The sequence below is a fragment of the Pan troglodytes genome, chromosome 18, assembly GCF_028858775.2.
Source record: "Pan troglodytes isolate AG18354 chromosome 18, NHGRI_mPanTro3-v2.0_pri, whole genome shotgun sequence".
Taxonomy (NCBI): domain Eukaryota; kingdom Metazoa; phylum Chordata; class Mammalia; order Primates; family Hominidae; genus Pan; species Pan troglodytes.
In genome coordinates this window covers 26,808,412-27,096,769 of record NC_072416.2, presented here as the reverse complement: position 1 = coordinate 27,096,769, position 288,358 = coordinate 26,808,412, and the positions used below count along the sequence as shown (strand labels likewise).

The window sequence follows — 288,358 nt, the reverse complement described above, 5'->3', positions numbered from 1 at the left end:
ATGTTGGCCAGGCTGGTGCTGAACTCCTGATCTCAAGTGATCCGCCACCCTTGGCCTTCCAAAGTGCTGGGATTACAGGCATGAGCCATTATGCCTGGCCTGCATATTTTTGAACTTGTAGTATTTGTCTTTGAAATAGCAGTGAGCTTTTTGATTCCAAAGTTTTTGATATAAGTGCATGTGTGTGTGTGTCTGTGGGTGAAAGAGAGAGAGAGAGATTGGGAGAGAGAGAGAGAGAGATTGGGAGAGAGAGAGAGAGATTGGGAGAGAAAGAGAGAGAGAGAGAGGAAGGACAAGGGTCAGGTAAGTGTGTCCTGTCTCCCTCCCTCTGGATCAAAACTCCTGCTGGGTGGGGTGAGAATGTGTAGTAGCAAAAACTGGAGGCATATGGGGGAATCTTCAAGCAGTGGGGTATGGGCCCCAGTCCCCATTTGAGACTCTGGGATGCAAATGAGTCAACGGAAGCCCTGCACCAGCGCAGAGTGGCTGCATTAGAGGAACACTGGTGGCGTCGTGTGTTTATGTAGAGAGGGCTTCCACTGGTGCCTTGGGTCTCTGTCAATTCCTGAGTGCCTGGGAATACCTCCAGCACTCCCCTCCACCATTACCAAGAGAGACAAAGAAAGTAATTGAATGTACTAGCTGTCTTTTTATTTTTTATTTTTATTTTTTTAGAGACAGGATCTTGCTCTGTCACCCAGGCTGAAGTACCGTGGTGTGATAACAGCTCACTGCAGCCTCGACCTTCAGAGCTTAGGTGATCCTCCTGCCACAGCCTCCTGAGTAGCTGGGACTACAGGCATGTGCCACTGTGCTCAGCTAGTTTAAAAAATATTTTTTGTGGCCAGATGTGGTGGCTCATGCCTATAATCCCAGCACTTTGGGAGGCCGAGACGGGCGGATCACCTGAGTTCGGGAGTTAGAGACCAGCCTGACCAACATGGAGAAACCCCGTCTCTACTAAAAACACAAAATTAGCCAAGCGTGGTGGTGCATGCCTGTAATCCCAGCTACTCGGGAAGCTGAGGCAGAGAACCGTTTGAACCCGGGAGGCGGAGGTTGCAGTGAGCCGAGATTGCACCATTGCACTCCAGCCTGGGTAACAAGAGCGAAACTCTGTCTCTCTCTCTCTATATATATTTTTTGTAGAGACAAGGACTTACTATGTTGCCCAGGCTGTTCTCGAATGCCTGGCTTCAAGCACTCCTCCCACCTTGGCATCCCAACGTGTTGGGATTACAGGTGTGAGCCACTGCACCCAACCTGTCTTTTTATTATAGGGTCAACATAGGACTGTGTAGCCAAGAGCTACAGGATGGATTGCTGAGGCCAGGGAGATTGAAGGGAAGTCACAGCCCAATCTCAGAGGGATCCACGGAGCCAGTGAAAGCTAAGGCGGGACTTACCCAACAGAGGGTCCTGGCCCAGTCACCCAGTGGCACAACCCAACTGGGAGATCTGAGCATCTACCAACTGTGGCCACCAGTGAGATGGTGTCATTGTCTGGGGTAAATACCGGGGGTTTGTTGTCTCATGCCAGGGAAATCGAGTTTGCGGACACAAGAATTGGGTTTAGGAGCAGAGGTTTAATAGGCAAAAGAAAGAGAAAGGGTAACAGTAGGAGAGAGAGGAGTGCACCAGTGGGACTTCTGACCCACGATGGAGTGCATTGGATTTTATAGACAGGCTTGAGGAGGCAGTGTCTGATTGACACAGGGCCCACAGATTGGTTGGACCAGGTGTGAGTTTTACATAGCGTGTGGGGAAGCTGGCCATGCCACCCTAATCTTATTATGCAAATAGGCTTTCCACTTGGCCGGCACCATGTTGTCTGCTGCCTAATGCACATGTGGTTGGAAAGGGAAAGGGAAGATGCAGCTGCCATTTTGAACATGCCTAGTCCTAGGTAGCCTTTTCCTATTGACACAGCTGCCGCATTCACCCGTGCAAGCTTCTGTGTCTGCAGCTCAATTTTACAGGCTGCTGTTTGTTAGAAAAGAAATGATTCAGGGGCTGCTTTTCATTAAAAGGAAACCTTACTGAGGACTTCCTTACCCTCACTGTCTGCCTAAATAATTTCTTCTTTACTCCTATATCACCAGCATCAGAGGCCAGCAGAAGTCTCAGTGATCGGGCAGGACAAAGGACATTTCTGCAGAGAATACTGAAGGTCCAGGAGACAGCACAGTGGGACATATGTGGGCCCCTGCCCCATCATTAGGAGGAAGTGTAGGCTTTTCTGAGGACCTGGATGCCATACCATCTTGAGACAGAGAATGAGGAACCAACCCTTGACAAGAGAGAGATGGCCCTGGTAGAGAATTTGAACCTTGAGTTGGATTGAATATTTATCCAAAAGAAATTGAACCAGCACTAGAGAGACTGTTTTGAACTAGAAGTAACCAAGTTACCTTAACTGGAAGTTAGGATTTTTCCACCCCTGACATCAGTGGGACAAGGGCACATGAGCAAGATATTTACAGACAAAGAAGAACGTTCATGTTTTGTACACCTGCTTTGTAGTATGTTGCAGATACTGTTGGTTCCCCTGATTTCAGGTGTTCTCGTTCTTTCTGTACAGTCACTTGCTCAGGGCAAATGGTCCTCTCCTGCATGACTCAGAAGCACATACTGATTATTCTAAACTGGTCTTCATGCCCCGTTCCCTTGTCAGTGATGTAGTTAGGCAAAGGATTATGTAACAATTCTGGCTATGAGACATTGGAACTTCTACTGTGGGGCATCTGGGAAGATTTTTCTCATTGAAAAGAAGAGACGCAGGGTGTGGAGACTCATGCCTGTAATCCGAGCCCTTGGGAGGCCCAGGAGGGAGGGTCACCTGAGTCCAAGAGCTCAAGGCCAGTTTGAGCAACATACCAAGGCTGCAATAAACAAACAAACAAACAAACATTAGCTGGGCACGGTAGTGCACACCTGTAGTCCCAGCTACTCAGGAGGCTGAAATGGGAGGATTGCTTGAGCCCAGGAGTTTGAGGCTGCAGTGAGCTATGATTGCACCACTGCACTTCAGCCTGGGCAACAGAGCGAGATCCTGTCTCTATAAAAAAATTTTAAAAAAAGGAAGAAAAGAAAAGAAGAGACACACGTGGAAGAAACAGTCTCTATTCTGATGCAAGTAATGACTGGAACTGTGGCAGACAGCTTGGAACCATGAGAGGAGTTAACTGAGGGCTATCAGGGAAACTAGAAGAAACCTGGGTCCTTGAGGAGGCAGACTACTAAATGGACCATCGTCCCTTCACCCTTTTTGTTATGTGAGATAATAAACTCTCTAATTTAAATCTACTTGAGATGAATATCTGATACTTGTAGCCAAAATCATCCTTAATGGAACAGAGTGTGGGTAAATTATCAACCTTGCTAGCCTTGCCTCATAATTTTTGAATTTATTTTTATCTTTTAATTTTGTTTATTTTTTATTTTTAAAGTAGAGACAGGATCTCGTTATGTTGCTCAGGCTGGTCTCGAATCCCTGGCCTCAAGGGATCCTCCTGCCTCAGCTTCCTAAAGTGCTGAGATAACAGGTATGAGCCACTATGCCAGGCCATTGCTTTACCATTGTATCCATGTGATTGCAAAAAAGAAAATCATGCTAATAGTCATTAACTTTGAAAGACACTTGGAATTTCTTCCTTCAAGCGAGCTTTATTCCCAAACTGTTGAACCCTCTGGGTTTGACAGCAGGATCTACTTCACATGGTAGCATCTCCTTCTATTTGCCTTCAAGACATTTCCTAAGGGAAGAGATGAAGACACACTTGTAACGTGAGCAAAAGAATCCTTTTTCCTTTTAAAAATGTATGATTAAAATGTAAAATATATATATATGTATCTTCTAGAGTTGCCTGGAAAGTGAGCTGAGAGCAGTTAAACATCAAACCCACTGCTGCTTTCCAGCTTTAACCAGAATCACCATTGTCTTTCCCTATGAAAGAAAGGAAATCTTAGAACTTAAAAGGATTTCAAGAAGAACTGAATTTTAACCACTGAGATGACCAGAGATGTAAGGCTCACACTGACTGAAGCAGTATAATTTGGCTGTCTTTTCAACATTCAGAATTCTCTCTGACTCTCCAAAATTGCATCTACTTTGATGAGCTTATTTTTTTCCTCAACCAAATTACATTTCTTGGAGTTCACCTGATACATCATGCCTACTTACTTTTTTTTTAGATGGAGTCTTGCTCTGTCACCCAGGCTGGAGTGCAGTGGTGCAATCTCGGCTCGTTGCAACCTCTGCCTCCCAGGTTCAAGTGATTCTTCTGCCTCAGCCCCCCAAGTAGCTGGGATTACAGGTGTGTGCCACCACGCCCAGCTAATTTTTGTATTTTTAGTAGAGACGGGGTTTCGCCATGTTGGTCAGGCTGGTCTCGAACTCCTGACCTCAAGTGACCCACCCGCCTTGGCCTCCCAAAGCGCTGGGATTACAGGGGTAAGCCACCATGTCCAGCCCTGCGTACTTAATTTGAACAAATTATTTCAGGCTAATTTACTAGCTGGAGAGAAAGAGGGAGGGAAGCAGGGAGGAAGCAAAGATAGGGGGAGAGAAAGAGAGGGAGAGAGAGAGGAAGAGGGAGAGGAGAGAGAGAGAAAGAATGAATTGTGTTCTCCCAAAATTAGTATGTTGAAGTCTTAATATCCCAGTACCTCAGACTATGACTGTATCTGTAGATAGGGCTTTTGTAAAGGTGATTATGTTTAAATGAGGCCATTGGGGTGGGCCCTAATCCAATCCAACTGTTGTCATTGTAAGAAGAAGAGATTAGGACACAGAGATACCAGGCATGTGCGTGCCCAGACAGACAACTATGTGAAGAGACAACAATAGGTCAGCCATCTGCAAGCTGAGGAGAGAGGCCTCAGAGGAAACCAACCCTGCCGGCACCTTGATCTTGGAGTTCCAGCCTCCAGAACTGTGAGAAAATGTATTCCTGTTATTGAAGCCATTTCTGTTGTTCTGTGGCATTTTGTTATGGCAGCCCTAGCAAACTACTATGATAATTAACTCTTCCAAGTGCTGTTTCCATTACAAAGTATCCCAGAATTTTATATTGGTGAATCTGTGTTCCTCAGGCCATGTCTTCCCTGTTGGAAATGCTGTTATTATGTCCCAAGGTGACTTCAAGGAGTGGGTTAGAGGCTGAGACAGAGGGTGTGAGATCGTCACTAATATAACCTTGCTTCGTTCAGTATGAACATGCTGAGATATTCTCTGTTTTGTATTGGGAGATCGGGAAAGGATTTATTGAAAAAATGTTTCCATTAGCAAATGAAGTTTGAAGGCAACTACCGTCTACAAGAGCAAACAAATGCATAAAATTCAAATATTATTTTGTCCCAACCTCAGTGTCATGAGGGTCTCTTATACAGAATAGTAGATGAGAATAAAATTTGAATTAATAATACTGGAATAGAGTAGTCATTATGCAATGTAACAAACCTCAAATATTCAGTGGTTTAACACTATAGATGTTTATTTATCACTCATTCAATGTATGTGTTCCTTGTTAGCAGTAGTTTTCCTTGTAGTCATTCAGGAATCCAGGCATATTAGTTATCTATTTCCTTGTACCCCATAAAAACCATTTATTATTGCACACTTTCAGAGGGTCAGTAATTTGGGAGTGGCTTAGCTGGGGTGTTCTGGCCAGAGTCTCTCTTGAGGTTGTAGTCAAGATGTTGGCTAGGGTTGCCATCATCTGAAAGCTTGACTGGGACTGTATCCACTTTCAAGATGGCACACTTACTTGGCTGTTGGCAGGAAGCCTCAATAACTTATCCTGTGGTCTTCTCCACAGTGCTGCTTGAGCATCCACGCAACATGGCACTAGCTTCCCCCAGAGTGAGTAATCCAGAATGAAGAAGACAGAAACCACAATATCCTTTATGAACTGGCCTTATAAGTAATATTTTGTCATTTCCATAAAGTCCTATTGGTTACACAAGACTGTCCTATTCAATATAAGAGTGACAACACATGGGGATAAATACTTGGAGGTGTAAATCATTGGGAACCATCCTGGAAGTTGCCTACAATACTAGGATCTATGGCTACAATTCCCTGGGTCTTGGCTTCAAGACAGAGAAAAGGGAAAGAACATGAAACAGCCCCATGTGGTTTATTTTTTTTAATGGACAAGAGTAAGAAATGGTGAACATTTCTTCTACTCATATTCTACAGTTAGAATTTGGTCACATAATGTATCTAACTATGAAGGTAGCTAGGTAATATCATCTCTTGTTGGGAGGGTAGCTGGGAATACCTCTATACAATGGAAGGAAGAGCATGAACTTTTGGTGGAGAGATAATGCTCTCTGCTATGATAAAATGAAAAAAATAACATATGCAGAATGGTCAACATAACCGCATGAAGCAAATACACGATGAATGATAATCATAATATAGTGCTCTTTTGATAATCTAGTGCATACCCAGAACCTGGGAGGTATTTGGTTTTAATACATGTTTGTTGTATGAATACGTGAGTTAAGGTAATGGATGCAAAAATGGTATAAATAGGAGGAATTATAATTGATATTTCTTGAGTTAGCATGTTTCATTGGCTATCTTTATGGAGGTCCAGACCCTCCTCCTAAGGTGGATATTACTGTTCCGATTTCAGTTGGTCAAATAGAGACCAAGAGACTTTAGGCAACTTGTTTTAAATTTGGCACTGAATGGCGGGAAAGTGCAGATTTTCTGAGTACTATGTCTGGGCTCTTTGCTATAGGCACTATTGATTTGAATGGATAAGAACAGAAAAGTCCTTTGCTCAGAGGAGAATCAGGACCACTGTATCAGTCAGGGTCCAATCAAGAGGCAGAAACTATACCAGTTATTTCATTTCATTTATTTATTAATTATTATTTTTTAGAGATGTGGTCTTGCTATGTTGCTCAGGCTGTTCTCAAACTCCTGGGCTCAAGCAATCCACCTGCCTCGACCTCCCAAACTGCTGGGATTACAGGTGTGAGCCACTGTGCCTGGCCCCGTACCAGTTATTTTAACAGAGAGAATTTAGTATGGCCCAGGCGCAGTGGTTCATGCCTGTAATCCCAGCATTTTGTGAGGCTGAGCGGGGAGGATCACTTGGACCCAGGAGTTTGAGACGCGCCTGGGCAACATATTGAAACTCCACTTAAGAAAAAGAATTTAATATGAAGAATTTTTTTCTTTTCTTTTTTTTTTTTTGAGATGGAATCTCACTCTGTTGCCCAGGCTGGAGTGCAGTGGCGTGATCCCAGCTCACCGCAACATCCGCCTCCTGGAATCAAGCACCTCTCCCGCCTCAGCCTCCCGAGCAGCTGGGATTACAGGCACTCGCTAACACGCCTGGCTAATTTTTGTATTTTAGTAGAGGCAGGGTTTCACCATGTTGACCAGGCTGGTCTCAAACTGCTGACCTCAAGTGATCCCCTGTCCTCAGGCTCCCAAAGTGCTGGGATTACAGGCATGACCCACCACGCCTGGCCGAGAATTGTTAACTAGGAATCAAGTTGATAACCAGGCAACTAAAAAGGAAAAACAAAACAAAACAAAACCAACCCAACAACAATATTAATGTATCACAGAAGAAGCAACTGAAGGAAACAGCTATACTCAGAGGTCTGGGGGAACAATGAGAAAAGGTTGGCATTAACACTTAGAATCAGCCAGGTGCAGTGGCTCATACCTGTAATCCCAGAGACTCAGGAGACCAAGGTGGGAGGATTGCTTGAAGCCACGAGTTTGAGACTAGACTGGGCAACATAGTGAGACCCTGTCTCTACAAAACATAATAAAATTGGCCAGGCGGAGTGGCATTCACCTGTGGTCCCGGCTACTTGGGAGGTTGAGGTAGGAGGATCACTAGAGCCCAGTTACAGTGAGTATGACTGCGCCACTACACTCCAGCCTGGGAGACAGAGTGAGACCCTGTCTCAAACAAACCAACCAACCAACCAAAAAATCACTAGAATAATAGGAGAAAAGTGCCCTGCAAACTGAAACTCAGATCTCTAAGGAGGGACGGGGGTTGGAGTCTTTGAGGGGTGCAATTAGACTGGTTCTGCCAGTGTTAGGAAAACTGCAAACTGGATTGAGATGCTGCTATGGGAAGGAACTGCCATTGCAGGAGAAAGGAAGCCTTGCTAGGAGAGTGTTCACAGGAACAGAAAGAGCAAGTTCCTTCTTCCTCCAGCCTTGCAGTTCCCCTCTAACACCCCCGTGGGTAGAACCTCACAGGAAGCAGCTGGAACAACAGAAATATGCTTTTCCCAATTTCAACTCTTGTATCACAAAGCAGAATACAGAAGGTTGGGTTTGGAGTTGAGAGATAACAACTAAATAATAGCTGGCACAAGGCCCACCTGATCAGAAATTAATCTCACCTCCTTGGGGATAAGGGCTTTGGGTGGGAGGAAAGGAGGCTCTTGAACTCATGGGCATTGGGCACGTGACTAGTTGTCTTAGAGAAAATGTGCCACCCTGCAGGGCCGCCTGAAAGCTTGTACAAGTGCCTGAGGAAAGCCGGATTTGGCAGGCTGCAACCACGGTGGATGACAGCTGAAGGAGAATTACAGCAGCAGCAGTTAAGTAGAAGATGTTCACACTTCCTCGCTCTGCATCTTTCTTCCTGGAGCCCAACACCTCGGAGGAGAATGGGAAACCCAGAAGAGGGAGTGGGAAGTAGGGTTGCCACATAAAATATAGGACTCTCAGTTACATTTGAATTTCAGATAAGCAGCAGATTATTTCTTAGTATAAGTATGTGCCAGTATGTGTGTGTATGTGCACACGTATGTGCACATGTATGCATGCATCAGCTAGATTCTGCAACCATCAAAGAAATAGACAAAGGTCCTTTTGACCAGTGGTCAAACTGAGCTATGAGGAGAAGATCTTGAAATTGCATGTGATATAGAAACTTTAAACTTACTGGGTTGCTTGTATTAGGCTTTTAAATACCCTAAGGGGACTAAAAACTATGTTTCTAAGAGAGAGGAATATTTGGGAGTACAGTTGACCCTTGAACAATGCCAGGCTTAGAGGCATTGTCGAAAATCCACATGTAACTTTTGACTCCACAAACATTTAACTATTTTTCTTTTCTTTTCTTTCTTTTTTTTTTTTTTTGAGATGGAGTCTCACTCTGTCGCTGAGGCTGGAGTGCAGCGGGGTGATCTCAGCTCACTGCAAGCTTCACTTCCCAGGTTCAAGCAATTCTCAAGCCTCAGCCTCCTGAGTAGCTGGGATTACAGGTGTGCACCAAGATGCCTGGCTAATTTTTGTATTTTTAGTAGAGATGGGGTTTCACCATGCTGGCCAGGCTGGTCTTGGACTCCTGACCTCACGTGATCTTCCCACCTTGGCCTCCCAAAGTCCTGGGATTACAGGCATGAGCCACGGCATCTGCCCAAAAACTGAACTATTAGTAGCCTACTGTTGACTGGAAGTCTTACTGATAACATAGTCAATTAACACATGTTTTGTGTTATATGTATTATATACTATATTCTTACAATAAAGCAAGCTAGAGAAAATAGAATATTAAGAAAATCATAAGGAAAATATATTTAGGATTCTTTTTTTTTTTTTTTGAGATGGAGTCTTGCTGTGTCACCCAGGCTGGAATGCAGTGGTCAGCCTTCCAACGTGCTGAGATTACAGGCGTGAGCCACTATACCCGGCCATATTTACTATTCATTAAGTGGAAGTGGATCATCATAGATGACTTCATCCTCATCCTCTTCACACTGAATAGGGTGAAGAGGAGGAGGAAGAGGAGGGGTTGGTCTCACTGTCTCAAGGGTGGCAGAGGCAGAAGAAAATCCATGTAGAAGTGGACCCAAGCAGTTCAAATCCATGCTGTTCAGGGGTCAACTGGGTCAACTGTGTAGTTAAAGGTAGTGAGTAGTTGGAGAAAAATGAAACTGCTTTCGTGTTTGTACCTTCACTGAGTTCAGACCTCGTAATAAACTGGGTATCTGTATGTGTGACAAACAAGAGAGGAGATGTGTGTGCAGGGTGTTCAAGGGGCTTTTGCTTCTTTGCTTGTGATCACAAATAGGGCTTTAATTCTTGGACTTGAAGAGCTGCAGGAGCCATTGAAAGGATACATGGAGCTAGTTGAATACCACTTTATCATTTAGCAAGTGATATTTAGCTCTATTCCTGTGGATGAACCCTGATTAGGATCTTAAGTCTGTATGTTGTTGGAGATTATTCTTGTTTGTCTTGGAAATGAACATTCATTCATTCATTCTGGTGCCTAGCATAGACAATAAATCACAATTCAAATAATGAAAAATTATATATTTATTTATTAAGCATCTACTGCATGTAGGTTCTGTGTTAGATGCACAAAAATGAATACTATAAAATCCTTTACTAAAACGCCATTCCTGTCTTTGAATGGAAAATGTAGCAGCTACGGGAATTAAGTTATAAGGAAGCATGTGTTGTTACCTACTTGACGGAGACAGAATCCACATTATCAGGTGTGGTCAGATGAGGGATTCTCTGCCTGGAGAAGTTGTCATGGACAAGGTAGGATTTAATTTAGGTTGTAAAAGAATACCAGGATTTAGGGACTCCTAAAGACAGAGACTGTATATCCCTCATCAGATCAGCCATTCTTTTCTTTTTTTTTTTTTTTGAGACAGTTTCGCTCTTGTTGCCCAGGCTTGAGTGCAATGGTGCGATCTCGGCTCACTGCAACCTCCACCTCCTGGGTTCAAGCGATTCTCCTGCTTCAGCCTCCCGAGTAACTGGACTACAGGCGCCTGCTACCACACCCAGCTAATTTTTTGTATGTTTAGTAGAGGTGGGGTTTCACTATGTTGGCCAGGCTGGTCTCGAACTCCTGACCTCAGACAATCCCCCCGCCTTGGCCTCCCAAAGTGCTGGGATTACAGGCGTGAGCCACCGTGCCCAGCCAACCAGATCAGCCATTCTAAGGCCAAGAGTTGCATTACTCTTTTCTCTGTTTCTTGGAAACATGACTGGAGGACTTGCTGTAAAAAATATTAAGACTTATTATGATAAAGCTATGGTAATAACAAGGTGTAGTGTTAGAATGAGCCTGGGCAACATGGCAAAATCTTGTCTGTGAAAAATATCAAAAATTAGGTCAGGTGCGGTGGCTCATGCCTGTAATCCCAGCACTTTGGGAGTCCGAGGCAGGCAGATCACCTGAGGTCAGGAGTTCTAGACCAGCCTGGCCAACATGGTGAAATCCTGTCTCTACTAAAAATAAAAAAAAAATTAGCCAGGCGTGGTGTCGCGTTTCTGTGGTCCCAGATATTTGGGAGGCTGAGGCAGGAGAATCACTTGAACCTGGGAAGTGGAGGTTGCAGTAAGCCGAGATCGTGCCATTGTGCTCCAGCCTGGGTGACAGAGAGAGACTTAATCACACACACACACACAAAAAAATTGGTTGATAAGCCTGGCCAACATGGTAAAACTCTGTGTCACTACTAAAAATACAACAATCAGCTGGGCGTGATGGCATGCGTCTGTAATCCCAGGTAACTGGGAGACTGAGGTGGGAGGATTGCTTGAGTCCAGGAGTTCGAGGCTGCAGTGAGCCGTGCACTCCAGTATGGGTGACAGAGGGAGACCCTGTCCCAAAATAAAAAAATAAATAAATAAAAAGGCCCAGAAAAACAAAGACAAATAGAGCAATATAGCAGAAAAGGAAGCCCATAAACAGACTCAATATATGGACAGTTGATTTATCACAGGAGGGACTCAGCAGAACTTTAAGAAAGGACAGTCTTTTTTGTAAATGGTATAGAGAAAATTGGATATCAATATGGAGAAGAAATAAAATTGGACACCTATATCATACTTACACAAAAATCTATTCCAGGAAGATAATAGACCTATTTTTTGGAAGGCAAAATAATAAAGTGTTTAGATGACAATATGAGAAAATGTCTTCCTGACCTCAAGATACAGAAAGATTTCTTAAAGAATATACAAATCACCAATTATAAATGAAGAGGTCAATAAATTTGGCTATGGTCAAGTTAAGAACTTCTGCTTATTAAAAGAAATGATTGAGGGCCAGGTGTGGTGGCTCACACCTGTAATCCCAGCATTTTGGGAGGTCGAGGCAGGCAGATCACCTGAGGTTAGGAGTTCCAGACCAGCCTGGCCAACATGGTGAAACCCCGTCTCTACTAAAAATACAAACTTAGCTGGGTGTAGTGATGCATGCCTGTAATCCCAGCTACTCGGGAGGCTGAGGCAGAAGAATTGCTTGAACCCGGGAGGCGGAGGTTGCAGTGAGCTGAGATCATGCCATGGCACTCCAGCCTGGGTGACAAGAGTGAAACTCCATCTCAAAGAAAAAAATAATAATAATATATAAAAAAATACATGATTAAGAAAGTGAAATGGTCCCAGCACTTTGGGAAGCCAAGGCAGGAGGATCGCTTGAGGCCAGGAGTTCAAGACCAGCCCGGGCAACATAGTGAGACACTAATTAAAAAAAAAAAAAAGTGAAAAGGTAAGCCACATGGTGGAAAATGTTTGTAAAACACATGAACAATGGCTTTATATGCAGAATATAAAAAGTACTACCTAGGCTGGGCATGGTGCTATGTGCTTGTGGTCCCAGCTAATCAGGAGAGTGAGGCAGGAGGATCATTTGAGCCCAGGAGTTTGAACTGTAGTGCACCATGATCACACCTGTGATTAGCCACTGTACTTCAGCTTGAGCTTGGGCAATATAGCAGAACTTCATCTCTAGAAAAAAAAAGTATTCTTACAGGACAGGAGTGGTGGCTCATGCCTGTAATCCCAGCACTTTGGGAGGCCGAGGCAGGAGGATCACTTGAATCCAGGAGTTCAAGACCAGCCTAGGCAACATAGGAAGACCCCATCTCTACAAAAAATAAAACATTAGCCAGGAATGGTGCCTGCCTGTGGTCTCAGCTCCTTGGGAGGCTGAGGCAGGAGAAATGCTTGAGTGGAAGGTGGAGGCTGCAGTGAGCCATGATTGTGCCACTGCACTCCAGCCTGGGTGACAGAGCAAGGCCGGAGGCTGTAGTGAGCCATGATTGTGCCACTGCACTCCAGCCTGGGTGACAGAGCAAGGCTCTGTTTCAAAAAAAAACCAAAAACAAAAGAAAAAAAAACAAACAAAACAAAAACCCCAAATACTCAAGCACTCATACAGCTCCACAGAAAAAATGACCAAAATACTTACAAAAGAAGAAATTCTGATGGCCAACACAAATGAAAAGGTGCTCCACATATTAGTAATCAGCGAAAAGCAAACGAACACCACAATGAATGTGCTAGCCAGACTTCAGGATGGCTCCCAGTGATCCCTGCCACCTGGTGTTCACACCCTCCCATATTGCACTACAGTTGGTTTGTGTGATCAACAGAATATGGCAGATGTGGTATGTCACTCCTGAGTTGAGGTCATAAAAGAAACCACCTTGACTTCTCATTCTCTCTTTCTCTCTCTCACAGATCAGTTGCTCTGGGGGAAGCCAGCTGTCATGTGACAAACAGCTCTCCACAGAGGATTATGGGGCATGCAACTGAGGCCTCCAGTCAGCGGCCACATCAGTGAGTTTGGACATAGGTCCTCTAGCCCAGTTGAGCCTTCAGAAGACGACATGAGGATTTGCTGCAGTTCTGCCCAACATCTTGATTTCAAGCTCATGAGACAGCCTGAGCCCAAACCACCCAGCTAAGCCATTCCTAGATTCCTGACCCAAAGAAACTATGTGAGATTATGTGTCTGGTATTTTAAGCACTAAGTTCTGGGATAATTTGTCTTGAAGCAATAGTTAAGAAATACAATGAGATAACACTAAATGCAATGAGAGAGCACTAAACACTATACTTGGTGTAGATAAGGTCATGGAGCCACAGGAATGCTCATTTTGTGCTAGTGGAAAAGGAAATTGGAAAAACCATTTTGCAATGTATAACCAAGTGGCAATATCTACAGTTTTAAAGCTATGCCTCTTATATGATCTCACAGTTCCACTTCTAGGTATATAGTGCATGATCCTGTGCACAGGAGACATGTACATGAATATTCATAGCAGGAATGTTTGTAGTAGCCTCAAATTGGAAACCATCCACATATCCATTAGTAATGGAATGGATAAATAAGTTTTGGTAGCAGTTGAGCCTTGAACAACACGAGTTTAAACTATGTGGGTCCACTTAATATGCACATTTTCTGGGTCCACTTACATGCAAATTTTCTTCTACCTCTGCTACCCCTGAGATGGTAAGACCATCTTCCTTGATCCACTTTCACAGTAAATATATTTTCTCTTTCTTATGATTTTCTTAATATCATTTTCTTTTCCCTAAGCTTACTTGATTGTAAGTGTACAGTATGTAATAAAGATAACATGCAAAATATGTGTTAATCAACTGTTTAGTGATCAGTTAATACTTCTGGTGAACAGTAGGCTGTAAGTAGTTAAGTTTTGGGGAAGTCAAAAGCATATGCAGATATTTGACTGTGTGGGGTGTTGGTATCCCTAACCTTGTGCATTGTTCAAGGGTCAATTGTATTTGTACAATAAAATGTTATACAGCAAGGGTTGGAAGACTTGTTCTGTTAAGGGCCAGAGAGTCAATATTTTAGGCTTTAAGGGCTGTACAGTCTCTGTCATAACTAGTCAGCTCTGCTGTTGTAGTATGTAAGCAGCCACAGACAATAGGGAAATGAATAAGCATGGCTATATTTCAATTATACTTTATTTACAAAACAGATGGGGGTCTCGATTTGGCCCAGGGGCCACAGTTTTCTGACCATTACTCTATAATATTGAGAGTAAAAGGGGCCAGGTGCAGTGGCTCACATCTGTGATCCCAGCACTTTGGGAGGCTGAGGCAGGAGGATTGCTTGAGGCCAGTAGATCAAGACCAGTCTGGACAACATGGTGAGACCCCATGATATGGTTTGGATGTGTGTCCCTCCTCAAATCTCATGTCAAATTGTAATTCCCTGTGTTGGAGGAGAGGCCTGGTGGGAGGTGATTGGATCATGGGGACAGGCTTTCCCCTTGCTGTTCTTGTGATAGTGAGTTCTCATGAGATCTGGTTGTTTAAAAGTGTGTGGCACCTCCCCCTTCTCTCTCTTCTTCCTGCTCTGGCCACATAAGACAAGCCTACTTCCACTTCACCTTCTGCCATGATTGTAAGTTTCCTGAGGCTTCCCCCACCATGCTTCCTGTAGAGCCTACAGAGCCATGAGCCAATAAACCTCTTTTCTTTATAAATTACCCAGTCTCAGGTATTTCTTCATAGCAGTGTGAGAATGGACTAATATACCCCATCTCTACAAAAAAATTTAAAAAATTAGCCAGGTGTGGTGGTGTGTGCTTGTGGTCCTAGCTACTTGGGAGGCTGAGATGGGAGGATCTTTTTAGCCCAGGATGTGGAGGCTGCAGTGAGCCATGCTCAGTATTTTAGTCTGTTCTCATGCTGCTAATAAAGACATACCTGAGACTGGGTAATTTATAAAGGAAAGAGGTTTGATGGACTCACAGTTCCACGTGGCTGAGGAGGCCTCACAATTATGGTAGAAGGCGAAGGAGGAGCAAAATCATGTCTTACAGGGTGGCAGGCAAGAGAGCGTGTGCCAGGAAACCCCCCTTTATAAAACCATCAGATCTCATGAGACTTATGCAGTATCATGAGAACAGCACGAGAAAGATCTGCCTCCATGATTCAATTACCTCCCACAGGGTCCCTCCCACAACACACGGGAATTATGAGAGTTACAATTCAAGATGAGATTTGGGTGGGGACACAGCCAAACCATATCACTCAGGTTGGGTGACAGAGCAAGGCCCTGTCTCAAAAAAAAAATAAGTAAAATAATAAAAAAAGAGAACGAAAGAGCCCAGGTACAAACAAGAACATAGATAAGTCTTTGAAAAGTATTGAATGAAAGAAATCGGACATAAAATATGTACTCCTATTTATAAAAAGTTCAAAAGCATGAAAAATGAGACGATATTGTTGAGGGAGCATCTTGAGGAGGTGAAACTAGAAGGCAAAACAAGGAATTGAGTCTTTAAAATGCCAGGATTGTTGTTACTTTGGAGGGTAGGTAGGGGTGTGTAATTGAGAAGGGGTACCTAAGGGACTCATGGGGTGCTGGCAATAATCTTATTTATTAATCTGTTGGGGGTTTCACAGGTGTTTATACAATCTGGTAAGTTGTATATTTGTGTTTTGTGTTCTTTTCTGTATTTGCATTCTATTTCTCAATAAATTGTAGAAGAAAAATGAATATTAAGAACCACGTACCATGCTATTTTGTTCCATTAACTAACTGAGAAACATTTTTCTTTGGTTGACAAATATGAGTCTTTCTGCATCATTCTAATAAGCCAACTCATTGGGATTCATTCCTCGCTGTGCATCAGAATCTCCAGTGGAGTGTTTCTCCCTGCACAACACAGATGCCTGAGTCCATCCCCCTTCTAAGATTGTGATGCAGCAGGTCCAGCGTGGAGCCCAGACCTTGGCAATTTGCAGACATTCCCCAAGCAACGGTGATCTGCAGCCTCAGGCTTAAACCAGAGACCCTCCGGTTTAAACTATGCTCTTCTGTTGCAATTTCTGCGTAGTGTATTTCCCTTAGTCATCCACTTCATTCCAACATTCACCCAAACTGACAACCTAAGCATTTTATTTTTAATTGCATTTGCCTCGAAGTTAGTTGTTCTTTGAGTAGAAGAGTCAGTTCTATTCAAGGTATTATCTCATCTGGCATTTATTCCAGCCTCCCATTCACTCGCTCCTAAACTGCAACACCTTGAAACTGCCTTGTAAATGCACTCATTGCCTTAAATGAAAGCAAGTGCACATTCTCAGCTTATAGCCCATCCCATCTCCCCTCCTTTCTCCCCAGTGTTGTGGCAGGCTTGCCACCCACCCTAGCGTAGATAAGTGCTTGTTTGTCCCTTGCCTTTGTTTCCAGGCTCTAAGTCACTTTCCTATCACGAGGAAACATTCCTTCCATCCTCTGGTGACTCATCTTTATCAGCCTTTCCTGGAGAACCTTATCAATAGCCTTTTGAACAACTACAGAAATTAAATCTATCCCTCTTATCCTCCCTCCTTGTTTACTGCTTCTGAACATCTCTAGCAATTGCAACATATTGCTGATTAACTTCCTCCTAGAGTAAGCACTGCATTTCCTCCCAATAGATATTTTAAAATGCTTAATAATTTGTTCATTTGAAGTTAATCTCTACTTCTTTCACTGGCAACGTAACCATAAGTCTCTATTTGCTTTAAACAGTCCTGCTCTGGCCCCAGGAATCATTAACGGCACCTCCTTTTTCCTTATTACAAGAAGTCACATTTGGAATGATGAATTTTTTTCTTTTTTTCTTTTTTTTTTTTTTGAGATGAAGTCTTGTTCTGTCACTAGGCTGGAGTGCAACGGCACTATCTTGGCTCACTGCAACCTCTGCCTCCTCAGTTCAAGTGATTCTCTTGCCTCAGCATCCCAGGTAGCTGAGATTACAGGCGCTCCCCACCATGCCGGCTAATTTTTTGTATTTTTACTAGAGATGGGGTTTCACCATGTTGGCCAGGCTGGTCTTGAACTCCTGACCTCAGGTGATCCATCTGCATCAGCCTCCCAAAGTGCTGGGATTACAGGCGTGAGCCACCACACCCAGCAGGGATGATGAATTTTATCGTTACCTTCTTAAGGTCGATGTGGGATAGATGAACAATAACTAGATTACCTGGAGGCTTGGATTCTAATCCCTGCCAGGATGTAAATGGGCTCTGTGGGTTTGATAATGGCAAACTCTCACTCTCAAAGTGTGGTCCCCAGACCAGCAGGTCAACTTCACCAGGGAGCTTGTTCAAAATGAAGATTCTCAGGCCTCACTTCTGCTCTGTGGTGCCAGAATCTGCATTTTAACAAGACTCCCAGGTGATTTACCTGTGTGTTATAGTTTGCAAACTCTTGTCTTTTTTAAAAAAATTCTCTGTTGTTATTGTTTCTTGGTAGTCAGGGTCTCACTATGTTGTCCAGGCTGGTCTCCAAACTCCTGAGCTCAAGTGATCCTTCCACCTCGGCTTCCCAAAGTGCTGGGATTACAGGTGGGAGCCACTGCACCTGGACTCAAACTACTACCTTAAACCTCACGGGGGCCGGGCACAGTGGCACAAACCTGTAATCTCAATACTTTGGGAGGCCAAGTTGAGGGATTTCTTGAGGGCAGGAGTTTAAGACCAGCCTGGCCAACATGGTGCAACCGTGTCTCTACTAAAAATACAAAAATTAGTTGGATGTGGTGGTGCATGCCTGTAATCTCAGCTACTCGAGAGGCTGAGGCTCAAGAATCCCTTGAAGCTGAGAGGCGGAGGTTGCAGTGAGTCGATATCACGCCACTGCACTCCAGCCTGGGTGACAGAGCGAGACTCAGTCTCAAAACCAAAAAACAAAAACAAATCCCAAAAAACCTCATAGGGCTTCAGTTAATTAGTAAAATAAAAATGTCCAGCCCCTTAGTAGCATTAAAAATAAGTAGTTCAGTGCATTTTAATAATAAATCCCCAGGAACAACAGGGAAGTTCATTAAAATACATGTACTTACATGTAGGATAACTTGCTTTAAAAAAAAAAAAAAAAGTGGGCGGGATGCAGTATCTCATGCCTGTAATCCCAGCACTTTTGGAGGCCCAGGTGGGCTGATCTTTTGAGGTCAGGAGTTCAAGACCAGCCTGGCCAACATGGTGAACCCCATCTCTACTAAAAATACAAAAATTAGCCGGGCCTGGTGGCACACATCTGTAATCCCAGCTACTCAGGAGGTTGAGGCAGGATAATTGCTTGAAGCTAGGAGGTGGATGCTGCTATGAGGTGAGATCATGACACTGCACTCCAGCCCAGGCAAGAGCTGATTCCATCTCAAAAAAAAAAAGGGGGGAATTAATGGATTCTACTATACATTTAACATGCTCTAAACATCATTTAGTTGTCACTGATTTAAAAAAGTTACCTGTTTAAAAAAAATCCAAATGCTGGCATGGTCTAGAAAATACTTAACTGGTCTATTTGTGATTATTGTAAAATTGTTCAGTAAACGTTTTGACTTGCACAAATACTTTATGTCCCTGTTTTGCATGAAAAATCCCCACACAAATGAAAATGGAAAGAAAAAATAATTTGTCAATATCTATTTATGTCTTCTATTTTTCCATGCCCTGTCATTATACTAAGATTGCTTTTACCCTCTTGGAAAAAAAATAGTATTAAGTTCAGATTTCTGATAATAGCAAAGGGAGAAAAAGGTATTTTTATTGGCTTGGCAAGGAAATGTTTCTTATTGTACTGGAACTTAAGAATGGTGTCCAGTATGTAGCAGGCTGTCTGGTTGTTTTGGGGCATGGTAGTTACTCGTTTGACATGGGTGGTACCAGGATGGAATCTTCAAACAAGAAGACTGGTAGGCCTCACTTGCCTCCCCCAAAGCATCAATGTCATCTTCCCAGAAGCCCAAATCTGGTGTGATGCCCAGGGCCACTGTTTGCACCAGACCCAGGAAAGTATGTTCATGGGTTCCATGGATCTTTGATAACATCTGATTTCATGGAATGCCATTGTATCAGGCTTGTAGCAAGGCAGTTTCATTGCCCTGTTAAACCAAGGTGTGGTCTTGCGAGCCATGTCTGTAAGGAGTTATTGCGTGGGGTTTTTTTCCACTTGTTGATTGGCAGGCAACTTCTTTCTTATCACACAAGGTGGAGGGAAAGTCTTGTGATCTTATTGTCCAGCTCTTATGCCTACAACTGGGTTGTGATAGTTAATATTGAGGGTCAACTTGATTGGATTGACGGATGCAAAGTATTGTTCCTGGGTGTGTCTGTGAGGGTGTTCCCAAAGGGAATTCGCATTTGAGTCAGTGGACTGGGAAAGGCAGACCCACCTTCAAGCTGGGTGGGTGCCATCTAATCAGCTGCCAGCTTGGCCATAATAAAAACAGGCAGAAGAACGTGAAAAGACTAGACTGGTTAACCTCTCAGCCTACATCTTTCTCCCATGCTGGAACATCAAGTTCACCAGGTTCTTCAGCTCTGGGACTCGGACTGGCTTCCTGGCTCCTCAGCTTGTAGACGGCCCATTGTGGGACTTCACATTGTGATCATGTGAGTCAATACTCCTTAAAAGACTCCCCTTCATATGTACATCTATCCTATTAGTTCTATCCCTCTAGAGAACACTGACTAATACCTGGGTGAATACAGGGTGGCCTGGCTTTAGAAAGAGGTGATGGTGGTGGCTGAATCCAATTTATAGATCCCCATAGGATGTTGCCATCACAGAGATAAAATGCAGATATGTAGTTATAATTTTGTGGCCCTGATGCTGGTCAAGGTACCTGCTCTATTGAACCTAGAAAGTTCCACTGTTTCACTCTCTGTGTCCCATCTCCCATGTACAGACAAATGACATTTCATATGGGATTGCCACAGGCTACACAGGCTGTAGGACTTTTGTATATACTCTACAAACACTTATTATGTACCGTGTTTGGGGGATGTTCATAAGGTCAAGTGGGGGAAACAGACAAACCTGAAGATTAAAAGACAGTTTAATAAGAGAGGAAAAAACAGAGGGTTGCACCCACTTTTGTGGGATGTGATACAGCTTGCTCACCTGGGAAGGTCAGGGAACAATTTCAGGCAGAGGGAAGGCTTGACCTGAGTCTCAGAGAATTAAGTAGGAGTGATGCAGGCAGCTGAGATCCTTGCGGATGGAGTGGAGGGTTTGTCACTGTGTGATGATGATTCTCAGTGGGGGGTTGACCCCTCCCTCCTCTTCCCTTCCCTTCCCCTCCTCTACAGGCAGTAGGTAATGTTTGGAGATATTTTTGGTTGTTACAACTTGGGGTGGGTGTGCTGCTGGAATCTAGTGAGTAGAGTCCAGGGGTACTGCTCATCATCCTACAGTGCGCACGACAGCTCCCCACAACTATCTGGGCCAATATGTCCATAGTACCAAGGTTGAGAAACTTTGCACTAGGAGAAAGAAAATGGACCTTTAAAAAAATTGAAGTATCAAGGAGCATCATGTCCCTATACGTCTGTTCCAGCAATAGTTCCGACAACTGATGCAGAAGTGCCTTGTAGTGCAGCTAAAGAAGAAAGAAGACAAATTTAAGAAGGGATTTGTAAGCTGGGAGCAGTGGCACACACTTGTAATCCCAGCTACTTGGGAGGCTGAGATAGGAGGATTCCTTCAGGCCAGAAGTTCAAGACTAGCCTGGGCAATGTAGTGAGGACTCATCTCAAAAAAAAAAAAAAAAAAAAAAAGGAGAAGGCTTTTGTATAGTGTACCAAGATAAGAATGCCTGAAGGAATTAGGGAGCCCCAGAAGGTTTACCGTATTAAAAAAAATCATTAAAGTGATATGTGCTCTGGCCAGGTGCAGTGGCTCATGCCTATAATCCCAGCACTGTAGGAGGCTGAGGCATGAGGATTGCTTGAGGCCAGGAGTTTGAGACCAGCTTGGGCAACATAGTGAGACCCTGTCTCTACAAAAAAATTTAAAACAAAATAGCAGGCCATGGTGGCATGCACCTGTAGTCCTAGGTGGGAGAATAATTTGAGCCCAGGAGTTTGAGGCTGCAGTGAGCTATGATTATGTCACTGCATTCTAGTAGCCTGGGCAACAGAGTGAGACTTTGAGTCTAAAAAAAAAAAAAAAATCTCATTATTGAGATTTTACATGCCATTTCTTTTCTTTTTTATTTACTAAAATTTCCCTAAATATCATTTAATGTATATGTTTTTGTCACAAATGCTATTTTTATAATAAAATGTTATAAATTTTAATTTATCCAAGAAAAGCTAATCATAAAAAATGAAAACATGAAAGAGATGTGAGAAAATGTGTGTAGTGATTATTTTATCAGATCTTGGGGAGGATGAGAGCCTTTTTCAACATAACTGGAAAAAAAAAAAACTCCATGAAGGAGAATACCCTTGGGTTTTACTCCATAAAATTCAAAACAGTGTTTAGTAAAATTGTAAGGGAACAAGGAGAACCCTGTTAAACATAAAATAATAGAAGAAATTTTAGAGGAAATGATTGATTTTGCTACATTATTCTTTAAGTGTCTGTGAATCAAATGTGTTAAGCAAAATGAAAATACAAAAAGCACTGTGAAAAAAAGCCTTTAAGGCCATGTGTGGTGGCTCACGCCTGTAATCCCAGCACTTTGGGAAGCTGAAGTGGGAGGATAGCTTTAGCCCACAAGATCAGCTTGGGCAACAAAGTGAGACCCCACCTCTACAAAAAATAAAAAAATTTGCTGGGTGTGATGGTGCATGTCTGTGATGCCAGCTACACGGGAGGCTGAGGTGGGAGAACTGCTTGAGCCTAGGAGGTAGAGGTTTCCGTGGGCTGTGTTTGCATTACTGCACTCCAGCCTGGGTGACAGAGTGACGTCCTGTCTCAAAAAACAAACAAACAAAATCTTTAATATCAAAAGTAATCTGGCAATTCAATAAGAAAATCTCCAGAAATATCTAAATATGAAAAATTAGTAAAGACATAAATTCTTGGTGTGCTCACTAATAGATAGTAATTATAATAAAATTGTTTAATCTTGCTCGTATTGAAATAAACACATATTCAAATAACAAGAAACATTTTATTCCTATTGAATAGGCAAAGATTAAAGAAAAATGAATCAAAAGAAAAGAATAAAGGAAAACTAATCACGTAGTACTCAGTTTTGAAGAAGTTGAAGTAAGATCCACCCTTTCCTGATTGGAGGTGTAAACTTGGAAAACCTTCTGGAAAGCAATTTGGCAATATATACCAAGAGTCTCGAAAAAGCCTATACCCTTTGGTCCAGCAATTCCACCTCTAGGAATTTATCCTGAGGAAACAAACAAGGACATAATAAGAGATTATATATAACTGTTCATCAGTCATGCTGTCATAAGAGCAAGGAATAAGAAATATTCCCAATAAGAAGTAAAAAAAAAAAAAAAAAAAAAAGGCCAGGCATGGTGCCTCACACCTGTAATCCCAGCATTTTGGGAGGCTGAAGCAGGAGTGGATTGCTTGACCTCAGGAGGCCAAGGCTGCAGCAGTAAGCTGTGATAACACCACTTTACTCCAGCCTGGGTAAGAGAGTAAGACCATGTCTTAAAAAAAAAAAAAAAAAGAAGTGAAAAAAATACATTATGGTACACCTATCCAATGTAATAAAATGAATTTTTGAATAAATGTTTAATAACAAGGGAGAAATAAGTGTTTAATAACAAATCATAGCTTTTTTTTTTTTTTTGAGACAGAATCTTGCTCTGTCACCCAGGCTGGAGTGCAGTGGCATGATCTTGGTTCACTGCAACCTCTGCCTCCCAGGTTCAAGCGATTATCGTGTCTCAGCCTCCTGAGTAGCTGGAACTACAGGCAAGCACCACCACACTCAGCTGATTTTTGTATTTTTAGTAGACATAGGGTTTTGCCATGTTGCCTAGGCTGGTCTGAACTCCTGGCCTCAAGTGATCCACCTGCCTCGGCCTCCCAAAGTGCTGGAATTACAGGTGTGAGCCACTGCGCCCAGCCCCAACAAATCATAGCATATTATTAAGAAAATAAGACACAAAACGATTTGTATTTTCGTTCAGTCCCAAATATCATGTAAAGAGTGGTGTGTGTGTGTGTTTGAGTGTGTGTGTGTGTGTGTCTATGTGTATGTAACAGGGCATCTTCACTAGCACTCAAATATTCTGTTCTGTGCAGTTAGATACTATTATCTTGGAGGTCTTTCTATAAGTGTTGGGAAATAGAGCTGCCCTAACTGTATATAATGCTTGTGGACACCCGATTCATTCCTTCGACCTCATCTGTTTGGGTCCCAGAAGGCAAGGTCAATTTGCAATTTGGGTTTAACACATATTCAGACTTGTCTAATGAACTTGGGATGGCCCTGATGGAAACTTGCCTATAGGAAGATGTATTGGTCCATTTTCACACTGCTATAAAGGTACTGTCTGAGCCTGGGTAATTTATAAAGAAAAGAGGTGTAATTGATTAACAGTTCCACATAACTGGGGCGGCCTCAGGAAACTTACAATCATAGGGGAAAATAAAGGGGAAGCAAGGCATGTCTTACATGGCAGCAGGAGAGAGAGAGCACGGGGGGAAACTGTCACTTTTAAGCCATCAGATCTCATGAGAACTCACTCACTATCATGAGAACATCATGGGGGAAACCACCTACAATCCAATCACCTCCTACGAGGTCCCTCCGCCAATACATGGGGATTACAATTTGAGATGAGATTTGAGTGGGGACACAGAGCCAAACCATATCAGGAGGGACTACAGAAACCCTCCAGACAACCATCACCCTATTCCAGGGGGAACAGGCTGGTACTGGGGTCTGGGCTCCGTGCAAGGTTCAGAGTTTGAGAAGGAGGAGATTCTGGGTCTAGGCAGGTTAGAGTGCTTGTGCTTCCTGGGAAGGAAGAGGCTGAGTGGTGACATTAGAGGAACTGTGTCAGCCTCTACATTGAGGAACCTCCCAGATGAGTCAAGTGGTAAAATAAAATAACTATGCCAATGTGAAATAAAAATAAAATCCTAAGCCCCCATCTGACTGAATGAACCCCACTTGGCCAAAGAAACCCCCCCAAAAACATTAAAAACTAATTTTCCCAGCTATGATAACAGGAAGTTGGTCTACTCTCTTCTTTACTAGCTGATACCAGATGGTTTTTCCTAAGAATTAAACAAAAACCAGCCCTGCAAAAAAAGAAAAAAAAAAAAAAAGGAAGATTTCTCCATTGACTCCAACTTTCAACTTCAACAAGCTGCCTGGCACCATGGCCAGAGTCCCCTCCCTTTTCCCTCCCTTTTTGTGTTTTTGACATGGCAACTGACCAGATTCATAAAGCATTCCTTCCTGATAAATGACCACCGACCACGGACTGGTTCTGGCCATTTTATGGAGGCTGCACACAAAATGACTTTGTGTCCTGTGTTTTACCTTTTGATGTATAAAGCCAAATTTTACTGCATTTTAATGTTAACTCTCTACCCCAGAGTGAACATGGGATGCATGTAACATGTATGTTTGCTTAGCATGCGTGCCTACAACCCCTTTCATGAATATGCATAGCTCCCCCATAATCTCTTAAATATGTATGTTCAGCCAACCCATTTAGCATAAAACTCCTGTCCCACCCTTCCTCTATTAAAGTGCCTGCTTTTGGTCTCCACTGGACGCTCTGCTTCTCAACCTGCAGGTTGCAATCCTTCTCAAGAAATGAAGTCCTCATTAAAAAATTGATAGGTCTCTTGACTTTAAGCCAATACCATTAAGGGCTTGAACCACTTTTTTTTTTTCTTTTTTAACAGATGGGGCCTCATTATGTTGCCCAGGCTGGTCTTGAACTCTTGGGCTCAAGCAATCCTCCCACCTCAGCCTCCCAAAGTGTTGGCAATATGGGCATGAGCCACTGCACCTGACCCTGAACCTCTGAGTGAAGGCAATCCATCTTGTAAAAGTCTGGATGGTAAGAGGCAGGCATTTGCCTACCAGCCAGTGAGAGACACAGAGGCAAGCCGAAGTGTCAAGTTGCTTATACAGTCAGCAGCAACAAAGCCAGAGTGAAGAGAGGCATTGGTGGTGAAGGGTGGAGGGGCCTCTGGAGGGGTGGCTGAGCTGTCTATCAACAGGACGATGCACTGGGGCTGGCAGTGGCCAATCTGTAGCAGCAAAGGGGACAGGGAATGGTGAGGACCAGGGTTGGTACAGTGACTCCCAGGCTGCATGTGGAAGTCCATCTTACATGTGAGACAACCATCTCATGTTGAGAATTCCTAGGGACACACAAGTGGGAAGTGCCTTGCCATTTGATAGATGGGGCTAGTCGTCCACTGGACAAAGAATAAACCATGAAGGTGAATCAATTATATGAAGGCTGGCTAATTATATTTTAGAGACTTCACCATGTGTTATTTGAATTATAATGCAACAACTAACCATTACCCCTAGAATACAGCCTAGATTTCCATCCTCATTATGGTTGGTAAATCACTAGCTGGATGGTTCAATGGCCTTGACTGGCTTTTGGGATACACCAAAGAAAGAGAATATATTTGAAACTCCAGGGATTTTATCTTCACTCTTCTCCAAGTTAAGGCAATGGTTGTGGGGAGAATGCACTCTCTGAGGCAGGCAAGTTAAGCCTGGAAACATTTGCAGGAAGAGGTGGGGAGCATGGGTGTATTTATATTTACATTTTTAATTTATATTTTTTCCATTGCAACAGACAGAAAAACAAGCAAACTGGCTTAAAAATGAAATATTGGCTCACGTAATGGACCATTTCAGGGGTAACTGGCTCAGGCGACTCAGATAGGACATCAATAGTTTTCAAGCCCACACTTTCCACCTCTTGGCTCCCCTTTCTTGCTTGTTAATTCCATTATCAGCTTTTAAAACTAGGTATTAGAGGATTTTAAGCAGCCTTGGGTTGGGGTAGGGGTGGGAGTGGCAGTCCCTAATTACCTAATGGCTATTTGGTCAATTTTTAGTATTCTATATCATTTTAATTCATTTTACAAAAAGGTGATTCTTTTACATTGCCCTTCTAATCTTTCAGTTTATGTCTTTAAATAAGGAAACATGAATGACAGCAAAATGAAAGGGGAAGATACATGAATCTTTCTTTCTTTTCTTTTCTTTCTTTTTTTTTTTTTTGAGATGGAGTTTCACTCCTGTTGCCTAGGCTGGAGTACAATGGTGCGATCTCAGCTCACTGCAACCTCCACCTCCTGGGTTCAAGCGATTCTCCTGCCTCAGCCTCCCAAGTAGCTGGGATTACAGGCACCTGCCACCACATCCAGCTAATTTTTGTATTTTTAGTAGAGATGAGTTTTAGCCATGTGGGCCAGACTGGTCTCGAATTCCTGATCCACCTGCCGTGGTCTCTCAAAGTGCTGGGATTACAGGCATAAGCCACCAGGCCCAGCCAAATCTTTCTTTCATTTAATGCTACAGAAGTCCACTTGAGTGGAAGCTGAACTTCTATTCCAATTTCAGGGAACTCAACTGATCCTAAAGATTGTTCTTTGGGGCAGGTATCAGCCCGTCTCTGGAAATCTCTGCTCCTCAACAACTTTGAAGACATGCAACCAAAAATGTCCCTTGAAGAAAACGAACAAACAAAAAATGTAATCCCCAAACCAAGACTAGCATAAAGGAACATGCCTTGGAGAGAGAGGATATTGAGTTAAATGTATTTGCTGTGTGATGGACAAATCTTCAAACCTCATTCTATTCCTTTGCAAAAGGAGACGAGTGTTCTCATCTGAAGGTTTTCCAATTCTCCTTATGGGTATTTGGTCTCCCTAACAGTTCTGTGAGGTGGGTTCTTACTTCCTCCACTTGACAAAAGAGGAAATGGAGGTTTAGAGAAGTAACCTGGAATTTCAACGCAGTTCTGCTTTGCTCCGGGGAGGGTGGAGGTACATTCCTTCTGCAAGCTAAGATTCCAGAAACTTCTACAAAGCTGATTCTGTTGCAAGGGACAGAATTGCATCTCTCTGGTTCAGGACCCCTGAGGTCAATTGTGCTTAGCCAAGGTGACTGTGTTTTGTTTTTTCTTTTTAGAGACAGTCTTGCTGTGTCACCCAGGCTGGAGCAATGGTGCAATCATGGCTCACTGCAACCTTGACCTCCCGAGCTCCAACCTCAGCTTCCCAAGTAGCTGAGACTACAGGTGCAGGCTACCATGCCAGGCTAATTGTTACATTTTGTTGTTCTTTTGGTAGAGATGGGGTCTTGCTATGTTGCCCAGGCTGATCTCAAACACCTGGACTCAAGCAATCCTCCCACCAAGGCCTCCCAGAGTTCTGGGATTACAGGTGTGAGTCACTGTGCCCGGCCTGAGTGTGTTTTTGTGGCTGTAAGGAGCTGCACCCTGTGCTCACAAGTGGATGCCCCCAAAAGTCAGCTAGAGGTGGAAGTTGGAGCCACGGGGGCTATGAGCGAAGGTAGAGAGGCTGATGGTGCTTTGGGGACAAAAAAAAGTAATTCTGACAGAGGAGACTTTTTACTAGGGAAGCCAGACAAAAATCGTGTTAACAAAGCTTCAGTCTTAGCTGCTTCTAATGAATGGCTTCCCTGGCTTTCTTTATGTCTCCAAACCGTGGTCTTTGTTTTCATATTTTCTCTAACACCTTTTTTGTTTAATGTACCTTATACTGCCTTTCTCATTGTTACATCTTTGACATTTCATCTCAGCGTGCTTTTTAATTTTTAACTTTGAATGGATAATTGTTATAACTTCTCATTTTCATTATTTTCTTTCAAACTGCGTCTGTTTTTGTCTTTTTATCACAGCCTTGTTTTATTGGAATTTTAACAAAATAAATGTTTATCTTAAGTATCTAGTCTTTTAATTATCTCTCCTCATGATGTTTTAACATTTTATTATTCACATTAAATGTTTCACAGATTTATTTAAATGTAGATGTGTATAAAATAAAAAGTTCAAATGCTCTCTCCCTAATTTTATTCTCTAGATGAAACTACTGTGAAAAAGCTGTGTGCCCATTCAGTTTTTTTTTTCCTATAAACTGATAAAGTATCTAAACATATTTGTTTTCATAGTGAAACACTGTCTCTACAAAAAGTTAAAAAATTAGCTGGGTGTGGTTGTGTGGTGCACACCTGGAGTCTCAGAGACTTGGGAGGCTGAGGTGGGAGGATCATTTGAGCCCAGGAGGTTGGAGCTGCAGTGAACTATGATCGGGCCTCTTCACTCCAGCATGGGTGACAGAGTGAGACCCTGTCTGAAAAAAAAAAAGAGAGAGAGAGATCACACTCTCCTCACTGCTCTGCAGTTTTCTTTTTCTTACGTATTATGATTGTTCACATTTTAAACCTCGTTTCCTTTTCTCCTCTGTAACTTAGAGGAAATAAAAATTATCATTCATTATTTACTCAATGTATTATACTTTGATCATTCCTATGGAGGGGTAATACGCTGCTATGCAAGTCATGTGAATTTTTTGTTTTCTCTTGTAGTTTCTACTTTTTTCTTCCCATACCCAATGACCCTCTTCCATTTGGGCTGTCGGAAATGAGGCATCTGTTGCCTTGAGGGAGAGTGGCACAGCAGAAGGGATTTTGAGTTTCTGAAGCTAAGGCTATTTGCTTAGCTGAGATTTCCTGCTGTAGAGGAGATAAAAACTCCCTGAGCATGAGCAGAGGTGATGAGTAGAAGCAAGAGCGTGAGAATGAGATGGGGGTGTGGGTATTTGATATGGGGAAGGGAAATTAGTAGGACTGTGTTATGGACTTAATGTTTGTGTCTTCACCCTCTTCCAGCCCCACAAATTCATAGCTGAAGTGCTAACCTCTAGTGTAGCTGTTTTTGGAGAGCAGAAGTGATGAAGTTGAATTGAGGTCATAAGTGCAGGACAGTTCTCCCGGTGGCCTTGGATCAGCCCAGTACCTCCCAGGAACACCTCCCACTCCGCTTTGTCACCTGTACTTCTAAAGAATAACTGTATGCTGGGCACAGTGGCTCACGCCTGTAATCCCGACACTTTGGGAGGCCGATACGGGAGGATCAATTGAGGTCAGGAGTTCCAGACCAGCCTGGCCAACATGGCGAAATCCCATCTCTACTAAAAAAAAATACAAAAATTAGCAGGATGCCGTGGTGCATGCCTGTAATCCCAGTTACCTGGGAGGTTGAGGCAGGAGAATCCCTTGAACTCAGGAGGTGGAGGTTGCAATGAGCTGAGATCATGCCACTGCACTCCAGCCTGGGTGACAGAGCTAGACTTCGTCTCAAATAATAATAATAGTAATAATAATAATAACTGTAATGTAGAATGTGCTGGGAATGCAGCATCCTGGCAAGAATAGTCTGGGCTCTGTTTCAAAGCTCCTGGAAACAGGAGGATATCCTTCAATGCTTTAGCCTAGTGATCACATGCCCTTGGGGTATAAAACCCAGGATGGGTTGCTTTTCAGAGTCCCTTAGCTGTGGTGCACTTGGGTCATGCACAGACAAGACTCCATCTCCCCTAGGCAGCTTCCCTGAGCCTTGGGGGACTGGCTTGGCCCAAATCCTAGCTTCTATTGTCCCTTTCTGTCTACCTGTGAGTAATAGAGTTGCTTTGCTCAACTTGTGTGAGTGTTCTGTCTCACCAGACTTGTACAAGTGATAGAAATTGCAGCCCAAGATGCAGTGGGCTGAAGTGGTAACCAATGAACAGTGAAACTGCTTTGCGATAAGGGTAGGAACCCAATCTGATAGGATTAGCATCCTTATAAGAAGCATAGCAGAGAAAATTATGACCATCTGATATGGTTTGGTTGTGTCCCCACCTAAATCTCATCTTGAATTATAGTTCCCATAATCCCCACATGTCATGGGAGGGACCTGGTGGGAGGTAATTGAATCATGGGAAAGTTACCTCCATTGTGTTCTCGTGATAGTGAGTGAGTTCTCATGAGATCTGATGGTTTTATAAGGGGCTTTCCCTGCCTTTACCTGGCACTTCTCCTTGCTGCCACCATGTGAAGAAGAACGTGTTTTCTTCTTCTTCCACCATGATTGTAAGTTTCCTGAGGCCTCCCCAGCCATGCTGAACTGTGAGTCAATTAAACCTCTTTCCTTTATAAATTACCCAGTCTCAGGTATGTCTTTATTAGCAGCATGAGAATGGACTAATTCACCATCTTACAGACTTCTTATTTTTAGGCATTGAATATTATTTTCCTCAGATACAATTGTCTGAATTTATTTTAATCTTTCCTTTAATAACGACTCTTGAATGATATGAATGTAATATTTATATTGATTTTGTCCTCTTAGTCTAGCCTAAATGAATCTAATAAAACAAATAAAAGTTATTTAAAATAAAAAAAAAAGGCTGGGCATGGTGGCTCAAGCCTGTAATCTCAGCACTTTGGGACCCTGAGGCAGGCGGGTCACTTGAGGTTAGGAGTTCGAGACCAGCCTGTCCTACTTGGTGAAACCTTGTCTCTACTAAAAACACACACACAGACACACACACACACACACACAAAGCCAAGTGTGGTACGCACCTGTAGTCCCAGCTACTTGGGAAGCTGAGACAGGAGAATCGCTTGAACCTGGGAGGCAGAGGTTGCAGTGAGCCGAGATTGTGCCACCACACTCCTGCCTGGACGACAGAGTGAGAGTCCAACTCAAAAAATAATAATAATAAAAATTAAAATTAAAAAAATAAAAAATAATAGAAAAAGAAGAGACACCAGACACCTCACTCTCTCTCCAAATGCACTTGCTGAGGAAAGACCCTGTGAGGACACAGTGAGAGGCAGTCATCTGTAAGGCAGGAACTTTTTTTCTGTAAGGAAACCCATCCCTGCCAGGCCTTGATCTTGGACTTTCCCACCTCCAGAACTGTGAGAAAAGAAGTTTCTGTTGTTTAAACTGTGCAGTCTGTGGTATTTTGTTATGGCAGCCTGAGCAAATTAATATACACTCCAGGACATGTGTGGGCATTTCTCTGTTTCTCTAGGGGCCCTCAGGAAAAAGGCAGGCCTCACTTGTTCATTCAACAAATACTTTTTTTTTTGAGACAGAGTTTTGCTCTGTCGCCAAGGCTAGGGTGCAGTGGTGCGATCTTGGCTCACTACAACCTCCACCTCCCGGGTTCAAGCAATTCTCCTGCCTCAGCCTCCTGAGTAGCTCGGATCACACACATGTGCCACCACACCCAGCTAATTTTTGTAGTTTTAGTAGAGACGGGGTTTCACCATGTTGGCCAGGCTGGTCTCGAACTCCTGACCTCAAATGATCCACCCTCCTTGGCCTCTCAAAGTGCTAGGATTATAGGCGTGTGCCACAGCGCCCAGGGCATTCAACAAATGCTTAATGAAGACCATGCATATGCCAGGCACTGGATATAGCCATGAACCAACAGATGCAGTTCTTGGTCTGGTGCTGTGGCTCATGCCTGTCATCCCAGCACTTTAGGAGGCTGGGGCAAAAGGATTGCTTGAACCCAGGAGTTCAAGATCGGCTTAATGAGACCCCCTCTCTACAATAAAACTTTAAAGACTGGGTGCGGTGGCTCACGCCTGTAATCCCAGCACTTTGGGAGGCTGGGGTGAGTGGATCACCTGAGGTTGGGAGTTTGAGATCAAGCTGACCAACATGGATAAACCCTGTCTCTACTAAAAATACAAAAATTAGCCGGATGTGGTTGCGCATGCTTGTAATCCCAGCTACTCGGGAGGCTGAGGCAGGAGAATTGCTTGAACCTGGGAGGCGGAGGTTGTGGTGAGCCAAAATTGCGCCATTGCACTCCAGCCTGGGCAACAAGAGCAAAATTCCGTCTCAAAAACAAACAAACACACAAATAAGCAAACGAAGAAAAAACAAACAAAAACAAAAAAACTTAAAAAAAAGTTGCTGAACGTGGTGGTGTGTGCCTGTAGTCTCAGCTATTCAGGATGCTGAGGCAGGAAGATTGCTCAAGCCCAGGAGTTTGAGGCTGCAGTAAGCCAGGATCATGCCACTGCACTACAGCCTGGGTGACAGAATGAGACCCTGCCTTTATTAAAACAAAAAACCCAGACACAGTTTTTGCTTGCATTCTCAAGTCTATTGTGGCTTAGTTGTGGCCATGCAGAGAGGGCATAAAACTCTCTTTACATTTCCTGCTGCCCAAGAGTGGCATGAGAGAGCCTCTGAGATGAAAGTAGGAGGTCAGCCAGGAGTGGTGGCTCACGCCTGTAATCCCAGCACTGAGGTGGGAGGATCACTTGAGACCAGGAGTTCGAGACTAGCCTGGGCAACATAGTGAGATCCTATCTCTATTTTTAAAAATTAAGTAAAAAAAAAGGCCAGCAGTGGCTCACACCTGCAATCCCAGCACTTTGGGAGGCTGAGGCGAGTGAATCACTTGAGTCAAGAGTTCCAGACCAGCCTGGCCAACATGGTGAAACTCTGTCTAAAACTACAAAAAATCAGCCAGGCTTGGTGGCACCTGCCCGTAGTCCCAGCTACTCAGGAGGCTGAGGCAGAAGAATCGCTTGAACTTGGGAGGCAAAGGTTGCAGTGAGCTGAGATCATGCCACTGCACTCCAGCCTGGGAGACAGAGCAAGATCCTGTCTCAAAAAAAAAAAAAAAAAAAGAAAGAAAGAAAAAGAAAAAGAAAACGAGAGGCAATTGTGAGTGAAAATGAAAGAGAAAAGAAAGAGGAAAAAAGAATGGTTGTCAGTGCTGGATCAGCCCTTGTCTGATTTTTCTGATTTCCTTTTTTACACAATAATTAATAGACTCAGATACTCAGGGACCAGCTAATCCGGTGCTTCTCAAACTTCAGCGTGCATGGAAATCTCCTCGAGGGTTTGTTAAAGCATAAAATTACTGGGCTTCTTCCCAAGAAAGTCTTGGCGGGAGGCCCAAGGGGGACAAATTTTCCCAGACCAGATACAAAGGGTCTGGGGGTGCCGAAGAATTTGTATCTCTTTTTTTTTTTCAGAAGGAGTCTCGCTCTGTTGCCCAGGCTGGAGTACAATGGCGCGATCTCCGCTCACTGCAACTTCCGCCTCCCGAGTTCAAGCAATTCTCCTGCCTCAGCCTCCCAGGTAGCTGGGATTACAGGCACGTGCCACCACACCCAGCAAATTTTTGTAGTTTTAGTAGAGACAGGGTTTCACCATGTTAGCCAGGCTGGTCTCCAACTCCTGACCTCAGGTGATCCACCCACCTTGGCCTCTCAAAATGCTGGGATTACAGGTGTGAGCCACCACGCTGGATCAATAATTTGTATCTCTATTAAACACCAGGTGATGTTGATGCTGCCTTAGTCCACAGTGGATGTAGCACTGACCCAGTGCCACATTCCTAAAATAGACACCCACAGAGGTAAATGACTCACCCAAGGTCATCCTGCAAGCCAGTGAAGGAGAGGGCCTCAAGGATTTGTTTTGGCTTCTATATGACCACACACCCATCCCTGGACAAATCCCGCTAATCCTTCTGGATTTGGAAGAATACAAGGCTCTGATTGGCTAGGCCTGAGTCAAGGGCCACCTCTGTAGATGAGGGTAGAGTCAACCCCACCAGAACCACATTTTTTTGTTTGTTTGTTTGGTTTTTTGTTTATTTTTGTTTTTTGTTTTTTGTTTTTTTGAGACAGATCTTGCTCTGTTGCCCAGGCTGGAGTGCAGTGGCAAAATCTCGGCTCACTGCAACCTCTGCCTCCCGGGTTCAAGCGATTCTCCTGTCCCAGCCTCCTGAGTAGCTGGGACTACAGGCACATGCCACCATGCCTGGCTAATTTTTGTATTTTTAGCAGAGACAGGGTTTCACCACGTTGGCCAGGCTGGTCTTGAACTCTTGACCTCAGGTGATCTGCCAGCCTCGGCCTCCCAAAGTGCTGGGATTGCAGGCGTGAGCCACTGCACTTGGCCAGAATCACATATTGTTAATGGAAGAGAAGTTTGTTCCTACTACTAACCCACAAAACTCTTCTGACACCAGATGTCTGGGGGCTTTTTCTCCTGTCAACCAATTCTCTTACACCCGCTGGGTGTCCTACAATGTAATTCAATTCTGACACTATGTACCAGGAGTTAACCTCTGTTAATAAAAAAATAAAATTTTGTAAAATATCTTAAAGAGGTTTATTCTGAGCCAATATGAGTGGCTCAGAGAAAACCCAATCCCAAGAAGCCTGGAGTAAGGGATCCTGAGGTGGTCAAATTACAGTTTGGCTTTATAATTGTAAGGAGGCAAGAGTTACAGGCAAAGACATAAATCAATACACAGAGGTTTTACATAGGTTCGGCGTAAAAAACTGGTACATCTTAATGCAAGGGCTTACATCTTACAGGCAGATGCAGAGATTCTTTAATTTGCAATTGGTTAAAGACGTAAGGCTCTGGCAAAAACTTGGAGTCAGCAGAAACAAGGGTTTTCAGTGAAGGATGCGATGTAGCAAGATTGATGGTCTGCGGGCATGATTAAACCGTTGCCCTGCGCGGCTTTTGGTCCTGATTATACTTTGGTATCTTATTGCCACAAAGAGTCTGTTCCATCAGTCTTAATGGTCTGTAGTTTAACATTAATGCTTGTCAGGTATTGTATCTAAACCCTGAAAGGGAGCGTGCATAACGAGGTGTTTCCAACCCTTTCGCATCATGGCCAGAACTGACTTTGTTTGTTTGTTTGTTTTTTGAGACACAGTTTCACAATTGTTGCCCAGGCTGGTGTGCAGTGGCACAATCTCAGCTCACTGCAACCTCTGCCTTCCGGGTTCAAGCAATTCTCCTGCCTCAGCCTCCTGAGTAGCTGGGATTATAGGCGTCCGCAGCCAACCCCGACTAATTTTTTTTTTTTTTTTTTTTTTGGTATTTTTAGTAGCGACAGGGTTTCACCATGTTGGCCAGTCTGGTCTCCAACTCCTGACCTCAGGTGATCCATCCACCTTGGCCTCCCAAAGTGCTGTGATTACAGGCGTGAGCCACTGCGCCCAGCCAGAAACTGAGGTTTTTTTTTTTTTTTGAGATGGAGTCTTGCTCTGTCGCCCAGGCTGGAATGCAGTGGCTCGATCTCGGCTCAGTGCAAACTCTGCCTCCCGGGTTCACGCCATTCTCCTGCCTCAGCCTCCCAAGTAGCTGGGACTACAGGTGCCCACCACCACGCCTGGCTAATTTTTTGTATTTTTTAGTAGAGACGGGGTTTCACCATGTTAGCCAGGATGGTCTTGATCTCCTGACCTCGTGATCCGCCCACCTTGGCCTCCCAAAGTGCTGGGATTACAGGTGTGAGCCATCACGCCCAGCCAGAAACTGAGTTTTTAAGGTTTCTTTGGGGTCCTTTTGGCCAAGAGGAGGTCTGTTCAATCAGTGGGAGACTTAGGATTTTATTTTAGTTTAAGCATCAGACCCCACAGGTTAACAGCTCAGTCGCACAAGACCGCCCTCACTTCAGATGCCAATCCTGGAGCTCCAGTACTTTTTTTTTTTGAGACAGGATCTCACTCTGTTGCCCAGGCTGGAGTGCAGTGGTATGCTCATGGCTCACTGCAGCCTTGAACTCCCAGGCTCAAGCAATCCTTCCCCCCCAGCCTCCCGAGTATCTGGGACCACAGATGCGTACTACCATACTTGGCTAACTTTTAAATTTTTTATAGAGATGGTGTCTTTTTATGTTGCCCAGGCTGGTCTTGAACTCCTGGCCTCAAGTGATCTTTCCATCTGGGCCTCTCAAAGTGCTTGGATTATAGGCATGAGCCACTGCACCTGGCTGCTCAGTACTTCTAACCAACCAGCTCTAAGGTTCCCAGGATCTACTCCTTGGGTTCAATAATTTGCTAGAATGGCTCACAGAAATCAGGAAAACAGTGTGCTTACTAGATTACCAATTTATTATTTTAAAAAAACCCTCAGGAACAGCCAGATGGAAGAGGTCCACAGAGCAAGGCCTAGGAGAGGGGTGTGGAGCTTCCATGCCCTCTCCGGGCACATCACCCTCCCAGCATGTCTGTGTCTTCACCAACCTGGGAGCTCTACAGACCCCACTGTTTAGGGGTGTTTTGCGTGGAGGCTTAATCCTGCAGGCATAATTGATTAAATCACTGGCCATTGGTGACTGTCTTCCTTTCCAGCCTCTCTTTCCTCCCTGAAGGTTGTGGGAGTGGGGCTGAAAGTTCCAAACTTTTTTTTTTTTTTTTTTTTTTTGAGACGGAGTTTCGCTCTCGTTGCCTGGGCTGGAGTGCGATGTCACGGTCTTGGCTCACTGCAACCTCCGCCTCCCGGGTTTAAGCAATTGTCCTGCCTCAGTCTCCTGAATAGCTGGGATTACAGGCGCCCACCATCATGCCCTGCTAATTTTTGTATTTTTAGTAGAGACGGGGTTTCCACCATGTAGGCCAGGCTGATCCCGAATGCCTGACCTCAGGATATCCGCCTGACCTCAGGATATCCACCTGCCTCAGCCTCCCAAAGTGCTGGGATTACAGACATGAGCCACCGCGCCTGGCCTGAAAGTTCCAAACTTCTAATCACATGGATGTGATTCCTCTGGCAACCAGCCCCAAGCCTGAAGCTATCTAGGGGACCCCCCCTTGAGTCATTTGCATATACCATTAGCATATACTCAGGTGTGGTTGAAAGGACCTTACTATGAATAACAACAGATGCCCCTAACATTCTGTCACTCAGGAAATTACACGAAGCTCTTGTACCAGGAACTGGGGAGAAAGACCAAGTATGTATTTCTTATTACATCACTATATTACGGTTTCCCAAATGAAAACGAGCAAAAGTGAGGTTAATTGTTGAGGTAGGGCTGGAAACAACAAATTCTATAGACCAGGGGTCCCCAACCCCTGGGGTCACAGACCATGGCCTGTTAGGAACCGGGCTGCATGGCAGGGAGTGAGCTCGGCGAACCAGCATTACTGTCTAAACTCCATCTCCTGTCAGATCAGCAGAGGCATCAGATTCTCATAGGCGTGAAAACCTTATTGTGAACTGCGCATGTGAGGGGTCTAGGTGGTGTGCTCCTTATGAGAATCTAATGCCTGATGATCTGTCACTGTCTCTCACCACCCCTGAATGGGACCATCCAGTTGCAGGAAAACAAGCTCAGGGCTTCCACTGATTCTACATTACGGTGAGTTGTATAATTATTTTATTATATATTACAATGTGATAATAATAGAAATAAAATGCACATTCAATGTAATGTGCTTGAATTATCCCCAAACCATCCATCTCCCTCCCTGCTGTCCACGGAAAAATTGTCTTCCACGAAACTGGTCCTGGTTGCCAGAGAGGTTGGGGATGGCTTCTATAGACTGTAAACTATAGGGGAAAACCTATAGGGAGGCTCAGATAAATCTGCTTCATAGGTAAGAGCAGAGGCTCAGAGGGAATTTGTCCACCTTCAAAATGCCCCTTGTTATGTGACCCTGGGAAGGTCATATAAAGAAAGTTACAAAAAGAGGAGAGGCTGGGCATGGTGGCTCACCCCTGTAATCCCAGCACTTTGGGAGGCTGAAGCGGGTGGATCACTTGAGGCCAGGAGTCGGAGACCAGACCGTGCGACATGGTGAAATCCCTCCTCTACTAAAAATACTAAAAAGTAGCCAGACATGGTGGTATGCACCTGTAATCCCAGCTACTCCAGAGGCTGAGGCACAAGAATCTCCTGAACCCGGGAGGTGGAGGTTGTAGTGAGCCAAGATCGCACTACTGCACTCCAGCCCAGGTGACAGACTGGGACTCTGTCTCCAAAAAAAAAAAAAAAAAAAAAAAAAAATCAGCAACTGCTTCATAGGGCCGTTGTGAGGACTGAACGAAATGATACACATAAAGCATTTAGCAGGGTGCCTGGTTCATTGCAAGTATTGACAAAACATGCCCTCCACATCCAGGGGGTGTGGGGAGAGACAGTCTAGTCCCTGACCCCAGCCCTGACCAGCTTAATACCTACCCTAGAGCCCACCCTTCGGAATGGAGTGTAAACTTCATGTTTAAAGCCTTCTGGCACTGAATAGAAAAGATGTAGCTCGGAAAACTCTTTTCGTTAGGCTCATGGCTCTAGGGCTCAGTCGGAGATTATTTGTGTTTTCTTTTTTTCAGTGCTGCCAATGCTGGGGATGAGAGTTGGCAGAAAGAGGATTTTTAGAGGATGGACTTTTTTTATTCCCATGAGATACACGTAACTGTCAGCTGCGCCTCCCCCTGTGAAGGTGTTATTGAGCAAATGGGCTTGCAGCCTGATGTGCATGGAAGCCAATAACTGTGGCACCAGAATTTGAGAAAAGAAAGGCTTTACTGTGAAACTGGCCAGCAAGGAGACAGGAGTCAGGCTCAAATCTGTCCCCCCTAGGGCTAGGCGCAGTGGCTCACGTCTATAATTCCAGAACTTTGAGAGGCTGAGATGGGAGGATCTCTTGAGGCTAGAAGTTCGAGACCAGCCGGGACAACATAGTGAAACCCTGTCTCTGTAAAAAATGAAAAATAGCAGGGCGTGGTGTTGTGCACCTATAGTCCCAGTTACTTGGGAGGCTGAGGAGGGAGGATCGCCTGAGCCTGGGAGGTCGAGGCTGCAGTGAGCCATGATTATGTCACTGCACTCCAGCCTGGGTGATACAGCAGTATCCTGTCTCAAAAAAAAAAAAAAATCTGTCTCCCTGATTTGGGCTCTGGGACAAGTTTTAAAGAATCAGAGGACAAGGGAAAAGATTTAGGAATGTTAGCTTGGCAGGGTTTGATTGGAGGGCTTCAAATTTGACCATTTATAGTAAGATATGTTGAGGTTGGGCTGGGCATGGTGGCTCACGCCTAGAATCCCAGCACTTTGGGAGGCTGAGGTGGGTGGATCACCTGAGGTCAGGAATTCGAGACCAGCCCAACCAACATGGTGAAACCCTGTCTCTACTAAAAAAACATAAATTAGCTGGGCATGGTGGCACACACCTGTAATTCCAGCTACTCAGGAGTCTGAGACCGGAGAATTGCTTGAACCCAGGAGGCCGAGGCTGCAGTGAGCCGAGATCGTGCCATTGCAGTCCAGCCTGGGTGACAGAGCAAGACTCTGCCTCAAAAAAAAAAAAAAAAGATATGTTGAGGCTGATTTTGGCCCAGATCTTTCCAGCCAGTGAAACCCTTGCTTTCGAAGAGTTCTGGTGTTCAGGTTTCGGCCATGTCCCGGTCTTCTTGGTTCCAAAGGGGAGGAATTGTTGGTTCTTGGTCGGGTCAAAGCTTTTTCTATTGCATATGCCCAGGCTGCCTGACTTGCAGCTTTTGGCTCTGTTACGTCTAAAAGACAAGCCCACATTTGCTTATAAACAGAGTAGGCCCAGTTTGGGCTGGTCCCATGGTTACAAAGGGAAGTGACTCAATCACCGAAATCAGGAAGCATAGATTAGCCTATTGGGACCAGGACTTTGGTGCCCATCTGACAAGGAAAGAGATGGGTCCCAGGCAGCAACCACCTGCCCCCTCTTGCTACTGCATTTCATGGCTGCCACCATAGCATGCATGACTACGGTTTCTGAGCAGCAAAGGCTGGGGTGGGGCCCAGGAAGTTACAAGAACCTTCTCTAGGGATGTTCCCATTTGGGTCGGAAGGGTGGATGAGACTAAAAATACCACCTACATGACATATTTACTCTGCTCTTGTTAATACCCTAGAGAGATTGCCAAGAGTCACTACCACCAAGCCTGTGATTAAGCCGTAATAACCACTTTTGTGTTTATAAATTTTGTCCTTGATATCAGAGAGGAGTATTTTTAGGCTAGAACTTGGAGCTAACAAATCCCATTGCAGGAGTGCGGATTTAGGCAAGCATCTCTCAAGGAGAACTTCCCAGGGCACAGCAACTAGGCCAGGAGAGATCTGTCCATAGGAATAAATTGGGAGGCTCCAGGCACCAGGTCTCCATCTTGTGGAAAGCTTTGTAGGGAAAACTCTCCCCAAACTGCACTTTTCCTCTACTCTCACGCTACAACAATCATCAACACAGAAGAAGACTTCTGTGACCAAATGTGTGGGTTTTTTTCCCCACACACCAAGCAGTGGACCCCAGCTGGGTGTCCTCTAATTCAGTTCCTTCACTATCTACTTGGAGATAGTGTCAGATCCCAGGCTCAGTCCCCAGTACTGTCCCCCTACCACACTAGTTGCAAGTCTGGCCTCTGGAACTTCAAGTTGGGGTTCCCATGATTCACTGAACTCAGGGAAACACTTACTTACATTTGCCATTTGTGATAAAGGATATTTCAAAGGATACAGATGAAGAGATACATAGGGCGAGCTATGGGGGAAGGGGCGTGAAGCTTCCATGCCCTCCCTGAGTGCAGCATCCTCCAGGAACCTCCACGTGGTCAGCTATCTAGAAGCTTTCTGAACCCAGTCCTCTTGCTTTTTTATGGAAGCTTCATGACATCAGCATTCCTTCCCCCAGAGTATAGGGTGGAACCCTCCAATGGGAGGGTCTTAAGACCCACAATCAGAAAGGCGGGTAACATTAGAGTCCTGCCTTGGAGCAGGTGAAAGGAGGGTAGGGAGAAAGCCAAAGGCCTGTCGCTGAGGCCTAACACACCCAACAGGACCACAAATCACTGTAGCAAAGGCTGTGGGAGTTAGGAACCAGGAACCATGGATGAAAACCAATACGTATCATAACACTACAGAAGCTAATCACACCAGGGCGCACATCCCTTTAACTCAGGGCACCTTGGCAAATGTGGAAGCTTTGTGGATATCTGTGCCTTTTTATTTTTTATTTTTCATTTGAGACAGGGTCTCACTCTGTCACTCAGGCTGGAGTGCAGTGGCATGATCACAGCTTACTGCACCCTCAACCTCCCAGGCTCAAGTGATCCTCCCACCTCAACCTTCCAAGTAGCTGGGACTACAGGCACTCGCCACCATGCCCAGCTAATTTTAAAATTTTTAGTAGAGACAGTGTCTCACCATGTTGCCCAGGCTGGTCTTGAATTCCTGGGCTCAAGTGATCCTCTGGCCTCAGTTCCCCAAAGTGCTGGGATCACAGGTATAAGCCACCACACCCAGCCATATCTCTGCTTTTCTATCCTCCCACCCTCATAGCACTACTTATTCATCCATCCATCCATCCATCCATCCATCCATCCATCCATCCATCTGTCTATCCGTCCATCCATCCGTCCATCCATCTATCTGTTCATTAATGAATTCATTCAACATATATTTATTCAGACAGGTCCCTGCTTTCATGGAGTTTACATTCTTGTGGTGGTGGTTGCCAACTGGAGGACCAGACAATAAACAAATTAAAAACACAGTGCCATTTTGGATTGAGTACTCTGATGGAAATAAACAGGAATAAACGCTGTATAGGACCTGGGCAGACAGGGCTGAGGTAAGATCAAGGAGGTAACAAGCCACTGGGAAGGAGCCAGCCATCTGAAGAGCCAACTCTCTCGTCTGCTTTGCTGACCCAAACTCCCCACTTTCCCCTCCCTCTTAAGTCTTCTCTCTGTGCTCATTTCCAAGGTAAGCATCTACAACTACTCCATGAGTCTGTCTTAAGGGAAACTTGACTCTCCTTGAAAATATTGCTTCCCCTTGCAGCTCTTGCAAATCTGGGTTGTTCATTCCCTGCATCCCACCTTATTCCCAGCCAGAAGAGGGGGTGTTGGAGCCCCAATTCCTGGTGCTCTTTCCACAGGCACATAAACGTCCCCATTCCTTTACTATATGGATGTATGTATAGAAGAAAAACATGATATAGACAGAGTTCAGTACTATTTGCAATTTCAGGCATCTGCAGGGGTCCTGGAACATGTATCCTGCTGATAACAGGAGACTGCTGTACACCACACAATATACAGGAAGACTTCCTAAACATCTGTCTTAATCCGTTTGTGTTGCTATAAAGGAATATTCGAGGTTGGATGATTTACAAAGAAAAGAGGTTTATTTGGCTCATGTTTCTGCAGACTGTATAAGAAGCATGATGCCAGCATTAGCTTCTGGTGAGAGATTCAGGCTACTTCCACTCATGGTGGAAGGGGAAGAGGAATGGTGCTTGCAGATGTTACACGACAAGAGAGAAAGCAATAGAGAAAGAGAGTGAGGAGAGGTCCCAGGATTTTTTTTTTCCTTTTTCTTTTCTCCCTCTTACCACATCCCAACCAGGCTCTTTTAAACAATCAGCTTTCCCAGGAACTAATAGAACTAGAACTCACTCATTACCAATAGAATGGCACCAAGCCTTTTATGAGGGATCTGCCTACTGTGATCCAACAGCTCCCAATGGGCTCCACTTCCAACACTGAGGGTCAAATTTCAACATGAAATTTGGAGGAGACAACATTCAAATCATAGCAATGACCTTTTCTCCTCTCTCTTCCCAAGATTCTGCACCTTATGGAAGTTCCTTATCTCTTTTCCTCTACCCCACTCAAAACTTCTGGTCCACTTAATTCTCTTGTCTCACTCATCCTTCCCATCCATTGCTTCCTCTTCCCACTTCTTTTTCTTCTCTCTCTCAAGTAGGATCTATGTTTTTATTTTATTTTATTTTATTTTTTGAGACTGAGTCTCACTCTGTCACCCAGGCCAGAGTGCAGTGGCTCCACCTCAGCTCACTGCAAACTCAACCTCCTGAGTTCAAGTGATTCTCTTGCCTCAGCCTCCCAAGTAGCTGGGATTACAGGTGCATGCCACCACACCTGGCAAATTTTTGTATTTTTAGTAGAGATGGGGTTTCTTCATGTTGGCCAGGCTGGTCTCGAACTCCTGACTTCAAGTGGTCCACCTGCCTCGGCCTCTCAAAGTGCTGGGATTGCAGGTGTGAGCCACCATGCCCAGCTCTGGGCTCAAGTGATCCTCCAACCTCAGCCTCCCAAGCAGTGAGACAGGATTGTTCCCTTGATCCCCTTTGTAGGTGGGAACTGCAGTGGCTTGTTTCACTCAGCCTGCAGTCTGTGGATGGCTAAGTGTTAATAGTCCATTAAGGGTCAGGGTGACAGCCTTCTGCACCTGCCCTTTTTGACACCTGAGTTCTTGTTTGGTGTCCAGGAAGAATCAGGTCACTCGGACTGATTGAACGATAGTATATGCAGAGGATTTTATTGGGCAATGAATGTGGCTCTCAGCAGAATGGGGAGTTGGAAAGGAGATGGTGTGGGAAGAAGGTGATCAGGTGATCTTTGCCTGAAGCTGCACCCTCTGAAGTTAGCTGCGTCTATCTGTAGTCTCTGGTGCTCAGCTGCTTGTATCCCCGATGCTCAGCCTTGCATCCACGAATGCTTGCGTTAGCTGTTTGTGTTGCTCTGCCAGCTGGTCTTTTTATGGACACAGGATAGGGTCATGGCAGGCCAAAAAGGCAACCTTTAGGCAGTAAAAACAGGGTCAGCTGTTTCACTTAGGGGCATGGTTCCAGGCTTAAGGGTGGGGTTTAGCCAGGAGCCCAGTTTTTCTGTATCAGTAGCTGGGACTACAGGTGCATGTTACCACACCTGGCTAATTTTTGTAGAGACGGGGTTTCACCATGTTGCCCAGGCTGGTCTTAAACTCCTGGGTTCCAGTGATCCTCCTTCCTTGGCCTCTTAAAGTGCTGGGATTACAGGTGTGAGTCATTTGCCCAGCCCCATGTCAGATTTCTCTGTGCCATAATTTTTTTTTTTTTTTTTTTTTTTGAGACAGAGTCTCACTGCGTCACCCAGCCTGGAGTGCAGTGGTGTGATCTCGGCTTGCTACAACCTCTGCCCCCTGGGTTCAAGCAATTCTTGTGCCTCAGGCTCCTGAGTAGCTGAGACCACAGGCATGAGCACCACGCCTGGCTAATTTTCGTATTTTTAGTGGAGACGAGGTTTTACTATGTTGGCCGGGCTGGTCTTGAACTCCTGACCTCAAATGATCCACCTGCCTTGGCCTCCCAAAATGCTGAGATTACAGGTGTGAGCCACCGCACCCAGCCATCACTGTCATAAATTTTGTAAAAGTGGTTTCATCCCCTTCTCAACTTAGGCCCATCTTGGGGGAGGTCATCTGAATGGTCATTTCTCTTATATTTCTTGACTTCTAGGTTTTTTTTTTTAACCATATGTGTCAAGCTAAACTCAATTCAAATTCCTCAATCAGCCATTTCTGCATCTATACCTGAAGAAAACTGCACAACTTGAAAAGTGGTGCATTGCAAATCCATGGCAACGAATCCTGGGCCCAGAGGGCTGCTTGTTAATCCTTTTACTTGTCCATGACGGGTTCCTTCTCCTGCCCCCTCAACCTGGACCCAGTATGCCTGAAGCCAAATCATACTTGGACTTTGCAGCTACAAGAACAAATAATTCCTCTCCTGCCTTTTCTGTTTGTTTATTTAGTTTGAATTGTGCTTCTTCCACTTGAAATCAAAAGACTCTTGACAAATAAAATTAATGACCCCAAGCTTAGAGAAGGTGCTAGGGAAGAAGGGAAAAAGCCTCTTCTGAATGAATAATAATTTGGGAGTAGTTGTTGATTCAATTTGACATCCAGTTTCTGCAAATTCTTTTCTTTTTCTTTCTGTTTTTAAGACAGAGTCTCATTCTGTTGCCCAAGCTGGAGTACAGCAACATGATCATAGCTCACTGTAGCCTCTAACTCCTGGGCACTAGGGATCCTCCCACCTCAGCCTTCCAATAGCTTGGAATACAGGGTCATGCCACCCTGCCTTGCTGAATTTTTAAATTATTTTTGCAGAGATGGGGTCTTGCTCTGTTGCCCAGGCTGGTCTCAAACTCCTGGGCTCAAATGATCCTCCCACTTCGGCTTCCCAAAGTGCTGGGATTACAGGCATTAGCCACCACACCTGGTCTCTGCAAATTCTGAGGACAAGCATGGTGGTCTGTGTAGGCGTGAAGGGAAAACTTCCCTGTTGTCCTTGGAAGATTCATTGACAAAAATCAGATTAATAAGGGAAAAGCCATACAAATTTATTATGCGTGGGGTAAAAATTACGGAGTGATTACCCAATATCTCAGTGAGGCCCAGATACCTACCATAGCCTGTTTCAGAGGGGAGAGGAGAGATGGGGAACATAGGTAATTCTGTTGATGGGCAATAAATGATTACTAGGAGGGATGAATGGAACAAAGATTAATTTGTGAATAGTTCTCTTTGGCAATTGAATGAGCCTGAGAGGCAGACAGACATTATCCTGTGAAAGCGTCTGTTTAGGTGTGGTTACATTCTTGGTCTTCTTTTGTGCAATAGAGAATAAGATAGGGAAGCAAAGGAAGAAAAATTGTTCTTCCTGCAGGGTCTGTCTAGTCCTTTTTTTTTTTTTTTTTTTGAGGCAGAGTCTCACTCTGTAGCCCAAGCTGGAGTGCAGTGTCGTGATCTTGGCTCACTGCAACCTCCACCTCCCAGATTCAAGTGATTCTCCTGCCTCAGCCTCCTGAGTAGCTGGGACTACAGGCGCGTGACACCATGCCCAGCTAATTTTTTGTATTTTAGCAGAGACAGGGTTTCACCATGTTGCCCAGGGTGGTCTTGAACTCCTGAGCTCAGGTAATCCGCCCTCCTCGGCCTCCCAAAGTGCTGTGATTACAGGCATGAGCCACCACACCTGGCCAAGGTCTGTCTAGTTTTTATGTAGCTAAGGGAAAAGTCTCTAACCGTGTCTTTTGATGTCTAAGGGTCTTTAATTCAAAATATGTATTATAACAAGGAGCTACCTTTTGGGATGAAGTTTCTGGCTCTCCTTCATCTGGAAGCACAGGCAAATCTCACAGAGAATATTCTGGAAGGCAATTGATGAGAGAGAGTAGCTCTGTCCTCTTCCTCTCTTTGCTCCAAATCTTCCTTAGAAATGCAGAACTCCCTGCAGAATGAAATGGACAATCAGACACTGCTAACAGCTGCATCCCAAGAACTTCGGTTCTTGGTAAAAGGATCCTGACACAAAAGTATTTCTTGTGGAAAATTATGCATTCATTGGGCTCATTTGAAACAAAATATGATTTGCATCTTAACTTCCTGTAACGAGCTCCACTTCTTTTGTGGATTTCATAATGTCTGATTTTGTTGAACCAGATTGGTGGGGCACATGCTTTTACCAAACAGTTTAAATTCAAGCCCAGGTTTTTCTTATTTTAAATAGCGACAGCTGCTAAGCACACTAATTATTGTATTTCATCAAAATAAACTCACCAACTTGCTTCTGAATGTTCCTTGGAGCTGCTCTCCTGGGGGCTGGGGTCCTCAGGGCTGTCAAAGAAGGTGCAAAGTTTGGATTTGGAAAATGTAGGAGAGGAGGCTGCAAGTCCTAGGAGGGGATGGGTGAGCAATTCCAGAAACAGAGAAAGGGAAAAAGTCACTAGCTGGAGACAGAAGCAGTGGGATACTCACTTCTCAATATCTGGTTGGGCTTTCTCTTTGCAATGTTCAGCAATTTCATATTTCTGAGGGTCGTCAGGAAGTGGGGAGAGAAGGAAGAAAACATTGGAGATTGTGTGAGAACATCTTGTACCTATGTGGCAGCCAGAGTGATTTCTTTCTTTCTCTCCCTCTCTCTCTTTTTTTTTTTTTTTGTAGGGACGGGGTCTTGCTGTGTTGCCCAGGGTGGTCTCAAACTCCTGGCCTCAACTGATCCTCTTGCCTCAGCCTCCCAAAGTGCTGGGATTACAGGCATGAGCCACCATATCTGTCCACAGAGATCTCTCTTAAAGAGAATTCAGATCATGTCACTTTCCTGTTCCCCACTTTTCTCTCGTGGCTTCTCAACTTTGGCTGCCCATTGGAATCATGGGAGAGCTTTAAAATACCCCCAAATGCCCAGGCTGCCCCCGAGACCAACTATATCAGAATCGGTGAGGCTGCAGCATAGACATCAGTATTTGTCAGTTTCCTGAATGATTCCCAGTGCAGTCAATGTGAAGAACTACTGCATTACAGGCCGGGAGTTTGAGGCTGCAGTGAGCTAGGATCACTTTACTGCACTCCAACCTAGGGCAGAGAGACAGAGACCCCACCTCTTAAAAAAAAAAAAAAAAGAAGAAGAAGAAGAAGAAGAAACTCTCCACTGCATTACATTCTGAATTAAATCAAAAAGTCTGACCATAGCCAGGGATTCCCTGTCTGATTTGGCCCCTGCCTTTCTCTCAGATCTCATCTCTGAACATTTATCCTCTTTTTTTTTTTTTTTTTAATTGAGATGGAGTCTTGCTCTGTCACTTAGGCTGGAGTACAGTGGCACAACCTTGGCTCACTGTAACCTCCACCACCTGGGTTCAAGCGATTCTCTTGCCTCAGGCTCCTGAGTAGCTGGGACTACAGGCGTGCCCCACCACATCCGGCTAATTTTTTTGTATTTTTATTAGAAATGGGGTTTCATCATGTTGGCCAGGCTGGTCTTGAACTCCTGACCTCAGGTGACCCGCCTGCCTCGGCCTCCCAAAGTGCTGGGACTACAGGCGTGAGCCACTGTGCCCGGCTGTATCCTTTGTCTTCACTGAGGTTAAGTATCTGATATTTTAGTTATTTGCTCTGTGTTGAGTACTTTTCATGTCTTCTGAGACCTCTGACCCAGGGAGATACATAGCTCTGGTGTTCTGGTCTCTACCACATCTCCAGTCTAACCCTGATCTCCTCACCCTCTCCCCGACTGCCCTTCTTTCTGCTCTCTTAAATACATCTCTCCTTCTAGAATCTACTCACCGGTCATTCCCTTTGCCTTCTGGCAACATGTTCTTTCCTGTCTTCCCAGGGCCAGTTTAACATTCAGGTGTCTGAGAAGCCTTCCACAAGCACGCAACCTCTAATGTACTCTCTTACTACTTTCTATCCCATTATTGTGTCTTGTTTCAGGTATAGCTTATCATTGTCTGATGTTATCTGGTTTATCTATCTACTTGTTCTTTGTGTTCCACCTAGAAGGAAAACTCTAAGAGCTGAGACCCTCTAGATAGGATTCACTGCTGCATCCTCAAGGGGGTGCGGCATATAGCAGATGCTCAGTAAATATTTGTTAAATGAAAAAAAGAATGAGTGGCATAGGATTTATTGGCTGAATACATGAATGAATGATCCTATTAAAAAAGTTGCTGTCGTCTTTGTTTTCTATTTTGTAATTTCAACTTTTATTTTAGATTCAGGGGGTACATGCGCAGGTTTGTTAAATGGGTATATTGCGTGGTGCTGAGGTTTGGAGTACAACCTGTCACCCAGGAAGTGAGCATAGTACCCTGAATGATCTCATTTGATCTTTCAAACAGTGGGCGTTGTTAGCACCATTTTAAAGATAATTCATCAGGGTCAGAGGTTAAATAGCTCTTCAAGGTTACAAATAATGGCAGAGGTTTGTAAGCTATCTGCCATTGAAGGACAGTGGTTTGTTAGGGGAGAGCAGACATCCTTTTTTCAGATTATGGATTTTTGGGGACTCTGCCATCACTAGAGAGGGCAACTCCTTCCCTAATTGGCAAGAATATGTAATTAGGTTTTAATTGTGGGCTTCTGAAGGGACTATTTTAAAACCACATCTGTGGTTGTCTTTGATGGAATCTGACCTTCTGACCTTCAGGAGGGTGATGGGAGGGCAATTCTGATGATTTGGAAACCAAGGGAGAACTGTGTTATTTTGGGGTGACATGGTCTTGGCACACCCAGAGGAGCTGGGGGCTGGGGAATGGAACAGGTCATAGAATTGCAGGGACTTCCCTGCTGTTGACTCATAGCAATTGTCAGATGGTCTCTACCAAGCTCTGCATCCTATACTGAATCCATAAAAGGGATGAGTCATTCTGCAATGGTCTCTGTAGCGAGCCAGCCAATGTGCAGGACTGGAAAGGAGTGTGGATTTTGGCTTCCTCTGCACGATAGGTCTGAGAACCTTCAGTAGTACAGAAAACGAAGAGCACCTTGGTTTTCAGCTTTGCGTCTGGATTTAAAAATAATAACAATAAGTGACATATTAGTTCACTGGGGCTGCCATATCAAAATACTACAGACTGGGTGCTTTAAACAACAGCCATTTACTTTCTCGCAGTTCTGGAGTCTGGAAGTTCAAGATCAAGGTGTCAGGAGGGTTGATTTCTTCTGAGGCCTCTCTCTTTGGCTTGCAAACAGCTGTCTTCCTGCTGTGTCTTCTTGTGGTCTTTCCTCTGTGCATGGGTATCCCTGGTGTCTCTCTTACTCTCTCTCTCTCTTTTAAGATAGAGTGTCTGTCACCCAGGCTGGAGTGCGGTGGCATGATCTCGGCTCACTGCAACCTCTGCCTTCCAGGTTCAAGTGATTCTCCTGCCTTAGCCTCCCAAGTTGCTGGGGGGACTATAGGCGCCTGCCACCATGCCCGGCTAATTATTTATATTTTAGTAGAGGCAGGGTTTCACCATGTTGGCCAGGCTGGTCTTGAACTCCTGACCTCAGGTGATCCACCCACCTTGGCTTCCCAAAGTGCTGGGATTACAGGTGTGAGCCACCGTGCCTGGACTCCTGGTATCTCTTTGTGTGTCCAAACCTTCTCTTCTTAAAAAACCTCCAGTCAGATTGAATTATGACTCATTCTATTGGCCTCATTTGAACTTAATTACCTCTTTGAAGGTCCTGTCTTCAAATACAGTCACATTCTGAGGGACTGGGTGTTAGGGCTTCAAAAAAGGAATTTTGAGGGGACACAATTCATCCCATACCAGGTGTCATTTATTGTTTATTATGTGTTAGCCTCATGCAAATATTTTACAAACATCACCTCACATAATTTCCCAAGTATCCTAAGAGATCAATACAATTATTATAACCCCTTTCATAAAACTAAGAAACTGAAGTAGAGAGTAAGAAGTTGCCTAAGTTTCCACAGTTAAAAGTGCCAGAGGGGCTGGGTGCGGTGGCTCATGCCTGTAATCCCAGCACTTTGGGAGGCCGAGGCAGGTGGATCACCTGAGGTCGGGAGTTCAAGACCAGCTTGACCAAGATGGAGAAACCCCATCTCTACTAAAAATACAAAATTAGCCAGGTGTGGTGGTGCACGCCTGTAATCCCAGCTACTTGGGAGGCTGAGGCAGGAGAATCGCTTGAACCCAGGAGGCGGAGGTTGCAATGAGCCGAGATCATGCCATTGTTCTCCAGCCTGGGCAGCAAGAGCGAAACTCCATCTCAAAAAAAGAAAAAAAAAAAAATACCAGAGCTCAGATTCAAGCACAAGCATCTCTGATTTTGAAGTCTTTTTTTTTTTTTTCATGAAATCTATGCTAAATTGCTGAATATTGTACTTTGGCCTTTCTGTTCTCTCTTTCTGAAGTGGCCAAATACACATATATTTTTGGATGTCACATATCTATTTTTCATGTTTTATCTTTTTTCTAATAATTTTTATCTCTTTATTGTAAAAACATAAAGAGATTCCAGGAGATTTTTTTGAGCTTGTTTTTTTGAGTCACTTATTTCTTTTTCTTTTTTTTATTTTTATTTTTTTATTTTTTTTTTTTGAGACACAGTCTGGCTCTGTCACCCAGGCTGGAGTGCAGTGGCACTATCTTGGCTCACTGTAACCTCTGCCTCCTGTCCTCAAGCCATCCTCCTCCTACCTCAGCCTCCCGAGTAGCTGGGACAACAGGCATGTGCCACCATGCTTGGCTAATTTTTTTAATTTTTATTTTTGGTAAAGGTGACATTTCACTATGTTGCCCAGGCTGGTCTTGAACTACTGAGCTCCAGCAATTGACCTGCCTTGGCCTCCCAATGTGCTGGGTGGGATTGCTGGCATGAGCCACCACACCTGACCTGCTCATCAATTTTTCTATGATAACCAATCTGCTTTTTCCTGATTCTACTTGCATTAAAAATTTTGAATAAGGTCTTCTCTCTTTAAGGTCATTTTCCTGTTCATGGAGTTCCTTCTCTATGGCTGCACCCTTTTGCTTTAGCAATGCCTTGAGCAATAAGGAAGTGAGCCTCAGCTGAGTACCATATGAAATAAACAAAGATTGTGCTGGCATAGTGGTTCACGCCTGTAATCCCAGAGCTTTGTGAGGCCAAGGCAGTAGGATCACTTGAGGCCAGGAGTTTAAGATCAACCTCGATGACATAGGGAGACTTGCCATACCCATCTTCACAATAAAAATAAAATAAAATAAAATACAAAAAGATTGTGTAGCCATGCCTTCTGAGAGGAGAGAAATCATCTTGTATACAAAAACAAACAAAAATAAACTAGCTACCTGCACGCCCAAAGGAAACCCTACCCAATATTCAGGACAAGGAAATGTTGACTGATGTCATTTTTACTTCACTGTTTTCTGTACTATTCACTGGCCCTCTTACTTTTTCCAGTCCTTGATTTTCAGTCTTCTTGTCTAAGATCAGAACACTACCCCACCCCTGCCCAAAGTGTGAATTTCCTCTAATCTATGGAAAACCTGCCATCCCTGAAGGGCAGGGGTTAGGAACACTAGTAAGAATCAAAAGGGTTTGAATTCTGGTTATATACTCATGAGAACTGGAATTGAAAGCAGGGTCTTAAGGAGGTATTTGTACACTCATGTTCATAGCAGCATTATTTGCAATAGCTAAAACATGGAAGCAACCCAAGTGTCCTTTGATGAATGAATGGATAAGCAAACTGTGTTATAGCCTACAACAGAATATTACTTAGCCTTAAAAAGGAAGAAAATTCTGCAATATGCCACAACGTTGATGGACCTTGAGGACATTTTGCTAAGTGAAATAAGCCAGTCACAAAAAGATAAATACTATATGAATCTACTTTTTGAGGTACTTAGAGTAGTCAAAATCATAGAGACAGAAGGTAGAATGACATAATAAAAGTCATATATGGCAGACCCACAGCTAGTATCATACTGAATGGAGGAAAACTGAAAGCATTTCTTCTAAGACCTAGAACATGACAAGGATGCCCACTTTCAGTACTGTTATTCAACATAGTATAGAAGTCCTGATTAGGGCAATCAGAAAAGAGGAAGAAATAAACGGTATCCAAATTGGAAAGGAAGAAGTCAAATTATCCTTGTTTGCAGATGATTTAATATTATATTTGGAAAAACCTAAAGACTCCACCAAAAAAACTATTAGAACCAACAACAAAAATCAGTAGCATTTTATATGCCAACAGTGAACAATCTGAGAAAGAAATTTGTAAAGTAATACCAATACCATTTACAATAGCCACAAAAAATAATTATCTAGGAATTAACCAAAGAAGTGAAAAATCTCTATCATGGAAACTAAAAAACATTGATGAAAGAAATTGAAGAGGACACCAAAAATGGAAAGATATTCCATGTTCATGGATTGAAAGAATCAATATTGTATAAATGTCCATACTACCCAAAGCAATCTACAGATTCAATGTTCAATGTAATCCCTATCAAAATACCAATGTCATTCTTTACAAAAATAGAAAAAACAATCCTAAAACTTATATAGAACCACAGAAGATGCAGAATAGCCAAAGCTATCCTAAGCAAAAAGAATAAAACTGAATGAATCATATTACCGGACTTCAAATTGTACTACAGAGCAATAGTAACAAAAACAGCACTGGTCTAAAACCAGACCAGGTACTGGTCTAAAAACAGACACATAGTCCAGTGGAACAGAATAGAGAATCCAGAAACAAATCCACACACCTACAGTGAACTCATTTTCAACAAGGGTACAAAGAAGATACAATGGGGAAAATATAGTCTTTTTAATAAATGGTGCTGGGAAAACTGGATATTCGTATGCAAAAGAGTGAAACTAGAACCCTATCTCTCACCATATACAAAAATCAAATCAAAATAGATTAAAGACTTAAATGTAAGACCTCACACTATGACACTACTACAAGGAAACATTGGAGGAACTCTCCAGGAAACTGGTCTGGGCAAAAAATTCCTGAGTAATACTCCACAAGCACAGGCAACCAGAGCAAAAATGGACAAATGGGATCATCAAGTTAGAAAGCCTCTGCGCAGCAAAGGATGCAATCAAAGTGAAGAGACAACCCATGGAATGGGAGGAAATGTTTACAAACTACCCATCTGACAAGGGATTAATAACCAGAATATATAAAGAGCACAAACAATCTATATGAAAAAATCTAAGTATCCAATTAAAAAATGGGAAAAGATTAAAATAGACATTTCTCAAAAGAAGACATACAAATAACAAACAGGCATATGAAAAGATGCTCAACACCATTGGTCATCAAATAAATGCAAATCAAAACTACAACAAGATATCATCTCACCCCAGTTAAAATGGCTTATATCCAAAAGACAGGAGGTTGTGGAGAAAAGGAAATCCTTGTACACTGTTGATGGAAATGTTAAATAATACAACCGCTATGAAGAACAGTTTGGAGGTTCCTCAAAAATCTAAAAATAGAGCTACCATATGATCCAGTAATCCCACTGCTGGGTATATAACCAAAAGAAAGGAAATCGCTGTGTGAAAGAGATATCTGCAGTCCCATGTTTTTTTGCAGCACTGTTCACTATAGCTAAGATTTGGAAGCAACCTAAGTGTCCATCAACAGATGAATGGATAAAGAAAATGTACGCAATGGAGTACGATTCAGCTGCAAAAAAGAATGAGATCCTGTCACTTACAACAACATGGATAGAACTGGAGGTCCTTACGCTAAGTGAAATAAGCCAGCACAGAAAGACAAACATTGCATGTTCCCACTTACTTGTGGTATCCAAAAATCAAAACAATTGAACTCATGGAGATAGAGAGTAGAAGTATGGTTACCAGAGGCTGGGAAAGGTAGTGAGGGGTGGGGGTAGTTAATGGGCAAAAAAAGTATACTTACAAAGAATAAATAAGGCCTAGTATTTCATAGCACAACTGGGTGACTATAGTCAATAATAATTTAATTGTACATTTAAAAATAATTAAAAGAATATAATTGGATTGTTTGTAATGCAAAGGATAAATGCTTGAAGGGTGGATACACCATTTTCCATGATGAGATTATTATGCATTGCATGCCTGTACCAAACATCTCACATACCCCATAAATATATACACCTACTATGTAGCCACAAAAATTAAAAATTTAAAAAATTTAAAAAAGTAGAATGGTGGTTGCCAGGGACTGGGGCGGGGGTTGGGGCATGGCAGAAATAGGAGTTATTGTTTAATGGGTATAGAGTTTCAGTTTTGCAAGATGAAAAGAGTTACGGGATGGATGGTGGTGATGGTTGCACTTAAAAACTTATAGGATGGTAAGTTTTATGTTATGTATATTTTACTACAATAAAATAATTGAAAAGAAGAGGCAAGGTGTGGTGGCTCAAGCCTATAATTCCAGCACTTTCAGAGGCCGAGGCAGGCACCTGAGTTTGGGAGTTGGAGACCAGCCTGGCCAACATGGCGAAACTTCGTCTCTACTAAAATACAAAAATGAGCTGAGCATGTTGGTGGGCGCCTATAATCCCAGCTACTCAGGAGGCTGAGGCAGGAGAATCGCTTGAACCCATGAGGTGGAGTTTGCGGTGAACCAAGATCATGCCACTGCACTCCAGCCTGGGCGACAGAGCAAGACTGTCTCAAAAAGAAAGAAAGAAAAAAAAATTGAATCAAGAGTCAGTAGGGTTTGGCAGCGGGGGGAGAAGAAAAGTTGAGCATTACTCTAAGATTTAAGACTCAGGGTTGAGAATTTAAGACTCTGAATCACCTTGAACTTGAAGCACCGTATAATATCAAGAACAAGTATAGTTTCTCTTCTAAATGATCTCTTGTCCTATCTGGTTTACTCCTTGCAGGAGGAGAGGGCTGCAGGTTCTCCCAGTTGAATTATGTTGTCCCATGTGGAGCCTTATTTGGATCTTCTGTGGGGTCCCAGACAGAAGAAAGGGAGGTTTTGCTTAATTGTCTCCTGGAGAAGCAGGCAGGAGGTTCAGTAAAGGACTTTGAGCTAAGTCCTCTGACTGTCACCAGCGTCCCTCTCCTCCCCGATCCAGATATCTTTTCCGTCAACCAAAATCCCCTGAGAGCCATTGCCATTGCCTCTGACTCCCCTCGCCTTCCTGTGTGTTTGTTTAGATTCTAAAAAGGGATTTACTTTAGTAGCCTCCGGGCATGCATTCAAAAACACCCAAACCCCAAGGAGAAATTGTCCAAACTCACATTGCACCCGGCTTTATTGGGGGGCACTTTTCACAGCAGCTGAAGATTAATGCAGTTGTTCTTTGCCAACTATGAGCTGCTTAGGCCTCAAATCACTTTCTGAATATTCAGTGAGATGGGCTCAGAAAAACATATGCGTAATGATTATACCAGGATGACTCCAGAAGAGCAGCTTCATCAACTCAGGGAAGTTAACCCACACTTCAACACTCTTCTGTGTTGCTCATGCTGGACCTTTGGTTTTCCCTTCAGTCCCCTTCTCTGCCTGCCAAAATTTGACAACTGTTTCTCAGTCTAAATTTTAGAAATCACCTATTTTCGTAAAGCTTTTCCCTGTTTTCAGAATTCCTTCTCATCTGCATCTCAGTTAGCATCATGTACACATCTTTTATTCTTATTCAATAAATATGTATTCTTCAGTTACCGTGTGCTGGTCTTTTGTCAGGCGATGGAGATACAGTGGTGAGACTATACGTAAGGCTTTGTCAAAGAACAGAATCATGAATTGGGCAGCGTCCCATCAATGAAATAGAAAGATGCTTTGCCAGGCATGACAGGGCGGTTGGCTTTTGTAAAGTAGCTTGAGCAGGAACAGGAAATCAGTATAGTGCAAAAAGTGGATTGGTTAACATCAGGTTACTTGAAGTTACTTCCCTTGTAGGGTTAAAGCAGTGGGGACTTCCTTAGAATGTAGGCTTAGGTTTACCGGGCCCCTTTGGATTGGTTGCAGTGAACGTCCTGTTTTCGCAGAAGACTGGCCCCTTTGTAAGTTCATCTTGATTATGTGGCGCCTAGCATGACTGACTCCATTCTGGTTTGGTCTGGTCTGTTGGAACTCAGTCCAAAACAATGGCCTGCCGTGAATTTTATTTAACAGCTTTAACTTTCATAGGGCTTATTTTTTGTTTTGTAGCACAGACAAAAAGAACTCAGATGGAGTTACTCTAACTGAGATCAATACTCATCACAGTATTTATCTCCATCAAGTAGTCTCCCTTATCTGAGATTTCATTTCTGTGATCTCAGTTACCTATGGTCAGTCAACTGTGGTCTGAAAATATTAAATGGAAAATTCTAGAAGGAAACAATTTATAAGTTTAAAATTGCATGCTGTTCTAGGTAGCTTGATGAAATCTCTTGTTGTCCTATTCCATCTTACTTGGAACATGAGTCATCCCTTTGTCCAGCGTATCCACACTCTGTATGCTATCCAACCACTAGTCATCGACATGGTCTGCTCCAGACACTCAACCATAGACGTCATCATGGCTCAATGATTCAGGATCTCCTGAAGCAGATGACCCTCCTTCTGACATATCTCCAGAAAGCCAATAGAAGCTAAAGCTACTTCACAATACTTAACGTCATTCACATCACTTCATCTCATCAAGTAGGCATTGTATTTATCTCATATTATTACAAGAAGGGTAAGTACAGTACAATAAGTTATTTTGAGGCTGGGAATGGTGGTTTATGCCTGTAATCCCAGCACTTGGGAGGCTGAGGTGGGAGGATCACTTGAGCTCAGGAGTTCGAAACCAGCCTGGGCAACATGGTGACCTTGTCTCTGCTAAGAATAGTAAAACAATTTAGCTAGGCATAGTGACACGTGCCTGTAGTCTCAGCTACTTGAGAGGCTGAGGTGGGAGGATCTCTTAAGCCAGGGAGTTCAAAGCTACAGTGAGCTATGGCTATGATTGATTGAATCACTGCGCTCCAGCCTGGGCAACAGAGCAAGATCCTGTCTCAAAATATAAACAAACAAACAAAAAGATATTTAGAGAGAGAGAGATGACGTATTTACATAACTTTTATTATAATATATTGTTATAATTGTTCTCTTGTATTATTATCATTAATACAAGATTAATATTATCTCGTATTAATATCTTGTAATATTATCTCTGTCACCCAGGCTGGAGTACAGTGGCACTATCTCAGTTCACCACAACCTCCACCTCCTGGGTTCAAGAGATTCTCCTGCCTCAGCCTCCCAGGTAGCTGAGATTATAGGCGCCCACCACCATGCCTGGCTAATTTTTGTGTTTCACCATGCTGGCCAAGCTGGTCTCCAACTCCCGACCTCAGGTGCTCCACCCGCCTCAGCCTCCCAAAGTGCTGGGATTACAGGCGTGAGCCACTGTGCCCGGCCCATGTTTATTTTAAAGAATTAAAAAAGTGATTTAAAAAGAACGGAAAGGTAATAATTCCTGTCTTCTCCTATCCTGGAGGTAACCAGAGCTAGTAATGAGGAGTAACACCTTTCTTTTATGCAGGGTTGATTGGTTTTCTTATTTGATCTGGCGTGGATTACAAAAATGGCATTATATACTTATTACTCTGCAACTTGCCCTTTTCCCTCTAAATGAATTAGATTAACTCTTTTGTTTATTCAACCATTCTCTCATTGGTGGACTTAAGATTGCTTTTTGTTTTTGACAATAATACAATTACTATAGTAAGGCTCCTTGAGAATATTCCTGGGTATATCGAGACTTTCACTAAAACAGATTTAGAAAGGTAGAAACTCTGGGTCAATGGATGTTTGCAGTTCTAGTTTTAATAGGTGTTTTTCAGATCACGTTTCTAACAGATTGTAGCAATTCCTATTTCTCAACACTGTCAGCCAGAGCTGGACATTATTGATCTTTTGTTTGTAAAATTTGGCAAATATAATGGGTGAAAAAAAGACTGATTTAATTTACCTTTCCTTGACTACTACCTATGTTGAGTATCTTATTCTGTCTAGTGACAATTTGCAGATACCCTTATGTGAATTGCCTGCTATTCAGTTGTCTTTTTCTTTTCAACTGGTAAAAGCTCTTTGAATATTAGTAATTGTTAATATTTATGCATACATTTTGCAGAAGTTCTCTCTTCTCACCAGATTATCATGTCTTTTATAAAACCCTTTTTATTTAGAAATAATTAGAGGTTAATAGAATAGGAAGTTGTGAAACTGGTACAGAGAGACCCAGGTGCCCTTAACCCAGCTTCCCTCAAGGGTAATGTATTAGTATGTTCTTGCTTTGCTGTAAAGAAATACCTGAGCCTGGGTAATTTATAAAGAAAAGAGGGCCAGTTGTGGTGCTTCACGCCTGTAATCCCAGCACTTTGGGAGGCCGACGTGGGCAGATCATGAGGTCAGGAGTTCGAGACAAGCCTGACCAGCATGGTGAAACCCCATCTCTACTAAAAATACAAAAATTAGCCGGGCGTGCTGGTGTGTGCCTGTAATCCCAGCTACTCAGGAGGCTGAGGCAGGAGAATCACTTGAACCCGGGAGGCGGAGGTTGCAGTGAGCCGAGATTGTACCACTGTACTCCAGCCTAGGTGACAGATTGAGGCTCTGTCTCAAAAAAAAAAAAAAAGAAAAAAAGAAAAGAGGTTTAATTAGCTCATGGCTCTGCAGTCTATACAGGAAGCATGGTGCTGGCATTTACTCAGCTTCTGAGGCGGCCTCAGGAAACTTACAATCATGGTGAAATGCAAAGGGGACACAGGCACATCACATGGCCAGGGCAGAAGCAAGAGAGCGAGGCAGGAGTTGCCACACACTTTTAAATGACCAGTCTCATGAGTACTCACTCACTATCACAAGGACAGAACCAAGGCAGATGGTGTTAAACCATTCATGAGACACCTGCACCATGAGGCAGTCACCTCCCCAGGCCCCACCTCCAACACTGGGGATTACATTTCAATATGAGATTTGGGTGAGGACACATATCCAAACTATACCAGGTAACATCTTACATAGCTCTAGATCAGTATCAGAACGTTGTTTGTCTTTTTATTTTTATTTCTTTTTTGAGACAGAGCCTTGCTATGTTCTTCAGGATGGAGAGCAGTGGCGATTCACAGGTGCAATCATTGTGCACTACAGCCACAAACTTTTGAACTCCTGGGTTCAAGCAGATTTTCCTGCTTCAGCCTCCCATGTAGCTGGGACTATAGGCATGTACCACTGCACTTCACATTCATTTGTCTTTTGATGTAGTTTATGGTATTGTTTTGATTATAATATGTTATTGCAAATTTTTTTTTTTTTTGAGATGGAGTCTCCCTCTGTCACCCAGGCTGGAGTGCAGTGGCGCAATCTCGGCTCACTACAACCTCTGTCTCTTGGGCTAAAGTGATTCTCCTGCCTCAGCCTCCCAAGTAGCTGGGATTACAAGTGTGCACCACCCTGTTTGTCTAATTTTTGTATTTTCAGTAGAGACGGGATTTCACCATGTTGGCCAGGCTGATCTTGAACTCCTGACCTAAAGTGATCCACCCATCTCGGCCTCCCAAAATGCTGGGATTACAGGTGTGAGCCACCTTGCCCAGCCTGTTATTGTAAATTTTAATATCTGGTAAGGCAAGTCTCACCACTCCATACTTTTTCTTTTTTTTGTTTTTCTTTTCTTTTCCTTTTTTCTTTTTCTTTTTCTTTCTTTCTTTTTTTTTTTTTTTTTTGAGACAGAGCCTTGCTCTGTCATCCAGGCTGGAGTGCAGTCTCATGATCATGGCTCATGGCAGCCTTGACTCCCATGATTCCAGTGATCCTCCCACCTCAGCTTCCCGAGTAGCTGGGACCACCACACCCAGCTAATTTTTGTATACCTTATTTTCTTGACTGTTTTCAGCTACTTACTTTTGTTTTCACTTGAAATTTAAAAGCCATGGACATGTCAACCTGAGCAGAGTGAGAGAAAATTCACCCTTCTTCTGCCTTTTTGTTCTATCTGGGCCTTCAACAGATTGGATGATGCCCATCCACATGGAATAGGGTGGATCTTTTTTAGTCTACTGATTCAAATGTTAATTTCTTCCGGAAATACCCTCAGAGACACACCCAGAGGGGATTACACAAGGCTGTAAATACCAGAAAACAGGAAGCAGGACTCATCTTAGAGGGTGCCTGTCACACCAGAGAATACTATGTAGCAGCCCAAATTAGGTGGTTCTCTATATACTGACACGGAATATCTTCAAGACGTATTGTAGAGAAAAAAAAGAGACAAAATCATTTATGGGACCATTTATGTTAAAAAAAATTCACCCAAAAACAATTTCTGTATAGATATGCATAGAAAATATCTGGAACACTTCCAGCTGATTACCATGGTTAACTCTTGAATTTTCGATTATCTATATTGTTTGAATGTTTAAAAAATGATAATATATTCATATTTCTGCAATTAAAAATAATTTTCAAAGAATAAATAAAACAGACTATTGTGACTGCTTAAGAGAGATGATGGTAGCCATAAATAAGGTGTCAGCAAAGGAGACGCAGGAAAATGAGATAGAAGGGCAAGGTATTTAGGAGATAAAAACCAAGAGATTTTCAAGTATCTGATAGACGGGGAGGAGTCTAAGAGGACTTTAGGGCTTTGAGCTTAGGTGATTGGGTGGAGTTCTCATTCCATTAGTGTTGGGGCCAAGAGAAAGCTTCCCTCTTATTAGAGCAGCAAGTCTGGGTGGGGTCCATGGTCCTCGGTTCTTGTCTTCTTGGAGGAAAGAATTTGCCAAGAGACAGAAAAAAATTTAAGATAGAAATGAGAGATTATTGAAGCAAAGAAAAGTACACTTGGAAGGGAGCAAGTGGGCAACTTGAAAGACTGAGTGCCCCACCTGATCTTTGGTTTAGGGCTTTTATAGACTTACTATTTCCTGTTTTTAGTTTGTTTGTTTGTTTTTTCCAGTAGCTTCCCCTTGAGCAGGCTGTTGGCTAATCACTGCATGCACAGTGTCTTGTCAGTATCTAGGAGGAATGCATATGCCATTTGGTGGTTGAAGTTATGTGCATGCTCTCTTAGGGCAATTCTCCCTTACCAGTCTAGCACTCCCAGAGGAAGGTCAGATACTGGTCAAACTCCACCGTTTTGTTCTGTGCTGTGCATACCTGGATGTGTCTGCTCATTTCCTAAAATCCTACTGGGAAGTTGTTACCTACAAGCTCAAGATGTTTCCTGTTTGTTAGGAAATTTTCCCCTCCCTGGTGCCTCCTGAAGAGGTACACGACAGTCACCTGACTTCACCTGACATTCCTTGGGGGCTCTATCCTGCCTTGCTCATGTCTGTCTACCAACTCTAACACTTTCACACTCTGAAGTTTCACTGAAAAACCAACTCACAAAAGGCAGATAAATTGGAGAAAAGACATATAAAATGTATTAACGTGTACACTGGGGAGAGCCACAGGTGATTACCTATCCCCAAAGGAGTTCAGAATCTTCAATTCCATCTTAAGGTTACAGAAAGAGTGGGGCTTGGATCCTGGAAAATCAGGTTATGAGAGAAAGAAGAGGAATTCTGTTGGGGAGCAATAAAGGATTACTAGGGAGAATGAATGGATCCAGGAACAGAGATTAACTTGTAAATAGTTCTCTTGGACAGACATTATTTTGTGAAAGGTCTGTTCTGGTATGCTTACGTTTTTGATCTTACAGGGAGGGGAAGAAAAAAATAATTATTCTCCTCGGTAAACCCAGATTTTAGGTAGATAAGGGAATTTCAACTTCCTCCTGTGTTTTGGAAGAGACGATGGGGTTGGGGGTCAGGGAAGGTCAGAAAAACCTTGAGACTTATTCAGTTCAACATGTCAAAGTGCTGTGTTTTGGGGTATTGGTTTCTGGACCCCAACATTAGAGAACACAGAAGGGAAAACAAATTTTGGGGGAGCTAAGAGGGAGAAGGGTAAATGTCCAAACTCTTAGCTCTTGTTTTTTTTTGGGGGGTGGGGGGACGGAGTTTCACTCTGTCCCAGGCTGGAGGGCAGTGGCATGATCTTGGTTCACTGCAATGTCCACCCTGTGGGTTCAAGTGATTCTCCTGCCTCAGCCTCCTGAGTAGCTGGGATTATAGGCACCTGCCCCCACGACCGGCTAATTTTTGTATTTTTAGTGGAGATGGGGTTTCACCATGTTGGCCAGGGTGGTCTCGAACTCCTGACTTGAGGTGATCCACCTGCCTCAGCCTCCCAAAGTGCAGGGATTACAGGCATGAGCCACTACGCACGGCCCAAACTCTTAGCTCTTAACAACTCCGTCTGTTACTGAGTAATGGGCTTGCTGCCGGATGCACATAAAAGCCAATAAGATGGCACTGACTTTTGAGAAAAGTCAGGAAGGAGGCAGGAGGTGTGACTCAAATCTGTCTCTCCAGTTTGGAGTCTGGGCAAGTTTTAAAGGGGTGGGAGAGCAAGGGAAAGGATTGTAACTGAACTTAGTTTTGCGCCACTCCCTGCTTGAAAGCTAAAATTCAAGAGACAAGCTTTTGGTGAGAAAGAAAATTAGCTTTATCTGAGAAGCCAGCAATGAGGTTGAGGTTGGGGGGAGGCTAATGAGCTCATGTTCAAAGACCACCTCTCCCTAAGTTGTGTCTCTGGATCAGGGATTTTTTTAATTAGATAGAGTCTCACTGTGTCACCCAGGCTGGAGTCCAGTGGTGCCATCTCAGCTCACTGCAACCTCCGCCTCCTGGGTTCAAGTGATTCTCCTGCCTCAGCCTCCCAAGTAGCTGGGATTACAGGCACCCATCACCACGCCCAGCTAATTTTTGTATTTTTGGAATAGATGGGATTTCGCCATGTTGGCCAGGCTGGTCTTAAACTCCTGACCTCAAGTCATCCGCCTGCCTCGTCCTCCCAAATTGCTGGGATTACAGGTGTGAGCCACCAGGCCTGTCCTGGATCAGGGGTTTTTAAGGGAAATTAGGAGAGTGCAAATGGTAATTAAAACATTCTTGTGAAATGTGTACAGTCTCAGGTGTGCAGCTGATCACTGCTTTCTTGGTCAATGTCTTGTGGCCTTCTGCTGGTGTCCTCAAGCTGTTCTTATCAGGCCGATCAGCCAGTTCCCAGAGTTGTTGGTCAGCATATTATCTTTTATCTCTGTTTCTTTTTTATCTCAGATCCTGTTTTCCTGAGGCTGTTTTTAATGAACGATCTACAAACTCAGGCAAAATAATAATTATATTCACTTAAACAAGCTTTGCTTTAACATGGAGTCAGTACTGTTATAGTGTCGGGAATGTTGGCTTGGCAGAGTCTGATTGGACGTCTTCAAATTTGACCATTTACAGTAAGGTATGTTCAAGCAAATTTCAGCACTGGATTTTCCTGGCCAACAGACCCCTTCTGAGAAGGGCTCAGAGGAACCTTTTCTTCTGAAAGGGTTCCAGCATTCAGGTTCTTCTCCTGGGCTCTGGACATGTCTGTCTTCTTGGTTCTGCAGGGAGGAAACATTGGTTTTGGGTATTGTTAGAGGTCAATACATTTTCTATTGCATGCCTGGGCTACATGACTTGAATTTTGGTTCTGTTAGACATAAAAGGTAACCTGACAGTGAATGTTCTGTTATCAACAGAGTAGGGCCAGTTTAGGATGCTTCTGTGGTTATATCTCCATGCTAAAGGCATATAAGGCCACTGATACCTGTTGAGATGAAGCAGGGGTCCCTCTTGGATGCCTGCTGACACACTCACCCTGCTCCCTGCCAAGCATGGAAATAAAGGAAAATCTTGAGTTCCATCAGCGGAAATTCTAAGAGCCCAGCTTGCCCTGAGAACGAAATAAACAACTTGATAGGCCAGGTGCGGTGGCTCATGCCTGTAATCCTAGCACTTTGGGAGGCTGAGGTGGGCAGATCACCTGAGGTTGGGAGTTCAAGACCAGCCTGACCAACATGGAGAAACCCCCTCCCTACTAAAAATACAAATTAGCAGGGTGTGGTGGCGCATGCCTGTAATCCCAGCTACTTGGGAGGCTGAGGCAGGAGAATCGCTTGAACCCAGGAGGCAGAGATTGTGGTGAGCTGAGATCACGCCATTGCACTCCAGCCTGGGCAACAAGAGCAAAACTCTGTCTCAAAACAAAAGCAAAAACAAAAAAAAGCAACCAACTTGAGAAGCAAGAAGGTAATAGTGAAGCCGCTTTTGCCAACATTATAACAGTGAGAAAATTATGACAGTGAAAGAGATATGACCTATTAATTCTATCTTGCCTTTCACCTCCAAACTGCCCTTGATCATTCCTGGGCATGGGTTAAGTTAACTTTGGAGGAAATTTAGTTTATAGTTTAACCTTCAAGCAAGGATGGTAATGGCCCTTCCCCAAACTAAACCACCAAACTAATGAAAGCCCACAAGGTTAGGATTATGAGAGCGGCCTAAATTCTGCTAAGATGTAGGCATAGTTAAATAGTAACCAGCCATTCTGGAGGTCACAAGATTTGTAACTTCCCAGTTACTCTTGTAAATGACATTACTATTGTATTAGGTTGGTGCAAAAGTAATTGCAGTTTTTTGCCATGACTTTTAGTGAACCTTAGAACCTAAGATTGGCCTTTTGAGACATCTTTTCAGAGTTTTGCATTTCTGACTACTGGCTGACTCCATCCAGACCCGCTATTCATGATTCAACCGGTCCTGTGGCCCCAGCCCAGAAGCAGACTCTGCATAAGAGAACTGTTTTCCACAGGCGTATGATTGCATCCCCAACCAATCAGTAGCACCCATTCCCTAGCCCCCACCTGCCAAACTATCTTTAAAAAACCCTAGCCTCTGAATTTTTGGTGAGACTGGTTTGAGTGATAACTCCAGCTCTCCTGTGTGGGCCAGCTGTGTGTCAATTAAACTCCTTTTTTATTTTTTATTTTTATTTTTTTCTGTAATGTCATGGTCTCAGTGAATTGGTTTTGTCTGTGCAGCAGGCAGGAAGAACTCATCAGGCAATTGCAATAGTAGCTTAAAACAATAGCCAAGGAATTTAGAATCACAGGATGTTTGGTTTCACTAAATATAACATCAAGTCCTGAATTCCTGGATTGTTTTTCAAAAACCCAGACCCCCACTGAATGGATCTGCTGGCACATAGACCTCAGAGAAGGGAGAAGCAAGGACTGAACTCTGATCATCATTCTTTATTCCAAAGTTCTTCCTGAGGGGCCCGGAGGAGGTCATGCCTATGAGCCAGAGCCAACATTCTCTTTCGCTGACTTCAAAATTTAAACCAAGCCTCTCTTCCTTAACCAATTACTAATCAGAAAATCTTTGAATCTGTCTATGACCCTTTTAGGCCAAACCTATGCATAACCTTCATATGTTAATTTATGATTTGCCTACAATTTCTGCTTTCCTGAAATGTACCCCTGCCTTTAAAAACCCTTACTTGGCTGGGCACAGTGGCTCATGCCTATAATCCCAGCACTTTGGGAGGCCAAGGCGGGTGGATCACCTAAGGTCAGGAGTTCAAGATCAGCCTGGCCAACATGGTGAAACTTCATCTCTACTAAAAATACAAAAATTAGCCAGGTATGGTGGTGCACACCTGTAATCCCAGCTACTCAGGGGGCTGAGGCAGGGGAATCACTCGAACCCAGGAGGCAGAGGTTGCAGTGAGCCGAGGGCACGCCACTGCACTCTAACCTGGGTGACAGAGCAGGACTCTGTCTCAAAAACAAAAACAAAAACGAAACCCTTACTTGCAAGCCAGTAGGGAGGTCAGGACTTTGACAGCTGCTTGATTCTTCTTGCTTGGGGCCCTGCAAATAAACATCCTCCTTTCTCCTGCTGCAAACCTGGGTGTGGATGTGACTGCACCAGGCAAGCGGACCCCAGTTCAATTCCATAACTCTGTTGGTATTATATATAGGGAAGAGATTAAGAAAAAGCTGAGCAATGAACCTCCACCTAAATTCTTGAATATCCTGCTTGATTAGCCTCACTCAGTCCCTCTAGGTTCAGAGGAAAATGAAAATGCCAGAGGAATTCTTTTTTTTTTTTTCAGACAGAGTCTTCCTCTGTCGCCCAGGCTGAAGTGCAGTGGCACAGTCTCAGCTGACTGCAACCTCTTCCTCCCGGGTTCAAGCGATTCTCCTGCCTTAGCCTCTTGAGTAGCTGGGATTACGGGTGCATGCCCAGCAAATTATTTTGTATTTTTAGTAGAGATGGGGTTTCACCATGTTGCCCAGGCTGGTCTCAAACTCCTGAGCTCAGATGATCCGCCTGCCTCGGCCTCCCGAAGTGTTGGGATCACAGGAGTGAGCCACTGCACCCGGCCACCAGGGGAATTCTTTATTGCTGACGGCAGACTCCAATGTCACCCCCTTGTTGAGTTAGCTGATGTTCGTGTGAATGCAGAGCATGTCACTTGCCTCAAGTTGGTAAAACCTACATAACCCACCTCAGGCCTCCTTCTTGTATATCTTACTCTGGATCCCCCTTGGTCCTCTACTTAGGAGAAGGCTTGGACCCGTTCCTACCCTGCCAGTGGTTTGGGATCAGAGAACTAAACCAAGATTGGGCTCCATAAATAAGAATCCTAAGAGAAAAGACAAATACCAAGAGAATGCTGCTGGAACTTCTTGCCTTTTTCTTCTTCGTGCAAAAACACCACCCCACAACACCCAAGAGCTGTACTACCCTGATGCACCTTGTGTACTACCTTGGTGCACAAAACTGTTCCTGTTAGGCTGTGTGTGTCTGTGTGCATGTGTGTGTCTGTGCCCTGGAGATGGGACTGGGTGAGGGTGCTGGTTGGTGGCACTTACAATACAAGCATCCCCTCCATAGTTTGTTCTCCTTTAAACTGAATTTGGTTTCACAAATGTGAAATGTGGCCAACTAATGACAGTGATGTTGTAGTCACCATCAGGAAAGAAAATCCTGCCTGTAGCTTTAGTCATTACAGTTTAGTCCCACTATTTTCATTGTCTGTGGACAATGAAAAGTGATCACTGGTTTTAATGTGGAGCCTTTGATTTTCATTTTCTAAATTACAATATATTTTTTGATTCAGCTGATGAACTGTGACACACTCCTTAGCAGATTTCTACTTCTATGGCCATGGCCATCATCCTCAACATGGAGGCTTTAAAAATGTCTTGGCTGGATGCGGTGGCTCACGCCTATAATCCCAGCACTTTGGGAGGCCATGGTTGGAGGACTGCTTGAGCCTAGGAGTTCAAGATCAACCTGGGCAACATGGTGAGATCCCAGCTCTACAAAAAATTTAAAAATTAGCTGGGCATGATCGCAAGCGCCTGTGGTTCCAGCTACTGGGGAGGCTGAGGTGGAAGGATCACTGGAACCAAGGAGTTCAAGGCTGCAGTGAGCTATGATTGTACCACTGCACTCCAGCCTGGGTGACACAGCAAGACTCTGTCTTTTTTTTTTTTTTTTTTTTTGAGACAGAGTTTCCCTCTTGTTGCCCAGGCTGGAGTGCAATGGTGCCATCTCAGCTCACCACAACATCTGCCTCCTGGGTTCAAGCGATTCTCCTGCCTCAGCCTCCCGAGTAGCTAGGATTATAGGCATGCACCACCATGCCTGGCTAATTTTGTATTTTCAGTAGAGATGGGGTTTCTCCATGTTGGTCAGGCTGGTCTCAAACTCTTGACCTCAGGTGACCCACCTGCCTCGGCCTCCCAAAGTGCTGGGATTACAGGCATGAGCCATGGAGCCCGGGCCGAGACTCTGTCTTTAAAAAGAAAAAAAGAATGTTTCCTTGACACTAGCCCCAAAAGCTGCTGAAAAAGTCAAAAGGATGTGTATAAATTAACTCCAAGGCCACAGTCTTCCTGGACCCAGGATCCTCCCTGAATTCATAACCATCTCAATGGCGCTCAGTTACAGTGTCCACTTAGGCCTTACAGAGAGGGTTTAATATAATAACAGAGGTTCAAACCACACAACACTTGTGACATAAAATTCCCTAGACATGGCACTACTCACTTTTACACTATGAATTTCTTTTATCAGTTTAATCCTTTGTTCCTCCAGAGCAATTAAAGCTCTCTTTTTACTTTTGTATTTTAAATACAATGGGAGGTGGGGGTGAGGTGGGACAACCCTCCAGGTGTATTCACTGGCTGGAACTTGGGTTCTTTCTTCCATCCTCAGAGCAGAGATTCTCAGCCCAGACTGCACATTAAAACCACCTAGAAGGCTGGGCGCCGTGGCTCCCGCCTGTAATCCCAGCTCTTTGGGAGGCCGAGGAGGGTGATCACCTAAGCTTGGGAGTTTGAGACCAACCTGACCAACATGGAGAAGCCCCATCTCTACTAAAAACACAAAATTAGCTGGGCGTGGTGGTGCATGCCTGTAATCTCAGCTACTCGGGAGGCTGAGGCAGGAGAATTACTTGAACCCGGGAGGCAGAGGTTGCGGTAAGCCGAGATCGCACCATTGCACTCCAGCCTGGGCAACAAGAGCGAAACTCCATCTCAAAAAACAAACAAACAAAAACAAACAAACAAACAAAAAAACCAAAAAAGCCACCTGGGGGCTTGGAAAAAAAAAATCACCAGGCTCTATCCCTAAAGATTCAGGTTTCATTGGCCTGGGGTCTCTTGGGTATGGAATAATTTTAGTGAGTGTTCCTTCCACGTCACCTGGAGATTTTACTCTATATCGCTTGTAAAGTAAAATCCCCCTCCTTTGCCTGTTTATTGATGTTAAACACACTCTTGGGGTCCCTAACTTCATGGCCATCACCTAGGCTTTAGAAACATCCCAATCTGGGTGAGAAGTGGCATGTAAGGAGGAGCATGGGTATTGAAGACTAATACCATTTGCCCACCCCCAGACCCGCACCCTGGCTCCTCACCTGCTTCGGGGTGAGCCTGCCTCAGTCCTACATTTAAGTGAAACTTGAAGCCTCCCAGTGTGTGACTGAGTTCCTTCCCAGTGCTGGGATCTGTCCAGTGGTGTGCCGGGGCTGGCTTATAGAGATGATTGTTAAATTTCCAGGGTTTTTGAAAGCTGGCTATTAAACACAGCCATTATTAAAAATCAAATTATATAAACTTATAATTAACTAAATTATATTTTGAAAGGTAATAAATAATTGAATTGCTTCCTAATAATTTTGTTTTACTATTATCTATACTTTTTTTTTTTTTAGAGATGGAGTTTTGTTCCTGTTGCCCAGACTGGAGTGCAGTGGCACTATCTCAGCTCACCTCAACCTCTGCCTCCCGGGTTCAAGCGATTCTCTTGCCTCAGCCTCCTGAGTAGCTGGGATTACAGGCATGCGCCATCACTCCCGGCTAACTTTGTGTTTTTAGTAGAGACAGGGTTTCTCCATGTTGGTCAGGCTGGTCTTGAACTCTCAACCTCAGGTGATCCACCTGCTCAGCCTCCCAAAATGCTGGGATTACAGGTGTAAGCCACCACACCCAGCCTATTAACTCTACTCTTGAAGTCCATAAATACATACATATAAAGATGTCTATGTATCTCTCTCTATAACATATATGATATATTTAGTATATATCTACGTAAATTTTGTGGCAATACTATATAATGGGGTGCTACTGAGCATCTGTTCCCAACTTGCAAGTCACCGTTCAGTGACAACATATTGGTGTAGCTTAAAATCAGCCACAGTTGAATATTTACACCATGGTAATCAGATAACACTTTGAGTCTCAATCGAAGCAAGAACTGATTGACCATTTCTCTCTTTTTTTATTAGATGTCTAGACTTTAGAAAGTGATAGAGAAAACTTTAATAATGAAGAAGAAATGTCAATGTGTGTTTTGTCTGTAGTGGTTATGTTGTGAATGGCAGAAAGCATTGTCAAATCATGACTGAACTGTAATCATATTAACTACGTATACAAGAGTTCAGCAAAATTCAACAAAAGCATTCTGTAAGAATTCAGCGGCTATGCGTAATTTAAGATGAAGAGGATTTTTATGCTTTATAGTTATTTTTAAAGTGTGTGATACACATTCTTTTCTTTTCTTTTTTTTTTTTTTTGAGACAGGGTCTTGCTCTGTTGCCCAGGCTGGCATGCGGTGGCACCATCACGGCTCACTGAAGACTCCAACCCCTGGCTCAAGGGATCCTCCCACCTCAGCCTCCCAAGTAGCTGGGAGTACAGGCATGCATCATGACACTTGGCCAATTTTTAAATTTTTGGTGGGGGTGGGTTCTCCCTATGTTGCCCAGGCTTGTCTTAAACTCCTGGCCTCAAGTAATCTTCCTGCTTCAGCCTCCCAAAGTTCTGTGATTACAGGCATGAGCCACTGTGCCTGCCTTGCTACACATTCTTGATATCAATACAGTTCGTAATAAACATACATATGTAACTGCATGCGTGCTTTTTTTCCCCCTCAGAGACACTTGTTAAACATTTTCTAGCACCACTGACTCTGGCTGCCCAAGCAGGCTTTGGCCAAAAGGAGTGCTGCGCAGTAATGCCACCTCAACTTCCTGTCAAGCTGAGATTCCCACTTTGCGAAGGTCCTCTCCTATGGCAGGAACTGTGCTTCTTCCACCTGGGACTTTGCCCCAAAGTGCAGTTATTAATAGTTTGTTATAGAGAGACATCCTCCCAGGAGCTGGCCACCCACAATTCCTGCCTCCTGTGCACACTCATTTCTCTGTGCCAAATCACCCAATGTGAGATGCATCTTGGTGCAGGAAAGAAACCGGTAATGATGACTGGCATCCTGCGCCCCTGAGTCCTCAGCCTCCTGCTCTCTGCTGGATGTCAAGAGAATTGCATTAGAGGGATGTTCACTCCAAGCAAAGCATTCTCTAAGAAATGTTTCATTACGTCGGGCCTCCAACGAACTCCTTTAGAACCACCCAGGCAACATGTACATTACTGGACTTTACCCAGGGAGAGTCTGCAATTTTAACTGCCCCATTCATTCACTTATTGAGTGCCTGCTGTTTGTCAGGCACTGTTCTAGGCTCTAGGCTCTGGATGTGCCAGGGAACAAAACAGACAATGATCCCTGATATGGTTTGGATCTGTGTCCCTGCCCAAATCTCATGTCAAATTGTAATCCCCAATGTTGGAAGTGGGGCCTGGTGGAAAGTGATGGATCATCGTTGCCACCCTGCTTTGGCATTGTTGTGGCAAATAGTGAGTGATTAAGTTATCATGAGATCTGGTTGTTTAAAAGTGTGTAGCACCTCCCTCCTGTCTCCTCTTTCTCCTGCTCCAGTCATATGAGACATGCCTGCTTCCCCTTTGCCTTCTGCCATGATTGAAAGTTTCCTGCCAGGCGCGGTGGCTCATGCCTGTAATCCCAGCACTTTGGGAGGCCAAGGCGGGCGGATCACGAGGTCAGGAGATTGAGACCATCCTGGCTAACACGGTGAAACCCCATCTCTACTAAAAATACAAAAAATTAGCCAGGTGTGCTCGTGGGCGCCTGTAGTCCCAGCTACTTGGGAGGCTGAGGCAGAAGAATGGCGTGAACTCAGGAGGCAGGGCTTGCAGTGAGCCGAGATTGTGCCACTGCACTCCATTCTGGGCGACAGAGCGAGACTCTGTCTCAAAAAAAAAAAAAAAAAAAAAAAAAAGGAAAGTTTCCTGAGGCCTCCCCAGAAGCCGCTATGCTTCCTGTACAGCCTGCAGAACTGTGAGCCACTGAAATCTCTTTCCTTTTTAAGTTACCCACTCTCAGGTAGTTCTTCATAGCAGTGCGAGAATGGTCTAATACAATCTCTGTTTGCACGGAGATTATAGTTAATGATGGCCAGGCGCGGTGGCTCATGCCTGTAATCCCAGCACTTTGGGAGGCCGAGGTGGGTAGATCATCTGAGGTCAGGAGTTTGAGACCAGCCTGGGCAACATGGTGAAACTCTGTCTCTGCTAAAAATAGCCATGCCTAGGCCAGGCGCGGTGGTTTACGCCTGTAATCCCAGCAATTTGGGAGGCCAAAGCCGGCGGATCATGAGGTCAGGAGATTGAGACCATTCTGGCTAACATGGTGAAACCCTGTCTCTACTAAAAAAAAAAAAAAAAAAAAAAATTAGCCAGGCTTGGTGGTGGGCACCTGTAGTCCCAGCTACTTGGGAGGCTGAGGCAGGAGAATGGCGTGAACCTGCGAGGTGGAGCTTGCAGTGAGCCAAGATTGCGCCACTGCACTCCAGCCTGGGTGACACAGCGAGACTCTGTCTCAAAAAAAAAAAAAAAAAAAGAAAAAGAAAAAAATAGCCATGCCTGCTGGCATGCAGCTGTAATCCTAGCTACTCAGGAGACTGAGGCACAAGAATCTCTTAAACTTGGGCGGCTGAGGTTGCAGGAAGCCAAGATTATAGCCAGTGAGGAAACCCCTAATAGGCAAAATATTTAAGTAAAAATATATAGTATATTAGCTAGTAATAAGCACTAGGCAGAAAAATAAAGCCAAAAATAGGGGAAAGAGGTATGAAGATGACATTTGAGCATATATGTAAAGACCTGAAGGAAGTCTTTAGAGTGAGGTGACTTAGAGTCAGCCTTGCTGAATATTGTGGGGAAAAGTGCTCCTGGCAGATGGAACAGCAAATACAGCAGCCCTGACCTGGGAAGAGAAGGAAGCCAGTATGGCTGAAGAATCCTCAGAAGATTCTTTTGCACACAAAAATCGAGAACCCAGGCCAGGCACAGTGGCTTACGCCTGTAATCCCAGCAGTTTGGGAGGCCAAGGTGGGCGGATCATGAGGTCAGGAGTTCGAGACCAGCCTGGCCAAGAGACCAACCTGGCCAATATGGTGAAATCCTGTCTCTACTAAAAATACAAAAATTAGCTGGGTATGGTGGTGGGCACCTGTAATCCCAGCTACTCAGGAGGAGGAGGCGGGAGAATTGCTTGAACCTGGGAGGCGGAGGTTGCAGTGAGCTGAAGATTGCACCACTGCACTCCAGCCTGGGCCACAGAGCGAGGTTCTGACTCAAAAAAAAAAAAAATTGAGACCTCCAGGTGAGCAAATGCCACTAACTTTTTCATGTAGTCTATTATCCTCTGCACACTGATGCTTCCAGGCCCTTCTGGATCCTGGAACCAGGCTCATCCATGTCTTTCAGTAAGTGTATTGAGCTCTTATGAAGCATCTGTGATACTGAGATGGGATTGTTCCCTTGACCTTGACCCCCTTGTGGGCAGGAACTGGAGGGGCTTGTTTCACTCAGCCTGCAGTCCATGGATGGCTAAGTGTTAACAGCTCAGTGAAGGGTCAGGGTGACAGCCTCCTGCACCTGCTCTTCTTGGCACCCAAGTTGTTCAGTGTCCAGGAAGAATCAGGTCACATGATCTGTTTGAAGGGTAGTGTATGCAGAGGATTTTATTGGGCAATTAAAATGGCTCTCAGTAGGACGGGGAATTAGAGAGGGGATGGTATGGGAAGAAAATCTTTCCCTGGAACTGCACTGGCTGAAGTTAGCTGAGTCTATCTGTAGCCGCCGACACTCAGCAGCATGTATCCCTGACATTCAGTGGCTTGCATCCCTGACCACTTGCATTGGTTGCTTCTGTTGCTTTGCCAACTGAAGCCTTTTTATGGGCACAGGATAGGGGCATGGCAGGCCAAAAAGGCAATCATTTGAGCAAAAAAATGGAGTGGGCTGTTTTCACTTAGGGCCAAGTTTCCAGGCTCGAGGGTGGGGTTTAGCCAAGAGCCATTCTGTGTCAATGTGATGAGGCTGAAAATTTTTGACTTGAGACCATGTTCCTGCCTCTTTGCCTGTCAGCCCAAGATCCTCTGACTCCTACTGGGTTTCATTCTTTGGTTCTTTGAATCTTGAGTTATGAGTCCACCACCACCTCCAAAACTTACTTTAGCTATCCCTTGTTCTTTGGTTATGGCCACAGGACAGCTTTATGTTTCACCGTGAGTAGGTCTGTACAAACCTAACCATAAAAGCTGAGGAAGCTGAAAAGCCAAAGAAAGAGGATGACAAATCTAGTTTTTGAGAAATAAACATTTAATAGGGACTTTTAATAAACAGGAGCCATGTCTTGGATGGCTGTGAGATGAGTTGGTGGATCCCGTACCATTACACTCAGACCCAGAGCTTATATACCACAGGAAATTTGCCAAAAGGCAGGACTTATGGCAAGCATATGTTTATCATAACATTAAGGTTGTTTTGACCTAAGGGCAGGGTTTACTGTAAGTACATGCTAACAGTAGATAAAGTAGAGATCTTAGGGGCTGATATGGTTTGGATATGTGTCCCCTCCAAATCTCATGTTGAAATGTGACCTCCAGTGTTGGAGATGGTCCTGGTGGGAGGTGTTTAGGTTATGGAGGTGGATTCCTCATAAATGATTTGGTGCTGGCCTTGGTAATGAGTGAGTTTTTGCTCTATTAGTTCATGTAAGAGCTGTTTGTTTAAAGAAGGCTCTTTAAGAAGGCTCTCCTCTCTCTCTTAATTCCTCTCTCACCACGTTACAAGCCTGCTTCCCCTTTACCTTCCGCCATAATTGTAAGCTTCCTGAGACCCTCGCCAGAAGCAGATGCTAATACCAAGCTTCCTATACAGCCTGCAGAAATGTGAGCCAAAATAAATCTCTTTTCTTTATAAGTTACCCAGTCTCAAGTATTCCTTTATAGCAATGCAAAGCAGACTAATACAGAGGCATTCCCAGAAGTGGGGCTAATCACAAGTCAACCTGGCAGATTAGCATCCAAGATGGAGTTGCTTTAGACTGCATACTTTAGTTTCAAAACAGGGGTCCAGCTCCTGGAACCTCTGTCCCAGTGGGAGGCCCAAATCCCTCCTTGGCCTGCCAGGGCCTTACGGAGATTGAGTTTAACCTTAGATATATTGAGTTTGAGACCTCTTGGGGGGTCTCCTAACACATAGAAGGATGTGTACAGCAGGTCATTAAGTTGATAGGTCTGTGACTCAGAAGGGAGAGCGGGGATGGAAAGACTGATTGAAATCACCACTAGCATTTGTTGAAATTCTTTCTGTCGGCTAGGCTGGTGATTGTCAACCCTGGCTGCATATTAATACTGCCTAGAGAGCTTTCAAAAATATCAATTTAAGGGCCCCACTGCAGACCAATTGATGCAAATCTCCAGGGGTGAGGCCCAGGCATTAGTATGTTTTAAAATCTCCCCACGATTCTAATAAGCAGGTAAGGTGGAGAACCACTGTGATCAGCAATGGTTTATATTGGTGATTCTCAACCTTGGCTGCAACTTTGGGTTGCCAACTGGGTTTCCAATCCTGTTGGAATCACCTAGGGAACTTTAAGAAGTATTGCCACCTAGTTCCCATCCACAGAGATTTGGACATATTTGTTCTGGGTGGAGCTGGGTCAGGGGATGTAACCAAGGTGGAGAACCTCCAAGCTAGGTGCTGAACACCTAGGAGAAGATTACAAAGCTGTACTAGAAATCATCCTCCCCACTCAAGGATCTCACTACATCATGGAAGGCACCATTAAAAATGTTAGCTATGGCCATCTTCTCTCTTGTGCCTTGTCCTAGCTCTGAAAGCTCAAACTCTAATGGCCTATTTTGATGACATCCTCTGTCCTGCTGACTCTTCTACCAAACTCATCCCAATAGTGCTGTTTGACTTTCCTGTCCATCAGTCCTTCCCAAGTGACTTCCTTCCTAACTGGATTCCACAGCCTATCCCTCCCATGACACCCTCACTAGTCCCCCAAATCTTTTGTCTCCTTGGCTTTCTGTCCCTCTAGCCCACACTCCCCTTATTATCCTTATTCAGTTACCAAATCCTATGGATCCCCCCCACTTCTAAATGTTGCTTGGATGAGTCCATTTCTCTCCATTCCTACAGCCACTTTTCTATTTCAGTACACCACCATGAACTTAGATGCCTACTACAATCTCCCAAATGGCTTCTCTCAGTCTGGCCATGACCCTCTCTAGTCTGTTTGCTGCAACTAGAGTGACCCGTTCAATATGCAATTATTAAAATTTCACTTTTTGAAAATGACATGCAACAGGCTGGGCGCGGTGGCTCATGCCTGTAATCCTAGCACTTTGGGAGGCTGAGGCGGGTGGATCACAAGGTCAGGAGATCGAGACCATCCTGGCTAACACGATGAAACCCCATCTCCACTAAAAATATAAAAAATCAGCCAGGCGTGGTGGCGGGTGCCTGTGGTCCCAGCTACTCGGGAGGCTGAGGCAGGAGAATGGCGTGAACCCGGGAGGTGGAGCTTGCAGTGAGCCGAGATCACACCACTGCACTGCAGCCTGGGCGACAGAGCGAGACTCCGTCTCAAAAACAAAAAAGAAAAAGGAAAATGACATGCAACAATATTTACTCTTCTGGTTGTACAGGTTTATGAATTTTGACAAATGCATCTAGTCATGAAACCATGACCGAAATCAGGATACAGAGCCATTCATCACCCCCTCACCCCAACCAAATTCAATCATGCCATCAGGTTTTCATCAACTTCTATTCCCACTCATAATTCCTGGCAACCACTGATGTATTTTCTGTCCCTATTGGTTTGCCTTTTCCAGATTGTCCTATAAATGGAATCATATACAGTATGTAGACTCTCTGGCTTCTTGCACTTAGCATATTGCATTTGGTATTCATTCAAGTTATTTTGTGTATCAGTCATTTGGTCCTTCTTGCTGCTGATTAGTATTCCATTGTGTGGATAATCCACAGCTCATTTAGCCATTTTTGCCAGTTGAAGGACATTTGGGTCATTTCTAGTTTTTGGTTATTATAAACAGATCTACTACAAATATTTGTGTACAGGTTTTTGTGTGAACACACATTTTCATTCCCTTTGGTAAATATATAGCAGTGGGATTGCTGGGTCATGTGATAAGTGTATGTTTAACTTTGTAAAGAACTGCCAAATTGTTTTGCAAAATGGCGCTGCTATTTTGCATCTCTACCAGCAGCGTATGAGAGTTCCAGTTGCTCCACATCCTTGCCAAAACTCACTATCGTCTGTGTTTATAATTCTAGGTATTCCAATGGGTGTACAGTAGTATGCCATTTGCATAAATTGCACATTTGGTCACGCTCCTTCCCTGCATACAACTGTCTGCAACTCCCTGTTGCTTTTAGGGTTGAGCCCTAATTGTTTAGCATGACTTGAAAGAGCCACTTGCTGGGTGAATTACCACTTGTCTCCCAAGCCCAGGTGTTGCCATCCTGCGCCCCTTTTGCATTCCATGCAATGGCCACATTAAAGTACTTTTAGCTCCTGAGTCCCCTCTGCTTCCCTCAATTTTACATTTCTCTGTATGCTGTTACCTCTGCCTAGGACATTCTCCTCTCTTCTTTCATCTGGTCAATTCCTATTCGTTCTCCCATGCACCTTAGAAGTCAGTTACTCCAGATCTCCCTGGTCACCTCTTCCCACTCCCAGTCTCAGCCCTAACTCTCATGGAATACTCTTCTTTGCCCTCCTACGCAGTTTGTCCACCAATAACCTGATGCACACCCTTCTGGCTGTTTCTGACTATGGTAGATTTCAAAATCAGCCATGATACTTTGCAGCTCTTTCTATCAAGAGATGGAGGTTTTTCTCTACTCCCTTGAATGATTATGCCCCTTTTATAGACAAAGAAACTGAGCCCAAGATCACGTTGCTTGCTGATATAGATGTGCCCAAACCTGGGAGTTCTGGGTCCAGATCCTAAGCTTTTCCCACCAGGCTGCAGAAATTTGGCTCCCATGGATATGACCATCTGCACCCTTGCTTGCCCTGGCCTCCCTTCTGACTGGAAACATCAACTCCCTTCATTAGGGGCACTCCTGCTCCCATTCCAATAATATTATTTTAATGGGGATTGCCAACCACAACATGCCCTGTTTCTTTGGCTACAGGGCATATGACCTGAGCTAAGAAAATCAGAGCTTTCCTGGGAACTTTCTGGATTAGAACTATGGGAGGAGATGTGAGCTTGGCCACCATTTGTTGCCATGCTTGCAGCTTCATGGAGAAAACAGGTCTGAGAAAAAGAAAAGTATCACCCAACAGGGAGTGGCATGTGTTGAGGAGAAGGGGGAGGGATGGAGGTGTCTTTTACTAAGCAAGAGCACCTTGGTTCCTCGTTTTATTGTCCCTAAAAGCAGCTGCATCCTAGGCTTCCCAAAGTTTAGTTACCTTGGTCAATAAATTCCCCACTTTGCCTCTGTTAGTTGAAACTAGGCCACCTGCAACACTTGAAGGAACTTTCATAATACACAAGACTTGGGGGAATTAATCGAGGGGTAATGATGAAAGCATTAGGTAAAGCTAGCCCCTTTGAACAGCTCAGGGGTTGAGCTGGAGAATGGGTCTGTCGATGACTCAGGTGAAGGTGTGGCCTGGGACCCTGGCTCTACTTATAAAGTGAAGGCTGTCAGCCAAAAATTCAACTTCGATTGCAAAGGCATTTAGGACTTAGGGGAGAAATGAGAATGCATGCTTCTGTAGCAGAGGGAAAAAAAGTGTCTAACAGGTTGTGAATAATTCAGATTTAATTACTAGGAAAAATGCCTTCCTTTTCTTTTTTCTTTTTATTCTTTCCCCTGCCTGACGCTTAGGCAGCAGGTTTAGTAGATATTTTTGTTCCAGAAATTCTACTTGAGAAATAGTGAGCCAAGTCTTCAGTTTTCTTCTGGTTGGGCGTGAAGACCAGGGTGTTTTGGATGTGGGCAGGAAGGAGAAGCAGGTATTCCTCAGCTCTTTCTGTTAAAGACTGCCAGGTATGGTACCCATCATGGGGGGGTCCTTCTCTAATGCCTGGAACCTCTGAGCTTGTGACCTATAAACTGGAAGGCACAGGTGTGAAATGCTCCCAACCATGCAGATGGGTGCCATTATAATTTTGTGGTACTATATCTCAGACAGGGACTCATCACCACTTAGCAATCCTATTACACACCCACTGCCATCGATTTTAAACCTCATTACTCATTTCAAGCCCTTTAGTACTTAGTTTAGTACCCCACTCTCTCTCCTTTCCAGGAGATGAATTTTTTAAAATAACAGCTTTATTGAGATATAATTCATATACCATAAACCTACCCCCTTTAAAGTGTACCATTAAATGATTAAGTGATTTTTACTATATAGGCAAAGCTGTACAACCAACACCATGATCTAATTTTAGAACATTTTTATCACTCCCCAAAGAAGCTCCATACTCGTTAGCAATTACTGCTCATTTCCTCCTCTCCACATCTCCTGGCAACCACAAATCTACTTTTTCAACTTACTGTCTCAAAATGGGATTTGCCTATCCTGGACTTTTCCTATAAATAGAATCATACAACCTGTGGTCTTTGGGTGTGGCTTCCCTCACTTAGAATGGTATTTTCAAGGTTCATTCGTGTTGTAGCAGATACCAGTACTTTATTTCTTTTTATGGCAGAATAATATTCCATTGTATGGATATGTCTTTGATTTTTCCATTCATCAGCTGATGGACAATTGGGTTGTTTTCAATTCTGGGCTATTATGAATAATGGTGCTATGCACATTTTGTACAAGTTTGGGTGTGGACATACTTTCCAATCCTGTTGGGTATATCTGTAAGAGTGCAACTGCTAGGTCATGTGGTAACTCAAAATGATAACTGAGTTACCATTAAATTGCTAGGTCATATGGTAACTTTGGAGAAACACCATTTTACGCTCCTCCTGGCAATGTATAGGGGTTCCAATTTCTTCACATTTTTGCTAATACTTGTAATTATCTGTCTTTCATATTTTTGTCATTCTCGTGAGTGTGAAGTGGTATCTCATTGTGGTTTTGATTTGCATTTCCCTAATGACTAATGGTGTTGAATATCTTTTCATATGCTTATAAGCCATTTATATGTCTTTGGAGAAATTCTTTTCAAATCTCTTGCTCATTTTTAAATTAGGTTGTCATTTTATTACTGAGTTGCATTAGTGTTACAGCTCTTTTAGAATTTATCTAGCAGGTTTTCTGATTTTTACCCGGAACCCCTCCCCAGCCAAAAGTAAAAGAAAAAAAAAGCTGCAATAGTTCTTTATATAGTTTAGATACAAGGCCCTTATCAGATATTTGATTTTCAAATATTGTCTCCCATTCTGTGAGTTGTTTTTTCACTCTCTTGATGGTGTCATATGAAGCACAAATTTTTTTTTTATTTTGATAATGTCCCAATTATCTATGTATTTTTTCTTTTCATTTGTGCTTTTGGTGTCGTACCTAAGAAACTGCTGCTTAACTCAAGGTCATAAAGATTTACTCCTGAATTTCCTTCTAGCTGTTTTATAGTTTTAACTCTTACATTTAGATATGATTCATTTTGAGGTTATTTTTGTTTATGATGTGAGGTAGGGATCTGACTTTATTCTTTTACATAGGGATATCCAGTTGTCCCAGCACCATTTGTTGAAAGACTATTTTTTCCTAATTGAATTGTCTTGGCATTCTTGTTGAAAATCAGTTCACTATAAATATCTGACCTCTCAATACTATTCCATTGATCTATGTGTTTATCCTTATGCCAGTACCACACTATCTTCATACTGTTACTCTGTGTTTGAAACTCTAGGTTAGAAATGGGGAATGGTGAACTCTAGGTTAGAAATGAGGAATTATTCAGCTCTGTTCTTTTTCAGTATTATTTTGGCTGTTCTGGATTTCTTGGATTTCTGTATGAATTTCAGAGCCAGTTTATCAATTTCTGCAAAAAATGCTGTGGGGATTTTGATAGGGATTGTGCTGAATCTATAGACCAGTTTAAGGAATACTGCCATCTTAACAATATGAAGCTTTCTGATCTATGAATACAGGATGCCTTTCCATTTATTTAAGTCTTAAGTCTTTCAATATTTTGCAGTAGTCAGTGAACAAGTCTTGCACTTCTCTTATTGATTTTATTCCTAAATACTTGATTATTTTTTATCTTATTGTAAGTGTAATTGTTTTCTTAATTTCATTTTTGGATTGGTCATTGCTACTGTATAAAATATTTTTATATATTGCTCTTATATTTTGCAAGCTTGGTGAATTTGTTTATTAGGTCTACTAGTTTTTTTTTGTGTGTGTATTCCTTAGAATTTTCTATATACCACTGGGCATGGTGGCTCACACCTGTAATCCCAGCACTTTGGGAGGCTGAGGTGGGTGGACTATTTGAGGTCAGGAATTTGAGACCAGCCTGACCAACATGGTGAAATCTTGCCTCTACTAATTACAATAAAAATTAGCCAGGTGTGGTGGTGCATCCCTGTAATCCCAGCTACTTGGGAGGCTGAGGCAAGAGAATCACTTGAACCCGAGAGACAGCGGTTGCAGTGAGCTGAGATTGCACCACGGCACTCCAGCCTGGGCGACTGAGCAAAACTCCGTCTCAAAAAAAACAACAAAGAAAAGAAAAAAAAAAAGAAAAAAAAGAATTTTCTATAAATGAGATTATGTCATCTGCAAATAGAGATGTTTTACTTCTTCCTTTCCAATCTGAATGCCGTTTTTTTTTCTTGCCTAATTTTCCTAGCAGAGGAACTTTTGAATGTTTTAATATAGTGGTCATAAGATATAGCATGGGCTTTGGAATCAGTCAAAGCTGGTCATAAATTCTGGCTCCACCACTTCACTCACTTTGAACTTTGATATTCACCTGTAAAAATGAAAAACACAACTTGCAGAATTTTTAAAAACATTTAAAAAAATCAATGTATAATTTACATGGAATAAAATGTACAGACCTTAAATGTTCAGTTCGATGAGTTTTGACTATTGTACACATCTGTGTAATAACCATTCTAAAGTAAGATATGAAGCATCTCCATCATCCCATGCCCCTTTCTGTTCAATCTAATTCTTCTATCGCCATAGATTCAATTAGCCTAGGCTAAGCCTAGACTGTATAAGTGCCGTCATACAGTATGTTCCCTTTTGTGACCAACTTCTTTTGTCAAACATAATGTTTTGGAGGTTCATTCATCCTGTTGTAGGTGTCAGTGGTTTATTACTTTGTATTGTTGAGTAGAACAGGTTGAGCATCTCTAATCCAAATATCCAAAATCTGAAATACTCTAAGATACAAAACTGTTTGAGTGCCGACATGATAATCAAAGGAATTACTCATTGAAACATTTTGGATTGGGGGTTTTTGAATTAGGAATGCTGAGCCAGTAAGTATAATGTGAGTCTGAAAAAATCCAAAATCCAAAACGCTTCTGGCCTGAAGCATTTTGGATAAGGAATATTGAACTTGTATGGACATACTACAATTTGTTTATCCATCTTCCTCTTGATGGACATTTGGATTATTTCCAGTTTGGGACTATTGTGAATAAGGTTGCTATGAACATTTGTGCACAGGTCTTTTTGCAGATGTATATTTTCATTTGATGTAGATAAAATACCTAGGCATGAAATTGCTGAGCCATATAGGAGATATGCACCTGGTGCATATATCAGTGCCCTGGCTTGAATATTTGTTCCACCAAAGCTCATGTTGACATTTGATCCTCAGTGTGGCAGCATTGGGATGTAGGGGGTCCAGTGGGAGGTGTTTGGATCATGAAGGCAGATTCTTCATGAAGAGATTAATGCCCTCCCTTGGGAGCGAGTGAGTTCTCACTCTGTTAGCTCCTGTGAGAGCTTGCTTTGTTTTTGTTTCTGTTTTTGTTTAGTTTTGTTTTGTTTTAGACAAGTTCTGGCTCTGTTGCCCAGGCTGGAGTGCAGTGGCACAATCTTGGCTCACTGCAGCCTCGGTCTCGTGGCCTCAGATGATTGTCCCACCTCAGCCTCCCAAGTAGCTGGGACTGAAGGTGAGAGCACCACCATGACAGGCTAATTTTGTTTATTTTTTTTATAGAGGTAAGAGTATCACTAAGTTGCCCAAAAAGGTCTCAAACTCCTGGGCTCAAGCGATCCTGCCATCTTGGCCTCCCAAAGTGCTGAGATTACAAGCCCTGCACCTGGCCAAGCGCAGTTGTTAAAAATAGCCTGGCACCTCCCCTCTCTCTCTTGCTTCCTCTCTCACCATGTGATCGGCATACACCAGCTCCCTTTCACCTTCCACTAGGAGTAGAAACAGCCTGAAGACCTCATCAGATGCAGATGCCCAATCATGAACTTTTTCCAGACATCAGAATTGTGTGCCAACTAGACCTTTAAAAAAAAAATAAATTACCCAGCCTCAAGTATTCCCATCTAGCAGCACAAAATGAACTAACACAATCAGTAAGGATTAAATTTGTTTTAAATTACAACAAACTATTTCAGATCCAAAACCATTTTCGAGGCATGTGATCTATGTGGCTTGCACTCTTCCCAGCTGTCCTCCCTCCCCCAGAATCTGTTTCCTCATTCACCTGCACCTTCCTACACTTTGCACTCCCACCAGCACCCCTTCAGCTTCTCTGTTCAAGTCTCTGCCTCCCAAGCAACCCAGCAACTTGCCACACAGTCTTCCCTTTAATGGGCCTTAATAAAAACCCTTAACCAAGCCTGTCATCTCTGTCAGTAGGAGGTGAGTAAGCAATTAGCATTCCTTACTTAATGGACCAGTATTTCTCTTGGGACGTCAGTACCAATTAAGAGATGGAAATAAAATTTTAATCTTGTTTCCTCCCGAACATAGTACATGTGTGGTTGAACGCTCTCTTTCCAGGGCACCACACGGGTGAATTTGAAAACACCTTAATCTAGAGGGGCACTGCACAGTGACATAGAGGCAATCCTAAGTCAGGCTTTAGAAATTAAAAAAAAAAAAAAAAAAAAAAAGGCCGGGTGCGGTGGCTCATGCCTGTAATCCCAGCACTTTGGGAGGCCAAAACGGGTGGATCACTTGAGGCCAGGAGTTAGAGACCAGCCTGGCCAACATGGTAAAACCCATCTCTATCAAAAATATAAAAATTAGCCAGGTGAGGTGGCATATGCCTATAATTGCAGCTACTTGAGAGGCTGAGGCAGGAGAATCACTTGAATCTGGGAGGTGGAGGTTGCAGTCAGCCAAGATCATGCCACTGCACTCCATCCTGGGTGACAGAGTGAGATCCTGTCTCAAAGAAAAAAAAAATAGAGAGACAGAGTCTCACTATTTTGCCTGGGCTGGTCTTGAACTCCTGGCCTCAAGCAACTCTCCTGCCTTGGCCCCCCAGAGCATTGGGATTACAGGCATGAGCTAGTGGCCCTGGCCAGGCTTTAGAAATGTAAATGCATCTTGTGCTCTAAGAAGGGACAAATTGACCTATCTAGCCTACGAAGTTGTGGAGTATGTTCCTATAGAAAGTGTTTGATAAAAAGAAATATAGAGGATGCATTTATGGCAATTGAGAAAGCATCATGTATGAAGAGATGCCCAGAAATGGAGACAATGTATTTCTGTTTGGATAACAGAATGCTCTTATTTATTTGGCAGATATGTATTGAGCACCTACTATGTGTTGGTCACTCTTCTATGTGCCAGGTTTACAGCAGGAAATAAAACAGACCTCAGTGTCTTCTCTCATGGAGCTTACATTCTGGATTAAGGGTAGGTGGGGACCAAGAAGCCAAATGAATTTGGTTGATAGTTGAAGAAGTTTGGAGATGAGCAATGAAAATGATTAGAATTCTTCAAAGTAGAATTACAGGAACAGATGATGGACCTTGGATCTCAGATCTCATCCGGGAAAGGGAGTGAAGAAATGCCTTCACCTCATTCTCATAGAGCTTGGTTGGAGGGGCTGAGAGGCTCTCCCCAGCAGGAGCTGGGGAAGGATGAGGATGGGCAAAGGAGTCATTAGCTGGTTTGTTGACTGGAAGCAGGTTCTTGAGGGAGGAATGCTGAAGGGTTGGTATGAGGGAGTGGGGTAAGCTTGCAAGCTCACTTTTCGGGGTGCTGGTGGCTAGACAGATCCAGGGCTCTGGAGCTGAGGATGACACAGAATAACAGAATGGTTCCAGGCATGTGCTTTGAAATCAAACAGATCTGGGTTTGAGTTGGGGTGTGCCACCTGCTGTGTGTGTGACCTTGAGAAAGTCTTCAACTTTCTCTGCAAATGAAGACTTTTGTTTCTTCTTCTTTAAAATGGGAACAATGCTATGGCTTGTTGTATGGATTTAACATGTTAATATAATTATTACATATCTGAGATTATTGTTTGCAAAATGTCTTCCTCCTATGTTGCTTCTCCATGGGTGGATTCACAGTCATGTCTGGAAAATGGCTGGGAGGAAACTCACTTCTTCCTCCTGAGACTGTCATGGCCACTGTCCCAGGGGTGCGCCGCCCAGATGTCTAGGGTTGCTAAGGGTCCATTGCAGCTGGGCAGGGGCTCCTGGCTGTCTCTCCATGTCCTTGCACTCAGAGGCCTCTTTTCACTTTGTTTTTTAAATATTTCCCGAAGCTCTAATTGCTACACTTCCTCCAATGTTTTTAATACAGGCAATCAGTGACTACTGCAATTAGGAGGGCCTAATTACCATCGGCATTCTTTCTCTTCTCCCAGAAACCACCATCGGAACAGTCACAAATAAACCTTAATGAAGACCAAAGATCTTTCTCCAGTCTAAAGCCGTTTGTAATCATGATCGCTTATTGTCGAAGACAGCAGGCAGAGGAGTCCTTTGAAGGACTGCTGCATATTCAGCAGCAGCAGGGAAAGATGCTCTGCGGCCAGGAGTCTGTGGTCCAGGCGAGCAACAAACGGGGCTTGCATTCAACCTATTGTTGTTGTTATACTTTAATGTATTTGTCTGATAAAGTCTCTTGAGCTATTCTATTAAAAAAGTTATCGGCTGGGTGCGGTGGCTCACGCCTGTAATCACAGCACTTTGGGAGGCCGAGGTGGGTGGATCATGAGGTCAGGAGTTCGAGACCACCCTGGCCAACATGGCAAAACCCTGTCTTTACTAAAGATACAAAAATTAGCCAGGCGTGGTGGCGGGCATCTGTAATCCCAGCTACTCAGGCGGCTGAGGCAGGAGAATCCCTTGAACCTGGAGGCAGAGGTTGCAGTGAGCCAAGATCGTGCCATTGCACTCCAGCCTGGGCGACAAGAGCAAGATTCCGTCTCAAAAAAAAAAGTTATCGGAAATGTAGCACATGAATGGTAAAGTGCACTAATCTCAAGTGTAAAATGTGATGAATTTTTAAATATGTACAGACCTCATGTAACCATTAGAGAGATGAAGATGTAGAACAATTCCAGCATTCTGGAAGGCTCCCATTCCCTTCTATGGTGTATCCGTCAAGGTCGAATCAGAAAGCAGAACGACAGTGAGTGTTAGGGAATCAGGGATAAGAATTTGACCTTACACAACTGTGGGAGGAACTGTGGAAATATAAGTCCAAAGAAAGGGAGTAAGGGGATCCAAGAAAAGGAGCTTGCCAGCTGTCCTGCAACACTGATATGCAGATGAATGAGTCAGAGTTTGCAGGGCAGCCCAGAAACTGGTCACATTCAGTGGCAGATGTGAGACCCCAAAGGGGCTGGGGGAGAAGCCCATGGAAGGCTCTTGGGTCTTCATAGCTGCTGCCTCTGTGAAGCCACATTAAGACGGAGCAGGGACCCCTCTTAAGGGACTTCCAGGAAAATTCCAGGCACCTAGCTAGCCTTATAAAAAGTAAATGAGCATGATGGTGCAGCAAAACAGCACAGCACATGTTTACCTATGTAATGAACCTGCACATGTATCCTGGAACCTAAAATAAAGTAAAATTAAATAAAAAAACAGTAAATGAGGCCGGGCACAGTGGCTCACCCCTGGAATCCCAGCACTTTGGGAGGTCAAGGCGGGTGGATCACCTGAGGTCAGGAGTTCGAGGCCAGCCTGGCCAACATGGTGAAACCCCATCTCTACTAAAAATATAAAAATTAGCCCGGCGTAGTGACATGCACCTGTAGTCCCAGCTACTCAGGAGGCTGAGGCAGGAGAATCACTTGAACCTGGGAGGCGGAAGTTGCAGTGAGCCAAGAACACGCCGCTGCACTCCAGCCTGAGCGAACAAGAGAGACACTGTCTCAAAAAAAAAAAAAAAAAAAAGAAAGAAAGAAAGAACGAGAAAAAAAGTAAATGAGCAGCCTGATACACAAGGAGATAGTAACAAAGTAGTCTCCCAAGCAAGCCGGAGTCACAGGTGTTTTGGTTCTCTATAGAACCTAAAAGATAACATTTTTTTTTTTCTTGTGATGGAGTCTCACTCTGTCGCCCAAGCTGGAGTACAGTGGCAGGATCTCAGCTCACTGCAACCTCTGCCTTCCGGGTTCAAGCAGTTCTCCTGCCTCAGCCTCCCGAGAAGCTGGGATTATAGGCACCTACCACCATGCCCGGCTAATTTTTGTATTTTTAGTAGAGACAGGGTTTCACCATGTTGGCCAGGGTGGTCTCGAAATCCTGACCTCGTGATCCACCCACCTCGGCCTTCCAAAGTGCTGGGATTACAAGTGTGAGCCACTGCGCCCGGCAAAAATAGCATCTTAACACAAGTTCTTGAGTTGCTTTTCAGAAACCCCCACCAGTTAGAAAATGCTACCACCATCACATAGACATCAGGTGGGGGAAACTGAGGACTGAACTCTGACAGCCATTCTTTGTTCTAAAATTTCCTGGGGTTGTGGAGAGAGTCACACACATGGGCCAGACTTTCATGTATTGGTTTATGATTTTGCCTGCAATTGCTGCTTTGCTGAAATGTACCCTTGCCTTTAAAAACCCTTGCTTGTAAGCCATTGGGGAGTTCAGGTCTTGAGTGTTAGCTACCCATTGTCCTTGCTTGGTACCATGCAATTAATGCCCTTTTCTCCCACTGCAAATCTCGGCATCAGCATCTGGCTTTATTGCACTGGGCAAGCAAGCCCCAGTTTGGTTCAGTCACATCTGGTGATGGATGGGAGTTACGGCTGGTGAGCTGGTCCTGTGTTGTGGAAGAAGAGCTGGACACAGTGTAGGGAGAGCAAAGATAAGCTGGAACCCACCAACACCTCTGGACTGTCCTCACCACCTTGAACCTTCAGAGTGCCCTGGTGCTGCTTTCCTCCTGCCTCCCACATCTCATACACCTTCACTTTTGGCAGCTCTCACCAGGAGCCTGATAGGGAAGGGGATTCCAAGAAGCATGACTCCCATTGGAACCAAACTGACTGTGGAATAATGCAGTGCCTATGCAACAATGTTTGTGTTCACCAAATGTAGCTAACAGGGTCATGTCCTCCTCAAGCTGTGAGATTGTAGGGCCCTCGAGAGACAGGCTTTATATTTCAACACACGACACAAGTACAGCACCTTTCCCAGAGCTGGCAAGGGGAGGAGGTGGCCACCTCTCCTCTTTCCTGTCCCCATCTCCCTTTAAGAGAATTGGGTCAGATTCCAGAACAAGGGGCCACATTTACCAGTGGCCAAGGTCACAGTGCATTGACATGATATTTGTGGCCATCTTTGGCTGCAGAGGTAAGAGCAGTGGTTCTCAACCTTGGCTCCACAATGGGGTCATCTGGGGAGCTTTACAAAATACTCATGCCTTGCCCCTCTCCACCAGGAGATTCTGATACAATTGATCTGGAGTAACAGTCTGGCATTGAGATTTTTAAAAATCTCCCCAAATGATTCTTTTTTTTTTCTTTCCTTTTCTTTTTTTTTAAGACACGGGGTCTTGCTCTGTCCCCCAGGCTGCAGTGCAGTAGCACAATACAGCTCACTGTGGCCTCAAACTCCTGGGCTCAAGTCATCCTCCCACCTTAGCCTCCTGAGAAGTTGGGACTACAGGTGCCTACCACCATGCCTGGCTAATTTATGTATTATTATTATTATTATTATTTTGAGATGGAATCTGGCTCTGTTGCCCAGGCTGGAGTGCAGTAGCACTATCTTGGCTCACTGCAAGCTCCGCCTCCCAGGTTCATACCATTCTGCCTCAGCCTCCCGAGTACCTGGGACTACAGGCACCCACGACCACGCCTGGCTAATTTTTTGTATTTTTAGTAGAGATGGGGTTTCACCGTGTTAGCCAGGATGGTCTCGATCTCCTGACCTTGTGATCTGCCTGCCTTGGCCTCCCAAAGTGCTGGGATTACAGGCGTGAGCCACCACGCCCAGCCATGTATTATTATTATTTTTATATGTAGAGATGGGGGTCTCACTATGTTGCCTACGCTGGTTTCAAACTCTAAGGCTCAAGCAATCCTCCCGCCTCAGCCTCCCAAAGTGCTGAGATTACCCAACCTAGGACTGAGAAGAATGGGTAGCCACCATGTCCAGCCTACCCCAGGTGATTCTAATGGGCAGCCAAAGTTGGGGATAACTGGAGGGTCAAGACCTGAAGCTTGGTAGGCTCCTCCTCTTCCAGGCTTTCTTCTTTCCCATGCTGCTAAAAAGTTAAATGAAACTGAAGCTAGCTGGCCTTCTTGGGGTAGGTCTGAGTGTTACAGAACAGAATGGGGGTCTACTCACTCGTGAAGCAAAGCCAAATCCTGACATTAGGATTGCAATAAGAGAAAGTGTGGCCTTTATTAAGGGTGCCAAGCAAGGAGAATCGGGCAGCTGATGCTTCAGACCTGAACTCCCTGATGGCTTACAAGTAAGGGATTTTTTTTTTTTTTTTTTAGATGGGGTCTTGCTCTGTCACCAGGATGGAGGGCAGTGGTGTGATCTCAGCTTACTGCAACCTCCGCCTTCCAGGTTCAAGCAATTCTCCTGCCTCAGCCTCCCAAGTAGCTGGGACTACAGACACGCACCACCACACCCAGCTAATTTTTGTATTTTTAGTAGAGATGGGGTTTCACCATGTTGGCCAGGATGGTCTCGATCTCCTGACCTCGTGATCCACCCACCTCGGCCTCCCAAAGTGCTGGGATTACAGGTATGAGCCACCGCGCCCAGCGCAAGTAAGGGATTTTAAAGTCACAGGGGGAGAGGTTACAGACAAAGTCATAAATCAATACGTGAAGGCTGTACTTTGGTTTGACCAAAAAAGGTGGGACTTCTTGAAGTAGGGGCCCACAGGTCACAGGTGGGTTCAAAGATTTTCTGATTTGTGATTGGTTAAGGAGATGAAGATTTGTTTAAAGATTTGGGATCAGCCGAAAAGACTGTTAGCTCTGGCTTGTGGATGTGACCCCTTTCTGGTCCCTCAGGAAGAAATTTAGGATGAAAAATGGGGCTGGGTGTGAAACCCTGTCTCTACTAAAAATACAAAAATTAGTTGGGCGTGGTGGCACCTGCCTGTAATCCCAGCTACTTGGGAGGCTGAGGCAGGAGAATCACATGACCCCAGGAGGTGGAGGTTGCAGTGAACTGAGATTGTGTCACTGCATTCCATCCTGGGCAACAGAGGGAGACTCCATCACAAAAAAAAAAAAAAAAAGAAGAAAAATGGCAGTCAGAGTTCCATCCTCAGTTCTCCCTTTTCTGAGGGCTGCCTCCCAGTGGATCCATTTGGTGGGGGTCCAGATTTCTGAAAAATAAGTCAGGCACATTTGTTAAGATTTTTGTCTTTAGTTTTTATGGGGAACCAAACATTCTCATGACTCTAACATCCTTGGCTTTTGTTTTAAGCACCATTACCATCTTGCTTATCAAATTGCTCATTTACTTCTCAGTCCTAGCTAGGTGCCTGGAATTTCCCTGGAAATGTAACTGCCCAGTGGGTTCACCTTGCCTGCTGCCTAGACAGAGCCAATTTCTCAAGACAGGAGAATTGCAACAGAGAAAGAGTAATTCACGGAAAACCGGCTGTGTGGGAGACCGGAGTTTCATTATTGCTCAAATCAGTCTCCCCAAGCATTCGGGGATCACAGTTTTTAAGGACTACTTGGTGGGTGGTAGGGAAGCCAGTGAGCCAGGACTGCTGAGTGGTTAAGTAGGAGATGAAATCATAGGGAATTGAAGCTGTCCTCTTGCGTGGGGTCAGTTCCTGGGTGGAGGTCACAAGATCAGATGAGCCAGTTAGTGGGTCTGGGCGACGATCCATCAAGGGCAAGGTCTGCAAAATATCTCAAGCACTGATCTTAGGAGCAGTATAGGGAGGGTCAGAATCCTGTAGCCTCTAGCTGCATGACTCCTAAACCATAATTTCTAATCTTGTGGCTAATTTGTTAGTCCTGCAAAAGCAGTCTAGTCCCCAGGCAATGAGGTTTGTTTTCGGAAAAGGCTGTTATTGTCTTTGCTTTACACTATAAATTAAGTTCCTCCCAAAGTTAGTTCAGCCTAGGCCCAGGGCAGCCTGTAGGTTAGAAGCAAGATGGAGTTGGTCAGGTCAGATCTCAGTTACAATTTTGCAGTGGTGGTTTCAGAAGGAACTCAAGGTTTTCCTTTATTTCCTTGCTTTCGTGGTCGAGGGTTGCCCAGAAGGCCACAAGAGGAGTCCCTGCTTTGTCTCATGATCACTTTTTCTTTCCTCAACACTCTTTGCTTTTGTCTCAATGACCCACTGATGATAAGATGTGGACCAATGGGGAACAAGAGGTTCCCCTTAGGTCCGAAGGTCAAGTCATCGGCTTCAGCCCAGTTGACCAGAGATTCCTGCATGTACTGACACTTGCTCCTCTTCTCCACACAGCTGTGAGGGGTGATCCACGGGGTCAGAGAGAGGCTATCTCAAAATCCTCTGGGATTCTTTAATTTTTCTTTTCTTTTCTTTCTTTTTTTTTTTTTTTTTTGACAGTCTTGCTCAGTCACCCAGGCTGGAGCGCAGCTTACTGCAAACTTCTGGATTCAAGCAATTCTAGTGCCTCACTAAATGTGACTAATAGGGTCATGTCCTCAAGCTGTGAGTAGCTGAGATTAGAGGTGTGCACCACCACGCTAATGTTTGTATTTTTAGTAGAGGTGGGGTTTCACCACTTTGGCCAGGCTGTGATCTGCCTGCCTCAGTCTCCCAAAGTGCTGGGATTGCAGACATGAGCCACCGCTCCCAGCCTGGGATTCTTAAAAAATCCTCTTGTCTGGGCCCCACTGAGGACCAATTAAATCAGACTCTCAGGGAGAGGTGTTTTGTATTTTATATAATTTTGCTTATTTTACAAAAATTTTTATTGAGTTACATATTATACTAGGATACATTAATCTTGAATCTTGACTGTACAGCTCAACAAATTTTTTTTTTTAGTTAATTTGTTTTGAAAGAAGGTCACCGAGGCTGAAGTGCAGTGGCATGATCACCGCTCATTGCAGCCTCACCCTCCTAGGCTCAGGTGATCCTCCCACCTCAGCCTCTGGAGTAGCTAAGACTACAGGTGCAAGCCATCACGCCCAGCTAATTTTTAAATTTTTTATAGAGATGGGGGTCTTGCTATGTTGTTTAGGCTGGGATTCCTGGCCTCAAGCAATCCTGCCATCTTGGCCTCCCAAAGTGCTGGGATTACAGGTGTGAGTCACCATGCACAGCCAGCTCAATGAATTTTTACATAAGTATATGCCTATGTACCACCACCCAGATGAAGCTTTAGAACTTTTCTAGCACCCTCTAGGAAGTTCCTTAAGTCCCTCCTGATTCAGAATGGCTGGGATCCTGGCTAACCCACCCCCAAGCCTGGAACCATGGCCCTAAGCGAAAACAGCTGACCCCATTTTTCTTCCCAAATGTTGCCTTTTTGGCCTGCCACACCCCTATCCTGTGTCCATAAAAAGACTACAGCTGGAAGAGCAACACAAGTGGCTGAGTGGTACACAGAGAATCAACTGAGCATCAGAGACTATGGATAGACACAGCTAACTTCAGACTGTGCAGCTTTAGAGAGAGGCCCAGCCGGAGATGGCCCGGTTTCAGGGAATGATCACTTTCTTCTCACACCATCCCCTTTCCAACTCCCCATCCCACTGAGAGCCACTTCCATTGCCCAGTAAAATCCTCCACATTCATTACCTTGTCAATCCGTTCCTGTGACCTGATTGTTCCTGGACTCTCGACAAGATCCCGGGTGCCAAGAGGGCAGGGGCTACCACCCTGACCCTCCAGTGAGCTAGTTGGCACTTTGCTGTCCCTGGGTGGCAGAGCTGAAAGAACATTGGTTGTAATATACTTGGATGCTGCTGTGGGGCCGCACAGAGCCTGCTCCTGCCAGAGAGGAGCAACTGGCCAGTTCCAATATTCATTCGCTCCAGTTCCCACCCTCACTTGCTTGCATGCTCCCTCTTGTGAGGAGTGGCCAGTAGTGGGCTGAGATAAATGAGCCACTCCAGTTCCCTCCCACAAAGTGGGTGAAGGGAATTATCCTGTCTCACTCATAGGCAGTAACTCCTGCCACCCCACCAGAATAGGGCACGACTATTCTGACCTCTGTACCTCTAGATTGGTTTTGCCTGTTCTTGACATCATATAAATGAAGCTGTATAGTATGTGAGATTCATCCACTTTGTGGGGACAGCAGTCATTCATTCCACTGACGAATATATCACAGATTATTGATCCATCCTATTGATGATGAAAATGTGGTTGTTTTCAATTATTTGGCTATCGTAACAAAAGCTCCTATGAACATGTTGTACACTTTTTTTTTTTTTGACATGGAGTCTCACTCTGTTGCTCAGGCTGGAGTGTAGTGGCAAGATCGCAGCTTACTGCAACCTCCGCCTCAAGTGATTCTCCTGCCTCAGCCTCCTGAGTAGCTGGGATTACAGGCTCTCACCAAAACACACAGCTAATTTTTGTATTTTTAGTAGAGACAGGGTTTCTCCATGTTGGCCAGGCTGGTCTAGAACTCCTCACCTCATGTGATCTGCCTGCCTTGGCCTCCCAAAGTGCTGGGATTACAGGTGTGAGCCACTGTGCCCTGCCTGTACACTTATCTTTTTTTGAAACAGAGTCTCACTCTATCACCCAGGCTGGAGTGTAATGGCACAGTCTCGGCTCACTGCAACCTCTGCCTCCCAGGTTCAAGCGATTCTCCTGCCTCAGCCTCCCGAGTAGCTGGGTTTATGGGCGTGTGCCACCATGCCCAGCTAGTTTTTGTATTTTTAGTAGAGACGAGGTTTCACTATGTTGGCCAGGCTGGTCTCAAACTCTTAACTTCAAGTGATCCTCCTGCCTCAGCCTCCCAAAGTGCTGGGATTACAGGCGTGAGCCACTGCGCGCAGCCTCGCTTTTATTTTTTGATGAGCTTGTTTTTGTTAGGCATACACTTGAGGATGGGATTGTTGGGACATAGGGCAGGAGTATGTTTACTGTTTATAGCATTGTCCAAAAGGCCACCAATATGGCCAAAGAGTAGAAAGGAGAGCTTTATTGGTGATATCAGTTTGTAAACTGGGAAGAGACAGTCTCCAGCCTGGACCAAAGGTGCTCTCTTTTCAAAGAGGGAAAGAGCAGGCTGGGTTTTTTGCCTCACAGGACTGGTATTGTACATATTCAGCAAGTCTGGGGGAACGGCTGTACATATTTATGAGGGGCGCTGAGTGCATGTGAATTGGGTAAACATATATGTAACATACATCTCATGCTTACTTTGGGGTAGTGTTCTAGCATTAAAATGATGTGGAATTTTGATCTTTACATAAAAAGGTGAACTATAGGACACAGAAACAGTTTGTGCACAGCCTCTATAAACTGCCGAAACTGGCTTAAGGTCTGCAGTTGCTTATCAGAAAAAAAAAGACCGGTCCTCTGTCTGACAGAGTTGTAGTGGTCTGAGTTGTAAATCAGAGTTAGGAGAGGCCTGGTACTTTGCCTGGTACCTCCTATTGTGTTAGGCAGTTTAGAAAGGGTGTGGCTTTTCTTGTAGCAATTTACGGAGTTCACATGCCAATCACTCTGAACCCTCAACCTGTGGGTAACTTTTGTTTCCCTAACCATGGGGCCCATCTTAGTTGATCAAGGGGAGTCTATTTTGGTCTCTCAGATCACAGTGGATAGGGCATAGGGTTTTGTTTGTCTGTTTCTAAGTTCCCAAGGTGGTTCTAATGTTTAGCCATAGTTGAAAACATCTGACGTGGCCGGGTGGCTGGGCACAGGTGGGTGGCCTGCAGTGGCGGGCCTCCCAGCACTTTGGGAGGCCTAGGCAGCGGATCGCCTGAGGTCAAGAGTTCAAGACAAGGATGGCCAACATGGCGAAACCTTGTCTCTACTAAAAATACAAAAAATTAGCCAGACATGATAGCACATGCCTATAATGTAAGCTACTTGGGAGGCTGAAGTGGGAGAATTGCTTGAACCCAGGAGGCAGAGGTTGCAGTGAGCTGAGATTGTGCCACTGCACTCTAGTCTGGGTGACAGAGCAAGACCCAGTCTCAAAAAAAAAAAAAAAAAAAAAAATCTGACCTGGAAGTTAAGTAGAGGAGGTAATTTGGGGCTGCATTGTAATAAAACCCAAGTTAAGGCTGGGTGCAGTGGTTCACGCCTGTAATCCCAGCACTTTGGGAGACCAAGGTGTATGGATCACTTGAGGCCAGGAGTTCGAGACTAGCTTGGCCAACATGGCAAAACTCTGTCTCTTCTAAAAATACAAAAATCAGCTGAGCATAGTGGCATGCGCCTGTAGTCTCTGCTACTCAGGAGGCTGAGGCAGGAGAATTGCTTGAACCCGGGAGGCGGAGGTTGCAGTGAACCAAGACTGCACCACTGCACTCCAGCCTGGGCAACAGAGTGAGAACTTGTCCCCCAAACAAACAAAAAACAACAAAACCCAAGTCAAAAAAAGGAGTAGCTGTGTCTTTAGCATAATAAAGCCAGATTAATTACTTGTCAATGAATAGGTCAAAGTCAAGTCATGAGAGACAAAAACATTTATCTGTGGTGGGGGTTTTTAAAGGGACATTAGCATTGTGTTTGATTTCAGTTGCCTTGAGAGAAAACAAGCCATAGCCTAGAGTGGGTATGTCTACTTCCCTATCTTACCCTGCACCTTCATTCATGGGACAAGGATTCCTCCTCACTATCTGGAGAAACCAGAAGAATGTATCAAAGCTTACCCTCCCCACCAGCAAAAAGAGCAGAGGAGAAGTCTCTTCATATTCAAGAGACACCTGAGATGGCAGATTTTGCAACACATGAGGCCAGCCTGGGGAATTGGGGTCTTATTTTTCTGGGGGTGGCAGGTAGAGCTCAGCTTGAGGACAGGGCATGTGGAGCACTGAACAGACTTTAGAGGGAGAGGAAAATAATAATATACAATATTGCAATTAATAAATAACTATATAATGAATATAAATGTAGTTAATATATAATAATACATAATAAAATAAATGGACTAAGGAAAGAAACACTTTCTTAAGACTTAAGTGTTCTGTAATCCCAGCACTTTTGGGGGCAGAGACAGGAGAATCGCTTGAGGCCAGGAGTTTGAGACCAATCGGGGAGACATAGTGAAACCACATCTCTGCAAAAAAATTTTGAAAAATAGCAGGGCATGGTGGTGTGTGCCTGCAGTTCCAGCAACTTGGGAAGCTGAGAGATGAGAAGATCACTTGAGCCCAGGAGCTCAAGGCTGCAGTGAGCTATGATTGCACCACTGCACTCCAGCAAGACCCTGTCTCTAAAAATTAAAAAGACTTAAGCGTTTGTTCTTGGACTGAAGGAAACACACACCTGTTTCCCTGCCCCAGTCCAGTTTCAACACTAGCTGTTTATTTCCCACTGGCGAGTGAAAGATTTAGTTTCTATCCTATGATTAGGGGATGGCAGAGGTGGACTCTGTGGCGCAAAGTCCCCGCCAGGCAGCTGAAATCCTAACACACCAAAGGCTGTCTCTAAAGATAACCCAGCTTTGGTTTACATAGCAGACGCCATGTCAGAATTAGAGTTATTTCCTCTGTCCTAGCGGGAGAGGTAATGGAAGGTCATGTTATCATTCTTGGGAAGATGAATTTCCCCAGAGCAACAAAAGGCCTTTTTATTGTGATGCTCTGGGCCCCTCTGGAGGAAATCAGGCTCTATTCTCTAGGAAAGGGGAAGTAACGATAGTCAGTCTTTAAGGAACAAATAAGAGAAGCTCTCAGGTACCTGTGGGCCTCCTGGGAACAATCCATGAACTACTTTTAAAGGGTGAGTAGCCCCATTGTCTTGGAAGAATGAAATAGAGCTTTTTAAGAGCTTAAAGGAGATGAATAGCTCTTGCACGAGTCCCTGGGAAAGATAAAAAGGCAGAACTTCCTGGGTGGCTAATTGGGGGTAATGGTGACAGCTCTAAGTGGAAACGCTAAGCAAATGCTCAACTCTGTGGAGTGAGATTCTCCCTTAGAACTGCCGTGCATTGCAACAGCTGCGGTCAGTTGAAGGATAGTGTGAGCACTGACACATGAAACAGAAACCATGTGTGACATCAAGGAGGGTGTTAACAATGGGTGAGTGGACCCTCAAGGCATGGAAGCTGGCCTATAATATTTTCCTCCCCACTCTGAAGCCTGCAAATGTCCCCAAATGTCCCTTCCTCAAAATCTGCTATCCCTCTTCAACAGACAATAAAGCTCCAACCATCTAAGCTGCCTTTTTTTTTTTTTTTTTTTTGAGACAGTCTTGCTCTGTCACCCAGGCTGCAGTGCAGTGGGACTATCTCAGCTCACTGCAGCCTCCACCTCCCGGGTCCACGTGATTCTCTTGCCTCAGCCTCCCAAGTAGCTGGGACTACAGGTGCCCACCACCACACCTGGCTAATTTTTGTATTTTCAGTAGAGACAGGGTTTCACCATGTTGGCCAGGCTGGTCTCAAGCTCCTGACTTCAAGTGATCTGCCCACCTCAGCCTCCCAAAGTGCTGGGATTACAGGCATGAGCCACCACACCCGGTCTGTTGCCAAAAATTTACCATCTCAGGTGTCTACTGTCTTCTGCCCTCTTCTGCTGGTGGAGAGGAATATGCTCTGATCTCTGTTTCTCCTGGTGGAGAAGGAGGAGGTGGAGGGAAGAAAGAAAGAGTCCTGGTCCCATGGTTGGGGGGTACAAGGAAAGGGGTTGCAACCATAATAGATTTGTTGCCTGATGCACACAGCAAGTTGATATGCCAAGACATCAGGTTGCAGCAGAGGGCCACCAAATGAGGAGATGGGAGGGAAATCCCATCTCCATCTTCTTGAGGAATGTTAGATACAGTTAGGTTCCCTCTTCAAACAGCTTATCCAGTTTCCCCGTTCTCTATCCTATAATTCCAAATACCCCCTTGCCTTTGCTGTGCCCCAACTTGTCTGAATATGCCTAGGCATGCCTGAACTTGCTACAACCCCAGTCCACATTCCTTTCCTTATTAGGGAATAGGTTACCTTCCTAGTCCCTCCGTAAATAACCCCCCTTCTCTCTCTTCTCACCTCCCTTACATGCCTACCTTATCTAAGAAAGTTAAAATGTTTAGTCAATTGGGACTAGTTTAGACTGTGCAGTCCAACCCTAGCCAGTTGGGGAAAGACACAGAAGCAGAAGCTGCAGTAGAGATAACAAAAACCCCTGCTTTCCTCTGTTCTGTGTTCTCTTGCCATTGCTCCATATGCAAGATGCACCCTTCTGCAGAAGTAAATTTGCCTTGCTGAGATGTTCTCTAAGTGCTTGTTTTCTTTGTGACTCCGAGCTCTTATTCCCAACAAGGAATTTGGGGATAGGGTTTTTAAGGGTTTTGGAGTAAGCTGGAGTGTGGAGATTGTTGATTGGTTGAAGAGTGCAGAGTAAAGTTATGGGACAGGGAGATGAAGAAGCTGTGTTCTCATGCTGATCCTGTTCCTCTGGGGATCTTCAAACTGATTGGCATCAGCTGTTTCACTGGAATTTGAGATCTGAAAAACATCTTAAGTAATTCTTAAACAAAAGCCTTATGATTCTAATGTCAGGAACAATGGGGATGATACTCAATTTTTTTTTTTTTTTTTTTTTGAGATGGATTCTTACTTTGTTGCCAGGCTGGAGTGCAGTGGTGGGATCTCAGCTCACTGCAACCTCTGCCTCCTGAGTTCAAACGATTATTGTGCTTCAGCCTCCCGGGTAGCTGGGATTACAGACATGCACCACCATACCCAGCTAATTTTTGTATTTTTAGTAGAGACGGGGTTTCACCATGTTGCCCAGGATGGTCTCAGTCTCCTGATCTCATGATCCACCCGCCTCAACCTCCCAAAGTGCTGGGATTACAGACGTGAGCCACTGCGCCCAGCCAAAAGTCAATTCCTTTTTTTTTTTTTTTTTTTTTTTTGGGACAGAGTCTCACTCTGTCACCCAGGCCAGAGTGCAGTGGCACAATCTTGGTTCACTGCAACCTCTGCCTCCCAGGGTCAAGTGATTCCCCTGCCTCAGCCTCCTAAGTAGCTGAGACTACAGGCGTGTGCCACCATGCCTGGCTAATTTTTGTATTTTTTAGTAGAGATGGGGTTTCACTGTGTTGGCCAGGCTGGTCTTGAACTCCTGACCTCGTGATCTGCCCACCGTGGCCTCCCAAATTGCTGGGATTACAGGCGTGAGCCACCATGCCTAGCTAAAAGTCAATTCTTAAACAGTCTTAGGACCCTACTGTCCAAAATCTTATCTATAGGAATCATGAGGATGCAATGGTCGGTGTCCAATGCTATGTGACTTTAGCAACAAGGAAGTGGGGCAGAGTGCAGCCTGATTAGGGCTTAATTATAACTATATTTCTGTCCAGAAACTGGCATGTAATTCTTGTCAACACTGTGCGAATAGTTTCAGGGGGATCTTTCCCATTCAATTGTGGCTCACTGTCTCCTAATGTAATTGAAGTCAGACTCTACTCACTTCCTGAGATTAACTTCTTATCAAAGACCATCTCCCCATTAAGGGGACATTTAAAAAGCTATACAGGAGAAACCTACAAGAAAAGAGATAGGTATAGGCTCCAATCAGGTTTAAGTTATTTTGGAGAAATGTAAGATTTATTGCTGTGCTCACTCCTGTTCAGTGTTGTGAATTATTTAAAATCTAATACAGTGAATATTACCAACATAATTATGGAGGAATAGGAAAGTGTTAATGTTTCAGAGGCCTGATGCTTCCCCGACCTAATATTACTCATGAGGAAGCTTAATATTTAAAGAGAATTGGAATGAACTGGGCTGATTTAAACCGCTTCCTTTATGTTCAAAGCAGACATTATCTTCTCAAGGTGGAATGGCCTTCCATTTGCATAATGTCTTTCCTTTTGTTCCCTCTGTTGTCCCAACTAATTGCTTTAGAATACTGACCTCTGCTGTTTCTCCTGTCTTTCTTGCCAATAATGATTTATGGTCCTCTTCCTTCTTGATACATAAAATGTGAAATGAAAATTCAAGCACTTCAAAGGCACAAGACTTTGTGTAACTCCCCCACATCCAGAATGGCAATATTGATCCTGGGTGCCAGAGAGTGGATCAGGGTAGAGGAGAGAGAAGCCAGCTCCCCTTGGCTTCCTTCTTAACCAAAGTGTTTTATTATGGAATGAGAGGGGCTGGGTTTGGAGAAAAGATTGTAGGAGTTGGGTTCCTAAAATGTTCATAGAAGTTCCCCTTCCTAAGGTAGGCTTGGAGTGGGGATTGCCTGCTTCTTTGAGGTTATTATAACCAGATAAGTTTCTGTGACTGAATTGTTCTGCCTTCTCTAAGTTGTCCTGGAACCTTAAAGGATAAAGATACTGAGGCTGGGGGTGGATAGGGCTTGTATTTGCAATGATTGAACAAGTTATAATTTATTAAGTATTGACTATAAGCCAGTCATGTGTTAAGTGCCATGCAGGCATCATCTTGTTAAATTTTCACTGCACTCAGTGAGTAGGATTCTATTGTTATCCCCATTTTGCAGTGTAGAGAGAAATTTTTTTTTCTCTACCCTCTTAGATTTAGTAACTAGGACCCTATAAATTGAACTGACAAAAGGATAAAGGCATACAGATTGTATTTGTTGCTAATATTTTAATTTTGTACATGTATACATGGATCTCACAGAAAAGGAAATGAAAACTCAAAGAAGTGGTTAGGCCTGAGAGGTTATATACCATTTTAACAAAGAGCAATAAATGTGTGGATAAGTGACAAGACAAAGTGACAAGACAAAGGAAAAGGGTTTATGCTTCTGGGGGTGGTAAATTGTGGGAAGATAAATACCTAGAAAAGGGGGAAATAAAGAGAAGATAATGGTTATTTCAGTAAGGTTTGTTTATGCAGATTCAAGCTGGTGCAATCTCCAGTGATAAGAGTCATCTCCTTTTCCTGGTATGACAGAAGGGAGCCCGGACACCTTTTTATGCTCTGCCTTTATATAGAAAGTAGAGGGTAGAGAACTTTTCTGCATCTGCTGTTTTTTTCTCAATTGCCTTCAGCTCAAAATAATTCTTATGCCAAAGTGTCATATTTTGGGGTGGCATGCTCTGATGCCCTTCAGCAGCTGAGTAAACTGAAGCACAGAAAGCACCTTGCCTAAAGCCACAGAGCAGGGACTAGAACTGGGCCTATTTTAAAGATAGGGAGGATAAGCCTGGGGTAGTAGGGGAGCTTTGTGTGGCAAGTCAGTCATGGTCACATAGCTCAAAGTTTCTGCTCTCTGAGGTCCTTTAGCCCTTGGGACACCTGGCACAGGAAAAGAAGCTGCTTGATCTCTAAGCAGGTGAGCACTAGTAGGAGTGAGTGTAACAGGTTCATCTTGCCTGCTGCACAGATAAAACCAATTCACAGAGACAGCCATATTGCTGTAGAGAAAGACTTCAGCCAGGCACAGTGGCTCACACCTGTAATCCCAGCACTTTGGGAGGCCGAGGAGGATGGATCACAAGGTCAAGAGATTGAGACCAGCCTGGCCAATATGGTAAAACCCTGTCTCTACTAAAAACACAAAAATTAGCTGGGCGTGGTAGCTCATGCCTATAGTCCCAGCTACTTAGGAGGCTGAGGCAGGAGAATCGCTTGAACCCGGGAGGCAGAGGTTGCAGTGAGCTGAGATCATGCTGCTGCAGTCCAGCCTGGTGACAGAGTGAGACTCCATCTCAAAAAAGAATAAAAAAAAAGAGAGAGAGATAAAGAGTCTGATAATCACAGGGCTAGCTGAATGGAAGGATGGGAGTAAATACTCAAATCAGCCTCCCCAAGAACTCAGAGGCTAGAGTTTTGTTTTTTATTTTTTTGAGATGGAGTTTCACTCTTGTCTCCCAGGCTGGAGTGCAATGGTGCAATCTCCGCTCACTGCAACCTCCACCTCCTGGATTCAGGTAATTCTCCTGCCTCAGCCTCCCAAATAGTTGGGATTACAGGCAGCCACCATCACACCTGGCTAATTTTTGTATTTTTAGCAGAGATGGGGTTTCACCATGTTGGCAAGGCTGGTCTCGAACTCCTGACATTAGGTGATCTACCCGGCCAAAGTGCTGGGATTACAGGTGTGAGCCACCACGTCTGGCTGAGGCTAGGGTTTTTATAAGTAATTTGGTGGGCAGGAGGCTAAGGAGTGGGTGCTACTGATTGGTTGGGGATGAAATCATTGGGGTATGGGAAACAGTCCTTGTATGCTCAGTCAGCCTCTGGGGGCTGAGTCAGGAATCATGAGGTGCAGGTGGAGTCAGTTGGCTGCCAGAATGCAAAAGCCTGAAAAACATCTCAAAAGACCAATTTCGGGTTCTACAATAGTGATGCTATCAACAGGAGCAATTAAAGAAGTCACAAATCTTGTGACCTCTGGACATATAACTGTCAAGCAAACAGATTATAGAAAAGCAAGCTAGGGGACATTGGCTGATTATTCTTTTTCTATGCCTACATCTTGGCAGAATTTAGGCCCCTCCCATAATCCTAATCTTGTGACCTTTTGTTATTCTTACAAAATCGGTTTCAGTCCCCAAACAAGGAAGGGATCAGTTTTAGGGAGCAGCTATTATTATCCTTGCTTCAAAGTTGAACTATAAATGAAATTCTTCCTTTGGTTAGCTTGGCCTATGCCCAAGAATGAGTGAGGACAGACAGTCTGCGAAGCTAGTAGCAAGATAGAGTCAGCCATTCTAGACTTCTCTTATGGGAGTCAGGACCAGAGGGTCAGAGGTCAGAGAGGAGTCAAGACTGGAAGTGGGGAATAAGATTCAGGTTTCATGTCTTTAAAAATGGTGGTGGGGGCTAGGCATGGCTCACACCTATAATCCCAGCACTTTGGGAGGCTGAGGTGGGCAGATCATGAGGTCAGGAGTTCAAGACCAGCCTGGCCAACATGGTGAAACCTCGTCTCTACTAAAAATACAAAAATCGGCTGGGTGTGGTGGCACAAGTCTGTAATCTTAGCTACTCGGGAGGCTGAGGCAGGAGAATTGCTTGAACCTGGGAGGCGGATGTTGCAGTGAGCCGAGATCGTGCCACTGCTCTCCAGCCTGCGCAACAGAGCAAGACTCTGTCTCAAAAAAAAAAAAAATACAAAAATTAGCTGGGTGTGGTGGTGCATGCCCACAATCCCAGCTACTCAGGAGGCTGAGGCAGAAGAATAGCTTGAACCCAGGAGGTAGAGGTTGCAGTGAGCCTAGATAGTGCCACCGCACTCCAGCCTGGACGAAAGAGCAAGACTCCATCTCAAAAAAAAAAAAAAAAAAGTCGTGGTGGGGAGAGGGAAGAAGGCAGGGAAGGAAGAGGATATTGAGAGTTAAGGCTGTGAAAAGATTTATTGCAAGGAATGGGCTTATGTGATTGTGGAGGCTGGCTGGGTAAATCCAGAATCCATAGAGCAGGCTGTTAGGAAGGGCAGGCTGAAAACTCTTGGGTAAGAGCTGGTGCTGCTGTCCACAGGTGGGATTTCTTCTTCTGTAGGGAAGCCTCAGTTTTACTCTTAAAGCCCTTTAACTGACTGTATCGGGCCCACCCAGAAGATTGAGAGTAATCCCCTTTACTTAAAGTTAACTGACTATACATGTTAATCATGCCTACAAAATTTCTTCATAGCGACATCTGGATTAGGATTAGGTTTGATTGAATAATTCCATACTATTGGTTAGCCAAATTGACACATAAAAGTGATTATCACAGTGCCCAATAAACAGTTGCTGAATTAATAAATAATAAACTAGGCCAGGCATGGTGGCTTATGCTTGTAATCCCAGCACTTTAGGAGACCAAGGTGGGAGGATCGCTTGAGTCCAGGAGTTCAAGACCAGCCTGGGCAACATAGTGAGACTCCATCTTTACAAAAATAAAAAATAAAAATAAATACCCAGGCATGATGCCCAGCTACTGAGGAGACTCAAGTAAGGGGATCGCTTGAGTCCAGGAAGCTGAGATTGCAGTGAGCCGTGAATACACCATTACACTCCAGCCTTGGAGACAGAGTGAAGCCCTGTCTCAGTAATAGTAATAATAATAATAATAATAATAATAATAAGCTAGTGTGTTTTGTCTTGAGACAGAGTCTCACTCACTCTGTTGCCCAGGCGAGAGTGCTGTGGTACATTCTCAACTCACTGCAAACTCTGCCTTCCAGGTTTAAGCGATTCTCCTGCCTCAGCCTCCAGAGTAGCTGGGATTACAGGCATGCACCACCACACTTGGCTAATTTTTATATTTTTATTGGAAACGGGGTTTCTCCATTTTGCCCAGGCTGGTCTCGAACTCCTGGCCTCAAGTGATCCATCTGCCTCGGCCTCCCAAAGTGCTGGGATTATAGGCATGAGTTACTGCGCCCGGCCCTGCTAATGTTTATTTGGGAGTTAATATACGCCACACACTGTTCTAAGAACTTTGTATATATTAATTTGTTTGCCCTTCCCAACAAATATATGAAGCCAGCATTATTACTTTTGTTAGACATTAGTGCTGTTTATCAATCATTATTTCCTCGTCTCCCTTTCTGCAGTATTGTGGGCGGCAAGCCACCCAGGCGCCAAGGCAAGAGACTGAGGACACGAGCTGTTCCAGTATAATAAAATATAAAACAAGAATAGTTATACCAGATATAGATCTTAGAGATGATTATATATGAATATCATTAATCATTAGTTGGTAGTAATTACTCTTTATCCCAATATTATAATAATCTTCGCTGTATAATCATAACCTAAGAAAAACCAGGCCATACAGAGATAGGAGCTGAGGGGACATAGTGAGGTGTGACCAGAAGACAAGAGTGCAAGCCTTCTGTTATGCCCAGACAGGGCCACCAGAAGGGCTCCTTGGTCTAGTGGTAACGCCAGCGTCTGGGAAGACGCCTGTTGCTGAGCGGACGGTGGTCTAGCGGTAGCATCGGTGTCAAGGAAAAACACCTGCTACTTAGCGGACTGGGAAAGGGAGTCTCCCTTTCCCTGGGGGGAGTTTAGAGAAGACTCTACTCCTCCACCTCTTATGGAGGGCCTGACATTGTCAGGCTTGCCCGTAGTTATCCAGGGGCCTAACCGTCTCCCTGTGATGCTGTGCTTCAGTGGTCATGCTCCTAGTCCGCCTTCATGTTCCATCCTGTACACCTGGCTCTGCCTTCTAGATAGCAGTAGTAAATTAGTGAAAATACTAAAAGTCTCTGATATGCAAAAGTAATGGTGTAAGCTGTCTTTCTCTTTGTCTCCTCTCTCTCTCTGCCTCGGCTGCCAGGCAGGGAAGGGCCCCCGTCCAGTGGACACGTGACCCACATGACCTTACCTATCATTGGAGACGACTCACACTCTTTACCCTGCCCCTTTTGCTTTGTATCCAATAAATAACAGCGCAGCCAGACATTAGGGGCCACTACCGGTCTCTGCACATTGGTGGTAGTGGTCCCTCAGGCCCAGGTGTCTTTTCTTTTATCTCTTTGTCTTGTGTCTTTATTTCTACACTCTCTCGTCGCTGCACACGGGGAGAGACCTACCGACCTTGTGGGGCTGGTCCCTGCACAGCATGTGGTAGGTTTTCACTTTGCAGTATTCTTCACATTTGGTATAGCCATGGGACTTGTTTTGATCAATAATTATGTGAGTGATGTGTATCACTTGCAGGTGGAAACATTTAAGAGCCAGTTTATTTTTCTTTTCTCCTTTTCATTTTGACCAACGATGTTCAGATGGTAGAGCCTCTTCTCAGCTTTTGTCTTCTGGAGTGGGCAACATGTGCAGAACCCCAGCTGATCACTTTGGATACATAGCACGTGTTTCTCTCTTTTTTTTTTTTTTTTTTTAAGATGGAGTCCTGCTTTGTCCCCCAGGCTGGAATCTTGTTCTGTCCCCCAGGCTGGAGTGCAGTGACATGATCTTGCCTCTCTGCAACCTCCACCTCTGAGGTTCAAGCGATTCTCCTGCCTCAGCCTCCTGAGTAGCTGGGATTACAGGCACGTGCCACAATGTCTGGCTAATTTTTGTATTTTCAGTAGAGACGGGGTTTCGCCATGCTGACCAGGCTGGTCTTGAACTCTGACCTCACGTGATCCACCCACCCGGGCCTCCCAAAATGCTGGGATTACAGGCGTGAGCCACCACACCTGGCTGCATGTGTTTCAAGCTACTGATTTTGGAGGGTCGTTTGTTCCCACTGTGTAGCCCAACCTATCCTGATAATCCCATTTTATGGGTGAGGAAACTGAGGCACAGAGAGGTTAAGTCACTTGTCAAGTCGCACAACTAGTAGATGGTGAAGCCAGGATTTAGACTCATTCATGTATTAATCCATGCTCTCTAGAACCTTAAAACAACTCAGGTTTCCAATTTTCTAAGGCCTGGGGCTTCAACTTCCCCACCCCTGTACCAGTGGTTCTCAGTTGGAAGTGACTTTAGCCTCTCCCACTTCCAGGAGACATTTGGCAATGTCTGGGAGACATTTTTGGTTGTCATAACTTGGAGGGGGAGGGGAGTCGTCCTGCTGCTATCTCATGGATAGAAGCCAGAGAGGCTGATACACATTCCACCATGCACGGAACAGACCACCCTTCACCAAAACAAAGAATTATCCAGCTTCAAATGCCAATAATGCTGCTGTTGAGAGGCCCTGACTTACACTAAATTCCTCTGTTGCTTAAGTTAGCTGCAGTTGATTTCTTTTGCTTGCCACCAGACAGTCTGTTGAGTTATTATGAGTTAGTTAATTGATTAATTGAGAGTGGTGGGGTGTCAGTGCTGGGACTGGTCTTATTTGACATTTGCCTAACTGATCTGGAGGTGTAAGTGGTGAGAGCTCCACATTTGCTGATGACACTTCACTGTGCCAGGTAGTGAAATGCCAAGCCGCTGGTGATAAGCTGCAGGAAGATCTCACCAGGCTGTGTGAGTGGGCAGAGGAGTTGCCAAGGATGAGCTTCAGTGTGGGCAAGTGTAAGGTGCCGCGCTTGGCAAAAATAATCCAAGCTATACATAGAGGTTCGAAGAGGATGGAACAGGATAGAAGAAAATGAATAAAAATTAAAAGAACTCCAGAGTGATCCCCAAGACTACCTGATTATAAGACTCACCTGAGCTCTAGCTAACGGTACAGGTGCACAAGCTCTTGCCCTGGAGATACTTGGTCAGAAGTCTGTGCGTTACTTCTCAGGCCTGCTTTTAATTTCCTGTGGGAATGCAGAGCCAGCTTTTACAGATTTCCTGATTTTTGAAGAGAAGCCACAAATCCTGGCTTTTATGTGTATGTTCCCATTTTCCCTCATTTTTGGTCTCTTTTAATTTTGATATAATTTGAATCTATAGAAAAAACTGCAAGGAAGTTATAAACAGCTTCCATATACCATTTACCCAGATTCACCAATTGTTAACATTTTGCCCCATTTTCTGCATCATTGTAAGTTCCTAAATTTTAAAATCACACTACAGATCAAGCTAAAAATGAAAAAGAAGGTTGTTTTTTTTTTCCCTTTAGACAGGGTCTCACTCTGTCATCCAGGCTGAAGTACAGTGGTGCAATCATAGCTCACTGCAGCCTTGACTTCCTGGGCTCAAGCAATCCTCCCACCTCAGCCTCCCCAGTAACTGGGCCTATAGGTGCGTGCCTCAAAGCCGGGCTAATGTTTTGTAGAGACAGAGTTTTGCCATGTTGCCTAGGCTGGTCTTGAACTCCTCGGCTCAAGTGATCTGTCCACCTCAGGCTCCCAAAGTGCTGAGATTACAGGCATGGGCCACTGGGCCATTGAGCCTGGCCAATATATATATATATATTTTTAAAGAGGTGAGGTCTCGCTGTGTTACTCAGGCTGGTCTCAAACTCTTGAGTTCAAGCAATCCTCCCACCCCAGCCTCCCGAGTAGCTGGGACTACAGGTGCACACAGCCATGCGTTGGTTGTGAATGAAATTTAGTCCTCACGCTATCAATTGGTGACTTCTGAAGCCCAGTCTTACATCAGACTAATTAACAATCTCTGGGGTGGAGACTGGACATTTGTATTTTTAAAGAATTCCCTCTTGGTGATGCTAATGTACAGCTAGGGCTGAGAACCACTGGTGCTGGTCCCCGATGGTAATTTTATTCCTCTTATTGGTGACTGGTTTAGGAATGAGCACATGACCCAATACTGTCCTGTGAAAGCTTTTTCCACTCTTTTTTTTTGAGACGGAGTCTCAATCTGTCGCCTGGGCTGGAGTGCAGTGGTACGATCTTGGCTCACTGCAAGATCTGCCTCCCGGGTTCATGCCATTCTCCTGCCTCAGCCTCCCAAGTAGCTGGGACTACAGGCACCTGCCACCATGCTTGGCTAATTTTTTGTATTTTTAGTAGAGCCGGGGTTTCACAGTGTTAGCCAGGATGGTCTTGATCTCCTGACCTCGTGATCCGCTCACCTCGGCCTCCTAAAGTGCTGGGATTACAGGCGTGAGCTACCATGCCTGGCCTACTTTTTCCACTGTTAAAGACACCTTTCTACTGGATGTCGTACCTTGATACAATGGGATATTGTATTTAGATATGATAGTATATTGGCCTAAGCATGGAAGTGTGGAAAATAAAAAGACTTTGGGTTCTTGAGTTTATCTTTGAGCTGCTGAAGTAACTAACCCTGGGACCCCTTTACCTTGAGATTTCTTTTTATGGAGCAGACATTTTTCGTATTTAGGTTACATGGCAGACACCTGCCAAAGATTTGTGCACACTTTATATAATATAAATATATTATTATTTGGAAGCAATTCTCCGGACATGGATGACATTTTCAGCATTCCTTCTCCTGGAATTTAGATGGAACTATGTGATTCATTCTCACCAGTGGAATGTGACATAAAGTGGGTTACTTGTGGGCCAAGGTTGTTATGTTTAGGTGCATGATCCTTCACATTCTCACCACCACTTCTTTTCTCTTCCCTCCCTTTACCAGGTGGATGACACCAGGATAGCCCTGAAGCCACAGTATGGTAGAACTACAAGACAGAAGCAGCTTGGGTCCCTGAGTCACTGTGTGGAGTAGAGCCATCTAGGAGTGTTACTCAGCCAGGAGTGCCTGCAATAGTCTTTAGTAAGAAATAAAGGTTTCTTCTGTTAAGTACTTGAGATTTTAGGATTTATTTTGTTATGAGAGATGGCCTAGTCTACCTGATTAATACAAGCTAGTTAAGTTGGAGTTAGGTGTTACTTGCAGCCAAAAGCATCTTACCTAAAGCATTAGACAAGGACCCATAAGTCGAGATTACCATCTCAAAACTGGTTTTTTGTTTGTTTGACTTGTTTATTATTTACAAAAATAAAGCTATCAACATACCATGAATTTTATATAATATCCAGGGATTCTTGCTTTCAACTTGGTGACTTGGCCTTGCCATTGCCTTTATGATGTCTTCTTAGACTGATGCTTTACTAAACCCTCAGATCTGGCCACTTTTTTTCTGGTTACTGGTTATCTCTCAGTCTTGGCTGTTTCTGAACTGAACTTGCTTTGAGGTTCTGATCTCTCTTCAACAAACATCCTGACTAAATACCATTCTGGCATGGCTGTTCTGCCTCTACAAGGGACTCTCAGCTGTACCCCTGTAACCGAGTGTTCCTCTGTTCTAGAGACACAGCTTCTGGTTAGTGTTTATTTGGTAGCCCACTCAGGCTGGCTCAAGAAAAGGGAGGATTGTTGAAGGAATGCAGAAAAAGTGACCCAGGGATCTGAGAATGGCAACTCAAATTGAGATGGGCCTTGAGGAGACGGGACAGGGAAGCTATTAGAAACAAAGAAGAGACCAAGAATGGTGGCTCAAGCCTGTAATCCCAACACTTTGGGGGCCTGATGCGGGAAGATCACTTGAGCCCAGGAGTTTGATACCAGCCTGGGTAACACAGTGAGACCCCGTCTCTACAAAAAATAAAAAAAATTAGCTGCGTGTGGCAGCACACCTGTAGTTCCAGCTACTCAGGAGGCTGAGGTGAGAGGATCACTTGAGCCCAGGAGGCTGAGGCTACAGTGAGCCGTGATCGCATCTCCACACTCCAGCCTGAGTGACAAGGAAGCCGCTCCCTTCCTCTCCCTTGAGATGTTTCTGCTTTCCTCTAAACAGTTCTTAATGCATTCTCCTTCCGACCCACCACGTGAACGGCTCCATATTAGGCATGGATTATATGGTCAAGGACCTTGCTCTCACAAAATGTGTGTTCTTGTAGAGAAATCTATAAAAATAAATAAACAAATACAAAATAAAATATTACAAAATTTTGACCTCTCAAGGGAATAAGGATGAACTCGAGTAAAGAATAAGAGGTGATCTACTTTAGAGAGTTGTTGAGGAAAGTCCTCTCTCAGGAGTGACTTGTCCAGCTCAGATCTGAAGGATGAGAAGGGGCCAGCCATGTAAAGAGATTGAAGACATTTCAATCCGTAGGAATGGCAGGTGCAAAGGCCCTGAGGCTTGAGCAAGGAACTGAAGAAAGAAGGACAGCCTGACTGGAGTGCAGGTAGCAAGACGGAAGTATTAGATTGGCGCAAAAATAATTGCAGTTTTTGCCATTGAAAGTAATGGCACAGAATAAAGTTACTTTCGCACCAACTTAATGGCACAGAATAAAGTTGAATGGGTCAGCATGCTCCTGATAATGCAAGAACTTGGAGATCCTAGAAAAATTTTGTATTTTTTTTTTTTTGAAGGAGTCTCCCTGCACCCAGGCTGGAGTGCAGTGGCGTGGCCTCGGCTCACTGCAACCTCCACCTCCCAGGTTCAAGCAATTCCCCTGTTTCAGCCTCTTGGGTAGCTGGAACTACAGGTGCCCACCACTATGACCAGCTAATTTTTTTTTTTTGTATTTTATGTAGAGACGAAGTTTCACCATATTGGTCAGGCTGATCTTGAACTCCTGACTTCAGGTGATCCACCCGCCTCAGCCTCCCAAAGTGCTGGGATTACAAGCGTGAGCCACCATGCCCGGCCAAAAATTTGAATTTTATTTACGTACAATGAGAAGCCTTTACAGAGTTGTCTTCTCTTTACCAAGCAGTTTTTTTTGGTATAACTTTAACCTGCATTTGGCTGACTGTTGCAGCCCTAGCCTCATGGGTCCCTCATATCCTCTCTGTTCTGCTCCTTGTAGCCAACTGGTAATTGCCTTTTGTGTCTCTTAGTTAAAAGTCTCATAGAGATCATCTGATTGGACCAGCTGACCTTTTGGAGTCTAGTTGCAAATCCTAGACCACTGGCCATCCTATGACTGGATTGGCTGGCCTTATATTGGGTGCAATCTTTGATCCAATCAGCTGTGACCAAGGACAGGGTCCTGCCTTCCTACCAGGGACTGTAGATAAAGCAGGCAATGATACTCCAGAGATAAGATCTAGGAAACTAGCATTTCACTGGGTGCCTAACTTATTAAACTTCTGAAAATACATGTTAGGTAGTGTCTAATGTATTCCTGATTAAAACTGTCAAATGGCTTCTAAATGCACTTAGGGTCAAAACTCAACATCCTTAGCATGCCCTTAATGCTGCATCCTCTGGACCCAGCTTTCTTTCCTGTTCTCATCAGTGCTACTCTTCCTACACCTTACTGGCCTGTTTTGTTGTTGTTGTTTGCTTGGTTGGTTGTTTTTTGTTTGTTTGTTTGTTTTTGGTCTCTCCAGTCTCAGGACATTGCACATGCTGGTTTTTTTCCCCTAGACACTTTATTTATTCCCTTTCCTCGAATAACTCCCAATCTTGCTTTTGTTCTGATCCTAAATGTCATTTCCTCTTCTTTGATCTCCCCTCCACCAGCTAAATTAGAGGTCCCTGTTTATTTGTTTATTATTTTATTTTATTTTATTTTTTGAGTTACAGTCTGGCTGTGTCGCCCAGGCTGGAGGGCAGTGGCTTGATCTCGGCTCACTGCAACCTCTGCCTCCCAGGTTCAAGTGATTCTCCTGCCTCAGCCTCCTGAGTAGCTGAGATTACAGGCGTGTGCCACCACATCCGGCTAATTTTTGTATTTTCAGTAGAGGTGAATTTTCACCATGTTGGCCAGGCTGGTCTCGTACTCCTGACCTCAAGTGATCCACCCACCTCGGCCTCCCAAAGTGCTGGGATTACAGGTGTGAGCCACCACACCTCGCCAGAGATTCCCATTTATATTTGTATTTTTTGCATTACGTTTTCCCTTCATGACATAGATCACAATTTTGAATGATGTTGATGTGTATGTTCATTTGTTCAGTGCTTGTCTCCTCTACTAGACTGAGACTTCCATGAGGACAGTGGTCATATCTTTTGGGATTATTACTCCTTCTGGCTGTCTTAGTCTGTTTTGTGTTGCTGTGAAGGAATCTCTGAGGCTGGGTAATTTATATATAACAGAGGTTTATTTGGCTCACGGTTCTGCAGGCTGTACAAGAAACATGGTGCCAGCATCTGTTCTGGTGAGGGCTCAGGAAGCTTTTACTCACAGCAGAAGGCAAGGGGAGCCGGCATATGCAGAGATTACATGGCAAGAGAGGAAGCAAGAGAGAGACAGAGGGGAGGTGTCAGGCTGTTTTAAACAACCAGCTCATGTGAATTAATACAGTAAGAATCCGCTCATTCCCAAGGGAGGGCATTAATCTACGCATGAGGGATCCACCTCTCTGACCCATCTGCCTCTCATCAGGCTCCACTTTCAGCATTGGGGATCAAATTTCAACATGAGGTTTGAAGGGGGTCAAACATCCAAACGATAGCACCAGCGCACAATAAGTGCTGAATGATAAGTGCTGAATAAATAAATGAATAAATAAATGGATGAATGCGCAGAAGTGAGAGATTGTGTGGCCCGAGGAGCCACAAAAGACTTCATGGTGCTGGGTGCAATGGGTCATGCCTGTAATCCCAATACTTTGGAAGGCCGAGGTGGGCAGATCACTTGAGGTCAGGAGTTTGAGACCAGCCAACATGGCAAAACCCCATCCCTAATAAAATACAAAAATTAGCCGGGAGTTTTAGTGTACACCTGTAATCCCAGCTACTTGGGTGAGTAAGGCATGGGAATTGCTTGAACCTGGGAGGCGGAGGTTGCAGTGAGCTGAGATTGTGCCACCACATTCCAGCCCGGGCAACAGAGTGAGACTGTATCTCAAAAAAAAAAAAAAAAAAAAAAAGACTTCATGGAAAGCATGAGGCTTGACCTTGGCCTTGAAGGATGGATAGGATTTGGAGAGGGCAAGTGGAAACATTTCAGGTAGGGATAACCTTTATCAGCAAAGGCAGAGAATCGGGAGAAAGCCTGAGCTAGCCCAGGGTATAGTGTGGACACCAGCCTGATTAGTGCAGAAGCCTGTGCTGACAAGATCTGGAAAAGAAGATTGTCTAGGCAGAAAAGCACCCAAATGGGAAAAATGTAAATCTGTGAACTATATTAAGTCACAATAGCTGACATCTATATGGTGTTTATGGTGTTTCAAGTTCTTTTCTAAGTGCATTGTGAAGGTAAGCTCATTTAATCCTCACGATGAACTTACGGAGTAAGTGCTATATTTGTGCCCATTTTATGGACAGAGAAGCTGAGACAGAGGGTGACGATCTTGTCAAAGGTCTGTGGTTGATAAATACAGAGCTGGGATTCAAAGTCATTGGATTCAAAGTCAAAGGAATCAAACTCCGCAACTGTCCAGATCCAGTTGCAGAGTTTCCATGCTTGAATGTTGTGCAAGCTGCCTCTCTGTTCTCAAAAGGTAGAGGCATAACTTGGCAAAAACTCAGTTCCAGGGACTACACATTAAAGCAGCAGCAAAGAGAAACTCAAGGGTTCTGGTCCTGAGATTGGTGGAGGGATCTGCTGGTCCAGAAATTTGGTCCCTCAAATGCAGCTGGGAAAGGGAGCTGCATTTGAGGGAGAAGGAGATGGAGAACTCAGCAATGGAGCAAGAGATTCAAGCAGCATGGCCAGGAATGCTTAGTGAGGGGCTGCTGCATGGGCTTTCAAGTCAGGCAGACGTGGGTTTGTGTATCGGCTTTGCTGTCTACTTGTAAGTTTCACTATCTTCACAATGGATTTAACAATCATACCTGCCACAAATATGAGAATTCAATGAGACAAGATGAGTGAAGTTCATGGCACGGTGTCTGACACAGAGGGTGGCGGCTTAGTGAATGGAAATACTCTTCCAGTGGATTTGGATGGCAAGGATTGGCCTGAATCCTGGCTGCAACCCAGAAGTGGTAATATTAATATCTATCTGATGCCAGCCAGCGGGGTTCAACTAAGCAGCCGTCAAGCAAAGGTATCCCGAGGCTCCTGTGCCAAAGCTTTTCAGGGAGCAAACCTAGATGGTGCGGTGGGGAGGCATGTGGGGTACAGAGGGAGTCCTTCCGGGGGTCACGTGGCCATTTCTCTCCTCTAGCACTCTGGCCTTTGCAGAGGGACTTTATTCTTGACTACCAGGGCTGATACCCCGCTAGTTAAGGCCCTGGGGCCTTTCTCTCCATCCCAGATCCACTTCCCAGATGCCCTGTTTTTGCACACTCCCAGTTCCCAGGGTGCCTGGATGCTGCTGCTTCCCCTTCACAGTGTTCTTCACCTATTTGCTCCAGTTCTCAGATCCTTCCCTCTCCAAGGGTGGCTGGACCACTTGTCCCCAAGAGTAGGAGGAGATGCATGGCCCCCGAGCAAAGATGACATGCAGATTCGTGAAGCATTCCACAGTTTTAAATAGTTAATGCATTCAGGGCTTAAAACCTAGATGACGGGTTGCTAGGTGCAGCAAACCACCGTGCAACATGTATACCTAGGTAACAAACCTACAAGTTCTGCACTTGTATCCCGAACTTAAAGTAAAATAATAATAAAAAAAATTACCTGAGTTACCATTCCCAAATATTTTTCACGTGCTTCAAAATAAAATCTACCTCATCCTTCATCTTTAAAAAAAAATTTAAAAAATAAAGTGCTCTGTAAACTTCCATAAAAAAAGAGTAGATGATTTGATAAGGTGCATGGCCGCAGTATCACAGAGCGTCAAATCACACAGTAAGAAGGGTACTCCCTTTTGACTTCTTTGCTCCTTCTGAGTAAACCAAGGGAAGCATCTTCTTTTGGTGCCAGAATATCCTTTAACACCTCTCTAACACTTTGGTTATATCCTTTTCACAAAGAACAGGCAGCCGGCAGCCGGCCTTCAGCTGAACTCAGGGAGGTGGAGGTTGCAGTGAGCTAAGCTAGCAACAGCTAAAGTATAGCATGATTGTTTTTGTTTGTATTGTATTTATTTTCCCAGTTACCATTTGATTATGGCAAGGAATTTCAGTTTTCTCTTTATAGTAGTGTTATAAAATTCCTTTTCGAAATATATTTATTAAAGGATTAAAAGCGAGTAGGCTTGAAGAAAGACATTAGGTAAATAGTTGTTGATGTGGGATGTGGCTATAAAAAACTTCCTAGGAGTGGCACTCAAATGACTGAGCTTGGAAAATGCTGGAATACTGGGGAAGCCACGCAACGTAGGAAGCAGAGGCTTAGATACAAATGTCGCTCTGCTCATTAGCACCCAAGACGCTTACTTTCTTTGAGCCTCTATTTCCTTACCTGCCAAAATGCAGATGATAATTCCTACTACACGTGGTTCTTTGGAGGACTAAATGAGATAATTTAATGTATGTGCGTGTCATTTGCATGCAATGACTCAAGTGTTGAACAAAATGAATTGTCCCTAGGTGCACTTTACAATGAAATTTACTGTGTGAGTGTGGGCAAGGTACTAGTTTCCCAGTACTTCTGTCCCATAGTGGGAATACAATTTGGGCAAGTCATGGTACTTCTCTTTCCTCAGTTTCCTCATTAGTAAAGTGGAGATTTTGGGAGGTATTTTCTTCATGGGATTACTGGAAGGATGAAATAATTTTGTGTGTGTATGGCAGCAGAACACAGCCTGGTACCCACAGTATCAGCTAAGTGTGAGCTCTCAAGCCTGCAACCCTGCCTCCTAGCATGCTGCGGCCCTAAGTGGGAAGGCTCCTCAGAAGTGCGAAGACCTGGGTGTGTGCCAAAAATGCTCAAGGAAGTCACTGTGGGCATAGGTGACATATTTCTCATACTTTTTTCTTTTCTTTTTTCAGACAGGGTCTCACTCTGTCACCCAGGCTGGAGTGCAGTGGCATGATCACGGCTCACTGCAGCCTCCACCTCCCTGAGTTCAGGTGATCCTCCCATCTCAGCCTCTCAAGTAGCTGGGACTACAGGCATGTGCCACCATGCTCACCTAATTTTTGTATTTTTTTGTAGAGACAGGGTTTCATTGTGTTGCCCAGGCTGGTCTCAAACTCCTGAGCTTGGCCAAGTGATCTGCCTACATTGGCCTCCCAAAGTGTTGGGATTACAGAAGTCAGCCACCATGCCTGGCCAACATATTTCTCATGCTTTCTAACATCAAATATTTAAAATATTCAAATCCTTCCATTCTCTCTTCCCAGAGCCCTCAGAGCCTGTGCAAAGTATACTCTCTCTCTCTCCCTTATATAAAGTAACTTCCATTTGGCTTTTATCTTGCTAAAGTAACACTTGCTGTGGACTGAACTGTGTCTCCATCCACCTTCCCATTCCCCCAAAATGCATATGTTGAATGCCTAATCCCCAGTGTGATGATATTTGGAGATAAGATCTTTGAGAGATAATTAGGGTTAGATGAGATCATGGGGGTGGGACCCGTGGGACCCTCACTGTGGGATCTGTGGCTTTATGAAAAGAGAAATTGAAAGAGAGAGAGAGAGAAAGATATTACTTTCTTTCTATCTTGTGAGAACACAACAAGAAGGCTGCTGTTTACAAGTCAGGAAGAGGAGCCCGGAGCAGAAACTGAGTTACTGACATTTTATTCTTAGACTCCTTAGCCTCCAGAACTTTGAGAAATAAATGTCTGTTGTTTAACCAGTCTTTGATTTTTTTATTTTTAAGAGCTGGGGTCTCAGCTAGACTTGAACTCTTTAACTCCTGGGCTCAAGTGATCCTCCCGCTTCAGCCTCCAAGTCTGTAGTTCCATGAGCTGGGACTACAAGCTCATGCCGCCTCTCCTGGCCCATTTTGATATTTTGTTGTCACAGCAAAAGCAGATCAACATAATGCTTACTCTGCCTAAAATCCACCTGAAACATTGAAATATATATATCGATTGTTTACAATGTGCTAATCATTTTACACACAGTTTTATTTAAACCTCATAACTCTGTGGAGGAGAGTGCTATTATCATGTTCCATTTTACAGATGAGGAGACTGAGGCTTGAGGCTTAGGTGACTTGCCCAAGGTTCTAGAGCTATTGCATGCCAAAGTTAGATCTTGAAAACCAGCATTCACTCACCCACCCCCAGGTAGCCTCCAGGAATTCAAGTAGAAGGTTGCACTGATTCGGACATTTGTGGGAATACCTTACTAGCTTCCAAAGGTGCAGGGAGATCCTTCCTAGTGGCTCAAGTGTGGATGAGCAAAGTTCAGCTTCCAAGATGGACATGAGCCAGTTTGGAGGCAGGTGAGTGAGTTTGTGTAGGAAACACCCAAAAGAAACAAAACACCCCCGGCTCGGTTGGTTACGACAAGGCAAAACCTTTAATAACATGAGTGCTTATTACATTAGCTGCTTCGGGGCTCTGACATCTTTGATTTCTGGTCATGTTTTTCTAACACGTAAAGGTGAATGCCTCCCTCAGGGCCACCTGGGCGGTGGTTGGTTTCCTGAGGATTTGTGTGGGTAGACAATGGGGACAACTATGAACGCGCCTGATGGAGATTCGGAAATCCCCCCTGGCCACCACCTGTGACTTTTAGTAAAGTCCTCTTCCAAGGAGGGAAGAATGTGGAGGTCCTTCCAGTAAAGAAGGAAGAAAGGAAAACATCTGGCACAGATACACAGAGAGAGGAATGACATTAAGGGATTGGCTTGAAAAGTTAGGGAGGATGGAGGGGTTAGGACTTGGAGGGTGAGGGGAAAATGTGGGAGAGGGCTGAGTCCATTTGGTTTCATTCTTTGTAAAAAGTAATACCATCACGAGGACCATGCCATGCAACCTCAGAGACATCTCTGTACACTTCCCCCAAGGCTGTGCTGGGCGTGGGGCAGAGGTCAGAGGTCAGTTCAGACGGGCGTGGTGCGCCTGTTGGCCGGATTATTATGCAGTGACTCTTTGAACTCTTTGGGTGTGGAATTGTGGAACTGTAGAAAAGCGTGGTCCCGGTCGGAGTTGAGGAGGGTCCCCATGGTGATCTTTGAGGGGTCCCGGGAGAGGGTGAACATCGAGATGTCAGTGGAAGGGATGGTGTGGAAGCCTTTGCTGATGGGGGACAGGTCTCGGGATCTGGGCTCGGTGGAGCGAGAACTTGACCGCCTCCGGAATCGATACCTGTAGGGTGGGAGGCGGGCAAAAGTAGATTTCTTCAGGAACTCCGAGTGGGATTTGGCTCGTAACTGCTGATGTTTTTCAATATAGATGTGCACGGCAACCACTCCTACAATTTCTGCGATGATGAAAGAGAAGGCTCCGAAATAAAAGGACCAACCATAGGAGTAACTTTTTTTGGAGTCACGCTGCCCGGGGTCTCCGGCGTTGGCTGATATATAAACTATGATGCCAATGATGTTGCTTAACCCTAAGAGAAGGGGAAAAGAAAAACACGTCCTTTATACACCTCGGAGAGAACTGTCACTTTCCATCTTAAAATATTTATAGAAAATGTGGAGGTAATGGGGAGAGAGGAGAATGGATTATAGCTGGGAAATCCAACCACCTAGTTCTTCTTGCATGGTCTGTCACTGAGGAAATGAAGAATTCTGCTGCTCAGTTCCAGGCAATGTGTATTCAGCTGAAGAATACACCCTACTCCTACAGCAAGTACGGAAGAACTCAGAATGCACTTATTTTTCCCTTAGAAGCAATTCATCTCATCAACACTTAATCTTTGGCACTAAGTCATGAAGATTGTAAAATGAACAAGATACACGCCTCTGCCCTTGAATTCTTTACCATTAGTAGCAAAGACTGACATGTAAATGCAATTACAGGAAAATACAGTAAGGGTTCTAAGGAGACACATAAAAATGGTTCAGGAAGAGAAGGAGAGAGAAAGACTAAGAACTTGGCACTGAAGATGAGGTGACATTTGAGCCGGATCCTGCAAATCAAATAGGGGTGAGCCAGGAGATGAAAGACTGTTGACGATGGCATGTGAGAGAAGGCATTGAGAATGACTTACTAGGGTTCTAACTTGAATGCTTGGGAAGCTGGTGGCAGTTTGAGCTCAAATAAGAGGCAACAGAGAATCCAGGTTTAGATAAAAGAGGAGGTTTGAACACATTAAGTTGGAAGTGCTTATGGAAAATCCAAATGGAGCTGCTCAGTGGAAATGTATGGGTCTGGAGCTACAATTTGGGACAATAAATAAACCCATGGGGAAGAGGTGGGAGCTTACCAAGTCTTTTCATCTGCACAGGATATGATAATGCTTCAGATCAGCTGTTGTTTGAGCACCAGGGCACCAGGACTTGGGGAGCAGGAAGCTGTTACCTCCAAAGGGCGAGGCTTGCAGACTTAGCTTCCCAAAGTGCCAATATTGTTGGAAATAGCTGCTTAGCCCACTGGAGAGGAATCAATTTCCTAGGTAGTGGTCAGTAGGAGCAGGAGGTTTGGAGGGCTGTGCACATCTCTGCCTACCTTTCTCATGTTCTTACTCCGAAGGGGATATGTCTTTTTTTGTCCCTTTGTTTCAAGGGCCTCATCCAGGGCGTGGTGCCAACAACGACTCATGGAGGTTGTTGGTACACCAGCTGGCATCTCTTTGCCTCCAAATTTAGGCTACCTGTAGGGTGGTGCTAAATGGAGGTTGTCCCTCATTATAGTTTCCGACAACAGTTGGTGAGTAACCATTTCCAGGAGCCTCCTGAATTCTCTCTCCATTCCTTGAATGTTCCGTACTCTTTGTGGGCATCCCCAAGATCTCCCTACAGTCCAGCAACCAAAGGGTTAAAGCTTGGTAGAGCAGGAGACACAGGACTGTGCTCCAGTGCCACCCTTCTGCTTAGCTGGTGCACATGCATTAGGATTATTAGTTGTTGTTTGTTTTGTTTTGTTTTTTAGAGATAGGATCTTGCTCTCTTACCCAGGCTGGAGTGCAGTGGAACAATTATAGCTCATTGTAACCTCAACCTCCTGGCCTAAAGGCATCTTCCCTCCTCAGCCTCCTGAATAGCTGGGACTACAGGTATGTGCTACCAAGCACAGCTAAGTTAATTTTTTTTTTTTTTTTTAGAAATGGGGTCTTGCTATGTTGCCCAGTCTGGTTTTGAACTCCCGGCCTCAAGTGATCCTCCCACCCTGGCCTCTCAAAATGTTGGGATTACAGACATGAGCCATCATGCCCAGCCTCAATATTTTGAATAGGACTTCTCATTATATTTCATCTCAAATTTGTCTCCAGAGTACAGGGCTAAAATTTGCTGCTTCTCTCCTGCCTCCTCTTGGCTGTACCCAGCACAGACATTCAGCAGGTAGGCAGCAAGTTCTCATCACTGAGCTATTTCTTATTATGGGGTTTGACACATCCAGCTCTGTGTCAGCCTGCAAGAAACCACAGGGTGACAAACGGCTCCTCTTCCTGGAGTGTCAACTTGGCTTGAAGATGAGTAGGGAAGACATATTCTTTTATATTAAAATGAACATAGATATAATAAGGAGGAGAAGGTAGAATTCACATGAATTTTTAAGTTAAATGGGAGTCAGACTTCAAAGACATCTCAGCTCAATGAAGGTGGCTTCTATTGATGCCCCCTGACTCCCCCGAGCCATGTTTTTCCTCTCCTCTGCCATGAGGAATATTTTGGTGGCAAAATTTGGAAAGTCCCCAAAGAAGGTCTTTCTGGGGGCAGCATGGTGGGTGGGGGGGAGTGGGGAAGGAAAGAAAGAAGTTCAAAGAGAGGCTCAGATGTCAGACTAAACTGATAGGAAGTCAAGCGAGTTGCCAATTATTTACAGGGCGCTTACCATGTGCCACGCACTGTGCAAAATCTTTATATGCATCATACCTATTAATCATTGCAGCAGGCCCACTTAAAAAATGATTTCTCTTTTACAGATGGGGAAACAGACACAGAGAAGGTAAGTAACTTCCCATGTCGAGCACAGCCATTAAATTAAAAGTAATTGCAAAAACCACAATTATTTTTGCATCAACCTAATAGAAAATGGTTGAAGTGAGATTTGAATCCAGAGCTCTTAGCCATGGTGGATTTAGATTTCAGTAACAAGGCTTAGGGAAAACAAGATCTGAGTAGGCAATTGCTTTGTCCTACTTTCAGACTGTAAACTCCCTGAGGGCAGGGACTAGGCTTATCTCCTTCATTGCTGTGGCCGTAACTCCCAGCCCAGAGTCTGATTCATAGCAAGAGGGCAGTGCATATTTGTTGAATGAGTGAATAAGTGGAGTTGATATGAGAATTAAATGGTACATTGTATATGATAACAGCTACTATGTGTTGAACACATACTGGATGATAGGCACCACTCTGGGCACTTTATCGATACCAAATCATTTAATCCTCTTAACAGCTTCAAGAGGTGGGGCCGTTATGATACTCATTTTTCAGATGGAGAAATAAATGGAAGCACAGAAAGGTTAAGTGACTTGCCCAAAGTCACACAGCAGGAAAGCAGTAGAGCTAGATTTGCACCAGGCAGCCTGACTTCAGAGCTTACGCTCTTGGGCATTCTGCATAGTATCTGACACATAGTAGGTGCTCAATTAAGAATTGTTTTCTCTTTTCCCCCCAGCACTCTTATTTACCGATTTAAAGGGTTGTTAATTGCTTGCCTCAAATGATCAACCTTAGTGTAGATGAGCAAAAAACAGCCTTAGAGAGTAGTGAATCCTCCAATCCTTTCATTTTAGAGGTGGAAAAACAAGATCTTTGGGTTCTTTGGGGAGATCAGTGGAAGGGTCTAGGATTAGACCCCAAGCCTCTGCCTTCCCGTCAGGCTTCCTCCACACACTTACACACTTTCTAGTTCCTATGTGTCTAGTCTACCTGCCATCCCTCACAATACCTCTTGTGAGAAGAAAGTTGCTGGTGACACACTCTTCCCTAACAATCCCCTTGGGGGACAAAATAATGATCTTCTCTTGTTCTTAGGAAACTCTCACATCAGCATGACACTGGTACTGATCCTCTGGATCGGCCAAGCACCCGGGAGATCTGGATGGGGCCACCAGTGACAGGAACGTGCCTCAAGACAAAACAAGTCCCTGGGTTTGCCAGATGCTAACATCTGTCCACACAGAGCAAGGTAGAGGCCACCGCCACCTGTGGGCTGATCTCACTCCCGTGGGGCAAGATGGCAGTTCTCTTTCTGGTCTGTTGCTTGAGTCGGTTCTCAGAGACTCAGCTTTAGATAGTCTCCCTTTCTCATCTCACAGCAGGCGAAGCAGTGGGGAAGGAATTCGAGCAAGATCTTGTGGGGCTCCAGATTTTGGAACTGTGTGGTTGCTGTTTTTCTAATACTAGAAAATAATATTGTGCTTTCTCTGTTCAGTCTCTGATATGGTTTGGCTCTCTGTCCCCACCCAAATCTCACCTTGAATTTTAATAATCCCCATGTGTAAAGGGTGGAGCCAGGTGGAGATAATTGAATCAAGACAGGAGTTTTCCCCATACCGTTCTTGTGGTAATGAATGAGTCTCATGAGAGCTGATGGCTTTTTTTTTTTTTTTTTAAGATGGAGTGTCACTCAGTCACCAGGCTGGAGTGCAGTGGGGTGACCTTGGCTCACTGCAACCTCTGCCTCCTGGGTTCAAGCGATTCTCCTGCCTCAGCCTCCCAAGTAACTGGGACTACAGGCCTGCACCACCACACCCAGCTAATTTTTGTATTTTTAGTAGAGACAGGTTTCACCATGTTGGCCAGGATTGTCTCGAACTCCTGACCTCATGATCCACCCGCCTCAGCCTTCCAAAGTGCTGGGATTACAGGCGTGATCTGATGATTTTATAAAGGGGAATTCTCTTGCACAAGCTGTCTTGCCTGCTGCCATGTTAAGACGTGACTTTGCTCCTCCTTCGCCCTCCACCATTGTCGTGAGGCCTCCTCAACCATGTGGAACTGTGAGTCAATTAAACTTCTTTCCTTTATAAATTACTGAGTCTCGGGTATGTCTTTATTAGCAGTGTGAGAACAAACTAATACAGTCTCCTTCCAGCAAACCCCATGCAGCTGGTACTATTATCATTATGATTACGACTATTTTGAGACAGGGTCTTGCTCTGTCACCCAGGCTGGAGTGCAGTGGTGTGATCATGACTCACTGCAGCCTTGACCTCCCGGGCTCTAGCAATCCTCCCACCTCAGCCTCCTGATTACCTGGAACTATAGGCACCCACCACCAGGCCTAGCTAATTTTTAAACTTTTGTGCAGATCGGGTCATGCAGTGTTGCCTAGGGCTAGTCTTGAAGACCTGTGCTCAAGTGATTCTTCTGCCTCGGCCTTCCAAAGTGCTGGGATTACAGGCATGAGCCACCAAGCCCAGCTGCAGTTGGTACTATTATTATTTGCCATGTTATAGTGAAGGAAACCAAATTACAGAGAGGTGATCACATTTCCCAAGGCCTGATTGGTGGATCCAGGATTGAAATCCAGGGGGGTTGCAAGCCACTCTTCCTCACCATTTTATACTCTCCACCGCTGTCCCCATCCCAATCAGTACTCTACCATCACCTTGCAAAGTTTGAAAGTCATCACCAGAGTCCAGCCCCGTCTTCCCCCATCCCTGCCCTGTTCTTTGCTTCTCTAAAGCATTTCATCCAAATGGCACTGATCCACCCCAAGAGGAGTCGGGTAGGAAGAGATGGTAAAGGGGTGAAAGCAAGGATGAAGGATGAAAACCCAGAGGGAAGCAAGGAAGACAGGACACCAGTGAAGGGATGGAGGTGGAGGGAGGTAAAAGAGGCAGAGAACAGGACCCTTTAACAGGACCCTTTTCTGAAAGTTGTCTCTCAGCATCCTTACCACCCTGTGCCTTCTTCTGGTCAGGGCTCCTATTGACTATGAGGTCTTCCCCCAGAGCATCTCGGGCTGCTGGTCTTTACCTTGTTCCCAGAGATGCTTGGAATGATATGAGGATTTGAGCACTTCAAAAGCTGGATGGGGCTGGACTCTCGTGATGACTTTCAAACTTTGCAGGGTGATGGCAGAGTATTGATTGGCATAGGAACAGTGGAGGAGGGTATAAAATGGTGAGTAAGAGAGGCTTGAACAATAAGTAGCTGTCAAACACAAATCCCAAAGGGCCAGAGATAGTATATTAACATGCCCAAGTGAACACAAAAATGCAGCTGTATATTTTTACATTTACTTATTTATTTTTTAGAGATGAGACTTCACTTTGTCACCCAGGCTGGAGTGGAGTGGCAAGATCTTGGCTCACTGCAGCCTTGACGTCCTGGGCTCAAGTGATCCTCCCACCTCAGCTTCCTGAGTAGCTGGGACCACAGGTGTGCACCACCACACCCAGCTAATTTTTTAATTAACATTGTTTTTTGTAGAGATGAGGGTCTCACTGTGCTGCCCAGGCTGGTCTCGAACTCCTGGGCTCAAACAATCCTCCTGCTGTAGCCTCCCCAGTCAATCAGTTCACACATACCACATATGCAAGCAGCAAGCATGTATGTACACTCTTATAAATCTCTCTCTCCTTTTCTCTTTCTCTCTCCTGCCCCTTTCTTCTTCCCTCTCCTGCCCCTTTCTTCTTCCCTCTCTCTCTTTCAATCTCAGCTGATCCTGCCATGCTGTTTCCTCCCTGTTTTTTCTTCATGCCGGCTTTAGCTAGAGTTTTGGCATCTTTGGTTCTAATGGAATTCTTGGAGTTCTCATCCTTAGCACAACTGGAACATTTTCTTGCTCCTTCCCTGGAGGGAGCCCTGAGTAGCACTGCTTCCTCCATGTGGCCCTGGCTTCAGTTTGGTATCTGTGAAGATCTCAGGGCTGGGGCCAGACACTCACCTGCAGAGACAAAAAAGATGCCCGCGCTGAGAATGACGTTGTGTCTGCTGCGGTGGAACTCACTGGCTGCCACGCAGAGCCCGCCGAAGAACAGCAGTGTGACACTGAGGATGGGGAAGACACTGGAGGCCCTCACAGCTCCTGTGGAGAGAAGGAGAGAGGCTTCTGCCTGTGCCCAGCCAGCCCCTGGGGTCCTCCCATTGCAAGCGCAGGAGTGCCTGAGAGGAAGGCAGCACAGGAAGAGAACAGAGCCCATGTCTAACACGGGCATGAGACCAGGCGCTCAGGGCCTGTGCTTAGAAGGAGTCTTGGCACTTGGGGTTGATGCTCTGCAGTCACCATTCTGAGAGTCTTAACGATTTTATAATCGAATGTGTGTTTTATAAGTGAAGTGAAGTCTGATGGGACAATGACACATGCGCTGGGGCTTGGAGACTTGACTTATGTGGAACTCCACTCTCTACCTCCTCACCTATCACCAACACCTTCCCACCTCCCTGCCTCCCTGGAAAAGGCTCTCAAACGCCCATTCTCCCTCCTCAGCCCAGCGACTACTGCCCTCACTTTTGCCCTTGGTGGGAGCCCAGGCACGGACACAAGGAGAGTCAGAGTTGGGTGCAAGCCTCAGGTCCCTGGGAGGGTTTGCGCTCACTGGGAGAATGTCCCTGCCCCCAAGGAGGGTGATATTAAATGGCAAATAGAAAACACCATGATAGATCGAGAGCGATCGCAGAAAAAATTAAAAGTTTTTTGTTCTGTTTTGTTTTTTGTTTGAGGTTTTTTTGAGATGATGCTTGTTCTGTCACTCTGGCTGGAGTGCAGTGGTGCAATCACGGCTCACTGTAGCCTCACCTTCCAGGCTCAGGCAATCCTCCTGCCTCAGCCTCTCAAGTAGCTGGAACTACAGGCATGTGCCACCATGCCTGGCTGATTTTTATATTTTTTGTAGAGATGGGATCTCACCAAGTTACCCAGGCTGGTCTAGAACTCCTGGCCTCAAGCAATCTTCCTGCCTCAACCTCTCAAAGTGCTGGGATTATAGGCATGAGCCACTGCACCCGGCCTAAGAGCCCAGGATTTTCATTTCACACTGGACCCTGCAAATGATGCAGCCAGCCCTGTATACAGGGACTCCCATCAGACCACATGCTGCTCATTAAAATGCAGAATCTTTCCCTGCACGCATCTACATTTGCATAGTAGAGAGTATGACAACACCCATTGAATACCCATTTAGTCACGAATGAACAAATGAATTTGCTTATTCATTTGACAAATATTTCTTGAGCACCTAATAGATGCTAGGTGTTGTGGCGGGTGCTGCAGTCATAGCTGACATGTTTAACCACCACAAAGGCGCAGGCACTGCCCTTCAAAAGGGACACTGGCTGAGGAGTCGAAGCAGAGTCCTGGAGGTCCCTGTGTCAGCTTCTTATTAAATATTTTCTGGATCATGGAGGGCCCTAAGGTCCTGGGAGAGGGGCCCCATGTGGTTGGGGTCCCAGTATTTACCTATCCAGTATAAGAGTATTTTCTGGTGGGTCCAGGCCAGAATACATCAGCTGAATAAATTCTGTGCTCATTGGTTTACCAAGGAGCCAGGGGTCCTGTCATCAAGGGGCTTACACTCTAGTAGCAATGACAGGCAGGACCAGCTGCATAATTTACAGGGCCTTGTGCAACACAAAAATGTGAGGCCTAGCCAGGCATGGTGGCTCACGCCTGTAATCCCAACACTTTGGGAGGCAGAGGTGGGTGGATCACCTGAGGTCAGGAGTTCAAGACCAACCTGGGCAACATGGTGAAACCTGTCTCTACTAAAAATACAAAAATCAGCTGGGCATGGTGGAGGGCACCTGTGATCTCAGCTACTTGGGAGGCTGAGGGAGGAGACTTGCTTGAACTCAGGAAGTGGAGGTTGCAGTGAGCTGAAAATTGCGCCATTACACTCCAGCCTGGGCAACAGAACGAGTCTCTGTTTCAAAACAAACAAACAAACAAAAAATAGTGAGGCCTCTTGTTCCAGAATTGTTAAGAATTTCAAGATAGTGACAGCAGAACATGGAACCAAGGGTGGGGCCCTTCTGAGGGCCGAGCCCCGTGTGACAGGTAGAACCACAAGAATCCAGGCAAGCCTGGGAGCAGTGGCTCATGCCTGTAATCCCAGCAGTTTGGGAGGCTGAGGCGGGAGGAACACCTGAGGTCAGGAATTTGAGATCAGCCTGGGCAACATGGCAAAACCCCATCTCTGCTAAAAAATAAAAAATTAGCCAGGCATGGTGGTGTGCGCTTGTGTTCTCAGCTACTTGGGGGTGCTGAGGTAGGAGGATCACTTAAGCCCAGGAGGCAGAGGCTACAGTGAGCTGAGATCGTACCACTGCACTCCAGCCTGGGCAATAGAGTGAGACCTTGTCTCAAACAAACAAACAAACAACAACAACAAAAAAACCCCATAACCCAGGCAAAAGCCCTTCATAGCTTGGACTGCGGGGGTAGACCTGAGGTGGTAAGACGTGGCCAGATTCAGGGAGTACTTTATATTTTGAAAGTAAAGCCAACAGAATTTGCTGATGGATTGGCCGTGGGCTGCGAGTTGCGTTTGGTCTTAGGTGCTGAGTGAATAGAGGAGCCTCTCCTGACCAAGGACACTTGCAAGGGAATGGGGTGGGGCCAGGGAGGGATGCGAGTTTATTTTGGCTCAGGGGTTCAAAGCTTAGTTCACATTGCTCAGTGTTAAAGCCTTTAACCTCCATATTCACTAGGTGTTTTTCTGCCTGTTTAGCTCTGGCCATTTTCATTTGGTACTGCACTTTCATTCGTTTGCTTGTTTGTGTTTTCAGTTTTCTGAAAATTTGGTAAGTTATTTAACCTGTGGGCCTAGGAGGGATGAAGAGGCAGACCTGAAGTTGGGGGCTGACGGCACACGGGTGTGAGGAGATCAGGAGATCGAGACCATCCTGGCTAGCACGGTAAACCCCGTCTCTACTAAAAATACAAAAAATTAGCCGGGCGTGGTGGTGGGCGCCTGTAGTCCCAGCTACTCAGGAGGCTGAGGCAGGAGAATGGCGTGAACCCGGGAGGAGGCAGAGCTTGCAGTGAGCCGAGATCGCGCCACTGCGAGATTCTGTCTCAAAAAAAAAAAAAAAAAAAGAGAGAGAAGATGGAAGGGATTTTGCTTTGGTTTTGAAACTGCCCAATCTTTCTTTCTTTCTCTCTCTCTCTCTCTCTTCCTTCCTTCCTTCCTTCCTTCCTTTCTCTCTCTCTCCCTCCCTCCTTTCTTTCTTTCCTTCTCTTTCTTTCTTTCCTTCTTTCTTTCTTTCTTTCGTCTGTCTTTCCCCCTCCCCTTCCCTTCCCTCCCCTTCCCCTTCCCCTTCCCCTTCCCTTCCCTTTTTTGATGGAGTCTCGCTCTGTCACCCAGGTTGGAGTGCAATAGTGCGATCCGGCTCACTGCAACCTCCACCACCCGAGTTCAAGCAATTCTCCTGTCTCAGCTTCCCGAGTAGCTGGGACTACAGGCACATGCCACCGTACCACCCTAATTTTTGTATTTTTAGAGACTGGGTTTCACCATATTGGTCTGGTTGGTCTCGAACTCCTGACCTCAGGTGATCCACCCGCTTTGGCCTCCCAAAAGTGCTGGGGTTACAGGCATGAGCCACCATGCCTGGCTGAAACTGGCCCAATTTTCTAACAGGCTGGATGCCCATGAACTGAAGCTTTAGAAACTTACATGTGTACGTTTCAATGAAATGAAGTGCACCTGCTGCCTGTTGGCCAAATCCTCTTCCTTGCCCCTCCTGTTTTCCTTCCTGGCTACATCAACCCTTAACTTTAGTTAGGCATGATTAGTGTCGTTGCTGAGTTCTGGCCTGCTGCAAAGTCCTGCAGTTCTATTATGCAGGTTTGCAGGAGACAGAGCTGGCCCCTGGTTCCTTTAGCTCCCAGGTCAAGGGGGCCATCCCAGGGAGTGAGCTCGGGGGTTCTGTAAGTGAGTGTATCTTATTTTTAATGGGCCCATCTGTGGGCACAACTTATTTATAATTTGTAAAAATGTACACATATGACCTATGGGTTTCCAGCTGAATTCTTGCCTTGGGCCCTTGCAAATATTAGGGGCAAGTCTCCTCCAGTGGTTTCAAGCACGTGTTAGGGACTTGTGGACTAACCTTTAAAGGGATCATTTACATTGTATATTGACAGGAATTGCTTGAGTATTCAATGTAATGAGTGTAATTAATAAAAAGTGAATACCTTTTAAAAAATCAAAGCATGATTAACCTTTGATGTGTGCCCTAAGAAAATGATTTGAATGTTTGAAGCTATTGAACTGTGTTGGTTACACAAAAATGGATATTTGGGCCTGGCACAGTGGCTCATGCCTGTAATCTCAGCACTTTGGGAGGCAAAGGCAGGTGGATTGTTTGAGGACAGGAGTTTGAGACCAGCCTGGGCAACATAGGGGGACCCCAACTCTACAAAAAATGTAAAAAGAAATTAGCCAGACATGGTGGTGGTGGGTGCCTGTAGTCCCAGCTCAAGAGGCTTGAGCCTAGGAATTTGAGGGTGCAGTGAGCTATGATCATGCCACTGTACTCCAGCCTGAATGACGGAGTAAGACCCCATCTCAAAAAAAAAAAAAAAGTTTATGTTTGAAACATGTGGATAGGAGATATGTAAATGTGACTGTTTCCCAAGTGGTGCAATCATCATTTGGGAACCATTGGTGGGGAGACCCCAGTCTTTGCCCCTCAAATGAGATACAAGCAGATTCTGTCAACTCTGGCTATAAGTGTCTGCCTCAGACAGGAAATATTCTGCTAAGTCAGTGGAAGCCCACCTTGCATTTGTTTTAGCCCAGTGGACACATGGTGGCTTCAGATCAAAGAGGTTTTTACTGTCTTCCTTCCCTGTTTCTCCTCCCCAAACTATATGGAGCTAAGTTAAGGTCTTAAGGGTGGGGACATAAGCTTGTTCAAGTGTAGCCCCACCACTGGAGTCTGAATAGGACTTTCTAAGTCCAGTGCTGTGTTGTGGAAGTCTCTAGTCAACAGAACCTGTGGGCTTTGAACCTTCTGCTGTCAGAGGCATTGGAAACAGAGCGACTCCATCTTGAATAGGGGATGGGTGAAATGAAGCTGAGACCTGCTGGGCTGCATTTCCAAGCACAGGATGAGATAGAGGGTCAACACAAGATACAGGTCACAAAGACTCTGCTGTAAAACAGGATGCAGTGAAGAAGCCAGCCCAAACCCGCCAAAACCAAGATGGTGATGAAAGTGACCTCTGGTCGTCCTCACTGCTCATTATATGCTAATTATAATACATTAGCATGTGAAGAGACACTCTCACCAGCGCCGTGACACTTTACAGATGCCATGGCAATGTCAGAAGTTACCCTATGTTCTTAAAGTGGGAGGAACCCTCAGTTCCTGGAATCGCCTGCCCCTTTCCTGGAAAACTTATGAATAATTCGCCTCCTGTTTACCATTAATCAAGAAGTAACTATAATACACTAGGTCAAGCAGTCCATGCCACTGCTCTGTCAATAGAGTAGCCGTTCTTTTGTTTCTTTGCTTCTCTAATAAACTTGCTTTCACTCTACTTTGTGGACTCACCCTGAATCTTTCTTGTGTGAGATCCAAGAACCCTGTCTTGGGGCTGGATCTGGACCCCTTTCCGGTAACATTGCTATGGGTTTATGCTGTAGCCTACCCCAAAGAGCATAGGAGAAAGAAGAAACAACAGAAAAGTCGATATGCAGAATCCCATTCCCACCAGGGTTGTGGGTCAGGAAAGGGACCGGCAGGCAGAGTGAACACCAGCCAGGCAGGGAGAAACCTGCAGGAATGTGCTCCCAGCCCTACGTGGCTGGATTAGGAATTCCAAAACTCTCAGCAGGAAATCTGCGTTCTCATTAAGGCCTCTCCTTAACCTTAGCCCAATTCTGCTGCTATTGGTGAAGCTTAGGTGGACCGTGGGCTAGGGGTGAGGAGAGAGGAAGGGACATCTTCCCAGACGAGAAAAAAATACTTTGTCAGAAAAGCTATGGGCCTCTCTGAAGAACTTAAAATCAGCTATACAAGTTGTGAAGAGAAGTCACAGTTCTGTTTAGTCTCCGACAGAGTCAACATGTTTTATCAACATAAAAAAGAAAAACAAAGAAAATCTATGGGCACTCTGGTAAAACCCCACTGGTGATGACTAATGCCATTCTCTATTGAGAAGATGCAAGTGATCTGTGTCATCTCCCAAATTTTGGTTAAGCTACATCTCTAAGTGTGGCTAACTTTGCTCTCCACACTGAATCTTTTTGAGCTGCTGATGTGAGGGGTGAGAAAAGAAAACAACTTTTATCTGAGTAATGCAAGTCCTTTTAATTATCAGGCCCAGAGAGACATTAAAATGAGACAGTGATCACATCCTTCTGTCCTCTTTGAGCTGGGTACTCATCTCTTGAAATTGCTGGCTTTTGCCACAAGTAGCATAAATTAACCTAATAATGCTGCATCTGACACTATCCTCCACACCGTGTAGCCAGTCACTAATCAATATTATTGATTAGCGCAATGGCACAATCAATGCAATGGCACGATCACAGCAATGGCACTGCAGCCTCAGCTTCCTGGGCTCAAGCAATCCTCCCACCTCAGCCTCCCAAGTAGCTGGGACTAAGGGTGTACACTACCATGCCTGGATAATTAAAAAAAAAAAAATTCTGTAGAGTTGGCGACTTAATATGTTGCCCAGACTGGTCTTGAACTCCTGGCTTCAAGTGATCCTCCCACGTTGGCCTCCTAAAGTGCTGGGATTACAGGTGTGAGCCATTGCACTTGGCCTCATTATTTTGAGTGAATCCAACACAAATTCTTGCTGAAGAAATTACATTAAAATCCCAAATCAAGTTCTCTCTGTGCCTTGACCAATGGAAGGCTCATCTCTGCAGTGAATTTTGCATTGCTAATCCCATGCAAGAAACGGGAGCTAATGCATATTGCCTCCTGACTATGTGTTGGGCCCCTGCTAATTTTTGTGACCCTGTCAGATGGATGACATTATAATCTCCATTTCAGAAAAAAATGAAGAAAGGTAGGAACTAGAGAGAGAGGTAAAGCCCCTTGCCTCAAGTCCAACCCAGCTAGTAGAGTCAAACAAGGGTCAAAGCCCAGATTCCAGAGGCCTTGGCTCAAAGCCACCACATTCTTTTGGCTCCTACATGCTGTAGTTGTGACAGTTCATGTCATATCCAGGTTACTGACTTTGGAAAAATCCTACAGAGACATTGGCTCTGTCCCAGTAGGACTGAAACTGGAGGGAAGTCAAAGAAGAGGTGAACTTGGGTTTGTATTTATTCTCCTAGGCCTTGCTCCTTGGGACCTCACCCATTAGCACCTCACATCACCCATTAGCACTCTGCCATTAGCACCTCCAATCAACCCTCCTGGGAAAGTGAAAACTTGCATTCAAGTTAGAGAAAGTTCCTTAGATTTTTCTCCTAAACTGACTAAAAAGAACCTTTCAGTTTTGACTCACCTACTTTTCTGTCTTCCTTCCTCCCTTCCTTCCTTCCTCCCTTCTCTTTCTCTTTCTCTTTCTTTCTCTTTCTCTTTCTCATTCTCCTTTTCTTTCTCCTTCTCTTTCTTTTCAGAGACAGGGTCTCACTCTGTCACCCAGGCTGGACTGCAGTGGTATGATCAGAGCTCACTGCAGCCTCAATCCCCTGGGCTTAAATGATCCTCCCACCTTAGCCTCCTGAGTAGCTAGGACTACAGGTGTGTGCCACCACATGCAGCCAATTTTTAAATTTTTTGTAGAGATGGGTTCTTGCTATATTGCCCAGGCTGATCTCGACCTCCTGAGCTCAAGCGATCCTTTCTGGCCTCTGCCTCCCAGAGTGCTGGGATTACAGGCATGAACCATTCCCCACCCTACCCCCTGCTTCTTCTTTCTGTTTCTAATTCATTGAAACTAAAGAGGCTTAGCTCTCAGAACCACTTGAATGTCTCTGTGTACTGGCACATGGGGCTTCTTTGCACTTATCCATTTCTAGGGACAGATGCTGAGGAACCTCCGACTCAGAGGCAGCTGAGTGATGGCAGGGGCCCATCCCTTCCTCCCAGAGAGACCCGAGAAGCCGGGGAACTTACGCAGGAGATACTCGGCTGTGTCCTGTTCGTAGTCAGCATCTTCAGGGAAGTGATCGATTTTCTTGCACACGCCTCGGAAAGCCCCTGTGGAAACAGATAAGGGTTCTGAGCCTGGCGGAGGAGACAGAGCTCCGGGGGCCCAGCCTGGGTCCTCACCACTATGTGCAGATCCTTTCTCTGGTTGTTGGGGGCTGTGGGGTTGTTGGGCTGGTAGGCCCAAGAGCACCTTTATTTTTTATTAGAGACAGGGTCTCATTCTGTGGCCCAGGCTGGAGTGCAGTGGTGCAATCATGGCTCACTGCAGTCTTGAACTCTTGGGCTCAAGTGATCCTCTCACCCCAGCCTCCCAAGTAGCTGGGACTATAGGCATGTGCCACTATGCCTGGCTAATTAAACATTTTTTGATAGTGAGAACAAAAGGTCTCACTATCTTGCCCAGGCTGGCCTCAAACTCCTGGCCACAAGCGATCCTCCCTTCCTCAGCCTCCCAAAGTGCTAGGATTACAGGCATGAGCCAACGGGATCAGTCATCAACAGCATGTTTCTTTAGGGCACAAAAAAGAGACCAGTAGAGGCAAAAGATAAACAACACAAAGCGGGAGATGGAAATTTGCTGCTTTTTAGATTTTGCATGATATTGGGATCCACTTCAGAAGCGCAAAAACACCATGAAACATAAACACTAATTATGAAGACTATCTTATCTTTCCCCTCTCCTCCAGTCAGTGAAGGAAAAAGCAGGTAGAATTCAAGTACATCATTTTTTTCTGCTCATTTTACCAATGAGGAAACAGTGCTTAAGAATTTTTCTTGAAATCACTCAGGTAAGTAGTTATTTAGGTTGATGTAAAAGTAATTGTGCAGTTGTGCAATTACTTTTGCACCAACCTAAATACAACTGGCATTCCAATCAAGAGCTGAGTCCAGGCATTCCAGAATAGTCCACTCTCCCCAAGGATGTTCATATCTGACCACAGGACACACTCCCTTTCCCTCTCTGCCCTCCCAAAGGATCACAGCTCATCTCCCTCGCTATGAGGTTCACCCCTTTGGGACCCTCAGATTTGCTGAACATGCATCTTGAACATCCGTCCACATTTGCTGTCTTTTTTGTTTTGTTTGAGACGGAGTTTCGCTCTTGTCGCCCAGGTTGGATTGCAATGGCACGATCTCGGCTCACTGCTACCACTGCCTCCCAGGTTCAAGAGATTATCCTGCCTCAGCCTCCCGAGTAACTGGGATTACAGGCACCTGCCACCATGCCTGGCTAATTTTTGTATTTTTAGGAGAGATGGGGTTTCACCATGTTGACCAGGCTGATCTCGAACTCCTGACATCAGGTGATCCACCTGCCTCGGCCTCCCAGTGTGCTGGGATTACAGGCGTGAGCCACCTTGCCCGGCTGAGGTGTGGATGTTTAATCATCATTTTGGGTGTTAGTTAACTAGACAGTTAACCAGTCTCTGGGGGCAGTTAATAGCTCTGCCAGTTCTTTTAAAGGACAAAAAATTTTCCAGAAATTATGCATTCTTGTCCCTTTCCCTGTCTGTGTAGCTGGAGTGGAATCAGGGGGGCGGGCATTGTGATGTCGTGGAAAACGGACAAGGTTCAGAATCAGACAGAGCTGCATTGGTATTTCAGAACTGTTATTGTAAGAATGAAATAAGGCTATACATGAACATGAGATAATTTTTGCAAAGCTCTAGGCATGTCATAATAATGGCTGACACTTATTAAGTGCTTCCAATTGGCCAGGCACATAGCTGAAACCTTACACCCCTTATCTCATTTACCCTTGTTTACCACCCCAGGAGGTAGAGGCTATTAGTATTAACATTTGATAATGAGACAATGGAAAATCACAGAGGAGATGGTGTCACAGCTGGTGAGTGATGGAATTGATTTTTGGATCCAGGTTTCAAAGGCTGTGTAGTTTCACCATTACACTATGAATAGTAGCCGTTATTATTATGGCTACCATGGCTACTATCATGATGTCTACTATGATCTCATAAAAATAAGAGTGTCATATATTTAATTTCTACTATAAGTAGGCTCCAGGCCAGAGCCATTTCATAATAAATGCCTTGGAATATGTAGAACATCTCCTTGGTTCTGATTCTCTGCTTACCAGGCAAATAATAGACTCAGAACCAGGAAGGAGGTTCAGGAGAGAAGACTCAAGGAAATTCTTAGAAAAAAGACAGACCCATAATTTCTTCCCTGATATTGGGAAAAAAAGACCTTATTCATGCTTGTTCATATTTTAGAGTTTCATTTATATATGCCTGTTTGGTTTTAAGCCCCATCCCCTTCCAGTTGACTGGATAAGAAATCATAATAAGTAACACACGTGTGCACCTACTATATACCAGGTACCATTCTAAGCATTTATGCATTTTTTTTTTTCTGAGACTGAGTCTTGCTCTATTGCCCAGGTTGGAGTGCAGTGGCACGATCTCAACTCGCTGCAACCTCCACCTCCCAGGTTCAAGCGATTCTTGTGCCTCAGCCTCCCGACCACCATGCCTGGCTAATTTTTGTATTTTTAGTAGAGACAGGGTTTCACCATGTTGGCCAGGCTGGTCTTGAACCCCTGACCTCAGGTGAACCACCCGCCTCAGCCTCCCAAAGCACTGGGATTACAGATGTGAGCCACTGCACCCGGCCACATTTACGTGTTTTATCCTCTTTAGCTATCTAAATGACTTTATGAGGTGCCTAATGTTATTTATTTATTATTTTTTTGAGATGGAATCTCGCCCAGACTGGAGTGCAGTGACGCAATCTTGGCTCACTGCTTGCTCTGCTCACGCCATTCTCCTGCCTCAGCCGCCTGAGTAGCTGGGATTAAAGGCGCCTGCCACCATGCCTGGCTAATTTTTTGTATTTCTAGTAGAGATGGGGTTTCACTGTGTTAGCCAGGATGGTCTTGATCTCCTGACCTCCTGATCTACCCGTCTCAGCCTCCCAAAGTGCTGGGATTACAGGTGTGAGCCACTGTGCCCGGCCTGAGATGCCTAATGTTATAATGAGGCAATGTTATTAATATGAGGAGGAAATTGAAGCTTAGCCAAGTCACCGATTTACTCAAGGACACAGCTTGACATTTACCAGCTGACCCCAAAGACAAAGTTCCTAACTACTATTATGAATTACACTCTCTTCAACAAGTCTGTATTGTGAACTAAGTTCTTTGCCTGGTCGCTTCATGATCATTTTATAGCCTACCCCCTACTATTGATGTTGGCAATGAACTGGACCAGTGGCTTCTCCATTAACTATGCTTCCCCATGGCATGTCCCAGGGGCGCCTGGGCAGGGGAAGGGTGTTGGTAGTGACACCATCCATTGTTAGTTGATTTCCGTACTCCTCATTATTTGCTGTTTTCCACGAAAGATTTCAAAGGAAGAAAGTGTTCAGGTGAAGATGGAATGGGAACCTTACTAAATACAGACCAGTCAGAATTACTGAGGGAATTCGGAACTACATACATGTGGGCATCTGCTTGTGAAATGGGCCTATTCATGATGGCTTCAGGCAGCTTGAAACTAAGACTTAGAACCAGCAAACGCCAGTAGCTCCTGCAGACGCAGTCACTAGTTTTGTTGTTGTTGTTGTTTGTTTGTTTTTTAGGCAGAGTTTCGCTCTTGTCACCCAGGCTGGAGTGCAATGGTGTAATCATAGCCCACTGCAACGTCCACCTCCCCAGTTCAAGCGATTCTCCTGCCTCAGCCTCCCAAGTAGCTGGGACTACAGGCATGCACCACTATGCCCAGCTAATTTTTTATTTTTAGTAGAGAAAGGGTTTTGCCATATTGTCCAGGCTGGTCTTGAACTCCTGGCCTCAGCTGATCCACCTGCCTCAGCCTCCTGAAGTGCTGGGATTACAGGGGTGAGCCACTGTGCCTGGCCTGCAGTCACCAGTTTTTAATGGTCTAAAGCAGCTTACTACTACCCACGTTTGTACAGCCCATGAGCCAAGAATGGTTTTTGCATATTTAGATAGTTGAAAAAAAAATCGAAAGAATATTATTTTTGACCTGCAAAAAAAAATGTGAAATTCAGATTTCAGCGTCGGAAAATAAAATTTTATTGAAACACAATCATGCCCATTTGTTTATATTGCTTCAATTTCCTCATTATAACATTAGGCTCCTCATGAAGCCATTTTGAGAACTAAAGAAAATAAAACATGTTGATGCCACTATAACAGAGTTCAGTATTTGCCACAGAGATAGCAAAGCTGAAAATATTTACTCTCTGGCTGTTTAACAACAATTTTGCTGGTCCCCGGTTTAAAGATTTCTGTCCCAAGAAGGCAAAAATGGAAAGCAAAGGGGAGTTTGGGCCTTCCTGGGATAGAAGATGTAATCTAGGCTGGTGTTTCTAAAGTAGATAATATTGGCTTCTGGCGCAAATCTGGGTTGCAGACTGTTTCATTTTGTGGTTTAATCTGTGTGTGTTTGTTTTACCTGCAATACTCTTTTGCACATTTTATTTTTAAAAATTAAGTAAGCTTCTGCATTTTTTAAATTTTTATTTTATTTTATTTTATTTTATTTTATTTTATTTTATTTTATTTTATTTTGAGATGGAGTCTTGCTTTGTCACCCAGGCTGGAGTGCAGTGGTGCAATCTTAGCTTACTGCAACCTCCACCTCCTGGGTTCAAGTGATTCTCCTGCCTCAGCCTCCTGAGTAGCTGGGATTACAGGCGCGTGCCACCATGCCCGGCTGATTTTTGTATTTTTAGTAGAGACGGGGTTTCACCATGTTGGCCAGGCTGGTCTTGAACTCCTGACCTCAGGTGATCCGCCTGCCGCAGCCTCCCAAAGCGCTGGGATGACAGGTGTGAGCCACCGCTCCTGGCCTATGCTGCTGCAATTTAAAATTCTGAATATTTCACATTAAAAACTGATTCGCAGTTTCTCTTCAAAAATGGGGACCTCTGTCTCACATTTCCATGCGGGAGTAATGAATCCCTGGATGACGTAGCTGACATCAGCAGCCCTCTTTAGACTGGGTGTAAACTCTCCAGTTGGCCAAAGTCCCCACCTGGCTCTATATTCTTGCCTGGCCTTGTAGATATTTGAGTTTGCAACCCCTGAACCAAAATGTATTTAGTAAGAGCCCAGTCTTTGGTGTCCCACGTAGGCATGAATCCTGACTCAGCCACTTACTAGTTGTGGTATCTATGGCAAATTACCTCTCCAAACCTCAGTTCCTTCTTCTACAGAATGAAGATAATAATAGTAACTTCATGGAGTTGCCATGAGAATTAGTTGAGGCAGTAATAGCAGTTATTACGCCAGTTGCTGTTCTCAGCACTTTACACATAAATCTTTTAATTAGGCAATGACATAAAGCACTTAGTACAGTTCCTGGAGTATGGTAGGAACTCAGTATATTACAGCTATTATTACCGTTGGTTTTGGTAGGTCCTTTAGGATCACAAGAGACACATTGGCGCCATGGTGAGATTTTTAAGAAGCAATATAGAAGGAAAAGGAATCAAGAATTTTCCCCAAGGAAGACTCCACACTGAAAATGAATCTGCTGGCAACCCATGTCATACATGCATCACAAAGTGAGCTTGGACATTCATGTAAGTAGCATATTGCTGGCTCCCAGAAATAACCACTATTTAGCATTTTTGTATATTTCCTTCCAGGCTTTTTTTCCCCTGTGCTTTCGCACACAAATGGCTTTACAAAACTGGGATCGTGCTGTTCTTCTCACTTATATTTTCTTAGGAGTATCTTCCCATATCAGTAAATCTTAGAAAAGTAGAATGAGATTGGACTTGCCCACCCACTGTAGAAGATGGAACCAAGAGCGATGGTGAAAACATGCAGTCTGCAAGGATGAAGTCAGGATGCAGAGAAGAGCACAGCTTTAAGTTCAGGCATTGGAGCAGAGAGAGGTAGAAGCTAAAGCAGGAAAAAGATCAGTGGCGTTTGGTCTGGGTGACGGATCCGGTGGTTACAGGTGAGGGAGGACAGGAGCCCAGGTGACGGAGGACAGGAGCCCAGCGAAGGGCATGTGTGAGAGCCGGGCCCTGAGAATTCATAGACCCCAGGACCCCGGGAAGAGGTTTGGAGAGAAAGACAGAGCCAAAAGAGATTTCCGGAGGTGTTGAAGTACAGTTGCAGAGACTGGCTTTTTGGTGGCCACAGCTTCATCCTGGGGAGAGAAGATTGTACCAATAGTTCGTCTCTGGTTCAGACAATGGAAAAGTACTTCCTTCACATGAGGAGGGGTGCTGTCCTTAAGCGGATACTCTTTTTTTCTTTTTCTGTTCCTTTTTAGTTGACATGTAACAATCGTACATATTTATGGGATACAGAGTGATACTTTGATACACGTATATAGTGAATAATGATCAAATCAAGGTAATTGGCAAATCTGTCTCTTTTAGCTTTTGGAAAAGGTACACTAAATTATTTTATTTATTTATTTTGAGACGGGGTCTCGCTCTGTTGCCCAGTCTGGAGAGCAGTGTCATGCTTATGGCTCACTGAAGCCTCGACGTTTTGGGCTCAAGTGACCCTCCTACCTCAGCCTCCTATAGCTGGAACTACAGGTATGCACCGCCACACCTAGGCTAGTTTTTATATTTTTGTAGAGATGGGGTCTCGTCATGTTCACGATCTTGAACTCCTGGGTTCAAGTGATCCTCCCACCTCAGCCTCCCATGTAGCTGGGACTAGAGGTGTGCACCACCACAACCAGCCAATTTTTATATTTTTTGTAGAGATGGGGGTCTTGCCATGTTGCTCAGGCAGATCTTGAACTGCTGGACTCAAGCAATCTTCCCACCTAGGCCTGCAAAAGTGCTGGGATTACAGGTGTGAACCACCACACCTGGCCACACTAAGTTATTGTTAACCATATTCACCCTACAGTGTTATAGGATATTAGAATGTATTCCTCCCTTCTAGCTGTAACTTCTGACACTTTTTCTTAAAGGTCAAACCCTTGAAATTTTCCTACTGAAATCAGGACTGAGATAAGAATGCCCATCATTGCCTCGATTATTTGTTATGGTTTGACAAATTCTAGCACAAGAAGGAATAAAACAGAATTAAGAGTTATAAGCAACAGAAAAAAAATGGAGTAAAATTACAATTTTTCCAGGTGATAGAATTAGTCTACTTAAGGAGCTGAAAGTAGGCCGGGTGCAGTGGCTCACGCCTGTAATTCTAGCACTTTGGGAGGCTGAGGCCGGTGGATCACCTGAGGTCTGGAGTTCGAGGCCAGCCTGGCCAGCATGGTGAAACCCCGTCTTTACTAAAAATACGAAAATTAGCTGGGCGTGGTGGCGGGCGCCTATAGTCCCCGATACTCAGGGTGCCGAAGCAGGAGAATCTGTCTAACCTGGGAGGCGTAGATTGCAGTGAGCTGAGATGGCACCACTGCACTCCAGCTTGAGTGAGACAGCAAGACTCCAGCTCAGAAAAAAAAAAAAAGGAAGAAGCAGCTGAAGGCAATTAGCTGAAAAAACACAGTAGAATGAATGAAAGAGCTCAGTGAGGTGGTTTCTTACACGATATTAAGCCATACAATAAAGCTGTAATAATTAAGTCATTGTGGTACTGGCATTTTAAAATCACATTTACTACGATATTTTTTCAATACAGAGAAATAATACAAAGAAAACAAGAAACAGTCCATTACCCTTTATTCAGTTAATCCCTTTTAAATTAAAAAGAATAGATGTACATAGAGAATTAAAACAGTATGGACGGGATTAAAAGTGCTTTCCCCACCACCAAAAATTCTCTCACCTGATAACTCAGCAGAATAATTTTTGTTAACTGCACGTGGAGTGAAATTATGTCTAAGCTGAGACCTGAAGGTTAATGAGAAGTTAATCAGAGGAAGGGAGGCGTGTTTCTCAAAGCAGAGGGAATAGCATGTGTGATGATGAGAGAATGAACAAGAGAAAAACTCATTTGGGAACTCAAAGTAGCTCAAGGTGTTTAGAGGATTAATGGTCTGGAGGACAGATCCAGTGGGTACAGGTGAAAGGAGAGGGGTGATGGGAACCGGGGAAGGTAAGTGTGAGAACTGGGTTGTGAAGACTGGTTTTAGGTCCTAGGGATTCCCTAATGCCCAAGACAGAGACGGTCTTGATCCTCAGAACTTGCATTCTCATTGAGGAGAGAGACTATAGACAATATAACCGAGCTTTGAAAGATACAAAACACTGGGGCTGGGCATGGTGGCTCATGCCTGTAATCCCAGCACTTTGGGAGGCCGAGGCAGGCAGATCACTTGAGGTCAAGGGTTCGAGACCAGCCTGACCAACATGGTAAAGCCCTGTCTCTACTAAAAAATACAAAAATAAGCTGGGCATGATGGTGCGTGCCTATAATCCCAGCTACTCGGGAGGCTGAGGCAGGAGAATAACTTGAACCCAGAAGGCAGAGGTTGCAGTGAGCCGAGATCTTGCCACTGCACTCCAGCCTGGGTGACAGAGCGAGACTCTGTCTCAAAAAACAAACAAACAAAAACAAAAAACCAAGAAAGATACAAAACAGGATGATGTGATAGCAACTCTTCATTGGGTGGGGGGCAAGTGGAGGGCAACATTGGATAGGGTTGTTGCAGAAGGGACACTTGAGCTCAGACCTGAAAAAAGAGAAGGAGCCAGTTATATGAAGAGTCCAGGAAAGAGCTTTCCAGGTAGAAGGAAATGGAAATGCAAAGACCCTGGGGCGAGAGTGAACTTGGTGAGTTTGAGGAACAGAAGAGAGGCTAGTAGGAAAAAAGAAGGCCTATTGCGGTGGTTTCACTGGGTCCATCAGCTGCCCTTCCAGCTGTCTTTTCAGCACAGGGATCACTGGGTCCATCAGCTGCCCTTCCAGCTGTCTTTTCAGCACAGGGATCACTGGGTCCATCAGCTGCCCTTCTAGCTGTCCCTTTAGCTCTCCATGTCCCTTCAGTTGCCCATGTCCATGTACAACTCAACCTCTGGAAAATCTAGGAGGTTGAGTTGCACATGGACATGGACCAAGGTCAGCCCCAGCTCTTTCTTAGGGTAGGGAGTAACCTTGAGACCACCAGATTTGGGGTAACTGAAAGAACTGACCTGGTTCTGGGTAGCTTCCAAACATGCAGGAATGGGGAGGGAATCTAGAAATGGGATGTTTGTATTTTTAACTATTTTTTAATTTAAAAATTATTATTATTATTATTATTGTTATTAAAAATGGGATCTCACTACATTGCCCAGGCAGGTCTCAAACTCTTGAGCTCAAGCTATCCTCCTGCCTCTGCCTCCCTAAGAGCTGGGATTACAGACGTGAGCCACCATGGACCTGGCCTGTATGTTTAACTCTTAAAGCCCTTGTCGTCTGTCTCTGGAGAAAGTGGTGCTTCCCAGGTACTTGAGCTGAAAAGGGGCTCAGAGTCCCTATTTTGAGTATTTCCTTTCAGATCTCAGCAGCGTGGGCCCCAGCCTGATCCTGGGAAGTGGTCACCAGCAATCACAAAGGGGTATAAGGCTGCTTGTCTGTGGATTTTTACAAGTAAGTCAGATGGTTGCAATCTGGGGGAGAAATCGGCTGCTTCTTCTTCAGCAGGTGCCTATCTGACCTCTAGAGGGGTAGTGTGGTATACTGGTAGGAACACAAGCTTTCAGTTTGAATCCTTGGCCAGCCACTAAGTTACTAGTTGTATGGCCTTGTGCAATGGACTGAATGCTCACGTCCTCTCAAAATTCCTATCTTGAAATCCTAATGCCTGCAGGGCATGGTGGCTCACACCTGTAATCCCAGCACTTTTGGAGGCCAAGGCAGGAGGATCTATTGAGCCCAGGAGTTCAAGACTAGCCTAAGCAACATGGCAAGACCCCTCTCTACAAAAAGTTTAGAAATTAACTGGACATGGTGGCACACACCTAGAGTCCCAGATGCTCAGAAAGCCAAGGTGGGAGGATCACTTGCGTCTGGGAGATTGAGGCTGCAGTGAGCTATGATGACACCACTACACTCCACCTTAGGTGACAGAGGAAGACTCTATATAACAAAACAAAACAAAACAACAACAACAACAAAAAAGAAAATCCTAATGCCTACAATGATGGTATTAGGAGTGGGGCCTGCTGGGACATAATTAGGTCACGAGGGTGGGGCCCTCATGAATGGGATTAGTGTCCTTATAAAAGAAACTCCAGAGAGCTCTCTTGTTCTCTTTCTGCCATGTGGCGATACAGTGAAAAGACAGCCATCTGCAACCTGGAAGAGGGCCCTCACCAGCACCCCACCAACCCGGAAGAGGGCCCTCACCAGCACCTCACCAGGCAGGCACCCTGATCTCAGACTTCCAGCCTCCAGAACCATGAGAAACAAATTTGTTATTTGCAAGCCACCCATCCTACAGTACTTTGTTATAGCAGCCCAAATGGACCAAGACACCTTCTTCCCCTCGGCCTTGATCTCTTCATTTTAGTTTTTCTTTTTTTAATTTTAATTTTATTTTTTCAAGGTAGAGATGGGGTCTTGCTATATTGCCCAGGCTGGTCTCGAATTCCTGGCCTTACGCCGTCCTGCCACCTTGGCATCCCAAAGTACTAGTATTATAGGTATGAGTCACAGTGCCTGGACTTGATCTCCTCAGTTAGAAAATGTTAATGATTGGCTGGGCACAGTGGCTCACGCCTGTAATCCCAGCATTTTGGGAGGCTGAGGCAGGCAGATCACAAGGTCAGGATATCCAGACCATCCTGGCTGACACGGTGAAACCCCGCCTTTACTAAAAATACAAAAACAAAATTAGCCGGGTGTAGTGGCGGGCGCCTATAGTCCCTGCTACTCGGGAGGCTGAGGCCGGAGAATGGCGTGAACCTGGGAGGCAGAGCTTGCAGTGAGCTGAGATCACGCCACTACACTCCAGCCTGGGAGACAGAGCGAGACTCCGTCTCAAAAAAAAAAAAAAAAAAAAGCCAGTGATCTCCAGATTGCTGGGGTTTCTTTCTTTCTTTCTTTCTTTCTTTTTTTTTGGAGACAGAGTGTCACTCTGCTGCCCAGGCTGGAGTGCAGTGGTGCAATCTCGGCTCACTGCAACCTCCGCCTCCCAGGGTCAAGCGATTCTCCTGCCTCTGCCTCCCGAGTAGCTGGGACTACAGGTGCATGCCACCAAAATTGCAAGAGCTCAGGGCCTAGGGTTAGGCAGACCTTGGTTTTATGACTCAGTTTCCCCTTTTCTAAAAGTATTTATTGGGCCGGGCACAGTGGCTGACGCCTGTAATCCCAGCACTTTGGGAGGCCGAGGCAGGTGGATTTTTTTTTGTTTTTTATTTTTTTGTATTTTTAGTAGAGACAACGTTTCACCATGTTGGCTAGGCTGGTCTCCAACTCCTGGCCTCAAGTGATCTGCCTGCCTTGGCCTCTCAAAGTCTGAGATTACAGGCATGAGCCACCACCCAGCCTGTTGGGGGTTTCAAAAGAAATCATCATAGTATCCATGTTTGTTGAGATGTGCTCTGCCAGGCCTTGGGTAAAGGCTCTTTGGGTATTCCTCACAATCCCATGAAGCAGGCACTATTGTTGGTCATAGGATGAGCTGAGGAGCATGGATTTTGGAGCCAGAATGAGTGGGTTTGAATCCCAGCTCTGCAAGTTGCTTAACTTAAAAGTGCCTCAGTTTCCTCCTTTGAAAGCTGAGAATAACAGTAGGAATAGAAAAGTCAGTGTTCGTCAAGTGCATTAGAGCAATGCTTAGCACATGGGAAGTATGTATGTGGATGTCCATTCAATAAATATGTTTATTTTATTTTATGTATGTATGTATGTATGTATGTATGTATTTGAGATGGAGTCTTGCTCTGTTATCCAGAATGGAGTGCAGTGGCGCGATCTTGGCTCACTGCAACTTCTGCCTCCCAGGTTCAAGCGATTCTCATGCCTCAGCCTCCTGAGTAGCTGAGATTACAGGTGCCCGCCACCACGCCCAGCTAATTTTTGTATTTTTAGTACAGACAGCGTTTCACCATGTTGGCCAGGCTGGTCTTGAACTCCTGACCTCAGGTGATCTGCCTGCCTCAGCCTCCCAAAGCGCTGGGATTACAGGTGTGAGCCACTGTGCCTGGCCCAATAAATACTTTTATAGAAGGGGAAGCTGAGTCATAAAACCAAAGTCTGTCTAACCCTAGACCCTGAGCTCTTGCAAAATCCTCTAAATAGCACTAACATAGTGCTAAGCACTGGGAAGAGGGTTAACAGGGGGCAGTTATTAATATCATTATCTCTATTTTGGGCATGGGGGTGAGAGGAAACCAATGGGAAATTGGAGGGTATGGCCTTCTTCATCCTGCCCTCACCCAGACATGGGTACACATGTGCAGACCTGTGCATGTGGGTGCATGCATGCGTGTGTATTCCCACAGAGTGCTAACCCAGGCAAGGAGCCCCAGGAACCATCACTCCCGGGAGGGAATAGACCTAGACCAACCTGCCATGCCAATTTTGGCCAAAGGCCAGACAGAGCTTTCTGGGTCATTCAAAGACAGCTCTGAATTTAGTGGATCTGACTTCAAGTCAAGAAATACTGGATCCAGAGCAGAGAGGCCTGGGGAAGTGAGACTATCATCCAAGGCCCAATCTTTCCAAGTTTGCAGTCCTGAAGGGAGATCCTAAATGGGGAGTGGAGACAGGTTTCCCCAGGATGTCCCCGCTCCAGTGGAAGGAGAGGATATCAGTAGAGCCTCTTGATGGTCTTCTCACATCCATCTCCTCTGCACAGCCCACACGGAGGGTCCTGGGGCAGATTTTGGTGGCTGTGAATCCACGAATCTAACAGAGAGACATCACTTCAGAGCAGGCTCTGGACAGTTATGATGTGCTCAGAGTGAGGGCTGGCACTCCTCACCAGCCCACCTAGCCCAGCCACAGTGCCTGGAACCTGCTCCAACCCATAAACAGGGCCAATTCTGTAGCCAGAGCTTGACATCCATCTCAGCATGAGTCCAGCCAGTGCAACCACATTCCAGGCCCCCAAAAGCCCAGCTTAGAGCTCAAAACAGAGGCCAACAGGAACCTAGGGTCCAGCGTTGTAGGTCTTTTGCTAGAACTCTTTTGTGAAGATTTTTGCTTTATGATATCAGAAAGGAAGAGCAAATATCATTTGTGTTTATGCTTCCTGAGTACTTGGGTTAAGCCCTTGATTAAGAATGTTTGGGCCCCTGTTGTTACAGCAGATCTTTATTATCTGAGAATAAGGATGCCTTACAACAGTGATTCTCAACACTGGTTCACACTGGAATTACTTTGGGAAGGGAAGCTTGAAAAATGCTGAGGCTGGGGTTCTGCTCCCAGGGATTCTTACTTTATCTGGGCATCTGAATTCCTCTCCTGTCCTCTCCTCTCCTCTCCCCTTCCTTTCTTTTTGAGAGATAGGGTCTTGCTCTGTCACCAGACTGGAGTGCAGTGGCACAATCATAGCTCACTGCAGCCTCAAACTACTGGGCTCAAGAAATCCTCCTACCTTAGCCTCCTGAGTAGCTAGGATTACAGGTGCACGCCACCATACCCGGCTAATTTTTAAATTATTTTTTTTTTTTTGTAGAGATAGGGTCTTGCTATGTTGCCCAGGTTGTGGATTTTTCAAAGCTCCTTGGGTGATTAACTGTGCAGCTAACGTCAAGGACCACAGCCTTCAGGTGAGTCCACTCAAAAATAGGGACTAAAGCCTCTTTCTAGATGAGAATGGGCACTGTCGATCATGGTGTCTGAAAATTGTAAGTGGCTAAATTGAAACACAGGTTATGCTTCCATAACAGTATCTGTATCGCAGTGGTGACAATGAGACCTGTAACACTTTGAAAATTTTTTTAAGAGAATAAAATAAAAGAAAAAAAACCCAGGGCCTCCTATTCATAGTAAACAATCAAGTCCGAAAACATGCTTCCAACTTTATCTGAAAATGAAATTATAATTCAGGAAAACATGCTGATTTTTTTCTGATCTTCTTTAACTATGTACTAGGGTAAACAAAAAAAGTAAGCTTTGTTGATTTCGGAGTGGCAGGGTTGGGGCATGCATAATTTTTCTGATAAAATTGCGTGGTAGTCCAGTATGAAATCTTTCCCTGCGCTGACAAGATCATAAAGTTTGACTTTCACAGCAGGATCATAAAATGGGTCATTTTTGCAAGCAATATTTGAGCCCGTCATCAGTTTTCCTAAGGGCTCCTGTTAATCCTTTGATATTCAAATCGTTGGATGTGTCTATCACATCATCATTCTTGTCAATTTTCTCTTCTTCCATTGTTAGCTTGTGTCCCTCCAGCAGGCTCTTGTCTACCCGTGGTTAACACATCACGTTTTGCCTCCTATTTTCGTTGTATTGTCACGTGTTGACAAGAGCTGGCAATCAGAAACAGGCTGTCAGACAAAAACCGCGAATTGCAGAGTGTTAAATGGGGCAGGGGTGTGGCGTGGAGTAGGGAGGGGGTGCCTGTGTAGGGAATGATTTTATAACTGGTCCGGTCATGAATGCACATATTCATATTAAGACAGAGTTTACTTGCCTGTCCGTGCAACCTTGCGCACACAGGGATTTGGATAATGAATTCATAGTAACAAGGACCCTGAGCTGAGCTTGGCCCCTGATCAAGATGAAGCACTTAGGGTATAGCAATTACAAATTACCGCTTCTAATAAGAGAACAACGAGTCAGTTTCTGAGAAATAAACATTTTCTTCTGGTGTAAAGAACTGTGGTTGATGCACATCCTGATTTATTCTTTTCTCATTCTTTTTTTTTTTTTTTTGAGACAGGGTCTTGCTCTGTTGCCCAGGCTGAAGGGCAGTGGCACAATCATGGCTCACTGCAGCTCCAATCTCCCAGGCTCAGGTGATCCTCCCACTGCAGCCTACCAAGTAGCTGGAGCTGCAGGTGCATGTCATCACCCTTGGCTAATCTTTTTATTTTATTTTTGTAGAGATGGAGTCTCACTATGTTGTCCAGTTGGTCTCAAACTTCTGGCCTCAATTGGTCTGCCACCTTAGCCTCCCAAAATGCTGCAATTATAGGCATGAGCCATTGCACCCGGTCCCTGATTCATTCTTTTGTTCAATAGATATCTGGAGAGGCACCTAGGTTGCTTGTGTTAAGCACTGTTTCCAGCACTTGAAATTTATCAGTGAACAAAATAGACCAGGCTGTTATATTCTAGCGGAGAGAGATCTAGCATAAACAAAGAAATAAATGAAACAAATGCATCACTAAAAAGGAAAAGATAATTTCAGTGGTAAGTTCCATGAAAATAATAAACCCTGGAGAGAATGTGATTGGGGTGGGGGAGGACAGTCGTGAGATTGGGTGGACAGAAAGGGCCTATCTGAGCAGTCAACCTGAGTGACAAGAGGAAGCCACCCATGGGAAGATTTGAGGGAAGAGCCTTCCAGGCAGAGGAAACTGCAAGTGCCAAGGCCTTGGGGAAGGATGGCACTTTAGTGTGTTTCTAGAACCAAGACAAGCTCAGGGCAACTGGAGCAGAGTGAGTGAGGGGGAAAGTGGGATGAGATCAGGCCCATGAAGGAGCAGGCACACATCACCGAGCTTCTTACAGGCCAGGGTCCAGAACTGAAAAGGAGCATGTATGGTCCAGGCTTTGGAGGGTTTTCAGCACATGAGAAACACAATCTGATTTACAGTGTAAGAAATCTCTTTGCATGCTAGGAACTTGTGGAGGAGCAGGAATGAAAGTGCATCTTAGAGGAATCATTGAAAGTGACCTTGGGCCTTTTGGAGAAGCCACTGGTGATGGGAGTGGAACAGTGATCAAGCCAGAGTCCACAGAGGTATGCCTCATCGAGACAGGGTACTGCCTTAAAACAGAGTATGGGGAATTTAATGAGGAATGACTGTCCGTGCTACCTGTCTGTTTCTGCACATGATGAATAGGCTTGCTTCATTTCTAAAGAGCCTGGTTTTGAGCTCTTTGCTTGATCGGCCCATTGAATGTGTTTGGGAGGTTTAGAGTGAACTGTTTTCCTTGGTCCTTCATTATTTGGTTATTGAGGGTTTTGATTCTGGTTAGTCCTGGAGCTCACAGCCAAGAGCCCAGCCCTTCCTAGCCTAGGCCACAGGGCATGTTCACCAACACAGTACCTTGAAACTTTGTAGGCACTGCTGTAGGAGTCACCAATTAGGTAGAATAGTCATGTGTTTGGGGTACCAGCAAAGCAGGGGTACAGAGAGAGAGAGAGACAGAGAGAATGACAACTATAAATTATTTGATATTTGACGTTTACAAAAACCATTGAAATGCAACGGAAAAAAACCAGATGTGTGTTGATCTTCCTTACTTAACAGCTTAGTATTACTAACACTGGAGATCTGTGAGGGTAGGGTGGTCACCCTGATCATTTCACTGTTTAGAGTGTCTGAAAGTCTTCTTAACCCTACCTTGGCAGGCATTCAAAAGCATGAAGAACTCATCCTGTTTCCAGACCACAGAGGCTTCTGGGGCTTCTGGGGAGAAGGGTTGAAGAGAACAAGGGTCCTGGGTCTTAGCTGCTTTTTAACTGGTGACATCTCTCTTTCAGAGGTGCCTGGAAAAATTGGGTCCACTTGCATGAGAATCACCTGGGCTCTTCTTAAAACAAACAAACAAGTGCATTCCTGGGCACCTACACAAAGCCCTGAATTAGAGGCTTTGAGAACCTGTGTTTTTGAACAGGTTTCTCCAAGATTCTGATGCATAGCAGAGGCTGAGAGCAGTGCTGTGACCTCAGGAGGTGCTCCAGCCTCTGTCGTCAGATGGACACACCGTATTGTCATCACATCACAAAAAACTTGCCCTCGGGGAGTATTTGAGACCCTGCCTGGAGGATAGGCAAGATAGGTTTGGGGATGTGGAAGGTTTGTGGGGAGGGTTATTTCCTCTTAGAAGATTTGGGATTGAGGCCTTCTGAGACTGATCTGAGGTCTCCCTACAAGCAAGCATCACAGCCATGGTGAGTCCTGAGTCCTTGACTGCAGCTGCGAGTGCAGAGCTGGTCTGTACCTTGGACTTGGGCTTCACTTTCATGGGCCAACAGAGTTTGACATGGTTCCCTAATGCAGCTATGCACATGGTCACTGGGATGCTCCAGCAGACGTGAGGGATGCTCATTGCGCGGCATTTAACTTATGCCTCATTACCAGACACTACCAGTTGTTTCTTTTCTTTTATTTTTTCTTTTTTTTTTGAGAAACAGTCTCACTCTGTTGCCCAGGCTGGAGTGCAGTAGCTCAATCTCAGCTCACTGCAACCTCCATCCTCTGTGGTTCAAGAGATTCTCGTGCCTCAGCCTCCCAAGTAGCTGGAATTACAGGTGCATGCCATCATGCCCAGCTAATTTTTGTATTTTTTTAGTAGAGACAGATTTCACCATGTTGGCCAGGCTGGTCTCAAACTCCTGACCTCAAGTAATCCACCTGCCTTGGCCTCCCAAAGTGTTGGGATTACAGGCGTGAGCCACTGTGGCCCAGCCACTACCAGTTGTTTTCTAATCCTGTAAGCAGCATGTAAATAGCACAATGACAATATAATGTGTAGAGGTTCAGAGTTTAAAATATTATTTTTGACCCTAATGTGACACTTTCTTCATTAAAAAAGGTAATGCAGGAAGAGTTAAAGAAAAAAAACAAAGAGTGACGTCTCAACTCCTGAGAGACCTGGGCTTGGATTTCTGTTCCCTGCAAACTACATAAACATGTGCAGAATCAAACCTGCAAAACTGGAGCCTATGTTTAACTGTCTGTATAAAGAGCCACACTTTTTGACATTTTGTGAAATGTTAGCATTCTGACTATGTTAAGCTGAGAAAGAGAAGAGAGCCTCCTGGATCTGTCTCCAGCTACCCTGGACTGCTCATTTCAACCTTCGCTGGTCAGCTCTGCCCAGCACTAACAGATTTGCTCCCAAGCAAATCCATCCCGGGCCCTGACATTTATCCGGGGCGTCTTTTACTCTCTTCTATTCATTAAGCATGGGCGGTTGCCACGGCAACCATTAACTGCACCTGACATCCAGGAATAGTTCTGGCGTTTTGAGCAAACACCACACTGGGATTTAGTTCTGCAAGGTAAAGACCTGGACGCCTCCCTCCAAGTTGCATGGACATCCTGGTGGTTCCCCCACCCCTGCTCGAATCTGAGCTGCCCCCAGGCTTCTTGGGTGAAGAAGGGAAAGAGGGCGGTGTCTCCTCCCCCAGATCCCCATTCTCCCTGCCCACTCAGCCCTTAGGATCTTTGCTAGTTGCCATATGATGGGGGTGTGGCGGGGGCTGTCTCTGAGTGGGGTGAGCCTACGAAAGGGTGTATGTGTGTATGTGATGAAGTCGGGGTGAGAGTGGAGGGCATCCCAGGTTATCAGAGGTGGACGCAGACGCATTTTGGAAGAGCAAGGAATGTAAATGGGCACACGATGCCCGCCTGTGGATGTGACTCTGTGTGGGTGCACTGGTGAGTACGTCTTATGGCTGCCAGGCCTTTGCAGCTGATGCTCTTTCTGCCTGGACCACTTTCTCCCAGCCCTTCACGGGGCCGTCAGGTCCTCACCTCACTTGAACATCTCCAGTCACTTTCTTTGCTAAGCTTATGATGATCCGTGAGTATGCTAAATATCTTGTTTATATTTATTGCCTAGTTTATTTTCTGACTTCTTATTTCCTAGACTATAAGCACCACTGAATCCCAAATATCCTGCACCCAATCTGATACACAGTAGGTGCTTTATAACTGTGCCCTGAACATCAGACTGTCCTTTGTATATGTCTGCAGGTATCTTGGGCAACTTCTTGTTGGATGGTGGCAAAAGTCCTTAACCTGGCCTACGAGATCCTCTGTGATGTGGCCCCAGCCCCTCTCCAGATCTGTCTCACCAAATTTCTGCTGCACAGGCTTTGTTTTATCTTTCCTGCCTCAGGGCCTTTGCACGAGCACCCTCAGCCTCAATTATTTCTCCCTCTCCATCCTGCATTTGAGTAATTTCTATCTGGGCTTCAGATCTTACCAAAAATATGTCCCCAGGCTGATGCCATCCAATAATCTGCCCTCACAGCACCACACCCTGTGCTTCTCTTTCAGGCACATATTACAAAGGATTAATTATGAGTTTAATGATGTGTCCGTTTATTCCTCTCTATTGTAAATCCCAAGAGCATCTCTGTCTTGCTCACCACTGTCTTCCCAGGACCTGGCACATAGTAGGTTGTTAAATAAACAAGTGGACAAATGAATGTATGGGATGAGTACTGCGTATTTCCTTCATGTCTGAATTGTTTTTACTTTGTTTGTTGTCTGAGACAAGGTCTTTCTGTGACACTTAGGAGTGCAGTGGCATGATCATAGCTCACTGCAGCCTCAAACTCCTGGGCTCAAGTGATTTTCCTGCCTCAGCCTCCCATGTAGCTGGGACTACAGTTGCTCATCACTATGCTCCATTACTGTTTTCATTTTTTGTAGAGATGTGGTCTCACTATGTTGCCCAGGCTGGCCTTGAACTCTTGGCCTCAAGCGATCCTCCTGTCTCAGCCCCCCAAAGCATTGGGATTACAGGCATGAGCCACTGCACCCGGCCTGTTTTTTTTTTTGTTTTTTTTTTTTGTTTTTTTTGAGACAGGTTCTCACTATGTCACTGAGGCTGGAGTGCAGCGGTACAATCATAGCTCACTGCATCCTTTAACTCCTGAGCTCAAACGATCCCCCCAACCTCAGCCCCCCCATATATATATATATATATATGTATATATTCGTAGTATATGTGTGTGTGTGTATATATATATATATATATATTTATATACACACACACACACACACACACACACACACACATATATATATATTCGTAGAAACAAGTTCTTATTTTGCCCAGGCTGCTTTCGAACTCCTGGTGAGGAGTTCGAAGTGAGGGCTCAAGTGATCCTCTCACTTTGCCCTCCCAAAATGCTGGGATTACAGGCATCAGTCACAGCACCCAGCCTGGATGAACTGTCCTTTAAGCTTTGTTTATTGGCATCTCTTCACTGCCTGAGACTCTCCTTTTATTCCAGAGCCTCCCTGAGCCCAAGTCTTCTTTTCCTCTTCCTTCTCTCATTGCTATGGCTTTTTTTTTTTTTTTTTTTTTTTTTTTTTGGTTTGGAGCCCCTGCCTTGGCCACTCCTTAGAGACTTAGGACTTTACCTCTCTGCATGAGGAGGAAGCCAGGCTACCATCACATTTACCGCCACCTCCTTCATCCCCATCACCTGCTGCCATTAGCAGGGAGAGGCCAGCCTCTGTTTCTGGCCTGAGCCTCGAGCCTGGAGCCTCCAGTTAGCGTCATTAGCTAGACTGGTTCAGGATCAGGTGGTAGGGGAGCGAGATCATGGCGTGTTTCTCTGGTCAAGGGGCTAAGGTTACTGGTCTGTACCAGGCATCTGGAGGGAACATCTGTTCTAGCTGCCAGAGGAGCTTCCATTCTCCCTTCCACTGGTAAGGCTACCTTCATTCCACTGTAGGGAATGCCTTCTCTCCCTCTTCAGCCTGTGCAGAGAGTGAGGTGAGCATAGGGTGACTCCATTGTCAGTTTCAGAAGTGGGCATGTGATTCAGTCCTGGCCAATCAGAATTCTAAATTCTCCTGGCTACAGTGGTTGGCTAAGAGGGTGAGCACATGACCCAGATCTGGCCAATCAACATGTCTCACCACCTTGATTGGCGTGATTGGTTCAGGGGAGGGCAAGTGACCAAGTTTGTCCAGTGAAGATAGTCTTGGAACATTGGTTAGAAATGTTGAGAAAGAAAAATTTTGGCTGGGTGTGGTGGGTCATGCCTGTAATCCCAGCACTTTGGGAGGCCAAGGCGGGCGGATCACCTGAGGTCGGGAATTCGAGACCATCCTGACCAACATGGAGAAACCCTGTCTCTACTAAAAATACAAAATGAGCCGGGCCTACTGGCGCATGCCTGTAATCCCAGCTGCTCGGGAGGCTGAGGGAGGAAAATTGCTTGAACCTAGGAGGCGGAGGTTGTGGTGAGCAGAGTTTGTGCCATTGCACTCTAGCCTGGGCAACAAGAGCGAAACTCCATCTCAAAAAAAAAAAAAAGAAAAAACAAAAAAGAAAAATGTTATTTTCCATTGAGTGGCTAAGCTAGTGGGCTGGGGTTACAGTTGCCAAGCCCCCAACCCCCCCCCCCCCCCACGTTGGAGACAGCAAGCTTGAGGGTGAAATCAAGGCAGAGATTTCAGAATAGAGCTGAGAGGTGTTGACCATCTGAATCTTGCTAATATCATTTGAGTCCCTGGCTCCAGCCATGCTTGAAACAGGTAAACCTTGGGTATTTCAGTTCCATCAGCCAATAGCTTATGTGGCTGCTTACGCTTATTTGAAATGGATTTCTGTACTTTGCAACTGAGAGTCCTCACAAACTGAGAGTCCTCACCTGTTTGGAACAGCAGCACCTACCATTTATTAAGCTCTAACCACGTAATAGTCTCCCAGTCCCAGCTTTGCCTCCATGCCTGCTCTGCAAACCTGAGCAACTCACATTATTACCATTTGTGATCTTGGTTTCCACAGTTGTGAAAAGAAGCTCATAAACTCTACTTTTCCTACCTGTCGGGCTTGTTGTGAGCATCAAAGTGATGGGTATGAGGCGGCTCATAAACTATGAATCACCAGCCCGTGCTGCATAACAGTACTGGGCACCTTCTCCCAGCCGCAGAGCTCGCTGGGGTTGGCGGGGCTTGCGCTCAGCAACGCATTCCAGCCGATGTACGCCAGCCCTGGGGTCTGGCTCCTAGGACTTGGGAAAGGGAGCTCCCAGGGTCCCGAGTGTTTCTGATCTCAGGAGTGTGGGAGAATAGAGTGGGCTAAAGGTTGGTGGTGGGTGACTCTGCTGAATGTTAACTGACGTCCCCCTAACCCTTGTTCCCATGTACCTGATGATGTTTCTTTTGTCCCAGGGAATGAGAACATCTCAGCAGATGCTGTCATGGATCCATGATCCAGACCACATGTACCCACCTCTGCTGTCCCCCAGAATTTAGACACCCCTCAAGGGAAGGAATTGGCTAAGATTAAATAATTGGCTGATGTTAAATTCCTGCCCTCTTCCCCCAGTAGACACAGAACTCATAACATAAATTCATTCATTCATTTCACTCAGTAAATATCTGCCCTGTGCCTGGCATCTCTACAGGCACTGTGGCTCCGCAGGCATGACATAGAGCACTCTTGGTTCTTCAAAGGGGATGGGGAGGACAATGGAACAAATGACTTCCAACAGCAATCAGAGCTAAAAAGACCCTCAAGATAAGGGGCTCAGAGTGACCCAGGGTGATGAGGCAGGGAGGAGGTCTTTGAGGGGGCTGTGTGGCCTGAGAGTTGAAAGCGGAAAGAAACAGCCCCCTTGCAAATCAGGGCAAGCAGTGCAGGCAGAGGGAAGAGGAAGGGCTGGCCTTGTAGTAGCATAAGCTGGGGCATGGAGGAACAGAAGAGACCCAGTAGGGAACAGCAGAGTAGAGGGAGAAGGAGAGAAAAGCTGAGAGAAGGCTGAGACCACAGGAGGGAGAGCACATGGGCCACTGAGGAGCATTTATTCCAAGGGCAATGGGGGTTTCAGGGATTAAGCAGGAGAGTGATATGATAGGATATGCATTTTGTAAATGGTCCCTCAGGCTGCCAGATGGAGAATGATCTGGGGTGGGGGCAATGGTGATTTGAGCTAAACTGGCAGCTGGGGAAGTGGGAGAAGCTGTTGCCTTTGGCTACGATGATATTTTTGAAGGCAGAGCCAATGAGACTTGGTGTGTTGGGTCTGGGGAGTGGGGGAAACAGGCACCAGTGATGTCTATGCTTTTTGCCTGTGTATGGCTGGGGTAAGTAGTGGTACTAGGAAATGAGGTGGAAAAACTAGGCAAGAGGCAGGTTTAGCAAGGGAATTAAGAAACTAAGTTCACTTGCAGAAAAATAGTTATATTCACACACACCTGGGTTTGTGGGCTGAATTCTGTATCCACTAGAAATACAAGCAAGGCAGATGCGGGTTCAAATCCCAGATCCACCACTTGCTGTGTGACATTGGGACCTTTACCTTTATTGAACTTTAGCTTTTTATACACAGGGATGGCAGTGTCTTTCTAACAGGCTTTATTGTTGTCTGGCTCTTTGAGAATTCAATAAAAAATGTATATAAGAAATCTAGTGGCTGGGTACATTGTCTCACGTCTATAATCCCAACACTTTAGGAGGCTGAGGCAGGCAGATCAGGAGTTCCTGAGGTCAGGAATTCGAGACCAGCCTGGCCAACATGGTGAAACCCCATCTCAACTAAAAATAAACAAATTAGCCTGGTGTGGTGGTGTGCACCTGTAATCCCAGCTCATCGGGAGACTGAGGCAGAAGAATCGCTTGAACCTGGGAGGTGGAGGTTGCAGTGGGCTGAGATCACGCCACTGCCCTCCATCCTGGGCCACAGTGACACTCTGCCTCAAAAAAAAGGACATCTGGTAAGGTGCTGGACACATTCTGAGTGCTAAGTAAGTTTTATTCTTCTTCCCTCTGCCCTTCCAGGCAAAGGTAATGACTCCATTTGTCTATTATATTTATTAGTATCAACCTGTGGGAATGATGATCTTGACTTACTGAGCGTTGCTGTGATCCAACCTCAGTATCAACTGCTTTATATAAACATGAAGTCAAACCGACCTGGGATTGCATCCTGGTACTACCCCGTAGTAACTGCATCCTTGAGCTAGTTATTCAACCACTCTGAGCTTCAGTTTTCTTTGTTTAAAATAGGTGTAATGCTGCTATCCTCAAAAGACTGCTATGAGTATTAGAAGGCCATTGTAAAAATCAAAAAGCTTGGGAACATCTTAGATAATCTTTATTAGGGGAAGGATTAGATTCACTAAGATACATCCATGCTAGGGTCTAGTATAGGCAGCAATCATAAAGAATGAGGAAGTTCTGACCATCTGATGACCCAGAAAGATGTCCATATGGAAGGCCTCATCTCTCTCTTTCTCTCTTTTTTTTTTTTTTTTTTTGAGTCCTGCTCTGTGGCCCAGGCTGAATGTAGTGGCTCAATTATGGCTCACTGCAGCCTCAACCTCCCAGGCTCAACTGATCCTCCCAGCTCAGCTTCCTGAGTAGCTGGGACTACAGGCATTTGCCAGTATGCACAGCTAGTTTAAAAAGTTTTTTGTAGAGACAGGCTCTTGCCATGTTACCCAGGCTGGTCTCATATTCCTGAGCACAAGTAATCCTCCCACCTCAACCTCCCAAAGTGCTAGGATTACAGGTGTGAGCCCCCACACCTGGCCTTCATCTCATTTTTGTAAGGCGAAAAATATATGTGAGTGGATTGCAAGGCTGGTTATGTGAATAGTGGCCCTGGGAGTTGAGCAGTGCACTACCTGAGCAACTGTATAGAGGTATTTTGTGGCTCGATGGCAAAATAGGTAGATATTGATTTAGATTATAGACATAATCACAGATAAAGACATGAATATAGATATGTCTCAATATGCACACGGAATGACTGAGAAAGTTACTTTAAGGAATCTCTGTGGGTTGGGGAGGGGGTAGAATTTGAGAAGCAGAAGGGGAAAAACTTTTGCTTCTTACACTCTCCTCTTAAAAGTGCTTTAGGAGGGAGTTTTACTTTTTTTTTCTTTTTGGCTCCATTTTCTTGTATTTTTCAAATGTAAAAGTCTTCTAAAAACAGAGCTAATGCATAAGAAAATGTTTAGCTAAGCACTGCCTGGCACGAGATTTGTATGTTCAATAAAAATGGCAACTAAAGAGAAAAAAGAGTGTGTTTAGTGGGGAGGGGGCAGAGGAGAAGACTAAGAGAAACTGTGGCTGTGAAGCATCCAGCTTCTCTTGGCAGCTTGTGGCAGGTCCCCAAGGGTGGCCGGGGTTCCTTTGAGGCGCTAATGACCTGATAGAGTCATTCACAGGCACTGGCTGGGCGGTGTTCTCCCGGGGCATCTGGAGACGGTGCTCCTTCCTCACCTAACGAAGGAGTGATGCTGACGTGAGCATTTCAATCCAAATAGGAGAGTGAGAGTCATCAGCGGGGCACAGGGTGGGGGTGAAGGTGGCTATGTCTGAGTTCCAGGCTCTTCCCTGCTCTCCTCCTCCCGCCTGTCTGGTTTCCAATTCAGGTTCCCCCATTGAATTAGCTGTATAACTTTGGCAAGTGACTTAACTGCTTGAGGCCTCAGTTTCCTCATCTGGTACATGGGTATACAGCAGTCCCTTCTCATCCACACGGGATACATTCCAAGACCCCCAGTGGATGTCTGAAACTGTGAATAGTACAAAATCCTATTTATACTGATTTTTCCTCTACGTACCTACCTATGATAATGTTTAATTTATCAATTCTACACAGTAAGAGATTAACAACAGTAATTAATAAAACAGCACAATTATAGCAGTATATCATCATGAAAGTTATCACTCACTGTGGCCATAACTCTTGCAGTTTGAGATGTGACAGCAAAACTTGCCTGAATTTACTTTTCACAATTTCATGGATAGGAGATTCCTTCCCTAGATCTTAGCAACCTCAATAGATGATTTTCTTTTCTTTTGTAAGTCAAGAACTTTCACCTTTTCACTTAAAGGAAGCGCTTGACAGCTTCTCTTTGGCGTATTGGAATGGCAAGCATAACTACTCTTGTGCTTTGGGGATGCTATTAAGTAAAACTAGGGTTACTTAAACACAAGCACTGTAATACTAACACAATCCATCTGATAACCGAGACAACTGTTTATTTTTATTTCTTTTATTTTTATTTATTTATTTATTTATTTTTGAGCCAGAGTCTCACTCCATTGTCCAGGCTGGAGTGCAGTGGTGAGATCTCGGCTCATTGCAACCTCCGAGGTTCAAGCAATTCTCCTGCCTCAGCCTCCTGAGGAGCTGGGATTACAGGCACATGCCACCATACCCTGTTAATTTTTGTATTTTTAGTAGAGACAGGGTTTCACCATTTTGGCCTCAAGTGATCCTCCCGCCTCAGCCTCCCAAAGTGCTGGGATTACACAAAGGCGTGAGCCACTGTGCCTGGCCTGATAACCAAGCCAACGGTTAAGTGACTAACAGGTGGTTAGCATCTACAGTGCGGATACTTGGGACAAGGGAGGATTCACATCCTGGGTGGGATGGTGCAAGATTTCATCACACTACTCAGAACAGTGTGCAGTTTAAAACTTATGAATTAGGCCAGGTGCATTGGCTCACACCTGTAATCTCAGTGCTTTGGGAGGCTCAGGTGAGAGGATCATTCAAGGCCAGGAGTTTGAGACCAACCTGGGCAACATAGTGAGACCCTTTCTCTACCCAAAATGAAAAAAAAAAATTATTAGGCGTAGTGTTGCATGCCTCTGGTCCCAGCTAATCGGGAGGCTGAGGCAGGAGGATTGCTTGTGTCTAAAGGGTTGAGACTGCAGTGAGACGTGATCATGCCACTGCATTCCAGCCTGGACTACAGAGCAAGACTGCATCCCTAAAAAATAAAATAAAATAAGAAAAACGTATGAATTGTTTCTTTCTGGAATTTTCCATTTAATATTTTCGAAACTTAGTTGACTATAGGTAACTGAAAACAAGGAAAGTGAAGCACAGAACACAGTGAAATACTCATTAACTTTCAGCTAGGATTAGTATTAGTCCTAATACTATATTAATAATATAGTATTGGTATATTAGTATTAGCATTATTTCTAAGGCCCACAATCCCTTATCCAAGCTCCTGAAATCCAAAAAGCTCTGAAAAAAATAAAAGTTCCTTGGATTTTATACAGCAGCAAACTGTGAGGTCATCACATGGACTTATTTGGGAGCAAAATCTGACCTGAGCTGACTTGGGAAAGTATTCATGGTCTTTATTTATTTCACTTGTTATGATTATTTCTAAGTTTGGCTGCAGAGCAATGAATGCATCTGACTGCAGGGTGCTGCCCGGGGGTGTTAAGTTATCTGTGGTAAATGAACCCTCATGCCTTTGTAAAATCCTAAACATTTGAATTTCTGAAACGCATCTGAGTATGAGACTGTGGACCTATACCATAATGAGCACAGCAGATCACGCATTCCCCAGTTTTTATGCTTTTCTCCATATATTTATGTCACATGCTTTAATATTTATGTTACATTTCTCTTGTGAAAGTTGTCAGAATAAAAATGGAGTCACTTGTGTTAAAAACCCTAACAATCCCAGCACTTTGGGAGGTCAAGGCAGGCAGATCACTTGGTTAGGAGTTCGAGACCAGCCTGGCCAACATGGTGAAACCCCATCTCTACTAAAAATGCAAAAATTAGCGGGGCATGGTGGCGTGCACCTGTAGTCCCAGCTCCTTGGGAGGCTGAGGCAGGAGAATCGCTTGAACCCATGAGGTGGAGGTTGTAGTGAGCAGAGATTGTGCCACTGCACTCCAGCTTGGGCAACAGAGTGAGACTCTGTTTAAAAACAAAACAAACACACAAAAATAACCCTTACAAGTCTGGGCATGGTGGTTCATGCCTGTAATCCCAGAATTCTGGGAGGCTGAGGCAGGAGGATTGCTTGAGGCCAAGAGTACAAGACCAGCCTGGGCAACACAGCAAGACTCTATCTCTACGAAAATAAATAAATAAATAAATAAATAAAAGCCAGGCATGGCACATGCCTATTGTCCCTGCTGTTGATTGAGGCCAGGAGGTCAAGTTTGCAGTAAGCCATGATCACACCACTGCACTCCAGCCTGGGAGACAAAGCAAGACCTCTTCTCTTGCAAAAACCATAACTTTGCACAAAGACCATTGCAACCTTACACACACAAAAAATACTTTTACGGGGACATCTTCCCAGCAACTGCCTGTCCAGCCTCGAACTGGCACCACCCTTGTTATTCATCCTTGTAGCCGAGGATAACTATCTCAAAACAATTACACAATCCCCCTGATTTTTCCTTTAAAAACCTTTGTCTTCCTTTACCTCCCTGCCTAAATATGCGCATAGTTCACTATGGCACCTGTATTCCCATTGCAATGCCTATTCCCTAATAAACGTCATTTTCTTTTGAAGCATTTTCCTCTCTGTCATTTAGGTTGACACTCTTTAAATCAATCCGGTTTCTTTTTTAACTTAAATTTATTTTCAAAGGAAACTTTATAACCCAACTGTAAATGGAAAGTGAGTATCTCTGGCTGTAAATAGAAGGCCACTGTAAAAATAAACACAATGAAAACAAAATGATTTTATTAAATTCCAGCCAGATACCATAAATTGAAAAGGAAATAGCTTTCTCGCCATGTGGTGAGATCTTATTTAATGCCTTGTCCGGATGCCACATAGCAGCCTTGGTAGATGCTACCTGCAGCCAGGGAGCCTCCTACTGGTGGGGTTGCCTGCCTGGTAGAAGGAAGGGACTAGTTAGCCCCCAACCCCTTCAACCTGAGGTAGGTAGCACAGATAATCCATGCTTCGAGGAACAGCATTAACAGCTGCCCTTCCTCTGGTTAGAGCACCCAGAATATGCCCAAAACTACTTGGTAACATGTGACCCCACCTGCAACAGGAGGTGTCCTGTTGAACTATAATCACAAGGACATTTATTATCCTTGAGCCACTATCGCTGGGAGGTGCCATAGTATGACCAGAGGGTGGTGAGCCTAGTAGCTTGTTTTGGCTGGAAGTGAGACCCCAGGGTCTGGGCACTAGGCAAGAAACTGCTGTTTTTTCATTCATTCATTCGAAAAAGGATATACAGGCTGGGTGCGGTAATTCATGCCTGTAATCTCAGCACTTTGTGAGGCCAAGGTGGGAGAATCACCTGAGGTCAGGACTTTGAGACCAGCCTGGCCAGCATGGTGAAACCCCATCTCTACTAAAAATACAAAAATTAGCCAGGTGTGGTGGCACATGCCTGTAGTCCCAGCTACCTGGGAGGCTGAGGCAGGAGAATGGCTTGAACCTGGGAGATGGAGGTTGCAGTGAGCTGAGATAGTGCCACTGCACTCCAGCCTGGGTGACAGAGTGAGACTCCATCTCAAGAAAAATGAAAAAAAAAATTACCAAAGGATATACTGAGTGCCTCCTACGTGTTAAGCACCATACCCAGCTCTAGGGATGCTGAGGGACAAAGCTCCTGCCTTTGTGAATATGGGAGAGATGGAGAAGGATCATATGAAGGAAATAAACAAGGAGGCAGGATAGCCTGTCACAGCGGGAGGTCAGGGAAGCCTCTCAGAGAAGGGGCATCTGGGCTGAGACCAAATGCCAAGCATGAGCAGCCACATTAAGATGAGCGGGAGAGCATCTGGGCTGGGTGACCAGCAAGCGCACAGGCCCAGAGGCTGGAATTCTCACCTCTCATCACCCCATCTTCAAGGAAACACTTCTGAAGCTTCAGGGGGTGCAGAATCCCTAGGAGTGGGGGTCAGAGGGAGGTTGGCTTCAGATTCCTGGGCCATAACTCAAGAGGATCTGATTCAGCAGGTCTGGGGTGGGACCCGAGGTTCAGCATTTCTTTTTTCTTTTCTTTCTTTCTTTCTTTTTTTCTTTCTTTTTTTTTTTTGAGACAGAATCTCCCTCTGTCACCCAAGCTGGAGGCAGTGGCTTGATTCAGCTCTCTGCAACCTCTGCCTTCTGGGCTCAAGCAATTCTCTGCCTCAGCCTCCTGAGTAGCTAGGATTACAGTTATGCACCACCACACCTGGCTAATTTTGTATTTTTTAGTAGAGATGGGGTTTCACCATGTTGGCCAGGCTGTTCTCAAACTCCTGACCTTAAGTGATCCGCCCGTTTTGGCCTCCCAAAGTGCTGGGATTACAGGTGGGAGCCACCAGGTCCGGCTTGCTTCTACACCTTCTTACCCATGTAACCTTGTTTGAATTTCTCAACATCTCTAAGCTTCAGTTTCCTCAATTGGAAAATCGGAATGACCTATTATATGAGATAATATAAAGCACCTAGCGTGCCCCTGAGACATGGGATGTGTGGGCAATAATGATGATGACAGTTACTATGTAGCCTGGAGGGTCACTCATGGGACCCTTTTATTCACAGGAGTTCCCTATGTAGGAAACTGGTGTCATGATGCCTCTGTCCTAGGTATTACATTAGATTTTCTCCCTGCTATGTGATTCGCTGTGCATTCTAATCCATATTTCACTGGCGAGGACACTAACACTCATGGAAGTTATTTAAGGGTGACCCAGCCAAGCAGCAAGGCTGGAATTTGAACAAAGGTCTTTTTGAAATATGCTGTTAGTTTGGAATTTCCCCCAGGTCTGTTTGTTTCCACTCCACATGGGGCCACTATGTCAGGAACTTGGGGGAAGCCAGATTAACTGGGCCAAACCGTGTCACTCACTTCCAGGAGCCAAGGGTGGGGAAGGGACAGCCTGGGTCAGCCTGTGTCTGGTCAGAGGCCCTGAGGTCTTTGGGGAGTGCAGTGGAGTCTGGGGGTGTCTCAACTGGGGCTGCTGTGAGGAGGACTGGGAAGGTGCCCAGAGCACCGGGAAGCCACAGATGAATCAATCAGTTGATGCCCCAGTAAGCAACATGGTGCCCATGCCATGCTGGCTCTGTGGGGGACACAGAAAAGCAGGCCATGTCCTTCCCGCAGGAGCTTTGTCTCACTGAGGAGAGAGAACACAGACTCACAAAGACAGAGTCCACTTTAGAGCAGGCAGAGAATGCTCTCAGTGTGCCGGGCATTTGGGGTGGGGCTTGAAGGACAGGCCAAGCCTGGTCCTCAGTGAGGGTGCTGCCCTGGGAAGGCGTGGGGGCATGTTTCAGGGGATGGCATAGCTCCGACAATGGGGAGGGCTCCTGCCAGGGATTGGAAGAGGAGGTGAGAAAGGAGAGCTGTGCTTGCTCTTGGTGCCCTGCATGATGGATAAAGTCCAGACGGTTCCTGAGAGTCCCCCAAAGCAGGGATGTTAAAGTGATGGCAATAGCCTGGCTCCCAGGGTGTGTTATCTTGGACAACTTGCTTACACTCTCTGAACCTCAGCTTCCTCCTCTGTGAAATAGGGATAATAATAATACGGGCTCACTAATTTGCTGTAGCATTAAATGAGACAATATCTGTGAAGTGCCTGGCATGCTGCCTGGCACATAGTACATGCTCAATAAGTGTTATTAATTAAGATGATGGGCCGGGCACAGTGGCTCACACCTGTAACTCCAGCATTTTGGGAGGCCAAGGCAGGCAGATCACTTGAGGTCAGGAGTTCAAGACCAGTCAGGCCAACCTGGAGATATCCCATCTCTACTAAAAACACAAAAATTAGCTGGGCATCGTAGTGGATGCCTGTAATCCCAGCTACTTGGGAGACTGAGGCAGGGGAATTGCTTGAACCTGGGAAGAGGTGAAGGTTACAGTGAGCCAAGATCATGCCACTGCATTCCAGCCTCAGCAACAGGGTAAGACTGTTAAAAGAAGAATGAAAGAATGAGAGAGAGAGAGAGAAAGGAAGAGAGAGAAAAAGAAAGAAAGAGAGACAAAGAAAGAGAGAAATAAAGAGAAAGAAGAAAGAAAGAAAAGAAAGAAAGAAGAAAAGAAAAAAAGGAAAAAGAAAGAAAGAAGGAAAAGAAAGAAAGAGAGAGAGAAAGGAAGGAAGGAAAGAAGGAAGGAAGGCAGGCAGGGAGGGAGGGAGAGATGATGATGGTGAGGGTGAGGGTGGTAATCAGAGTAGGAAGGAGTGATGTGATAGGTGTGTTCTGGCAGCTTGGGAAGTAAACCCCAGGAGTCCAAACATCCCTTCCTAGGATTCAGAGGAGACCCTTCCCCCTGCCGAATGTCTGGGTGAGATGCAGATATGGGTAAACTTTGGTGAAAGGTGCAAAACCAGTTGGCAGTAGGACACTATGGCCCGGCCCTCAGGTACATCACGCAGTGAATACTTGTTGATTTAATAGATTTCCAAAAATAATTCTGAGAGGCATTGCAAAGGCACCAGGGATGCTAATGTCAGGGAAGTGGCAGCACCAGCCACTGGTTGTTCATTGTTCCCTGCTAGAACCAAGTCCTTTTGACTGTCAGGTGGGCAAGACACCTTCACGTTCCAGGAGCCTCCTGAGGAACCCAGGTGGAGAATAAAACTATCTTGCACAAGCTCACAGCTTCTTTATGCAGTGGCCCAAGGGACTCACAGACTTGCAAGCTCAGTGACTCTGGTTTTTCAATCATCATAACCCTCGGAACCTGCAGCCCCTATTTTCCATCCTCCTGTCACCTACTTGGGTTTCCTGATTGTGTGGGACTCCTGGAAGGCATGAAAATGAAGGAGAGTAGGTGGAGGTTGGAGGAGGAGGAGGAGGAGGAGGAGGCAAGAGTCCTAGGAGAATTTGCCAGGCTTCAAAATGTAGCTGCCACATGTCTGCTGGGAGTCGGTGGAAACACAGGGACATATATATCTATACCGTGAGGGTTGTGGCAACCCACACATGCAGAACATTTTGATGGTTAATAAATCTTTTTCTTTTCAGAACTGGGCTTTGGTTCAGATGTGCTGGAGACTAGAGAAGAGCCTGCTGTCCAGATTCATCCACGAGCACAAGGCTTCCTTCCTTTTTCACATCAAGGTGCATTGGGAGAAAGGTCAAGGCTGCTCACAGCCCTTAGGCAGCTGGCCTGGAGCTCGATCACCCGTGGCTGCTGGACTGACCTGAGGGCCAAGGGGATTCTTACTTCTGCATAAGAAGCTGCGACTTCTGCCTGACTAGTTATGCGAGGTCCCACACTGAGAAGGGTCTCTGGCTTCATTTAGTGCTCTACTGTCTGTCACTCTCTTGAAATTCTTAACACTTTTTTGAACCAAAGGCTCCCCATTTTCATTTCTTGCTGGACCCCATAAATTATGTACTGGTCCTGCTCAGCACACCAGTAACCCATGACAAGCATACCTTGAGGAAAACTGTTTTAGCACATGAAAAACTGCTAGATCTGTCTTTTTGGCCAGTTTCATTTTTTCATTTATCCTGAAGGGTGTAGAAAAGTAAACGTTTTTAAAAACATAAGGCCAGGTGTGATGAGCACTTTGGGAATCCCAGCACTTTGGGAAGCTGAGGTGGGTGGATGACTTGATGCCACGAGTTCAAGACCAGCCTGGCCAACATGGCGATATCCTCTCTCTACTAAAAATACAAAAATTAGCCAGGTGTGGTGGTGCGCACCTGTAATCCCAGCTACTCGGGAGGCTGAGGCAGGAGAATCACTTGAACCTAGGAGATGGAGGTTGCAGTGAGCCAAGATCACACCACTGCCCTCCAGCCTGGGCGACAGAACCAGATTGCATCTCAAAAAATAAATAAATAAATAAATAAATAAATAAAAACATAAAAGTCACTTTGGGAGGCTGAGGCAGGAGCACCATTTGAAGCCAGGAGTTTGAGACCAGCCTGGAGAAAATTATAAGACCTTGTCTGTATATAAGTTAGCTGGGTGTGGTGACATGTGCCTGTAGTTCTTGTTACTCAGGAGGCTGAGCCAGGAGAATCACTTGTGGAGGTTGAGGCTGTAGTGAGCTATGATCGTGCCACTGCACTTCAGCCTGAGACACAGAGTGAGTTACTGTCTCTAAAAACAAATAATAAATAAGTAAAAAATCAAAAAATCAAAAACATAAAAGTGCCAAAAGGAACTCTTGAGACAACTTAGTGTAGGGTTTATGAGCTTAGACTCTGGAGCCAGAGTGTCCAAGTTTAAATCCCAACTGTATTACTTCAAGCTGTGTGACCTGGGGCACGTTGTTTGGCCTTTCTGAGTTTCATTTTGCTCTTCTGTAAATTGGAGCTAATAATAGGATTTATCTCAGAGGGTTGTTTTGAGAAATAAAGGAGTTCACTATAAACAGTTCTTGGAATAGAGAATGTTTTAATGAATATGTTCTAGCTACTGTTATTTTTTAAAAAGACTAATGGCTTATACACATTAATTGCTATTTATTCAGTGCTTACTGGATGACAGAAGCTTCCTTCCTTCCTTCCTTCCTTCCTTCCTCCCTTCCTCCCTTCCTCCCTCCCTCGCTTTCTCTCTCTCTCCCTCTCTTTCTCTCCTTCCTTCCTTCCTCTCTCTCTCTCTTTTTCTTTCTCTTTCTTTCTTTCTTTTCCTTTCTTTCTCTTTCTTTCTTCCTTCCTTCCTTCTTTCTTTCCTTTTCTTCCTTTTTTTTCTTTCCTTCCTTCTTTCTTTCTTTCACCCTGTCTTGCCCAGCTCTGCCCTGCCTTTTTTCAGACAAGGTCTCACTCTGTGGTCCAGGGCTGGAGTACAGTGGTGGGATCATAGCTCACTGCAGCCTTGAACTCCAGGGCTCAAGTGATTCTCCTGCCTCAGTCTCCCAAGTAGCTGGGACTGCAGGTGTGTGCCACAGTGTCTGGCTAATTAAAAAAAATTTTTTTAAGAGACAGAGTCTTGGTATGTTTACCAGGCTGGTCTCAAATTCTTGACCTCAAGCTATCCTCCTGCTTTAACCTCCCAGGGTGCTGGGATTATAGGTGTGAGCCACCGCGCCTGGCCAGAAGCATACTTTCATTTAGTCCTCACAACAGCTCCAGAAGATAACTATTATTATCACCCATTTTTTTTACAGATGAGAAAACAGGCACAGAGAGGGTAAGGAACTTATGCTAAAAAGCACAGCTAACAAGTGACAGAGCTAGGTTTAGAACCCAGGTAATCTGACTTTGGACGTCATACTCTTTATATTTCTTTTCATTATGCAATTCACCAAATCAGGAAAAGGAGCATAGATGGGGAGGATAGATGGGACAGGAGGAGATACTCGGCTCAGTGATGACAGGAAGAGTTGGAGGGACTTGTGGCATAGCAGAGCGGAGACATCCAGTGGTCTGGGTTCTCCCTCAGATACATGTTAGACCTGCAGCTTCCCCACCGGCACACTGTGAACCAAGCACAAACCACATTTCTTCACTGCTCAGTGCTGCTCAGCCTCAGCCACAAATGTCTGCCTCCATCATTCCTTCTTGTTGACTCTGATTCCATACTGAGAGCAGACTGGTGCAGGCTGACTCTAACATTTTCTCAAATCAAATAGGTCAGGTCCAGGGACAGACATGATGATTGATCATGACCAGAAATACCCTGGTCTGTGGACGATAGTCCTGGCTTGGAGAAACACCATCTCTTTCCTTTGTGCCTTTACTTACCACCATTTAATTTTATTTGTTTATTTATTTTTTGAGACGGAGACTTGCTCTGTCGCCCAGGCTGGAGTGCAGTGGCACAATATGGGCTCACCTCCACCTCCCAGGTTCAAGTGATTCTCCTGCCTCAGCCTCCCAAATAGCTGGGATTACAGGCATCCGCCACCATGCCCAGCTGATTTTTGTATTTCTAGTAGAGATGGGGTTTCACCAGGTTGGCCAGGCTGGTCTTGAACTCCTGACCTCAGATGATCTGCCTGCCTGGGCCTCCCAAAGTGTTGGGATTACAGGTGTAAGCCACCACGCCAGGCCCATTTAATTTCTTTATCACATACTGTAAAAGCTTTTAGAATGTACTTAGCACTTTTATTTTTTTTGAAATGTAGTCTTGTTCTGTCACCCAGGCTGTAGTGCAGTGGCACAATCTCAGCTCACTACAACTTCTGCCTCCCAGGTTCAAGTGATTCTCCTGCCTCAGCCTCCTGAGTAGCTGGAACTACAGGTGGTGCCACCATGCTGGCTAATTTTTGTATTTTCAGTAGAAATGGGGTTTCACCATGTTGGCCAGGGTGGTCTTGAACTCCCGACCTCAGGTGATTCACCCTCCTCGGCCTCCCAAAGTGCTGGGATTACAGGAGTGAGCCACCGCACTTGGTACTTTTTAATGGCACCTTACACACACTAACTCATAATAACCCCATGGGATATTAACACTGTCCACGTTTTACAGATGACAAAATTGGGACACGCAGAGATCTTGTAAATTGCCTTGGATCTATCTGTAGAGCTTTTGCTCTTAACTTTTGCTTCACACTGTGGCTAATGGGGACAACCCAAGTGCCCCTGGGCTGGCTTCCTGCTTCCCAACATGGAAACGGGTGCAGGGAGATTGTCTAGACTGTGTCCTGGAGGAATGTTTGCCTCCATTGGACCTCAAACATCTTCAGCAGAGTAGCTTCCTGGAGCCAATTTGTGCATACTGACTGAGAGGCTCAGGGAAGGATGCGGGGAGCCCAGAAAACTTCCTGTTGAATGAACATTCCTCTTTGGGGAGAATACAGGGTAAAATTCCGATGTATAGACTCTAGAGGCAGACTATCCAGGTTCAAATCCCAGCAGCACCCCCTACCAGGTATGTGACCTTGGGTGAGTCACTTAACCACTCTGTGCCTCAATTTCCCTAATCTGTAAAATGGGGTTAACAACAATACCTATCTCACAGGGGCTTTGTGAGGATTAAATGAGGTAATATATGTTAAATGATTAGAACAGTGCCAGGCATGTCATAAACACTATTTTGGTTTGTTTGTTTGTTTGTTTGTTTTTGAGATGGAGTCTCGCTCTGCCACCCAGGCTGGAGTGCAGTGGTGCAATCTCGACTCACTGCAACCTCCATCTCTTGGGCTCAAGAGATTCTCCTGCCTCAGCCTCCCAAGTAGCTGGGATTACAGGCATGCGCCACCACACCCGGCTAATTTTTGTATTTTTAGTAGAGACAGGGTTTTGTCATGTTGGCCAGGCTGGTCTTGAACTCCTGACCTCAAGTGATCCGCCCACCTTGGCCTCCCAAAGTGCTGGGATTACAGGCGTGAGCCACTGTGCCCAGCTTAACACTGTTTAAATAAGAGCTATTTTCATTGCTGACTCACTCTGAAGAGCTGACTTCTCGATATCTTTTCTCTGGCTTTCAAACATTGAATTTGTCCACAGAGTCTGTTAACTCAGTCTGCAAAGCATAGTCTCTCTTCGGAATCCTTCCCTCCCTCATGCTGGTCCAAGCCATCGCCATTCCTCACCTGGATGGCCCCAGCAATCTCCTTTGTGATCACTCTGCTTCTGGTCTTGCTCATTTCTTTCTCATAGTGACATTTCACACACGCACACACAAAGCCACTTCACATGACTCCATGGCTTTAAAGCCCTCTAGTGGCTTTTTGTCCTATTTAAAATTACGTCTGAAGTCCCCGCGATGTAGCATGACACCTTCTGTGATCCAGCTCTTGTCCACTGTCCAGCCCTCATCTCGACCCCCTTGGTCACACCCAGGCTCCTTACTACCCCAGGGCCTTAGCATGCGCCACGCCCTCTGCCTGGAATACATCTCCTCCTCTGTATTCCCACTCAGGTCTCAGTTCAAAATGTCACCTCTTCAGAGAGGCCCTCTCTGCCATCCCATGGTGGGACATGATCTGATTTACTCTGTAAAAAGATTATTCTTACTGCTTTGTGGAGAAATCATCACTTACACAGCATGTCGTTGCACTGTTTCTACCAAATCCCACCAGGCACCAGGCACCCCTGCATGAAAGTACGTGAATTGTAATTCATCTGCTCACTCAATAGGCATTGTGCTTGGAACTGTGTGCAAAACCAAGACAAATGAGTCATGTGGCAGCCCGCCAGGAGGTCACAACCTGAGCTAGAAGCTTATGTGGTGGCTCTCTTATGCTGGAAACATTGTGTGGCTCATAGCTTTTTGTAAAGAGTGAAGTGACTCTGACAGGTGCCAGGAAGCCTGCATTAGAATCTGGCTCTGGTGCTTGCTGTGATGACCTTGGGCAAGTTACTTAACCTCTCTGAGACTCCCTTATCTCATAGCACAGCTGTTGGAAGTAAAAGACATAAAGTATGGGATGCACCTTGTGCATATTAGGCAGTAGATGTCATTTATTTGCTGCCTTCTTTTTCTACTCTGCATACTTATTAGTCCTTATCTCTTTGTTCAAATGCCTTAACTTTGTGCGCATTGGAGAGATAATCGAACAGTGGTTAAGGGCCTGCACTCAGAGCCAGCCGCCACTGCTTTATTAGCTGTGTAACCTCAGGCAGATTGCTTGACACATCTGTGTCTTAGTTTCCACAACTGCAAAATGAGAATAACTATCTAAAGGGCTGCTGTGAAGGGTTAAGTGAGCCAATTCAAGAAATGTAGCCAGGCCAGTGGCACGTAGTAAATATTTTTAAATTGTTCACTTTTACTAATGATAATATTAATTAATTATCTTTTTCTTTTTTCTTTTCTTTTCTTTTTTTTTTTTTTTTTTTTTTGAGGTAGGTTCTCACTCCATCAGCCAGGATGGAACGCAGTGGTGACATCAGCATTCACTGCAGCTTTGAACTCCTGGGCTCAAGCAATCCTCCCACCTCAGTCTCCTAAGTAGCTGGGAGGCACATGCCAACATGGCTGGCTAATTTTTAAATCTTTTGTAGAGATGGAGTTGCCCAGGCTGGTTTTGAATTCCTGAGCACAAGTGATCCTCTCACCTTGGCCTCCCAAAGTGCTGGGATTACCGGTGTGAGCCACGGCGCCTGGCCTGATAATATTAATTAATTAAGTGCTTACAATGGGTTCAGGCCTGCACAAGAAGATTTAGGAATATAGAAGCAGGTAAATACTGTCCAGCTGCAAGGACGGCTTGCAGAGGCAATGGATGGAACCCAGCAGCACAAAGTTGCACAATTTCTACAGATTCTCAAGCACAGGGAAGGGAAATGGGAGTGCCCTCCACACCTCGGATTGCTGCAGGCACTAGAAGAGTAGGCAGCTTCTGGAACAGTCACATCTAGTCCAGGAAGCAATGAGGACTAGACAGGGTGCTTCTGCCAGGGGCATAGACAGCTTTCCTTGATGATATGGTGAGTGACCTAGGAGTGACCCACCAAGTGCAGTCATTCCACCGTTTATAGACTTTTTCCCAGGTCCCTGCTCATCTCTTCATTCAAGCAATGTTTTCTGAGTATCCACAGTCAAAGATCCTGTTTTATGCCCAGGAGTTTTGGATGCAAGTAAGTGTTGGCTCCACACATCAACAGTTCAGAGTGCCGTGGGGGAGTCAGCCGTCTCTGCAAACCCATTGCTTTCTCAGATGCAGATGAGAGAGCACAGATCTTGCACCATTGGACCAAAAAAGAGAGATGCTTCTATTGCAAGCCCTGGGCTGCTGGAGGGACAATGGCCACCCCAGCCCACCTCATCTTGGGAGATACCACCAACCCCAAGAAGTAGAGTTATGAATCAGAAATGCAAAGGATCCAACGATGCAATGAAATTACCCACCAGGCAGGATTTCTTCCCTGGCCCCATGTTTCACGCCACCATTCTGTTATGCATGGGGACCTCCAGTTCTTCCATGGGGTGCACAGAGAAATGGAGGGGCTTGAGTTGCTCTGTTCATCATCCATTTGTTGGGTGCATGATGGAGAGAGCTGTGGTAGAGTTTACAGTGGAGCATACTTTAGTGTGTGGGTGACTGTTGTCTTAGACTCTGTCCCCAGAATACACACTCTAGGACAGAGATTTGCATACCAGAGGTTTTTTGGGATGGACTCTTGGGAAGAACCCCCATGTTGTAGGAAGGGAGAAGCAGGACCAGACAGAGGGAGAGGAAGGACTGTGATGCTGTGATGCAGCTGTCAGTTGTCACAGTGGACTCAGCCAGTCCTGTGGAAACTCGAGTCAAGATGGCATTTGGAAGCTGGCTGAAGTGGCTCATGTCTGTAATCCTAGCACTTTGGGAGGCTGAGGTGGGTGGATCACTTGAGGTCAGGAGTTCAAGACCAACCTGGCCAACATGGTGAAACCCTGTCTCTACTAAAAATACAAAAATTAGCTGGGTATGGTGGTGTGTGCCTGTTATCCCAGCTACTTGGGAGGCTGAGGCAGGAGAATTGCTTGAACCTGGGAGGCAGAAGTTGCAGGGAGCTGAGATCGCGCCACTGCACTCCAGCCTGTCTCAAAACAAAAGAAAACAACAACAACAGCAAAGATGGCATTTGGAGATGTCCAGAAAGAAGGCAAGCTAGATGAACCTCTATACCCTCATACTGCCCAGCTATTGGATGTGGGAAGCCTCTGGGAAGCGGGTGTGACGTTGGCTGAGGCAGCTCCTTTGTGCTGAGAGCAGTTCCCGGAGCGGCACTCAACTGTGAATCAGTTGTGTCGGATAAGAACTGTGTTGCCACCACACCTGCCCTCCGTGTCAAACAGACTAAGGGGCCAGTCTTGATCTCTTACTAGTTGAGAGACTGGGGGTCAGTCAACTTCCTGGAGCCTCACTTTCCCCATCTGTAAAATGGGGGTGAGGCCAGGAGGGGCTTCATGGGCTGGAGTGGGTGGGCTGAATGAAGGGCTGTAAGTGAATCTCTAGCATGGCAGTGCAAGCAGAGGTTATTATTATTGTGCCTGGGATAGTGCAGAGTATCCTGCCCGACGCAAACTGTAGGGTGTGTGTATGTGTTGGGGTAGGGGTGGGCAGGAATTTGGCGTGGGGCAGAGAGTGTCCATGAAGGCTTCTTTTAAATGGGGACAGCTGTACATTAAAGAAATTGTGGTACCTGGTGTTAGAGGCAAAGAAGTGGGCGAAGGAGATACCAAATGGGTGGAAGGAATCTTTATTAGTCCAGAGGTGGGAAAGAGCCCCTAACTGCCAGGCGTCCCCTGTCTTTTGGGGTCAGTGCCAGAACTCTCTGCTTTGTTACCCCATACTCTTGCACAGGAAACTCTAGCTTTGCAGCTTTCTGCTCCTGAAGCCACCGTTCAGCCTTTTCACCTTGTTCAGTATGGTCACTTCAGCAGCCAGGAGGCAAAAGACGAAAAGCCCAGAAGGAAGAATAGAAACCCTGAGCTTCCAACGGGCTAAATATAAGCTGCAGTCAAATGCAAAGAAATCCAAAGGGCAGTGACCACACGGTGGCTCCAAGAAAAGCCCACTGGTGTGACAAGTCCCACTAATGTATGGAGAGTTGTGGTGTAACTGGGTGAATGGCACCAGGGGAAGAAAGTTCACCTGGTGGCTTCCATCAAAGCACTCAGACCAACTACTTCCGGTAAAAGTGCCCGTCGATTGCCTTGGATCTGAAGGAGACTGAGGTCAGCTCTGAGACCATCACTTAAATGTGTATATGCCATATATACAGGCCAGGCACAGTGGCTCGCACCTGCAATCCCAGCACTTTGGGAGGCACAGGGCAGAGAATTGCTTAAGGCCAGGAGTTCCAGACCCCACCTTGGGTAACAAAGCAAGACCTCATCTCTATAAAATAATTTTTTTCCTTCTTTTTAAAGTTCTTTTTAAAATTTTACTTTAAGTTCTGGGATACATGTGCAGAATGTGCAGGTTTGTTACATAGGTATACATGTGCCATGGTGGTCTGCTACACCTATCAACCCGTTATCTAGGTTTTAGGCCCCGCATGTATTAGGTGTTTGTCCTAATGCTCTCCCTCCTCTTGCCCCCAACCCAGGACAGGCCCCAGTGTGTGATGTTCTCCTCCCTGTGTCCATGTGTTCTCATTGTTCAGCTCCCACTTATGAGTGAACATTTGGTTTTCTGTTCCTATGTTAGTTTTCCAATAATGATGGTAAAATAATTTTAAAAAATATTAACTGGGTGCAATGGCTACTCAGGAGGCTGAGGTGGGAGGATCCCTTGAGCCCAGGAGTTGGAGGCTGCAGTGAGCTATGATCACCCTATTCCACTCCAGCCTGGGTGACAGAGCAAACCTGTCTCTAAACCTGTCTACACACACACACACACACACACACACACACACACACACACATATTTATGTATATAAGTTTGTATATATACTTTTTAGTTTTTAGAGCAGTTTTAGGCTCACAGAAAAACTGAGCAGAAGGTACAGAGATTTCCCATATTCCTCGTCCCCATTCATGCATAGCATCCCCTATTATCAACATCCCCCACCAGAATGGCACATTTGTCACACACGGCTGATGAACCTATATTGACACTTCATCACCACCCAGAATCCATCACTTACATTAGGGTTCCATCCCTTTTTTGTTACTCAGATTTGACAGTAAAGCCCCTGACAGCCACACTCTCTGGATTCTCCACAAAGGATGTGCGCGGAGACCAATGGAGGAAAGTAATTAATTGATTACCAATTAGTTTATTCAACAAACACTGATTGACATCTTGTTTTTGCCAGGCACTGTTCCAGTTACTGGGTCACAGAGGTAATAATGTTGGATTAAAACTGAAGAAATCATGCTGGGCGCGGTGGCTCATGCCTGTAATCCCAGCACTTTGGGAGGATGAGGCGGGAGGATCACTTGAGCTCAGGAGTTTGAGACCAGCCTGGGCAACATGGTGAGACCCTGTCTCTACAAATGAATACAAAAGTTATCTGGGCATGGTGGCGTGTACCTGTAGGCCCAGGTCCTCGAGAGGCTAACTTGAGCCTAGGAGGTTAAGGCTGCAGTGAGCTGAGATTGCGCTACTGCACTCCAGCTTGGACAACAGAGTGAGACTGTCTATAAAAACAAAACAAAACCAAATACCCCAGTCTGTGCTGTTGGAGGTCAAGTTAGTGCACTCCCAGGGCTGGTAGTGACCAGAAGGAACATGAGAAAAGCTTCTAGGGGCTTATCAGGTGCTATTTCTTGATCTGGACGCTGGTTAGGCAGAGGTGTACAGTTTATGAAATTTCATTGAGTTGTATACCTACACTGTGCGCATTTCTCTGTACATGCACTTTAATTTTTAAAAAGCTAAAAAAAATGAAATGTTCTAAGCACTAAGAAGATAATACTCTTTCCTATGCGTAATTAAAAGGAAACTCTATCCTTAAAATGTATATTAGGAAGTCCAGATAAATCTATTTTTTTCCATGATGACTGCTTTAATAAGCTTTCGAGATAGCAAATCTCATTTTAAAAGGCTTTTTCCTTCTCCACTCCCCCACTAGCCCGCCACATATTCTTGCCCAAAACACGTGTTTTAGTTTGCTATTAATCCAGTCCTGCCGATAGATAAAACCACAAGGTCACTATCTTCCTGGAACTGAAATTGTTTTTATTTTATTTTATTTACTTTTTAAAAATGGGGGTCTCTCTATGTTGCCAAGGCTGGACTTGAACTCCTGGGCTCATCCCACCACAGCCTATGGTGTAGGCTGGGACCACATGTGTGCACCACCTAATTCTTTTGTTCATTTATTTTTGAGATGGGGTCTTGCTCTGTCACCCAGGCTGGAGTGCAGTCAGCTCACTGCAACCTCTGCCTCCCAGGCTCAAGCTACCCTCCCACCTCAGCCTCCTGAGTAGCTGGACCACAGGCACATACCACCAAGCCCAGCTAATTTTTTGCATTTTTGGTAGAGATGAGGTTTTGCCACATTGCCCAGGCTGGTCTTGAACTCCTGAGCTCAGGTGATCCACCTGTCTTCGCCTCCCAATTCTAAAGAAGGAAGTTCTGGTGAAGGAAACCAGCCACTTTGCAAGCGAATACAGAAACAAGGTAACTGCAGACAGCAACGAATGCTGAAGGGAATAAAACAAGGCAAAGAGATAGAGAGGTGGTGGGGGCTGGGAGTAGTAAAGGAAGATTCCCTGAGAAGTTAACATTTAAATAGAACCTTAGGCCAGGTTCAGTAGCTCACACCTGCAGTCCCAGCACTTTAGGAGTCTGAGGCAGGAGGATCACGTGAGTCCGGGAGTTCAAGACCAGCCTAGGCAACACAGTGAGACCCCACCTCTACTAAATAAATAAATAAATACATACATACACACATAGAGTTCTAAGTAATAAGATGAAGCTAACCATGAGAAGACCTTTCTAGGTAGTGGGAATGCAATAACTGTGGACCCAAGAGTTTCCTAGATTGTGACAGAAAGGTAGGTGAGTCTGGAGTAGAGGAGACAGCGAGGAATGTGGCCGAAATGAGGCTGGAGAGGGAAGGGGAAGATGGGGCAAAGCAGTTGTTTTTAGGCCCAGTTGCACCTTAACAATCACCATGGGAGCGTTAAAAAATATTAGGCCATGTGCGGTGGTTCACGCCTGTTATCCCAACCTTTTGGGAAGCTGAGGCAGGAGGATTGCTTGAGCCCAAGAGCTCAAAACCAGCCTGGGCAACACGGCAAGACCTTATCTCTATTTAAAAAAACAATTAGGTCAGGTTCAGAGGCTCATGCCTGTAATTCCAGCACTTTGGGAGGCCGAGGCGGGTAAATCACTTGAGGCCAGGAGTTCAAAACCGGCCTGGCCAACATGGTGAAACTCCGCATCTACTGAAAATACGAAAATTAACCTGGTGTGGTGGTGTGTGTCTGTAATCCCAGCTACTTGGGCAGCTGAGGCACGAGAATCATTCGAATCTGGGAGGCAGAGGTTGCAGTGAGCCGAGATTGCACCACTGTCCTCCAGCCTGGGCAACAGAGCATGACTCTGTCTCAACAAAACAAAACAAAACAAAACAAAAACAAACAAAAAAATTTAGCTGGGCATAGCGATGCATGCCTGTGGTCTCCATTATTCTAGGGGCTGAGGTGGGAAGATGGCTTGAGCCCAGGAGTTCAAGGCTGCAGGGAGCTATGATGATGCCACTGCACTCCAGCATGGGCAACAGAGCAAGACTCCATCTCAAAAAATAAAAAAATTAAAAAAAATCAATACCTGGAACCCGTCCTGATGGCAGATGCTGACTCCGTTGGTTGTATTTTGTATTTTGTAACTGCATTTCTTACAGACTCCCAGGGGACGCTGTATACTCCTGGTCCAAGGGCGACTCTTTGAGTAGCAAGGCTTTGGCTGTGATAAGGAGGCTTATTTTTACAGACCCATGGGAAGCTGTTGGAGAATATTAAGCAGAAGGATAGCACAACCTTGCAGATGTTTTCAAAACATTACTCAGGCTACATTGTGGAACATGGATTGGAGGCAGACAAGAGAGGAAGCCGGATGACAAGTGATGAGGAATCAGAAGGAGGATGAGTGACTTTTGCTGCTTTCCAGGCTGCCCAAGGCCCTACGGGTTCTGAGCATGGGGATAGCAGGAGAGAAATTAGAAACTCACAGTGTCCAAGGCCTGGATCTAGAACCTTCACCTATGTCATCTCATTAAATACTCGGAACTATCCCAGGATGAATCACTTAGCCAAGTCATAATTTTCAATTCCAGATTTATCCCCAACCACAGAGATCTCAGAAAGCAGAAAGGAAATACAGCTATGGACAGGTCCAGAGGAGGAGAATAGGCAGTTGCTTTAAACTGTAAGAAAATGATCTTTAATGTCTCCACTCTTTTGTTGCCGATGAATAGAATAGTGCTCTCTTGGGTGAGAGATGAACGCTGCATGCGAAGATGAAGGAAAGAAGTATGGTTTTTATTTGGAGGCCTGACTCTGCTGAATAGAGAATAATTCCCCCAGCTCCATTCCCTTGTGCCTTGTGCGATGTCTTCAAACCAATCCCCATAGCCCCAGGAGGGAGAGTCATGAGTCAGAAAAGCAAAAGAAACAATGGCAACCTTAGGGAATGAGAAATGTATAATCACTGGGCAGGCTGAAGTCCTTTCCTGCCTGCACCCTCTCTGTGACCGTCGTGAGCTGCAGGATACCACACTTCTCCCAACACCGCATACGCCTCATAGACAAGTTGACTGAGTTGGGTCATTTTTGCCTTTAGTGGTTTGTTCAGTTCCAGAGTTAATTCTTCAACCTCCACAGAATCTAGATTCCAAGTTGTCTGGAAGCTCATCAGCTCAGGAAAAAAATAAAAGCGAATGTGGTTGCAAGATAAAATGACCCAATGTTACCCATATTTTCTAATATGTGGGACCCCTTTTTAATATAAAAAGATATTCATGGATCCCCATATAATTGAGCTCATATGCTTTTTTTTTTTTTTTCAGAGTCTCACTCTGTTGCCCAGGCTGGAGTGCAGTGGCACAATCTCAGTTCACAGCAACCTCTGCCTCCTGGGTTCAAGTGATTCTCATGCCTCAGCCTCTCGAGTAGCTGGGATTACAGGTGTGTGCCACCACGCCGGACTAATTTTTTTTTTTTTTTTGAGATGGAGCCTTGCTCTTGTCACCCAGGCTGGAGTGCAGTGGCATGATCTCGGCTCACTGCAACCTCCGCCTCCCAGGTTCAAGCGACTCTCCTGCTTCCTGAGCAGCTGGGACCACAAGTGTGTGCCACCACATCCGGCTAATTTTTGTATTTTTCATAGAGATGGGGTTTCATGTTGGCCAAGCTGGTGTCAAACTCCTGACCTTGTGATCTGCCCCCCTTAGCCTCCAAAAGTGCTGGGATTACAGGCGTGGTCCACTGGCCCACCCAGCTAATTTTTGTATTTTTAGTAGAGACGGGGTTTTGCCATGTTGGCCAGGCTGGTCTTGAACTCCAAGTGATCCGCCTACCTTGGCCTCCCAAAGTGCTGGGATTACGGGCATGAGCCACCATGCTCAGTCTATGGGTTTTTTTTTTTTGTTTGTTTTGTTTTGTTTTTTAATTAACAAGAGAGTTCAGATACCAAGGTCCCAAATGGGTGATCCTGCCAGAGGATGTATTTTGGTTGGCTCTTGCAGTGTTTTGGAAAGATTGACAATCATAGCCAACATTTCAAAATTGTAGGTGTTTACACAAAAATGTAGATTTCTGGTTTCCCCCCCAGAATCAGAAGACCTGGCAACAATGGGCCTGCATTTCTGTAACAGACCATGCAATTTCCAGTTTGCCAGAGTCCTCACCCCGCCCCTTCTCACACGCGTAACCTGCCTGGCCTCTGTAGACACCTTATCGGGGCCCCTGTGTACAGATTCGAGAGCCCACTGTCTCCCCCATGAGGTCTATGGGCCGTAAATTGGGAACAAAAGACTAACTCTTTATCTGGGATGTGAAAGCAGTTTGGAAGCAGTTTAGATCAAAAGGCCTTAGTCATCACTCAAAAGAAGATGCTACAAAGTAAAAAACAAACATAGAAATAACCACAGCTTTCCATCTGGAATTCTTTAATTTTCATGGTCTCTGGTTATCAAAGTGGGTGATTTGTACAGACAGTACTTTCAGGTTTTGATCCCTTCAAGCAAAAGGGATGATAAGACCCTCATATAACATAAGAAATGTTATGTTAAAATACATCATTCTATCGTATGTGTGTGTGTGTGTGTGTGTGTGTGTGCATGTGTGCATCCATGCATGTGCAGATAACTTGATTAAAACTTGATTGGCAGCAAATAGGTTCAGGGCACACTTGTCTTCCCCTACCCCCTCTCCCAAATTTCTTGGAAGGCAGTATGGTACTATGACTCAAAAGCCTTTCAAATATGGCTATCTTCAAGGAGGGAGAAAGCTAGAATGAACCACGTCATACTGGATTCGACTGAATAAACAGTCTCATACATGTCTTTACACTGGATACATCACTATGAAGTCATGTTCAGCTTAAGATAGATACAAGTAGATAAATATGGAAATAGTTATGAATGTGTCTATATACATGGGTTGCTATATATACACAGATTTCCAAGCTCTTTACATTGACAAGAACAGCATTATCCCAATAGCAATGAGCACACCCAGCACTCAGATCTTGGTTTCTAATACCATTCTCCAGTCAAAGGAACCAAGGACCCTTGCAGAAATGGCTTCTTCTGGGGCTGGGGCAGGGAATGTACAAGATGTGCCTGGAGCATCTTGAGGTGCTGGAAAGCAAGGATGTGTTCAAAATACTCATTGATGGGGGCTGCTTCAAAGGGACACAGGAGGCAGCTGAAAGCATTCCCAGTGCCGAAGGTGGAACAATTTGAGCAATAAAATAAACAATGCAGTATTAGATTATAACCCAAAGTATAAAATAAATGTCTGAGTCCATACTGATGTAAATAAATGAATAAATAAATAAGCCTATGGGGGAGAATAGGCACATTTCCGGTACAGAAGAATCCCAAATAATTTATGTAAACACAGCCCCCTCAAGGAAGTGAAGCCTAATTTCCTACTCCTTAAGTGTGGGCTGTGCATAATGACTACCTTCCAAAGAATACAATAGGGAAAGGGGGAAAAATAAGTAACTCTACAGTGGCGAGACCTGGCAAACACGACTTCAGACAGGCGATCAAGGCTAACGTCATCAGTGGTGAGTCATGTTGATAGCATGTCCTTGATTTGATGTGTTGAGAAGGACATTTTACCTTGGTGGACTTCCTCCCCCAAACCCATGATCCTTCATGTAATCATGAGCAAAACAGCGCAAGGCAAATTGAGGGATATTCCACAGAATAACTAGCTAGCACTTCTCAAAACTGTCAAAACCATCAAAAACAAGGAAAGTTTGAAATCCCTTCACAGTATAGAGGTACCCAAGGAGATATGATGACTAAACATAATATGGGATCCTGGATCAGAAAAAGGATATTAGGGAGAAACTCAGGAAATCAGAATAGACTATGACATGTAGTTAATAACAATGTGTCAATACTGGTCCATTCATTGGAACAAATGTCTCATATTCATGTAACATCTTAACGATGGGGGAACTGGATGTGGGCAGGAACTCTTATATTATCTTTGCAGATTTTCTGTAAATCTAAAACTATTCTAGAATAAAAAGTTTATTAAAAAATATGCTATAATCTTCTGACTCAATAATTTCAGTTTTAGAAAACTATGATGAGTGTGTGCAAGGATTTAATCACAGTGATGTATGTGTGTGTGTGTGGTTTTCAATTGGGAGCAAACTAAATACCCAATAACTGGGGATTAACTAAATAATTTATGGTACATTATACCATGAAATATTATCCAGTCATTAAGTGATGGAGTAAAATATCTGATATAGAAAGGATGATCATGGTATTTCAGTAAAGGAAAAAGTCCATTACAAAAAAATGCAGAATATCACCCCATTTTGGTTAAAAACAAGGGCTAATCACATACAGTAGAAAATGTAAATATACTTACTTGAAGGGGTTTATCTTTGGGATAAGAGAATATAAAGATAATTATTACTTGTACCTTTCAAACGAATTTTAATTTTCTAAATTTTCTATAGTGAATAATGCATTGCTTCTGTAATAAAGAAAAGCAATTACACACACACACACACACACACACACACACACACACACACAGATCTTTTGAAAAAGAAAAGAAGACACAGGCCTCCAGGCCCAGGCTGAGGACCCTCATTTAGGCTACTGTGACACCAACTTTGGGGTATGATCCAGTCTTTCCCCCTTTCTCAAGGCCACTAAAAAAATGCAGAAAAATCCTTTACAGCGTGAGGGTTTTCTTGCTGACCACGTCTAGGAAACAGAACAAAGGGCTCACATGGGGTGGATAGATTCTGGAACACCGCAGAGATCTTCTACCCACAGCACCCCCTCCCCATCCATCACCTATGCTTCTGTTCTTAGATGACTCTCAGAGGTCTGAGTTTCAGAGGCTGCAACATGTCAGAGCTAAGCTGCCTAAATTCTAGCTCAGAAGAGCTCTCTGTTTGCTCAGGCTATCGAGTCTGGAGGACACTTCAACCTGCCTGGCAGGTGGTAGGTTCTCAACAAACACTTGGTGAGTGAGTGAGCGAGTGGGTGGGCGGGTAGATGCATCCTCTGTTCAGCTTGTTCTAAGTCCTCTCTTGTTTGCAGTTGTAAGGTGAGAGGGTTTTGGTTATAGTTTTTGGAAGCTCTGCTCCTTGCAGCACACCAGTTCTCACCCCAATTGCCCATTAGGATCCCCAGAGCAGCTTCAACACAAGCTGTTGCCCAAAATTCTTGTTTAAATTGGTCTGGAGGAGGGGGACAGACATCAGTATTTTTATCTATTTATTTATTTTATTTTATTTTATTTTATTTTATTTTATTTTATTTTATTTTATTTTATTTTTAGAGATGGGATTCTGCTCTGCTGCTCAGGCTAGAGTGCAGTGGTGCAATCATAGCTCAATGCAGCCTCAGATTCCTGGCCACAAGCCATCCTCCTGCCTCAGCCTCCTAAGTAGCACAGTCTTGCAACACCATGCCCAGCTAATTTTTGTTTCTATTTTTTGTGGAAACAGGATCTCGCTTTGTTGCCCAGGCTGGTCTCAAACTCCTGGGCTCAAGCAATCCTCCTGCCTTGGCCTCCCAAAGTTCTGGGATTACAGGTGCAGGCCACTGTACCCAACTAACGTCAGTATTTTTAAGCACCCCCCAGGGAACCTCCTGCGCAGCCAGGACTGAGGATCATTGCTTGTGGCTGCACTCTCAGCTCCTGTTCCTGTTTGAGGGGCAATTACAGGTCAGCTCCATTTGCACACCCAAAATAACTGGCAGGCTCAAAATAGATAATGAAGCCCTTTCTGGCCCAGGGCAGCACCTTCTTGGGACTTTAGTAACACACAGGCATCAAGCAGCCCCTCTCTTCTCCCTTTGCTGGTGTTTTGAGAACCCTAGTTTTATAATATAAAGTTAATTCACTTATTCAGACACAGTAGTAGTTGTCATGTATATCAAAGAATGAGGAGGGTTAATTCTTTAATACTTTTACTTAAGAGAAGAGGGGGAAGAAAGTATTACGGGGGAGTCTCTAGTCCTGAAATACCTGCAGGATGAGCACACATCCCAGCAAGCCCAGACCTTCCTCTCCAGAGAATGGTTCAGGACTGTCTTCAGAGATAACGGTAGTATCGCCACAGCCCCGTGAGCAGCTTCTTTGCAGCTCTAATCTCAACTGTAATTGATTAAGTTTTTGTGCACAGCTGGGTGTCTGGTAAGGAAGAGGTTTAATTGTGTTTTCTGCAAGAAAGACAGTTGCTATGCAGGTCTGGAAGAGCTGCAAGTTCAGAGGACAAATTTACAGAAAGAGAACAAGATGGAAAGTTGTAGACTCTCAGGGCAAACTGACTTAGTTCATGGTGTGGGCAGGCCATGTAAATCCCTAGGTGGGAGTCACCCTGAGGGTGGCAGAAGGCAGGAGGAAGGACCAGGAGTCGGGTCACAGAAAGAGAATGACAATTGTGAGCTTGTGGACACTGGGGGGCTTCTGACCTTGTCATCCTGGGGGCAGACTTGGATCTGAATCTAAAGATCTGTACGTCTTATTTTGGTGTGATGCACCATGTGTAAAATTGTCCTCCTCCTTAGAGGCAGTAGAGCATGATAGCTAAAGGTGATGGCTCTGGTTCAAATCCTGGTCTATTGCCTATTAGCTGTGACCCAGGAGGGTTTCTTAACCTCTCTAAGCCTCAGTTTTTTCATCTGTAAAATGGAGATAATCCTAATACCTGTTTGAGGTTTGTTTGTTTGTTTGTTTGTTTGTTTTGAGACAGCATCTTACTCTGTAGCCCAGGCTGGAGTGCAGTGGCACAACATAGCTCACTGTAGCCTCTATCTCCCAGGCCCAAGCAATCCTGCCACCTCAGCCTCCAGAGTAGCTGGGACTACAGGTGTGTGCCACCACACTCAGCTAATTTTTTAAAAATTTTTAGTGGTGATGAGGTCTCACTATGTTGCCCAGGCTGGTCTCAAACTCCTAGGCTCAAGTGATCTTCCTTCCTCAGCCTCCCAAAGTGCTTGGATTACAGACATGAGCCACCACACCTGGCATTAAAGTTGCTTTGAGGATTACATGAGTTAATGTATAAAACATACTCAGAATAATACTTAGTCCACAAATTGCAAAATCACTCAATAACGATTGTCAGTTATTTTTATTATTAACACCTTGAAGAGTAACAACAACCTAGGCAGAAATTGCACTGTCTCTGGAGACTGACATCTAGCCGCCATCAGCACCAGGAGTAGCAAGTTGAGAATGTATTGGGGTTTCCCTGTCCCAGTAGGTACACAGGGGACGTCCTTGGTAGAATGAAACCCCATTCTGAAGCTGGCATCTCCGTAGTAGTTTTGACATACCATAGCTCCAGGAAGTACATCTGGGCTCCAGTTCAGGCGGCAAGTCTGGAGAAAGCTGGACTGACCACTTAGAGCCCAGAGTGACCTGGAGACTTAAGAAGAGACCCAAGGTGGGAGAAATTGGACTTCTTGCTAAACTGGCAGGTGGAGGTCTAGGACTTGGTCTCTGAGGGACCCTCCTGAAAATTCATCCTTTAAAAGCACACACTGCAGTGGTAGGCTGTCCTCCCCAACATGCATGTGAGGGCAGTTACCATGCCTACCTTACACCACTCTATCTGCAGTGCTTGACATCTAGTGAATACTCACTATCTATCATTAGGAGGAATGAATGAATGAAATGCAATATCATTCTCAAAGTCCTTTTACACCTATTATCTAATTTAATTCTCATAGTAGCTCTATGAAATATGCAGGCCAAAACTCCTATTTCTAATTTTGCTAGACAAACTGTCACAAGACTCTTATGGCAGGCAAGATTCCAAATTTCATTCCCTTATGACCCCTCACTGTTCTTTCTACAACATGTTTTTTCTAAAATATCTTATTTGTGCTGGGTACAGTGGCTCATGCCTGTAATCCCAGCACTTTGGAAGGCATAGGTAGGAGGATCGCTTGAGGCCAGGAGTTTGAGACCAGCCTAAGCAACATAGTGAGACCCTGAATTATCTTTTGTTTGTTCCTGTCAGGAGTTAAAGGCAATATGGTTTCATCATCATCATCCACCTAGACTTTGTGGAGTGTGTAAGTCACTTGACCTCCTTGCCAAGCATCCCCTGGCTATAAAGACAATTATCTCCTCCACTGCCCTGGAACCTAGACCTTCTGCCCATCAGAACAGACAGATTTCTCCCTCAGCCCATGGGCAGCATTAATGAACAGCGGCTGGGGACCCCGAGGCCTTGGCACAGGCGACTCTGCTGCCAGCAGGAATGGTGTTGTGTCCCTTTGTGTTGGCTGATTCGGGGATTTCTCACTCCCAAGCCAAGGGGAAACTGTCCTCGCTGCCCGGAGGGGAGACGTTCTGGTGCCTTCTTCCAGCATCCTCTCTAAGCTAAGAGTTTGCAGATAAGCAAAAGGAAGCAATTTTGCTGCTATGTAGATTTCTCTTCCTGCTCCTGCACCTACGATCAGGTGCACAACGCCAGGTTTGTGGGAAGAATACATCATTTCAGAAGCAGCAGATTTTCTCAGAAGGGAGATAAGGTGAGAGCAATTTCCTATGAAAACACATTCTTGCAGCCAAGGAAGTGGCTGGAGGAAGAGGATGGATGGGGACGAAAAGCAAGGGGACTGGAATGAAACAGTTCATATGTGGGTCTAGAAGATTCAAGGCTTATTTTTTTCACCCATATTTTCAATATGAATCCCGAAACCAGATGCAGGGTCTTGGAGGAAGAGAGGATTTCCCCTTGCTAGGTGTCCCTTGGCTCTTTCGAGAACATCTGCTGACTGATGCTGGGCAGATAGATTTGCCTCTCTGGTCCTCAGCTTGAGAAAGCTGAAACTGAAATGGAAGCAGATCAGAAGAACAACCAAATCTCAGTTTCAGGCTATTTAACTGTTAATTGTAGAAGGCATCCCAAATATCTTCTAGTGTAGGTTTTGAAGTGTGCAAGTGATGTGCTTTTGAGTTTTATAAATGAGGGCGGGTTCTATTGTCACTCAGTTGTATTCTGACATAGTTTCTTAGATAAGAAGGGGAAAAGTGAAGAACCTTATTGTTATCCATTTCTCAGATGGGAGAACTGAGGGCCCTGAGAGCTCAAAGTAGCTTCTTCGAAGATTTACAGCCATCGGGTGTGGAGAGGCAAGATTCAAATGTAGGCAGTGTGGCTCCCAAGTCTGTGCTCTTCACTGGCTGTCAAGTAGAGGGGCAAGGCTAAAGAGAACCAGAGGATGAACATCAGAGTTGGAGGACCATTGAGGTCATCTAGTCCCATCCTCTCCTTCTGGAAAGAAGAAAACAGTGCCACTCCCCAGCAAAGGGCATGATTTATTTCAGGGTGCAGAGAAAGTTAAGGGCAGAGCTGAGACTAGAGCTAAGCTTCTGGCTCTTCCAACAGATAAGATTTCAAATAATTTCTTAACAGCTCTAGAACCTTGAAATTCAAGGGACAATAACTTCTTGGCTTCGATGGGAGCCCACGTCCTCAGTGGCTGAGATCTGAATGATCATGTCTACACAAACCTTCATCCAGATGTTCCCAAGAGTCAGGTGTCTGTGATGGAATGGACTCAAGTGATTGGATAAATGTCTTCTCATTTTCTGTCTGCTGCCTTTCCAATCTCATCAAATTCCTTCCTTTGGTTTTCTTTCCAACACATTGGTGTTCACATCACATCCTCTCTGGTTCTTTCCTGTTCCCCATTCTATCTGGGGGAGTTTAGGCTCTTTTCCCTAATCCATGTCATTTTTCAGAATAATTTTTTGGTTCATTCTGGCTTTGATTTTACCCAAATTTCTTAGGACTGACTCAAAGGAAAAAGCATTTTGTTAAAATAGCTGCGTTGCTTTTAAACAATTTGTCCTCCTACTCACTTTTTCTTTTTGGAAGACAGAAACTGAATATAGATTTGTGGGAGAGAGATAAAGAGGGAACCGGAGAAGAGGAGTAGAGAGGAAGAAGGGGAGAGGGAGAGAGTCTGGGCAGAGGGGATGGGAGAGAGAGGAGGAGAAAGAGAAGAGAAGAGGAAGGCAGGACTGGAAGGAATTCGAGCTCCAGGGATGATGATGCAAGGAAACTGGCATGGACCATTTTCCAATTCGGGCCATCTGCAAGCAATGATTGAAGACTAGGCTGTCTTTATGTCAAAAAGGAATCAGTGTCCAGCACTCTGCTGATCTAATGTTCCTCAATATGTAATTTCACTTAACAAAGGGAAGGAAGGTCCCTCTCCAGGTCCCTAAAGAGGCCCTTGGGGAAGCCAGTGGCCTGAACCCAGAAGGAACAGACAGACTGCACTCAACACAGGGATTCCTGCTGACTCCGTTTCGCCATTCAGGACTCCCCTTGAGGAACAATTGAAAAATCGAGCTGTTTGGCACAGTGGGACAGTACATGCATATTCAAATCCCTCCCTTCCAGCGCTAAACTTAGCTGCCACCTTGCTCATCCTGAATGCCTTCCTCCTCCGCCTGCCCGGTTATCCGCTCCACCTGTGCCCAGAAGCCAGTCTCATCTGTTACCCTAACGTTCTTACCTCGTCAATAACCACCCCTCACTTACCTCAGTCTCTCTCTCTCTCTCCCCACTGGCTCATCCTAAAACAAAGTTGCTCCGTTCTGCCTCCCTTCAAACTTCCATCCTCCTTAACCCTTTCCTTCATCCCCATACTGTCTTCAGTTTCTCATCTTCCATTCATTCCTTGACGTTAATAGCTAACACTTAGACTGGCTTTCCTGTATGCCCCGTAGAATGCATCTCATGTGTGCTAATTCACTTAATCCTTATCCCAGCCATACCCGGATGGTGCCATTATTTTCTCTCTCTCCTTTCTTTAACAGATGAGGAAACTGAGGCAGGAGGGGTTAAGTAACTTGTCCTACATCACACACCCAGTAAGTGGGGGAAGGAGGTCTTGAACCCAGGACTGTCTGACTCACTATACCATGCTCCTAACCATCTGGCTATAGTAACTCAACCCACAATAACTGCCTTCCACCAACAAAATTTTTCTAAGAAGAATCCTGAAGTGGCCTTTCATTCAGCCCCAGGTCCTTATATGCCCCCACCTCCATCTTCTTGCTCTCAATAATATAGTTTCCACCCCTCACTTGATTTTTTTAAGCCTATGTGGTTCATACTCAACTGGCGGGATAAAATCGCTGCACTTGAAAGTTTGTTGGACCGCACAGTCTTCAAGTGCATTGTCATATGGTAGTTGCCAGAAGTATTGTTGACAGGAGCAATATCCAGCAAGCGTTGTGGGATGTGCAGGTCCCTACTCTTCCAGGCATTCTGAGTGTCCCTTTGGATCAAGCCAGACCAGCAGTGATGACTCACAGTGTGTAATCAACAACAACAAGCAACAACAACATGGCTATTGAGGGCTAACTATGTGCCAAAACTAAGCTAAATGCTTTATCAGCCATAACCTCATTTGATTTCCATAAGAACCCTATGAGAGAGGTACTATTATCTTGCCCATTTACAGCAGAAGAATGTGCATCCCAGGAGAGCGAAGTGACATGCCCAAGGTCACCTGGCTAGTAAGTGGCAGAGCTAGGATGCAACCCATCCTTCTTTCATGCTCCCAAGAACAGTGCAGTATTGCTTTGGGGAGTTTGCCATCTGCCTTCACTGGAGACACCATATTTTATTATGTGACACATCATCCTCTTAGGAAGGAAGCCATCCCTATCTGATCTTGGTATCAAGGAAAGTTGTGTGTATCTACATGTTCTAAATTTTATTTTATCTAGTGTTTATCAAACACTTGCTAAGTACGTAGGCTGTGATAAACACTTCACATATATTCTTTCACTTTACTCTAAAAAAACAACCCATAGGCTGGGTGTAGTGGCTCACACCTGTAATCCCAGCACTTTGGGAGGCCAAGGTAGGTACACCACTCGAGCCTAGGACTTCAAGACCAGTCTGGGGAACATAGCGAGACCCCATCTCTATCTAAATAAATAAATAAATAACCCATGACTACAATTTTATCCCCATTAGAGGTGAAGACACTCAAACTCTGAGACATTAAGTCATTTGTCCAGGGACACATCTTGGAGCCTGCTTGCCAGCTCAGGTCAGCCTGACTGCAAGTCTGCTTAGCCACCAACTTTTCCAGTGTTATAAACACTGCAAATATGGAATTGAACAGGCTTCTCTTCGTGAAGGGGCTGCTAGGAAGCTCAGTTTACGGTCAACCTTATGAACTACCCTTATCAGGAATGTAGTTCTTTATGATATGCATGTTCAGCATCATGCTTGGCTCTGCTCTGTTCCCATGTTTTCTTCCTTAGTCCAATTTAGAAATTATCCTATTTTGTCTTATTTTGTATAACTAGACTCCCTCTCCAATTCTTTCTGGAACAAGATGAATATAAACAAATAAAAAAACAAATAAATAAAAGATGGGTATAAATCCACAAATATATGAAATGTTTGTTGATTCAAAATGTTAATTAGTAATGTTGACTTTGAGTGTTACAGTAGAGTTTCTGACATATAGTAGGTCTTCTCTGTCTATGATGGTCTTTGTCTTAACCTTATGCCTGCCCTGCTAGGGCCCAAGCCTCTGTAATACTCCAGGACTGGGCTTCCTGCTGTTCTTAGCCACTGCCCCAAATCTTTCTTCCAAGTTGAGCTTTCTCTGCTAATAAGTAATAGCCAACATTACTGAAAGTTTTTCATATTCTTAGCACTGTTCTAGGGCCTTTTATAAGAATGAACTCGCTTGATCTTCACAGCAATCCTATCAGGTAGTGATTATCCCCATTTTACAAATAAGGAAACTGAGGCACACAGGAATTAAGTGAATAAAGTCCTTCAGGTAGTGGATCTGCAAATCCAGGCAGTCTAGTGCCACAGAGCATGCTGTGCTACCCACAGCTAGGAAGGCAAATGGGGTACCTTCATGGACTACCCCAGAGCATCTCTCAGAGTGAACCCTGTAGGGAGCTAGAATGGGGATGGAGACCCAGGCATGAAGGGCTCCCTGCAAGTGGGTGGCCACCCATTGTGTTGATGGCTCAGACCCACAAGCTCATCAAAACCCTCTGAAATGCAAGGCTCCTACTCCTGTCAAATTGAACCTGCTTTGCAGATTTCAGTTTCAATCCTGCCAACTTGAAAGTTTTAGCATTTCAGCTGTTTCAGAATTATAAAAGCCTACAAAATGCTAAGGTGCTTTTTTTAGAGTTTAAAAAAATGTGTCTTTTCCCCACCATCACATAACAATCTGAAGGGATTTTTTTTCTTTTTCTTTTTTTTTTTTTCTTTTGCAGATTCTTGCCAAATGTGTATTTTTAAAGATTGCATTTGGCCAAAGACCAGAAGTGGAAAATCTGAGAGGAACGTTGAGGAAGTTCTAAGGCGAATTCATCGAGAAGGAGAGGGGAAGCTCTTTCCTTTCTGCAGAGCCCTGGGTCGGTTGGGAGGGATGCTGTTTACTTCCACTTTCTTACTACCTTTGTAGACATGCGGTTTCCTTAAGATGCTGACACTTCAATTGGGTGGCCCAGAGGACATTTGAGCTGCATCCCTGGCCAGGAAAGACCACCATGACTGCATGCAAAGCTTCCAGTTGGGTAACTGTCCTCAGAAGCCACATGGCCGCATGATGGAAAAAGTCACCATACCCTTCAGGTCAGGCAAGAGATCAATTCTCACTAATTAAGTGTCTGGTGTGTGTGTGTGTGTGTGTGTGTTTATGTGTCACAGACTCTCTCCTAGTGTGAATCAGCTCAATCATCATTTTGCAGTGTTTCAGCTTCAGATTGCAAACATCCACCAACAAATGGGAGCCTTGCTTTCTAACGAGCTGGGGATGTGTGGAAAATAGAATCACTCACACTAGTAGTGAGCCGCAGATGTTCCATGGAGACAGCAGGCTGTGCCAAGCACAGACAGTATGTGTGGCCATGAGACAGGATGCAGAATCTTGCCATGAAACTATTGCCCACAGAGCCCAGAAGATGAAGGGGAAAAGACAGTAGATATAAAATCTGTTTTCTTTTTCCAAAGGCCTGGCCTTCTGTACAGTTGCATGACACCACATTTAGAAGTGGTCCAGGCAGCTGAATGTTTAAATTTGAATAACTGCCACCAAGGCCTTCACTTCCAAAGCAGGGATGAGAGATACTCCTAAGGAAGGAGAAAAACCTGGGTTCAATTCCCAGGTCTAATACTTACTAACTGAGTGCCCTTGTAACCTTTTGGGACCTCAGGTTTCTCATCTATAAAAGGGACTAACTTATTGGGTTGTGCTTGGGATTAAATGAGAGAGTGCATGTGAAGCTGTTAGCATAGTGCCACTCATAGAAGATGTTCAATAAACAGTAAGCTATTATCATCATCATCATTATCATCATCATCATCACCATCACTTCTAGCTCTGCAATCCTAGCAAAGTTATGCTGATGCTGCTAAGTTTCATTTTTGTCTTCTATACAATGGGAATAATTATGCCTATTTCAAAGAGTTGAGTTAATGTTTATTAAATTCCAGAATACTGCCTAACACAGAAGTAGCCCCTCAATACATGTGAATTCATTTTCTTTCTTCCCTTTTCAGGTCTCAACCTTACTTACTTACTTTATTTATTTAATTTACTTATGTTTTGGAAAGACTCGGGTTCACTATGTTGCTCAGGCTGTTCTCAAACTCCTAGTCTCAAGCAATCCTCTCGCCTCGGCCTCTCCAAGTGCTGGGATTACAGGCATAAGCCCACTGTACCTGGCCTCAGTCTTACCTTAAAACGCCATTGAATTTAATTATTGAGAATCAATCTTTGCTTAGTGTTATAGAGGTTCCCTCAGGACCTGTAAGCCAAGAGGCATAGACATTGACCTGTCCCCAAGGAGATGATGATGCATTCTCAGGTGAGACAAGACACTGGGTAGGATGGTTCTGTTGCCAGGGAGACCATGAGTCTTGGAGAGTCTCAGGAAAATTGCTGAAGGTTTAACAAGTTGGTTTCCTACCCAGGTCATTCTGACTCCAGAGTCTACATTTTTTTTTTCTTTTTCTTCCTTTTTTTTTTTTTTTTGGAGAGTCTTGCTTTGTTGCCCCAGCTGGAGTGCAGTGGCTTGATCTCGGCTCACTGCAACCTCCGCCTCTTGGGTTCAAGTGATTCTCATGCCTCAGCCTCCTGATTAGCTGTGACTACAGGTGAGTGCCACCAGGCCCAGCTAATATTTGTATTTTTAGTAGAGATGGGGTTTTGCTGTGTTGCCCAGCCTGGTCTCGAATTCCTGGCCTCAAGTGATCCACCCGCCTCGGCCTCCCAAAGTGCTTGGATCACAAGTGTGAGTCACCATGCATGGCCCAGAGCCTACACTTTTAATCATGCGTACCTGTTGCCTATCACAACAGAATGGGGAAAGGCCAAACCAAGGGTGACCAGTGTCTCTTAATTGCTTCAGTTTGTTTTGAGAAAGCAAGAGAAAGAGAGTGGGAGAGAGAAAGGAGAGAAGAAAGCTAGCTTCTGAGTTGTTTGCAGGAGCAAGCAAGCATGCCATCCCATCCATAGTGTTCTGGGGTGCCCATATGCTCACTCAGTTATCTCTGAATAGGGAAGGTACTTCCTGGAGGTCAGCCTGGCTGCAAGGACCTTGCACAGGAGCCTTCCTCCTTCACAGCAGGAGGCAAGGTGTGGCTCTGCCCGGGGCTCTAATGAAAGTCTCAGTGACGGTATCCTTGGAGGAAATCCCACACAGTCGTTAAGAGCGTAGGTCTTGGAGGCAGGCAGAACTGGAATCAAATCCCAGCTATACCACCTACCAGTTGTGTCACTTTGAGCAAGTGACAAACTTTCCAGGCCTCAGTTTCCACTTTTGTAAAATAAGGATGGTAATAGCATCTATCTCTTACATAACTATGAGAGTAAGATGGAAGACGTGTACCTAAGGTACTAGTGTATTACCTGGGTGGGACACAATAAATGGCTTTGCTGCTGTTTTTAGCGTTCTCAGAGCAGTGTCCTCTGGGGGCCAGCATGGCGATGGCAACAGAGGACACTACTAGGAATGACTGCAATTCAGGGCTGCTATTTGTGCTTCCAATCCATTCTAGGGGATCTCCTTTCAAAGCAAAATCTTTGAATATATATATACATGATATATATATATGTGTGTGTGTGTGTGTGTGTCCTTCATTTAATAATCAAGACATTTGCCTGATAATCACTCTCCTTGCTACAATCTTTTAGGATAATAACCTGTCAATATCTATTAAGATTATAACCCCATACCCTTATTGATCCAGCAATATTGCTTTTGGTAATCTAGCCAGAAAAATAAAAGCACTAGTATATAAGAACATATGTTGTCATGCAACATGTGACAAGAATGACAATGACAGCAATAAAAACTGGAAACAAGATGAATGCCCATGAACAAAGGCATGTTGAATAAACTGAAGTGATTCTATTCTATGGAACATTATGTAGCTATTGAAAAAATCAAGTTAGGGATTGCTTGAGCTCAGGAGTTCAAGAACAGCCTGGGAAACATGGGGAGACCCCATCGCTACCAAAACTACAAAAAAATAGCTGGTGTGGTGGCATGCGCCTGTGGTCCCAGCTACCTGGGAAGCTGAGGTGGGAGGATTGCTTAAGCCTAGTGGGTGGAGGTGGCAGTGAGCTGAGATTGCGCCACTGCTCTCCAGCCTGGGTGACAGAGCGAGACCCTATCTCAAAAAAAAAAAAGAAAAAAGAAAAGAAAGAAAAAAATCAGTACCTATAGAACCAGAAGGATAGCCATGATGTATTGAAAAGCAAGTGGCAGGCTAACATCGACAGTGTGATTTAATTATATATACTTTTTAAATTATATATACATATTATCTTCAATTAGATATATAATTACTTATTTTACACTTTAAAAAATTTTATTATTACTATTATTTTTAGAGACAGGGTCTCACCATGTTGCCCAGGCTAGACTTGAACTCCTCCTGCCTCAGCCTCTTAAATAGCTGGGACTAGAGGTGTGTGCCATTGTGTCTGGCTCTGATTTAATTTAAACAAAAGCAAATGATGCTCCTTCTCCTGTGCATGTATGTGTGTACGTTTTGAGGGTAGGAAAGGAAGCACATTTAGCAGTTAACGGTAGTTACTTTGGAAGGGGATGAGTTGGGGCAGGGTGAGAATAGAGTAGGGGTATTATTACTTCTTTTTCTATTTTTGAATAGTTTCACTAGGTGCAGTAAACGGGTTACTCTTATAATCTTTGAAGAGGGACCTTAAACAATCTGTGTTTGCAATTATTTAAAAAATGGTTTTGGTAACCTTGTGATATTGGAGACCACATAACTAAGAAAGGATTTTCCTCATATGCAAAGTCCCTGAGAACAGGGGCCATATCTTTTTGGCTTTGCACGTCCAAGACCAGCACAGTGCCTTTCCCAGAGTAAGTCCTGATGAGTGTGAATCACAGGACTGAACAACATTTACTCAGCTTGTGTTAGGGAATGTGGTTTTTCATTGAGCATAGTGAACCTGAGGTGAGGTCACACTCTGAGTGTCTTTCTTTTCTTTCTTTCTTTTTTTTTTTTTTTTGATGGGAATCCCATAAAACCAAGTTATAATTCCTGTGTTTGTAAGGCAAGACTACTAGATGTTTGGCTAATTCTTTACCACACTGCTATGTCCTTCAACCTTTCCCCTTCAATGATTTTATCAATGACTTGCTGAGAACCAAAATGGCCAGCTAGTTAATCACATTGGCAGATGACACTTATCTGCGAGGTCTAGTGACTTTGCTGGATAGTAGTTAGGATGCCAAAAGGACCTCTTCACATTAAAGCATGCCAACCTCAACAAGATAAGATTTTTAAATCTAGGTTAAAAAAATCCCAAGAGCAAAAATGTATTGCTCATAATGGCATTTGGTTGGCTGCCTTCAAACTGCTCTTCCAAGATTCTTAAAAAATACATTAAGAAACCCAAGAAAGAGATGAAAATTCAAAACCTAAAAGTTAAAGACTGAAAGACAACTTAATGGCACCATCTTGGAAGAAATGACACCAATTATAAATGCAGTCGGAGACAAGTTGAGAAAATAGAGAAGAAAAAAGACAGATTTGGAATAAAATGAATTATAAGCAATCACACTATTTAACCCTAGACTAAAACATTTTTACATTTCTATGAGTAAAAATGACTCTAGAAAAAGGCTCAAAATAGGCAAATAAGATGTGAGAGAAATTGTCAAAGAACTACTTTCAAAAAGGCCCCAGGCCCAGAGGGTTTTATATGAAAATTTCCATGCTATTTAGTCTATTTCAGAGCATAGAAAATCATTTCAGCAAGTTACCGCAACTCAGATTTCAAACCTTAACAAAAATAACACACAAAAGACAAACCACAGGAAAATTTCGTTGACAAGTGTATAGAAAAATCCTAAATTATATGTTAGCAAATCCACTTCAGCATTATACAATCAAAAACAAAATTGCCCCAAAAGGAATTATTATAAGAATGAAAGGTAGAAAGGCCAATACGAAAGCCATTAACATAACTTACCCTATTAATAATCCAAAGAGGATAAAACTTATAATCTCAATAACTATCAAAAATGTAAATCTCCATACCTGATGGGAATTCTTAGTTAAGTGGACATTGACAGAAATCTTGATAGTATGATAAAGAAAACCTATCTAAACCAATAACAAATACCATGCTTCTTGGTGAAAACCTGGAGGAGTTATTCACTTGAGTGTAGACAGGAATCACCTTAGGGAGTTTGCTAAAATGCAGATGACCAGGTTTGTTTAAATTCTGGGATGTAAACCCAGATCTGTGATCACACTTTGAGAAACACTGTTCATGAGATATCCATTACAGCTAAAAGCAAGGTGGTCTTTGACCACTACCATTATTTAACACTATTCTCTAAACTTCAGTCAAAGAAAAAAAAAGTGGAGGCAAAAATATTCCACCTATTATTTGCAGATGTTATGATTGTTTTACCTGGAAAAGCAAATGAAATTAACTAAGTAAGAATGTTCAAGCAGCTTATAAATAATTATAGATCTGTAATAGCTTTCTCACCTACCAGTCATACTAGCCTCTTAGAAAATATCCTGGAAAACACCATCCATTAATGTGAGTAAACAAAAAACATAAAAACTACCTAGAAATAATGTACACAATAGATGCATAGGCTTGAATGATGAAAATGTTAAGATTTCTCTAAACAACCTAAAAGAAGATTTTAATAAATGGGAGATACATTATGTTGTTAAATGCGAAGTCTCAATATCCTAAAGATGTCGATCATTCCCAAATAAGACTGTTAATTACATTTTAAAATTAATATCTCAATATCCTACAATGAGACAGAATACTTAGAATATTTGCTAGCAAAACCAAATGATAAGAACTCAGATGTTTGGTAAAGAACGATAGCAGAGAAGAAGGCGCTCTTCTAGTATTGAGTCCTTCAGGAGGCCAAGGCAAGCAGATCACAAGGTTAGGCGATCGAGACCATCTTGGCTAACACAGTGAAAACTCGTCTCTACTAAAAATACAAAAAATTGCCCGGGAATGGTGGTGTGCACCTGTAGTCCCAGCTACTTGGGAGGCTGAGGCAGGAGAATTGCTTGAACCCAGGAGGTGGAGGTTGCAGTGAGCTGAGATCAGGCCAGGCCACTGCACTCCAGCCTGGGAGACAGAGTGAGACTCCGTCCAAAAAAAAAAAAAAAGAATCTTGTGAAGCACATGAATTCAAAAGAGAGTGTGTAGAATCTCAGAAATAGAAATATAGATTAAAAGAAAAGAATAGAAGGTTCAGAAATAGATATGTTCATATGTACATAAATATGCATACACATATACATACATATGTGTGTCTGAGTTTAATAAAAGGTAAATTCAACGTGGATAAATTGTTTCATAAACAGCTTAATTTACAGTTTACATCTTTGAGAGCAACTTTGTGTCCACGTTCTTGGGACTCTCATGTCCACCTATAACAATGACAGAAGGAAAGTTAATGAGGCTGGGCATGGTGGCTCATGCCTGTAATTCCAGCACTTTGGGAGGTTGAGGTGGGCGGATCACGAGGTCAACAGATCGAGATCATCCTGGCCAACATAGTGAAACCCCATCTCTACTAAATATACACAAATTATCCGAGTGTAAGATTCCGTTTAAAAAAAAAAAAAAGGAAGTAATGAAGAAGCCGCACAAGTGGATAAGTGTGGGTGGAGGATTAGCCCGCAATAAGCCCAGTGTGACTCTTCAGTCTGTGTGGCCTCCCAAACGTTTCCTAAGCGCTCAAACTACATTACTGCATGACCAGAAAAGGCGGCCATAGGATTCTAGTCTCTGTTCCACTGTTTAATTCATGTTTGACCTAGAGCAAAGCACTCAACCTGAACCTCGATTTCCTCACGGGAAAATGGAGATCGCGCTTCCCGGTCGGGTCTCCTTTAAAGTTGTTGTGAGGAAAAATAAAGTCATGTTTGAAAGCCTGCTGTCACTGAAAACTGCTGCGTTGCAGTGGACATCTGGTAACCCTACCCTAACTCAGGATGGTGTCATAGAGTAGTGGTTTAGAGCCTACACTCTGGTGAAACGCTGCCTGAATTTGCATAGTGGCTCCATCGTTTACCATCTGTGGGTCTTTGGAAAGGTTACAGTCACCTCTCTCTACACCTTGGTTTTGTTATTTACTGGCTGTCGGTCCTGGGCAAGTTAGTTAATCTTGCTATAGTTTTGTTTTCCTCAACGTTAAAAGAGTGATGACAATAGCACCTATCTCAAAGTGTTGTCATGAGAAGCACACGAAAAAGCATTCATGCTGGTCAGAACATGTAGCAACTGGTCAATAATGGTTGTCATTTATCATCATAATTATCTTTGGGGATCTATGCCCCTCCTACTTCAAGATTGAATCATGTGACTCAGGCCTAAGCCAATCAACCTTTCGGGGACCCTTTGTCTGCAGTGATTGGTTCAATAATGGACATATGACCTAATTGAAGCCAATAAAATGCAATGAGACTTTTGCCTCTGGAAAAGAAACTCATGCTGTTATGCTGGGTTCAAGAATACAACCCTCCTGGTCATAGTGGTTCATGCCTGTAATCCTAGCACTTTGGAAGGCTAAGGTAGGGGGAGGATCAATTGAGCTCAAGAGTTGGAGAGCAGCCTGGGCAACATAGCAAGACCCCTGTCTCTACCAAAAAAAAAGTCAAAAAATTTAGCTGGGTATGGTGGTGCATGCCTGTAGTTCCCTGGCTACTCCAGAGGCTGAGGCAGGAGGATCACTTGAGCTCAGGAGGTCGAGATTACAGCGAGCTGAGATTCTACTACGGCACTCCAGCCTGGGTGACAGAGTGAGACCCTGTCTCAAACAAACAAACAAACAACAATAACAAAACAGAATATAGCCCTGGGAGCTGCTGTTCCCCATCTTGAATCCCTGAGTATCCCATCCATTACTCTGAAATGGAGTCGACAGAGAAGAAGCAGAGGAAACAATGGTGAGAGATACAGTGTCCTTGTGAATTTGGTCCCCGCATATAGCCATACCTCTGTTATTTCAGTATATGAGCAATAGGGCTTTTTCTCTCTTTCTGTCTCCCCATTCTTAAGTCAATTAGAATTTAGTTTTCTGTCACTTCCAACTGAATGAATTCTAGGTTATACAACCATATTATTGTTCTATTGTGACCTCAGACAAAATGTTCCCAAAATCTCCAGAATAAACGGTCTGGTCTTTTTTTTTTTTTTTTTTTTTGAGACAAACTCTTGCTCTGTCACCCAGGCTGGAGTGCAGTGGTGCAATCTTGATCTCGGCTCACTACAACCTCTGCCTCCCAGGTTCAAGTGATTCTCATGCTTCAGCCTCCCAAGTAGCTGGGTTTACAGGCATGCACCACCACGCCCAGCTAATTTTTGTATTTTTAGTAGAGACAGGGTTTCACCATATTGGCCAGGCTGGTCTCGAACTCCTGACCTCAAGTGATCCACCCACCTCAGCCTCCCAAAGTGGTGGGATTACAGGCATGAGCCACTGCGCCTGGCTGGGTCTGGTCTTGTTATTAGCATAAGCTCAGCACCTAGTACATTTTTCATCCCCAAACAGTGTGTGGTCGCACAATTAGAAATGACGATCCTTCATCCGAATGATGGGCGTTTTAAGGACGAAAACAACATTGCCCTTTTCCAAATTATGGTTGAGAACACAGGGCTGGAAACTAGTCAAGAGCTTCAAGCAGCAGCCCCAGGGCTGGAATGGAAATTAGCCAGAAACCATCATTTCAAATTCTAAAGGTCACCATTTATGAAAGGAAACTTTAATGTTCACTTAAAACCAGATGACAAGTCAGAAATGGAAGGAGAGGGGGCTGAAATGATGGTTACACACAACTGGCTTTCCACGACCCAATAAACTCTATCTGTGCCTAATTATACTGGCAGTGACCTCCTGGTGTTGCATTCAGACTTTTAACATCAGTTCATCTGTCACACGGAACCTTAGCTAATGACCTTTCACCGGTTGCCTCTGTTAGAATTAGCAGTGGTTGGAATGTACATGTTTGACTGTTTCCTGATCAAAAAAGCATAGCTCCATATATATGGAAGTAATTAGACTAGATATCCCTCATGAGTTCTTGGGCAGTGCATTCAGCAGCCCTTTTAACACCTCCACTTGAGTGTTACAAAGGAAGCTGCAAACTCAACACTTTTAAAACCAGACTCACCCTCTCCCCATCACTAAACTTTTCATCCTAAAGGGGATCACTGTCCATCCAAAGGTTAAAGGCAGAAACCTAGATGTGCCTTGAGCTCATTCTCTCTTACCTTTACATGCAACAATCAGGAAATTTAGTTGATTCCAGCTTTCAAGCATCTACCAAAGTGATGGCCAATGAGTCCATCTCCCTTATATAGGATTCTATTATTGCTATGGGATTATTGCATTAATGTCTCTTAACCAGTCTGCAAATATTCCTCAGTTGGGCGAACTGGGTCACCCTTGTAGTTCCAGCACTCTGGGAGGCTGAGGCAGGAGGATTGCTTGAGCCCAGGAGTTCAAGACTAGCCTAGGCAGCATAGTGAGATACTGTCTCTACAAAATAATAATAATAATAAACAAAATTAGGCAGGTGTAGCGGTGCACCTCTGTAGTCCCAGCTACTCAGGAGGCTGAGGTGGGAGGATCACCTAAGCCCAGGAAGTCAAGGCTGCAGTAAGCCGAGATTGCACCACTGCACTCCAGCCCGGCCAACAGAGTGAGACCCTGTCTCAAGAAAAATAAAAATAAAACTATTCCTTTTCCATTCCCCAGTCCATGTCCCACACTTCCACCAGAATGAGCCTCAAAAATGAAAACCTGATTACGTCAGATCTTTAATTTTCTATTTTAATCTTTCCAAAGAATTTCTGTTTCCCCTAGAATAAAGTCTTACTTAACGTGCCTCCCAAAGATCTGCATGACACGGCCCCTGTCTACTTCTCCAGTCTTGCCATTCTCCCCACTCAGCCCACCCCTGCTCCAGCCATTACTGTATGTTTTGGCTTCTGTCCTATGCTCTCTTTATGCTCCATCTAGCCTCCAGACCTTGGTATTTGCTGTTCCCTTTTCCTGGAACAACAACCCATCCCTTCATCTCTCTAACTTTTGCTCATCTTTCAGCTCTTAAGAGGTAATTTTCCTTTTGGAAGATTTTTCTCCATTCAAGGAGTCAGCTTGGTAGATAAGAAGGAAAGCCATGGAGTTATATCATTTGAGTTCAAATCCTGTCTCAGATAATAGCTCCATGTGTGACCTTGGGCCAGTTACTTAACCTCTCTGTGCCTAAGGTTTTTAATCTGTAAAATGGAGATATGAAGGGTTGTTAAAAAGGGTCAGATGTAATCGTGTAAGTTATTTAGCATAGAAGCTGGCACATAAACTCTCAAACAGTGTTAGATTTTATTTATTTATTTATTTATTTATTTATTTATTATTATTATTTTTAGACACAGTCTCCCTCAGTCGCCAGGCTGGAGTGCAGTGGTGCAATCTCGGCTCACTGCAACCTCCACCTCCCAGGTTCAAGCAATTCTCCTGCCTCAGCCTCCCAAGTAGCTGGGACTACAGGCATGTGCCACCACACCCAGCTAATTTTTGTATTTTCAGTAGAGATGGGATTTCACCATGTTGGCCAGGATGGTCTCAATCTCTTGACCTTGTAATCCACCTGTCTTAGCCTCCCAGAATGCAGGGATTACGGGTGTGAGTCACTGCGTCCGGCCCAGTGTTAGATATTATTATTATTTTACTTATTATGCATGGATGTTCCCCCAAGGCTCTGTCTTTGGTCCTATTTTCTTATTTTTTACAGTCTTATTGGAAGCTCTTATTCACATTCAAGATTCTGCCTTTTACCACTGATGATTTCCAAATGTGCATTTCCCAGATCATACCTCCTTCCACATCATACTACCTTCCATACTCCAAGGGTCTTCTCTCTCTAAAGTTATTACAATAGCCCACTGGCTTATCTCCTGCTCCCTTCTTACGTCTCAAAAATCTGTTTCTACCTGGGACCTGACCACAGTTTAAAGTCATCAGTTAGCTAGGTGCTGTGGCTCATGTCTGTAATCCCAGCACTTTGGGAGTCCAAGGCAGAAGGATCACTTGAGCCAAGGAGTTGGAGACCAGCCTGGGCAACATAGTAAGATCTCCATCTCTATTTTATAAAAAGTAAACAACAACAAACAAATACCATACTACATCAATTTAGATCCTATTGCTCCTCTGCTTAAAACTCTTTCATGGCTTCCCTTTACTTTTTTTTTTTTTTTTTTTTTTTTGAGATGGAGTCTTGCTCTGTCACCCAGACTGGAGTGCAGTGGTGCAATCTCTGCTCACTGTAACCTCCGCATCCTGGGTTCAAGCGATTCTCCTGCCTCAGCCTCCTGAGTAGAGTAGCTGGGACTACAGGCGTGTGCCACTATACCTGGCCAATTTTTGTATTTTTGGTAGAGACGGGGTTTCACCATTTTGGCCAGCCTGGTCTCGAACTCCTGACCTCAAGTGATCCGCGCACCTCGGCCTCCCAAAGTGCTGGGATCACAGGTGTAAGCCACCGCACTCAGCTCCCTTTACCTTTTGATCAGGATTCTCAACCTCGGTACTCCTGACATTAGGGACTGGGTAATTTTGTGTTGTAGGGGCTGTCCTGTGCATTGCAAGGTGTTTAGCAGCATCCCTGATATCACCTGCTAGATCTGGTTGTGCTTCCCTGATCCCCCAACCAAAAGTGTCTCAGACATTACCAAATGTTCCTGTCAAGAACTACTGCCTTAGTATAAACTCCAGATGCCGAATGATAATCTTCAAGGTCATTCCTAGGTCATATGCTGGTCCTGCTAGGCTGGAGTCAGTTCCACCCAAACCACATGGACTGAGGACAGGGTGACATGACAACCCCTCCTTTGACCAGAAAAAGGAGGAATGGATGTGAGGTTGGCCAAACAACAAACAAAAACATTCATGGCCACATAATCCAGCCTCCCTTCAAGTGCCCATTTCTCCATTTCCAAGAACCAAGCCCTGGCACTGGCCAAGATAAATGTTTGTTCAGTGATTGCCCACTAGACCCTTCCATTTCCCAAATTCTCCATCCTCACCCACAGTGTCTTTAATTATAGGTTAGAAGGTGGAAAATTTATACATTTAAATTCCAATCCACCAAAAACTTGGTCAAAAATCTCAGTTTTTTTGCACTTTGCTTCATCTCACATATGAAGAATATCACCACAGATCTCAACTTTTTGTGGAGTGGTGGCTAAGCTTTGTCAGTTTTCATGAACAAAGACACAAGATGCTATGAATCCTCCAGGCTCTGTCCAACTTTATATCAGCAGGGTTGCATTTTAATCAAAGACACCTCTTTCAGTGCCTGCTGAAATCTCATGTTGCCTCTTCCATCCCAGTGATGGTGGAACAATGACTTAGCTTAGCTGCAACTAAAGAGAAGTCAAAAAGATACCAGAACCCACCAAGGGACTGTTTCATTTCCCACTGGAGAAGAAAAGACAGAACTAGAAGGAAATCTTCTGATGAAAGTATGGAAATAGCTCTTTTAGTTTCTCTCCTCAACTATATGAAGTTAGTCAACAGAATTAAAATACAGCTATAGCAGAGGCTCTCAAATTTTTTGGTCTTAGGACTCCTTTACACTTTTGCAAATTATTGAACTTTTGTTTATGTGGGTTGTATCTATTTAATATTTCCTATATCAGAAATTAGAACCCCCCTAAAATAGTGAAATAGTTATTTTAAAATTCATTTGAAAATAATGATAAATTCAATTGCATGTTAACATAAATATTTGTATAAAAATAACTATATTTTCCAGAACAAAAAATAGTGAGAAGAATTGTTTTTACGCTTTTGAAAATCTCTTTAATGTCTGGCTCAAGAGAAGAGAGATAGATTCTTATATCTGCTTCTGCATTTGATCTGTTGCCCACTGTTGTTAGACTTGAAGTTTATGAAGAAAACCTAGCCTCACACAAGTTTGACAAATAGAGTAGTATTTGAATAGCTTTTGAAATAACTGTGAATATTCTTTGATACTACACCAAAACTCGACAAGTGGTAGTTCCTTAAAGGCTAGTTGCAATGTGGAATCTGAAACCATATTAACTTTTCATGCTCTACTACATGAAAATCCATTTTTCTAATCCTGCACGTTGAATGGGTCTTTTAGCCAGGCATAACTTTGTAACATCATTCATTGGTCATTCGGAAAGTATTGTTTCGCTGAGTTATGCAGGTCTTCTAAATTTGGCACATTTCATTACACAGTGTAAAAACAAATCACATTGGCTCACAGGGACACAACTTTTCCAAAATCATAATTATCACTTGAAACCTTGAATTTTTATCCTTGGCAACAAATACTGTCAGTTGCTTTCTTTGAAGTGACAGGCTCACTTAGCTCATTTTTGAGAAAATGTCTGCCAAATACCCAAGCCTGAATAACCATAATTTACCTGTCATTCTTTCAAGTAAATATGGTGTTTCATGGAAAAAAGCAGCTAGTTCAGCTCGCAACTCAGTCGCATAAGTGCCTTTGCTTGAGACCACTAGCATACTCTGGCTGAGGTACTCAATGCATAGTTCTCATTTGGTTACACAGACTGTATAAATCTAGCACTCAAGGTTTGAGATTTAATAAAATTGATGCCTCTTTATGGCTTCATCAGGGACATTTTTAAGTGAGGCTAGCATTTTCTTCCCCTGTGAGTGAGTGGTGATGAATACAATGAGTACTGAGCCACAGCCTTCCTTTGTGGTCAGGCTCCAACAGTTTTACCTACCATTGTTTTTGCCTCATAAGTGCAAATTTTAACACATTGAAAAAAGCAAATCATATCTTTTTTTTTTTGGAGATGGAGTCTTGCTGTATTGCCCAGGCTGGTCTCAAACTCCTGGACTCAAGCAATCCTCTCACTTCAGCTTCCTGAGTATCTGGGATTATAGATGTGCACCACGTTGCCCAGCTGTATCTTATTATTATTCTGAAATAGTTTCAACCTTGCCAATCCCTTAAAAGGATCTTAGGAAGTCCCCCTCTTATCCTAGGAATTAATAGACCACGCTTTGAGGATGTTGAGCTATAACATCAGGATTGAGGACAGCGGTTTTCCGATTTAAAATACCTAAGTTTGAATTCTACCTCTACCACTTACTGTCTCGAGAATTTGGGACAATTACTTCTCTGAGTTCCATTTACTCATTGATAAAACGAGTCTAACGTCCCACGAGGCTCTTGGGAGGACAAAGTGAGATGATGTATGTGAGTACTCAGTAGGCGCTTGCTGTTGTTAACTTAAGTGCTAATGGCTCCCCGATGTGGCTCATCTCGGGGATATTCTAGAACATCTATTCCTTAAGGTTTTGACTACCTTCATCAACCAGTATGAAGTCAGGCCCAAGATTTGTCATCATATGCCATAAATCTTGTTCCATGGTAGGGGCTCCATCAACTGCATCACTGGCTTTGCCTCAGTCTTCCCTAAGGCTCCTAAAGATTCTGGGGGACTAACAGAGCAGTGGTAACCATGACCTGAGTGATTCCCTGCTGTTGGTGGAGCAATGCAGATGAGTAGATTCTGTCCAATCTATTTATCCCAGGAAAATGGTAATAACCAACACCAAATTAGTACTTACATGTGCCAGGCACTGTTCTAAGAGTTGAACAAATATTAAGTACCCATAACAACCCTATGAGTAGGTATAATGACAATCCCCCCTTTTTATAGGTGAGGAAACAGACACAGAGAGGTTAAGTAATGTGTCAGAGTTGCACAGCCATATGTGGCTGATCTGAGATTTGAGCCCAAGCAATCTGGTGGTAGAGGTTGAGTTTTTTTTTTTTTTTTTTTTTTTTTTTTTTTTGAGATGGAGTCTCGCACTGTCACCCAGGCTGGAGTGCAATGGTGTGATCTCAGCTCACTGCAACCTCCGCCTCCGAGGTTCAAGCGATTCTCTTGCCTCAGCCTTCAGAGTAGCTGGGACTACAGGCATGCACCACCAAGCCTGGCTAATTTTTGTATTTTTAGTACAGAAGAGGTTGCACCATATTGGCCAAGCTGGTGAGGTTGAGTTCTTAACTGCTATACTATACTGAGGAGGCAGGAAAAAAGGAAGAGGAGTTATTTTTCCAGAAAAGTGTTTCCTCCTATACAAAGCTTGTGTTTAAAAAGGCCCAATTTTGCTCTTAAATGATCTGTTAAAAAAACTCCTTGAGTCCATCAGAAATGCCAGGAAAAATGAAAACTGTACCAGAAAGCCCAAGTGTGATGCAAATAAATATATGGCATGATTTTGATGGACTGGTTAAGTATTAGGCAACTCCATTTGGACATTTTTCTTGGAGTGACTCAGAGATTGTGACATTGAAACCACAAAGAGAAAAATGTAATCTCAGAAAATGACTCAGCTTCACAATGAACATTATCTACATAATCAGAATAAGGTTCATCGGTTTTCAAACTTCAGAATCGATCCATAGCCCAAGCATGGAAGACATTGGTCTAGTTACAGAATAGGATGCAACCAGAGTGAATCTTGATGATGAAAAAGTAAAAATACAGCTACAGGCATGGGTAGATGGAAGTGAGGAATGTGAACTTTCTCATTCTATAAAATGGGAAGCTAAGACAGTCTACGAAAGGTGAGGAAATGAAGATGTACGTTATTTTAAAAAATTAGAAAGCTAATCAATACAGAGGGAGGAGTGAGTTTGCTAAATCCTCACCTATCATGGCAGGAAGTCAACAGATTATAAATCAAGAAATAGAGGGATGAACATATTATGTAGGGATAAGGATGTAACCACCAGAAGGACTGAATAAAAAATGGTTTAAAAAAGCAATAGGACTTAGGGTGGGGAGACAGCAGTATCTCTGACGTGGATGCTTCTCATGAAAAGCCCTTCCATATGATTTAATGTTTAAAATAATGTGCATGAGGAACAGGAAACCATATACTGCATGTTGTCACTGATAAGTAGGAGCTAAATGATGAGAACACATGGACACATAGAGGGGAACAACACACACTGGGGCCTACTGGAGGGTAGAGGGTGGGAGAAGGGAGAAGATCAGGAAAAATAGCTAAAAGGTACTAGGCTTAACACCTGATGATGAAGTAATCTGTATAACACATCCCCCATGACACAAATTTACCTTCATAACAAACCTGCACAAGTACCCCTGAACTTAAAATTAAATTTTAAAAAAGCAATTATATAATGGAATATTTCAAAGTACTAAATAGGCACCAAAAAGAATAAAGTGGACTTCTCTACTGATGTAGAAAGATCTCCAGGATGCCTTATTAAATGAAAAATAAATGGCAAGTTGAAAAAAATCCAATAAATTCAATTTACGTGACAAAAAATAAAAACAAAATAATGTAAACTAACGTGCATGATTAAATGTCTTAATAAATTGTGAGATAATTGTAGGAAGATCTGTAGGACACTTTGTTAACTGAAAAATAAATGGCAAGTTGAAAAAATTGAATAAATTCAACTTACATGACAAAAAATAAAAATAAAATATTATAAAATAATGTGCATGATTAAATGTCTAATAAATTGTAAGATAATTGTTAAAAAGTTGTGGAGTGACTTATGAAGAATTTGAACTGAAAGAAAAAATGTGTGCTCCCTAATCTCTTTGATTTGGTAGAGGAAAAAAAAAGAGAGAGATTTATTGGCTATTTACCAAACCAGAAGTAGCTGTCATTCTGAGGAAAGGAGATGAGTTTATAGTGAGGGTACAAAGGAAACCTTGTCTTGTGTACTTTGTTTTAAACATTTATATTGAGAACATGTTTTTGCATTACTTTCATATTATAAAAAGTGTTTTAATTAACAAAATACAATAGGAAAAATATACCACTTGAAAGAATATAATAACAATAAAATATCCAGGATTTCTTTCCTTTTTTTTAAAGTTAAAGATTAAAAAAAAAAGAGAGAGAGACAATGTATAATCACTCAGTGTGTCTTCATGGATTTCTAGGGGTAGGCTACTTCCATGTTCTCTTTCCCCTCTGCTTAAGGATAAGAAACAAGTATCTCTGAGCTCATTTCTATTCCAGCCCCAAGTACTTGAAGAGGTCAGTTCTCCCCTGTATATGCTGCACAAGCCTTTTTGTGTGTTTGGCAAATGTGTTTTGAGCACCTACTGTGAACCAGGGGAACCTTGGGGACTCACAAACCCTAAGAGAACACTTCTGTGACACCCCTGCCATGACTATTCTAGGACCGATACTCTCTGCTACATACAGGAGTCACATGCCCTGCTCACCTGGGTGCACTCTATCAGCGTCTTTCCTACACAGTTGTGAGCTTACCAAAGACAGGAACCATGTCTGCCTTATTTTCTGCTAAATCCTCAGGACCCAACACAGGGTCTAGCACATAGTAGCGGCTCAATAAGTACATCTGGTGCAGGGAACCCAGGCTGTAGGTCCCCCTAAATTCAAATCACTCACTTTGCATCTCTTGTTGGATCTCCAGGCTGAGAAGGGGAAGCTGCACAGGAGGAAATACCAGCCTGAGCCAATGAAAGGTGAGAATCTGTGAGTTGGGAAGGGGCTGCCCAGCAAGAATGATGATTCTAGGAGCTTTGCAAGATTTGGTAAGGACTAGAAACTTCTACATCAACGTCATTTAAAAAAACCTATTTTTCCACAATGAGAAATGAAATACTGAAAAATAATAAGGGACCACGGACTTGTCTTCAGTGAAAGAAGGAAGACAGTGCTGATGAGGTGCTACTTCACTGCACCGAGTCACAGAGAAGGGCGAGGCAAAAGTGTTAAAAGTCTAGAGCTAAAGTACTTGTCTGAGAGAAGCAAGGGAGGTCAAGGGACAGAGTACTCTTCCTGTCAAGCAGCAAATAGTGCAGTAGAGAAGAAGACTCAGCCATGGTGAACTCAAGAGCCATTCTTGGGCTCAAAATCCTTCAGAGGCTTCCAGTTTATTAAGAGTCAAAGTCCTTACAATTCCCTTCAGGGCTCTACATGACCCGGCCTGCACTATCCTAAACTGGTCTGCTTCTCTCCTCCTCACTCCCCCATTTCAGCCACCCTGGCTTTCTTGAACACTCCAGGCACATTCCCCCCTTCAAGCCGTTGCGCTTGCTGATCCATCTGCCTGGAATGCCCATCCCCCAGTGAGCCACTTGGCTTTGCCTCTCACCTCCTTCATATTTTGAGTTAAATATCACCTTCTCAGAGAAGCCTACCTTGACCACACCGTTTACAATTTCATCCCCACCCACCCCAACACACCTTCTCTGCTTTACAGTAATTTGGAAGAAGTCCATTGTGCTATGCTAAGATTATATCTTTCTTAAGCCAATGAGCTGTCACTGCAGCTGAGCCCCAGGGATTCTAACTGGAAAATCATCCTGGGGTGGTCCAGACCTGATTTCCTTGGTCCAGACCTTATTATCTCTTGAAACCCAACCCCTGCCATCTCCCAACTGCTCAGGAGCTAAGCCATCACTCACCAAAGAGTGAAAAAGCAGAAAAGAGCAATTATTATGCTGCGCAGCAGACCTCTGGCTCAGATTAACATCATTGCCTCTTGATTTGATCTTTCTATTTTTCTCCAAACACCCAGAGCATTTTGATTGCCTGCCAGATTCATCTTTGGTGAAAAGTAACATTTTGAAAAATCAGGACTTACTTGGTAATACGTATTTTAGGGCACGTTAAGCTAATAAACAGCTAATTGGTTCTGCTGTCCTGTAATTTGCAAAGGGTCAAAATGACTTGTAAATATACATCTTTATTAACTGCTGTCTGCCAAAACCAATTTCTACAGGTGACAGTAGAATGAGGTCATGGAAGGCACCTCAACAGTTAACCTCAACATGGTTTTTTGGATCAGTTTAATTTAACAGGTAAGTATTATTGTATTCCAGGGCAGCTATGCATGATGTCAAACAGCATATGGTACACAATACAGAGTGGTGGAAATTCCACTTCCTAAATGTGCAGGTGACCAAATGTATATATAGACTCTTAGCCAAAAGGAATAGAAACAGTGTCTGTGGGATTTGTGCACAATATGTCCATACAACATATATTTTCTTTTTTCTTTTCCTGAGTTTGCACCCAGGATATTGAGGGAATTTTTAAACGAGACTGTTAAACTACTCTGGATAATCTTCGTGGATAAAATGGAAAAAAAAAAATGAACAAATAACGCTGAGATTTTCTTTTTCTTTCTCCTTTCTCTTTCTTTCTTTCTTTCTTTCTTTCTTTCTTTCTTTCTTTCTTTCTTTCTTTCTTTCTTTCTTTCTTCTTTCTCTCTTTTTTTTTTTTTTTTGAGATGGAGTCTCTCTCTGTTGCCCAGGCTGGAGTGCAATGGTGCTATCTCAGCTCCCTGAAACCTCCACCTCCCAGGTTTAAGCTATTCTACCACCTCAGCCTCCCGAGTAGCTGGGATTACAGGTGCCCACCACCACACTGGGCTAATTTTTGTATTTTTAGTAGAGACAGGGTTTCACCATGTTGGCCAGGCTGGTCTCCAACTCCTGAAGCGATCCACCCACCTTGACCTCCCAAACAACTGGGATCACAGGTGTGAGCCACCGCACTCGGCTGAGATTTTCAAGACTGGAGAGCTAGACTCTCTCAAACTACAGGCTGATGAATTGTAAACAATTGTGGCTGGAATTGTAGGAGTTATTATTAATAGGGTAATTTGTAAGCACCTAACAGTAAAACAGTAATTGTTAGGGATTAGTATAGGTTCACTAGGAAAAGCTTAAGGTAATTGAGTTATTTTTCTTCTGGAAAAAAATTCAAGGTATATTTATTGAAGATCTGCTGTACAACAGGTTGTGGTTCTAGGCTGGTGGTTCAGGGAGTTGTGGCGGATAGTTTTTTGGGTGGCAATAAGATATTTGATAACATTTCCTACAACCTGCAGGCTAAAAGGTGGATAGATGGTGTTGGGTCTTGCCTGCCCAAATCTTAGCCTAGCTGCCCATTCCTGGACCATTCAAGCCCAAGGCCAGTAAGAACCCCGCCTGCTGGTACATTTGTCTATTCCAAGTCTGGTGCCTTTCAAAGATGTTTTTGGCCATCTGAGTGCTGCATGAGAACCTGGCTGCAGATTCTTATCGTCTATGTTACAGAGTCATCCAAGCCCAAAACCTGGAGATGAGGATGAGGGTAGGGTTGACTCGTGCCTGACGCAGAGTTTAAAACCCAAAGAAGTCAAATAAATAACATGCTCAAGTTTACTCCTCAGGAAGTGGAACAGCCATGGACCTGATGCCATCCCCACATTGGCAAACACCCCAACTCCAGCGTAGAAGATGTGAGAATCTCAAATCATTTGTTCACCTGCATCCCATCAGACTCCCTGTTCTTCTCACTTCCAAATCATTAGTGTTACTTTTTTAAAGAAAAATTTACATTTGATCTCCAGAGGTGGTATTTCTTCACAGCCTAGTGCTACGATGTCTCAATTTTATTGGCTTTACCATTTATTTTCCTTGACCTTGCTTTCTGGATTTGGTATCAGAATTGGCAGACATTGGGTGAATTATTTTTCACAATATCTCCAGTGGTTGAATGGTTCAGAGCCTCTGACTGATGCTGAGCTCTCCTTGACACAGGATTGAGCAGGTTGGAGGAGACCCAACCCACCAGCCCAGGTCCTTAAATTAAGGCAGTGTGGTGTGATGATTAGGGTGAGACTGTGGTTTATATCCCAGCCCTGTCACCACCTAGCAGAGTGATCTTGTGCAAGCTACTTTACCTCTCTGAGCCTCTGTCTCCTTGCTGGTAGAGCAGACAACTAGTAGTAGACAGGGCTATGATGAGGCTCAATTTAGCCTGTTTATGCTAAGGTTTTATCCAAGGGCCCAGAATACAGTTAATGAGAAACAGAAGAAGGTACAGTTTAAATCCCAGCCCAGCATTTACTAACTATGTGCAGTTTATAAAATGGAGGTAATAGTAGTATCTATCTCTCAAATAAATCAGGAGGGTTAAATAATAATTGTAAAGTGCATCCTTAGAACACTGCCTGGCATCTAGCGTGTGTCTGTTAAATAAATGAATAAATGCTCAGGGGCTGGCCCAGATATGAGGCCGGGCACGGTGGCTCACGGCTGTAATCCCAGCACTCTGGGAGGCCAAGGTGGGCAGATTATTTGAGGCCAGGAGTTCGAGACCAGCCTGGTCAACATGGAGAAACCCTGTCTCTACTAAAAATACAAAAAATTAGCTTGACATGGTGACCCACATCTGTAGTCCCAGCTACTTGGGTGGCTGAGGCAGGAGAATCACTTGATCTCGGGAGGCAGAGGTTGCAGTGAGCCAAGATCACATCATTGCACTCCAGCCTGGGCAACAGAGCGAGACTCTGCCTCAAAAACAAACAAACAAATGAATGCACAATCTACCACAATAATCATTGCTAGGCACATATAAGGTGTTTGTTAAGTATTAGCTATTAATTATTTTTTTCTAGGTGGGGCACGGTGGTTTAAACCTGTAATCACAGAACTTTGGGAGGCCACGGTGGGAGAATTGCTTGAGCCCATGAGTTGAAGACCATCCTGGCCTGCATAGCAAGACCCCATCTCTACAAAAAATTTTAAAAATAGCCGGGCATGGTGGCATGTGCCTGTAGTCGCAGCTACTCATGGGACTGTGGTGGGAGGACCCCTTGAGCCCAGGAGGTCGAGGCCACAGTGAGCTCTGATTGCACCTCTGAACTTCAGCCTGGGCAATAGAGCAAGACCCTGTCTCAAAACAATTTTAGAAAGTAAAAATTAAGAAATTAAAAATAGGCCGGGTGCGGTGGCTCAAACCTGTAATCCCAGCACTTTGAGAGGCCGAGGCGGGCGGATCACAAGGTCAGGAGATTGAGACCGTCCTGGCTAACACGGTGAAACCCCGTCTTTACTAAAAATATAAAAAATTAGCCAGGTGTGGTGGCGGGCTCCTGTAGTCCCAGCTACTCGGGAGGCTGAGGCAGGAGAATGGTGTGAACCCAGGAGGCAGAGGTTGTACTGAGCCGAGATCGTGCCACCGCACTCCAGCCTGGGCGATAGAGCGAGACTCCATCTCAAAAAAAAAAAAAAGAAATTAAAAATAATTATTTCCCTAGTTCCTTGGCACCTGTTTCTGGGGTTCTCACGGCCCATCCTCTCTCTCTCCAGCTTCCTTGGAAACAGCTCCCAGGATCCATAACACAATTTCACCTGCTGACTGATCCCAGGAAGAAGGGCAGACTTGCCCTGGAAGTGAGCCACCTCATGCAAATCCAGGAGGCAGGCCACAGGTGGGGTTCCTGCCTTGCAGAGAGCTCTCTTAGGCTGGAGGGCTTCTAGTAGTAGACATTGTCATTCATCTGCACCATTTTGGAAAAAGCTTCAGCAGACCCACAAAACGCTAGTCAAATCCTGAATTCTCCTTCTCCTCCTTCATCTCTGCTTTCCCAGAGTCTCACTGGCTCCTCTGTTCTTTGTCCATCAATGTTAGTGCTACTTAGGGTATCGTTTTCCCTCTTTTTCTTCCTTGTGTTTTTCTGGCATTTCTTGTGTACAGTCATACCTTTGATTACCATCTATGTTTGGATGACCCTAAGTGTCACCCTCAGTTTCACTTCTAAGCTCTCTCTTTGTGATTTGTAACATTTTGGAGTATGAGATTCTTTCATAGAAGTGCCCATTCATGTATCTTTCATGAAGTCTCATGAGCATACTGAACCTCATCCATGGAGCTAAATGACACAGTATTCATACCTAAACTCCCAACACCAGCTGCCTGTGGTGGGTCACCCACCGAGTAACCGTGTCTTACAGAGTCTACTGTCAAACTTATCTATAGTGTTCCTTTCTTTTTATAGTCAGTAGAAACACTGGCTCCCAAGGATTTCTTCTTTTGTCAGCCCTAGCAGTTACTGTTCCCTGTGCACCTGGACAAGGGCTACATTTTCCTGGACACCATGAGAGGGGGAAAATCAGACCTATGTGAGAATTCTCTGGGAAAGAAAGAATATCTGATTACATGAACGGTCTGTGATAAAGGCAGATGGTGCAAGAAAAAAGAAAAGCAATTCAAAACTCTTGGGAAAACAAATAATCCTTCTAGAAATAGAGTGTTATTATAGATTCCTACATGTCTCTACAGTGAGATATAGCAGGGTTTGGCAAACTTTACTTTTTCTGGAAAAGGCAAGATAGTAAATATTTCAGGCTTTGCAGGCCAAGCAGCAAAATTGAGGATATTATATAGAAATATAAATGACAAGAAAGAAAACAAGTTTCTATAAATTTTTTATTGACAACATTTAGGATTATGGATCCTGGAATTTGAATTTTATATCTTTTTTATTTGTCATGAAATATTATTGGATATTACTTAATTTTTCAACCATTTTAAAATGTACAAAATATTTTTAGCTATGGGCTGTCCAGAAGCAGGCAATGGGCTGAATTTGGCCTAGTTGTAGTTTGTCAAACCCTGAGAGATAGCTACACATCATAACATATATATACACCACTGAGTGAGCTAGCTTGCTTTCTTCTTTCTTTCTTTCCTTTCTTTCTTTCTCTTTCTCTCTCTCTCTCCTTCCTTCCTTCTTTCTTCTTTCTTTCTCTTTCTTTCTCTCTCTCTCCTTCCTTCCTTCTTTCTTCTTTCTTTTTTCTTTTTCTTTCCTTTTTCTTTCTTTCCTTCTTTCTTTTCCTTCCTTCCTTCTCTTTTTCCTTCCTTCCTTCCTCCCTTCCTTTCTTCCTTCTCTCTCTTCTTTTGTTTTTCTTTCTTTCTTTCACACAGTCTCACTCTGTCACCCAGGCTGGAGTGCAGTGGCATGATCTCAACTCATTGCAACTACAATCTCCTGGGCTCTAATCATCCTCCCACTTCAGCCTCCTGAGTAGCTGGGACTATAAGAGCATGCCAGCACACCTGGCTAACTTTTTTGTATTTTTTGTAGAGATGGAGGTCTCACTATGTTGCCCATGCTGGTCTCAAACTTTGGGGCTCAAGTGATCCACCTTCCTTGGCCTCTCAAAGTGCTGGGATTACAGATGTGATCCACCATGGCCTGCAGAGTTTTCAACTGTTAAAATTTCTGAGAGGAAGCATGGTGACATTATTTATGTTTATTGATGTGTCTCAATTTAGTGGGATATAAACATGCACCAGTTTTAGTTTGGCTTTCAACTGTGTTATATCAAATCCTTCATTTTCTTACTGACAGTTTAGGCAGATTTCATAACTTCCCAGTCACTTTTGGTTGTTAAAACTTCCAGTTTTGTCTAACATTTCAAATTGCATGTTGAATTCAAATCACTATCCCTGCTCCTTCCTCGTTTAGATTCTAGCACCTTCTGTATGTATGTTCCTGCAGGGAGCAGGAAGAAAGAAAAGGCCAACATGCCACTTCACTTAGCTGGGCGAGGCTGTAAACCTTTCTTGTTTGCTGTCACTGCTTCTCTGGCTAACATCAATTGCCAGGCGCTCTGTGTAGCAGGGATCTGCGTGCTGACTGTCTTGTGGAGTTACATGCATTGGTTATTGGAGGGTCCTATGGTACCTTCCTACTGCAACTTCCTTTCCTGGTGTGGAATCTCTGACTCTGATCTAGTCTTTTCCATCCTGCCTGGCTCCTTCCACTGAAAACATACAGCCCATGTTGCTGAGACTGTAGTTGACCCATACAGTACCCTGCGAACATTTATTATACACCCTCCTCCTTTTGGATAGAGTCATTTCTGAACCAAGGTGCATGGTTTGGTGAGCGGAGCGTGGGCTAACTCTCAGCCCCTACTCGACCCCTTGGCCAGGCAGCCTCGTATAGGGCAACATCTTCACAAGCATCATGCAGCCGGGTTAGAGTTTTCTTGGTTAATGGGCTGCTCTCTCAGGTGAGATATGAACACAAGGGTGGCAGCTCAGCTGCCCACTCCCAGATCCAATCCACACACAGAACTTCACCATTCCAAACAGGCTACCCCACTCCCATGCCTCCTCTTAGCTCTGTTGTTCCCTCCAAGTCCCTTGCTGAGGTGGGCACATGAGCAGCCATGCTGCTTAAGCAAGTGTCCAATCCAGCACTCAATCATTATGAATGATTCTTCTTGGAGCCACAGGTACCTCACTGAGGAACTAAAAGTATTGGGAGGAAGGAGAGAACTTGTATAAGAAAGCTAACTTATTGTTTGTCTTAGCAAATGGATCTTGTGTAGAAATGCATAAATCAAGAACTAATGGTCAACATGTTATTTAGAGGTAAGCAGAAATGAAGGAAACACAAGAATTAAAACAGAAACAGTTGATGGCACTTGCTATGTTTATTTCCCCATTTCACAGGTAAGTAAATTAGCACTCAGAGGGTAGGTAACTTTCAAGGTCTCATAGTCAGTAAATAATAGGATCCACATAAGCCCCCAGGTCCACCTGCTCCCAAAGCCCCTGCTATATCCCATATTCTCTGTGGTCTTTCGTTAACTTATTAAAGGCCTATTTGCTCCTACATTGAAAAAGTGTGCTGTGGCAGGGTTATGAGATGGGAGAAAATTGAAACAACCTTGGGGTTTTCTACACTTCTGTTTAACCTCAGAAACATTGTTTTCATTGGATGATGCTTCCATATGTCAAAGAAATGTTAAATTATTAAAAACATAATTCTCCTAAAATACATAGCTCATGTCAAGTTTTGTTCAATTCAGCAGTGAGGAACCAGCAGAATGACAAAACTAGTTCAAAGGAGGATGTTCTATTTTTTTTCAGTGAAAAGGTTTTGAAATAAGATTACTAAATTAATATAAAACTGAATAAGATTCAGGAGAGGAGAGAATAAATCCACAACATTTGGGGTTATCTCCTCTAATGAATGAAAATCACATGCACATCTACTGAACAAAAAAATTATGTGCATTTTCTCAGTTTTCTACAAGTAAATATCTAACTTTGTAGCAACCAGGCCTCAATCTGTACTAAAAGCTGAGTCAATCAAAGTTACATTTCCCCTGAGGGTCAGATGATCCCTTGGGTAAGCTTGTTTCACTGTGCTCTATGTGAACATTTAAAGAACACAGTCATGTTTTTGCCTAATTTCTTGTTTTATTTTTTTCTTGACACACACTAGTTATCCATACAAATAACCCACACTGGTCACCCAACCTTGGAATGAAGGTCACTTGCCTTTATTCTAATCCAGAAGATAAAATTTCAGAGATTGAAACAACTGAAAGTATTTTCAAGGCATCTACTTCCTAAGGTAGGTGGAATCCCACAGTCAGGGAGAAGATTGGGTTTGAGGAAGAAAGAAGAGGAGTAAGTTTCTTTCCACCGATGATGATACGACTGGGAATGAGATTTAAAATATGTAACAACCAATGGGACACAAGACCAGACAATCAGAATGAATGGTTTTGTAGGGCCAGAGCAAGGTCACGATGACATCTGTGGGGCCAGGTCTTCACCCTTTACCTAATGGATCTGAGCAGCCCCAGTAAGGGCTAGGGTGGGTGCAGTGGTGGTGGGGAGTTGGTGAAAGACTTGGGCCAGTTGTTGTTTATCAAGACATAGGAAAGTATTTTAACATTTTAACAACCAGTATGGCGCTATGGACACATTCTGTCTGACTATTAGTCATGTTCATACTCTGACCTCTACCACCTGCCCAATCCTGACTCAACCCTCAAACGCAGTCAGGGTCACTCCCTCCCATCCTGCCTTAAGACTCCAGCCCATTTCTCTCTTCCATCTACCTCTCAGGCTTTAGTGGCAAGGAGGAAGAATACAGAAAAAGGAACTGGGAGAAGGTCAGGAGTAGGGAAGAGAGTAAGAGAACTCCAGCACATTCTGAACCCATGTCTAAGGGAGGGTGCAGCATTAAATCTAGGACTGCAGGTGCAGAAGTGATGACTGGGTACTGTTTCTAAGTTTTAGGGGTAGAGCAGTGCCCCAAAGACAATAATCCCTGTCCTTACAGATTCCACATTCTACTTGGGCGGAGACAGGAGATATGAAAAGTATGAGTTAACATGTACAAAAGCACCTAGCACAGAGCTTGGCACATACAGAATAGTTAATAAATGTTATGTCTTTTCCTCACCTCCATCCTCAACCACATCTTTGCAGCTTCCCTGAAGGTTTTCAGACAACATAAATAAAGCTGAAACCCCATCTGGCTGAAAAAGTCAACCATCTGGAGTTTTGGAAATATGGGAGAACTTCTAATGACTGGCTAATTTTTTTCTCCAGTTTTTCAGCGAGATGTTTGATGTCATCCTGGCCCATCTGTAGCAGAAATATCAGTTATTGAACCTCTTCTCCATAACTTTAAGTTCCTGGTTTTAAAATCCTAAATAAGTGGGCTTTCTTTTCTAAGTATTTTTTAATGAATTGAAAAAGTGATTATTGACTAATAAAGAGTAATTCAGGAATCAAATATAAAAACATCAGAAATTCATATTAAAAGTGCTATTTAGGTAATTTACAAGGCTGAAAACTGGCAGCCCATGTACCAAATTCAGCTACAAGGTAAATCTGGTTTGGCTAATATCATATTCTTAAAAAGTTGAAAGAGTTGCCTGCATTTTAAAAATCAAGATATTTTACATCTGGCTTTTCTTTACTTGGAATATTGGGCCACACTTCGTGTCTATTTCTCCAAGGTAAAAATCAAATCAAGCCAAGTAGTAGTCATCCTTCAGATGAGGCTTGTGTTTTCCAGTTTGCCACAGTCCTCACCACTCCCTATTGCCCCACACTGAGACCGAGTTTCAGTTACAATACATCTTCTCAAATCTACTGTTACCCGCCTCCAAACCTGCTGAGAATTGAGCTAAGAGGATTGGGAAATGCTTGTTTCATACTTTACATTAGCTGCCTCATCTACACAAACATTTGGATTTGTTACTCTCTAATCTTATCTAAATTTCTCATTTTAGATTTGGGTAAACTAAGGTCCAAAGAGGGAAAATAACATTCACAATTCACATAACTGTTAGTGATGGAAATGGGATGAACACTTAGGGTTCCTCACTACTAGACTGGTGGTCTTTCTGCTATCTAAATACATTGCTTTGATTGTCTCCAGGACTTCATGAGGTTTTCTTAATGAGAGAGTCACATATTGAACACGTTCTCATTCAAATTCACAGGCCACTATTGAAAACACGCAGCAGGTTAGGGCTCTACTTTGTGAATGCCTCCCGTGCTTTCCAGATAATGAGTCGGGCGTTCATGTTGGCTTCCCAGTGTGGGTGTCTCTACACAGGTCAATTGTCTCTCCATGCAAAGCGTGTCCTTTGCTGCCTCTGAGTTTGTGTGTGTCTGGTGTCTCCTGCATCCCTGCTGATGCTGCACAGGCACAGTGAGTGCTCTGAGATCTGAAACTTCTGAATGGAAAAACCCATGTGCCTGGGCATTTTCACAAACTAATGTTTGTACCAGTAGCAGGCTACCCACCAAAGCATGAATTAATGTTTTCTAGCAAATACTCAGAGAGGCAGCACGACTAAGGTTAAGTATTGCCTGCTGAGTTTAGGTGTGTGACCTTGGGCAAATTATGTAAATTCCCCAGGGCTCAGTTTCCTCATCTGTAAAATGAGGGTAATAATAGTACCTACACAACTGAGCTGCTTTGAAGATGAAAGAGTTAATTTTTCAAAATTCTTAGAACAGCCTGAGCACATAGTAAGTGCTAAATGTAAGGGATATTCTGGTAGGTTAGCTTATTTTTTCCTAGGTATTTTTTAAGGGTTGAAAAAGTGATGATTGACTATTAAAGAGTAATTCAGGAGTCAAATATAAAAATATCAGAAATTTGGATTAAAAATGCCATTTAGGTAATTTACAAGGCTCAAAACTGGCAGCCCATGGGCCAAATTCAGCTACAAGGTAAACTTGGTTTGGCTGATCATGTCACTCAAGGAGGAGAAGGATATAACTTACCTACAGAAATGAAAACTGGAAACATCCTTCTCCTCCTTGAGTGATGGGATCATCCTTAAAACACATAGTCATCCTCAGGCCCAGTGCAAATACCAATACATGTTGGCTTTAACATCATAATTGCTTGGAGCACCTTTAGAAAACTCAGATTTTCCTGGTCTACCTCAGACCTATGGAAGCAGGGAATCTAGTTGTGGAGCCCCTGATAATCTAATTTTTTAAAAGTTCCTCATGAGAATCTGATGACCAGCAAAGTTGGGAAACGATGTAGTTTGCTTATTCTTGAATATTTTTGGTGTTGGAAGACCCATTACCTGCCAAAGCTTCCCATTCCACATTGGATAGTTATTTATATTGAGGTAAAACCTATTTTCCTCTAGCTCCTACTTCTACCTCCTTGAGGCCACACAGAACATCTCAAATCTCTCTTTCATATGACAGCCCTTCAGATATTTGCAGACAGCTGTCATGTTCTCCTTGGCATTCTCTTCTTTTGGATAAAATAATCACATTGTCTCGTGGCTCTTTAAAAAAGCACAGAAGAACGAACATTTCTAATTTGACCTCTAAGAAAATGGAGCTACGAAAACCCCCAGTTTTCATTTGACACTTAAAGGACCAGAAAATGAGGATTTTGAGGCTCAGGTGTAGGTAAGAAATACTGAATGGGAAAGGACTGTTCATCTTCATTCTAGCAAAGGATGGAAATGCCTGGGATGGATGCTACCAACTGCATGTGACTTCCCATGCAGAAATCAGAGGCTTCTGCAAATTCCCCAAACACTTGATGTGTTTAGTACACATCTTGGCTTCAAATTTCAGCCAGGACCCACCTAGGTGTTAATTACATGGGTGCAGCCATAGCTAATATTTTATTGTGATTCATTGTGATTTGTGCATCTTACTGTATTTAATACTTCAAAAAAGTGAACAACAACAAAAAAAGCCAGGCCAAGTTGTATGGGGACTGCAACACATTTTCTCAATAGAATTCACCTGCCCAAGGTTATGTCTTCAATTCATCCAATTCCTTCTTGATTCAATTTCTCACTTCTCCCACTAAGCCTACAGAATGCCTGGGTGGGGTTTCAATTCCTTGTACAAACTGTGGGTGTAGGACATGATGTTGGAAAAAGGAGAAATCATCAGTTGAGAAATTCTTAGCAAGTGTTCAGAAATTTTAGGTCCTACCTCTGCTCTTATAGATATATATTTTTTTCATAGATCATAATGAGGAACGTCAAACTTCATTTTTAATTGTGCATTCTCAGGTTTGATTCCCAGAGGCAGAAGAATTGGAAATGGCTAAAGCACTGTATACATATGTGCCATTTTTGGCTTGGAGGAACCTTAGAACTTCTATGCCATCTCTAGAACCATGTAGATATCGCAACATCCACCAAATCAGTTTTAGAAAAGATAATTCAATTCCTTATAGCCAATATAAGAAAGGGAAATATGGAATTTCCCTGAGGTAAATGACTTCACCATACCCAATCACAAATGCTCACAAATATCCAACTTTTGTCATTGTTTAGGAAATAATTATTCTAGAATTTCTGTCAGTATATTGAATACAGTATAAGCTTTAGATAATGTTAATTCAAGACCACCTAATCCAAACGTATCATTTCCCAGATGAATAAACTGAGAGTTGGAGAGGGTAAATGTCTTAACCAAGGCCACAGCGATACTTTGCAGCATTACCCAGGTCTTCTGACTTCACATGATCCTTGCTGCATTAAAGGTAGCCCTTTCCTACCTGGGTTTCCCACCAGTTGCAAATTTGTGTTAGAAACAGAATCAATTGTAGTAGCGCTACGGTCAGGAGAGCAGTTGTTCAAAGTGTCAGGACATGGGAAAAAGGCCAGAGAATGATGCAATATTACACTGGCAAGTGATGTCATAGCATGATTTCCCAAGCGATTTACATAAATGCAAGTTCTCAAGAAGCCCTGACAAATGCCAGCCAGTGAAAATGCAGTGTGAAGAACCAATGGCAAGCAGGGGAGGGGACCATACAGGAAACGCAGATTTCCTTGCCCACCACTGTGACAAGCTTCACAGATTTCTCGGAAGCCTAAGAAAACCCCTACTGCCCCTCTAATCCAGTGACTTCCGTCAGGCACATAGGCTCCAAAGAGCTTTGATTTTCTTCCTTATCTTTCTATTTACTCCCAGTGATATCCAAGCATTGCCTACTGGTGCTGAGAGTGACTTCTGGTGTGGTGAAAGCAAGTTTAATAGTGTGATAGGCTACAAAAGGGCTTTATATTTTTAAATTGCTCTTTCTTCTTCATTATAATTTATAACTACTCCCTAATTTTTAGAACTAGAAATGACAAACTGCAATTCTTGGAGAATCAGTCTTTTGTAAATGTCATGGAAATACCTTTTTAGGGGTTTGGGAATGATTTAGGAATGAAGACAGGTGGATACAAAATACCAAGACTTCAGTTTTGTTGTGATCCAAACTAATAAAACATGTATCAATAAGGATTTTTTCTTAAAATGTGTGCATAGGGTGTGGGTGGGAGTAGGGGTTTACATGTTACCCTGTTACTGATTGGCAGTGGAAGTTGATGACAATATCTAGTTAGAGCAAACTCAGGAGAAACTGATAAGTCTATGTTGAGAAATAATGAAATAGCTCAGAATGTGCCAGACCAGGTCAGGATCTCTCTCTCTCTCTCTCTCTCTCTCTCTCTCTCCTCACTTCCTTCCTCTTGTCCCTTCTCCTCCCTTCCCTCCCGCTCCCTTCGAAATCCAATTTAAGCAGGGTTAAAGACCCCATCTCAAGCCAGAGATCCAAGCAGTTGACAATATGCCTAGGGATTTTGGATTTGAAGACTTTTCTAAACTGCAGAAGCTGCCTAGAGTGTGACAAAAATCTCATCTCATGAAGCTTATACTAAAAACAATCAACAAGACCCAACCCCTTTAACCCACATGGCGTCAGTCTTGCTGTTAACAGAGTCTGGTCACCTGCACATTCTCAGCAATAATTTGAACTTCTCTTCTTTCCTTATCACCATTTCCATCTCCTCCAAACACCCACCAGAATATCAGAACTGGATTATTCAGAGCTATTGAGAGGAAATTGTAAATACCTTCTAGGCAGCAGGTCCTCCACAGCCCCGAATGGGTCATTACTTCTTCATTCTTCCTGCTGGTTTCATTATCACTTGTAGATTTAGTCCTGCACACACCTCTGGAATATAACCAGTAGTCCGTGCCCACTGCAATGGTCATTAAACTAAAAGCGGCAAAGGCTCCTACAGTGGTGATCAACATCTGGATACCTCTGTCACACATCCTCATAATTCTTCATGGTACTCTGGACGGCTGGGGGTTGGAGGGGGAGAGTCAGTGCCGGAGGGGAAAATCACTCTGCAGCCGGGTAACCTAGTACAGGCTCTTCCAAAAATTCAGGTCTCCTTTTGTCAGCATCCACAGGGACTTTGGGAAAGCTGGGATTTCCTTTCTGGAGCTCTCTCCAGTTCCCTGGGTCGCCTATGGCCCTGGGAAGGGTGCAGGCTCCGGGGGGTTGGTCCGCATCACTGCTGCCTTCTGAGGGTCCCTGGGTTCCTTTCATTCCTCAGGAGCGTGGTAAAGACGAGGGTCCGTGCAGGGCATGGCTCCGGAGCCTGGAGCTGCCAGCTCGGTTTGAGATGCGCCTGGCTTCTCACAGCCCCGGGAGACTCAAGGCAAAGAAACCCAGAGAGGTCTCTGTGTGAGTGTGTGTGTGTGTGCGTGCGTGCGTGTGTGTGCGAGCGCGTGTGCTGGGGGTGAGGGCGGATGGCAAAAAATAGCACTGCTGGGAGGCGAGCCGCTGAGAAGAGTGTTCACTGCTTCCACAGCCTCGCAGGAAAGCTCTCCGCCTGCTCCCGACACCCCCGCTCAAACTGGAGAAAAGACAGAGTCCTGGGGCGGGGGCCGGCTGGTTTCCCTGGGGGCGCCAAGGTCCGTGGTGCTGAAGGGACAGCTCCCCGCCTGTTGCCCCGCCTCCGCCGTCTTAACGCCTAGGCTTTAAGGTCCGTGGTGCCGAAGGGACAGCTCCCTCATGCAGCTGCACACCGCCGCCCGGGCTAGAAACCCGGGGTGCTAAAGGGTCTTTCTTCCCTCACCCCGCCCTTCCCCCGTTCCTTCCCGGGTCAGCCAGCCGGCTCGGCTCTGCCCAGTCAAGCCCACTCTCCGCGCAAAGTTTCTGGAGCCGAGGACAGTCAGCGCCCTGGCTCCTGGGCGCTGCAGCACGACCCGGTTCCTCCGCTCTAGGAAGGGTTAAGGAAAGGGGAAGGGGAGCGAAGCCCGTAGCGCACTCTGGCGCTCCCTCAGCACCCACCCAACGCGGCATTCTTCAATCCTCCCTTTCACCCCATGAGCCAGGCAAGTTTGCCTTTTGCTGCGGGCACCACTGGAGCCCATTGGGGAAAAAGAACACCCGAAAGACCGAGTCTTCTTAAAGGCACCGGCAGCTCTGGAGACGGCTCTATGGCTCGCTTAGGCGGGCAAAAAGTGTTGTCACAATCACATCTGTGTAGAGTCTGTCTCAATTTGGTTCCCCAGCAAACAAACCAATATGTCTACCCTCCTTTCTCTGGAGCTCTGGTTTACACCGGAGACAACCTGCTCAGATCAGACCCGGAACTGTTCATATATACATGATCATGTATTCCTAAAAGATGGAAGAAGCTAAATATATATAGACTCTGTCATACACATATTAGGGACCTTGGGCAAAAGACTATAAGATTTTGGCCTTTGAATATGCCTTTTATACATTTTAACATATCTACATCGAAGGGGGTGATGGATTCATGGTGGGAGAGTCACTGAAAATGTCAGATTTTGTTCAAAGGTCTCTGAGATATTCATTTGTTAACATTGTTATCTAAGTGAGACCATGAAGCAGGTGAAGTTAGGTCTGCTTTGCTTGTTAGTCCAAAGTGCAAATGGCATTGCACACCTGAAAGCTCTCTTCCTTGGAAATAGCCAGTATTGCAAAGGACCAGCATTTAACCAGCTTTTTATTACTATGTATTCTGGCATATGCATGGGCACACACCGAGTTGACTAGAAACAGCCCACAGAAATGCCCTTATTATTTTTTTTCTTATGGCATCCTGGGACTGATATCCAGAGGTCAGATAGTTGGAAATGAGGCTGCTTGGGTTGTTTCCACAGTTCCTGAGATGTGTCCGCAACCAACTGTCATGTTTGAATGTTATTTAGCTGGACAGAAATATAACGGGAGGTAATCGCAGACACACATACTCCCCTGGTGCCATCTCTGGCTGCCTGGGAACTTCTATTCAGGTGACTGGGTAGCAGGAATATATTGAAGGGTTCGCAAATGCAGCTCACAACTTCTTGGTGACTTTGCTACTTTCATTTTGGTGTTAAGACTGAAGACTTTATTCTGGTGTTAGATAAATACTCATGTGCAGGAGGAAGTTTGAATGTATAGCTGTGGAGTGATTGTGTTTGAATGCTCACCTGTGCTATGTTCAGTTTAGTTATAAATTCTGAATGCCTGTGAATCCGTCATAGAAGTAAAGCAAGTATGTAAATGTATGTTTGTACCTGCAGACAGTGTTATGGACCATGTGAACATATTTGCTGCAAATGCCTAGCATTTTTGCTATGCATATGCATACATATTTGCACATGTATGTGTATGCATGCACGTGTGTAGGTATAGTATAGATTTGAATATGTAGGTGTGTATACCTATGAGCATTTAGTTGCATATGCATGTGTCGTGGTTCAAAAACACTGATTTATGGACAGGAGGTAGAAATACTGAAATCTTGCCACATAATCCACAATGGAATGGATAAACTTGGGGCCAGCACCACAGCCATACTCCAGAAGAATGACAGAAGATAGTCGGGAGAGGATACACGAGGGCCCCTACAAGTTTCTTAGTGTCATTTTCTTTCCTGAAATGAAAATTTGCATCTTAATAAAAATATCCTGCCTTGATTGTTATTACCTTTCTTTTTTAAGGGAAAGCCATATGTAACATGGAGGTGAGGTTGGTATTTCTTGGGAGGGATTAATTCAGTTAGCAAAAATTTCCCTCCCCACTCTCAGAAAGTTAAATAAGATGAAATAATTACTAATGATCAAAGCAGTCATTTCAGGATCTGTTTGATTCTTCTCTTGCTTGGATAGAAGTGAGAAAGGTCTTCTTTCAAAGAAGGACCATGTTGATGAAAGGTGAGTGAGCTTCGGGCTAAGGGACAGTATGCCCCAATCTCTCCATTTACCAGACCCACAGTGGAACAGCAGCATCTTCATCTCCACCCACTTAGCTCTACAACAGAAGCGCAGACAAGCAGAGTATGGTGCCCAGGGGCCTAGCAGAAGGATAGTTGGGGGAAAAGGATCAGGAGCTCAGGTAGATGAAGGTAACAATTATGGGTCAGGATGCACCCAGTTTTGCTGAATAAGAGAAAGGGATACATGTGATAAAACTGGAGCTTTGTCCTCAGCCTCTGACTTGGTGAGGCAGGCTCATTCTTTGGAATTGCTGTCCAGGGCCAACCTGATCACTGTGGGAAGTCCCGAGCCTGCATGTGGAGCAAGTCAGAACAACTGAACGGAGTGGGAGTGTGGAGGCAGGGAGGCCGCAGTTAGTTCCCTATCATGCCTCCCAACTTACTAGGGGGTGACCTCATCCTTTCATTCAATTGAATGTGTAGGTGTGTGGACCTGGGCGCGTAGAATCTGCTTGTAAGGCTAGAGATCGTTCCTCATTTTCACCACTAGAGGGCTCTTTCAACAGATCAATGAGGGACCCAAGAGATTCAGCGCTCTCTCCAGGGCGGGCTGGAGCTAGACTCCTGTTTACTAATAGCCCTTTCTGATCCCACTTATCTGGCAGAAGACTAGGAGACATTCAGACATCTTGCAACTGATGTCTGATTCTCTTATTAAGACTTTTGTTTTCTTCTATTGGGCTGTCAGCTAGTGAAGTAGTTGGCACGGTGTATCTATTTATGCTTTTTCCTGTCCATCTTCTCATACATCTGGAGGGGTCAGTGATCCCTGTAAATGGTTGTGTCATTTAGGAAGGAGTACTGACAGTTGCTTCAATTCAACAGATGCTTTTCGAGTGCCTACTATGTGCAAGGCATTCCCCTATGTGCTCAGCACCTTGGAGAATACAAAGATATGATTCCCATCCCCCAGGGAGAAGATTATGCAGTTGGGAATATTTTATTAGTGAGTTCACTTTGACTGTAAATGGCAAAAACTTACCAGAGCTAGCTTAAGAAAATGGGGAATTTAGTACAAGAATATGACGATGTTTCAAGGAACCACAGGGCAGAGGTTCAATCAGGCCTTGGCAGGGAGCTGGAACCAGCAAAAAAAAAAAAAAAAAAAAAATGCCATCAGGAGTCTTGACAGTCACTTCATTTTGCATCTCTGCCTCTTTTCATATTTTTAGTTGAAAAATTGTTTTGCTTCATCTATTCTTTGATCCTTGAAATAGAAGCTAGATTTTGAGTTCTTATGTCATCTCTATTTAAGAAACCCACCCAGACTAAACTGGGAAGTTTTAGTCCTAATTCAAAATTTCCGGGAGAGACAACCTGATCAGCCTAGCTTATGTTGCTTGCCACTTCCTGGTCCATGCAGCTGTGGCCAACGATTCAGGGTCATGTACTATAAACGCAGCCATCAGGACCAGCCTCTGTGAGTTGTGGGAGGATAGTTCTTAGAAAAGGGGGAAATTCTGTGATACCTCAGAAGACTTCTGTGAAAAGTCTATGTGATCTACCTGTGGCACCACTCCAGTGATGTCCATGGGATCAGCAGTAAAATGTGACCACGAAGGAGAAGACAACATGGCAGGATATGGGGCTCAGAAGATATTGGACCCCAACTAACCTGGGTGTCAGTGGTACCAAACCAGCTTTACCTTTTGTCAGAAGAGAATGGAGCATCATCAGTTAGAAGAGAAAAAGTCTTCAGAGGTAAAGGCACCCACATGTGTGTAAGTCAAGGAGATGATGAAAACCAGGCACACATGGACTAAAGAGTGTCATCCCCGCCATCTTGAATTCTCTCTTGATGTTCACACATAGCCTTGTTATGAGTTTTCTACTTTTAGATTCAACCTATAGAAAAAAGCATTAAAAACCAAATATGCTTACAAAACATTCACACATCATTATTTCAACTTCAGTCTTGTTAACCTTCTTTCAGTATCTGAAACCCTCTATTCTCTCTTTGAACCCAATTACATGAAGTTATGTTTCTACTCTCTAGACAGTGATAGAAATTGGAGGTAGAAGGAGGGGAATGGTAGGATGTAACATCCTGATATTATTATACAAAGAGAATAGACAAGATATACTTCTAGAGTTGATAAAAGGAGATCTAGAGTATCTAGTATGTCATTGAAAATTAAAGATAACCAATATAAAAATAAAAATATTCTAATCTATATTTGGGGAAGAGAAGAAGAGAGGTTGAGGTGAAATGAACTAAAATAAAATGAAATGAGTAATGAGAATGAACAGGATGGGACCAGAACAGTTGTTTTTTCACTACAGCCACTTCTATCTGATTTTAAAAATCTTATACATGTATGTTTTGATAGAAGTTTAAAGTTAATTCAAAAATAAATAAAAACAGTAAGCACTGTGCCACCTGTCCTTCTCCTCCAACTACCTCCTATTTTATTGATACAGAAATGCCAGGTGTTTCCTGTGACTCACCCACTGATTTCCTGTGCTGAGAATGCTCTTCCCTGAATACACTTTATATGTAAGAAACATTTATTTTAAAATAATTTTGAATTTACATACAAATTGCTGCCACTAGATATTGTCATGGTTCAATCCCTCACTTCATTCATACCTCAGCTCAAATGTCACCTTCTTAGAGAATTCTTTAACTGCTCTATCTAAAAATAACACCCCATACTTCTCTCTATACTCTCACTCTGCTTTATTTTTCTTCATAGCATTTATCAATATCTGACATTATACTGTGTATATGTACATATATGCTTTTGTGCTTATTGTCATCTTCCCAACTAAAGCCAAATAACTCCATGAGAACAGGTGCGTTGTCTTGTTCAAATCTAAATTATCAGACCCTAGAATAGTGCTCAGGATATAGTAGGCATTTAAATAGTATTTGTTTAATCAACTAATTGCATAAGTAATTATTAAGATTTACACCTGTGACAGGCACTAATGAGCAAATAACAAGCAGGAAAGAGATTGCTCTTGATCACTTGAAACTCTTAGTCTCATGAAGGGGACAGAGACAATTGGACCAATAAGAGCAATTGCAGGCCAGATGCAGTGGCTTGTGCTTGTAATCCCAGCACTTTGCTAGGCTGAGGTGGGAGAATCACTTAAGGCCAGGAGTTTGAGACCAGCCTGGGCAACATAGTGAGACCTTGTCTCTCCAAAAATAAATAAATAAATAAATAAAATTAGAATTAGCCAGGCATGGTAGTGAACACCTGTAATCCAAGCCACTCAGGAGACTGAGGCAGGAGAGTCCTTTGAGCCTGGGAGTTCAAGACTGCAGTGAGCCATGATGGTGCCACTGCACTCCAGCCTGGGCAATAGAGTGAGACCCTGTCTCAAAGAAGAAGAGGAGGAGGAGGAGGAGGAGGAGAAGGAGGAGGAAAAAGAAGAAGAAGGAGAAGAAGAGGAAGAAGAAGAAGAAGGAGAAGAAGAAGAAGAAGAAGAAGAAGAAGAAGAAGAAGAAGAAGAAGAAGAAGAAGAAGAAGAAGAAGTTGTTGTTGGTACACCACTCTTCAGATTCTCTTTACTGAATTGATTCATTTATACACCTCTAGCCCTGACCTTTCTAACCCACAGCTGCCCCTTCCAGGGATAATTGGTCTCAGCTGATGGGAGCTGCCTCTCCTGAGGAATTAGAGCCCTTCTCCCTACAGTCAGATACAAGGGTGCAAAAGTCTGGCCTCTTCCCAGAGGCAGGGACAACTCTGAGATACAATTTATGCTCTAGAGTCTTCCAATGATCAGGCCAAGACTACCACATCCTCGTTGGGCTTCATCTCCATCCTCTATGGTTGCCAAACCATAGTGTGCATTAGAGTCGCTTAGAAGGCTTGTTGAATGAGACATTATTGGGCTCCACCCTCAAAGTTTCCAAGGTGGGTGGTGCTTGAAGATGTTCATTTTCAGCAAGTTCTCAAGAGGTGTTAATGCTGCTCTTTAGGAAACCACAACTGGAGAATCATTGCCTTTTCTTATGCTTGTTCCCATACTCCCTTGGGGTTTTTCCTAAAGTTACTTTCTCAATAAGTCTTTTGCATCCAAATGTCTGCCTTAGGCTCTGCTTCTAGGGAATGCTACCTAAGACAACAAGGAGGAATAGTAAGGAACTACATTCCCAAACAGTTCCCAAGCTTGATACATAGCAACCTGAGACTATTAAATCCCTAAACAGCTAAACTCCTAAAAGATCCTTGAGCCCAACAAGAAGCTTGTCCTTTCCAATTCCACCTCAGATGAATCTAGGGAGAGAGATGGACACAGAAGAACCTTCCAGGGAGCAGAGAGTAGGGTGATGAAAAGTAATGAATAAGGAAGTTTCTCTCTGAAAAGGGAACAGATATGCCAGCCAGGAAAGTCTTCCATTCTTAGGAAAGAGAAATATTATTCTTGCTCAGTTGATCACTTCTATACATGTGTGACTGCTGTGTGTACTTTAGTCTCTGCTTTTAAAAGGAGTTTTTTTTGATTATGTGGCTCCTTCTGCACAATTAAATGATGGATGTGCTGGAAGCAAGTAAATTGTCTTTTAGTTTAGACCAAGAGAGGACACACCCAAACCTGCTGTAGAGGGCTGCAAGCTGCCCAGAAATCTTACCTTTTACGTGGATGAGACTTTGGGGGTGATGTCCTTTGGGTAAAGATAAATGTATTCTATGTATAGAATGACATTTTCTGACTAATTATCAGAGAAAAGCAAATTAAAATCACAATGGGGTATCATCTTTTTCCAGTTAGAATGGCTATTATTAAAAAGTCAAAAAATAACAGATGTTGGTGAGGATGCAGAGGAAAGGAAATGCTTACATACTGTTGGTGGGAATGTAAATTAGTACAGCCTCTATGGAAAACAGTATAAAAATATCTCGGCTGGGCGCAGTGGCTCACGCCTATAATCCCAGCACTTTGGGAGGCCGAGGCATGTGGATCACTTGAGGTCAGGAGTTTGAGACCAGCCTGGCCAACATGGTGAAGCCCCATCTCTACTAAAAATACAAAAATTATCCAGGTGTGGTGGCATGTGCTTGTAGTGCCGGCTTCTTGGGATGCTGAGGCAGGAGAATCACTTGAACTCAGAAGGCAGAGAGGCTGCAGTGAGCTGAGATTGCGATACTGCACCCCAGCCTGGATGACAGAGCAAGACTCTGTCTTAAAAAAAAAAAAAAAAAGAAAAGAAAAAAAGATTTCTTAAAGAGCTAAAAATAGGACTACTATTCTACTGTTCAATCAGCAATCCCACTACTGGGTATACTGGGTATATACTCAAAGGGAAATAAATAATTATATCAAAAAGATACCCACACTTGTATGTTTTTTGCAGCACTATTCACGATACAAAAATATGAAGTGAACCAAAGTGTCCATTAATGGAGGATTGGATAAGGAAAACGTGATATATGTGTGTGTGTGTGTGTGTGTATATATATATATATATATGCCATAGAATACTATGCATCCACAAAAAAGAATGAAATTATGTCTTTTGCAGCAATATGGATAAAATTGGAGGTCATTACCCTCACTAAAATAACTCAGAAACAGAAAGTCTAATGCCACATGTTCTCACTTACAAGTGGGAGTTAAACAATGGGTACATATGGACATACAAAGTAGAAAAAATAGACTTTGGAGACTCCAAAAGAGGGTAGGAGGGGGGTGAGGGCTAAAAAATTACCTATTGGGTACAATATTTACTATTTGGGTGATGGGTACACTACTATTTGGGTGATGGGTACACTACTTCACCCCTATGCAATATACGCATGAAAGAAAACTGCATTTGTACCCTCTAAATATATATTTTTCAAATAATGATATTTGCTGGTAAAAAAAGTGGATTGTTACAGAATCTTCTAGTTACTTACCCAGTAGGCTTTCCTTATTTCTTCTTACATAAGACTCCAATTGTGACTGGGGACACTCTCTCTAGCTGAAATAAAGTTACATTGTTCAGTTTTCCTCACAGAGTAGGATGGTTTTGTCATAAAATTCTGACTGATACAATGTAATCAAAAATTGCAGTGTAGATAATGGCTAAAAGGTGAGAACAACCCAAGTATTCGTCAACAGACAAATGGATAAACATAATGTGGTATATACATAGAGTGGAATATTATTCAGCCATAAAAAGGAGTGAAGTTCAGATACATGTCACAACATGGATGAATCTTGAAGACATTGTGCTAAGCAAAATAAGCCCGATGCAAAAGGACAAATAGGGCATGATTCCATTTATATGAGGTACGTAAACAGGCAAGTGCACAGAGACAGACAGTAGATTAGAGTTTATCAGGGGCTGAGAGGAGACAGGAATGAGGAGTTATTGCTTAATAGTTACAGAATTTTTGTTAGATATATGAAACAATTTTAGAAATAGAGGTGATGATTGCATAACCTTGTGAATGTGATTAATGCCACTGAATTGTATGCTTACAAACGTTTACAATGGCAAATATTATATATATTTTACCAAAATTTAAGAAAGGGAAAACCAAACTTGTTCTGTGGGTTTTCTGTAAAATCTCCTCCCAGCAGGTTTTTGGACAGACTTTGCTAGCACGTAGGTGACACCTTTTGCTCTTGGCTTTCTTCCTACCCGGAACTAGGACTTAATGGTGGAGTCAGATCAGCCATGTTGTTGCATAAGGTAACAAGCACATGTTTAGGATACCTGAAAATAAAACAGAAGAAGCCTGATCCGGGTGTGGTGGCTCATGCTTGTAATGCCAACTATTCAGGAGGCTGAGGTGGGAGGCTCACTTGAGCCCAGGGGTATATCCTGAGCAACATAGCAATATCCCCTCTCATCTCTAAAAGTTTTCTTTTTTTTTTTTTTGCCAGGTATGCTGGAGTATGTCTGTAATCCTGATTACTTGGGAGGCCAAGGTGGGAAGATCACTGGAGCCCTGGACATGGAGGCTGCAGTCAGCTATAATCCCATATCATTGCACTCCAGCCTTGGCAACAGAGATATACTGAAAGAAGCCAGAGTCCTTGATAGCATTATGGTGCTACTACTACAGGCCAAAAGCTTTTATCTCAACAATTCTCATTACATGATGAAAACAGACCCTTTCACGTATTTCACCCCTTTTCAAGTTTAGCAGGTGAGCACAATTCCTAATTTATTCAGGCAAGGAGACATGAAATTAGAGAGGTAGCCTATTGGTCATAAGCTTCTAGTTACAGTTAACAGAAATCCAACTTAAAGTATATAAGACAAACAGAAGTAATCAATTAATGTATGTAACTTAAAAGTCCAAAGGTAGATATCTATAGCTTCTGGGGTCCGTCTCTCTCCATCTCAGACCTCCCCCCTCTGCACTTAGCAGGCTGTCTTCTCAAGCACCAAGAGCTCCTGGCTTGCATCTTACCAGCTGAGCAATCCTAGGAGAAAGAGGACATCTTTCCACCAACAGTTACAGTAAATGTCTTGGGGCTGCTTTCTCATTGACTCATTTAGTTCATACCCACCTGAACCAATCATAATGGACACAAAATGGAATTCACTGATTTCTAGGTTTGGTCTGCCTTTCCAATCTCTGGGCATATAGGAAGGAAAACTGGCCTTATTTTAATCCATGTGGACGGACAGTAGCATAAAGGATGATGTTTTAGAGAAAATCGAGGGTGCTGTTACCAGAAGAAGGTTGGATAAACGGTAGGAAGTAAAGAATAATAGCTATTCACTGTGCACTACAGATATACAGATTCCAAATTATTCAGGGACTTTTAGCCATGTTAGGTCACTCAACAAGTATCTATTAAGATCTACTTATTTGCTAAGCACTGCTGTAGGTTCTAAGGGTACAGCAATGAGCAAGACAGATAGATTCCCTGCTTTGAAAGAGCTTATATTTTAGGTGAGGGAGATAGCCAGTAAACATGAAAACAACCAACAAAACAAACAAACAAAAAAATGCAGGTAGTGAAAAATGCTGCAAAAAATAAACGTAAGCAATGTGATACAATATGACCAATCTTGGCAGTAGAAGGACTGCTTTAGGTAGCATGGTCAGTGGGGCATTCTGGGGAGGTGGTTTCTGAGTTGAGAAAAGTCAATAGTGAAGGAGGAGTCAGTTCTAAGAGGATCGAGAAAAAGGTATCCCCAGTGGAAGGATCATGAATGCAGCTTGTTGAAAAACAGAAATGGTCAAGTGGTAGACAAATGGTAAACAAGAGGAAAAATGGTAGAAAATCAGGTTAGGGAAGTGGACTGTGGCCAGATTGTATAGCCCTAGTTGGCCAGGTTAAATGAAGTTTGGGTGTTAATTCTTTTGCAGGGTGAAGCCATTGCACAATTTTAAGCAAGGGAGTTAACAAGAACTGATTTACAGTTCAGAGATTTCACTCTAGCCACAGAGTGGATGGCACAGGCAAGAATAAAGGCTTAGAGATGAATTAGGAGGCAGTGGCATTAACTCAGGCAAGAGATATTGTATTGATGTCTTGGATGTTAAGGAACCTGACTGTTTCCTGAAAACTATGGGGAACATTGAGAGGTTTTAAGCAGGGAATGATGTGGTCAAATTTTTGTTTTGTTTTGTTTTGTTTTGTTTCTTAGTGGTACATCAGTGCCTTGTCTGTGCTCCATGGGACAAGAAATTGTAGCAGAGACCCGGAAGATGGCAAGAAAATAGCAGATCTCTTTGGCTCCAAGCTTCCCTAGGGCTTTGCTCTTCTTCTCACCACCTAGATTGAGGTATGAGGTGGGGAGGTTGTGAAATTGGCCATTTCCCCAAGACTTGACTTTAGAAACCAGACTCAGGATAAAGATCCCCCAAATTGTGTCTTGGACAAACTTTGCCAGAAGAATCAGGAGAAAGAACCTTTGTTCATCTCTAATCCAGAACAGGTTTTAGGAGAAAAACTTGAATCTATGGAAGCATCAGACCCTGCACTTAGAGCATGGCAGATAGTATTGGTAGAGAAAATGGGATGTGGGGCTAGAGAAGCTTGGGTTAGAGTCCTAATTGCATCATCTGTTGTGTGACCTTGAGAAATGTAATCTTTCAGTGTCACTTTTTCCTCATAAATAAAATATGGATAGTAATAGAAGCTATATCTTTGGTCAATGAAACCTCCTTCTTGTGTAATGAGGATTACATATGATAATACACATAAGTGCTTAACACAGTGCCTGGCACGTATTAAGTGTTCAATAAATGTCAGCTGCAGCTATAAATAGAAGTATGATGCCAAAGAAGCTGGCTCTTAATGAGATTTGCTTTAATCTGCCACCTTCAGAATAACAAACGGCTATTACGTGGTTAATCAGTTTCCCTGAGACTTACACAAGAGGAAAACAAAATGACCGAAGAGGCAGTTAGAGATTCAAAAGGTGTCTTTATTGAGAGATGAGATAAATACTTCAAATAGACAACTAAGAAGCTTAAAGCCTTCCTAAAATTTTGGAAACCTTCCTAAAATCAAGTGAAATAGAATGTAGTTTGGGGCTCTTCCTAGTGGCTTGGAATGTTGGCCAAATCCTCAAAGGTGAAAACAATAAGCATGAAATATTCCCACATCCAGAGCCAAAGAGCTGCCACATGACTCCCTAGCATTTACCAAGAGATGGCCAAGTGTGTTCTGTGGTCCTCGCTCTGATGACTCCCATCTCAATGATCTAGACTGAAGGCTGGAGTTCAATGAGGTGGGAGAAATGGCTACGAGAGGAAGGTACTTTGGATTTTTCTTATTCCATCCCCATGATAGAAGAGGGAGTAGCTCTCGCCCACCAAGCAAGTAAGAAGAGGCCCAATCAGCTTATTGGAGAGATTAGGGGAGACTGACATGCTACTCCCTGATGCTTGCTGACCTGTGGAGACTCTAGGTTGGTACCTAGAAGAGAGCAGTGGGTTCCAGCAGAACATTGTGTGGGACTACTGGGGAGAAATTGGCAAGTGTTGTCTGGTGTTTGGAGCACACATGAACACCTGAACATGGAGGCTGGTGCCTGGATTCTACCTGTAGAACTATGATAGCAAGGGGTTGGTTGGAACCACCTTCCACTGCAGAGCAGGAAGAGAGAGCATCACAAAGCAGCTTACACTTCCAGGATTTCGTGTAGCAGAGATGTGCTGAGTACCAAGTAGATGCTGAGAAAGTAACTGAGCTCAAGCTCTCTTCATGGGACCATGCCCACAAGAGAACAGCATATGGATGTCAGAGAGCAGCAGCCAAAATAGAACCACAGGCTGGGCACGGTGGCTCACACCTGTAATCCCAGCATTTTGGGAGGCCGAGGCTGGCAGATCACTTGGGGCTGGGAGTTTGAGACCATTCTGGCCAACATGGGAAACCCTGTCTCTACTAAAACTACAAAAAAATTAGCTGGGCATGGTGGCGCACACCTGTAATCTCAGCTACTAGGGCAGCTGATGCAGGAGAATCGCTTGAACTCGGGAGGTGGAGGTTGCAGTGAGCCGAGATCACGGCACTGCACTCCAGCCTGGGTGACAGAGCAAGACTCTGTCTCAAAAAACAAAATAACAACAAAACAAAATAGAACCACTGATTGCACCATCTAAGTAAGACTTTCACCTCTCACCCTCAACCAAACCCCAGATGCCACCCTCCCATTTCAGCCCCAGGGGAACCTTCAACAGAACAAGGGGAATGAGAGGACATCCCTCCTCTCATTCCCACTAGTGGAGGCTCTCCACTGATGGTCAGGCTAGAACTGGACAGAGGGAAAGGCTTTGAATGGAATGGGAGGTTGTAGTATTGATTTCAACTAAATTGGACTTTAAAAATATTTTTGTTATGAGAAATTCCCAAACATATACAAAACGGGCAGAAAAGCAGAATGAATGGATGCCCTTGTACCCATTGCTGGCTGCAACAGTGACTGACTCATGGCCAATCTTGTCATGTCTATGCTCCATTAACTATCATTCTGAAGCAAGTGCCAGACGTTCTATTGCCTCCAGATGGGGCTTTTGAATGCCTGCGCATGAGTTCTAATTACTAAAGTAAGGTTCTTAACATTGAAAATGACTGGAAGACCCTGGGTTCTTCTTGTTTATTTTTTTCAGTCTCTAAAGCATAAAGTTCCATAGGGTAGAGAATTTTTCTATTTTATTCACTGCACTAGCCCTATACTCATAATAGCACATAACACATAGTGGGTGCTTGATAATTATTTGTTGAATGAATTATTTGTTCAAAATAGCCTGGCCTCCCTTTGCCATAATCTGAGAAGTGCTCAGATTGAAGTAAAAGGTAAAATGTTTATTTTTTTTTTCCTTTTTGCTACCCATCACAAGGTAAAATATTTATATTTTGTTACTCAGTTGGCTTGCCTCAGTACTGACCCAAAGTTATTGAGCAAAATGTCCCACCTTGAAGGACTGACTAGGGTAATTATCTCTTTGGAGAAACAGCTTCACAAGTGATTCCAGATAATGTTATGGGGGTTGCCTTTCCCTAAACCCTTCCACAGTTTTAGCATCTTCAGGAGAATGTGCAAGCTGATAGCTCACAGGTTCTGATGTTTTGTTTTGCCTGCCTGGTTTTGCAATTTACACTGAAATGAATTGAATGTGGGCCCACATTCCTGCTGGCAATTGGTTGGAGGAGAGTAGCATCTGCATTTGATGAAGCATGCCTGCCTCTGTTTACTGCAGTCCCCAGCCCACCTTATGATCTTCCGCCTGAAGATCGCTCCTTAGTCACCTGCCTAGCTCCCATGGGTCCCCAAGATGCCTTGTGGATGAGACATTGAAGTATAGATTCCAATAACTCCCAGCAGTTTTTCCAAACAACATTATGATTTCATCCATGAAACCACCTGAGCCCACTGCCATTCTTTGAATAATTTTTCGGTTTTCTCCATGGCTTTACTCAGATTTTTTATTTCTTCTTTTGGAATCATTTTTTTGGCCATATATGTTTTTTAATAATCTATTTCATCAACATTTTCTAATTTATCAGCATGAAGTTATGCATAATAATCTCTTATTTTTAAATTAATTTATTAATTTATTCTTCTTAACTATCATTCTGATTTCTTTCTTTCTTTCTTTTTTTTTTTGAGACAGAGTCTGGCTTCGTCACCCAGGCTGGAGTGCAGTTGTGTGATCTCGGCACACTGCAACCTCCACCACCTGGGTTCAAGCAATTCTCCTGCCTCAGTCTCTTGAGTAGCTGGGATTACAGGCACCCACCACAACACCACATAATTTCAGTATTTTAGTAGAGAAGGGTTTTCCCCATGTTGGCCAGGCTGGTCTCAAACTCCTGGTCTCCAGCAATCCACCTGCCTTGGCCTCCCAAAGTGTTGGGATTACAGGCATGAACCACTGCACTCAGCCTATTTCTTATTCTTAAAGGTCCCTTTTCCCTCTACTGCTCCTTGATCAGATTAAGTAAATATTTATTTCCTTTTATATTGATCCCCAACACCCACCAAATATCCATTTTTGAATTTTGTTTCATCCATGCTATATTGAGTATAAACATTTTAAAGTTTCAAATATATGGGTACCAGCCTTCTGTAATTTCCAGCACAGATACAGCAAAGGATTAGATGCCTGTGATTAAGTGATCAAGGTGCCAGAAGTTTGTCTGGATTGTTTATTAGTTTTCATTAACTTTTAAATTATTTTGTACTCTTTAATTAATCTGGAATTTACATTGATCTATAGTATGAGATGAAGATTTAATTTTGCTTTATTTATTCCCTTCAAATATTAATCAATTGTCCCAGGGTCATTTATTGAATGCTACTTCTTTTTCCATAGACTTGTATGACCACTTTTATTATCTAATAAAGTCAGGTACATGAAAGATTATCTTGGAGCTATCTGTACTATTCCATTGTTTATGTTGCAATTATTGTAACATAGTCCCATAGATCCATAGAGCACATGAGTTTATGCTACAATATTTATCATATTAATCTATGTTACGGTATTTATCTACTATGCTCTTTTAATCTTTGAACCATTATAGTCCATTTTAATACCTATATTCAGAGTGTTCCTGATATGGTTTGGCTGTGTCCCCACCCAAATCTCATCTTGAATTCCCATGTGCTATGGGAGGAACCCAGTAGGAAGTAATTGAATAATGGGGGCAGGTCTTTCCCATGCTGTTCTCATGATAGTGAATAAGTCTCATGAGACCTGATGGTTTTTAAAAAGGGGATTTTCCCTGCACAAGCTCTCTCTCTTTGCCTACTGCCATCCATGTAAGATGTGACTTGCTCCTCTTTGCATTCTGCCATGATTATGAGGCCCCCCCAGGCCATGTGGAACTGTAAGCCCATTCAACCTCTTTCTTTTGTAAATTGCCCAGTCTTGGGTATGTCTTTATCAGCGGCATGAAAATGGAATAATAGAGTTACCTAATTATTCTTGACTTTCAAATTGTTCTTGGCTATTTTGTCCATTCATTCTTCTAGTCAAATCTTATAATCATTTTGTGAAATTCTTCCCCTGCTCATCAAAGGAAATTATATATAACAAAAATAAAATTAATTGGGGATTTTTATTAGAACTGCATCAAACCCATGCATTTATTTAGGAAGAACTGACATTATTAAATAATCATTCCTTAATTTCATTTATCTAGTCTTGGTTTAAATTTCCTTGATGAACTTTTGTTATTTCTCTATATATGTTATGCACATTTCTAGTTACATTTATTTCTAGGCAGGGATTGTTTTATCCCTGATTATTTATTTACTTACTTATTTCTTTTGAGACAGGGTCTCACTCCGTCACCCAGGCTGGAGTTCAGTGGCACCATGATAGCTCACTGCAGCTGCAAACCTCTGGGCTCAAGGGATCCTCCCAACTTGTCCTCCCAAAATTCTGGGATTACAAATGTGAGCCACTGTATCCAGTCTATCCCTGTTTTAGAAGTGAAGATATTGACTGTTGCCCAAATTCCCACAGTTAGTAAGACATGGAGAATGGATTAAAACCCATATCCATCTGATGGCAGAGCCTGTTCTTAATCCCTCTGCTACTTTATTTAAGATTATATTATTTCTTGAATGAATTTTAGTAATTATTTCCCAGAAAAGCATCCATTTCATCAAGATTTTCCAGTGAGCTAGCATAGAGTCTCACATTGTGCTTTCATTTCCTTTCCTAACTTCTTGAATCAGATGCCTACTTCATTTAATTTCCTTTTCTTCTTTTAATTAATGGAAATGATAATGGCTGCCCTCTCCTTTTCATGGCCCCCTATCCACTCCCTCTTCCTGAATTCAGAACCTAGTCATTCTGGCCTTTCTAAGTACTGGCTTGTCAATCTCCTGCTCCTGCAGTAGAAGGATGATCACTTCTAGACAGATATTGCTCTGGGCAAAGCAGCTCAAACTCTGAATCCTAGGTGTTGTAAGCTCAGTTGTGTTAAGGGGTTATATTGTCCAGCTATGTGTTCCTTGGTGACCCTGACTGGAGTCTCTCAGTCCACTTTTCCCCTGCTTGATTTGGTCCATGGAACAGCCAGAAATGATACTTTTTAAAAGTTAACCAGATAATGTCACTGCCTGTAGTAGTCCGTTTTCATGCTGCTGATAAAGACATATCCAAGACTGGGTAACTTATAAAGAAAAAGTGGTTTAATGGACTCACAGTTCCACGTAGCTGGGGAGGCCTCACAATCATGGTGGAAGGCAAAAGGCACATCTTACACGGTGGCAAGCAAGAGAGAATGAGAGAGGAGAGAGAAGAGAGAAGAGAGAAGCAAAAGGGGAAACCCCTTATAAAACCACAAGACTTGTGAGACTTCTTTACTACCATGAGAACAGCATGGGGGAAACTGCCTCCATGATTCAGTTATCTCCTACTGGGTCCCTCCCACAATATGTGGGAATTATGGGAGCTACAATTCAAGATGAGATTTGGGTGGGGACACAGCCAAACCATAACACTACCCTATTAAAAAAAAAAACTTCCAAATTTCCCATTTTTATTTAAACACACCCACATTTGTTACCTTGGTCAATGAGGCCCGGTGTGATCTGGCTGCAGCCTCCTTCTTTGACCTCATCTCATATCCTGTTTTTCTTGTTCGTTGTTATGCTGTCCTCCTTTGTGTGTGTGTGTGAGTGTGTGTGTGTGTGTGCACGTGCTGTTCCTTGAAGGTACCAAGCCTTTCCCCAAACCCTACCTTTCCTCTCAGTGTTTCTGCTGCCTGGGATGCTCTTTCTCCAGGATCACATGGTGCAGATCCCACATCATGTCCTTCAAAGGCCATTTTCTCAGAGAGGCTGTGGCCAACCACCAGATTGAAGACAGCCACTTACGTTAATTCCACAAAGTGCGTCACTATTTTTCCTCATACCAATGATCACAATTAGCAATGCCATTTTTATTGCTATGAGTTGAATGTTTATGTTCCTCCAAAGTTCAGATATTGAAGCCCTTATCCTCAATGTGATGGTAGTTGGAGGTGGGGACTTTGGGCAGTCATTAGGTTTAGATGAGGTCATAAGGATGGTGCACCATGATGGGATGTGATTCATTATAAGAAGGTGAAGAGAGATGAGAGCTCTTTTTCTCTGCCCCTTGATGATACAGTGAGAAGGTGGCTGTCTGTAAGCCAGAAAGAGAGCCCTCACTAGGGAGCCAAATTACCCAATGCCTTGGTCTTGGACTTCCCAGCCTCTAGAACTGTGAGAAAATAAATTTCTGTTGTTTACGCCTTTCAGACTATGGTTTTTTAAAATTATAGTAGCCCTGATAGATTAAGATATTTACTTACTGGTTTGTTTTCTTATCACCTGTTTGCTATGCTGGAGTACAAGTGCAAAAACCTCATCTGTCTTCTTCTTAGGGCCTGGCATGGAGAGTGGTATATTGCAGGGGCTCCAAAATACATGTTGAATCAATGAATCAATAACGACCTCACCCTTGCAGCCTCCTAGCTGTGTGTTCTGGACAATTTTAAAAAAATAATAAAGACAGGGTATCACCATGTTTTCCAGGTTGGTCCTGAACTCCTGGCCTCAAGTGATCCTCCCTATCTGCCTCCCAAAGTGCTGGAATTACAGGTGTGAGTCACCATGCCCGACCCCTCTGGACAACTTAACTACTTGAGCTCAGTTCCAAAAATGAAAATGACAATACTGCTGGCTGGGCGCAGTGGCTCATGCCTGTAATCCCAGCACTTTGAGAGGCTGAGGTGGGCGGATCACCTGAGGTCAGGAGTTCAAGACCAGCCTGACCAACATGAAGAAACCCTGTCTCTCCTAAAAAAAAAAAAAAAAAAAAAAAATTAGCCAGGCGTGGTGTCAGGTGCCTATAATCCCAGCTACTCCGGAGGCTGAGGCAGGAGGATCACTTGAACCCGGGAGGCGGAGGTTGTGGTGAGCTGAGATTGTGCCACTGCATTCCAGCCTGGGCAACGAGAGCAGAACTCCATCTCAAAAAAAAAAAAAAAAAAAAGAAAGAAAGAAAGAAAAGAAAAGAAAAGAAAATGACACTACTATGTTGTTTTTGAGCAAAAAAAGAAAAAAGAATAAAATAAAATAAAATAATGCAGGTAGAGACCTTAGCCCTCAAGAAGTAGTAACACGAATCATCATCATCATCCATATTATTTAAATGTAAAAGCACTCTCAGAAAGGCAAGTGGAAAGTCTCCCAGACAAAGTTTTATAAGAGTGAAGTTTATTCATTTTGGAGTCAAATCAGACAAGTCAAGCAGCTAATTTTTAATTTAATTTTTTTTGCCAGGGTTCAAGGAGTGATCATGTTTTACAGGAACTAATTCACACTAACCATTTCTAATGGCAATCATTTATTGTTATCTTTCACTGTTCTGGAAATTAACTGGGATCAGCTATGTGGTTCTTGCTCAGAATCCTTCCCTGGTTGCGGTTAGATGGTGCTGGGACTGAGGTCATCTCAAAGGCTTTCCCACTCACATATCTAGTGATTGTTGCTGGCTGCTGGGTGGGACTTTAGCAGGGGTTATCAGAAGGAGCACCTCCCCATGGCTTCTGTGTGGCTTGAGCTTCCTCACAGCATGGTGGCTGGGTTTCAAGAAGGAGCATTGCAAGACATGGAGCCATGTAGAAGTTCTATAGCCTTTCCTAATCTAGCCTTGACATCACAATGCATTATTTATGCCACATTCTACTCATTAGAAGCCAGACCATATTCAAGGGGAAGGGAAATTAGTCTCCACCTCTTGATGGGATGAGCATCAAGGAACTGGACATGTTTTAAGACCATGATACCAATCAAATTGATAGAAAATTGATGTATGGATCACGTAATTCTTTAACAATTAACAATAATAAATACGATTGTCAAATGGATCAGGACATTCATGTCAGCTCATCAATGCATTCTTTCTCCTGGTAGGCATTATAGTATGATGACTAAGTTGTAGTTCTGAATTTATACTGAGCAAGATTAAAATGCTATCCACCTATTAATTTTGTGACTCTAGGCAAGTTCCTTGACCTCTCTAAGCAGGTTTCTTCTTTGGAGAGTGGATGAAGAGTGCTGGCACATGGGGAGCATTCAATATATGGCGATGACCATTGTAAGCTCCTACTTCTCCCTCAAGTCAAGTCCGTTGTTACAGATGCTCTAACCATACATAAGGCATGCTTATTTCTAAAGAGGAGGCAAGGATGGAGGGCTCCTTGTCCTCACCTGGGTCACCTGTGGGACTTGACTTCCACTCTCCTCATCATGCTGACAGTTCTCAAGTGAGCCCCTCTAAAGGCTGGATTCCAGGCTGCTGGGGTGGGTGAGCATGGCAACATCCTCATCACAGCGGGCACGTGGCCAGGGACTCAGATCTGCCAGTGTGGGCGCCAACACTCTCTCCCCAGAAAAGCTGCTTGAAGGCATAGACTAGGGGAAGGGAAGATTAAAAATAAAGAGTGGTCATGTTCAGTTTTGAAATTAAAAGAGAGGCATGGACTCAAAGGCCCTTCAATTCTCTTGGCTTTGGGAGGAAGAGGGTGCTGAGTAGGGGGGACATGGTCGGGGAGCACCATGGGGCTTCCTTTCCCCAGAACCCTAATTCATGGGAACACCCAGAACTGGGCAACTGCATCTCATGGCTCACAGTTGTGGTCTCGCCTGAAACATAAATGTTTCATTTGCTTTGCAGGGTTTGTGAACTAGCAGTCTTGGTGTTTATTTTGTTTGTCCCTTACAGAGATTTTAAATTCTAAATTGTAAATGAGTTTCAATTGAGCATTGGCTTTCCAGTTAGCTCCAGAACTCCGTATTATCTGCGTCCAGCCTGCTCTCATCATCTACATCGTATACTTTCCTGGCTTCAATGATAGACATTCAGTTTGGTTGCATCCTACTTGCTTTGTGCTTTCTCTGCTCTCACAATGTCTCAAACTTACATGTATGGAGCACCCAGTGTATTATCAGCTATAACCTCAATTGCTACCCCAGAAACCCTACAAGAGAGGGATCATCACTCCATAGAGAAGGCAGCTAAGGATCACAAGAACTGACTTACCTGAAAGAGCATGGTTTGTGAAAATGGTAGAGCTGGTATTTGGATCCAGGTAGTATCATTTAGGCTTTGTTTCAGTTGCAAGTGGCAGAAAATGCACTTCAAATTGGTTTAATTCAAGGGAAAAAAAGGATAGCAATCGATTGGCTCAAGTAGCTGAGAAGTCCAGGCATGCCTGAATCCAGGAGTTCAAACTCCATCTCTCAGCTCCAGTTGCCTCTATGTTGCACCATTTTGAGGCCAGACCTATCCTTGCGGTGGCAAAGTGGTTCCTAGTACCTCCTAGCCAAGAACCTATCCTCTCACCCACCCCAGTCAGGAAGAGAGAGCTTTTATTTCCCAATAGCTCTATCTATCTATATCTATCTATCTATCTATCTATCTATCTATCTATCTATCTATCATCTATTTAATGCCCAGAGCGTGATGACTCAGACAAGAATAGAATCACACAAGTGGCCAGGCATAGTGACTCATGCCTACAATCTGAGTGATTTAGGAGGCTGAGGCGGGAGGATTGCTTGTGCCCAGGAGTTCAGCACCAGCCTGGGTAACATAGCAAGATCCCATCTCTACAAAAATATAAAAAATTTAGGTGAGCTTCGTGATATGCACCTGTAAGTCCCAGCTACTTGGGAGGTTGAGGCAGGAGGCTCGCTTGAGCCCAGGAGTTCGAGGTTGCAGTGAGCAAAGATTGCACCACTACACTCCAGCCTAGGTGACAAAGAGAGATCCTGTCTCAAAAGGAAAAAAGAAAAAAAGGACATAATCACCTCAGAACCAATCATTATGGCCAGAGGTATAAGATTGTCAGAGATGTGAGAACCAGAGCAACTCCATCTTGAATAGGGACTGGGTAAAATAAGTCTGAAGCCTACTGGGCTGCATTTCCAAACGATTAAGGCATTCTAAGTCACAGGATGAGATAGGAGGTTGGCACAAAATACATGTCATAAAGACCTTGCTGATAAAACAGTTTGCAGTAAAGAAGCAGCCAAAACCCACCAAAACCAAGATGGCCACAAGAGTGACCTCCGGTTGTCCTCATTGCTACATTCCCACCAACGCCACGACAGTTTACAAATGCCATGGCAACATCAGGAAGTTACCCTATATGGTCTAAAAAGGGGAGGCATGAATAAGCCACCCCTTCTTTAGCATATAACCAAAAAATAACTGTAAAAACGGGCAACCAGCAGCCCTTGGGGATGCTATCTATGGAGTAGCCATTCTTTCATTCCTTTACTTTCTTAATAAACTAGCTTTCACTTACTGTATAGGCTCTCCCTGAATTCTTTCTTGCATGAGAGCCAAGAATCCTCTTTTGGGGTCTGGATTGGGACTCCTTTCCTGTAACAAGATGAGTTTAGGTCACAGTCTCCTGCTTGAAGCCTTGGGTAGGGTTAGGCCCACCTGAATCACAGTGAGCAAGAATGAGGGATGGAACAGGAAAGATGTGTTCTTTCCAGAAGGGAAAATGTCCACTACCTAAGCTAGCAAAGAAGCTTGTTGCCTTTACTATAGGCTTCAGAGGTCTTGAGCACCTTCCGTTAAGGGTGATTAGGTAAACACATCACACACTAAATGGGGCTGCTCCTACAACCCTAGTATCCAGAGGAAGTTGACTCTACGTGCTGATCTTTTAGAAAACACTTGTCATTATTGTCTTTCCAGAATCCATTATCCTTTCTTTTTATTTTTTTTGGGGGGGGTGGGGCGGGCAGGGACTGAGTTTCGCTCTTGTTGCCTAGCCTGGAGTGCAATGACACGATCTCGGCTCACTGCAACCTCAGCACTCTGTGTTCAAGTGATTCTCCTGCCTCAGCCTCCCAAGTAGCTGGGATTACAGGCATGCACCTTCACACCGGGGTAATTTTGTATTTTTAGTAAAGATGGAGTTTATCCATGTTGGTCAGGCTGGTCTCCAACTCCCGACTTCAGGTGATCCACCTGCCTGGCCTCCCAAAGTGCTGGGATTACAGGCATGAGCCACCGTATTGGCCCCTTTCTTCTTTTAATTACACCACCATTTTCTTCTGGGAAACTGCCCATTTCCCAAGCAATTCAAAGGGATTATCTCTTACCTCTACCCTACTTCAGGGGCAAGTACGGTGACTCAAGTTTGGCAAGTCTGATATTTATCCTCTGGGCTAAGATAATTAAGTTAGAGATAAATATTCAAGCTGAGGCAATAAAACCCAGTCTCAGAACTTTTTTTGGAACTACTGAAAAAAATAAATTCTCCTTCCATTGGTATAACTAAGACTTGAGGATGGTGGTTGGAGATTCTGGGAGCCACCAAAGAAAATAAAGCCATGGTGAAAAAAATAGATGAAGGTGGAGAGTAACAGCTTTCTCATATTGCGTGAGTCCATAGACCCATTTGTACCTGAAGCCAGAAAGACCTAAGGCCTCTTTAGCTACCTAAACAAATATACAACCATTTTTCCCTTTTAATTGCCTTAGTTTGAGGTGGGTTTTGTCATTTGTGACCCTAAGAAGGTCAAACATGTAGGGTTTTTTTTGTTGTTGTTGTTTGTTTTGTTTTGTTTTGTTTTGTTTTTCTTAGACGGAGTCTCGTTCTCTTGCCCAGGCTGGAGTGCAGTGGCGCAATCTTGGCTCATTCTGTCTCCTGGGTCCAAGGCATTCTCGTGCCTCAGCCTCCTAAGTAGCTGGGATTACAGGTGCATGACCTGTAAGACATTACCACGCCCAGCTAATTTTTTGTATTTTTAGTAGAGATGGGGTTTCACCATGTTGGCCAGGCTGCTCTCAAACTCCCAGCCTCAAGTAATCCACCCGCCTCGGCCTCCCAAAGTGCTGGGATTACAGGCATGAGCTACCACGCCCGGCCCAATGTGTAAGTTTGATTTAAGGCAGGTGTTGGATTCCAGGACAAAGCAAGGCAGAAGGACATCCCTTATATTTGGCAGGGGTACATGGCCCTCTTGTTTCCAAGTGCAGGGTGTTTGAGGGCTGGAGCCTGTCGGGTGTCAGATAAATATCCTGGATGAGGCTCTATCCTAAACCTTGACTCTTTCATGCACTGCTTGGTCATGTGAACCCTTTGGAAACTCTTTGGAAGTTCACTCCATGGCCTAGTAAGAATCAGTCCCTGTTCCCACTTACTCCACTTCCCTTAGCAGAAGTGGTTCTGAAAGAAGCAAGCTCTTGAACATTTTAATGTGAGGCTTGACCACACAAGATTTAGGGTCTGACAGACCTGCATTTAAGCCCTGGCTTGGCCACTTACCAGCCATGTGACCTCCGTCAAGTTACTTGGCATTTCTAAGACTCAGTGTTCTTATCTGCAAAATGAGTTTAATACTAACATTCAGCTCCTACAGTTTATGTGAGGCTGAAATAAACTGAACACTGGTGGGAACCTAGTAGTCACTCAATGAAAGATAGCAACTGTCATCATTATAAAGCAAACAGCATTTCCCTGCAAATGCTCAGTTTTGTCTGTAGCTTAACTCAAAATCTCTCCCTTTGTTCTGTCCTCCCTTATTCACAAGCATTTTTGCAGTGGATATAGCCACAGGTACTTGATGTTCTCAATTGATTTACGTGCAAACTGTAATCCTTAAGAGCATAGACTCAGGAACTGGGCTGTTTAGATTCAAACTCTGCCTTGTTAGTGGCTGCGTAGTCTTAGGCAAATGGCTCCATCTCTCTGTGGCTCAGTTTCCACATAAAACGGGGATGACAAAAATAGTATCTGCCGGCCAGGCATGGTGGCTCATGCTTGTAATCCTTTGGGAGGCTTAGGCGGGTGGATCACCTGTCAGGAGTTTGAGACCAGCCTGGCCAACATGATGAAACCCCGTCTCTACTAAAAATACAAAAATTAGCTGATTGTGGTGGCAGGCACCTGTAATCCCAGCTACTCGGGAGGCTGAGGCAGGAGAATTGCTTGAATTCAGGAGGCAGAGGTTGTCGTGGGCTGAAATTGCGCCATAGCACTCCAACCTGGGCAACAAGAGCAAGACTCCATCTTAAACAAACAAAAACAAAAACAACAACAACAACAAAAAAGAAACAGTATCTGCCTCATTGGGATTAAGTAAATTAATATTTAATACTAAGTAAGCTAATATTAATGAATGACACAACATAAGGATCAGTCATCATCTGTGTGTTTAATACTGTGCCACGTCAACCACATACATGTTGAGTGGCCAAGCACTAATTTCTCTTGGACACAAGCCACTCTGTGTGCACAGTAAGGCTGTGCTGGGTTCTGATTGCTTGGGTCCTGTTGTGGTCCTGCTAATCCCAACGCCACTCAGCAGTACACAGCCTTATGAATTTTGGTGAAAACTCTGGCCATGCCAACATTCCACATTCTTTTTGTGTACAATTGATTCACAATAATTTTTTTTGCATTCAAAGTCTTGTTCCAATATCTGCTATTTTATCATGAGTAAATTACTTAACCTCGTTGAGCCTCAGTTTCCTCAACTGTAAAATGGCAAAACTCATAGTACCTACTTCATAAATTGTCATGAGGATTAACTGAGTTGTTATGACAAAGTTCTGAATATAGGTCTTGACACATTGTAAGTGTGAAGTTATTATCTTATAAGTGATAATGTCCAGCTAATATATCCTGCAAACGGGATGCTTCCAAATACTCTTAGAATTCTCTTAAAAGAGCTGAAAAATATGTTTCTTCGTCTTGTACATTACAGGTTTCAAGCTTATAGCCTATCTGACAGACACATCCAGTGGACATATTTTACTTGCACAGCCTCAAGTTTCAAAAAATTAGAATCAGTGCCCCCATTTTTTCTTTAGAGACAGGGTCTTACTATGTTGCCCAGGCTGGTCTCAAACTCCTGGGCTCAAGCGGTCTTTTCACCTCAGCCTCCTGATTAGCTGGGATTACAGGTGTGCACGTTATGTGGTAGACAGCTTCAGACATGGCTCCCAATAGTCTACCTCGCCTATTTATGCCTGTTTAAGAAAAACTCAAAACGCCTGGCTAATGGCTCATATTTTAAAATCAGGACCTTTCATATAAAAATCTGGCTTTCCAGCTTCTCCTGAGGAATGGGAAGAGATGGCACCGTGGTACACATTCTTTCAGGCTGTCATTTGGAGTTGACACCACTGTGATTGATCACTGTGGAGAGGACAGACACTGTCCAGGTCAGGAGCCTCCTGGTTTACAACACTCCCATTTTTCTACACCTGGGAATGTTTCAGGCACTTGCCTTACCTGCCTGGCTCCTGAAATAATGAAAATAATGGCTAACACATACACAGAGCATGCTATGATTCAGGCACTATCTCAATCCATCCCCACAACAAACCTAAGGGAGAAGTATTGTTATTGTCTCATTTTAAGGATGAGAGGACATAGAAGGGCTAAGGTTGTGCAGCTGGCATGTGGCAGAGCTGGGAGTTGCACACTCTGATTCCCAACTCTGGGCTCTCGCCCCTACACTCTACTCTAGAGTAGCCCCTTATTTCTACCTGGGTCAAGTTTTCTGCAGTTGTATGAATAAAAGGGGAACACACTCCAGGGTGTCCATCTTCAGCTCTCGTCGTGTTGGCCAAGAGGGCTTAGTTGTGGATGCCAAAGGTCATGATTTAGGGAATTAGGTGCCTAATTTCCCAATTGCCCTCAACACTCCCAGACTCATCTCTGATGCACAAGGATAGTTCTACCCAGAATAGAAGCTCCTGTTGGAGGTCATTGAACTTAGAGTGAGGGTCTCTTCCTACATTGGAGTCTCCCCAACTCAGCCCCTGAGAGGCAGGACACAGAGAGAAAACCCATCTTCAGGAGTTGGTACATTCTGCTTATCCCTAACAACCGTAGACACATCCCTTCCTAGATGACTGAGAACTATCCATTTTATTCAGTTTCTGATCATGCTAGAATCGAATCAAAGTGACACATCCCTATACTGAAAGTGTTATGCTCTTTCTCTCTCTCTATATATATGTATATATATATAGATGATAGATAGATATAAATATATGTATGTGTGTGTTATATATATATGTGTGTGTGTGTGTATGTGTGTGTGTGTGTATATATATATATATATATATATATATATATATGGAGAGAGAGAGAGAACCTGTGTCCCTTCCTGAAAAATATTTATAAAATCTTACCATGGCCAGGATATTCCAATAAGCCCCCACACGCCCACCCTTGATCAAGAGCCTTGATTCATTCTTAAGAAATCCCTCCATTTTCTACAGAGCTCTTCTAGTGAAATCTTGTCAAGCTTTCCTTCCTGAAGTCTGTATTATAAAAACAAGACATCTTATTTTCCTTTTCCGGTTATGAAATTATATGATAATATTTGAAGATGTTTCAAAATACGACTCACCCCCTATTCCAAACCCTGAGTCTCACTGGTCTATGAGTGATTCTTGTAGATTTTTAAAAGAATGCCTTTCCCCAAATGGTAAGTTTTGAGATGATGCCTGACGACTGCTATCGAATGCTTAACATTTGAAAATAAATTCACAAAACACAGAAGATGAACAGATGGTCTGTGAGTTTTGTCCATTCTCTGTAGCTTTCCACCACTCTCTGCAGCAACAGACAAAAAGGAGTTTGAGCCAACCCCAGGTGGGTGTATTGCGAGGGAGAGGCGAGCTGTCCCCAGGCCTGCACCATACGAAGCATCCGTTGTCTTTGGGGGCCCCGCAGGAAGGCTGTATCCATAGAGACAGGGTCCTTGCTCTTTATTGCAGCTGGTGGGGACAGTGCCAATGGGAAAGGGGTTTAGAGGCATCAAGGTCCTCTTGCTGTCAGAGCAACCTTGGTAGGGTCATCTCATCTCTTTTCCTGGGACAACCAGGAGTGAGGGTTCATCCCTGACTGCACTTGCCTGCTGGCATGGCAATACTCGGGAACTTGGTTTTGAAATCCCAGCTTGGTCAATTTCACAGCAGTTGGGTCACACGCTAGGCTATGATCTGATCCACACCAGGTGTATCAGTTTCCTGGGGCTGTGGAAACAAATTACTACAAACTGAGTAGCCTTAAATGGCGACAGGTGTTCTCCCACAGTCCAGAAGGCCAGAAGTATGAAATCAAGGTGTTGGCAGAGCTGTGCTCTGTCTGGAGGGTCTACGGGAGAATGCATTCCTTGCTTCTTCCAGCTTCTGGTGACTGTCGCATCCTTTAGCATCTAGTGCCTGCATCTCCCTCTGCCTCATCTTCTCATTGCCTTCTCCTCCGTGTGTCTGTGTTATCTTCCTCTGCCTCTGCCTTGTAAGGAAACTCGTGATGACATTTAAGGCCCACCCTGTTAACCCAGGGTCATCTCTTCATCTCAAGATCCTCCATTCAATTACTTCTTGCAAAGACCTTCCTCCCCACCCCCAAAATAAGGTAAAATTTCCAAATTCCAGGGTTAGGACTTGATATCTTTGGGTGGTCGTTATTCAGCTTACTACTCTGGGCCTTACTCACCACTACAGATGCCCTAATCTTGACCTGCTTTCCCTCCCTTTCTGGCCAAGTCTCTTCCCTTCAAAAATGTCACACAGACCCTAGAGAAACAAAGCTGGGATGGTTGAAAGAACCCTGGGCTTGGGGTCAGTAAAAACAAGATTGGCTGGATTTGTCAGCGGCAGTCACCTGCCTCTCTCTCTCTCTCTCTCTCTCTCTCTCTCTCTCTCTGTGTGTGTGTGTGTGTGTGTGTGTGTGTGTGTGTTTCTACTCTCTCATCTCCACAAGGATGGCAGTGGTCAAGGTAAACTGCACCTCTGCCTCCTTGCTGCACTATTACAATGGCCTCCAATGATCTTCCTGCTCCTCCTTTTTCTCTACAAACTATATTCTCTAATACAAATCAGATCATGGCCATTATTTGCTTAAAGTTTCTGTAGGGAGACAGAATAAAGGCCCTCCCAACACATTCACATCCTAATCGCTGAAACCTGTGAATAAGCTCCTTACATGACAAAGGGGACTTTGCAGATGTGTTAAAAATCTGAGATGGGGAGATTATCCTGGATGATCTAAGTGGTCCCAAGGTAATCACAAGGGATGCAGAAAAGTCACAGATGGAAAAGGAGACATAGAAGTTGCAGAGATGCACTTTGAAGATGAACAGGGGCCATGAGCTAAGGAAGCAGGCAGCCTCTAGAAGGTGGGAAAGGAAATGAAACCAATTCTCCTCTGGAGCCTCCAGAAGGAACCAGCTCTGCTAATGCCTTGATTTTAGTCCAGTAAGGCTGCTTTTGGACTTCTCACCTCCAGAACAATAAGATAATATATTTGTGGTGTTTCAAGCTATGGAGCATGTGACAATTTGTTACAGCAACAACAGGAAAGTAATACAGTCTTCAAGGGATTCTCAATGAACTTAGAACAAAGTCAAGCTTCTCAGCAGGGTCTACGAATGCTTACGTGATCAGACTGCTGACTTCCTCTTTGGAAGGAATCTTCTACCACTTGGTCCAATGTTTACCAGTCTTTAGCCACATGGTTCTACTTTCTGCTCCTTGACAGGCCAGCCCTCAGGTTCTGGCTCTTGACATTCCTTCAGTCTGGAATGCTTTGCTCTGGATCCTCATCTTTGAGCTCAAAATATCACCTTGTCAAGAAGGCCCTCCTTGGCCCCTTAGTTAAATAGTCGACAACCCAGCTATTTATTGACAACCCAGCAGGTCAAAACCCTGCTGTCTCCAATCATGTTATTCACCATATTTAATATGCATTTAATATGCATCCCTCCTAAACATCAGCTGCATGAGAAAAGGGCCCATGCTTTGTTCCCATCTGGAACAGTCATTCATTCTAAAGAGAGATTTGTAGAATGAATGAGTGAAATAGACCTTCCATGTCCAATGATTTCTCTCCAAAGCCATGGGGTCCCTGCCACGGGTTCAGCCCCTGTGGTATATTAACAATAAGCAAATCACCCCCAATCCAGATTTGAGCCATGAGATGATAGGGGATGAGATTTGGAGGTCATTTCTGCTTCTTCCCCCTTAACATAATTTTCAGAGAGTCTTCCCTCTTAACATAATTTTCTGGTATTTCCTCTTTGTTCATCTATTTCCCTTGAAAGTCCTGTGCTGGGCTTTGCCCACTTACAATTAGTAGGATTTCCTGAGGACGACCTCGGGGTCAAATACCTTCAGGGGCTCATCAGCTAAAGTCCCCCTTTGATTTCTGCTGCTTAACTAGGGCAGAAATGTGAATCTGGTGCTGCTGATGTCTTAGGGAGTCAAGGAAACTCCTTTATTTTGAGAGCAAGGGCCCTTAAGTTGTGTGGGTTTAAGGAAATACTAATGTCTTCTCTGTTTATGAGAGGCCCAAATCATTATGTTTGAAAGAATCTCTTTCATCTGGATTAATTGTGTCAGTCTGATCATTCATACCAGCTAAGAAACTCTCAGAGAAGGGATCATCACAGTCCCTGCTCCCCACCCCGACTTCACCTCTAGGGACGAGGGTTGACCTGGCTGGTCAAGATTGAGCAAGTTTGTTGGAAACAGTGCTAGGACACCTCCCTCCCTTACTCCAGCCCTTATTATGTGGTAGACAGCTTCAGACACGGCTCCCAGTAGTCTCCATCTTGCCTATTTATGCCTGTGTTTTTCCTCTGCTCTCCACACCACAACAATCAACACAGAAGACTTCCGTAACCAAATGTCTGGGAGGTTTTCCCCATCAACAAGCAGTGGACGCCAGCTGTGTATCCTCCAATTCAATTCCTACCCTATCTACCTGGAAATAGCATTAGATCCCACAGGGTGAGGACTCAGTCCCCAAAACTGCCCCTTCCCACCCACCAGATACCAGTCACAAATCCAGGCCCCTGGAACTTCTGATCGACCAGCTTCTGGTTGAGATTTCTACAATCCCCTCTTTGAGATTGATTAATTTGCTAGAATGGCTCACAAAACTCTGGAAAACATTTACATTTACTGGTTTATTATAGAAGATATTACAAAGGATACAGAAGACGATGTCTTGCATAGGGTGAGGTATGCAGGTAGGGGCGTGGAGCTTCCATGCCCTCTCCACTGGGAGGAATATGGAGCACCACTCTCCAGGAACCTCCATGTGGTCAGCTATCTGAAAGCTCACTCAACCCTATCCTTTTGTGTTTTTATGGAAGCTTCATTATGTCAGCATTCCTTCCCCCTGAGTATGGGAACAGGGGATCATCTCTGGAATGAGGGTCTTATGACCCACAATCAGAAAGCTGAGGGAAGATTAGAGTCCTGCCTGAAGGAGGGCAGAAGAAGGTCAGAGAGCTTCTATTTCCTGAGGTCTAAAGCACCCAACATTATAACAAAACTATAACAAGGGTTATGGGAGGTATGAGCCAGGAACTGTAGATGAAAACACACACACACACACACACACACATACATATATATTTCATACCATAATATCCTTGTGTAATTCCTTCCCCTTGAGTGTGGACTGGGCCTAATGACTTGCTTGTAATTAATAAAATACAGCAAAAAGGATATAATGTCACTTCTATGATTAGGTTACAGAAGAATGGGTCTTCCAAACTACTGGTATTCTCATTATATTGCCTTCTTAGTGTGTATAATTTGACGAAGCAAGCTTCCACTTTGGCAAGACCCACACGGTAACAAACTGAGGGCAACCTCCTGCCAAGAGCCAGTGAGAAACTGAAGACCTCAGTCCGACAGCTCACAAGGAACTGAATCCTGGCAATGGCCATGTAAATGAGTTTAGATGTAGATTCCTCCCTAGCTGAAACTTCAGATAAGACCACAGCCCCAGCCAACACCTTAACTTTAGCTTACGTGAAACTCTGAAGACCCAGCTAAGCTGTACCCAGACTCCTGACTCACAGAAAGCACAGATAATACGTTTATATTGTTTTAAGCTGCTAATTTTGGGGGTAATTTATTAACAGATAACTAATACAACCCCCATGATATCTAGGAGTTCTCTATGGAGTCCAACCACTTTAGGATTAGGATATTGGAATATGCAGTCAAATCTTCAAATCATAATAAATTTTTCATTTTCTAGGCATTGTCCTATATGCATTTATTTCTCTCTTGGATCTTGTGAGGAGGAGTCACTTGTTGACAACAAAACTAAATGTTCTTGCATCTCTTGTCCAAATACCATTTTCATCTCACCCTGACATCTGCCCTGATTTTGGCAGGCCATATGCCAGGGAGACTAGCATTTATGGTAAAAAGTCGATAGTTGATGGAGTGTGGTTCACTCATTGGGCAAGTCCCCTAGAGCTAAAACTTTGTTGTGTTTGGAAATTGGGATTCCATTTTGGAGCCAACATTGCTTGTCTAGGAAGTAATGAGCAGCAGAATTCTGCGTAGGTCAATGCAGTCCCACATCAAAACAAGCAAAGATAAAGGACCTGAGGTACAGGGCTTTAGGGCATTTATTCATTTTGCTTCTTTAACTTTTACTTTAGGTTAGGGGGTACATCTGCACGTTTGTTATATAGGTAAACTTGTGACATGGGGATTTGTTGTACAGATTATTTAGTCACCCAGGTATTAAGCCTAGTACTCATAAGTTATTTTGCTTGACCCTCTCCCTCTTCCCATCCTCCACCACCTGATAGGCTCCAGTGTGTGTTGTTCCACTCTATGTGTCCATGTGTTCTCATCATTTAGCTCCCACTTATAAGTGAGAATGTGTGGTATTTCTGTTCCTGTGTTAGTCTGCTGAGGATAATGGCCTCCAGCTCCATCTATGTCCTTGCAAAGGACATGACAAGTGGAACTGGATTGGTATCCCAGATTTGGTTCCTATTTATCTTGCTTTGCATTTCTTCTTGATTTCACCAGCATCTGAGCTTGTATGTGAGGTTAGAGAAAGAACGTGGCAGGAATAAGCTCTGAGGATTTGAGAAATTTGTCCTCATGGGTTTGAAGTTCTTAAGTTGGCTGTGGTCATCCAATTGACAAGCCTAAACTTTGGTACCATGCCTTTATACGTTGAGATTGAAGAATCTGACTGTGGGAAAGTCCAGTCTATTCCCAGCAATTTATTTCCATCTGTTTTATTTCTTCGATGCTCCAGTCATCAGATAACCTTCCAGCTGACTGAAGATACACAAGCAAGTCCATCAGAGACAAACTGGGGAGGCCAGGCCAGAAAAACCAGTATCGTGAGCTAAATAAGTGGTAGTTTTTATTAAGCCATTAGGTTGTGATGTGGTTTGTTACTCAGTGCCCGATAATTGACGTAGACTGACACCATGTGTATGTTTCCTCCAACTCATCTCCTTGGTGGGTTTTGAGATCTTGAAGGCAAAGAACTATAACTCATCAGAAGGTCCAATTCAGGTATTTGCCTTGGGTGTGAGCTTGGCTATGAAACAGTAGAGACTACTGTGGACCAATGCAATGCCAGGTGAACCACTCCTTTAATTGTTTATCAGTGTTGACCCATCTCTCATATATCATTAGCTTCAAGAATCTTTGGAGTAGCCCCAAATTCCCATCTACAGAGGATCTACCACTGTGGTTTCCTTCCTGGGCATATATCCTCTTTGTTCCAAGAACAACTTTCAATTTTCATTCAGAGAGCTGTTCTTCACCTATTCCCAGTTCCTGTGTTTTGGGTGGCACTCTATCCCTAGCTGCAGAGGTGCAGCTCATGTTATATGTGATAGACATTCTGTAAGATGGTCCTTAAAGACCTCCACTTTCCAGTAGTCTCACCTTGCATAATCCCTTGCCCTTAAGCATGGGCTGGACTTACTAGTAAGGAACAGAAAACAGAAACATGATAGGATGTCAATTCTGAGATTAGATTGCAAAAAGACTGTGGTTTCTAAACTGGGCACTCTCACTTGAATCATGTGCCCTAGAAGAAGCCAGCTGCCATGTCCAGAGGCAGCCCTATGGAGGGACCTATGAAGTGAGGAATTGGGGTTGCCAACAACCATGTGAGTAAGCTTGGAAGTGAATCCCATCTTCCCCCAGTGGAACCTTCACATGTGACTGCAACCCTGGGCAATAGCTTGGCCACATCCTCATGAGAGACTTTATACCACCTAAGCCATACCCAGATTCCTGATCCACAGACATTGAGAGGTCATAAATGTTTATTGCTTTAAAGTTTTGGGGTAACTTGTTACACAGTAATAACTAGCTAATACAACTCAGGTTTGGCCAATTAAAGCACCTCACCTGTCTCCCCTCTCCACCCACAGTGCTTGGCTCAAGAATGTACATGTGACCAGGCTGAGTCAACTGGAATAAACTACAATACTTTTATAGGAGCTCACACTCTTTCTCACTGGACATGATCCTAGAAGGATTAGAGGCCAGGATTTCTGCAGCCATGTTGTCCCTACAAGTGGGGAGTCCTGAACTATCTTATTGGTCTCTATAACACCAGTATCCAGAACTGTGCTTGGCTCAGAGTCGGGGCTCAATATTTATTAAATGAAAGATGGGTTTATATCTGGCAGAGGGGGAAAGTTTGAGAAGCTGGCATGGAATGAGGAGGAATAAGAGGCAGCAATGGTAACCTCTTCTATATAATACTGTCTTAAATGGGATGCATGTTCAAACATCTGTAGAATCCCAGGTATTTTTGTTTTCTAAATGTGATGCCTAGAACACTGTTTCTTCCTGAAGTTTAAATGGGCTTCAGCCAACTTTAACTGGCAGACTTTCTAAAATTCTGCAAAGATTAGTGCACTAGGTAAGATCAATGGATTCACTGTATCTTTCCAATGCTCCATCTACTGAGGCTCTTTCAAGAAGGGAAGAGATGAATACACTCTGTAGAGAGTCATAATGTACATAGTGTGAACACATTTGCTCTTTTCTGCTACCCACTAGCCTTAGCAGCTACAAAGGCATGTGCTACAGATTGGATTACTATATCTTTTGAAAAGAAAATAGAAGCATGACTTCATTCAGAGAAGAAGGTATTAGATTGACACCCAGTGACTCAGTACTGTGCCACTCTGCTCTGAGAGAGTGCGGGTCCTTATCATGCCAGCAGGGTTTAGAAGCAGTCTCCCTTATTTCTCCCTCTTCTCTTGGGCCTCCCTGGACAAGCTGTTGGAAAAAAAAATGGCTTATACTCCCGCCTCTTTTTTTGGCAGGTGCTTAGCTAAATTAGGAGAATATAAGTCAAAGGTAAGTCGTTTTACAAACAGCAACATCCTCATGGACAACAAAGGATTCTCTCTGCACTGACACCAGCCTCTTTCCTGACTTTTGTCATGGCTGGAATAAAATCTTACGTATCTTGTGCTTGATACATAGCTTAATAAACACGAATCACATTGAGTGGGTGGCTGCACACATACCCTGATTAAGGGCACAAGAAAATATTAAGGTCCTCAAACCTGTGACTCACGAATGACAGAGGTTTCAACCTCAAGTGGCTATAGCAGCCAGGGAAGTGGATGGAGGGTATAAGATAATAGGGGGTGGTGGAGACTGTGGCAAAATGAGAACATACACTGCTTTTAAAGGAGACAGCATCTCTCAGTTCTGTGGAATTATTTCCATGTGGAAATATAGGCTCAGAGCTGCTAGTCTTTTGTTTCTTTTTTCAAGGGTATCTAAAAGTCCAGGAATTTATATAAAGTCTCTGATTTTGTCATGTTCACAATGGTTTTGATTAAGTAAAATTCCATGTGAGTAAAATTAAGCTTATCTAATGGCTACAAACTGGATCTTCAGTCTGTAACCTCTGTAACATAGTCTATTTAAGAAAAGACATATAAACAAGAGCTTGCATATATTAATTCAGTTTAATCATATCAATTCTTAAACAAAAAACTTCCTCCAAGAGACAATAGTTCACAGTAACTGCAAAGCTTACTCACAATTTTTAAAAATATCGCTCATGCTTAGCATTCAAAGAAGATATTATAGAATAACTGTAAAAACTTTTACCAGGAACATCAGCTTCTGACTTGAAAAATTACAAATACTGAAGCATTTTGGTATCAGACACAGTAGTTTTGACATTGTCTGTTCATTTGATGAGTTTCTGGAAGTTTGGAAAATTGTACCTCTATAATTGGATAATGCGCTTATTCTAAACTAAACATTTTCAAATGTAGAAAACAAACTAGCAAGCTACACATACAAAGAAAAGCCCTCTAAGACAAGCTTTCCACATGTTGAATGCCAGCATGTGCACCGTGAATCCTGGAAGACTAGAATTGATACATACGCTTGGCCTGAAGTCTTACACCCCAGGCTCAACGATGGAGTTTGCATTCACCTACACATTAATGACAAACTCTGGGTTAGTATAAGAGAAGCCAGCAAATTCATTTTGGTCCAAGTTCATGATGAAGAGTTTATCAGTGGGGGTCAGTTCCACAGGCTGTCTGGTGAACTCTTTGTCGAAGTTGGAGGTGTCTCTCTTGTCTCTCTGCCAAATGGAAAGTAAACACATTAACACAGCATAAGAAGAAAGACACAGGACCTAGATATGCCAGTCATTGGGTGGCTGATACCATCTCATGAGCAGAGTCAGAAAGAGCCCTGTGCTGAAAATTTTTAGCAGCTGCACTCCACGTACTAGCTTTCATTTCACATTGTATGTTGGCTTGGGGATAGAAATGTGGTGGAAATTTTCTAAGAAAAGAAGTAAGTCATTGAATTTCAGTTAAGAATTGCCATAAAGTGGTGTGTGTGTGTGTGTGTGTGTGTGTGTGTGTGTGTGTGTGTGGTGCTGTATTTTCTTTGGCTTTAGGATGAATTGAATTGGAAGCTACTTATTACCATGCTTAATGTTATAGAAATAATCATTAGGTAGAGCGTCCTGGAGAAAACCATTCAGTAGCAGCCCAGGTGGCTAGAAGACCTCTTTCTTTGAAAAGGTGAACTGCTGCCCATCTACTCTGCCCCCAAGAAGGCAGAATGGCCATGTGGAGAAATCAGATCACTGCTTAATGAAAGGAATTGACCACCGTCAGCTCGAAAATCCACCCACAGTCTAGAATTGGGTGTTTATCAGGCAGAAGTTCTCTCCAAAGACATTTTTAGCATGTATCTAGTCAACAAACTATAAGAGAGAAAACCCAAAGCTTAAAGGAGGGTGTGTAAGGGGAGCCTTAAAACAAAACAAAACAAAAGAAACTCAAAGCAACTCGATTCTCCTAGTAAGTCTGGCATTTCTTTTTTTGTTCAGTAGGGAGGTGGAGAAGAAATTAACCCCCATTTACTAGCAATTGCTTGGGGCAAGTCTCACCAGGGAACATCAGAATGTGGGCTAATAAAGGAATCTGTATGATGCTCCGACCTCTTCAGGGTCCTTGCAAGCCTCTTGTCTTTCCTCATCATCACCACACCCACCTGGGGCAGGTAGAGCTGGAGTCCTCACCTCCTATATATGACATATGAGAGAACCGAGGCACAAGCAGGCAGGGTGGCTTGCCCAAGATTTCAGTGGGTTCCTGATTTTTACCTGACCACATTGCTGCTATGTAGGCCTCATCTCAGTCTCTCGGACTGGAGGGACAACCCCATGGCTGTTTTATTACAAGACAACCAGGGAAGAAGGCCTTGTATTCCCTAGTGCCCTGCACATTCCCGGGCTGCAGCCAAAGTTGCCTCAGATTATAAAGGCCAGGGGGTCGGTAAGGATTCACTGACTCATTAGCGTTTGAGCCATCACCACCCAGGCTTTAGGTTTAGCCCCCTAATGGGCACTAGCTGTTAAGGATCTCTCATTGCTGGGTTCACTCTCCTTTGCAAAACACCTTTTACAAGACTTGCTTCTTTGTGGCTGCTCCCCTGAGATAGGTAAAATGTCTCTATGGAGTTCCCTCCTTACTCTTGCCAAGTCTATGTGAGGGTGTGGGAGTGAGGTGGGCACACTGAACTCAGGAGTACATGTGGGTATGTGTGGCTAGAGTGGGGCAGGCTAAGATGCTGATGGAGCTGTTTCCTGGGTAGGGTCCATCTCTACCATGTCCCACCTGCCCTTTTTGTCTTGTCCTGCTTGCTGTTAGCCTGTGGGGTGCTATAGGAGTTTCCATCCCCCAGGCGCTCAGCGTATTACTTCCGGTGTTCACAACAAAGCTCGAATGCCTCCTTTTTAATATTGTCTGTGCATCTCTCTCCCAATCCCCACAAGTCACACTTTAGCATCCTTTAATTATCTTGATTGCACTTATTGCTTTCAGAAATTGTCTTGTTAATTTATTATTTCTCTCCAAGAAACAATATTCTTGGAGAATTTCTTGGAGAGAAACAATAAACAGGGTCCTCATCTGCTTCTTCACTAGTGTATTTCCAGTGCTAAGAATAGTGCCTGGCACACAGTAGGTTGTTTGTAATTATTTGTGGAATGAAGGAAGACTTGGGATATGCCTCTATCCTTTTTGCAACTTATAATTGTCCCCGAGCCAGAAACTTTACTCTGAGGCAAAACAATGGAATTGATTCCCATTGATCCTAAAGGTCTCCCAAATGGGCCACTGTCCCTTTTGAACCCCTGTATGAACTGAACTGTGTTAGGGCCCCTAAAGGTCTGAGAACTCCAGGACAGTGTGTGAGCTAAAAGGCAGGTATATTTGGAGCTAGAAGACACAAAGCTGCCTTTTTTTTTAGGTCTCCCCTGGTCTCATCAACCCTATTTCGCTTTCCCTGCCTGTGGGCCTCTTATCAAAGATTCCCTTCTGACCAGCCCCACCTTGGAAAGCCCTGCCCCGTTTGTTGTGCTGGTGATGGCTAATGCTTCAGATAACCACATGGTCCAGACAGGACTTGCTTTTATGGACTTTGTCCTGGGGGCAGATCCCCAGAGAAAATACTCCTGGATTTTACCGTAGAAGTTGGGAGAGAATAAGCTTCTCTGTTGAGATCATTTCTTTGAGGTTGATAGCATCTGAAGCCATGTGAAAACAGTAGCACTCATCCAAGGAGGGTTATTAATTCTACTGACCTCCCATTAATCCCCCAAGAAGGTCCTTGTTGCTATGGCCCTGTCCTCTCTTCAAAAAGCTCTGTTTCTCAGTTTCTTCTGCACTGGAAATGTGGATAGAAAAGGAAGTGGTAGAAATTCTGACTTTCCATGGAAAGTTTCTCTAAAACAGACTTTGGCTTGAGTATCTATTTCTGCAAACTATTAAACTTTTGAAAAATAATGGCAAGAATTTGGAAAACGTTGAGTGCAGTATTTATAACACTGTATTCCTTCCTTCCTTCCTTCCTTCTTTCCTTCCTTCCTTCCTCTTTCTTTCTTTCCTTCTTTCTCTTTCTTCTTTCTTTCCTTTCTTTCTCTCTTTCTCTTTCCATTCATCCTACATTGTTTTCTAAAGTTGTCTCAGATCATTTCTCAATGGCCTAGTGTTTCTCCATGGTTTTTATCTTCCTGAGAGCATGTCCAAGCAAAATGGGATCATGATCCAACCACCAGATGAGGGACCTCAATGGGATCCCTGATCTGGGATCATGATCCAACCACCAGATAAGGGCCTGTTGGTGGGCCTGGCTCAGAGATGTCTGCTGCCTTGCTACAGAGCAGAAAGCGCCCTGCACTTTCTGGACAGGACACCCAGGTTTTTATCCCAGCTGACTGACTTTGGGCAAGTTCCTTCCTCTTTCCAGATGCCAGTTTCTCAACAATAAAGTGAGGGAGCTTTGCTCCGATTTCCCTCCTTCTCTTACTGCCTAAACTTGTCAGATAGAACTTCAAGTTTGCTTCACCTTAGGTCCTGATTGCCACCACAGTGGGGACAGCAGGGACGGTCCCCAAGCCTGAAGCAAGAAGAGGACAGAGAAGGATGAACTGCAGGAGACTTTGCCTAAGCAGAAATCCAAACCCCATTTTTCCCTAAAGATGAGACATCTTACTTCAAGGACATTTGTCAGGTTGTTAAAGTTCCCTTGATGGTCTCTCAGAAGCCCTGGAACTTCTGGAAATCACTTGAACTGTGATAAGAATTCTCCTTAGAGCTGCCTGAGAATAGCAGGACACGGCAGGCGAAGAGGGGGAGTCACCTGCTGCCTTAATCCGCTCAGACAGAAATGAAATTTCTCCCACCCAAGGGTTTCCTTGGGCTTCAGGGAGCTCACAAAGCTGCTTGCTAGAAAGAATATTTAGTCCAAGCTGGGAGGAGTGGTGATTTTGATAAGAAAATCAAGAGCCCCATTCACGTTCCCAGCTGGTCTCTAAACTTGACTTTGGGCTCCAGTATCCTCGTTGGCTCTGGCCAGGTCATCCCACCCCACTACAGCCCACCAGCAGCCCCTGAATGGGCCACAGCCCCCGCCCCTCCGAGTGGCTGAACACTGGGGCCAAGATTAAAGCTCCGCAGTTAGTTCCTTTCTCCTGAGATCCCTCCTCAGTTCCCACTTTGTAGTTTAGGTCCATGTTTCTCAAAAAGATCAGTTTTCCTTGAAATAGTATTTCTTCTTCTTTTCTTTTTTTTTTTTTTTATTGTATCTCGATGCTAGAAGAAAAATGGCACATAACAGAGATCCAGATACAAATGAACATTTCCACAAACATCTTGCAAAACAACATCAAAGTGAGGAATACAACCATCTTTGTTTCAAGAAACGGTGTCTTTTTCAGAGCACTTAATTAGCTTTCTGAAGCCAGTAACAAACCTAGATTTGTAACAAATCCCATTCCCACAGGCCTGAGTCTGCTAGGCTCCGCAGCCGTCTTCTTGGTTAAATCAAAGCAGGTCGTCATTGTGGTTAATAACATTTGAACACATATTTTAAAGCATGTGTAACAATGTGAGTGACCTTTTTTTTTCTTTTTTTTTTTTTCTTTTGCATTTGAACAACAACAGAAACAAAACCCCAAAGCAAATAAAGTTTGAAATGTAATGTAAAACCAGGGCCCTTTGGGGGCCTTGCTAGAGTGACTGTGTTGTTTCAGGGAGTGGTGCCAAATGCCCTTTTCAAGTAGTTTGGGGATGAGGGTGAGCAAAGACATAAAGTATCAGAAACTACAACACTGAGGTAGCACCCAAGCTGGTTGCCCTTTGACCCCTTGAAGTGCTTTTAGATTGAGACCGTCTAAAAGCACATTCTTGGAATTTTAGAACTTTGATCATCTTAACTTTGAGTTTACAAAAATAACAAATAACATTTTATTTTGAGCATGTTCTTTTCAAGGTCTGGTGCCTCCAGAACAGGTGAAATAAAGGGATTCCTCTTAGGCAAAGCAACCATACACTTGGATACAAGCCAAGCTCCAGGCCCGGAAGTGGAAGAGTACCGCTAACATCCAATTATCCACAGATTGGATGGTTGGGGGTGAATATGGCAGTGCAGAAAAAGAGGGAAAGAAAGCAGGCATTTTCTCTCCCCATTGGGTCTACTTAGCTGACATGCTGCGGAAAATAAATTGTAAGAGGACTTTGATAATGTGTTAATTATGCAGCTGCATTTTCCATAGGCCATCTGCATAATCCCATCTCATAGAGATGCTCCAAACTACCTGAGGACATTTGGGTTCTGAAACACTGTCACTCTAGTCTCATCAGAAAATCAAACATGGATGCAACTTGGCAATGAAAAACATAAAAATGTCACCACAATAGCCGTTGAGCTTGAATGACAGAAATGAAGGACGGAGATCTACACATCTACTTAGCTCTTGACTTCGGGTTTTAAAAATTCAGAGTTAACAAAGGAAAATCCTTCGAATTCTGATTGGTCAATATTCCTGATGACTTCCTGGTCGGGAGGTGTTAGGACTGGTGGATGGCGGGTGAAAAATCGGTCGAAGTTTTCAGCATTTCGCCCACACTATGAGAGGGGAAGAAAAGAACTTGTGGTGGGTGGGAAAAAAACAAAAACAAAAGCCAAAATAAAACAGAACCTAGCATAATTGGGTGTGCTTTTCTCCATTCCCTTCCCTTTCAGAAACTCAGAGAGGTTGTTTCAAATGATCAGAAATGAGAGCAACATAAAATGCAAAATTCTCATGACCTTTGGTGCACGACCTTGGGTTCCCGACCTTCAGTTTTTGTAGCTCATGAGCTGCTCCTGGTGTCCTTCTGGCCAGTCAGGAGATGGATGGCAAAGGCATGAGATGGTGGGGCCAGAGGCATGTGGCATGTCCCCCCAACCCACCCCGAGAAGTCAACCAAGCTCATCTGTTGGAAAACATGGGATTAAGGCACCTGAGATGTTTCAGGTGGTGCAAGATGCAAAGTAGTGACCCATTTATACATCACCTGGGAGATCCCAGTATTTATAGCAGCAGACCCCTCAAAGTGCTGTCCTCCAGCTCTCAATCAGGAGCAGTGGATGTTTTCCAACTCAACAGAATACAATTTATAAACTCCAGCCAATGGAGGAAGATCCCAATGAAGATCTGGGTTTGATGCTTGCAACGCCTGGGCAACCACGAGGCCCCTGGTTAGCTGGATCAGTCACTGAACATCAAATGCAAGGTGCCAGGAGGTAAATTCAGCCATTCCCTCTTCAATTAGGAAGGAGGGATGTGGGAGGAAATACAAACCATTGTTTGGTGAAGCAATCAGGTTCTAGAGAGAAAACCGTTGCCATTTCTCACCCATCCTGCTGGTGTTTCTATATTAAAAAGGCCCCTATCTGAGGCAGAGTTATAACACATATGTGTATGTACATGTCTGCACATGTGTGCATGCATGCATGAGTGCTCACACCTGTACATGCTAATTCCCACCTAATGAGAAGGGGCAAACCGCTAATTTGGGGTTCCTTGTTCTTTGCCAGCAAAACCCATTTGCACAAAAGCTCTATGTGTTTCCAACACAGTATCTCTACGAGGTAACCACAACCTAATAGTATAATAGTAGTAGGAGTAATAATAATTATGACTGCTGATATTTATTATGCATTTGCTATATGCCAGTGCAAAATGCTGTTTACTGGAAAGTTCTTTACTTGCATTACCTTATTTAATCTTCCCAATGGCCCTATGAAGTGGGCATTATTATGATCTCCATTTTATAGATGACGGAACTGAGACCACGGAGATTATGTAATTTGTTCATAATCTCAGCAAACCAATAGCAGAGCAAGATGAACCAGGTCCATCTGACATCAGAGCCCAAGTTCCTGGCTCCATTTTTACAAGTACAGTGACTGGGCGCAGTGGCTCACGCCTGTAATCCCAGCACTTTGGGAGGAGGAGGCGGGTGGATCACAAAGTCAGGAGATCGAGACCATCCTAGCCAACATGATGAAACCCTGTCTCTACTAAAAATATAAAAATTAGCCAGGCGTGGTGATGGGCACCTGTAGTCCCAGCTACTCAGGAGGCTGAAGCAGGAGAATAGCTTGAACCCGGGAGGCGGAGGTTGCAGTCAGCTGAGATCGCGCCACTGCACTCCAGCCTGGGTGACAGAGCGAGACTCTCTCTCAAAATAAATAAATAAATAAATAAATATACAAGTACAGTGGCAGCCTGGTGGCTGACTAACTAATGAAGTGGGGAAGGGGCCGGCGGGAAGACAAGGATGGGGATGATGAAGTCTCTGGTTTGAATGACAGAGACTGTGGTTGTATGAACTGAGACAGAGAAAGTGTGAAAACTGAGAAAGATGATTAATTCCATTTTAGATAACGACTTTGAGAGGCCAATGAGAGTCCTGGTGATGACCAGAGGGAGTCAGAAGCACAGGTTCTGGGCCAGGCGTGGTGGTTCACACCTGTAATCCCAGCACTTTGGGAGGCCGAGGTGGGCAGATCACCTGAGGTCATGAGTTTGAGACCAGCCTGACCAACATGGCAAAACCCTGTCTTTAAAAAATTAGCTGGGCATGGTGGTGCATGCCTGTAGTCCCAGCTACTCAGGAAACTGAGGTGACAGAATTGCTTGAGCCAGCGAGGTAGAGGTTGCAGTGAGCAGGGATTGTACCACTGCACTCCAGCCTGGGCAGTGATTGAGACCTTGACTCCAAAAAGGAAAAAAAAAAAAAAAAAAAAAAGGAAAAAAAAGCACAGGAGGAGAGAGGTCTTGAAAAACCTTTTTTTTTTTTTTTTTTTTTTTTTTTAAAGCACAGAATATGGGGAGTGGAAAGAGATAACAAGAGTAATAAAAACCAGTGAGCACTTTCAATGAAACAGACATTTGCCAAGTGTTTTTGAATATATGACCTTTTTCATTCATGTAAAAACTCTGTGAAATAGGTGTTTTATTTCCATTTACCCATGATAAAAATGCTCCTTAAAGTGTCTTAGGACAGCAGGAGGAGAACCAGGAGAGAACAGTATCAGCCAAGCTAAGGACTGGGAGAAACCCCAGGTGAAGGGCATTGGTATAACTAAAATATCTTTAAGAGGTCAAATAGGAGAGTTGCCGAAAAAGGATCATTGCAATTGGCAACTGGGGTGATACTGATGAGAAAGGGAGGGCTGCCATTGAACTTCAGTTGCTGGAGGAGTGAAGGTACATTGAGAAAGTCAAGAGGTGCACACTCTTCTTCAAAGCCTTTTTGTTGAGGGAAGCAGAAGTATTTGCTGTGCATGCAAGGGACTTAGGTCTCCAAGAGCCTCTGCCTCCTGCTCACTTCTTATCTGAGTAAAAGTGAGTCTGGGGCCGGGCGCGGTGGCTCATGCCTGTAATCCCTGAACTTTGGGAGGCCGAGGCGGGTGGATCACCTGAGATCAAGAGTTCGAGACCAGCCTGGCCAACATGGTGAAATCCCATCTCTACTAAAAATACAAAAAATTAGCCAGGCGTGGTGTCAGGCGCCTGTAATCCCAGCTACTCGGGAGGCTGAGGCAGGAGAATCACTTAAACCCAGGAGGCAGAGGTTACAGTGAGCTGAGATGGCACCATTGCACTCCAGCCTGGGCAACAAAAGGGAAACTCCATCACAAAAAAAAAAAAAAAAAAAAGTGAGTCTGTAGACTGAATTCAAACCCTGGCATTATGCTACCCACTATCTGTGCAACTCTGGGCAAGTTCCTTAAAGTTTCAGTTTCCTCTTTTGTAAAATAGGAGCAATTTTAATTCCTATCACACTGGGGTTGTGATATGAGGATAAAATGAGAGAATGCAAGTAACAGGTACTGAGTATGTGATCAACGCATCATGGCTCCAAGTATTATTTAGTTCCCATTTTCTACTACAAATCCCTACAGACAGACAGCGTATGTTTCCTATAATAGGGCATTTGCATGGTGTTTAAGTTTTAAATACTAAGGAAACAGTCTTGAATTTTTAAAAGACTCCTGTCAGACTTAAGGAAACCTATTTGTCATTCCAAGCTAAATTGTTTCCGCTGTTTTTGTTATCTTGGCTTCAGGTCTCAGAAAATGAGAACTCTCTGACATAGTATGAAGACCTGGGGTCTTTTCTGCTGGCCAGTGGAGGGAAGCTCCCACAGAAGGATGACCCCTCAGGGTAAACTCACTGTGGTTAGGATTGTTGTCCAGATTCATTCATTTGTTTATTCATTTTCTCATTCAAGACGGATTTACTGAGCACCCACTATGTGCCAGGCTCTGTGCTAGTAGAAAATGATACAAAATCCATGCTTCATGGAACTTACATTTTACCGGGGAAGAGAAGCAACAAACAAGACTGTAACTGTAAATGTGAATATATGTTTTAGTGCCAGAGGGAGATAAGTGATGTTAAGAAAAATAAAGCCAAGGCCGGGCAGGGTACCTCATGCCTGTAATCCCAGCACTTTGGGAGGCCGAGGATGGTGGATCACTTGAGCTCAGGAATTCATGACCAGCCTGGGCAACATGGTGAAACCCCGTCTCTACCAAAAATACAAATATTAGCTGGGTGTGGTGGTGCACACCTGTGGTCCCAGCCACTCAGGAGGACTGTGGTGGGGGGATCACTTGAGCCCAGGAGGCAGAGGTTGCAGTGAGCGGAGATCAAGCCACTGCACTCCAGCCTGGGCGACAGAATGAGACTCTGTCTCAAAAAAAAAAAAAAAGAAGAAGAAGAAAGGCCAGGGGATGGAGTGAGAGTGATGCCATTTTCAGCTTGGAGGAAATGGCCTTTGAGCAAGACCTCAGTGAAGTGAGAGAGGGTGCCCTTTGGATGTCGGGAAGAAAGGCATGCTAGGCAGAGGGAGCTGCAAGTGCAAAGGCCCCAAGACAGAGCTCACCTGGCACAGTCACCAAGCAGCAATGAGGTCAGTATGGTATGGCCAGAGCAGAGTGACCAAGGGGCCACACAGCGGGCCACAAGCCAGAGCAGGGTCCTTGATGGCCATGTAAGGACAGTGGATTTTCATCTCAGCTAGATGAGAAACTGCTGGAGAATGTTGAGCCCTGAATGATATGATGACGTATGTTTTGTTTTTATAATATTTCATTGTTTTAGAGACATGGTCTTGCTCTGTTGCCCATGCTTGAGTCAGAGGCATGATCATAGCTCACTGCAGCCTCAAACTCCTGGGCTCAAGCAATCCTCCCACTTTAGCCTCATGAGTAGCTAGGACTACAGGTGTGCACCACCACGCAGGACTAATTTTTTTTTTTTGTAGACACAGGGTGTGTGTGTGGGGTCTTGCTATGTTGCCCAGGCTGGTCTCGAACTCCTATCCTCAAGTGATCCTCCCACCTCAGCCTCCCAAAGTTCTGGAATTCCAGGTGTCATCCACCAAGACTGGCCCTGATTTACATTTAAACAGGATCACTGGTGTGGTGTACAAGGATAGATTAAATGAGCGGGGGACGGGGGACAATAGTGGAAACAGTACAACCAGTGAGGAGGTGGTTATGATAATCCAGGTAAGAATGATGGGGGCTTGAAGGAAGGTGATTGGTGGAGGGATGGAAAGATGCATTCGGATGTGGGGTATGTTCCGAATTCAGAGTTGACAAGATTTGCTGATGGATTGGGTGTGGGGTATGTGAGGAAGAGAGGCATTGTTGGTGACCCTGGCATTTTTGGCCTGAGCTATTTAGTAAGAGAGGAACACGAGGAGGAGATCCCATTTGAGGGGGGAAATTTAGTATTTGCTTTCCTTTTTGATAAGTTCAAAATTCCAGAGGACACGTCAAGGAGTCCCCTCAGCTGCAGTGTGGGGATTGCAGAGGTTTGGGGAGCTAGATTGGTGGCCGTGGCATCGGGGAGAGACTGCCGCAGTCATCCACAGGAGAGGCATGGTGGCTAGGACTGTAGAAAGGGGAGGCGGAGCAGACAACAAAGAGGTGATGGTGGCAGGGACTGCTGGTATGGCATCCTGGTGTGACTATAAGGCAGACCCGTGCGTGTTTTTCTCCGGCCTGGGTGTTGGAACTCAAGCCAGCCAGTCTAGGAAGCACATTTGCTGAGACACGGAGCATCTTCAGGGACCGTTTTTCTTTAAAAACCATCAATTTCCCATCCACACCAGAAGGCTGTTGCTTCGCCTGGGCCTCCCCAGAGGCTGTGATGGGAGACAGTGAAACAGCTTCTGGCAGCTCCACAACCTCCCCCTCCCTCTCCCCACTCCCTCCTGCCTCAGAGAACAATGAAATCTTTAAGTGAGATAGCACAGAGGAGACACGAGAACAGGGGTTAACCAAGGGGGTGCGATACAGAGGGAGCGTGATTTCCCTGCTAATCAGCAGCTTACAGGGCTGGCAGATCACAGCCTTCCTGTTAAGTGTTTCTGTGTTTTTCAAATGGAGCTGTCACTGACCATTAGCTTCAGGAGCGCTCCCTAAATGGAGACGTCAGCCCTTGGGAGACACAGCCCAGATCAGTTTCCTGCCTGCTGTGTCCTTGAAGTATGGGCAGCTCAGTGGCTGGGATCTAATTAAAAACGCACCATGGATTGCACCTGCCTCTCTGGCTTGTCTTGGGTGAACACTTCAGCCTCACTCAGCTTAAAAAAAAAAAGAAAATCCGACTCCCTTGTCATCAGGGTACATCAGTGGGGCTCCTGGAACAGGAATGGGGGCCAGAAACCAACTGGGTTATTTAAACCACACGCACTTCTTTCAGGATTAAGGAGAGGAGTAAGAAGGTTGATTTGTTGAATTACGCTCCTGAATTTAAGAATCTAGACAGTTTGAAAAGCTTATCTGTGACCTGTTACACGTAAGCTCTTTTTCTTTTTCTCTTCTCTTTTAATTTCTGTTTCATTGAATTAATAACAGAGTCTTGCTGTTGAATGTGGAGTTGGCTTGGTCACCACTGCCACAGGGATCTCTTTTTTGTTTTGTTTTGTTTTGTTTTTTGAGACAAGGTCTTGCTCTCTTACCCAGGTTGGGGTGCAGTGGCGTGATCATAGCTCACTGCCACCTTGAATTCCAAGGCTCAAGGGATCCTCTTGCCTTGGCCTTGTGAGTAGCTTGGGACCACAGCTGCACACCACCATGGCCAGTGAAAGGGATCTTTTAAAGACGCTGACTGGAGTATGCCATTTCCCTGCTCTTATCTGCAATAGCTCCCCATTGCCCAAAGCCCACACTCCTTAGCATGGCTTAAGGGGCCATTTAGGACCTGTCCCTGGACACTTGGTCAATGGCCCCTTCCCTGCCTGTGTCCCTCACCCCCTGAGACACCCTCCAGCCATACTGAAGTATTTCCAGTTCCTAGAACACTCATGAACTCTTGGAGGTGACTCCAAGCCCTTGCACAGGCTGTCTCCTCTGCCAGGAACACTTGCCTTCCACTCCTTCTCCATTCATCCAGCTATCTCCTGTGCATCCTTTCTGTCTCCAGAGCAGTGTCACTTCCTCCACGAGGTTTTCCCTGACCTGTCCTCTGTACTCCTGGATTTATCCCATCAAAATACAGGGTGTTCATCAAATAATCGTCAGAGGAAAGAAAAATTGGGAATCTACTATGGGCCAATAGGGAAAACAGTTAAATAAATAATGATACATCTATTTGATGTATGACCATGCAAAACACTCTTAAAAATTAAAAGAAGATGTAGAAGAATATTAAATGACATAGTTATATAATTACTAACAGTGTGTACAATATCTTCCCATTCTATAAATTATATACACAAATGTATACGTAATATCTGTACACATTTTATACACAGGCTTATGGAGATTAGAAGAATTACAGATGGTTTTAATTTTTTCCTTTTCCCCTTTATGCTTGATTATATTTTTAAAATTTACATAACAACCAGGTATTGTTATTATTATTTTGTAATAAGAAAAGAAGCTGTGAAAGCTATTTTAAATGAGACAGCAATTATCATGGAAGAAATTGAAAAGTAGAAATAAAGAGAATGGGAGTATTTGGGTAAATTGTTAAGGTTAGCCTGATGCTACTTTAACATGCTTCATCTTAGTAAAACACTCTAACGCAGCAGGAGGATCGCTTGAGGCTAGGAGTGTGAGACTAGCCTGGGCAACATAGCAAGACCCTGTCTTTACAAAAATTTAAAACTTCTCAGGGCATGACGCCACATGCCTGTAGTCCCAGCTACTTGGAAGGCTGAAGTTGGAGGATCACTTGAGCCCAGGAGGTTTAGACTGCAGCAAGCTATGATCGTGCCTCTACACTTCAGCCTGGGTGACAGAGTGAGACCCTGTCTCAAAACAAAATGAAACAAAAAAACTCTAAAACAAGTGGCTGCTTTGACGTGTATTTTGGTGCTAAGGGATAATGAGGAAGGCTAATATTTGGCTCTTGTAGATCCTCTGCCTAGCAGCATGCTGGACACTGGCGATACATAAGAGGGTACCTGTTCTTGTCCCCATTGAGCTTAAGATCTAGCAGAGGACACAGATGCACACACAGGCCACTGCATGGGACCATGGGACAGGTGCTGCCATTGAGCACAGAGGAAAGGAACCCAAGAAGGGCCAGGAACTCTGTCTGGAGGGAGTGACATCTCACTTGAGTGGGACCTGCAAGAGAGACATTGCTTCTTTGGAGGAGGAAAGGAAAGAGCCTGGAGAAGAAATGGAGGTAAAAAGAGGGCATGGACAAGGTAAGATGGTGGAGGAGAGGATAAGGCTCCTCCCTGCTGTCTGTTGCCTAGCCGACTTTGATAACATGAGGCTAGTGGCTCAGGGGAGCTACCTGCCCAGCCTCCATCAAGACACCAAGACACCTTCAGGTTAGCAAGACCAGAAAGTCACGATGAAAAGACATCCAAGCTACATAGCCTAGGCAAAAAGACAAACGCATCTTTCTTTTTCACATGTGTGCATCCAGTGAAATGCAGGGTCGTTCCTATGCCTTCCAGTTTCCCACAGCCGAATACAGGAGGGACCCACTCCAGGGAGAATCAGATGCTCAAAGCTGCGTACATATTTGATCATTTAAAAAAGTCATTTGTGGTCTGGGTTTTGGCAGAAAAAAAGAGAGATTTAAGTCTCCTTTTTCTGCTAATAATGAAGGTCCCTTACAATCAGGGATCTTTTATCTCTTATGTTTATTTAGGGAGGAAGTCAGTAGGAGAGGGGTCTTTTGTGTTTGATACTAGGTCTGTTTTGTTTTGCTCTTGCTTTTCTTAATTTTCATTAAAAAATAACATCCAGTGTTTTGATTTCCTCCAGATCTCAGTTTAAATGGCACCCTGTCAGAGAAGCTGTTCCAGACCACCTTCAAATGAAGAGGATCCTCCTTCTTCCCTCCTGTTATTCTCTGTCAAGATATCCTGTTCATTTCTTTCACAGAAATAAAATCTGGTATATCTCAGTCTATAATTATTAATACAGGTTCATTCTCTGTTGATTGTCTATGTTCTCATCTAGACTGTAAGCCACATGAGAGCAAAATCACATCTGTTTTATTCACCACTGCGTTTCTAGAACCCAGGGATGAAAAAAAATCAAATGGACAAATAATAGTGTATGTGAAGCACTAACTATGAGCCAGATACTGTGTTAAGTGTTTTGCAAGCTTTACCTCCTTTAATCCCCCCAAAAGCTCTATGAAGTCCTTGCTGTGCAATGAGAAAATGGGTTTAGTTTAAGTATCTGACCATGATTTGATCCTAGATTTGACAAGAGATCCAGACTCTTCTATCAGTCTCCTACATTTATCGCAGAAACAAACAAGCTATTAAAAAGCACCAGGATGCCAGGCATGGTGGTGCATGCCAATAATACCAGCACTTTGGGAGGCCCAGGTGGAAGGATCACTTGAGGTCAGGAGTTTGAGACCAGCCTGGGCAACATAGAGAGAACCTGTCTCTACAAAGAATTTTTAAAAAATTGGCCAGGCATGGTGGTGCATGCCTGTGGTCCCAGCTGTTCAAGAGGCTGAGGCAGGGGGAATCCCTTGAGCCCAGGAATTGGAGGCTGCAGTGAGCTATGACTGTTCCACTTCACTTCAGCCTGGGTAACAGAGTAAGATCCTGTCTCTAAAAAAAAAAAAAAAAAAAAAAGGAATTATAATAATAATTTTTTTTTTGAGATGAAGTCTCACTTTGTCGCCCAGGCTGGTGTGCAGTGGCATGATCTCGGCTCACTGCAACCTCCACCTCCCGGGTTCAAGCGATTCTCCTGCCTCAGCCTCCCAAGTAGCTGGGACTACAGGCACCCATCACTATGCCCAGCTAATTTTTGTATTTTTAGTAGAGACGGGGTTTCACTATGTTGGCTAGGCTGGTCTCGAACTCCTGACCTCGTGATCTGCCCGCCTTGGCCTCCCAAAGTGCTAGGATTACAGGCATGAGCCTCTGTGCCTGGCCATAAAAAATTTTAAAACACACAAAAGAATCCCTCTTAATCCCGCCACCCCAAACCTCTGTATTATGTTAACATCTTGGTTTGTATCCTAGATGGCTGGATGAATAGATGAATGGATGTTTTTTAGTTTTTAGACAAAGGTGGAATCATGACTCTGTTCTTTTGCTTGCTTTTTAAAAGAAACTAGATGAAATACACTCTAAACATCTTCCCATGTCAACAGAATATCATTTTTTTTCTTATCTATTCTTCACCATTCATCCTAAACCCACATTGCTGGCTTCAAGTAAACTCACCCTCAAATAGTAATTATCCCTTCTATTTGCCTATCTTTTTATAGCTTTGATTCCCACAAGGCTGTGAGATAGGCAAGAAAATGATTATCTCCACTTAACAGATAATTTTAAGAGTTAACAGTTTGTTCAGGGTCATATGGGGTCAAGTAGGAGAGCCAAGATCCAGAGCCCATCTGTTCAATTCCAAAGCCCATGGGCTTTCCATTACATCCCATTGCCTCATACTATGTATCTGATTGTGTGGCATGGACTTAAAAGTTAAGCTGACCTGGGTACCAATCCTGGCTCCAACAATTCCCAGCTATACAACCTTCAAGCAAGTTAGCTAAGTCCCCTAAGCTCAAGTTTCTTGTAGGGTGTGGTGAGAATGACTTGATAAAATTCACATCAAATACTTAACATGGTAGCTGGTGGTTGCTGCTGAGGGCTGACTGACCCATTCATGTCCAGTGAGTAAGTCTGATAGGGCTGTGCTCTGGCTTGAAAGAGGTCCTGTATGCTCTGCCAAACCCCAAATTCCTACCCATATTCCCATCCCAATTACAAGCAGAATGAGGACCTGCCAGTGCTACTTTAGACATAGAACAGAAACCTTCCCACTTAGCCTGGTGCATCATGGCAGGAAGCTACAAGACAAAGCCAGGCCCTGGGGCTCCCAGTTAGAGGAAGTGAGAAAAAGACGTGTACCCTGGGGAGCAAAAGGGATGCATTTCCATTCCCATCCAAGCCTCACTTCCTTAGAAAGACATTTCAGGTAGATTAACACACCATCTCTGTGCTGTTTTCCATATGCCATTGGGGGGGGCATTTTGTGGTTATTTTTAAGAGACTGCACTTGTAACAAAACAAAAAGTAAGCTTTCTGTTTTCCTTTCTGGGTCATGAGCTGGTCTCAACCCTCCAAATTCAACTGTCACTGGAAGTCTTTGTGGAGTTGGAATTTCTATTGGGAGTGGCTGTGAAGGTAGGAAGAACATCAGCAAATGTGGTGATATGGTTTGAATGTGTTCTCCCAAAGTTCTTGTGCTGGACACTTAATCCCCAATGCAACAGTGTTGAGAGGCGGGAACTTTTGGAGGTGACTGGATTGATGTTATTATTGTGGGAGTGAATTTATTTAAAAAGTAAGTTACCCTCCCTCATGTGCTCTCTTGCCATGTGATGCCTTCTATCAGGTTACTATGCAGCAAGAAGGTCCTCCCCAGATACAGCCCCTGATCTTGTACTTCCCACCCTCAAGAACCATGAGCCAAATAAATTTCTTTTCATTGTAAGTTATCCACTTTTTTTTTTTTTTTTTTGAGACAGGGTCTCACTCTGTCACTCGAGCAGGAGGATTGCTTAAGCCTGGGAGGTCGAGTCTGCAGCAAGCTGTGACCACGACACTGCAGCCTTGACCTCCCAGGCTCAAGCAATCCTGCCTTAGTCACCCAAGTAGCTGGGACTACAGGCATGTGCCACCCCACCTGGTTGATTTTTGTAATTTTTGTGTGTGTAAAGACAGACTTTTGCCATGTTCCCCAAGCTGGTCTCAAACTCCTGGGCTCAAGCTCAAGTGATCTGCCCATGTTAACCTCCCAAAGTGCTGGAATTACAGGCAAGAGCCACTGCACCAGGCCCCAGTTTCAGGTATTCTTATAGCAGCACAAAACAGACTAAGACAGACACACAATGTCATAAAAATGAAGGAGAAGAGGGGCTTAAAAAGAAAGAAGGCACTCTGCACTTTTCCTACAGATAAACTCACTTATATAGGAAACTAGGAAGTTATTCAAAGGGTGATGTAGAGTTAGATAAGCAGATAAGAAACAATCTCCAAGATAGAGGGGAATAATGCAAGATACAGAAATTGTACACAGCATGCTAACATCCTTGTGTGTGATGTAGACTATTTCTGGGCCTGAACACATCTTCTCTAGAAGGTCACACAAGAACCTGGTTGCAATGGGTGTCTCTGGGAAGGAGAACCAGGAAGCCTAGCTAGGAGCCATGGGTGAGGGGAATCTTAATTTCACTTTGTAGCTTCTGATGCTGCTTGAATATTTTATTTTTTCACATTTTTTTAAAGGAGAAAGGATTAGAGCACCTAATAATATGGTGAGGTCAAAAAAGATGAGACAAGCTTATGAGAAGAGGCAGTTTTCAGGTCATTGATGACTCAATGAGAAAAATATCAATAGGATGGCGGGAGCAGAAGCCAGATTGCACCAAACTGAGGAAACAATAAATTGTCATCAAGTGGAAATAGCAGGAACTGGCAACTCTTTCAAAAGTGTGTTTGTATGCAAAGTAAGGTAGGGTAGTAATCATAGCAGTAGTAAGAGTAGTAGTAAGGAGGATTCCCAGGTTTGAGGTAGGGGATTTTTAACATGAAAAAGACATAGCAGGTTTATGCACAAAGGAGAAGGCCAGGATAGAGTCAGAAAGGACAGCTGCTGTTTTTGCCCAGCCAGCAGGCATTGTCTTTTCTTCTAGTGACAGTGGCTTTATTTTTCTTTTTTTCTTTTTTCTTTTTTTTTTTGAGTCGGAGTCTCGCTCTTTTGCCCAGGCTGGACTGCAGTGGCGCTATCTCAGCTCACTGCAAGCTCCGCCTCCTGGGTTCACACCATTCTTCTGCCTCAGCCTCCCAAGTAGCTGGGACTACAGGTGCCTGCCACCGCGCCCGGCTAATTTTTTGTATTTTTTAGTGGAGATGGGGTTTCACCGTGTTAGCCAAGATGGTCTCGATCTCCTGACCTCATGATCCACCCGCCTCAGCCTCCCAAAGTGCTGGGATTATAGGCGTGAGCCACCACACCCGGCCATGACAGTGGCTTTTTTTTCTTAAAGGAGATATTCCTTCTCTTCTTTCAAAATGTCTGATTTAGATAGGACATTCCTTCTCTTTTTTCAAAATGTCTGGATTAGATCCAGCTCTCTGGCTAAGAGAGGCTGGTGACCCAGGCCCGGTCAATCAGCACATTCCATCCCCCTGGTGCAGTGAGCAATTCCCTTAGAGATGGGCATATGACCCAATAATCTTCCAAAAAGATTGAGTCCTAGGCTGCTGGGATTTTATAAAAAGGAAGCCCTTTTCTTTGGTAGAAGTTGCAGAGATAATGGGACATAAATTGGGAGTTGCTATGTGCCCAAGAAAGCCTTCTGAGAATGAAGAATGAAGTCAACACAGTGGGGAAAGAAATCCTAAGGGATATAGATAAATGTTTCCCTGCTGGCATTGTTTGGGACCAGATGAAGATGATCCATCTACATCTGAATACTAACTATCATTATTTTTTGCTTAAAAGTCAATTTAAATCAGATTCCTATTTGAAACCATAGGAGTTTTGTTGATACAGAGAGAAGCTGTAGACACAGACTAAACAGGGGAGATAAGCATGAAGGATCAAGAGGGTGGAGTCCAGAGCAGGAGTGAGGGTAAGTCTCACATGAGTTGGGGGAGGGAACACATATTTGCTAAGACAGAGATGGAAGCTGGGCAAGGAGGTCAAGATGACTATGGAGGTGCCGGTAGGTGGTAAGAAGCTGACGGCTACCAACCTGTGGCACCCATGGGCCTCAATCTTCCTCACGATTTAGGGCAGGGATCCCCAATCCCTGGGCCATGGACCAGTATCAAAATAACAATAATAATAATAAATAATAATATAATAGTACATGACTCAAAGTCATGTATCTGGTAGGTTCTATGGTTGACTTGCCCCCCCAAAGTTCATGTGTTAGAAACTGAATCTCCAATGCAACAGTGTTGAGAGGTGGCACCTCATGAGAACTTAACAACATTATCTTGGTAGTGGGATCCTAATAAAAGGGATGAGTTTGGCTCCGTATCTTTCCCCTGCATGTGCACACACATGTATGCATATGCATATATATGCACACACATGCACGCATACTCTCTCTTGCCCTTCACCTTCTGCCATGGGATGACACAGCAAGAAGTCTCTCACCAGATGCAAGCCCCTCACCCTTGGACTTCCCAGCCTCCAGAACTGTAAGAAATAAATTTCTTTTCTTTATAAATTATCTAGTCTGTGGTATTCAGTCATAGCAACACAACATGGACTAAGACAGAAACTGATTTAGGAACTTCACCTGGCTCAGGAACCTGCCAATTCCAACCATCTAAAGGGAGCCTGGTTTGATCTGAAGTTTAAATGGGTTCTCCATGGGTGTGTAGATAGGTGGAGAGAGATAAACAGACTCCAAGCTGTGTGTCCTAAATGGCTCTTGGCTATTTGTTTGTCAGTATATAAATGTAGGTTGATATTTTTATTAAGATCTCTGCAAACTCCACACAGTGGATACCCCAAAAGAACAACCAGAAATGAGCAGGGAAACCTCTACTCCTTAATGAGCCTGTCTCGGCTGCCTCATTTCAATGCTGCCATGCCCTTCTTTCAGAGGTTAGTCAATGCATGCTGTCTTTGTCAGCCTCAAAATCAAAGCCCTAAGGAACAAATAAGATTTGCATCTTTTAAAATCCTGACAACGAATTATAAAAGCTGTGAAGATGCTACTTATTTGTTGCAATATTTTAAAATAAATTTAAATCATTTGAATTGTAAGAATACTCAGTCTTTTTCTATTATGTAACAGACACCATTCGATGGTGTTATCATGACTCTCCTGGTAGCACAATCACAAACCTTACCAGGGGCTCCAAGTGCTTCTAATAATCTTTACAAGGGTCTTGTGCAGTGTACAGTCCAGGGATCAAGTCCTGGCTCCTCTGCTTTCTAGTTGCTGGACCTTGGGCAAATGCCTTAACTTTTCCAAGCTCTAGTTCCTCATCTATAATGTGGTGATAACTCTACCTTATAGGGTTGAGAGAATTAAATGAGGCAATTCATGGAAGGCAGTTAAAACAGTGCCTGATGCAGACAAAAACGCAATATATTTTCTAATATATTTGAACAGTAAAGGTTTTATGAGAATTATTTTAAATCACAATTTTCAAAAAGGAATTGTTCTCTTGAGTATTTGATACTTTGGGGGAGTTAGGTTCTGTGCTTAAATAAATCACATTGAGTAAGTGTTAGATCCTTTTCTTAAGGCTTGAATTTGGAGTTTTAACAGCAAACATACAAAGGTTACACTTTCTGGATTCAATTCAGAAATGTCAGCACATCAAACACACACATTCAGACACACACACACAGAGGCACTTACTCATACAGTGTAAAGGGCAATTGGGTTTGGAAGAGAATGTCACATGAACAGATTCGCAGCTCATTAAAGCAGTACTTGAAGCTTTTGACCTCAGCTACATAAACAATGTTTTCAGATGATAAAATTGCTGAGAAACCAAGTCCTGTGAGTATGATTTAGTTTCTGAAGCAGTTCAGCATTTAGACTCTCAGAGGATACGGGCAATGGGATGTGATCAGATAGCCCAAGTAGTATTTTGGAAATGATACTAACAGAGCATAGGACAAGGACCTTTGCAAGCTATAAAAGCTTGCCAGGTTTTCAGCCTTTCCTACTGTCCAGATGCCTCAAAATTATGGGGCTTTAAGTAAAGTGCAGATAAGAATCGGTAACAAGAGCAGAAATGATTGGAATCAGTCTGTCATACAAGTGGGTTTGGAGTTAGTGAGGCCTGACACAGGCTAGAATGGAAGGAAGGAGGGAATGAGCATTGTAGTGATGTCTAGACAGGACTGGATGGTTGCTCCAATGTCAGGAGTGGAGGAAAGGGGATCTTAACGTCTACTTCTCATCAGGTTGTACTCCTCAAGCCCTGCCCAGAGAGCATTGACGATCAGATGCATCATATTTTAGAACACTTGACAATCTGGTTGACCATATTTTAGAACAATTGATGATCTGATTGATAATATTTTAAAAGAATACTAGAGCCATGTTTACTACTGGGCAGATCATTGTACACACACTTTAGCGCTTAAGACTCCACAGGTGCCAGGCACAGTGGCTCACGCCTGTAACCCCCAGCACTTTCAGAGGCAGAGGTGGGAGGATCACTTGAGGCAGGATTTTGACACCAGCCTGGGAAATTAATTAAAAACAATGAAAAAACAAATAAATAAAAAGCAGAAAAGACTCCAAGGACTCTAATGAAGCCTACTTAGCTTTCTCTTCCTCTTCACCTCACTGCTTCTATGCTGCTACCTGGGTTGTCTTCTGAGGCGGCTGAATCCTTGTACCCTGGGCTCATCCCCCTACCCAGTTTTCACAGTAAGCCCTTCATTAGGTGTTATGGACACTGTGGGAGCCTTTCAGAGGAAGAGTGACAGGACTTCATTAAGCCAATTCGTGACAATACATGAATGCCATTAAACTCTCCATTAGGCATTTCAATGTGAACATATTACCTAGCATATCTTGTCCTGTGACATTATAGCTCCATGTACTACTACTTCTGCAATAAAATATGCTCATCCATGCCAAAGGCTCAATGCACCTTTTGCTACAAGTCAGCAAAATTCTGAGCTGGATCACCCAGACACAAAGCAACTCCCTGGATACAGCCCTCAGCCACTGGACCCTCCGATATCACTACATTCTTTGCAACAGGATGGACAGGAGGAAGTCCAACCAAGAGCACAACCATGTCCTCCTGCTCTATGCCCTGCAAGCCAGCGCTCTGTATCACAGAAGCTTTCCTGACCATCTATTTCATTCATTCATCCTATTGCTACAGGGACCAAACTCTTGGCTACCATGTTTTATACTTGAGGAGCAATCATGTGGGCAGTCTGCAGGGACTCATGTTCATCAGTGCCTTCATGTCTCCATGAGACAACGACTGAGTGCCTACAAGATGCCAGGAACTGGGGAGGACCTGAGGATGCCAACTTGGGGGTTCTCAAACAGCTCCAACCTGCCCAAGCTCCTATCACCTTTTGCCTGGATTATGGCAAGAGTCTTAACCAGTCTCCCTGATTTCACCCTTGTCCCTGCAGCACTCAGAGGGATCCTTTAAAAACCCAAAGTCAGAACATGTTATTTCTTGGCTCATGAGTTGGTGTAAAAGCCAAAGATCCTTCAGTGGTCTGTGCTTTCCTTTGGCCTCTCTGATCTCACACCCCCTTTTCCTTTCTCCCTCAACCCTTTGGCTCAGCCACCTGCACTCCGTGCTCTCCCTTGACCATGCCAGGCAAGCTCCTGCCTCAGGGCCTTTGCATCTGCTACTACCAACCAAATCACTCTCCCCCATCACCCAGATATATACATGGCTCCCACCTCCCTCATCTTCTTCCTGTATTTGCTGAAATGTCATTTTCTCCACCTACTCTATCATACAGACATCTCCCTGACATGGCTCTTCTAATCTCCATCCCTACTTCAGCTTCCTGCATAATGTTTATCAACTTCTGACACATCGTATATTTTACTTGTTTCTATGTTTATTATTTTGCCCACTCTACCTAGAATATAAGCTCCATGAAGGCAGGGACATTAATTATTTTTAGTGCTATGTTCCCATCACCTAGAACATTACCTAACCTCATCACCCACTGAATGGATAACTCAATATCTGACAACATCCCCACCACAGGACAGAACCAGCACACGCTTCTTCCCAAGCCACTGCTCCATCATGCACTCAGCGACAGAGTCTGCCCTTTAGTACCCAAACCACCACCTTCCTCCTACCACATGCTGGCCAGCAACAGCCTGCTGTGTGCCCTGAACAATAACTTCACCAGAACATTCTATACTTAACTGTATATACCCCTTCACTACAGTCCTTACTACACAGGGTCTACCTACTGCACTGCTACAACAGGTTCTGCCAATCAACTCACAGGCCTGCTGCACCCTGCAGCACTGAGTTCTAGCCCCTGCTACATAAAGGTGGAGTCCCTGGCCCCACAGTGTCCTATCCCCTGGGAGCTTGTGAGAAATGCAGAATCTGAAACCCCACCGCAGACTGGCTGAGTAAGAATTTTAGCCAGATACCCAAGTGACTCGTGCATGCACATTAAAATTTAAGACACTCTGCTGGGCTACATCATGGCATCTGTAACACTGGATTAGACTGTGCAAGGTTAGACTGCAGGAAGCTGCAGATCTCTCTACCCAAAGTCCTGCGATTCAATACATTGCCTCTTCAGATCCTTCACCAGCACCCTCTCCCAGCACACACTGCAAAACCACACGATGCCATGACAGTTTGCAAAATCAGCAGCCAAATTATAGTCCTTTATAAATAGGGTAGTAACTTACACAACAACCAATTTATTTGCGATACCCTGCTGTACATAAGAAAAACACCACACACTCTAATATATATCCCAAAAGACTCCTTATGTTCCACAGCACACTGTGTTACAGCATCTTGTTCTATGGCCATTCACTCATTCAGTAAGAATTCCTGAACACCTATAATGTGCTAAACCCTATGCTAGGCACTGGGATTTGACACAGAGAAAGTCACAATCTTAAAGTAGTCAAAAAGACAGGCATGAGATTGAACATGTTATTACAGCCTGTGATGAATTTCTTGATGGGACAGTAGCAGATATCTACTCAGGAATCAACAAGAGCCTCCCTGAGCGGGTGATGTTCTACTGATTTGATGAGGGGGAAAAGGCAAGCCACGGTGGGGATCAGGGGGCTGGTGAGAGCATAGGAAAGGGCTTCGGGCATCCCAGGTGCATGGCTCTGCACAGATGAAGCAGGCAAGGGAAAACAAGGCACTGCATGTTTGAGGGACTGAAAGAAGCCCAGGAATGCTGTTCTTGGAGTCAGGAGCTAAAGCTAGGAAGAGGACAGAGATCTAGCACTGGAAGACCTCAAAAGCCATATATGCCAAGGAGCGATCGAGACTGGGGCAACAGAGAGCCATTTGGGTGTTTTAAAGCAAAAGCAACACACAACCAGGCGAACATTAAAAAAGAAATGACTCTTGTTCCCTGCAACAATACACCAAATCTAGTGTATTTCAATACAGTTTCAAACAATGCTCTGTGAACAGCTCCTTGCCACAATAAAAGATGGCATTGAGAACAACTTAGAAAAACCCATTTAAAGTTATTTTAATGAACCTCCAATAATAGCACCCTTCACTGATGTTTGAATATAATCCTCTGTTATTGTTCCTTGTTTTTTCTCTCACCACACTCTATTTAATAGCATGCATGAATCAGAAACGCTGACAGATACATGCATGCCTTTTCACATCCCACAAGGCACATGGAACTCTGCACACGCTCACCATGGGCCTTTTGGAAGTGGCAGACAGTTAAGAAGGGGTGAGGAAGGAGAAATATAAAATCCTGGGATTGGGGGGAGGAGGGCTGTGATGCAATGCATTTGCAATGTAAAAGGCATACAGGCAAGCTGGATCAAATGGGTAGGTGATGTATCTTTTTTTTCTTTTTTCTGAGACAGGGCCTTGCTCTGTTGCCCAGGCTGGAGTGCAGTGGCATGATCATGGCTCATTGCAGCCTCAACCTCCCAGGATCAAGATCCTCCCACCTCAGCCTCCTGAGTAACTGGGACTACAGGTGGATGCTATCACGCCCACCAACGTTTGTATTTGTTGTAGAGATGGGGTTTTGCCATGTTGCCCAGACTGGTCTCAAATTCCTGGGCTCAAGCAATTTGCCTGCCTCAGCCTTCCAAAGTGTGGGGATTACAGGCACGAGCCACTGTACCTGGATAATGTATCATTTATCATTATTTCTAATTCAGTCTAAGGAGATTGAAGGTAGCACCTGCTCCTTTAGAGCTGGTACCAGAACACTTTGAAGTATGTAGCACAGCCTGATCACTGCACTTTGAAAGTCATTGTTAAACCCACATGGAGGAATTCAAGACACAGGTCAGTGGGAAATCATATCAAATGCAGAACAGTTGAGGGATCTTGTTGATAATGACTAAGTATTGTAATCTTTTTATATTATCAACGATAATAACAGCTACCTTTTCCTGAGTGCTTTCTATGAGCCAGGCACGAGGCTAGACCTTTTATATTCATTACTGCTTAGCAGGGCTATTCAAAATATTTAACCGGTCAAAACGGACTCTGGTTGTAAATAACCATTGCTAACAGACGCTGGCTAAATAGCAACCTGACTTTGAACCATCACTACCCCTGAGGCTATAAACCAACAATGCATGGGATACATATGGGTGTGGGTGTGTTTTATTTGCCCCAAACTGTGTTTAATTTTCAAAAATTTGTTCTGATATATAAAAGAAATTGTGAGGTTTTGTTGTTGTTGTTTTTTGTTTTTTTGTTTGTTTGTTTGTTTTTGAGACGGAGTCTTGCTCTGTCACCCAGGCTAGAGTGCAATGGCACAATCTCAGCTCACTGCAACCTCTGCCTCCAGGTTCAAGCGATTCTCTATCCTCAGCCTCCCAAGTAGTTGGGACTACAGGTGCATGCCATCGCATCTAGCTAATTTTTGTATTTTTAGTACAGATGGGGTTTCACCATGTTGGCCAGGCTGGTCTCGAACTCCTGACCTCAGGTGATCTGCCCGGCTCAGCCTCCCAAAGTGCTGGGATTACGGGTGTGAGCCACTATACCCAGCCAAAATTGTGAGATTTTATATAAACATCTTAACTTTATACACCCTTTCACTAAGCCCTTACTACACAGGGCCTACATACTACACTGACTGTAACAGGATCTGTCAATCAACTCACAGGTCTGCTGCATCCCACAGCACCGAGTTCTAGCCCCTAAATACCATGAAGATGGAGCAGCCCTGAGGAGGCTGCATCCTGCGGGGCAGGCCATCGGGAGGTGAACATCAGCTGAGCCTGTTAGGTAGATCACCTGCTCTCTGGCTTGCATCGATCTCCAACACTTTCTCTTCTATCTCACCAGCCCTCTTCCCTCATTCATATTATCTGCTTGGCCTCTGTAGGCATCTGAGTCTGTGACCTCTTCTGGAAGCCATCACCCCATGCCCTGACTAGAAGGAGGACCAGTGTCTTCCACTTAAAGAGATGATTCTCTTGGCTGGGTGCAGTGGCTCACACCTGTAATCCTAGTACTTTGGGAGGCTGAGGTTTTTGGAGGATCACTTGAGCCCAGGAATTTGAGACTAGCCTGGGCAACATAGCAAGACCACATTTATTTATTTATTTATTTATTTATATTTATTTATTTATTTATTTATTTGAGACGGAGTCTCACTCTGTCGCCCAGGCTGGAGTGCAGTGGCGCAATCTCAGCTCACTGCAACCTCCACCTCCTTGGTTCAAGTGATTCTCCTGCCTCAGCCTCACGAATAGCTGGGATTATAGGCACCCACCATCACACCTAGCTAATTTTTGTACTTTTTTAGTAGAGATGGGGTTTTACCATGTTGGCCAGGCTGATCTCGAACTCCTGAGCTCAGGTGATCCACCCACCTCGGCTTCCCAAAGTGCTGAGATTATAGGCGTGAGGCACCGCACCCGGCCAAGACCCCATTTATTTAAAAATAAAAATAAAAAATTAGGCAGACATGGTGGTACACTCCTGTAGTCCCAGCTACTCAGGAGGCTGAGGTGAGAGCATCGCATGAGCCCTGGAGGTCGAGGTTGCAGTAAGCTATGATCGCGCTACTGCACTCCAACCTGGGTAACAGAAGAAGACCCTGTCTTTAAAAAAAGAAAAAAAAGGAGATGATTCTCCATGCTACCTCCCTCTGGTCTCTGCCTAGCTTCCCTGGCTGAGCTCCTAATGCCAAACTCCACAGCAGTGATTCTCAACCTTGAGAGCTCATCAAGTCACCTGGAGAGCCTATTAAACACAGAACACTGGGCCCCACCCCTAGAGTGTCTGATTCAGGAGGTCTGGGGTGGAGACCAAGAACTTTAGGAGACCAAGAATCTCCTAAAGTGCTCAGGAGATGTCGATACCGCTGGCTCTGACACTGCATACTGATACTGCATACTGATAGACAGCACACTTTGCAAACCACTGCACTACAGCTATAACATGACCCCCAGATGTCCACTGGGTTCTATGCTGGTGGGGATGGGAGCGTGTGCATCTGGCCAAGTGAGGAAAGGGAGGTCCACATTTCAAGATCTCATAAATAACCCCACAAAAACCATATGAGTTATGCATCTCACCTCTGAGTTCCCGGTTTCCTGAACAAATAGCTCACTCTTCCTTTCCAGGTTACCTTTTCATCTTTTTCCAAATGGTCCCATAAAAGCTGTGATGCTGCTCATGACATGTGGGGCCCTCTTCGACCCCAATGTACACACAGATGTTATCTTAAGGAATAGCAGCAGCAGGATTCTGCCCCTCAAAGACCCTACACCGGGACATTAATTAATGTATGACACAGCTAACGAAAACCATGATCAGCTCTCTGTGAGTG

General features: G+C 44.1%; 2 protein-coding genes, 1 long non-coding RNA gene and 2 other non-coding genes across 8 annotated transcripts in view; 2 read left to right on the top strand and 3 right to left on the bottom strand.

The window, feature by feature from the left end:
* The first annotated feature begins 80,249 nt into the window (after nucleotides 1-80,249).
* LOC112205931 (U7 small nuclear RNA) lies at nucleotides 80,250-80,311 on the top strand. The gene has a single exon (XR_002940069.1). It is a non-coding gene; the product is annotated as a U7 small nuclear RNA (small nuclear RNA).
* A 37,668-nt stretch (nucleotides 80,312-117,979) lies between these two features.
* CACNG3 (calcium voltage-gated channel auxiliary subunit gamma 3) lies at nucleotides 117,980-225,015 on the bottom strand. Its single transcript, XM_016929639.4, has 4 exons — nucleotides 223,626-225,015; nucleotides 133,584-133,667; nucleotides 125,440-125,580; nucleotides 117,980-119,044 (listed from the first exon to the last, which is right to left on the bottom strand). Exons 1-4 carry the CDS (start codon nucleotides 223,834-223,836, stop codon nucleotides 118,533-118,535), a joined length of 948 nt encoding a protein of 315 aa, XP_016785128.1. The 5' UTR covers nucleotides 223,837-225,015; the 3' UTR covers nucleotides 117,980-118,532.
* On the top strand, nucleotides 147,276-147,408 carry LOC112205945 (small nucleolar RNA SNORA1). Its single transcript, XR_002940081.1, has one exon. It is a non-coding gene; the product is annotated as a small nucleolar RNA SNORA1 (small nucleolar RNA).
* Nucleotides 225,016-227,723: 2,708 nt separating the features above from the next.
* LOC112205851 (uncharacterized) lies at nucleotides 227,724-245,165 on the bottom strand. Its single transcript, XR_002939936.2, has 4 exons — nucleotides 244,414-245,165; nucleotides 232,655-232,719; nucleotides 228,446-228,644; nucleotides 227,724-227,877 (listed from the first exon to the last, which is right to left on the bottom strand). It is a non-coding gene; the product is annotated as an uncharacterized LOC112205851 (long non-coding RNA).
* A 14,793-nt stretch (nucleotides 245,166-259,958) lies between these two features.
* Nucleotides 259,959-288,358, bottom strand: part of PRKCB (protein kinase C beta) — a 380,988-nt gene continuing 352,588 nt past the window's right edge. For 3 of the 4 annotated variants that reach the window (XM_016929638.4, XM_054668319.2, XM_063797718.1), the window contains one exon: nucleotides 264,606-265,954. In XM_016929638.4, the coding sequence (XP_016785127.1) occupies nucleotides 265,796-265,954 (159 nt within the window). In that variant the 3' untranslated portion in view covers nucleotides 264,606-265,795. Of the gene's footprint in view, nucleotides 260,610-264,605; nucleotides 265,955-288,358 lie in introns of those variants that run through there. The other variant, XM_003315019.7, reaches the window with a different exon arrangement.

Coding starts and splice junctions, on each gene's coding strand:
- CACNG3 (XM_016929639.4), bottom strand. CDS start 223,836: ATGAGGATGTGTGACAGAGGTATCCAGATGTTGATCACCACTGTAGGA. Junction 125,581..133,583: donor CACAGCCGAGTATCTCCTGC/GTAAGTTCCCCG, acceptor TTCTCTCCACAG/GAGCTGTGAGGGCCTCCAGT. Junction 119,045..125,439: donor CATCTTTTTTGTCTCTGCAG/GTGAGTGTCTGG, acceptor CCCTTCTCTTAG/GGTTAAGCAACATCATTGGC.